Below are 288,358 nucleotides of genomic sequence, written 5' to 3'. Positions count from 1 at the left end.
TAACTAGAATTTCACTAGATACATCTATTGGTGAGACGAAAGAAGCTTTTTATTGGGCAGAAACTCATTCATTTGAATGTGAGTTCTGAATCCTGGATTATAATCACATTGACGAGAAACGCTAGAAAATATTCCTTTTGTTTTATTATTTTAGCTTATAATTTTACCAGTTAATTTATTTATAAAATTTTAAGTGTGTCCAAATACTTGTTCACAAATCTGGATTATCTCTAATTATGGGAGTTATTTTTTATGTTATTTTTTTATATCTTTGAGATGCCAAAAAATAATGTGAAAAATAACTCCTATAATTGGAGATAATCCAGAATTGTGAACAAGTATTTGGACGCACTCAAAATGTTGTAAGATAAAATAATTTATGGTATACATTTTATAAAATTTCCGTAAATGAGTCTTGCTTTCTAACAAATATTTGTATGGTTAAAATATCACGAAAGGTGTTTTAATTATCGTTTTCATAATTGTATCGTTATCAATGTTTTTGAACCTTCGATTAATTCCTCTGACAATAAGTGGGCGTGCCTTGTAAAAAAGGTGTAATCCAAAGAAACGAATCGACCTTTAACGTATTCCTATGGAATGTCTAAAAATAACAAGGTAAATTAACTTAACACTCAATAAAACTAACACTTACACTTAGCGAGTTACATATCCCTCACTCCTTTCAACAACGTCATATATCAAAAATCGTCAATTTTCAGTTGTGCATGTTTTCGGAATGCCCAGAAAATGTACTATATCCCAGCAAAAGAACATATTTTTTACTAAATATTTACCCGCTACAGGGCAGAAAGTATTGTTTTTGCATTTTGAAGAAAGGGTATTGTTTAATTTTCTTTTTTAAATAAACTAAATATTTTTCAAATGGAGAAAAAACATTCAAGTTTTATCTAAAAAGATATGTTGCGCAGTAAAAAGTTCAATATGTGGCTTGACATATATTTTTAAAACATTTCAATTTTAAAACTTTAATAACGATCTCCTGAAAAATCAAGTTTTTTTTTAAATATATGACGTTGTCGAAAGGAGTGAGCGTTATGTGGAGGTCCTTACTAAAAAGTTGTATTTCCATAATATGATTTCAAGTAATCAGGAATTCTAGCTTGTAAAATTGTTACGTTTTGGTGCGATTTAATTATTTAATTTTTGTTCAACACAGGATTGGTCACGTTTTGACGCAACTAATTAAGACTTCGATAGAATACAGTAAACAGAACAGATTTGCATTTAAAAGATTTTTTGTCCAATATTGGAAATGTAACTTTTTGGCGAGGACCTCCACATATGTCATAAAAAAAGTCTTGCAATTTTTTAAAGACTTTCTTTATAACATATGTAACTGGCTAATAGAAGAAGATCATGAAGATGTTTGAATAGTACCCAGAATTGAATTACGTGTTGTATCTATGCTTTGCCCATTATAAAAGCACCCTTGAGGTAATATTTTACGAAAATAGGACTGTATAAATTATCCTAAATTATAATTTTACCAACTAATTATCACTTCGCTTCCCCGCATGGTAGGCAGAGCGAATAGAACGCCCCACCAACCTGTCTTTTGCAAACAATCTTTGCCTCACCACAGAGATGCATCTCCTCATATCGCTCATTTTGTGCAACAGTGGAATAATTACACTTTCAGAAATATTACAGGAGATGCCATTCAGACGTTCGCAACACAGATGACGCCATTTTACTAAATTCTACAACGACACTAGCGCCATCTTACCACAAAATCAATTCTGTCGATGTTTCTCCATATGTAGTCTTTCCGCACATGTTGACATATTTAACTTGTTTAAAAAAGTGTAATTACGTCATTGTTGCACCAAATGAGCGATATATACCCTCGATTACTACGACTCCTGACCTATTCACTTTTAAGTATTTTAAATACTTGATCATATATTTTTGATGAAATGTTTATCTATTTATATATAATAGTGATAAAGAATAAAATTTTAAAGAAAGAAGCTAGAATATTTAAGAAAACGTATAAAAAAACACAAATTTGAAGAAAGCAATTGAATCCAATCATAAGTACGAATATATATGTACACATACATAAGTTACGATTACTTTTTATCCATTTTATTGTTATATATGTATATCCAAAAATTAGTGATGTTCTTACATGGTTAAAAAAGGGACCATTATCCAAGTCCTTAAGATTTTTTTAAATCACAAAAATACCAGCGTCTTAAATTTTACCACCATCATAAGAATATGCTTATTAATATCGAATTATTCCGAAATCTCTTCCGAATTATTGACAACTTAACAAAAAAGGTTTCACTACTTTGAGGCACCTAAAAGTTTCAGTTTCCTATTGCATTTAAACTTTTTGCTCCGGGGTCCTAAATTGATGGTGTATTTTTTTAATTATACAATAATCGTTCTTGTTACAGATGGAAACAATGAGATAAACTTAATGACGCACGCAAACCCCGAATCCTAAGTGGTTTAATAATATTCAAGTGCTTAAAAATAATTGTATAATAACAATTCCCATAATAAATCAATTGTAAATACTGTTAATAAGTGTTCGGAATGAGTATGAACTACGTGTAAACGTAATGGGGATGTTTTAAAAAACACAATTTACGATTATTGGATTTGTGGAAGGCGGGTGTGTAGAATAATAGTAAATCTTTGTTTTAGAAGTGAGAATATGTAATATGTACTTTATTTGATGTTTCATAATCTGGGAGAAAGGAGAAAATTACAAGATTGATAAATCCATTGTGATACTTTTTCATTTAAAATGTGCTATTCAGGGATTCAAGCATTTGTGCGAATTTAAAAAAAATATTGTTACAATTTCACTCATTAACTAGACATTATTACTTATGAAATATATTCTATTTTCAATATTGTTGAAGTGAGGGATGGGAATTTCTAGAGTCCTAAGGAACACTGTGGCGAAAAATCAAAAGTCATTTATTTTATTGCAATATAACTATTCTATCTGAAGATTATATAACATCGTTAATTAATAAGTATAAATAAATATTCAGTATAAGTCCCTCTTCATGCACAAGAGCTTTGTTTTTTTTTGAGAGGCATAGGGTAACTAAAAATATATTTATAGATTTGGCGTTTAATTTGTAAAGTCAAATGTTAGAATCAAACACTGATTTTTTTAAAGTCTAATGAATTGTATTTTATTGTTAAAAACACTGACAGTTGCTTCGCCTTGTTATGGCATTTTCAAAATTATGTGAAGATTAAGTGAACTGATGGTCCAATTGATGATCAATTGTTTCATATGTACCTATAACATATGAAACAATTACAATTAAATACAATTTAGTAGACTCTTAAAAATCAGTGTTTGATTTTAAAATTTAATATATAAATTAAAATGGAGTTCTACAAACTAAACGCCAAATCCATAAATATCTTATTCTAGTTACCCTATGCTTCTCCAAAAAAAAAACTAAGCTCTTGTGCGTGAAGAGAGACTTATACTGAATATTTATTTATTCTTATTAATTAAGGTTATTATACAATCTTCAGTTGGAAAAGTTCTATTGCAATAAAATAAATGGCTTGATTTTTGGCCACAGTGCTCCTTAGGACTCTAGAAACATCCCCATAAATATTCCCACCCCTCATTTGTACGATCAGGTTTTTTCAAAATATCAATAAAAAAAACTCATTAATTTTTAATTGAATCCTTAGGCGTATAGACCATTTTATCATCATTCGCCATATCAGTTCGCCATTTTGCGCACTTCCGGTCTGCAGTAATAAAGAAATAAATAATGCTCAGTCTTCCTTGGCATTGGTCGGTTGCAGTTTTAAATAGAAAATTAGTTCTCCGTACTAATAATAATAATAATAAAGTTGTCGGGAGCGGCCGCCTGATGACAATTAAGATACCGCAGTAAAGGATCATTTAACATACCAAATTATAATCTTTTATTTACAGTAATTATCATTTACAAATTACCCCGTATTCGTATGCTGCTACATAGGGTGACACTACCAATTATTGACATTTAAAGATGCAAACTGATTTTACATTTAAACAAAATCTATAGCTTTCTATATTTAATACTAAAGAGAGTATTTTTGAGCGTTCGCGAACGTTTAATTTTTTTTTTTTAACAATTTTCATTTTAAGACACAAATAATTGATTGTGGAGCCATATTTGAAATATGGCTCCAAAATCAATTATTTGCGTCATTTCATCCATATGTAAAAACTTCCAATGAACATAAAAAAGCTTTTATATAAAAACGTATGACTCTATTAAGGCTTAATATATAATACGATAGTTTACAACTTTATTTTCTTTAAACCCAGGTAATGTTTGTGGTACTTGATTTTTTTTTTATTTAACACCGTTTTTATATTAAAAAATAAATTTGCGACAATTTTTTTTCGAAATATATATGTATATGGTTTTAAAAAGTAAATAGTTATTAAAAGGTAAGGAGTCAAAAAAGATAAATAAGTATGGATTTAAAAAAATCTAAGTTTGCGACTTCGCCTAAACGGTATTTTTTTTTTAATAAACAGTATTGGATGAAAATATTGAATCACCATTATTACATGTCCGTTTTCAAACTGAAATAGCTCCCCAATTTTTTATTTAATTTTAATGAATTTTGTAGTAAAAAATGTTTAATTTTTCAATTTCCAATATTGTGGCATTACAAAAATCAAAAAAAAATTATCTGTAGACATTTTCTTTAAATACTACCTCAAGGGCGATTGGACGGACAGTAATCGGTCATGTAACCCTATGTACAAAAGTAGTTATTGTATATTGTTCACGAAACGTAGCGGATGTCCGTATGACAAACCTAGGACGATCAGTTAGTAACCTTGATAAGTTATGTTAGGTTAAGTTCGAGTTAATAAAGTTAGGTTATTTGTTTTGAATCTATATAAATGAAAAAGTATGTGTTCGCTTGATCTACATCCTTAATCTCCTAAAGTAGGTTACTCATGGTAAAAACATGTTTTTTTATAGCATTAGTAACGCCATCTATTGAACGTAACAGCAACGCACTTAATAAAATTGCTCATGTGGAAAGCGTGCTTCTTGCAACTGCTGTCACTTATCATTTTATTATCATTTTCAATGTCTTCGATTGCGTTGTTTCCCAATTTTTAAATGTATTTTTATTGCTTCACAGGCATTGCGAAATGAAACATAAGAAATGTGCGCTTTTTCTTTATTTTCTATTTAACTTGATTGAACCACAGAAACGCGTGACTGGATACATCTACTATAGAATAAAATTATTTAAAGGTGTTTTGATTTGTCCATATATGTTTGGATAAGGGAAAAGACCAAGGTAACAGAGGTGGCTCAAAAAATCGCGAAACTACAGTGGAACTGGGCACGTCATGTGGCACGTATGTCTGAATCCTCGTCTATCCAGATGGACAAAAAAGGTGCTTCACTGCAGGGCTAGAATAGGACGCAGAAGAGTTAGTAGACCCCAGACAAGATGGTCCAATGACATTTAAAAAATGGTGGGCCTGCACTGGAAGAGAGTCGCGTCCAACAGAGAACTGTAGAAGTCCAAGAGGGAGCCCTTTTTTCAATGATGGACATGAAGAAGAATATGGAAGTCTAGGTATTTACAGGGCTGTTTCTGAAAGTAGATACTTCGTACTATTGAAATTCAAACGGCAGGAGAATATTGACGAATTTAGCGTTGACTGGAAGAGTCGCGTCCAACAGAGAACTGTGGAAGTCCAAGAGGGAGGCCTTTGTTCAATACTGGACACAAGAATAAGCCTGACTTAAGTAAGTTTTGAGATTTTGACGCAAACCCATAAGGTGGACATGTTATATATGCAAGTACCAGCCGTATTCAAGGACCCAGGTCTACTCGATGCGATCGAACTTGCGCACGAGAAGAATAAATCATCTGGAAACCAAACCCCTCCTCGTTAATGCGGGAATGGTAATGGATTACGACGATAAATATTAAGTATTAATTTGGTATCAGGCGATCAGCAGCCGGACGGAGGTGTCTGGCGGACACATTACAAGGGACCTGGCTACGGGCGGGGAGCTCGGCACATGCGACATCGCCATTCGTTCGCCGATCGAACCGTTTGAACTCGGACATATCACGTCGGGTCGGAATCGGATCTAGCTGACTAACTGAACTAATCAACTACTAATCCCTTTCCCTGCTTATACCGGGGCACTTCTAGAAAACTTAGTGGTGGTTTTAAAAACTTGTATTTATTTATATTGGCAGTGACAGGGATATTTTGTATAGTGCCTTTAAACGTAATTCACAGTAAATCGGGATATAATTTTGTTTCACATTTTCTATAAATTTCGCAATTTAGTTCATTAAAAAATTCTCTGCAAGAGAAGGTCCGTCAGGAAGTCTAGATGCTTCTGTATCAGATCTGGGAATGCGATGGGACATTTTTCAACATATAAACCAGATATACTTTGTTATATTAATGGGGGATATAAGAAGTTTTAACATTTGAAGATACATTAACTATGTTTTTTTTCTTTTGAATTCAGAGCGCCAGTACCAATCGAACAGACACCGATTAAAATATTCGTTGCATATTATAAGCAAACGTTCGACTGACGAACGACGATCGCTGGGTGAATTGTCATATACTAGGGCCGACCAAAGCAGATCATACAATCAACAATGCTTTGGGCGGAGACCGAATATACTATAAAGTATTAACTTTATAACTATAAAATACTAACTACGCTCTATAAAGAGTTGCGGCTGGAGGCTGGCTTGCCTACAATTATTTCCGATCGTTTTTCAATTGAATTCGTTCGGATTCTAATGGGTTGTATGCATTAACTTGAACCTGTAGTATGAACATGGCTTTAAAACATTATACTCTTATTTGGCCCTTTATTGTAAACGGATTCGAATTTGTACCAGATGCGTGAAATATGTCTGTTAATTAATATTAATAAAACACGCACATACACGTATCATGTGTTAATAAATATAGATAATATTTATATGACTCTTCTATGACTCCGAATGCTGGATGATATATAACACCTTCTCTAGGCAACTAGAAACTGCTGAAATGCGAAGGCTTAGATGTTCAGCTGGAGTGTCCCTTAGAGATAAAATAAAGAGTTCATGCATTAGTGGATGTCTGGATTCTGGATGTGACTGATATCAATAGTAAGGTAGAGGAAAGGCAATAGAGATGCACATAGGACGTAGAAAACCTGAACATATTGTAAATCAGGCGATTACCATGGATCTTCTTCGAAAGACATCTAGAGGAAGACAAAAAAATCACGGATGCTACAGAAATATAACATGATTCAAAGGCATGACCTAATTGACGTTGTATATTATGATAGAAGGAGCTACATCCTGAGGACGAGGAGAGCTGACCTTACCAGTCTACAAAGATGATAAGTTGGGATGGAGCAAGAGAAGAAGAGATAATACATATACTTATGCATACCAGACGCATTCCGTCTATATGTGTTCTTGATCCTCCGCATCTCCTGAAAATGTAGTGTGCATAACTTGTACTTATTTCTGTTATCAGTCCTACGAAGTTGACACATTATTTTTGGAATTATATCTAAATATATATCAGGATTTTTTAAACTCAAGTAAGCCACACCACCAACCCCTTACCATAAACGTATTCACATACAGAAATCTTTTACATCATATTAGACTCAGAATATTTTACTCTTCGAGATAGAATAAGGAATACCAGGATAACAGTATATATGCGAGATCGAAGATGTTGTCAGGTGGGAAGACAACGAAGAAGACAATGGTATGCGCATGTGAAGAGAATGGAACCATCTAGACTCCCCCACATTGCACTGCACGGTAGACGATTCCCGAGCAGATTACCAAAGAGATGGATTGACAACTGTGAATCGGCATCGCAGGAAACTTATCCCTCTTAAAAACAGGCCACAAGGCCTACACCAAGAAGAAGAAAGAGAAAATACTCATATTGCTTAAAAAAAAAAAAACAAAGAAACGACAATTTAAGTTAAATATTTCTCAAAACTGATGAAAATCAGCCATCTTGGTTTTTCTCTGACGCACTCTGTTTTACCGGCGGGACACTTTTAACCTCAAAAATTAAAGGAAACATAAAAAAAACTAACTAACCATCACGCAGCTTCCCCGCAGAGGTAGGCAGAGAGAATAGAGCGCCACACCACTCTGTCCTTGCAAACATTCTTCGCCTCTTCCACGTTCATGCATCTCCTCATACATACCCGCCGATTGTTACGACTCCTAACCTGACCACTTTCAAGTATTTGGCATACCTGATCGTGCCATGTTTTCCTCGGTCTTCCTCTGCTTCTTTTCCCGCTAACATTCGCCTCATAAATTTGTTTTACCGTTCTTTCCTCACTCATTCGTTCTACATGTCCAAACCATCTCAACACACCTTTCTTAATTCTATCGATAATGCTTATCTCAGCTTTGCATTCCTTCCTTATTTCACTATTCGTACATCTATCATACATCGTTTTGTCGCACATTCTTCTGAGAGATCGCATTTCGAAAGGAAACATTATTAACGTATATATAAAATGTATTGATTATCAAACATTTTTTTTATATATTACATTATATTTTTTAGTGATTTATGGTATGTAATTACTGCCGAATGAAGCGTGTGATTTTATTTTGATATTATAAAGTAGTTGTCGCTCATTTGTAAAGATTTCTCATACACATGTTTTAATCTCACCAAGCGTAATCATTAGGAAACCGTTAATAGTTTCGATAAATAATATATCAGAGATGTGTAGGTACCTACACATACGTTTACAGCAAAGCTTATGAATAATTCATTCGTATATTTTTATCTATTAGTATTAATATATCAGTCAAGATTAATTTCGACGCGAGTAAGATATCAATAGAAAAATATCGTAAACCAAAGAAGCCAATATATTCCTGTCTCCATTTTAATTATTTCTGAATGTTTGTTATAAATAAGATTCTGCGTAAAACAAGCAGCATAGGCTTACCACTTCCAGCGTAGTAGGTACTCAAAGCTTTAAGATGAATTATAGCTTAACTTTAAACTGCATACATTTACATGTATTTAAGACATGCATACGAGATCCAAGGCATCGAACGGGTTGGCTTTCTCGAAGAACTTTAACCCGTTCAGTTAAAAATTGTGCAATTATGTAGGTACGTATTTTTTTTTAATTCTCCTTCAATGGTGTTAAAAGGCATAGAGCATACAAGATGCCAAAATATTAATAATTGTTCAGAATATGCCAATCACTTAATAGAAAATAATCACTCATTTGATAAAAATAAAGGTTTATATATATTACCCACATGCAATAGAGGACTTAAATTAATAATATAATAAAACCCTTATCCGCACCTCAATGGTGCAAAGGGCACTGTGTCATATTAACGCAGTGTTATCTTGATCGTTTACACATGAAGGAAAGGTGATCAGCCCTCCGCTTCAGGTACCAGTCCATGGTAATATTGAATAAATATTACAGTGAAAAAAATCACCTTTATTTATTTTACCCCCTTTGGGAATCGAACCCGGGACCTCCAGAACGGTAGCCGAGCGTGCTGACCATTACACTACGGAGGCGGACAAAATTAGACTTAAATTAGATTACGAAAAAATATTAGAAATTAAAAAGGCAATTAATAATAATCTACAACTAATAAATACACAAGTAAACGATTTTGCTAAAAGTCCGTTATTAAATATGTTTCCAATCACTCATCATCCCTGATCCCTTTTGACTGTGACTGCCAATCAACACAAAAAAATAAAGCCGCTTGAGATCTACCTAAGCTTCTTTCCCTAACCGTCAAAATATTTTGAATACTGTTGAGTAGATAATATTTATCAGTCTTGATAAAGAAGCGGTTAGCTTCGAAACGGGTAGACATTACAATTGAGTTATAATAAAATATTTATTGGCGAAAGAAGGATGAAAGCAGACTGAATACATTTAAAATGCGATCCCTTAGACGAATGTGCGGCAAAACGATGTAAGATAGATGTTCGAATGGTGAAATAAGGAAAGAATGGTTAAACAAATTTATGAGGCAAATGTAGTTGGAAAAAGAAGCAGAGGAAGACCGAGAAAAACTTGGCACAATCAAGTATGACGAAATAATCGGCGGGTATGTATGAGAAAATGCATGAATGTGGAAGAGGCGAAGAACGTTTGCAAAGACAGGGTGGTATGGCGTTCTATTCTCTGTTCCTACCCCTGCGGGTAAGCGGCGTGATGGTTAGTAAGTTAGTATATATTGCAGTTTTATTCCTTACACGCGTATGCATTAAAATTCTTATGGAAAGGAAACCGTCTGAATATAAATATAATTTATTCATGTCCAAAGGGGTTAATATATTTATCAATCGTTATCAGTGATCGTAAATCAAAGCTCGATACGAAGGTGTAAATAATGACACAAATGTTTCATACTCCTTAATAATATGGTCAGACGATCTTGTTTCAGATTCAGATACCCACTTGTATGAAATAAGCGTTTCCTGTACGATGGAGATATTGTAACTCCATTACTATCCAAATTATACCCACCTCCAATATGTTTTTATTAGCGTTATGACTAGTGCATTTCAGGGGTGTAAATATTTCATTTGTTTAAATTGCTCTGTTGAGATGTTTGACTCTCTCCAAATGAACTCTACTCAGTTAGGCCTATGAATGAATGCCAAAATGATCAATGTTCCAAATGAACTGAACTCGGTTAGGCCTAAGAGTGAATGCCAAAAAGACCAATGTTTGACTTTCTCCAAATGAACTCCACTCGGTTAGGCCTAAGAGTAAATGCCAAAATGACCGATGTTTGACTCTCTCCAAATGAACTCCACTCGGTTAGGCCTATGAATGAATTCTAATAAGACCAATGTTTGACTCTCTCCAAATGAACTCTTCTCAGTTAGGCCTAAGAGTAAATGCCAAAATGACCGATGTTTGACTCTCTCCAAATGAACTCCACTCGGTTAGGCCTATGAATGAATTCTAATAAGACCAATGTTTGACTCTCTCCAAATGAACTCCACTCAGTTATACCTATGAATGAATGCCAAAATGACCGATGTTTGACTCTCTCCAAATGAACTCCACTCGGTTAGCCCTAAGAGTAAATGCCAAAATGATCGATGTTTGACTCTCTCCAAATGAACTCCACTCGGTTAGGCCTATGAATGAATTCTAATAAGACCAATGTTTGACTCTCTCCAAATTAACTCCACTCAGTTATACCTATGAATGAATGCCAAAATGACCGATGTTTGACTCTCTCCAAATGAACTCCACTCGGTTAGGCCTATGAATGAATTCTAATAAGACCAATGTTTGACTCTCTTCAAATGAACTCTTCTCAGTTAGACCTAAGAGTAAATGCCAAAATGACCGATGTTTGACTCTCTCCAAATGAACTCTTCTCGGTTAGGCCTATGAGTGAATGCCAAAATGACCGATGTTTGACTCTCGTCAAATGAACTCTTCTCGGTTAGGCCTAAGAGTGAATGCCAAAAAGACCAAAGTTTGACTCTCTCCAAATGAACTCCATTTGGTTAGGCCTATGAATGAATGCCAAAAACAAACATGTTCCAAATGAACTGCACTCGGTAAGGCCTCAGAGCGATGCCAAAGAGACCAATATTTAACTCTATTCTAATGAACTCCACTTGGTTAGTCATAAAGGTGAATGGAAAAAGACCACAGTTTTACTTTCTCCAAATGAATGCCAAAAATACCAAAATTTGAGTCTCCTCGATGCATTCCGCATCATTTTAAAATGATGCGAAATGCATCGAAACACGTGTCACATTAGATTTTAAGAAATAGTGGTATTTACTAAGTAAAACTTTATTTATTGTTTCGGCATTAACTTTGAAAGTAAAACTTTGATTAAAAAAAAAAGTTTCTTGAGGTATGTAAATGATATCCATAAAAAGGATTCGTGGACCTTCAAAGTCATCACTATGAACCGACGACAGAAGGCATTAGAAATGTGGCTGCATGTAGAATGCTTCCCATTCCGTGTAGGTACTGATATGGTCAGCAACGAAAATGTACTCCAAAGTGCAAGAGCAGGGAGACAGTTGCTGACTGATATCCGTATAAGATCCGGAAAGAGTCCAATCTATGGCATGTTTTAAGAGGAGAGAAGTACGAGGTATTGCACCTAATCTTAAAAAGGCAAAATAAAGGGTCGACGAGGTGTGGGCAGAAGACAGATATCTTGGCTCTGGAATATACAAGATTGGATGGGGATCAGGACCGTTGAGGCGCTGTTTCAAGCTGCCTAGGACATAGACGATTACTCTCAAGTGACGTCAGAGGGACCTGATATGACACTAATAGAAGAAGAAAGAATCTGCAGACGGTTTCTTACTTCTTGTATTGGTGTTGCTAGAATATAGCTATGTTAATACTTTTAAGCAAGTACGCATCACAAAAAGTCGATGTTCAGTTTTCGATCCCATTCCAGGTTATTTTCAATTGACCTAGACATTAAAATGTATTTTCCAAAGCTTCCCTTTTTTCTGGCTCCATAAAAGCATTAATTTATTAAAATTTTAAACATTATAAACCGATTAATAATTTTCCCATACTTTTTTTTAAAGCAGGGCAAAACATTGTATTGTATTTTTAGAATAAGTGCCTTTAAATTATAGTTCATTGTTTAGGAATTTAGGATGATATAAATGTTTTCTTTTTCGTAATGGGAACGTCAGCACGTAAAAATCAAAAATGTCATAAATTAGACAACGTTTCACTCCTTATAAATTAAGCCGGTTGTACCTCCCGATTCGTGTTTAGGTAAGTCCGATTAGCGCTTAATAATGTTGTTAAAAATAACCTCTAAATGTGATCAAATTAAGAAATTAACGTCGATTACAAAACGTGATGTCGGAAGTCATTTTTCATCCCTGAAAGTGCCCGAGCAATTGTTTTTACTTTCTAATAATCTACTGGTGAAAAATCGCCTACACGAAAGTACGTTAATATTGAAGATATTCATAAATCCTGTTTTATTTATCTTTTTTTCAAACATCTCTTCAGAATTCCTAGCCAAGGTGAATGGTATAAACCTATGATTTTTTTTTAAACACACACATCTCAAAAACTGTGCATAGAATACAATGATCTACAATTTGTCTCTGTTGAGTACAATTTGATCTATTAATTGTGTCTGTTGAGATTCGATTGTCTGATTTTGATTTCGGGAAATAAACTCAAAAATTCTTTAAATTCAAATTAAATATCTCAAAATACTGCTAGCGTGCTTGCAGTCCGGGGTTCGATTCCCAGGGGAGGGGAAATAAATTAGTGTTTTCTCACTACGGTATGTATTTAATTTAACCCTGGGCTGTTACCTGAAGCGTACCTTACCTTTACATATGATAATAATTTTAAAAAAAAATCAACTTATCACGGCATCACATCGATGCAGTGTCTTATTCATAAAATTTACTGTCCAAAATATACCCACATTTGGGTGTGATTTCCTAAGATGTAATATCTTTCAACCAACCGAAAACGGGCTTGTGACACTGGTCAAAGTTTGAATCTTATACAGTTGTTTGAAATTAGATAACTGATAGTGCTTGTAAAATAATATTGTAAACGCAAAAATAAACAGCATAAATTACAATTATTTACAGTTTGAATGAACAAATAATTGTAACACAATTTACTAATTGAAGCCATAAATATTTGACCTAGTGACGAAAGTACCATTTAATTTTTTTACATAGGTCCTCAACCCTGCATCCTACCCACATCTCGTTAAAATCATCAAATTCTCCACTAAATCGATGTCGCTTTACACCCATATGTCCGTAAGAATATATAGTATCAGAGTATTTTTGCCGAGAATTTTCACTCATGAATTACACGAAATTATAGTACCTACCCTAAAACATACAGAGTAAATCCACTCTCAAGTAGGTATGAGCTATAAAACTTATAAAGAGCCTTAGTAGGGCCATGATAAGTGGTGTTGCATAAGCCGTAACTACATCTTAGAATCACTTGGACGTTAGGTAAAAAAATATTAGAAAGTCAAGTGGTAACAACTCAAATATTTTTTTACTTATATGTAAAACTCGTGCGCTGTAAATCAATGTTTTACTCCATAAAAAGTCATCCATCATTTAGAGAAGGCGTTCGTTATATACCTATTATGCATTATATATCATGCCAGTCCCATTAAGTAATTAGCACCGTACTGAAAGTAGGTACTTTTGATACCGAGCCCGTATGCGTAGGTACTTAGCACTTGGGTCAAATTATACCTGGTGTCCTCATTGTAGGACCAAAATTCGTTCCGATCTGCGCATGACGTCACCGTTGTTGAACCGTCTACGAGTATATTGCCGTAAATAATGAAAAGGGTACCTACGTGTCTAAAATCTAAGCAAACTGGAAAAAGTCAAAAGAGCTTATTGTTACAGTTGTTCATCTTCTTCATCAAACCCTTATGCGCACCCCAATGGTGCATATGGCACTGCATCATATATACGCAGCGTTATCTTGATCATTAACACACGAAGGAGAGGTGATCAGCTCTCCGCTTCAGGTACCAGTCTAGGGTAATATCGAATAAATATTAGAGTAAAAAAATCATATATCTATTTGACCCTCCCCCCTCCCGGGAATCTAGCCCGGGACCACCAGTACGGTAGCCGTACGTGCTGACCACTACGGATGTGGAAATAAAATATATGTGGAAAAAACTATTAAGCTATTATTTTGTTACATGTATATTAAATGCAGTTCTATCAAGAAATTTCAGTGCTAAATTTTAATAAAAAAAATTAAGTTACTTGAATTGTTGTTTTATTTAAAAAAGAAATTTAATAAACTAATGAAATTATATAATTATATCACTGCCATCTAAAATCAAAAAGACCGATGACCTTGTCTTAAATGCAATTTATGATTTAGGAGGCACTGTTTTTTTTCCTTCTCAACCGACGGGAAATTAACATTTGAACCCAGTTTTGCACTCAAGTCTGCCAAACTGCAACGGTGCCTGTCGTGGAAGATTAATAATTCCAGCCAATAATTTACGGATTCAGTATAAATAAGGTACATTTATAGATAATTGCTCCTATAATAGGTACATACTTATTTGTTTTGTATCCATTTATAAATTAAAAATATAAAAGACACAAAAATTATTTTTCAATGTATGACATGATGCTATAAACAAAAAAAAACAAAAAAGAAGAAAAAGTCCCTTTCCAAGCACAAAACCTGTCTCTTTTTGAAAGAGACACAAATTAACCGATATTGACACAAATTAACCAATATTTACACAAATTTATTGATATTGACACAAATTAACCGATATTGACACATTATGGTATACCATCTTTAGACCAATTTATTAATTAATATTGACAAAAATTAAATAATATTTGGACAATTTTATTAATATTGACACAAATTAACCAATATTAACTATAATTTATTAATATTAACAGAAATTAACCAATATTTAGACAAATTTATTAATATTGGTACAAATTAACCGATATTGACACAAATTGCATTACCCGTATTAACATAAATTGGCCAATCGTTAACAAATAAGCTCGCGGTATGTTGCATAAGTGTGACTGGTTTGATTGTGCATAAAGCCAGCCATATGATTATCCCCTCGCATGCATGTTGGCTGTAGATATTAATAATGCAAGATATCAGAGCTGTTATTATGCCTTTACAAGAGTGTTACCCTAACAGCTACAAATAGCAGCTGGGCTTGTTAATCTCCAACATACATCTCAATCATATTCCCATGGACCTCGGCCAGGGAAGACGAATCGTTTTTCATTTTGAATTTAACCATTTTATCATATTATTTTTTGAGATCTCAACATGGATGAAGAAGTATATGGAAGTCTGTGCATTCACGGGGCTTAAGTGATCACTTTACACACGTGTCACATTCACCAATTCTACCCATGATTGACAACAACACCACTCAAATTCTTGGAAGTTCTATATATATAGTCCAATTTCGAAACATTGTGCTTGAATCGCTAGAAATTCACTAGAGACATCTATTCGTGAGATGAAATAAGCTTTTTATTGAGCAGAAACTCTTTGATTTGAATGTGAGGTCCGAATCCTGGATTATAATCACAAACATGAGAAGCGCTAGAAAATATCCTTTCCATATTGTTATTTTAGCTTATAATTTGACCAGTTAATTTATTAACAACATTTTGAGGTCTCCAAATACTTGTTTACAAATCTAGATTATCTCCAATTGTAGGAGTGATTTTTCACAGTAAAATAACCCCCATAATCGGAGATAATCCAGATTTGATAAGTATTTAAACATTTTAAATGAAAGCATGAATATTATTCCTTCAATATTTGAGAAAGCTGGCCTTATACTCTCTCTCCTGAAAATATATGTCAACTAAATCCGTATGAATCTTACCTATGTTCAATTGGAAACGCCAAAATCAGTCATTCTTCCAAATCGATTCATTAACAACCCACGTGTGAAATTTCATCTTCTTTCTCATAAAAAACAATAGTTGTTTTATCTCAAGTTGAGACACCTAAGTTAGCCAAATAACAAGTCCTAAGCTCTAGGATGCTCTGACTTCCATCTTCTTTCACATAAACACGATAGATGTTTCATCTTTAGTGTTTATTCAAGTACCTATAATATTGTTAAAAAAATATTTTGAAATATTATTTTAAACTAATGATGATGATTTTCTTTCTCTGGGACCACGTCTGATGATCGTCGGTGGATGAAAACTTTATAGTCAATAAAACCAAAACCTTATGGATAAACAAACGCTACTCTGTCTGGCAGCGTGGATGATTCTCCTCACAGTGATCCAGAGATTGGCAATGTGTTAGGACCAGCTTGTTGTGTTCCAGAGGCAAGCAAAGTGAATTAAAGGAAACAAGTTCGTCCAAGGAAGGCCGAGGTGACGTTGTCCATGATACAAGGACCTACAACCTGAGACGAGGAGAGCTGACTCCAACAGTCTACAAAGACGATAAGTCGGGATGGGGCTAGGAAGAAGAGTTCATCATGATGATACATGGAATTGAAATATACCAGGTGCAAGAACGACTACGACATCAATTTAGAATCTTGAAGATGAAAGACTTGAAGAAAGATACATGTAGAGAATGTGACAAAAACTCTTAATTTTGAAATATGATCCAAAAACTAAAGGCTCTAAATCTACCATATATTCGTAAAGAAATAGAAGCATAACAGGGGTAGCCCACGTCATCGTAGAAGCCCCATCTTCTGAAGACGTAACAGACAACCAGTCTACACAAAAAAAAAAACTTAATTGAAACTAAAAACTTTTCACTTAAAAAATTGTAGTCAGTCCCTTATGACGAGAAATCTGGTTTTTACAAGATCAGGTAGATACATAGTAATATTTTTAATTAATGTTTATCGATTTAACCCTTAAATTCGTTTCAGAAATCGTTGTTTTACTGCCATAAATCACTGTAAACCTATACTCTACAATACAATTATCTAAATAAATTTCTCCAACTTAACCCTTTTACGTATAAATTGTACTCCATGCGTAAGATAACTAATAAGAATTAAACCCTGAAGAAGGCAACAGGTTGTTGCCGAAACTAGTTGGTTAATAAAAATGTGAGTGGATCAAAACACAAAGTATTTTATTTCTCGAAATACATAATATATCAATATGATCCACAAAGTTAATGCTTTCAATTTTCAAAACATAAAAAAAATTGTTCATTTAGGGTTGTTTTTTTTACTAAAAGTTTTCTATTCAAAAAATTTTTTTTTAATATTGAAAGCATTAACTTTGTGAGTGGATCAAAAAACAAAGTCTTTTTATTTCTCAAAATTCTTTATTTCTTAACGTCCAATATACGATAAATTGCAACTTAATTTTCTTTAATCCCAGGTTAAATTAAACGTAATTTTTGCTTAAAATACCGTTTTTGTATTTAAAAAAAGTTTTTCTTCGAAAGAAATGTATGGTTTTGAAAGGAAAAGAGTTATTGAAAGGTAAGGAGTTGTAATTTTTTTTAAAAATAAATTTACATTTAAAATGAAATCAGATTACAATATAGATTATAAAAAAGAATTGTGCGCGGAGACACGTCTGAACTCTTGTTCGGCTGATCGCTTAATGAATTGGATGTTTGTGTTTGAGATCTCACCCTAAAAGAAGTCTTTTACGAAAATTTTACTGTATTATTTTTTGACATCTCATCAAAGATGAAGAAGAATATGGAAGTCTGGGCATTTACGGGGCTGACGACCGTCATAGGCTGGTTTAAGTGATCACTTTACACACGTGTAACATTCACCAATTCTACCCATTATTGACAACCACACTACTCAAATTCTTGGAAGTTCTATATATATATGAACCAATTTAGAAACTTTGTTCTTGACTCACTAGAACTTCACTAGAGACATCTATTGGTGAGATCTAATATTACACGTGTGTAAAGTGATCACTTAAACCAGCCTATGACGGTCGTCAGCCCCGTAAATGCCCAGACTTCCATATTCTTCTTCATCTTTGATGAGATGTCAAAAATAATATGAAAATAACTCCTGTAAATGGAGATAATCCAGATTTTGTAAACAAGTATTTGGACACACTCAAAATGTAAAATTTTACTGTATAAATTATCCAAAATTATTATTGTCTTTGATACCAGATATTTAATTTTAATTTTCGATCATCATTCATTGTATTGTGGACTTTTTCGTCATTCTGCGAGGTTATAGAGCGATGTGTATACAACGGGTTAAAGCAAAACTATAATACAACATAAGACCATTACATTATTCATATAATATACTGCATATGTATTTCCCGGGCGGTCACGACCTCCAGATGAGTAATGATAAATTAACAAATTAGATTTCAGAGGTGTGATAGTGTTTTTAATTAACACACTCGATTATGCTCGTAATATTATCGGAATGTATTAGGGAGGCAATACATACTAATAAGTATTCCTTATTAGTGCGGAGCCGAGGTGGAAGCGCTTAGGTAACTCGGCTGGAAACAGGTTAGGAGAAGTATTCTTTCTGCCTACATATCGAATAGTTACTCTGTTTCTCCAATAATTTACACAGCACGGGATTTCGTATTAATTACTATTTTAATCAATTAATCGACTAGGTCATATTCTATAATATTTATTTATTTTAAGTCATACAAATGATTAAAAATTACAATTAGATTCTACAACATTTTTAGTATGTCCAAATACACAATATCTGGATTATCTCCAATTACAGGAGTTACTTTCATATTATTTTTTGACATCTCATCAAAGATGAAGAAGAATATGGAAGTCTGAATGCAATCTATAATCTAATGTAGTCTGAAGTAATGGGTAGAATTGGTGAACGTTACGCGTTTGTAAAGTGATCACTTAAACCAGCCTATGACGGTCGTCAGCCCCGTAAATGTCCAGACTTCCATATTCTAATTCATCTTTGATGAGATGTCAAAAAATGATATAAATAGATTTTAGTTTAGTACTGATATTTCTTGGTGGAACTGCATTTTATAGAATAAAATAATAAGTATGTATTTTTTTAAAGTTAATTATATTTAACCAGCGACCGGATTTTGTCGTAACCGACATCATCAGACTGGTGTGAGGCTAGACAAAATTCTTTGTTATATACACAACAAGGGAGGAGTTGAAAATCATGATTTTACCATATATAATTTTTCTGCCAAAATGAATGAGTTTAAGTATTGTATTATTATAATTTCTATAATTTATTCTATAAAAAATACAATTATCAATAATGTATCCTTACTGGGTTTTTTTTGTGCCGAGGGCACATTTTACAAAACTAAATTATAAAATTATACGGAAAGTTAATTGTTTATAAATCATGTTATATGAATTTTACATCTTTATTGCAAAAATAATTAAAGTTTTTTTTGACCAAAAAGTATGTAAGTGTGAGGTTTTGTTTGATATTCTTCTACGTTTTGGATCTTCTGGTTCTATATACATTTCCATAAAGTATAATAATTGTGATCTGCTGGGAGGTGCTTTTTGCTTTATGTGATTGTAATTCTTAAATGCATTTGCAAAGATTTTTTGGTTTATAGTTTTCTGACTGTCATGTGTTGTAATTGGTTGAAAATTTCATTTGTGGGAGTCCCAGTAAAAGTCCAATACTTAAGTGTTGGATAAGAGAAATATGCGAGATGCAAGACGTCGTTAGATGGGGAAGACAACGATGAAGACAATGGTATGCGCATGTGAGGAGAATGGATCCATCCAGACTCCCCCACATTGCAATGCACGGCCAACCCCAAAGCAGACCACCAAATAAATGGATTGACAGCTAGGAATCAACAAGCAGAAAAAGAAGAAAATACTCATTTTGCTTTGAAAAAAAACAAAGAAATAACAATTTACGCTAAATCTTTCTCAAAACTGATGTTACTCCGCCATCTTGGTTTTTCTCTGTTGCATTCTGTTTTATCATCGGAAGACTTTTAACCTCAAAATTAAAAAAAAAACATTTCTTTACGTATGCATACATATATAATATATTTTGAATATCTATCTACAAATGTTTTTTTTATATGTTACATTATGAAAAACATTATGATTGGTAAAATAAAGTAGTTGTCGCTCATTTGTTAATATTTCCTATACACATCGCTCACTCCTTTCAAGAACGTCATAAATCAAAAAACTTGATTTTTCAGGAGAACGTTTTAAAAGTTTAAAAATATAATACAATATATTAAAAATAAATATCAAGCCACTTATTGAACTTTTTACTGTGCAATAGATCTTTTTAGGTAAAACCTAACTGTTTTTTCTCCATTTGAAAAATATTCAGTTTATTTTTAAAAAATTACTTAAACAATACATTTTCTTCAAAATGCAAAACAACACTCTCTGCCCTGTAGCGGGTAAATATTAAGTTAAAAACATGCCTCTTTTGCTGAGATATAGTACATTTTCTGGGCATTCCGTAAACATGCACAACTGAAAATTTACGATTTTTGATTTATGACGTTCTTGAAAGGAGTGAGCGACATGTCTTAATCTCACCGAAGAAATGGATTTATAGCTAGGAATCAACATCGCAGGAGGCTAATCCCTCTTAAAAAAAACAGGTCTCAAGGCCTACACCAAGCAGAAGAAAAAGAAGAAGAAGAGCACTAACTAAAAATGTCTTGGATTATCCATTATTGAAACGTCAAAGAATATCAATGACGTCACACCCGAAAACACAAAACCACATTTACAAATCAATAAATTCAAACACAATCTAAAAGTACCACGTCATCATCAAATCTAACAATAACTCATTGTAAAAATCATTTAATTCCGTCATATTCATTTCATCAAAACGCCCCAGCAGAATTAAACATCCTAAATCAAAATCGAGACCCATTATAATTTGGTATCTATGATACAATACACTATGGAGCATTTTCCTGTGTCGGTTATGATTAGTTTAGTACGTCTTTTGGCATAACAATGATACCGAAATACAGACATCATCAGATTGTAATATGTACCTGTGTGTGACGTGAGGCCAGGGCCCGTCAAAGGAGGCCGTTGGGGGCCTCTGGGGGCCCCGCTGCGGGCCGGAGCCCGAGGGAGGGGTAGCGCCACGGGGGGCGCTTTATTAAGTCGCTATTCTACTACAAAAGAGCTTATTGTGAGACCAAGGGTGGTTCATATTCAAACTAATTACGTTTTTTATTAATATTTTTTTAAAATTAATATTTCTTCGTGTTTGAATTTCTTCTCCTACCCTTTATCCACATCCAATGGTGCATAGGGCACTGCATTGTATTGAGGCAGTGTCATCTTGATCGTTACCCACATTCGAAAACTTGAGATTCGTCAATAAAATTGACAAATAAACAAATTGAACTATTTTTTATGAAAAATCCATTTTTTTAATCGATTGTTATTGCCCGTACAGTGTCCACCAATTTTGAAATGGACCATTTTTACAAAAAAAAAGTCTACAATGTTAGCAAGTCCTTCTAACTCTTATCCGCACCCAATGGTGCATAGGGCACTGCATCGCATTGCCACATTTGAATTATTCATAACGAATATGACCTTAATCATGACAAAAAAACATTTTAAAGAATAATAAAATATGTATTTTTGTTACAAATTCGCGGTGAGTTCCTTCGATGATTTTATGCAAAATTCAAAATCGTGCATAGTAATTTGTCCTATGGCATGATGAAGTATTTCACGATGATAGATAATATTCATAAGCCGCATACAGTAGTTCATCGACACTTAATACTCGTAAACGTGACGTTCTCTGAAATGAGATGGTGAATTTGTATCCACTTTTTGATCGAAACTGATCGTATTGACATTAATAAACTTGTAATTAGTATTTGGCTTGTCCGCATCCGTAGTGTAATGGTCAGCACGCTCGGCCACCGGTCTGGAGGTCCCGGGCTCGATTCCCGGGGGGGGGTCAAATAAACATAAGTGTTTTTTTCACTGAAATATTTATTCAATAATACCCTGGACTGGTACCTGAAGCGGAGGGCTGATCACCTTCCCTTCATGTGTAAAAGATCAAGATAACTCTATTATATGACGCAGTGCCATATGCACCATTGAGGTACGGATAAGGGTTTTATTCTTATTATTATTATTATTATTGATATTTTAGTTTTATATTTAAATAATATTATTCTAAATAGTTCAAAAATAACTTTTAATTTCAGTTGAGTCTTTTGTATTGTGAAGCCAAGACTTCTTCCTTATGTCCACTCTTCTTCCACCCATATTCCATAATAATACCATATCTTGTACAAATTGTATCATGGGCATGTGGAGCGAATGAATAACAATATAAGGACTAAGAAAATATATGTGGCTAATGTGGGAGGGAGAACAGAACGAGGAAGGCCGAAAAAAACTTGGCACAATCAGATCAATCAGAACTTAAAATCTGGTGGTGTCAAAAGTCTACGTCATCGGGGATGTATGACTAGATGTATGGATGTAAAGTAGGCGAGGAGTGTATGTCAGGACAGAAGAGTGTGGCATTCCATCCTCTCTGCCTACCCCTCCGGAGAAACGACGTGATGGTAGTAGTAGAAGTAGTTGTATCAAAATGTAAAAAAATATGAATAACTTCTTATTTTAACCGGTATAGACAAATTGTATGAGAATGTTAAACTAATGAAATACTCCTTATTTTAACCGTCATGTTTAAAGTTTTTTTTTAAGAATGTGCCTCCTGGCAGTGGACTACTAGCTGTCCTAGTGGGTCATCTAGAAAGGTCTAAAATATTGGGTTTTATTCAAAGATGGTCAATTTTGAACAGCCTCTTGTGTATATGATATCGCAACAATGAAAAGAATTCCGAGCTAACAATTTGATAGGTGTTAGGAGCGGTGTGATTTACATTTACACACGTACCTATTACTTGTACGTGTTTATATGTCTATTCAAATTAACTCTTGATGTCTGTATTTTCCTGAACAAACAGGTGTTCTGCCCGACTCACCCATACACTCGCACAGACACACACATTGTGTAAGGGTACACGCACACTCCGTTACGTATTGCAATGACTTAACTAAGAGGACGTGATTGATGTTGACCACTGACTACTTATCTATTCGATTGTACATACTTTTTTCTGCAACATTGGGTACTATATTTTTGACATCTCAACATATATGAAGAAGAATATGGAAGTCTGGGTATTTATGTATTAATTGTTCAATCAAACACAGATTTTATGAGTCTACCAAGTTGTATTTAATTATTAAAAAACATAACAAAAAAAAATATACTGTGGCAATTGTTTTGACTAGTAATGGCATTTTCAAACGAATGCATAACAAGGCGAAACAATTGTCACAATATTAATTTTAATGTGTTTTTTAACAATAAAATACAACTTGGTAGACTCTAAAAATCTATGTTTGATTTAACAATTAATACATAAATTAAAATGGAGTTCTCCAAATTAAACGTTAAATTTAGAAATCCAAAAAAACCTAAATTCTAATAATAATTTATTAAATAATATATTGTTTCAAAATTCTTCACCTTTGCTTTCCATTTTTCCTTTGTTTTCAAACTCCGCCCCTTGACTAACCCCCTCCTCCTAACTTTCCCCTCTCCTTATTTATAGAACAATTTTATATTTTATATTTTATTTACTATACAGACCTGAATTATGGAAGTTTAACTTCTGAAGCATGTAGTCTTTAATAAAACTCAAGTGGTAAAAAACAACTGTTTTCTTTAATCATTGAAACGTCAAATCAATAAATAATCTGAGTATTTAGACTTGAAATCATTTACAGGGCTTATTACCTGTCGTAGGGTGGTTAAGTGATCATTTTACACACGTTTAACATTTACCATTCTACCCATAATTGACACCACACAACTCAAATTTTTGAAATTCCTACATTTATCATAAATCTTGTAACGCTTTATATTTGACTAAACTAAAACCACCTACGATTGGTTTGAGAAAGCTTTTATTTCTATTGGATACTTTTTTATTGGGTGCTTCTTGCCGATAGTAGAGGCGACCTGCAGAAGCTGGTGTCAAAGTTATATAATGTGTGCAATAAAAGTGATTTGGTGATGAATGTTGAGAAACCTAACTCCTGGTCTTTGAAAGAGATAACAGGTAGATGATTTCATATATTTCTGAAGTATGTTTTCTAGAGATGAATGATTGATAATGCCAAAAACAGGAGAGTGAATGCTGAAGACAGAGGAAAATGTGCACGAAATCATTTATAACCAATAAAAACTTTCCGCGAAAACTAAACTAGTGATACATAATGGAGTCCTGCTTTCAACCCTACTACTACTACTACTACTACTACCATCACGCCGTTTCCCCGCAGGGGTAGGCAGAGAGGATGGAACGCCACACTCTTCTGTCCTGACATACACTCCTAGCCTCCTTCACATCCATACATCTAGTCATACATGCCCTCCGATTACGCAGACTTTTGACACCGTCAGATTTTAGGTTCTGATTGATCTGATCGTGCCAAGTCTTTTTCGGTCGTCCACGTTCTGTTTTCCCTCTCACATTCGCCACATATATTTTCTTAGTCATTCTCTCGCCATCCATTCGCTCCACATGTCCATACCACCGCAAAGAGCTCTTTCTAATCTTTTCAATTATTCCTCGTTCAGCCTTACATTCCTTTCTTATATCATCGTTTTTAATTCTGTCATACAATGATTTTCCACACATTCGTCTGAGGGAGCGCATTTCAACAGCATTCACTTTGCTTTCATCCTTCCTTTGCCAGTTCCATGTTTCGCTTCCATACATTATTCAACCCTACTAATAAAAAAATTCAAATACTTGAAAGTGGTCGGGTTGGGAGTCGGAATGATTGGCGGGTATGCATGAGGAGACATTTGTCCGCCTCCGTAGTGTAATGGTCAGCACGCTCGGCTACCACTCTGGAGGTCCCTTGTTCGATTCCCAGGGGGGTCAAATAAAAATAAGTGATTTTTTTACTGTAATATTTATTCCATATTACCCTGGACTAGTACCTGAAGCGGAGGGCTGATCACCTTTGCTTCGTGTGTTAATGATCAAGATAACACTGCGTTTGTATGATGCAGCGCCTTATGCACAATTGAGGTGAGGATAAGGGTTTGAATGAAAATGAAAAATGAAATGCATGAGGAGATGCATGAATGTGAAAGAGGCTACTAAAGAGGTTGTTGTCTCTCTGCCTACCCCTGCGGTGAAGTGGCATAATGATTAGTTAGTTAGTTAAAAATATAAGTAAATATTATGAATATAACCAAGAAGTTAAAAAACATAAACGATAGCAGTGAAAATTGATGACTGGTCATGTCCTCCGCTTCAAAGTCAATGCTATTTAGGAAACTAAAAAGCCGTCAATGAGCTAACTACCAATTTAAATTCTATCAGTACCGGGTTTATCGTTTAAGATCTGAAATTGAAAATACCTATTTAGAGAGCTGTCAGCTGCTTTTGCAATGCATTTCGGCTAAGGGAGGCAATATCTGTAACGACCTATTCAAATTAATAAGCTATGAAAAAATATTGCTACATAGAGAGAGCGGAAACTAATTCCACGTGTTATATATCCAGTGCGTGTAATTATTGCTTATATCTTTGAGATCGGGTATATTTTTATAATTACTCCCAGTCCCAGATCAACGCTGAGGCTTGAGCAATTTTCAGGGTATCACAGACCAAAAATAAGGTTATATCGTAAAAAAAATACTTATTTGAATCAGGAACTTGGTGATTTAATTTAAATTTAACTTAAAAATGACATCGCTTTATATTTAAATTGATAAATCAATCGATGAGTTGATAACTCAAAAGATTGCATAGGCGATAAAACTTTTATAAATAGTGATAATTTTCTAGTATTTGTTTTAATATTCAAATCGTTATGTCAATTAACAAAATGAATGCCAAATCGGTAAATTATTTTTTTAAATATTTAAATATCAACATATGGGTAGGTACAACAAGAATTTGAAGGATGTATAAATGTCAAAAGCAAGACAGAGAAAGATGCATGCATGGTCATCAAGAGCACAAACAACAAGAATGAGCAGGATGCATTTACATCAAGAGCTTATACAACAAGAATGAGAAGGATGCACAAACATCGAGATCATATACAACAAGAATAAGAACGATGCATTAACATCAAGAACGTATACAACAAGAATGAGAACGATGCGTAAACATCAAGATCAAAAACAATAAGAATGAGAAGGATGCATAAACATCAAGATCAACAACAATAAGAATGAGAAGGATGCATAAACATCAAGATCAACAACAATAATGATAAGGATGCATAAACATCATGATCAACAACAATAAGAATGAGAACGATGCGTAAACATCGAGATCAAAAACAATAAGAATGAGAAGGATGCATAAACATCAAGATCAACAACAATAAGAATGAGAAGGATGCATAAACATCAAGATCAACAACAAGAATGATAAGGATGCATAAACATCATGATCAACAACAATAAGAATGAGAAGGATGCATAAACATCAAGATCAACAACAATAAGAATGAGAAGGATGCATAAACATCAAGATCAACAACAATAAGCATGAGAAGGATGCATAACATCAAGATCAACAACAAGAATGAGAAGGATGCATAAACATCAAGATCAACAACAACAAGAATGGTAAGGATGCATACATATAAGAGCGTATACAACAAGAATGCCAAATCAATAAATAATAAAACACTGTAAAAATAATACTTTAATAGGACCCATTTCATTTATGTTTTTTGTGCTACTGATTTTGTTGTGGAGAAATTTCTCAATTAAAATAAATTGCTATTCAAACATTATGAATCTCGATACAGTAAAACCTCGATATAACGGACTTATTAGGGTGAGGGGATGTCCGGTACAGCCTAAAGTAAGTTATATCAAAACAGGTTTTAAATTATTCAAATGACTTTTTTATGTAAATATGAACAATGTATTTAGATATAAATGAATAATACAAAACACAAACAAAATTCTATTTTCATTAATCGATTCGGCATTAACTTTGTGGTAAAATGTATCCATTTTTAAATAAATGTTTTACTTAGTAAATACCACTATTTCTTAAAATCTACTGTGACACGTGTTTCGATGCATTCCGCATCATTTTTAAACACCGTATGACCGTATTCTATTTGTTTTCTCGTCGTGCAATGATGTTGCTGTTTGATATCGACGCACTTGCTTTCGGTAATCCTGCTTTGAAAAAGGAATCATGTTTTTTTTTGTTGAACTTTTGGATTTTTCTGTTTTTTTTTATTTAACTAACTCACTAAAATACGAAAATGCGTAAAATATAATTAAATTTCGTCATCTGACGAATAGTCAATAAATGTTTTTAGAATCTAACCTCCAATAACTTCATTTTTGGCAGTGTTATTGTTGCTCCGGCTTGCAGCAGTCTACAAACAGGACTGCATTATGTCTTAAATTCTAGTGCTATGACGTATAGGGTGATTATTGTGATCGCTAAAAATTGTTTACATGCGACAATACTTGAATTTAAGCATGTATAATGTTAATCGGATGATTTTATTATTTAATTATTTTAATTTTTATATATTTATTTATTGAACGGCTTAAGCCTTTAACATAATACATATATACAGTATCTAATATAAAAATGCAATAATGAATACACTAATAGTAACAAAAAGTCTTGAAAATAAAATAAAATAACAAATAGTAAGCACTGGTAAATACAAGTCTCCTTCACACACTATCAGCGAGCAGCGAGAGAGAGTGAAACACAACGTTTAAATATATCCATTATAACATGCAGAAGAAATGCCTAGAAAGTACAGACTTCAAGGTGGATAACAATATATTAAATAAATCTATACTATAAAAAGCATTGGCTAACATGTGAAGCCGCGGAATCGGAGAGAACATAGCATAGTTTGCATTATGTACTAATACTATTAAAAGCATTGTTAACTTCGTGGTATGGTAATATAACAGTCTCCTTATCATTAATCGTTTGTTTCATACCACTTTAATAAACACTAATTTGTGACAAACGGTTTCGGAATAATTATTTCATGAGGTTATGTATCGTCAGGTCATTAAAATAAAATTATTACGGTCTGAAATTTGTACAAAAATAAATTTTCGAAAGAGAGAAAGAAGACAACGAATCCCAATGGGAATATTTTTAAAAGTGGACGCAAAAGTTAAATTTAGTTGGTTATTTACTATGGGTAAGTCTTAATGAATTATTTTACTTATCTCTTATTTATTTTTTACATTCGAACGGATTTTTGGCAGTTATATCCGAAGTTCATTAAATAGGGGTCCGTTATATCGAGGTTTTACTGTTTTTAAAGGAAAATAACTACTTAATGATTGAGAGAACTCACTCAGAACAAGATGTTTAATTGCCTCTGTAAAATTTCCTAATATGCAGTAAGGATAATTCTTTAATGAGGCTACGTTATGTAATTATATGCGGACTCGAAATGAAAAATATTAATTATAAAATGATTTTGAAAAAGGTAAGTGGTCGAGACCGACTTTGACCGAGGCTTGTAAAGTGAACAGTAATGAAAGTGGTGATGGGTCCAAATGAGATGTCGGACTGGTGATAATTTAATATTCATTGTTCGCTTAGTTTACGACTTCTGTGGTTTGAAATTCCTGAATGTTAAAAACGCAATACAAGCTTTTGAAACGAGGCCTTCGATGAGTAAATTCTAATCCTACGAACTAAATTTTATGTTTCTCATTTGTTTGTTAAATATACCCAAGCCTTCTTACTCGTATTCATCTTTTAACATATATTATTTATTGGAAATACTTTACCCATAAATTACCGCATACCAATCTCTAGGATTGAAACTAGTCAACATTTTGAGTGTGTCCAAATACTTGTTCACAAAATCTGGATTATCTCCAATTACAGGAGTTATTTTCATATTATTTTTTGATATCTCATCAAAGATGAAGAAGAACATGGAAGTCTGGGCATTTACGGGGCTGACGACCGTCATAGGCTGGTTTAAGTGATCACTTTACACACGTGTAACATTCACCAATTCTACCCATTATAGACAACCACACTACTCAAATTCTTGGAAGTTCTATGTATATATATGAACCAATTTAGAAACCTTGTTCTTGAATCACTAGAACTTCACTAGAGACATCTATTGGTGAGATGTAAAGAAGCTTTACTTTCTTCATCTTTGATGAGATGTCAAAAAATAATATGAAAATAACTCCTGTATTGGAGATAATCCAGATTTTGAAGCTAGTCGTTAGATCCATGAGAATCAATATATCGACTATTGTATACATTGCTAAAAACTCGGCAGTCGATATACTGACGATGAGGCCAGTGTATTTCGACAATAGAGCTGGAATGTAGTGTCGAATCGCGGGCGTTTCTTATGTTCCGATCTAACAATAATATTCACAAATAACAAACTAAACATTTTTTTGTGAAAACCCTTTGTTTCCGCCCTAAAAATAAAGGAATGGGTAAATGATCAAGAGTTAATTCTATGAAAATTGTCAAATAGCTTATATTCTTAATTTTCTCTCCCTTTTTTGTGTGTATATTAGGTTAAAGTGGATAAAAACAATAAAAAATGTATGTAAAAAGAACTCCACCGACAAGACACACAAGGTGGCTTGGTGGGGGTCTCTGCAAAAAAAATATATTTAAAATTGTTCTTTAAATAAATGTATACTATGAAAGCAAAAAAAACATCGTCGACCAAATCTGAAATGGACCATTTTTGCAAAAAGAAAACTTAAATTTCAGTATAAAATACAAACTTATAATAAGAAACGATCTCGGTACTAAAACAGTTAAAGGAGTCGTTTATAGGTTAAACATAAAATAGTGTATTAATTTAAAAAAATTATGGATTAATTTTAAATCAAACACAGATTTTTTGAGTCTAATAAGTTGTATTTTATTAACAAAAAACACATAAAAAATTATATTGTGACAATTGTTTCGCCTAGTTAGGGCATTGTTTGTCACAATATAATTTTTCACAACATAATTTGTCACAATTTGTCACAATAATTTGTCACAATATAATTGTCACAATATAATTTTTTATGTGTTTTTTGTTAATAAAATACAACTTAGTAGACTCAAAAAATCTGTGTTTGATTTAAAATTAATACATAAATTAAAATGGAGTTCTACAAATTAAACGCAAAGTCAATAAATAAAATAGTGGGTGATTAGTAATTACTAACTATTAAAATAATATATCAACGCTACAAACAAATTCTCTAACCAAAAACACAATACGGATCGTAATTATTATTGAAATATTATTGACAGCCGCGATAAATTCAATGCAGTCCAATTAAGTCATAACACTTCTATGGACATCAAAAAAATACACCATTTTCCGTTTTGTTTCGCCTTAATACCTCGCCTGAATAAATTTGAAATAATTATTTATTATTACGAAACATAAGTATGGACCAGACCCGCCTTTCTCTTTTAAGCCACCATTTATCACTCAAATTATTAAGATAAATCTATCATAATTTATGCCAGCATTATCATAATGTCAAAATTCGCAATGCCGAGACAGTATTACACGAAATCTCTCTATTAGGAGTAGACAATGGAGGGAACGGAGAAAATTATTTACGAGAGAAAAATCTAAATCACATTTCGTGATTATAATAAGTTGTATAATAAATATTTTTGTTTATTGCCAGTCTGAGGATCGAGAGAAATCGCCTGTCTCAAATATATTATTTATCGATATTGATTTTGTTTATATTTGAGAATATCTCACGCCCTAATAACATAACTGGCTTTATATAACACAACTGACTTTGTATAACATACTCGTAACTCAAATTTTTCGACAGAAAAATATTACATATTCACAACATTTTGGGGGTGTCCAACTCCTTGTTCACGAATCGGGGTTACTCCAAATTTTTCTTTAAATTTTGTTTTTCAAAAAAACGAACTTAATATTTTTTAGTTATAAAGTTTCATAAAAATACATGCTTATTCGAATGCAATGTTGTTACAACATTTCGAAGAAATCGGTCAATAACTGAGATTTAAGATTTTGAACAAACAAAGAATTGCATTTTTGACATCTCAACGTAGATGAAGAAAAATATCAAAGAAAAGTCTAAGTATACACGGGTCTTGCGACCTGCCATTGGCTGGTTTAAGGAATCGCTTTACACGCGTGTAACATTCGCTATTCTACCTATGATTGAAAACCACTCTACTCATATTTTCAGGCGACTGCCAGTATGTTTAATAATTCTAAAAAGATCTGGCGTACATTTGAAAATAAAAGGGTGTCTGCTAATAGACTTATTAATTATATGATAAAAATATATAGTAGTTCCAAAAAAAATATTAGTGTGGTTGTCAATCATGGGTAAAATGGTGAATGTAACACGTGTATAAAGTGATTGCCTATGACAGGTCGTAAGCAATGTAGATACCAAGACTTCCATATTCTTCTTCTTCAATGTTGTGTTATGACACCACTTCGATAACATCGCCTTTATATAATCAACGATCAAGTCATCTATAAGAAGCAAACAGCTTCTTCCTCAGGACTAATAAATACTAATTACAGTTTAGTATTATTGTATTACAAATAATACAAATCAGTGTTAAAGCAGAAATTGTTCCACATCATACTTAAATTATAAAAAGACAAAATATATTTTAATAAATTTATTTTGCAAGTTGACTTTTTTTTTTAAATTACCTAACGTCCAAGTGACTCTGAAATCTAGCTACGGCTTATGCAATACCGTTTATCATGTCCCTACTCAGGCTTCAACTTTATATAAGTTTCATAGCCTATGCCTACTTGTGAGTGGATTTACTCTTTATGTTTAAAGTTACTATAATTTTATGTAATTCATGAGTGAAAATTCTAGGCAAAAACACTCGCTATTTCGCTGGAGGTATGTGCAAGTTGACTTTTCAACGATCATGTCATTTATAAGATGCAAACAGCTTCTTCTTTAAATACTAAATACAGTATTTTGTGTATTAGAAGCATTGTTTACTTTGTGGTATGGTAAAATAATACTCTCCTTATCATTCATCATTCACTTTGTAAAAAAAAATATAGTGGTATTACACAAACTGAACGATGAATGATAAGGAGTGTTACTAAATACCACTTTTAGTATTATTGTTTAACTAATAATAATCCATTGTTGAAAAATAAACTGTTCAACATCATAATTAAGTCGTTAAAAGACTTTATCTTCAAATTAATTCATTTTGCAAGTTATAAAACATAACTTTTTATATATCCTTTTAATAAAGTTACCTAGTTCTTCTTCTGCGTCACAAATAAAGACATCAAATCTGATTTCCTTTGAGATGCGTCGGCATAGTAAAAATTACACAAGAATGGGGCGTAAATCGAATTCATTGCAATGGGCTGTCTACTCGCGATAGCTATGGGGACATTACTCATACTCTTACTGTGTGATGCCATGGGAAAACTGGACTAGAACCCTATCTTTCTCCACCGATGCACGACGAGTCAATTCGCTACGACTCAAGTAAGACATGTATCAAATATAAGTCAGTAACATATATTATATACTCTGACCTCATATAGAAACTAGCGAAGGAGATCAGAAGTCGTATCACCATTGCCAATAATGACATGTTCAAATCTAGTCTAAATCTGGAAAGACTAGGGTGTGAGTTAAAACACTAAGATAAAGCTTGTCAGGAGTTTGGTCCACTCCATTTTCTCTCTATGCTGCTGAAACAGTTCAGTGCAGTTCTTAAGGCAAGTTACTTGTGTCAATGAGGATACCCTGGAACTACTGGTTATGATTGGTAGCCTGAAGAGGAAGAGAGGGTGAAGAAGAACTCCCATACGATGGACCGATCAAGTTAGGGCAGCAGCAGGCACCTCGGTGGTTGAAGCTCTACGTGCAGCGCAGTCAAGGAATGGAGAAAAGTTACTGCTTCGACAAAGGTCACAACCCTCAGTAATGAGAAAGATGGAATATTAGGTGAACTAGGAATTATGTACGTCATTATTTTGAGCCAGTTAGATTTGAACACTTCAAACTATGGAAGAATTAAGCCAAAAACCCAGATCTTCTTGGTCTATAGTGCAATTTAATTTAAACCGCATTGGGAAAGTTCATAAAATGAGTATTTGGGTATCCGTCGTAAAAGAAGCGCGCGTGGACATATGCAATACTTACTATTAACACGACAAAGGTTTTTTTGACAATTTGTGACTGAGGAAAAAAAATTATGATAATGTAAGACGAAAAAAAAACTTTCGCAAAACCAAACCAAAAATTAACAGTAAAATCTAACCAGCGTTTGTGAATCATCTTCGCCTTTACGACATTCATGAATCCCGATCAACATACTCGCCGATTGTTCAGACTCCTGACCTGATCACTTTTGAGCATTGGAAATACTTTATTATGCCAAGTTTTCTTCGGTCTTCTTCTGCTTCTATTTCTTTCCAAGCACATTCGCCTCATAATGTATATATTAGTTAGTCAGCTCGGAAGTCGGAATAATCGGCAGGTTCGTATGAGGAGGCGAATGGATGCGGAAGAGGCGAAGATTGTTTGCAAAGACGAATGGTGTGGCGTTCTATTCTGTCTACCTATTCTTGCGCTGAAGCGGCATGATGGTCATATATATATATATATATATATATATATATATATATATATATATATATATATATATATATATATATATATATATATATATGTATATATATATATATATATATATATATATATATATATATATATATATATATATATATATATATATATATATATATATATATTGGACATTTATACAATTCTTTTTTTTTAAACCAACCTCAATTCGGTTAAGCCCGTAATAACAATTAAAATGTTGAAACATTAAAACTACCCAAATGTTTAGCCGGATTAAAAATATTATAATTAGTTGCTTAGTTAAGTTTTGAATTAAATTAGAAGGTCAAGAATGTATCACAATTAATATACTGTTATTCCACTTAGGTTAAATTTCTCACTCAACAAACGTTTGAAAAGAGATCTCTTTTACTATAAATTATGAGATAATATACGTCTTCATAAATTATGCTATTTGTGATCTGATCACCGCCGGTAAATATTTACACCTCACTATCATCCTTGTGAATGAATACAAAACTATACATCTCGCATTTTTGTATACAATATTAAGTTATTTATGTTATTTTCAACCTTTTTTATGTATACCATCAAAAATACAAAGCATTTCGGATTCCTTTGACAACCCTTAAAGGTTTATTCGTTAAATACAGGGATGAAAAACTACTCCACATTTCATATTATTTTTTAACGTCTCATCAGAGACGAAGAAGAATATGGAAGTCTGGGCATTTACGGGGATGACGACCGTCATAGGTTGGTTTAAGTGATCACTTTACACACGTGTAACATTCACCAATTCTACCCATTATTGACAACCACACTACTCAAATTCTTGGAAGTTCTATATCTATAAACCAATTTAGAAACCTTGTTCGCAAATCACTAGAACTTCACAAGAGACATCTATTGGTGAGATGTAAAAAAAAAGCTTGTTTACATCTCACCAATAGATGTCTCTAGTGAAGTTCTGGTGATTCAAGAACAAGGTTTCTAAATTGGTTCATATATACAGAACTTCCAAGAATTTGAGTGGTGTGGTTGTCAATAATGGGTAGAATTGGTGAATGTTACACGTGTGTAAAGTGATCACTTAAACCAGCCTATGACGGTCGTCAGCCCCGTAAATGCCCAGACTTCCATATTCTTCTTCATCTTTGATGAGATGTCAAAAAATTATATGAAAATAACTCCTGTAATTGGAGATTATCCAGATTTTGTGAACAAGTATTTGGACACACTCAAAATGTTGTACATTTACCTATGCTATCTTACATGTGAACTAAACATTATTATTAATTTAACGTGTTGAGGCTCAAGGCTTTTATATTTCTTTTATGTTTGTAACAATAACGTCAATGTATTTTTTCCTTAAAAAACTTTTTTAAAACACGGTACAAAATTAAGTCTGTTATGGTTATTGCCCTATTAGTTTGTGTTCCAAAAAGTATTTGCGTTTTTGCTTATCTTGAAAATGTTAAATCTTCATAATACTAATATTATGACCCACGCTAATGAAATTTGCAGTGATGCAAACATTTGGCATGCTTACATTTAGTCGCAGCTAACTCCAAACAAAATGACAATGTTTTTTATTTAAGTTTTACTTGGTAAATACCACCATTTCTTAAAATCTCTTGTGACACGTATTTCGATGCATTCCGCATCATTTGTGTTTGTATATGATGCGAAATGCATCGAAACACGTGTCAATACATTTTAAGAAATAGTAATATTTACCAAGTAATACTTAAATTTAAAATGGATAGATTTTACCACGAATTGACTGCCTAATCAATTAATGGAAAAATAACAATATTTAACACATGGAATTATATACTTAAAAAAAATGTTCGAATAACATTATAAAACTAACTAACCAACACGCCGCTTCCCCGCAGGAGTAGGTAGAGAAAACAGAATGCCACATTAATCTGTATTTGTAAACAATCTTCGTCTCTTCCACCTCTTCCGCATTCATGGATCTCCTCATACATTAAATATACAATTTTTGTATATTTCATAAGGACCTTTGTTAATATGAACACTAATATTACAGATTGTATTTTTATCATATTTTAGTATTTTTGTATATTTCAAAATTATTCTTATAAAGCTTATAAAACAAAAGTAAAACGAAAAACATTCTTTTTTGGAATAATTTTTTTTAATGTATGTTTTAAATTCTAGAAAATTTTTTAAAATTGTAAATACGAGTATATCAATTTTTAATAAATAATATGTTAAGAATAAAATGAAATATGCTTTTGACATTATTTAAAAAAAAAAAGTATTCCTATCTTTTTAAATTAATATTATCAAACAATCCTAAAATATCTTATATTTTACACCGTGCAATAAGCGCTTAAGAAATTCCTAAATATTAAATATTTATTTGGTAATTCTCTGTGTGTAGAAACCTTTTTACAACTTCATAAAAATGATATTTTTGCGCTTGATTTTAACCTGTATTTTTTTAAACAACTTTGACATTGCTGCTTTTGATTCTACAGATCTATAAACACATTCTTTAATAGTATGTAAATCTCTTAATCCACTATGTATGTTTAAAACTAATATTTAAAAAATAAAGTATGCCTTATCTCGAATTTCGTGCGTTTCGTTGTACGTTAGATTTAAAATAATATCATTCCCGGGGCCATAAACGTAAATTAACCGAGATTATTCAATAGTTTATGTTAAAATATGTTCCCATTAAGGCTCATAATTCTGATGTGTGAATCGAATCAGTTCGGCCCGTGGACTGAAGGAAAAAATTAACATATGAAATGATACGTTATTATTTTTCCTACAGGTCCGTTAATCAATTTGATACAAATGATCCTAACAAGATATAAATTCGCTTGTCAAGAATTATTAATTCTTCTATTCGAATATTCTTACTGCCGACCAGTGGCGGCGGGTTTTAACTAAATACTCAATGATAATAATTTGATCTTTCTCGAAAGACTCTAGAGGAGGTCCAAAAAATTCATGGATGCTACAAAAAGATAACGTGATTCGAAGGCATGACCTAGGTGACGTTGTATATTTATTTATTTTTGAACGGCTAATGCCTTTAAATTAATACATATATACAGTATCTAATACAAAAATACTCTAATGAATACACTAATAGAGAAACAAAGAGTCTTTAACATAAAATTATAATAAAATAACAAATAGTAAGCACTGGTTAATACACGTCTCCTTCACACAATATCAGCGAGCAGCGAAAGAGTGAAACACAACGCTTAAATTTATCCATTATAACATGGAGAAGAAATGCTGAGAAAGTACAGACTCAAGATGGATAACAATATATTAAATAAATCTATACTTTCAAAGCATTGGCTTACACGTGAAACCACGGAATCGGAGAGAACATGGCATAGTTTGCATTATGTAAAAATACTGCGAATATAGATTTTTGCCTAGTACCTCTTCGACGCACGCTAAGTTTTATTTGATTTAGGAGATCAGGGCTGTCCAAAATATTATAGAAGGACCTACAACCTGAGGACGAGGATAGCTAACAACAGCCTACAAAGACGATAAGTTTGGATGAAGCCAAGAGAAGAAGACATTAAAATAATAAAGCTATCAGTACGAATTGTTGTCAAGTTTTATTTATTCCTACGCTGCGCTCCCCTAGTTTATATTTTTAAACTTTCATTTAAATGGAATAGTTGTCATATAGTGTTAATAAATTTAAAATGTTGACATTGTCATTGTTGAGTGACAGTTAGCGGAACGAAAAAACAGTCCGGTACCCAATTGATTCAAATATAACTAATTCCTATTGGCTAGTCCGGCTCTGGATAATGGTTACTGTTTTATCTGCAAACACGATAAAACAGTTAGTGCTCTTACCGACTGCATTCACATAACTTTAATCTTCCTTAAGTCACAATAAACTGAGCTAAGTCGCAAACCATCTTTATTTTTACGTCGACAATAGATGGCGTCAGCTAACTCACTAACAATTTCATAAATTAGTCATTACTATTCATTATTATATTCATTATTGTAAATTAAATAATTAATTAATTAATTCATAAATACTTATGTCATTATTATTCATTATTAGATTCATAAATTAGATGTCTCTAAACATAATGGCCCCTAAAAAAATATCCAGAAAGTGCTGTGATGCCTTCATCGCCAATGAATAAACCCTTCAATGCAGGAGTTGACGTTTCAAATGCAATTTCTGCCATGTAGCTGGAAGTGAAGAAAATGGCTGAAAATTTAACGGAATTCAAACAAAGCCTCTCTGATGATCTTCAAAGACCAACACGTTTGTTGGATTCTTTCAACGGCAGGTTAAACGTATGAAAACAAAACAATCTATACGAATACTCTAGACCATGGGTCGGCAACCTGCGGCCCGTCTTGGTGCGGCCCGCGAGATTCTCGCCGCAACGCACATGACGGACGATATTATACACAATCGAGTGAAAGGAAGCGAGAAAGGGAGCGAAGGGAATCTCATTGATTTTATTAAATACAATAAATGTCGTTAAAATATACACTTAGCGTTTTATTTTTAAAACTAAAATATTTTTACATAAATATTGTATGTATACCTACTGCAAGTGCGGCCCGCACTGATCCCCATGAAAAATATTTGGCCCTTTTACAACAAAAGGTTGCCGACCCATGCTCTAGACTAACAGAAAACACCATTGCCGAGATGAATCATAGATCAATAAGAGAAAACAATGTAATTATCTTCAACGTGCCAGAAGTACCCGCTTCAACCCATATTATAATGAATAAAATAGGACAGATAAAGAACTGATTATTATAAACGCTTTAGAAAAATCGATAAAATTAAATGGTCTAAAAGTCTTTCGGATTGATACTAATCGTAACAAAGTTATTTTTAGGGACACCTGGCAAGCAGAATGTTTCTCGTGTGTGTGATTATAATCCAGGATTCGGACCTCACATACAAATAAAAGAGTTTTTGCTCAATAAAAACCTTCTTTTCATCTCACCAATAGATGTCTCTAGTGAAGTTCTAGTGATTCAAGAACAATGTTTTAAAATTGGTTCATGTATATAGAACTTCCAAGAATTTGAGTAGTGTGGTTGTCAATAATGGGTAGAATTGGTGAATGATACACGTGTATAAAGTGATCACTTAAACCAGCCTATGACGGTCGTCAGCCCCGTAAATGCCCAGACTTCCATATTCTTCTTCATCTTTGATGAGATATTTAACTAAGATGAGATAACTCCTGTAATTAGAGATAATCCAGATTTTGTGATCAAGTTTTTGGTCACACTCAAAATGTTGTGAAGCAAAAAAAAAACTTAAAGATAGAAGACTACTAATAATTAAATAAGGAAATATACTTATGTGAAAACGACCTAACGCGTACTCAACAGAAATATTTATTCGAACTTAGGAAAAAGTTGGAAAAAAGGATAAAAAGCGGTGAGGGTGAGTATTGAGGGACTCTAATGAGAATAGACCGTAAGAGACGTATTAGTTTCTGTTTTGAAGGTAGCTTGGCATTAGCATACCATCCAAGAAGCCGATCTCATACAGCCTCTTCAATGGTTGACTGTATCAAAGGCCCAGGCGAATCATTGTATCAACAGTCTACATAGTCCAGAGCTTTCAATCATCTGAATAATATTCAAATAAATAATTAAATTCCTTAAACATAATCTCTCCTCCCTTGGAGAAATCTCCGATAATGAAGACATCAAGACGCGTGAAGAGACGCATTATAACGGCTATCCGTAGTAAAATAGTAAGCTAGGTAGGTCGCCAGCACCCGCGCCCGAAGCCATCCTCGCTCACTAAACAAAACACCGCAAAGTGATTTGTACCCGAGACCATCTTACATATTCAAATCGTCGGCCATATTTTAAACTTTTAATACTGGCCGGGCTTAACAAGTCCGTATCTACATTTATTTTTATTGAATTAATAATATAAATTATCATGTAATCCCCGAGCCGAGTAAACGTCAGATTGTCCAATGAATAAATATATATATCCTTCGTACGCTTTTCAGACGTTTTTATACCCATGGAATAAGGTCAAGCATTTTTTATTTATTTAAGTTTTACTTACTTTTACTTTGTCCGCCTCCGTAGTGTAATGGTCAGCATGCTCGCCTACCGTTCTGGAGGTCCCGGGTTCGATTCCCAGGGGGGTTTAATAAATATAAGTGATTTTTTCACTCTAATATTTATTCAATATTACACTGGACTGGTACCTGAAGTGGAGGGCTGATCACCTTTCCTTCATGTGTAATCGATCAAGATAACACTGCGTTTATATGAAGCAGTGCCCTATGCACCATTGGGGTGCGGTAAGGGATTATTATTTTTATTTACTTAGAAGTGCCACTATTTCTTAAAATCTATTGTAATACGGTGTTGCAGAATGCATCAAAACACGATAGATTTTAAGAAATAGTGGTATTTACTGAGTAAAACTTAAATTAAAAAAGGATACATTTTGCCACAATGTGACTTGAATTGCCGAATCAATTATTGAAATCTAGTATTTTTACTTCAAATATATAAATCAACCACTGATTTGAGACTACTAAAATGTTTATTTTAAACTTCGATGGGTAAACCCCACTAACGTCAATTTTCTGAATTTCATTTGATATCTTAACATAGATGAAAATAATATGGATGTCTGGGTATTTACAGGGCCTACGACCTGCCATAGGCTGTTTATCGATCACACGTGTAACATTCACCATTTTACCCATGACAACCACACATCTCAAATATATGTAAATTATACATGTATGATCAATCCCATGACGTTACATGATTGAGTTCACAGTAGCAATCTATGATTGGATTAAGAAAGCCTTTTTTAGCAGAGAACCTTTTTATTTATATGCGAGATATAAACCTGGATTTTTTCACACGTCTTCTTCATCTATGTTGAGATGTTAAAAATGTAAAATAACTCCTCAGTGGAGAAACGCAGATTTGTGAACAACTATTTGGACGCTCTCGAAATTTTATTCATATTTTTATTCTATGAAGATTTATTTATAATTCATTTTATTTTTATGTACCTAGGTATATTGTATATTTTTTTATTAAGGATAATCTAAAGAAGATAGAAGGGCTTTATAACAAGAGACTAAGAATCAAGAAAGATAAAATGATGAAATTGAAAAAAATGGAATGATGCAGAATTTAAAAAAAAATTAATAAAAAAATTGTATTTTTATTATTTACAAAAATATTTCAATTTCATACTATTTATGTGAGCCTAAGAGTCACAATATTAAATATAGGTATCAAATTGTGGTAGAGTGGTTTCGAACCGAGAAACTCTGACTCAAGAGTCCGCGACACTAACCACGAGACCATAACCCGAGACAATTATTACAGGTCCATCTTCTTTCACACAACGATAAATATTTCATATCAATCCGCCTCAATTTGGTCCGCCTCTGTAGTGTAATGGTCAGCACGCTCGGCTACCGTTCTGGAGGTCCCGGGTTCGATTCCCAGGGGGGTCAAATAAATATAAGTGATTTTTTCACTGTAATATTTATTCAATATTACCCTGGACTGGTACCTGAAGCGGAGGGCTGATCACCTTTCCTTCGTGTGTAAACGATCAAGATAACACTGTGTTCATATAAAGCAGTGCCCTATGCACCATTGGGGTGCGGATAAGGGTTTTATTAATTATTTTATTATGTTTATTAATTGATTCGGCAGTCACTTTGTAGTAAAATCTTAATTTTTTATTTAAGTTTTACTTTGTAAGTACCACAATTTCTTAAAAAGTGTCTCAGGACCACAACCCGACACAAAATAAGTGGAACTTTACCTTAAATATTCTTTAAAAACCTACAACTCTACACTATGGACTATGATCCTTTTTCTTCAAATAATCACAGATTCAAAGAATCATTTTTAATTTCGAAGAACTATGTTGTGATGAATTAACCGGTTCCTGTTTCGAGCTACACAATGGAAATAATGGAACAGATAGTACTGGAGATGCTTTGTTAGGTCGGATTGGTGTATTATAGCAGTGTACCAATATTGATTGCGGCGCATACATCAAACAATCAATTAAAATCTTCTTTCATTTCTGACATCTTCATAATATTCCTCGAGGCTTTCCGTTCCTGATTGTGATTATTACAGACGATGAATACTGACGAGGCGGTAATCTTCTTAGACTGAATGATGTACAAGGAATTACTTTTTCAACATTTTGAATGACTGAATGAAATAACACTTTATGAAAATATTATTTTTATACACCTCATCAAAGTTGAAAAAGAATATGGATGCCTGGGCATTTACGGGGCTGACGACCGTCATAGGCTGGCATGGCTTAAGTGATCACTTAACACACGGGTAACATTCACCAATTCTACCCATTATTGACAACCAAACTCTTTAAAATTCTATATATATGGTCCAATTTCGAAACATTGTTCTTGAATCACTAGAACTTCACTAGAGATATCTATTGGTGAGATGAAAATAAGCTTTTTATTGAGTAGGAACTCTTATTAGTATGTGAGGTCCGAATCTTGGATTATAATCACATACTTTATCAATACGTACAACGAATTACTTCCTCAACATTTAAGTCTGTCCAAATACTTATTTACAAATTTGGATTATCTCCAATTAAGAGTTATTTTTTATGTTATTGTTTGACATCTCAACATAAATGAAGAGGAATATAGAAGACTGGGCATATACGGGGCTTACAACTGTCATTGGCTGGTTTAAGTGATCACTTTACACGCGTAACATTTACCAATTCTACCCATGATTAAATCTACTCCAATTCTTGGAACATCTATATTTATTGTTAAAATTTGAAACACATCGCTTGAATTGACTACAATTTCACTAGAGACATCTACGATAAAAGTTTGTAAATCCACTGAAATATTCTTCTTCCATATTCCATATTTTATTCATCTCGTTGAGATGTCAAAAAATATGGAGGAGGAGGAAGTAGTAGAGCAACAATCTTTTAGCACAATAAGAGAAATGCTGAAAGTATGAGAAACGGCTGCATTGTGCATTAAGAAGCATCACCCTAATAAGGAGGTGGCTCTCTGTGCTACAAATTAATTCAATGATGATGCTGTGACACATTTTTGCCAAATTTCGAAACGTCGAGAAATATCTTTAAACAGTTTTGTAGTAAATAATAATTGATTATTTGTCATAAATTCATATTTTACTTTGAAATCTTAATGTTTTCCAACGTGTTACACTCTTTAACAATTTTTGAGTAAGTTTATTTGAATAAACGTTTAAAAAAGAAAGAACAAAATGAGTATTCTTTCGGCATGGAACGCATTATCGTTTTTCACATTGATTTGATTTCTATGAGAAAAAAATGTTTCGCTTAACGAGTAAGATGCTTTAACAAATTTTGCTCGTTTTAAGAGGTTTCACTATATTTTTAAAAATGGGTAACATAACTATAAACAAACAAAAAAAGAGAAAAAACGACCCTCTCTAACTATAAGAGCTCTGTCTCTTTTTTGGAAAGGCTCAGCGCAACTAAAATAATAAGATTTTATTAAGTAGAAATGAATGTATAACAAAAAATTAATTATATAAAATAAATAATTTTAAAATTGAATAAAAGAAGAAGTGGATGGGCTGAGATCAATTTAAAATCAAATAAATTGAATAAAAATAAAGAATTATGTCTTTTCAGTCTCAGAAGTTAATTGTCTGTAGAATATTATTAGGGATACGGTAACACCTGTGCCGCTACAGAGCGCCCGTTCTCATACACTTCATTTATACTTAACACCATACACAGACAGGTCTAAGAATTGAATATAACAACTCGTTATTTATGGGCCATTCTGCCCGGCTGTGGGCTCCGATTAATCCAATACCAACAGACGATGCCCCGACCGACCATACCATACGCAGATGCCCGTACATACGTAAATATCATATCTCCATGGCTATTACAACAATTTAATTCGGTACTAATATGGGGAAGACATTATACTATGTACAGTGTAGGTACTTTAAATTTACAACATTTTGCGTGTGTCCAAATACTTGTTCACAAATCGCTCACTCCTTTCAAGAACGTCATAAATCAAAAAACTTGATTTTTCAGGAGAACAATTTTAAAGTTTAAAAATATAATACAGTGTATTAAAAATAAATATCAAGCCACTTATTGAACTTTTTACTGTGCAACAGATCTTTTTAGGTAAAACTTGAAGGTTATTTCTCCATTTGAAAAATTATTAGTATATTTAAAAAAAATTATTGAACAATACCTTTTCTTCAAAATGCAAAAACAACATTTTCTGCCCTGTAGCGGGTAAATATTAAGTTAAAAATATGCCTCTCATGCTGGGATATAGTACATTTTCTGGGCATTCCGAAAACATGCACAACTGAAAATTGACGATATTTGATTTATGACGTTCTTGAAAGGAGTGAGCGAAATGTTGATTATCTCCAGTAATTGGACTATAAGCTATTGGATTATAAGCTAAAATAATAAAAATAAAACTGTAGTATAAACCTTAAATGGAAATTATAATCACATACATTTCTCATGTATGTGATTGCAATCCAGGATTCAGACCTCACATACAAATGAAAGAGTTTCTTCTCAATAAAAACCTTCTTTCATCTCACCGGAAGATGTCTCTAATGAAATTCTAGTCCATTCAAGCTAAATGTTTCAAATTTGAATAATATAAATAGAAGTTCCAAGAATTTGAGTACTGTGGTCTGTTGTCTATCATGGGTAGAATTTGTGAATGTTACACGTCTGCAAAGTGATCACTTAACCGGCCTATAACAGATCATAAGTCCTGTAAATACCCAGACTTCCTCCATATTCTTCTTCATCTATGTTGAGATGTCCAAATGAAATTAAGTTTCCATACCAGACTTTAGTTTTACCGTTCTTTCCTCACTCATTCGTTCCACATGTCCAAACCATCTCAACACACATTTTTTTAGTAAGTAGGTACCTACTCCCTTAACAATAAACAGGTCTTGCTTTATATTGAGTTCAGAGTATGATGTAATCCATCAAAAATCATTACCCATTTATTTATTAGCAAATAAAATAATAAAAAAGCCGAGAGCATTACATTTTTTTAAATGTTTTCTGCAATTAAAAAACGCGATAATACCCTATTGCAATAGTAAGAAAAACACATTCATCATATTTATGTACGCTCTTTCGTTCATTTTGTTGATTTCCCGCCTTTTGTTTAGTTCTCAAGTCAGACAATGATCTCCATCGCTCTAACGATGTGCTCGCTGCTCAGTTCCCAGCTTATTAACACTTTTCGTCACATCGGAAAGGAATTAATTTGGAAATTGTTATTTTGTTGGACTGACCGCTCGTTACCGAAACAGGCGGTGTCCGCGGCCGCCATTATGTCTGTAGATGGTGTGAACTTTGAGGCTCGAATTGTAGAACAAGGCTCTTACCAAACATCGACATACTTATTATTAATTGAGATTATTATAACATTTTGAGTGTGTCCAAATACTTGTTCGTAAATCTGAATTATCTCCAATTAAAGGAGTTATTTTTCATATTGTTTATCATCTCACCAATAGATGTCTCTAGTGAAGTTCTAATGATTCAAGAACAATGTTTCAAAATTGGTTCATATATATAGAACTTCAAAGAATTTGAGTAGTGTGGTTGTCAATAATGGGTAGAATTGGTGAATGTTACACGTGTGTATAGTGATCACTTATACCAGTAGCGGGTAAATATTGAGTTAAAAATATGCCGCTTTTGCTGGGATATAGTACATTTTATGGGCATTCCGAAAACATGCACAGCGGAAAATTGACGATTTTTGAAATATGACGTTGTTGAAAGGAGTGAGCGATATCTAGTCACTGGCCGTATACATGATTCATATGTTTTCCTTTTTAGACAAGTCGGAATCTCTCTATTTTCTAGTGTGTCTAAGTTAGCCAAAGCTGCACAATTCTTATTATCCTTGGCAATTCAGCTGTTTGGTTTTCTTTGACCATTTTTATCTTATATCCAAGATATACGTATTCATCTACTATTTCAAGGTTTTTTGAGTAATGATCTTGTTTTGTTGACTTATAATTTTCGTTTTTGTAATCTTCATATTCAGGCCGATTTTTCTATGGAGAAGTTAAATAGACGGAAAAGAATCGCTTGGAAATTTGTAAGCCTGTTTCCAATTCAATCATCGATCGTTGTGTAATTCTCGCTATTGGAATGAAATTATCGGGCGCGAGAAGTTTCCTTTTTTCACAGCAGGGGGCGACACATTCCCTCCATAAATCATGCGCATTATCACCGCCATCGCCGGCCAATAGGAACAGCCTTCCTCCTCCGAATCCTCGTTCCCTTCTGGTGGTATCTGCCTGATGGTATCTCGTTTAATGTTATCATCTTTATTTAATAATTCGAGTCATAATTCTGATATATGGGAATAGTTCCTAGCGCCCGGAGCGCGGCCACAATAAACCTAAGCCGATTTGTTTGGAATCACAAAACTACTAAAACTTTATAATTGATTCGATTTTTTTATACGGGGATACGTTTTTCATTTAGGCTTTAAGAGGAGAGTCCTTCAATGTCCAACATCACATTTGGCTAAAAACATACCAACTAACCGTCACGTTGGTTCCCTGCAGGGGAAAGGAGATATAATAGAACGCCATACCAATCTGTCGTTGCAAACAATCTTTACTTTAATTATTCCTGACCACTTTCAAATATTTTTAATAATTGATCATGCCAATTTTTGCTAGGGCCTCTCTGCCTCATAAATTTGTTTTACTACTAATTCTTTACTCATTCGTTCCACATATACCTAGCAACGTCATCTTTAGTGCAGTTTTGATTAATTTTAAAAAATGCAGTAAGGATGCACTAAAATGCACTAATGCACTAAACTTATTTAAACTTGTAGTTAAATGTGTTAAAAAATATATTTTTTGGAGAGGAATGGCGTTTCTAGTATGTACACGATATGTTGATAATGGAAATGTCTTGCAAATTAATTAAATTGTAATATGTTTTGAAACCACATCAGTAATTACCAATATTTCTAAAAATCCATTATGACACGTGTTTTATTATATTCTACAAAATTATTACCTCATAATTATGAGGTGATAATTATGTAGAATATATACAATATATCACACACATATATACAATATATGTATATATGTATATATATATATATATATATATATATACATATATATATATATATATTTATATATATATATATATATATATATATATATATATATATATATATATATTGTATATATATATATATATATATACATATATTGTATATATATATATATATATATATATATATATATATATATATATATATATATATATATATATATATATATATTTATACATATATTGTATATATGTGTGTGTGTGTGTGTGCGTTCAGAAAATTCAGGTCTCGTCAATTACTTAGCAGTACCTACTTTCACAAGTACTCGTTACGATTTAAGTTCTGTCAGGGAAACGATGAATATTTTATGAATGTATGAAATATTTCTGCATATTACAGACTACGGTCATATAAATTAATTTGAAAATACAACTTGGAAATTATTTACGCCGCTAAAGTCCGTTCCTATTAATTACGAATTTCCTACGGTCGACCGAACTGTTTTAAATATTTTAATGTAACCATTTTGGGAACGTAATACGAAAGCTCCTGTTTTTTTACGCACGATAAATAAAATCAACTTTTATCACAATTTCACATTTCTTTGTTATATAAGGGTGTACTGTCCAACGTACAAATTCAGAAAGCGACCGGCTGCGCGAGAAGCCAGACGTGTTCTCTACGGACAATTTTTTTTTTGAATACATATTTGAATTACATCATTTTAAGTGTGTCCAAATACTTGTTCATAAATCTGGATTATCTCCACTCAGGAGTTATTTTCAACAATTTTGAAATCTCAACCTAGATGAAGAAGAATATGGATATCTGGGAATTTAAAAGACTTACTTACGACTGTCATAGGCTTGATTAAGTGATCGCTGAAATGGGCGCACTCAAAATATTGTGTTAAAAATAAGTGGTCAAATTAAAAGGTGTATAAAAAAATTCAAAACCATATTTTCAGACGTTTTCAATTATGTTAAAGTAATCCGGGGTTCGGATCTAGCACAAATTCAAATAAAAGGTTCTCTGCTACATGAAATATTTCTCAATGAAAATGATATTTTCTGGCGATTCTCATGTAAGTATGTGATTAAAATCCAAAATTCGGATATACATACTAATATAAGAATTTCTGCTTAATAAAAAAGCTTCTTTTCATCTCACGAATAGACAAACTTGTATTTATTTAGATTGGCAATGAAAGGTATATTGAAAGCTTTTAAATGTAAATTCACAGTAAAATCGGGATACAATTTTATGTTGTTTCACATTTTCAATTAATTTCGTAACTTAGTTTTTAAAAAAATTGCTTAGCAAGAGCTGAAGCCTAGATCGGCTGTCCAAACTCAAAACACAGTAAGGGACATTTTTTTTGTAGAAGTTTTTTTGCATTTTTGGACTAAGTAGATTCTACTTAGTCCAAAAATGCAACAAAAAAAGGTACTACAAAAAAATGTCCTTTACTGTGTTTTAAGTTTGGACAGCCGAGATGCTTCTGTATCAGATCTGGGAATGTGGTGGGACAGCTTTCAATATCTCATCAATAGATGTCTCTAGCAAAATATTGTAAATAACATGTTTTTTTATTGTATTTTTGAGTTAGATATTTCCCTAAATAATAAAACTGCTAGTGGAATTACCTTCCTAGCACCGAAGTCATATTACATCCTAATACATAAGTTAGTATCCCGCATGGAAAAGGTGCATATTAAAAAATGAAAAATGGCCCGTTTCGGTACAACTATATTATTGTGAAGTCCCGACCGAACCGCTTCGAACTCCGCATAAAAATTCACCTTAAATCTTCCTTATAACAAGAGGGATATGTGTCTAATTCCCTTGCCAGAGTTTCGGGACTTGGGACGTTACGATTTTGAGGGAAACGCAGTCAATTTTGAAATAAGAACGCGCGTTACAAATCCTCTTGACAGATAACAACGTTATTATTATCACATTTTGGCGGGAATATAACAACTCTATAGGCCGCTCAGAGCGGGAGGCTAACTCAAAAGACATTAACCGCTAACAGGGGTGTATTAGAAGCACATTCAAATATTTTACGCCAGTTTTATCAATATTGGTCTGTTGGAAGATATTGCTCTTTAGCAATAAGCCCGCCAATGTACTTATTTATTTTCTGTACATGAAGTATAATAAACTTTTTAAAAATCTAACCCTTACCCGCACCCCAATGGTGCATAGGGCACTGCATCATATAAACGCAGTGTTATCTTGATTGTAAACACTTGAAGGAACCCCCCTGGGAATCGAACCCGGGACCTCCAGAACGGTAGCCGAGCGTGCTGACCATTACACTAGAGGTGGGCAAATATAATTTAAATAAATAAAGTTTCACATGTTAGAGAAAGACCGAGGAAAACGTGGTATGATCAGATATATAAAGTACTTATAAGGGGTCGGGTCAAGAGTCGGAATAATTGGAGAGTATGTATGATTAGCGTGCTAAGCTACGGTGCTGGAGGTCCCGGGCTCGATTCCCAGGGGGTAGGTGAAAACAAATATTAATGATTTTACAATCTAATATTTATTCAATATTACCCTGGACTGGTCTGGAGTACCTATAACCTTAGTATTACCTTGCCTTCATGTAAATAACGATCAATATAACACTGCGTCAATACGATGCAGTGCTCTATGCAGCATTGGGTGCGGATAAGGGTTAAAAGATGTATGAGGAGATGCAAGAATGTGGACTTACTAACCTGACTAAGAGAGAATAAAACGCAACATCTCTTTTCATTCAAACATTCTTCGCCTCTTCCACATTCGTGCATCTCCTTAAACATATGTACCGATTAATCTGACTGAGCACCATTAAGTTTTTAACATGCCAAGTTTTCAAATGTCCTATTGAATAATAATATACATTTTTTACGAAGAAATCAATTTAATGAAATAATCACACTTCACTAGCCTTTTTTCTTTACAGATAATCCTTACCTCTTCCACATTCATCCATCTCCTTATACATATCCGCCGATTGTTCGGACTCCTGACCACACAATTGTTCATTCCTTACCCTTCATTCGTTATTTCCAAGCAATCTAAAACATCATAAAATGAAACAAGAACTTTATTTTTAACCTCTTTTTATTGGTACTTTTCTCCAAACGGTTTTGACAAAAACCTTGTACTTATGTACTTATTCCTGAAGATGACAAGGTTCTTGTCGAAACCGGTTGGAGAAAAGTACCAATAAAAAAGTGGTTAAATCAAAGTTCTGGATTTATTTTATAAAGTTTATAAAATGTGCCACAAAGTATCTGCGAAAAACATTCAAAAGGAAATCTTAATACAATGAAAATATTTTTATTGGTATTGTTATTATGTTTCAGTCAGTATGTTGAAAATAGTAATTTTTTTAGAATTATAAACCTCGTGCAAATATTAACTATAGTATTTCCACAAAAATATAATCGCAAAATGAAAAATAAGACAAAATGAATTTACTGCATCATTCATTCATTCAGCTAGCATTGTTTTATTATCTTATATCTAAAGTAGGTCGTTTTAATGTTATTTTTACACTTTTTCAATCGTGTGGTGTAGGAAACAAAGACTCCAACACCTGATTTATAGTCCAAATGCATCCCTGGACTCGTATGTATACACATATTCACCCACACACTATTGTTAACGCATGTGTATGAAAAACGACCAAAGAAATAATAAGGCAGTATTTTTTATATCTGGGAAAGGACTTGTCGGGATCAACAAAAGTTATCTCTGAAGTAGAAACCATTTTTCAAAGGACACCATAAATATTCATATTTTAAAAATATCCTCTTGTATGAATCTGTACCTTTTTATTTATGGCATTTATTTTATCAGCACTTTTAGGCATCGGTTCGTCGGGTGATACAAAAGGGTGAAAAAACAATAAATGGTTTTTGTAAAAACTGTTCACGGATCTCATTTAATTGTTTGTGATTGATTTTCCACTAAGAGTTATGGGTTAAGTTATTATTAAATCTTGATTATGTTGGCAACAACTCTTTTGGATAGGGGTTTTGAAAATATCAATTAAACAACAATCAACAAAATTAATATAAACAAAAAACTAATTGTTTTTAACGGAAATCTGTTTGATTTTTATAAAATGCCAGGAAAAATAAATAATGTTCAAAATTATAGATACACAAATGTTAATTGACTTATGTTATTTATAGACATCTCAACATAAATGAAGAAGAATAAGTCTGGGCATTTACGTGGCTTCCGACCGTTACAGACTGGTTTAAGTGATCACCCTTCAGATGTAACTTTCACCAATTCTAACCAGGATTGACAACCACACTACTCAAATACTTGGAACGTCTATATATGTTTATGTATGTATATGTTCATTGTTTAAATTCGAAACATAGTGCTTGAATTCACTAGGACTTCACTAGAGACATCTATGGTGAAATGAAAAAAGCTTTTTATCAGAAACTCTTTCCTTTGTATGTGAGGTCCGAATCCTGTACTACATTTACTATAATAATCACATACATGAGAAATGCTAGAAAATATCCTTTTATTTTTTTTTTATTTAAGCTTATAATTCTTCTTCATCTATGTTGAGATGTCAAAACATAATATAAAAAAATAACTTCTAATTGGAGATAATCCAGGTTTGTGAACAAGTATTTGGACACACTCAAAATGTTGTTAGTTAAATTATGTGAAATTTACACACATTTAAAAATATGGCTTTCAAAAAATATAATACCGTGACAAACATTGTTATTTTAAAATTATTGGTAAATCCCAGGGATCGTCAAACCACGACTCGCGAGCCTTTTCATAAGCATATGATGTTCTTTTTAGGGTGTACGTATTAATAACGTCTTTCATTGTTGTTGAAAAAAAGTTAGCCTTTGAAATACTAGATCATACCAAATTTTCCATGGTCTTCTTTTGCTTATATTACTAACCACATTCGCTTCATAATTTTGTTTTACTGTTCTTTCTTTGCTCATTCGATCCACGTGCCCAAACCATATCTACACACCTGTTTAATTTTATCCATAACGCTTATCTCGGCCTTGCATTCTTTCCTTAAATCACCATTTGATCATTTATTATATATCGTTTTGCCACACGTTCGTCTGAGAGATCGCATTTCAGCTGCATTCAGTCTACTCTTATCCTTCTTATTTCCAACTAAATGTTTTACTTTCATATATTAGGGTTGAAAATAGGACTCCATAACACAAACTACGTAGTTCATAAATTATTTAATGGGTTTGTGAATAGGAATAAAAATCATGGGAAGTATTTTAGTTTTAAATCATCAAGGTACTCTTTTATTTTTTAATACAACACTCACCCTCCTTCATAATACTTGTAAAATAATGTTTTTTTTCACATCATTTAAAACAAGTTTTTTAATATTCGGATTATTTATTAGTCTTTCCATCTTATACAAAGTTGATGATATTGATTGTGGAAACTAGAATGAATATTATTATAATTTTAGCACCTGCATGGAACAAATTGACAAAACTACAGGTGCATGATTTAAAAAAAAATAATGTACTTCAGTTAAGTGTATCCATTATACATTTTGACATCTCGACATAGATGAAGAAGAATATGGAAGTCTTAATATATACAGGGCTTATGACCTGTTAAAGTAGAAAAACGACGACTTAAATAACGTTGTTGAAAGGAGTAAGCGATATTAAAAGTAGAATTCAATACAATAACCGTATTTTGAATTGGCTAACCATGAAATAGATAACAATTACACATATACCAACAATAACATAGAAATCCAATAAATATTTTTTTTAAATCTAATAATAATTTACACTAACGAATACACTAATTAAGACACAAAAAGTCTTAAAAATAAAATAAAATAACCTATAGTAAGCATAAAAATACACGTCCCTTCACACACTATCAGCGAGCAGCGAGCAGCGAGAGAGAGTAAAACACAACGTTAAAATGTACCTATCCATTATAACATGGAGAAGAAATGCTGAGAAAGCCAGCCAGCCTCTTCATCTCGCTGAATCTGTCACAATGCATATGTCTTAGATAAATGCTACAGAAATAATATTTCTAACGAAATGAGAATTATACCTACCCAATTACAGTGTGGCAACCATTCTCTTAAAAATGATTCATTTCTTTTTGTGTCTAAATTATTTTTTTCTGGGAACTGCATTTCACACGAATATCCAGGGGAGTATCCCACCCAACATAATTCTTTTTAAAAAATATGAGGATGTAATTAACACAAGATGCTTACTAGCAACCGCATCCGGCGCTTTGTTTTAAAATTCAAAATTGAATTTAACCGTCCATTTATTTCAAAATAACGCATTCTCATTAGTAATAAATGACACCTCCAATAATGGATGATTTCAAATTCGAGATTTTATTATGCTTTGAAAGTTTGAGAACGTGTGAAAATATTTTCGACTTTTTAGGCATTTCTTTACGAATGTCTACGATCTTTTGTAAAGCGAACCCAGGATGAGGTCTCTGTTTGATATTCGCGAAATTTCTAACAATGGATATTTTCAGAGGTCATAGTCATTAATATTTTCGGTGTTGCAAAATCAGAAAGGTTTACAAAAGTTGCAAAGAAAATAAATAAAATCGAGGAATCTTAAATTTAAATTTTGAAATTTTATAAAGTAAATAACGTTATCAATCTTCTCTTTCTTCTTCTAAGTCTTGTTCGCACCCAGTGGTGCATAGAGCACTGCATACCTAGTACTGACGCAGTGTTATCTTGTTCGTTTCATACATAAAGGCAAAGTGATCACTGCTGCGCTTCAGGGACCAGTCCAGGGTCATGAAATAAATATTAATGCGTAAAACCACTAATAATTATTTTCCCCTCACCCTGAGAATCGAACTAGGGACTTCCAGCACGGTAACTAAACATACTAACCATTATACCAAGGAGGCGAACAACGTTACACAACAATATATAAACATTTTTTACATATATTAAAGGAGTACCGAAAGTTTTAATAGTGTGATTATCAATAGGTGGTGTTAATAGGTAGAATGGTGAATGTTGCACGTATGTAAAGCGATCGCGTAACAGCCTATGACAAATCACAACCCCTGTAAATACCCAGACTTCCATATTCTTCTTCATTAATATTGATGTGTAAAAAAAGTAGTTTTTTTTAATGTTACATAAAATATAAAATTTATCTCCCAAATCATAAATCGAATTACGTCACGTTATTTGAGTATGTTTAATGTAACACTCACGAGCAGTTAAAAAAAAACAATCAACTCGTTTCGAGACAATGGGGTTTGCAGAAATACGTGACGAATCGTGAATAAGGTAGGCACCACTTTACGTTTTAGAGTAACTGTAATAATGAAATATGCAAATTGCCGGCGATATTTTCTTACTTACTCAATTTTCGAAAAAGAAAATGAACGCAATAAATCAATTTTGCAATACCTGAATTGTTTAAGTTCAGTTTTGGCGTCGTCAACTGCTAAAGTGGCAGTTTTAATTTGAGAGAAATGTTGGATGAAATAAGGAAAGAATGCAAGGCTGAGATAAGCATTATCGTTAAAATTAAGAAAGATGTGTTGAGAGGGTTGGGACATGTGGAACGTATGAGTGAGGAAAGAACGGTTAAACAAATTTATGAGGCAAATGTAGACGGAAAAAAGCAGAGGAAGACAGAGGAAAATTGGCACAATCAAGTAGTGTTAGGAGTCGAAATAATCGACGGGTATCTATAAGGAGATGCATGAACGTGTAAGAGGCGAAGACTGTTTGCAAAGACAGGGTGGTATAGCGTTCTATTCTCTTTGCCTACCCCTGCGGGAAAGGGGTGTAACAGTTAGTTGGTTAGTTACAGAGAAGTTGGATTCAGAATAATAAATAATAAAAACAATTAGAATTGTTTCATTTTACGCGGCTTGTAATTTGATCGCTTATTTATATTCATAAAATTTTGAGTATGACCAAACACACAAATCTATAAATCCAAATAATAAGTGAATAATACCCGAGATTCAAAAATAATTTTAAAATCCCCAAATGCAAAACAAAATAGTACCAACAAAATTACATATACTTAGCAAAAAAAAACAACAGCCTTCTTTTAGAAATTAAAAATATTTTAAAAAAAAACAAACACTCTAAATAGATACATACAAAAAAAAACTTCTTTACAATTTTCATAGAATTTACTGTTGATCATATCCATTCAAATTCTTTTATTTTGACTTTGTTCCATATTTTATTTTGACCTCTTACCTCCGTCGGTAACAATACAATAAATATTTAAATTATTTAAAAATACATTTATAAAAAAATGTCTGAAGCAACGTGTTGTTTCGATTTGTATCAATATACAGTGGAACCTCTCATAACGAGTAATTCGCATAACGAGCAAAAAAATGTGAAAAAGTTACTCCCTTAACGAGTGACATTTCGCATAACGAGTTGCAGAGAAAGGCCAAGGCCCTTTTTCAAGACATTCACTCGTGAGCCAGGACTTCCGTGCAAGTCAAAACAAAAAATGTTTCGCTTAACAAGTAAGATTATGGAACGAATTATGCTCGTTATGAGAGGTTCCACTTTATATTATTTTTATTCACCTTTTACAATGACATTAGAAAAAATGTATAATGCAAAGAGTTTAGAAAAGAAACAAATTTTCTTTATTTATAGAGCCCATTATGGTATCGCGAAGCCGTTCAACATAAATGGCTCGTAAACGTTCGGTTATAATGGCGGAACACTGAAACAATACCGCCGTATTTCAGGCGCGGCCCGAATCGTCTCGAGGGGTGAGAATAAATAATTCCGGAGAACAATAAAAACAAAAACATTGAAATAAGTTGTTAAAATATTGTAGTTTATGTCAATTCCTTTAAGCGGGTCGTAAAGTACGCCTCCCCGCCAACAATGGCCAATAAGCGCATGGAGCAACATGCGCGCCGCGGCGTGCTGGCGAGCGAATATCAGACAGGGTTGGCAAAATAGGGTCTTAATAGGGATTTTATTAAAAAATGCGAAGAAATTACGATAACTGATGTAATAATAATATAGATCAAGGGTGGCCAACTTGCGGCCCGCCAGGTGTCCACTTGCGGCCCGCAGAGCTAATCACACATTTTTCCTTTAGTGTACAGAAAACCACAAAAAAAACATTCCATCGTGCGTAGTTCATATCATATACATGGGAGTATTTTAGTATCCTGACAATTTCAAAACCTATAATGGCGTCAAGTAGTAAAAACGTTGGACCAAAGAAGAGAAGAGTAACAGAAGAACTGAGAAATATTTTTTCGTGGAATTTAAAACAAAGCCAAGATGCCAGAAATGCATGATTCTCTTTCTTTCTTGAAAAAGTATAACATTAAACGGCATTACGAGGCTAAACACCTTGTTTGCTTTGAATAATATAATAATGTTTGTTTTACGGCCCAGTAGGAAATCTTATTTCTAAAATCTGGCCCGGCTACTGAAAATATTGGCCACCTATGATAAAGATAGTATACTATTTATATGTTTGTGTATAAATATGACTACGAATTTTATTATTGTTGACATTTGGGCGTTCTGCTAAAGGAAGCCAGTCCACAATTTATAAAGGTAAATGAAAGTTTACAAATAAATGTTATTTAATATTCAAGTGCCAAAAGACAAAAAGCTACATACTTTGACCACATATTTGAGGAAAATATGCCCTTCTACAACTTTTAGTAGAGGCAAAGATTAAGGGCTTGGGGTGTAAAAGAACATATGGCTCAAAAATCTTCGACTATGGTTTTGAATACCGGAGGCAGTTACCCTTATCAGGCTGGTCCAGGATCGTGTGGAGTTTGAGGAGATAGTCGCCAATCTCCGATAGGAGTGGCATGAGAAGAAGAAGGATTATTCAAATATTTAAAAGTATCTATTTAAATAATGCTTATGATAAAAAAATATATATAAATCTGTTAATATTGAAGTAAAAATATATTTATTGATGTAAAAATATATTAAAATGTATGCTTTTGCAGTTACGTTTGGAAAATAATGTCTGCGTGATGTTGAACGTCTTCATCAATACACTTTTGCACTCCGCCTTTGAAGTTCTCCCGCACTCTTTCCAATGTTTGCTGGTGAATTAGTTGAATCTCACTCAAAATTACATCTTAAAGTTCCTCTAATGTGCGAGGTTTGTCTACATAAACACAAAATTTTAACTTACCCTAGAGGAAGAAATATTCTTGGGAGTGAGAAGAAGAGAAAAGAAGAGTGTGGGAGAACTTCAAAGGCAGAGTTGAAATTAGTCATCGAAGAAGACGGTCAACATCTCAGACATTATTTTCCAAATAAAACTTCAATGGCATACATTTTGCTACATTTTATGTGAATAAATTATTTTTCAATTTAACATTAATCGAGTTTATTTATTTTTTTCAAAAGTACCCTATTCCTCGTGGTCACCTTATATGAAAGAGAATTGAATTTTTCCTTATTTGTTCTAATAAAATAATAATTTCTTTATTTGCTTCGTATTATGGTCTACAATAGTATTCAAATTAAATGTAAATAATCCATATTAATATCTATATCTTTTTTGTTGTTGTAGCGGCCCTGTCGATGAAATCTTCACGAAAAGAATACCGCCAACCTGTACAAACTAATTCATGTCGGAATTTTTCTACTATTCTGACTTTATATTTAAAACGTAGAATAACTTATTTAAAAATAATATTGTTAAAAATACATTTAGGAAAAAAAAACGTAAGAGTACTTTTTTTTTAAAATACTATAAACCACTTTTAAATTTATTTTTAAAATGAAAAGTTATTTTAACTCGCTGTACGGAAGATTTATTTTATAATTTTTATTTTTAGTTATTATTTATATTATATTCAGGCCATAACACAAAAACTCTCTCCAGTACAGGGATTGCCAAACTTTGGCCCGTTACCTATGTCAATCCAGTCCTTAAACTACATACACTATATAATTTTTATGTTTTCTACTAAATAAATAGAAATAACTAATAAATAAATAGAATTGCTTAAAAGCTCCCAACCGCATTATCGAATCTGATATAGAAGCATCTGGGCTTCCTGACAGACCTCTCTTGCAAAGCGATTTTATTTTATGAACTAAGTTGCGAAAATTATTTTAAAAATTTTAACAAAATTGTGGTTCGATTTTACTGTGAATTAACATTTAATAGCTTCCAATGTCCCTGTGAACGCTAATCTAAATAAATACAAATTTATAAAACCACTAGCAAGTTTCTAGAAGTGCCCCAGTGTAGGCAGTGAAAGGGATAAGTAGTTAGTTAGTTCAGTTAGTCAGCTAAATCCGCCACTTATGGGATTAAGGCAAGAGCAGATACTTTCAGAACAAAATCCCGACTTCGAACCACGGCACCGAGATGAAGACTCTCCGATCCATAACCGGAAACACATTGCAAGACCGAGTAAGAAATACCGACATCCGGAGCATGTGTAAGACGGAGGATATCGTGAGGTGGGGACGACAACGAATGCGGTACTGGAAGGAACGTATAAACAGAATGTCAGAAGACATACTTCCACGTATCGCCCTTCAAGGTAACCCTGAAGGACGCAGACCCCCAAGCAGACCTCCGAAAAGATGAAAAGACAGCTGGGAGTTAACATCCCAAGAGCGACATGCGAAGGCACTAACAGATCCCTAGGATATACAAAAAGAAGAAGAAGAAGAAGAGCTAGATCCGAATCCAACCTGACGTTGGCCGGTACACAGACGCCTTCACAACTCCGACCACCACAGCATGCAGATAGACAAATTATATGCTACAACAAAGTCAAAAGTCGAGTTGAGGTCTTTTTGAGGCTTTTTGAAACCCTAACATTGTGATTTTCCACTTACTTCCATTAACCATCAAACGCTTCCCCTCAAGAGTTCACAGAAAGAATAGAACGCCATACCATTTGTCTTTAAATAATCTTCGCCTCTTCCATACTCATGCATCTCCTCATACCCATTAATTATTCCGACCTCTGACCTGAAACTTTCAAGAATTTAAAATACTTGATCATGCCAAGTTTTTCTCTATCTTCCTCTACTTCTATTTCCTACTACGTTTGCCTCTTAAATTTGTTTTATTTTTATTTCTTCAATTATTTGATTCACTTGCCCAAGCTATCTCTAGCTTTCATCAGTTTATGGATAATGCTTATCTCAGCTTTGGATTCCTTCCCTATATCACCATTCGAACATCTATCGTACAACTTTTTGTCACACATTTATTTGAAAGATCGCATTTTGACTGCATTCAGTCTACTTTCATCCTTATTTTTCCAACTCCAAACATTAGGTTTGGAATCAGGACTACATTGTGTACTGCCAGTTTAGCTTTCGCAAATAGATTTGCTAGTTTTAGAATTGAATCAAGAAAGAAAATTCAATGAAATTGAAAAAAACGGAATCAATCCCTCTTGAAAACAAGCTACAAGGCCTACACCAAGCAGACGAAGAAGAAGAAAAAATGAAAAGATGCGAATATATTTATTTACTATTTTCTGGATAACTTTACGAATATGGTATTGCGTGTAACGTATCTACCCTTTAAATGGAGAGTTAAATGTTTATAATATGACACATGACCCTCTGGGCCAACTGAGAATAACCCCACGTGCCAAAATATATTAGTACACATAGAATCAAATCAAGATAGTTCTGTGATTTCTTGTAAGCAAATTGGTTTAATGCCGTTTACCGACAATTGATTAGCTATAATTTATTATATATCAGTATTCGCAAATCAATCGTTGTAATAATAAGTAAAATATAATTATATTCAACAAACCCTATTATTATTTAAATCTTTCGCGCCAGACTATCTACTAGGCAAACAATATCCTATCTCCATCCTCTTCCAACCAACGGGTTTCCACGGGGGAATCGTGAGACGGAGGTTGATTGATTCGTGGGTGTAAGGTGGCCGCGAAACAATGGACCAAATTTAATAATTATCATTTCTCATCTGCATATCGATACGGTATTTAAATTAGCTCGCTGTACCTACATATATAATGAAAAAAGATATTGATTACTTACTAATGAAAACACGAATAATATTTTTAATGCATATCGCTCACTCCTTTCAAGAACGTCACAAATCAAAAATCGTAAATTTTCAGTTGTGCATGTTTTCAGAATGCCCAGAAAATGTACTATATCCCACCAAAAGAGGCATATTTTTAGCTTAATTTTTACCCGTTACAGGGCAGAAAGTGTTGTTTTTGCATTTTGAAGAAAAGGTATTGTTTAATTATTTTTTTAAATATACTAAATATTTTTCAAATGGAGAAAAAGCCTTCAGGTTTTACCTAAAAAGATCTATTGCACAGTAAAAAGATTAATAAGTGGCTTGATATTTATTTTTAATACATTGTATTATATTTTTAAACTTTAAAAACGTTCTACTAAAAATCAAGTTTTTATTTTATTAATGACGTTCTTGAATTTTTTATATATGATATTCTTGAATTTTTTATTTATGAGCGATATGTAACGTACATCATATTCATTTACACATATCTCATTGCTTAATACTCAAAAAAATATTTTAAATTTAAATTTTTTTTAAACAAACATTTTTTTCTAAATTTAAGTTCCTTATTCAAATCTCATCTACACCCGATGGCGCATAGGGTACTGCATTATAAAAACGCAGTGTTATTTTGATTGTTGACACATGAACGTAAGGTGATCGGCCCCCCCCTTTTCAGGCACCGGTCCAGGGTAATATTGAATAATTATTACAGTGAAAAAATCACTTATAGTTATTTAATCCCCCCCCCCCTTGAGAATCGAACCCGAGATCTCCGGTACGGAAGTCGAGCGTGCTGACCATTACACTGCGGAGATGGACAATTTAAGTTTTACTTGGTAAATACTACTATTAAAAACAAATCTATTGTCACTCGTGTTTCGATCCATTCCGCATAATTATCAAACACCGAATGTAAAGCTAGGTCTAAATTTTAGATTTGTGCCCTTGGGGTGTTTAAAGATCGAAACTTGTGTCACAATACATTTTAAGAAATAATTGTATGTATTAAACTCAAGTTAAAAATGGATAGATATTACCACAAGGTGAATGCCACATGAAGTGATGAAATTTTTATTTTTATCTTTTTCATGTATCAGGTTTCACACTCTCAAACCACAAGACGATTACTAGTTATAAGTATTGATATCTTAACATAGATGAAGAAGAATAAATAAATATGGGTATTTACAGGGCTTACAACCTATCATAGGCTGGTTTAACTGATCACTTTATACACATGTAAAATTTACCATTTTACCCATGGTTAATAACCACACTACATCAATTTCAGAACTAGTTTTTATCTTTTAATTGACACTTTTTTAGACATGCAAGTTCTCGTGACCATCTATTGTTAATAGATTTATATTATCCACTGACACTTCGTGATGGAATTGCATTTTTAATTTATTATTTGATTAAAACCAATATTTTTAGCTTTTCCACTTTTTTATTTGACCAGCGACCGGGTTTCGTCGTTACCGACATCATCAGACTGGATGTCTGATGATGTCGGTAACGGGGGTAACATAATAGATATGACCAGTCTGATGATGTCGGTAACGACGAAACCCGGTCGCTGGTCAAATAAAAAAGTGGAAAAGCTAAAAATATTGGTTTTAATCAAATAATAAAAAATAAAAAAAAATCATCTATTGTTAAGTTGGGTAAGGTTTCATTTTTTGAGCAGATACTTTCATAAAATATGTGTAAGATTCTTCACGAATTATTTTACATACAAGGAGACGCTTTGAAAACATTATAATATTTTGTCACTTTGTGGTAATCTATCCATTTTGATTTTAGTTTTACTTGGTAAATACTCCTTTTTGAATTAATGGTTATTACCAACTAAAACTTCAATAAAAATAAAAAAATAATATGGAAGTCTCGGTATTACCGATTAATTTTTTTTTTAATTATGTAAAATTCTGATTTTTTTTAAACTGCAAATTTAATATTCCTACATAATTCAATATAATATTTAAAAGTAAATAACATTTTTTTTAACTTAAATTTAGAATAATAATAATAAAACCCTTATTCGCACCCCAATGGTGCATAGGGCACTGTGTCATATTAACGCAGTATTATCTTGATCGTTTACACATAAAGGAAAGGTGATCAGCCCTCCGCTTCAGGTACCAGTCCATGGTAATATTGAATAAATATTACAGTGAAAAAATCACTTATATTTATTTTACCCCCCTTGGGAATCGAACCCGGGACCTCCAGAACGGTAGCCGAGCGTGCTGACCACTACACTACGGAGGCGGACAAGAAATTTAGAATACTTATGTAAATATTTCATTTCCTCGATCCTCAAAATAGGTACACAGTGCACCCATAAATTAGAAATATTTAAATGAAACAAAAAAACTTACTTGACTCAATTATAATAAAACTTATATGATTCCCGATTCTTTATCATAATAGATATGTCCAATTTAATTACAAACAATAATTTTAATGTTGATTATCAAACATGAACAAATTTTGGCACATACTGTTGAAAGTTCATAAACTAAAATACCCCCTTAAGTCAAAATCGACTTCCCCAAACATAAAAAAACGACAGTTGAAATTATTTACTCGCCTGAGATAAATAATTAAAATGAATAAAATTTTAATTAAAAAAACACTTAAATAATGTTGTATTTAATTAAGCCATCCATTACTTGCACACCTTTTGAACGTGTTGGAAGTGTATCTAATTTCATATTCCGCTTGAAGATCGCGATATAGCTGTATCACTCTCGCACCCGTGTATTTCATTGTAAAACAACACAGCCCGTCTCACTCTGCCGATGGTTTTATATCATGCAACGTATAATTAGTAGGGGATGATGAAAAAATGGACACTTCTTTTTTATTTTATGTATTAATTTTAAATCAAACACAGATTTTTTGAGTCTACTAAGTTGTATTTTATTAACAAAAACACATAAAAAATTATATTGAGACAATTGTTTCGCCTTGTTAGGGCATTATCATTTCTTTTTTAGTTAAAAATAAAAGCAAATATTTTGTTGTTTCGCCTTGTTAGGGCATTATTACTTCTTTTTTAGTTAAAAACAAATGCAAATATTTTTAATAAATGCATAAAGATATAGATTCTTTTGAACATATTATGTATATAGTGTCGGGTTGTGGTCCCGTGGTTAGTGTCGCGGACTCTTAGAGTTCTCTGTTCGAGCCCACTCTACCACTATTTGATACCTATTTCTAATAATGAGCCGCTTAGGCTCACAGAAATGGGATGAAATTGAAATATTTGTGTAAATAATAAAAACACAAATATTTCTCTTTAATTAAAAAATTAATAAATAATAATAATAACTATAGTCAAATCAAATTCCGCTTTCCCTAGGGGTAGGCAGAGAGAATAGAACGCATCACCGATCTGTCTTTGCACTCAATCATCGCCGTTTCCACATTTATACAACTTCTCATACATACCCGCAGATTGTTCTGACTCCTAACCTGACCACTTTCAACTATTTGAAATACTTGATCATGCCAAGTTTTCTCCAGGCTTCCTCTGATTTTTTTACCTACTCATATAATTGTTTAACCATCCTTTCTTCACTCATTCGATTCCAAACCATATCAACACACTTTTCTTAATTTTTTCGATAATGTTTAAATAATTATAGCTGTAATTATGATATATGCAGCAGTGCTTCGATCATTGCCTAGGTTTTTTATTACCATCAAACGAGATTGCACTCCAGAATAAGCACGTTTAGACTGTAGAATGGCCCAGTGTAATAATGTCGGTAACAACGAAAACCGGTCAAATAAAATAAAAGTGAAATAAACCACATACTTGTTGTTTTACATTAAAATATGTTCCATGTTACAGTTCCGCCAAGATATGTCATGTTCAATGTTCAAACCTTTATCCGCACCTCAAGAAGATTTATTTAACCCTTATCCGCACCTGATGGTGCATAGGGCACTGTATCATATAAACGCAGTGTTATCTTGATCGTTAACCCATGAAGGAAAGGTGATCAATCCTCCGCTGTGAATCTGAGTGAAAAAACCACTTAGATTTATTTGACCCCCTTCTATGAATCAAACCCGGGACCTCCGGAACGGTAGACGAGCGTCCTGACCATTATACCAAGGAGGCACTAAGAAATGTCATACAAAACTTAAATCTAATTATTACGTTAATAAATATAAAAATAAATAAAAGTATCCACTTTCCCATTTTACCTCATTTCCCCTATTCAATCTCTCTCTCCCTCACTCCAAAGTGTTAATAAAGACATCAACGTCACAAATGCCCGGCCGCAAGCGAATTATAACACTGCAGGCACTTTACAAAAAAGCAAAATGTTCACACTTGCAAATATCTTCAAATATATATTAATGTGCACTCCCTTTTACTAGATTCCTACACCCCAAGATATATATTAGGTATATACGTTTAAATATACCTTTTGAACAAAGTGGAAAATACTACGAAATATTCTTTAAGCCATCGTAAAACTGGAGACCAAATTGCAATATAATTTGGGAGATGGCTGAATTCGGATAGTAAGAATTTAGATGTAATTAAATATGACTCATCGTGTGAGTAAAAACTTCGAATACCGATTCTAAAGTATGAAATGTTTTTGATTTTCTTTTAAATATCTGCTCTTGACATCTTATTTGATAATACGTATTTTTAACGATTTAATATACCTTTATATTTACAATTTATTATACATTCATTTTTGTTCATGTAACGTAAAGACCGCAATTTTAGTTTTTTTTATTATTTAATATACATAGTTATATTTTTTACACATTTCTAATCATTTCTACTTAATACAATCTAAAAAAATAGTTGCGGTGAGCCTCTCCAAAAAAGAGACAGAATTCTTGTGGTTGCAGAGGGTTTTTTGTTTATTTTTTATTTTTGTTGATAGTTTCACGGTAAACATTTTGAATAAATATAACTGAAAAACATAATTTTTTATATTGCTTAGTTTTCTATCGTATAGTATGTATATGTTCATATTATTTTTTGACATCTCATCAAAGATGAAGAAGAATATGGAAGTCTGGGCATTTACGGGGCTGACGACCGTCATAGGCTGGTTTAAGTGATCACTTTACACACGTGTAACATTCACCAATTCTACCCATTATTGACAACCACACTACTCAAATTCTTGGAAGTTCTATATATATGAACCAATTTAGAAACCTTGTTCTTGAATCATTAGAACTTCACTAGAGACATCTATTGGTGAGATGTAAAGAAGCTTTTTATTGAGCAGAAACTCTTATATTAGTATGTAAAAATAATTAGAATAATTATAACACGTGCCATTTAAATACTTTTCATCTATATTTAGAAAAACAAGATTTATCGTATTTATTTTTTGCACTTGTGTAATGAGTCATACATCATGCAAATGTTACATTTTTAATGTCACAACAAAAACACTAAGTGCTGGAACAGGGCTATTTTCGTATGATTTATTAAAAGTTTGAGAAAAATAGTGTTGCAACTTATAAATTAGAATGTATTTTTTTGTATTTTTATAGTAGGTACCTAGTACTTATTTATAACATTCAGATGTAAGTTTTATCTGATTAGATGTGAGTAGATATCGGGAAAGAAAAATAAAAGGCTTGCAGCGAGGTTTTTAGCAGTTTAAATCAGATAAATCTCTTCAATATTCGCTACGTACATACATATCGCTCACTCCTTTCAAGAACGTCATAAATCAAAAATCGTCAATTTTCAGTTGTGCATGTTTTCGGAATGCCCAGAAAATGTACTTTATCCCAGCAAAAGAGACATATTTTTAACATAATATTCACCCGCCATAGGGCAGAAAGTGTTGTTTTTGTATTTTGAAGAAAAGGTATTGTTTAATTTTTTTTTAATAACTAAATATTTTTCAAATGGAGAAAAAACCCTCAGGTTTTACCTAAAAAGATCTGTTGCACAGTATAAAATTCATTAAGTGGTTTGATATTTATTTTTAATACATTGTATTATATTTATAATCTTTAAAAACGTTCTCCTGAAAAATCAAGTATTTTGATTTATGACGTTCTCGAAAGGAGTGAGCGATATGTACCTAGGTGTCTAAATATGGTGTCAAAATTATTTGTAAGTCTAGCAAAGGCCTGTAGATTTAATTTATTTTACATGTTATTTTTTGACTTCTCCGCATAGATGTAGAAGAATATGGAAGTCTGGGCATTTACGGGGCTGACGACCGTCATAGGCTGATTTAAGTGATTAAATTCAAGAAATAAATATATTGAATTAGTTAAGGTGTTTGTGAATATATCCGAGTTTGATTAAAACAAATACGATTATAGTTTAAACACATAAATTTGTGAAAAGTTAAAGAAAAAAACAAAACATGATAAAAAGGTTGAGCGTATTAAAAAGAAAAATGCATTATTGTTGTAAAATGATTAGATTAGGTTAGGTTAGGTAAGGGGAGTTTAAATAAATATATTGTACTAAGAGATCTTTCACCATAATATTTATTGGTTTTAATAGTACCCTGGATTAGGCAGACATAATAGAACACCACACCAATCGATCTTTGCTAACAATCTTCGCCTCTTCCACATTCACGCATTTTCTTATACATACTCTCATTCATTCGTTACACATGTCTAAACTATGTCAACAAACCTTTCATAATTCATAATTTTATCTCAGCCTTGCATTCCTTCCATATTTCTCCATTCAAACATTTGTCATTCCTCATATTGTCTGAGAGATTGCATTTCATCTTCATTCAGTAGACTTTCATCCTTCTTATGTCCAAAACTCGATGCTTCGCTTCCATATATTAGGGTTGAAACCAGGACTCCATTATGTATTGCTAGTTTAGCTTTCGCTGATGGGTTTTTATGAACTATAACTGATTTCTGTGCATCGTACATTTTCAGCATTCATTCTCTCTTCTGTATCAGTATCAACCCCTAGAAAACATACTTCCAAAATTTACCCAACCATCGTGTAATTAAAATTCAATAAACCACTGCCTCAATACGATACGGCAGGTATCCTATGCACCATTAGGTTGAGAAAAAGGTTAAAAAACGAAAGAAGAAAAAAAGTATTAATTTTTATTGTTGTCTTAAAACGAAAATATATTTTCATATTTTAATATCTCATAAAACTGGTCATACAACTCATAACCAACGAGGCAAATATATTGTTTTATTATGCAGATATAATATTATTTAGATGCAACATAAAAAAATATATATATATGCTAAGTTTTTTATTTTTTTATTATTACCTCTACGGAGGCGAATCGATTTTGTATGGAATATTGATATTTTTATTTCAACTAATAACACATTTTATGACTTCCCTACCTACCATAACAAGAAAATAACACGTATGCAAACATTAAAATATTAATTTTCATATAAAATGGGCGTGAATACCAACCGTTAACTAGCCCAATCTACGTGCGAATTACAAGACGACAGTTGAATAAGTTAAAATTATAATGTCACAAAGAGTGACCATAGAAATTGTGTTAAAAACATTATTAAAAAAGAAGATCTGGGTCATTTATTTGACATTATGATCTCAATGTCATTAATAAAAAAAATGAAACATTTTTTTCGGCATCTTAGAATTGCTGAAAATATGTAGTTGGATTAAATTTAAGCAGAACAATAAAAGAAGTACTTCTATGGTAACAATATTTTCTAATTTTAGTATATTCTGAGACCAAAAACAAGCTGAAAATAGTTAGATTTAATTTAAGCAGCACAATAAAAGGGAATAATTAAAATAACATTATTTCCTTACTTAACTATATTCTGAGACAATAACGAGCTGAAGTATTAGATTTGATTTAAACAGAATAATAAAAAGAAGGACTTATAGTTACACTATATCGTCATTTTAGTAAAGTCTAAGAGAAAAAATGAGCTGAACAGTTAGATTTAATTTAATAAGCACAATAAGGAGAAAAAGACTGATAAAGTTATATTAATCCTTTATTGTATAGTCTAAGATAAAAAAAATGAGCTGAACCGTTAGATGGTTGAGATTTAAGTAACATTAAAAAAAATCATACAGAAACATTATTTTTTTATTTTAGTATAGTCTGAGACAAAAACGAGCTGAATAGTTTCGCGGTCCAATTGTCCAGCTCCAAACTGGCTTACAAACTCGATTCGTACATACATGTATGTAAAGAAGATTATAATTCATTGACTGTTTACTACATGTTTGTTCTAGATTTCAATTTAATTAATCACTATACACGAGTGTGTAGTCAACTTTGAGACAAGTCATATAAGTATATTATTACACTATTTGATGATACTGCATTCCATCTATAATAGTATTCTGCTGGAATTCAGCCATCTAAGTAGGTATGAAAAATCAATGAGTCGGCCAGGCTACAAAAATTTGTATTTCGTCCGCATAAAAAAAAATCACCGCCAAGTGTTATAGTTATAGATCTATCGGACCTCTCCGCTGTAATGGCCGGCTATAAATCATAAAATAATACGTCCAAGAATATTTTAAAACGGTCGCCGATAAAAATACCTGGAATTCAATTTAATGATATCAGTCATTGTAGTTTGACCGCCGCACAGTGGTCTGAATTCACAAAAAATAACAATAAATTATATTCCCGTTGGAACACTTATTTTAATTTTTTTGTTGTTAGTTTTGTTGATTAATAATTATTTTCAAAAAGATTTGTATGAAATAATGACTAAAGAAAAATGTTTTACAAATAATATAATTTTTACGAAGGATAGTTCAATTCAATTATCTTGTTTTAAGAAACATAAAATCTCCTCAGCGCGTTTATCTACCGTGCTGGAGGTCTCGGGTTCGATTTCCAGAGGAGTCAAAACAAGTCAAAGTGATTTTTATTTAAAATTTCCCTAGACTGGTACCGGAAGCGCTATGATCATTTCTTTCCTTCATGAATTAATACAATAATGCCTATATACGATGCAGTGTCCTTTGCACCATGTGATGGGAATAACAATTAGAGAATGTGAAAAACACAATAATATGACGGTAATAATGTGATAAAATTAACGGTTAAAAATATAAAATAAATATGAATAAATACATACTCGTATACAATATTTACAAAATAAAAGATGTTTAAGAAAATACTATATTCTTTTAACATTAAAGCCAATTTAAAGTATTTTGTTTTCTGGTTATCAACGTCTGATTTCTGTCTTATTATACGCTGAATTTCATAATAACAACCATTGTAAATATGACTTAGTATGTTGAAATGCAATACCGAGCTAACTGAAGTTAAAACAAAGTCGAATTGTCGAAAAGAGTTCAGTTTTTTTTAAGCAGTTAATTCTCGTTATTTTTAATTTTTGCCCACTGTGCGCCGATCCGAAGCGATTAGTCCTACAGGCTTTAAATGTGGGCGTTTTTATCATTTTTACGTTTTTCTAGAATGTGCAATGCGGTTCCTAACTAATAAAGATACCAGCGATAGAAAAACTAAAGTCGATAAAAACGTAAACGATAATCGCTTTCGGTGAACATGAATTAAAAATTAAGAAAGCTACATCAGGAAGTGAAGTAATTGAAATTAAAAAATAAATTAGGCTAACACGCTTAGCCATCGGCAACTTTCAATAAGTGCAAAATTTAAGAATTTTTTTTTTCTGTGACTGTGACTCGTGTTTCACTTCTACCCACTTTCAATGAAACCCTATTATGTGAAAGGTTATTTACCAATATTAATATTATTTGAGGAATGCATGAATGGGGAAGAGGCGAATAATGTTCGCAAAGGCAGAGAGGTATGGCGTTATATTCTCTCTGCCTACCCCTGCAGCGAAGCGGCGTGATGGATAGTTCGTTAGTTAGTCAGTTAATATTATTTAATATTTTATACATTGGATTATTCACCCTACAGATGAGATGCCAATTTATAGGTGTTTCTACTTGATATGAAACATCTATTGCCCGGTCGTAAGCCCTGGGATGCTCAGACTTCCATCTTCTTTCATACAAAGAGGAACGGCAGATGTTTCAAATCAAGTTGGGACACCTATAAATAGACTCTTTCCAGTTTAGACCAAAATTAAGTAGACATCGTATGAACAATTTTAGCCTAGCGAATACATGCATTTTGCTACAAACAACCCTTATAGTAAGCATCTGAAATGCTTTTAAAAAGTAAAAAGTTTTATATTGAGAATGCGTTATTGTGTAATTAATTTATATTTACATTCAAACGTTAAAAAAATTACAATTGAATAAATTCTTTAAATGATTCGACAGTCAGTTTGTGGTCATATGCATATATTATTTTTTAATTTTAGTTTTACTTGGTAAATACCATTATTTCTTAAAATCTATTTTGACACGTGTTTCGATGGATTCCGCATCATTTTCAAACACCAAAAATGATGCGGAATGCCACGAAGAGATATTTTGAAATACCAAGTAAAACTTAAATTAAAAATGGATAAGGAAGAGGCCTATATCCAGCAGTGGAGGACAGAAGGCTGAAGAAGAAGAAAATGTTGGATCTATACAAAGATTTCAGTGTTTAAAAAAATATCTTAAGTAAATTAATTATTTAAAAAATAAATTTAAATGATGAAGATCAAACGTTAAAACCGATATTACACCGTAGTAAAAACGTCATCAAGAAAGACTTATTGACATTGTGTGTAATATTTTATTCATACTTATTTATATATGTAAATTAATGGCCTAAAAAATGTTCTTCGAATTCCGAACGTCCTCTAGAATCACTTACAAACGAGTTAGTTACTAACGCATTTTAAATTGTACGTATGACTGTGAAAATAAGCCCGAAATAATTTCCCCCTCAGTTGCGGCGAATGGGCGGGCCCTCTCACGTTACGATAATACACCCGATAAATTACGACCTCTAAATACGATATTAAAATAAAAATATATCCCTACCTAAAGGCGGGACCTTCGTAATTTGTAATTTAAATTTTCTAATTATTTTTTAATTAGCAAACCGCCAGGGGCTGCCAAAAAAAACGTCAGTGCATCTAACTGATTTTGAATGGCTCTTATTTAGATTATTTTATTTATTATTATATGTGTAACAACTTGATATGAAACTTATTGTGACAGGTGTTTCGATGCATTTATCATCATTTTCAAACACCGTATAAAAATTAAAAATAATTAAATAATCAATTAAAATAAGAAACGGCTCCTACCCGTCTTCAACCTTCAACGTCCCAACTCTAAAATTTAGAATTACCTTCACATACGGTGTTTGAAAATGATGCGTAATGCATCGAAATACGTGCCACAATACAATTTTAAGAAATTGTGGTACTTATAAAGTAAAACTTAAATAAAAAAGGGATAGATTTTACTACAAAGTGACTGCCGAATCAATTAATGAAAATTTATATGAAATATTTAACGTTGTGTGAAAGAAGATGGACCTATAATAATTGTCTCGGGTTATGGTCTCTTGGTTAGTGTCGCGGACTCTCGAGTCAGAGTTTGTAGGTTCGAACCCACTCTACCACAATTTCATGCCGATTTTTAATAAGGAACCGCTCAGGCTCATAAAAATAGTTTGAAATTGAAGTATTTATGTAAATAATAAAAATACATACAATTCTCTTATTAAACAAAAATATTAATATATTATCCGTAGGGTGAATAATCCAACTTCTGATCTAATAAATGATGAAAAATAAAGCAGACAATAACATGAATAATAATAATAATAATGATAAAACATGGAAAACCGTTAAACTTTCTTATTATGCCGAGAAAATGATTGAAGAGAAAACCTAAGAACGTTATTTCAGGCGAATAATATTGTGGTAAGACACATATTGCAGATTTAAAGCCATTTTAGGAAACCGACTGCCAATAGCATCAGTTATCCCACGGTAATATGTATATGTATACCTAGTAACTAATATGAAGTGAGTCTAGCTGCGAGTATATGCCTAACATTTGGTCGGTAGCCAAGGATTGCATCTGCTTCATCTAGAATACACAAAGTTTTACCAACTTAATAATATGTTACATAGAAATCCTTCGCCATCTATCGGCAGAAGTAAAATCATACAGAAAAAAAAATTGGCATTAAAATTATTTTAGACTAAAAAAAATTAAAATAAAATAAAATTCATCCCTTTCAATTGTACGTATTTCACACTTGACTCTCAAACCTCAGTACGTTTACTAGTAATAAGAATTAATATCTCAACATAGAATATGGATGTCGTAGGTATTTACAGGACTTATGACCTTGTTATAGGCTGATTGAGTGATCACTTTACACACGTGTAACATTCATTATTCTACCCATGACTTAAAAGCACACTACACAAATTTTTGGAACTCGCACATATTTCATTAATCTCATGTCGCTTCATGTTGGAGTTCACGTCTTATGTTCTGAATAAAATAAATGGTAAAATTATAAGCTTCATAAAAATTTTAAATCATGTTTTCAGGTATCTTTGTAAAAAAACGGTTTGGGTCTCTGCTAAATAAAAAAAATAAAAATTCAAACCAACCATAGATGCTCCCGTGAACTCAAACATAAAAAGACATGAGATTTATGATATACGTATGAGTTCTAAAAATTTGAGTGTTAAGTTGGTTAAGTCATCACTTTATACACATCGCTCACTCCTTTCAAGAACGTCATAAATAAAAAAAACTTGATTTTTCAGGAGAACGTTTTTAAAGTTTAAAAATATAACACAATATTTTTAAAATCAATATCAAGCCTCTTATTGAACTTTTTATTGTGCAACAGATCTTTTTAGGTAAAACCTGAAGGTTTTTTCTCCATTTGAAAAATATTTAGTATATTTAAAAAAATAATTTAAACAATACCTTTTCTTCAAAATGCAAAAACAATACTTTCTGCCCTGTAGCGGGTAAACATTAAGTTAAAAATATGCCTCTTTTGCTGGGATATAGAACATTTTCTGGGCATTCTGAAAACATGCACAACTGAAAATTGACGATTTTTGATTTATGACGTTCTTGAAAGGAGTGAGCGACATGTAACATTTACTTGTGAACATGGATTTGAGACACCCACAAATATTGTGTGCGAAAAAATAAAAAAAATTATACTGTTGAAACTTCACTATTATTTTAAATGTCCAAATTTATGTTCACTGTTTCTGGATTTTAGTCCATTTAGAGGAATATTAAGGGAATACCTTTATGTACAATTTCCGATATTCAAGTGCGTCACTCATCTTCAAAAACTAAAAAGAAGAAGAAGAGAAACGAATGAATCAACGCAAGCCTAGAAGGCTTATTTATCGTATTAAAAATTGATTTTAATATCATCAAGTTTCAATGAAAATTCTAATAATTTTGGAAATCTCTGATTTCCAGAATGTTTATTCTGCGCCTACGGGAGCTTTATGTATGTACCTCAGGTCTAAATTCGAGAGGAAGACAAGGACGGACGTATGTTCTCCATTACGGGAGTGCATCTGTGGAAGCAGGACAGGAAACCGGGATGAATGAGAGGAGGAACGATAAACGCGGGGAAAAAAGAGACGGAGAAGGCGGTAGAAGGGGAAACCAAAGGGAGATTGAGGAAATTGGGAGGAAATTGGTAGGGGATGAGAGGGTGATCTTCCCCAATATCTGTCCGTAGTCGGTAGGAGGGAGTTGGGGCCAATTAGCAGCTAACTGCATCAGGTTTGTGATGCAAACTGACTTTGAATGTCACAAAGATAGTCAAGCCCAAAACAATGTTAGTTTTCTTCAAATATCATACACCTTTCATGTAAATTATACTATTATATAATGTACTAAATACTCATACAGTTTTAATGTAAATTATATAATTATGTACTAAAGGGTGGACAGTAAATGTCCATTCCTGAATATTACAAGGTTTTTGTTGAATTCATTTGAATAAAAGTACCAAAAATAAATGTGGTTAAAAACAATGTTTCAGTTTTATTTTATAAATGTGCCACGTAAAATAAAACAAAATTAGATTTATAAAATGAAAGTATTTTATAAATGTAAAAAAAACTTTCAAGATAATGATTGACTATTGTAGTCTCCATAAATATATCAGATTTTAAAATACAGTAAGACCGCGATATAACGGACAAATTGGGGGAAGAATTTTCGGTTAAAGCTGAAAGTCCGTTATATGAAAATAGGTGAAAAAAAAAAGGTTTGAAAATATGAACACTGTATTTTGTTTGATATAAATAAACAATACAAGATACAAACAAAATTTTATTTATTGTCTTCGGACACTCGTCGTAAAGTGACGTTGCTATTTGATATCGACGCGCTTGCTTTCGGTAATCCTGCTTAGAAAAAGGAATCATGTTTTGTTTGCACTTTTGAAGTTTTGAGACATAATTTGTGATCATCATGGCCGCCAAAAATTGTTTACATGCGGCAAAAGTTGAATTTAAGCAAGTATTATTTTAAAATAATATCAACAGGATGTTTTTATTTACATTAGGCCGTATTTTCTGTCCGTTATATCTGAAGTTCGCGAAACACACGTCCGTTTTACTATATTTAAACAAATAAACGTGTTTTTTTTCTTCGTGTTTGAATAGGCAATAAAAGTGTCTAGCGCGTATTTTAAAGGCAAAAATATTTTGTCCGTAGATCGTAAACACTATCATATTTCAAAATATGATAGTACCTCGTAAAATATTCAAAATCATATTTTTCTCAAAATGTTTTGTTTAGATAATTGGCAATAAACTATCGATATTTTACTGCATTAACTGTTTGTTGTTGGGGAGAAACGGAGAATGGTAGTCATCTATATATAGAGTAAAAAAAATCATGGCATTTTTATTTAAAAAATAGTGAAATTATTGGATTTAAGGGTCTTTAAGCATGAAATTATTACATGAAACTATTATTACACAAAATGACACAACACGTAAATCAATTAACGGGGGAATGGCAAACACCTAAGAAGAAAAGGAAGAAAAAGTGTCATAACATTATATATATATATATATATATATATATATATATATATATATATATATATATATATATATATATATATATATATATATATATATATATATATATATATATATATATATATATATATATATATATATATATATATATATATATATATATATATATATATATATATATATATATATATATATATATATATATATATATATATATATATATATAAATAAGTATTCACAATCACTCACAAAAATACTTGATGTATTAAAAAATTAAAACATTAAATAATGTGTACATTAATACAAATTATAATAAAACTCTGGTTCTTCACTGTTGGAGCATATTTTCAGTCATAAATCTAATAGAAGTAACAAGAAATCTTCTAGGTATGAAATAATGATTTCATGTTCATTTAACTCGAAAGTGCCAAAACCCACGTATTTACCCTATAATTGTATTCATTATTGATTTAACTTCATTACTTTGCACACGTTGCATGAAACACACCGGATATATTGAAGAAAAATATAAGTACTGATTTTACAAGAACCATGTTTTGAAAGATAAACGGATATGACAATAGTATTAAATGCGCGATTGAAATTAAGGAAAAAAATTAAAATTCAACATGCACTACTTCTAGGGTAATTTGAATAATCACCGTTCGTTAAATCAATTAAGTAAATTATAACTTCAAATATATTATATGTCATTTGCTTTTTAAGAAAACCTTGAAAATTAAATATTTTATCAAAATTCAATTGTTCATAAGGGTTGGTACTTGCATTACTTCTCGGGTACTTTGAGACACGAGTAAAAAATCTTTTTTCAATTCGGTGAAAAACAAGCCAAAAAGTTAAAATTTATGTTATATACAGTATGGTATATAAGTGTAATAATCATATAACTATTATTTTTAGTAAAATATTCAATAATTTCTAGTAGCAAATACCATAAAACACCAGTTGGTCATAATAGCCAAATAAACGTCCGGCCGACTCGTGGAAATGTGTGAAAATATCCATTACCAGCATAAAGCATTTTCCTCTCCCCTTCAGGGAGTGCTGGTGGGCGGCACCTAGCGGCCAAATAATGTAAATTGATGCTCCTTTGATCGCCCTTAACCCCCCGCCCTGCCTGACCGCCGCCCTCCGCCCTACGCCCTACCCCCCGCCATAGCTGGCAACCCTGTATTCTAGGTAGGCGCTCTGTACAGTCTGTACCCATATACTATAAGTCTAGAGCTGGAAATAGCGAATAAAAACTGATCAAAATTTATCGTGAATAATATTTAATTAATATACTCGCAGTAAACTCCCGATTTTCTGGGGTCGGGTTGACCAGGAAGTGGATTTCCGGGATACAATCATTGAAAAAATAATTTGCGAAAACAAATAAATTTCACAACAGTCGATAATAATAAACTAGAATTTTTTTCTTCATATTTTTCACAGTAAATATTATAGTACGAGTATATCAGCAGTTTAAAAAATCTCCATGAATAAGTGATATAAACGAATAACGGTTTCAATAACGAAATTTATATTGAAAACAACTTAATATCTTATTATAAAGTAAATTTTAAAATGATCACAAATTTCACAAATTTGCGAAATTCTCAGTGCACACAAAAATCAGCAGTTTAAAAAATCTCCATAGAAAAGTAATATAAACGAATCGCAAATACGATGCTGAAATTTATATTAAAAGCAATTTAATACCGCATAACATTTAATTTTTTAATAAATTTACACATATTTCAGAAAATTTGCGAAATTCTCAATGCACATAAAAAATTAACAGTTTAAAAAACCTCTATGGAAAAGTTATACAAACGAATCGCAAATACGAAGCTGAAACAATATTGAAAGCAATTTAATATCGTATTATATGTATATTTTTTTCAAATAAATGCACACATATTTCACAAATTTACAAAATTCTCAATGCACATAAAAAATAAGCAGTTTAAAAAATCTCCATGTATAAATGATATAAACGAATACTGTAACGGTTACGACATCGAAATTTATATTGAAAGCAATTTAATATCGCATTATGAAGTAAATATAAATAAATGCTTACAAATTTCAGAAAATTGCGAAATTCTCATACACACAAAAAAAGCTAATTAAAAAATCTCCATGGCTAAGTGATATAAATGAATGGCGGTTTCGATAATGAAATTTGTATTGAAAGCAAATTAATATAGTATTATAAAGTAAATTTAATAAATGTTCACAAATTTCACGAATTTGCGAAATTCCTAATGCACACAAAAAATATCAACCGTTTGAAAAACCTTCATGGATAAGTGATATAAACGAAATTTATATTGAAAGCAATTTAATATGGTTTTATAGAAAATTTAAATAAACTATCACTAATTTCACAAATTTGCGAAATTCTCAATGCACACAATAACAGCAATTTCAAACATCTTCATGAATAAATGATATAAACGAATAACGGTTTCGGTAGCGAAATTTATATTGAAAGCAATGAAATATATTATAAAGTATATTTAAAGAAATGCCTACAAATTTCCCAAAATTGCGAAATTCTCAATGCACACAAAGAGCAATTTAAAAAATATTCATGGATAAATGATATAAACGAATAACGGTTTCGGTGGCGAAATTTATATTGAAAGCAATTAAATATATTATAAAGTATATTTAAAGAAATGCCCATATATTTCCCAAAATTGCGAAATTCTCTATGTGCACCCAAAAAAATCAGCAGTTTAAAAAATCTACATGGAAAAGTTATGCAAGCGAATACAAAATTTATATTAGGAGCAATTTAATATCGTGTTATAAAGTTAATTTTTAAAATGTTTTTACATTTCCCAAAATTGCGAAATTCTCGATGCACCAAAAAAATATCAATTTAAAAAATCTTGATGGATAAATTATATAAACGAATAACGAATAACGGTTTCGATAACGAAATTTATAATGAAAGCAATTTAATATCGTATTATGAAGAAAATTTAAAAAATGCTTATACATTTCGTAAAATTGCGAAATTCTTAATGCACCAAAAAAATTAGCAATTTAAAAAATCTTCATGTATAACTGATAACGGTTAATGAATAACGGTTTCGATACCAAAATTTATATTGAAAGCAATTTAATATCATATTGTACAGTAAATTTTTAAAACTGCTCACATATTTCACAAATTTGCGAAATTCTTAAATCACAAAAAAACAGCGGTTTAAAAAATCTTCGTGGATAATAAACGAATAGCGGTTTCGATAACAAAATTTATATTGAAAGCAATTTAATAACGTATTATAAAGAAAATTTAAAAAATCTTATAAATTTCCTAAAATTGCGAAATTCTCAATGCACAAAATATCTGATTATTTATCAAATTTGGTCATGGTCAACATTTTGCTTTTATTTTTTGTAATAATTATATTACTTAGTAGAATGGATATGTGGAAATTGGTAATATTCCCGAAGGATCGGCTGAAAATATACATCAGTAATATCTATCACACATATCTATCATTTAAATCGTTTTATTACATGAATTTTGACTTACCCTAGACATCTAGTGGAAGGTCAAGCGATCTTAGCACTCACTATCACTCACAAAACCACTCACAAAATAATCACTCACAAAATACTAGATTTGATAGAAAAAATAAAAATACTGGTAAAACTCTATTAATTCTTCACTGTTGGAGACAAAATAAAAAAATATATATAAATACATATTAAATTATTAAAAAATTGTAAGAAGTCTAGATACTAAAAAAATATTTTATGATCACTGAACTCGAAAATACTAAAACTCAACAAATATTCACCCGATAACTGCATTAATTGCCGATTTAACTTCGTTACTTTGCACGCGTCGGTTGAAAACTGAACGAGATAATTTTTAGAAAAGTTTGAGAAGGACTGATTTCACCAGAGCCAGATCGAGTAATGAAATAAATTACAGAGGATTGCGAGATTTAAAGATACATTTTGAAAGATAAACGGATGGCAACAGTGGTATACGCATGATAACATATTGTGAAATTCAGGAAAAAAAATACGATTCATCTTTCATTACTTCTCGGGTTAATTAATGTACCTTATGTTAAATCAATTGAGTAAATTTAAACTTAAAAATAATCATTAAAATTTTAAAGAGAACTTCATATAAAAATAGAATATTTTATCGAAATTTAAGTGTTCCCACTGTTTGAACCAATCAAAAAAGGATCACAATCACCCAGACCAATTGAATTATTTATTTATTTTGCCTTTTAAAAAAATTAGATTTTTAGAGAAAAAATGGACCAATTTTCTGAAACGCAACATATTTACAACTACTACTACCATTATGCCATTTTCCTGCAGGGGGTAGGCAGAGAGGATTAAATGCCACATTCTTCTGTCCTGACATACGCTTCTAGCTTTCTTCACGTGCATACATACATCTAGTCATACGTGCCCTCCAATTACGATTACTCTTGACAGCACCAGATTTTGGACTCTGATCTGGATTTGATAAATCTGGTCGTGCCGAGACTTTTTCGGCCGTCCTCGTTCTGTTCTCTCGTTCATATTTGTGTGCGTGTGTGTGTGTATAAATATAAATAATAGTGTTTTTATTATTCACAAAAATACTTCACAAAAATACTACTTTTAAACTATTTCTGTGATAGGCTCACATTAAAAATAGGTATCAAATAAATACAATCTATACAGTAGTGTAATGCACGCTCGGCTACCATTGTGCAGGTCCCGGGTTCGATTCGCAGGGGGGGGGTCAAATAAATACAAGTCATTTTTTTACTCTAATATTGGAGGGCTGATTACCTTTCCTTCATGTGTTAACGTTCAGGATAATATCTACTGCGTTTATATGATGCAGTGCCCTATGCACCATTGGAGTGCGGGTAAGGGATACGAAGAAGATATATATATATATATATATATATATATATATATATATATATATATATATATATATAAATATATATATACATATATATATATATATATATATATATATATATATATATATATATATATATATATATATATATATATATATATATATATATATATATATATATATATATATATATATATATATATATATATATATATATATATATATATGTATATATATATATATATATATATATATACATATATATATATATATTTATATATATATATATATATATATATATATATATATATATATAAATATATATATATATATATATATATATATATATATATATATATATATATATATATATATATATATATATATATATATATATATATATATATATATTTATATATATATATATATATATATATATATATATATATATATATATATATATATATATATATATATATATATATATATATATATATATATATATATACATATATATATTTACCGCAAATACACTACTCGCGTAGGTACTGGTTACAGCGAAGTGAAAAAGTCGAGAGAAATACGTTTAAACGTGTATTGCAAATTATCTCCTTGCTGGCAACACCACTTCCCTCCCTCCCCCCCTGCGGGTAGGTCCCCCCTCCCCTCCCCCCGCCCCCACCGCCGGAGCCACCGGTCCTGTGGAAGGAATTTACTAAATGCAAACGTGGCTCGTGAGATGTTTTACAAACTTTGTTAAACACTCTATTATTAAATGAGCTCAATTTTAAATGGAAGTCCTTACAAACTTGCGCTCAGAGCCGCACTCGGAAAATATATATTATTTTAAATGTATAATAAAATTATAACTATGTAGTTTTTCCACATATGTTTTATTTGATCAGTTGCTGGTGTTCGTGGTTACGGACATCATCAGACTGGTGAGAGGTTAGACAAAATTATTAAAGATTTTTTTTAAAATTACCTAACGTCCAAGTGACTCTGAAATCTAGCTACGCCTTATGCAACACCGATTATCATGACCCTACTCAGGCTTCAACTTTTTAAGTTTCATAGCCTATGCCTACTTGAGAGTGGATTTACTCTTTATGTTTAAAGTTACTATAATTTCATGTAAGTAATTTATGAGTGAAAATTCTAGGCAAAAAAAAAGTAATTAAATTTATAGTAACAAAAATATTAACTGCATTAAATCTGACTTACTTACTGAAGTTTTGTACTGACTTTCTTGTGGAACTGCATTTTAAAAAATACATTTTTTTTAAAATAGTTTTTCCACGTTTATTTTATTTGGCCAGTGACCGTGTTTCGTCGTTACCGACATCATCAGACTGGTGAGGGGCTAGACAAAATTCTATGTTATGTATATACACAACAAGGCATGGGTTAAAACCATGATTTATATATCTTTGAAGAAAAAATGAATTTATGTTGAATGAATTTAAGTACCTAGTGTTTAACAACAATAATAAAAATTACATATTACTTACGGTAAGGGTTTAAAGTATGATTTTATATAATTTAAATAATAAATGGGTTTTTGTATGTAAATTTAAATAATATATGGGCGCGTCCGGAACCGTTGGTTGATAACTCCTTCTGCACATTTGTATGGGGAAGCTCTATGTTCTCTGAAATATAAATTTTCTAAAGGGCATAGTAGTATTTTTCAATATATTTTAAAAAAATAATTAAATCGTTTTATTTCATCTGAGGTAAAAATATTCATAACACATGGTTAATTACAAATCTGAAACATAAATATGAAAGGTACCATATGTGGCAAAACTGGAAACACACATTTGTGTAGTCTTAAAAGGTTTTTTTTATTCTCTACCGGCACAACTGACCTTGGGATCGGGTCAGTTGTAACATTTCCCTAGATCTGCTTCTAAGTAAATATTTTTAAGGTGAAAATTTTTCTTTTATTTATTTCATTCTGATTAGACACTGGATTGGTCACCCAGGTGATACTATCTGTCAAAATTACAACTAACATATGAAAGGACTCCTGCAACAGTGCATATGTACATCAGTCAGTTAGGGTCAGCTTTAACATTTCCCTAGATTTGCTTACAAGTAAATATTAACACAATAATCATGAACATTTTTCTATTATTTATTTCATTCTGATTAGACACTGGATTGTTCACCCAGATGACACTATCTGTCAAAATTACAACTAACATACGAAAAGATTCCTACAACATTGCATATATAAATCTTTCAAAATTGTGTGTAATATGGATGTTCAATGATGAACTGAATTGTGAACGTTACACAAGTGTATAAAGTGTTTTTTTTTAAGCCAGCCAAATGCCAAGCCATAAGGCATGGAATGCTCTGACTTCTATCTTGTATCGAATAAAAAAAACTATAAATACTTCATCTCGATTGCGAGACATGTAATATTTACAATAATTGTGCAAACAATTTATTTTTCTATCATTTAACATTAGTATCTCGCTTATACTCCTTAAAGCTTGGGGTCGAAAATAGGCCAAATACATTTTGTTACAATTACCCCGGGTCTACCCTACGCATGATCTGGAAAAATCTTATTATGCCCATAATCAGTTGATAAATTATTAAGTGATTCAGTGAATATATGAATTTGTGAAATCAAAGGTAGTGAACGAGATTCATTCAAAATTGGGATCCGGTCACTCATTCAATGTACTGTAGAACGGAGCTACTTGAACTTTTATGTGTTACTTAAGCCCAGTACAAAAAAAAATCTGTATTTGGTCTACAATTATGAACGTCAGGTGACAATAATTATCACCTGTCAGGGAAACAATGAATCATGTCGATTCGTTCATTATTGTAGACCAAATACAGATCTATTTTTTTTTGTACTGGGCTCAAGTAACACATCAAAGTTCAAGTAGCCCCGTTCTACGGTACCTATATCAACGGATCATTACGTCCTATCGTTCAAAAGTAATCTCTTTTGTCTAAATGTAACCATTTAAATTAAAAATAAAAATGAGTACCCTACTTATATTTTTAATTTGTTTTCAAAAAATATTTGTACGAATTTTTTTTTTAAAAAAAGCACAACGGAAAAATTAAAAATACATATTTATCTAAATCTAAGATCTCCACCTCTATTATTCAAGTTTTGAACTACTAAATTAGAACGTTCTCAATATAAAACATAATAGCTTCACTACTTGTCCATAGATGGTACTAAACAGGTTCAGCATAGTACGTTTTATTATAGCTTGATTTCACAAGATGGCGCAATTCAGGGCAATTCTAGGTAATGTAATTTTCAATGGAACAACGGTTTTCAAAAGGAGATGGTCGTTCACGCATTCTTTATCGCAGTTTTTATACTCGTCCGGTATCGCTAGAAAAGTACGTAGGGGGAAACACGCTCACCTGAGTTTGTTCAAGCAGGTGTAACTGTTATTTGTGTTCTACATACAGCGAGTGAACTATCAAAGTTTATCAATAATAATATATCGTCGTGACAACAAAACATTAGAAAAGTTACAAAACAAACTGTGCCGCTGCGTTTTAGCGTCTTTTTTCCATTCTGATGGACGTGTTTTTGTGCTAATATTCAGTGAGGTTTTTATGTGTTTTGATGACAGACAGTGCTATGGAGATTGACATGATACACTTTTGAGGAATTTTGATGTGATCGTGAATAAATAAAACATCCAAAATGACGACAAATAGGTTTCACAAGTAAGTTTAAAAGTTTTCATAAATTAGCTGTCAAAAACTTGCTCCTTCCTCCCAACAATCTTTTGTTTATAATTTTTTTGAGTAAAAAAATACCACGATTTGCAATTTTTCAGTTTTAGAATACTTATTATTTTTACCTTTTTATGTGTTAATCAGGATTTTTATTTCTTATCGATTCGTTATCACCGATTCGAATTAATAAGGCTCAATGCTGATAAAGTTGCTTGAATGATATTTAGACAGCTACAATCCAACTTCAATTTAATTGTTATAATATTAAATTTATGTTAATATTATTAACACATTTTAATTAAACCTTAGTTGTTGTGACCATTCTGATTTAAAAAATCCAATTAGATTTTTGTATCAGAAAGAATTGACCTACATTTTTTTCTTTTATTTTACCGACTAATTTTAATCATCACAGGCATCTAAATAATTTATCTATTTTTTTAATAAAGTCATGACTAAATTCGTAAATTTACTACCGTAATTTGGAATTACTTTGCACTAAAGGTAGTCTAATTTGAACCAGGTGCTTTTTATTTTTTCCAAGTAATAACGGAATCTTATTTGACACAATAACACCGTTTATGTTTTTTATTACATCATCTATGTTACATATTGAATGATCAACCGATTTTTTTTCATTAGTTATTACCTTGTATATTTGGACATTGGTGTAGGTATCTCATTACTGATTGAGGTACTTTGGTAATCCCCAGAAACAGTATACGACTTCAGTATACTGTTTCTGGGGATCTAATTTCATCTTTTGGAAGAAATAATCTACATTCCGTACCAACTTTAAAACTTATGGTTAACTTTAAAACTTTTTAAAGTTAACCATCTTTCGTAAAATGATATTTTTATTGTTTATTATTATCATTATTACATTACTTATATTAGGAGGTAAACATACAGGCCCCCTAGTAGGCTCTATATAGGTCTTCTAGGTGGTAAGACACACCTTAGAACTGTGGTCCTCAACCCTCGGGCCGTGGATCAAATGGTACCGGGTAGTCCAAGGCCCTGCTTTGTGCATTATTACCTGTATTTGCTTTTAAACGAGCTCGAACGCTACTTCCCAACCACAAAACACCCACGAACTGGTAAGGAATAGATCCGCGGCCCATTTATCAATAAACCAGAAGAATCTAGCATGTCTGTTCAAAAAGAAGATCATTTGCTGGAGATTTTAAATGACGGTGGCCTTAAAACTACGTTTAAGACAACAATTCTATTGGTATTCTGGATTAGAGTCATGGCGGATTGCGCTGAGATTGCCATCACAGCACTTTTTTTAAATTTAAAAACAAATATTTTCGTTTTCATTTTTTACCAAAATACTTCAATTTCATACTATTTCTGTGAGCCTAAGCAGCTCATTATTAAAAATAGGTATCAAATTGTGGTAGAGTAGGTTCGAACCCAGTAACTCTGATTCGAGAGTCCGCGACACTAACCACGGGACCACAACCCGATACTTAAATCTCTATTGCAATTTTTGACATCGGGTGTCATTGTCTAATATTACCCTCAAACGAAATTGTCTCGTTGCAAAGAAACAATATCTTTTTTTTTTTAATTATTAATTTAGCGTTCTAGTAAATTCAAATTTTAAATAATTTTATGTTAATTTTTGGTAATATGTATGTAACCGTATTTTTTAAAATCATGTTTAAATAGTATAAAATCAAAATTGTTTCTACATTATTTTTGGCATCTCAAAATAGATGAAGAAGAATATGGAAGTCTCGGCAATTACAGGGCTTACGACCGTCATAGGCGGTTTAATTGAACACTTAACACACGTGTCACATGCACCAATTCTACCCATAATTGAAATCCACACTACTCAAATTATTGAAACTTCTAGATATATTGATCAAACTCGAAATGTAAATGCCCAGACTTCCATATTCTTCTTCATATATGTTGAGATGTCTAAAATAATGTATAAAAAATAACTCCTAATCGGATATAGTCCAGATTTGTAAACAAGTGTTTGGACACACTTAAAATGTTGTAAATTTAAATTATTTTATGAAAATAATCTTAAATATTATATATATTAAATAATATATAAACAAATAAACGTCCGTGGCGATAAAAAGGTTGGGGACAACTGCCCTAAAAGTCAGAATTAAGCATAATATTATATATCCCCCGTTTCTACAAGACATTCTATCAATTTACTTCTCCTGTCGACTAGAAACTCTGGCAGACGGACGCTAAACCAAAAAAGTTTGGGAACCTGCCACTCAAACGGAGAAACAACAAAAATTGTGCTCTTTTATTTGCATAGTTAAACCATAGAAATTAATTAGTTCACAAAAGTCAGGGTAACAGAGCAGTTATCACAATGTTACAGACCTGAAATGTTAAATTATTGTAATTTAATTGAAATAAAAAGTGATTGTAAAGAAATAATTAACTTTCGTTATGCGAAGTCGTTAATTTCAAAAACCCCCAGAATGAGAATTTCACATTTCTTTCTAGTTTGGTTCCTATTTGGATAGACATTCTTGTATTAATGCAGTACCTATCTAAAATGTTAATTTTAAAAGAACAAATCTCAAAATATTTTTGGAGTTCATTTTTCCTAGGCAAAAACGCTTGCAAAAATATTTTTGATTTTTTTTTATTGTTTACATCCCCGATTCGATTGATTCAAAATTCTTGCAAAATGCATCAGCCAATGAGCGATGGCCATTGGCTTCAGCCAATGGCAATCACGCGGCACACGGATTTCACCAATACGCAAACGTTACCGCTAACATTTAAAAAAATATATACACACGATTAAATTTTTAAAATGTATCAAGAGATATTTATAATGGATATCAAATAAAAAATTGTAAAAATAAATTAAACCAGAAAACATCCACGCAGAGAAGATATATAGCAAGTAATCGAAATAAAAATCAGGGTGTTAATATAAAAAATAACTTGGTGTTAGTTTTTTAGTATATATAATAATATAATTATCTGTTTTTTTTAATATATTCTAATAAATCTCGGAGCATTGTAATAAATAGGTAGCGAAGTACACCAATTCGACAAATCGCTCACTCCTTTCAACAACGTCATATATAAAAAAAATCGTCAATTCTCAGTTGTTCAAGTTTTCGGATTGCCCAGAAAATATACTATATCCCAGCAAAAGGCATATTTTTAACTTAATATTTCCCCGCTACGGGCAGAAAGTGTTGTTTTTTTTATTTTGAAGAAAAGGTATTGTTTAATTTTTTTTTAACATACTAAATATTTTTTAAATGGAGAAAAAATATTCAGGTTTTACCTAAAAAGATCTGTTACACAGTAAAAAGTTCAATAAGTGGCTTGATATTTATTTTTAATATGTTTTATTATATGGTTAAACTTTAAAAACGATATCCTGAAAAATCAAGTTTTTTGATAAGTATATGACGTTGTATAAAGGAGTGAGCGAAATATCACCTTTTTCAATTTTTCTCAAAACAGCCTACAACCATTTTGGGGGATTTTGGAATGGATAGCTTCAAACATTTGTAGTTTATTGAATTAATTTGCACTTGAGAGTAGCAAACTTTTGCTGTACGTATTTCAACTTTTCTGCCCAATTACTTCTTCAAATGTGAGAGTCGAGATAATCACGATTATTAGCGAGCGTAGTAAATTTATTTTTAGAAGAATTTTGGGTAAATTGAATTGGAAATCAATGTTCACATGTACCGATTAATGATTAGCATTGTCATACACGATTTATGCATTTTCAGTCGAACGAGCTATGTATGATTCATACTTTTACGCCACTCGCTTCTCAGTATAGTAAAAACATGATAGGGTATTATCACTCGGGAGGAAAATCTAATTTAACATACTCAACCTATAAATGATTGTATTAAACTCGTTTTGTGTTTATAACAGCCGATATAATCAATATTCTCACTCATCATTTTCTTGTGGAAAATTCGCCTTCGTAAATACGTTGTTTTCGTAAGTTGGTAAGGAATGACGTCACAGAAACGATGGATTAATTTTAATATTGGTAACATTGCTAAATTATTGGCGGCTCTATTTGTTGATGTCTGGCATCACGCCGCTTCCCCGCAGGGGTAGGCAGAGAAAATAGAACGCCACACCAATCTGTCTGTGCAAACGATCTTCGCCTCTTCCACGTCCATACATCTATCTCCTCATAAACATTTGAAATGCTTGATCATGTATTTTTCTTCTTCTTCAATATTTCCTCTTGTAATTACTGACCTGTTTGTATGGCGTGTCAGCAATGGGTAAAAGTAATTAGGTACCGTAAGTGTGTGCGTGAGCGAGTTAGTTAGTAAAGTAGGTAGGTACTTAATGATGTCATCAAGCATGACACCCCTAGTTCCTATTCACTAGTTAGGCTAAATATGTAGTTACACTTTACACTCGGTAGGCTTGTGTGTTTACACTGTGCGATATGTAACACTTCTGTTATAATAGGCTGTAATCACAATTTTTTTCGAAAAAAATCATAAATTTCTTCAGTAATTCTTTCTCTATCTAAGCGGCCAGACTATGGAATGAATTACCTCTCCTTGTAAAAAATGCACCTTCTCTTTTAACTTTTAAGAAACGTCCGAGACATCACTATCTATCATCTTTAAAAAAATATAAAAAAAAAACTATTATATCTTTTATTATATAACATTAAACCACGAGTGTAAGTCCCTTTCCAAGCACAAGAGCACAGACGCTTTTATGGAGAGGCACAGCGAATCGAAATATAAAAGTTCTCCATATATATAAATGATTCAAATGTTATTATGTTATAAATAAAAATGTAAATATATTAAATGAATAAAAAAAATTATTAAAAAATCATTTATCAATCAATCATGAATGAACAATTAATTACCACATATTCTATAAATGAAACTGTAAATGTATGAAAAATAAGAAGGATCAGGTAAGGAGTTGAGGGGAAGAAGTAGAGGAAACCAAGTAATAATGATATTATGGACAGTTCCAAGGATAGACAGATGATCAACATTAGATGATTACTCGAATATCTAACGAAAACGTAATTATGTTATGCGGAAATTCACATTGAAAATTGACAAATAGTAATAAATTTTGTATTAGAAATTTATCAGCTATTTTTTTCTTTTTTTATTGGCAAAGCACCCAGATAGCTATTTTTTCAAAATAAAGTTTGAACCTTTTCGCGTAAAATTTCTTTGGTTTTACGTTTATTTAACTGACGCATTCAGGCATCCAATAGTTTGCGGACCATGTCTCCACATTATTTATTGCACATAACGCTCACTCCTTTCAAGAACGTCATAAATCAAAAATCGTCAATTTTTAGCTGTGCATGTTTTCAGAATGCCCAGAAAATGTACTATATCCCAGCAAAAGAGGCATATTTTTAACTTAATATTTACCCGCTACAGGGCAGAAAATGTTGTTTTTGCATTTTGAAGAAAATGTATTGTTTGATATTTTTTTAAATATATTAAATATTTTTTAAATAGAGAAAAAACCTTCAGGTTTTACCTAAAAAGATCTGTTGCACAGTAAAATGTTCAATAAGAGGATGGTATATTTATTTTTAATACATTGTGTTATATTTTAAAACATTAAAAACGTTCTCCTGAAAAATCAAGTTTTTTGATTTATGACGTTCTTGAAAGGAGTGAGCGATAATTAATAGTTTTTATTCGTTGTAAATTTGGCATTCTTTTTTATTCGTAAATCTGTTCTTCTGCATTGCTCACGAATTCTCTTTTTTTCGGTAACAGTGCCACAATTTAGGTCGCGGAGAATTTTAAATGACTCTTTCAGCTCAATGACCAGTGCGTACGCCAAGTACCCGCTGCAAAGTATGCTTCACGCGAGAAAGTTAGAAGAGATTTACCTGCTATATTTACGTACATTTAGACGACTTATACCTAGGAAAGGTAGGTACCTACCAGATAAATTAGAAATCATCAGTCTAATTTATAAGTAGGTAGGTACCCACTTTAAAGTATTTCAAGAACATTGAAAAAAGAACGAAATTGGAAATTGAATTTTTAATACATTTTGAACGGTCAGGTGCGGTATCGAAATAGGGATTTTTATTCAAATTCTGATATACAATTTAGAAATAAGAAACATTTTATTTTATTATTATTATTAAACCTATAATATATATACTCTTAAGTAAAGGTAGGTACCAGATAAATTGAAATCATCAGTCTAATTTGTAAGTAGGTACCTACATTAAAATGTTTCAAGAACATTGAAAAAAGAACGAAATTTGAATTTGACGTTTTGATAAATTTTGAACGGTCAGGTGCGGTATGGAAATAGGGATTTGGTATTAAAATTCTTAAGAACAATTTAAGAAATAAGAAATATTTTATATTGTTTATTATTGTTATTAAGGTAGGTACCGGATAAATTAGAAACCATCTGTCTAAATCGTAAGTAGGTACCTGCTTTAAAAAATTTCAAGAACATTAAAAAAAGAACGAAATTTGAATTTGATCTGATCAATTTTGAACAGTCAGGTACGGTATGGAAATAGGGATTTTTTATTCAAATTCTGATTTGAACAATTTAAAAATAATAAACAGTTACTATAACTTTTATTAATAAACCTACAATATTTTTGTATTGAGAGGATTTATACCTAGGTAATGGTCAGAAATCCTCAATCTAAATTTTATTTTAATTTGACTCATTTGTATTAGATACCCTTTTTACTGTTGCAAAAAGCAAATAAAGTATATTATTTACGCAAATTTTTGGCACCAAACTGAACTATATAATTATTTTAAAAATATTTTTAAATCTAGGAAAATACATTGAATTTTGTAGTATTTTTTATTGCAATTTTTTCAGTCCTTCCAATGTTTTTTCGATTTTTTATTATTATTATTACAAGAATATATATCGAATCCTCTAGACTAGTTATTCTGATAAAATATCTTAACGCATTGTTCACACTCTATTATCGCGTCGTATGGTGTAATTATTATGATTAAATGAAGAATTGGATACCTTATTCAAAATGACTATATTTATCTAGATTGTACCATCAAGTTTCACGTTAGGGCATGCTGTATTGTATCACGAATGATTGTTTTATATTTTGTAAAAGCATTCCTTAGTGTAAACCAGGGACACTTCAAATGGTGTTTGTTTGAAAAGTATGTAATTGTTACTCCCATTCAGGTAGTCCTTACTTAACGCCACTTCATACTACAGAAACTTTTAATATGCTTAAGAGAAATATTGTTGATGTCTATTTGACTAGTTGATAAAGAAAATTTCTATTATTTGATAAAAAAAAAATGTAATATAAGTTTATTATATGGTTATACTTTTATGTACATGACAGTTTATTTTTGTTTTTTGATACGGAGTTATAGAAATAGTTAGTTATAAGAAAATATAAAAATATTTATTTTATACATATTCTAAAAAACGAAAAAAATATCCAAAATAAATTCATTAAAAAAATTGGGCGTGAGCAGACAAGTGACCTCTCCGTTGGTCTCCGGTGGAATGAATGCGATTTAACGAATACTGGCCCTACTATATCTAAAGGAATTTTCATTGAAAATAGAAATAAACTTATAATTTGTCATTATACGTTGATATGAAAATTAATTTTAAATTTTGGTAAAAAAGATTATATACTAATTTTGTAATGGAGGTGGTTTAGATATAAAAATAGATCGTCTCATTCAGCCATGTCATCTTTATTATATGACTCATGATATAAAAACAACTAAAAAATAATAAGGAAACAAGTATTGTAAAATGTGCCCTCAGTGCGGGATAACCCAGCAAGGATGCATTATTGAATGTTCTAAATTGTAATGAAATAAAAATGACAAAATTTTCCAGAGCTGCGAAAGACGGGTTGCTGGATGTTCTCCGGGAAGCCAACAAGAAGGAGTGTAATGGGCGGGATGAGGCCGGAATGACTCCTACCCTGTGGGCTTCATTCGAAGGTCACCTCGACTCTTTGCGGCTACTCTGCGGAAGAGGGTAAGAGTGTCATTTCACTAATTTATCCAACATTTTCCAGATGCGCTTCTATTAGCTATGTTTATGTATGACTTAGAACAGGGGTGTAGTCTAATGTTAGAGGTGATTGTAGTTTATATTAGCACTTTTAATCTAATTTTATTTCTGATATCTTGTATTCTTGCCAGTGCCCTTTATTATAACACAAAATAATATGTATACCCACACACGAGCCATGCCTTTGTGGGATCTTTTTTTGTATTAATATAATATATATTTTTTTGTTCTTGTAATTATAATACATTGTGGAATGCAAAAGAATTTAAAATAATGAACAAAAAAATCATCTATTTATTGTAACTGCAGACAGTTGGTAGAGTTCCATATTGAATTGTTGGGTAATATACCCAAAATAAAACAAGGTTTGTTGGATTGAATTCTACATTTATATATGTATATGTTAATACGTGACGCGTTTCGTCTTCGTAGGACATTATCAAACATGTGTTTGTATTAATATTATACATTTTTACAAACACATGTTTGATAAAATTTGTTTGTTGGAAAGGACATTATCAAACATGTGTTTGATAATGTCCTAAGAAGACGAAACGCGTCACGTATTAACATATACATAAATAAATGTAGAATTCAATCCAACAAACCTTGTTTTATTTTGGATATATTACCCAACAAAAAAATCATCATTGATGTATTATTGAATATTATAATAATAATAATAAATTTGGATAATGTATATGGCGCCATTTTCGTAAAAAAGGGCGCCAAGGGCGCTTCACTGTGAATGAATTTGGGAAAAGAAGATGGTGGAAATGATTTAGCAAACAAATGTGTTTTTAGTTTTTTTCTAAAGATCATCTCACTCTCACTATTTCTAACTACTGGTGGGATAGGGTACACGCTATCGGTCCCGCAACAGCAAAGGCACGCACGGTATTATTGGATTCTGTACTAAGAAAAAGCATATAAGCATTATAGATAAAATTAAGAAAGGTGTGCTGAGATGGTTTGGGCATGTGGATCGAATGAGTGAAGAAAGAACAGTAAAACAAATTCACGAGGCGAATGCGGTTACGAGTAGAAGCAAAGGAAGACCGAGGAATAAGCATGGTCAAGTATTTCAAATACTTCAAAGTGGTTAGGTCAGGAGTCGGAATAATCGGCGAGTGTGTACGTATGAGGAGATGCAGGAATGTGGAAGAGGCGAAGATTTTTTGCAAAGACAGATTTGTGTGGCTTTCTATTCTCTCTATCTACCCCTGCGGTGAAGCAGCGTGATGGTTAGTTAGCTAGTTTAGTGTGTACCAACAACTAAACCTTTATTCACTTTTTATTGGCCACAACCAAGTTACACACAACTTTCCTACTACTCATTTTGCTAGCTAACTTCAGATATTTTACAATATTGGAACATGCAGAGACATCTCTTGGAATAATCATGACATACTTAGACATAGTAAATATAAGATTAAAGGATAAATAGTTATATGATATTAATTAACATATCTTTTAATATGAACTAACTGAAACAGTTGATAATAAATAAAACTTGTATATTATTAGACAGGTGTTTCAATGTATGTCGGATATGATCCATTTTTGTAATCTTTACAACTTGTGACAAACACTTGTGGAATGTTACGAAGGGGATATAATAAATAATACAACACAATTGACGAAGTAATGGGAATCCTTATCGTAATGCTTTATTATCTATATCTGCAGATAATACTAATCTTGTAGCATATGATAAAGAATTATTTAAATACACATTGTTTTTCCATTTCATACTAATGTACCAACATGTGTTATATGTATTTAAATTATTCATATAACCTTTTTTTATTTAATACATTGTTTGTGAGAAATGCTTAAAAGCGTCATTTACATACTGTTGGTAGAGAGCGGGAGACGCTTATAAGCGTTCTGTATGCTTAATTTTGGTAGAGCGCGAGAGACGCCAAAAAATATTGTACAGATGGGAATTGGGTGTTGCATTTGTGTGTTACATTTGATTAGTATACTGAGGGTCGGGCGGCAGACTGTCTGAGTATACTTATTTATTTTTTTACAAAAATTTTAATAATAATAGTTCATACCCAATCACCGGTAATGGTTATATACAAGTATTATTAATATTTTTGTAAAAAAATTAATAAGTAAAAATGACTAACCTCAAAGTCAATGCTTTAAATATTAATAATATTAAGAATATGTCTGAGTATAATTAGGGTCGGGGTTGATGAAAAAACTGCCCGACAATAATGTGTGAACACCACCCCATGCTCTTATAGATACTGGATTTTTCACCGTACTATACGAATATAGATGTCCAATAATGGGCAGAATGGTGAACGTTACACAAGTGTATGAAGTGATCCCTTAAGCTAGCCAAGTGACAGACTTTTGGGTTGCTCAGAATTCCATCTTCCTTCATGTAAAAAAAACATATATGTTTTATCTTAAGTAAAATCAGTTTACGTCCAAATTATTGATTAATTTGGTATTTTTCACAGTATTATCACAATATTAAAATTATTTTTATTATTAGTCCTAAAAACTAGTTTTATTTTATTTAGTGTTTTGGTATTCAGATCTTCAAGAAGCAGCTTAAAAATATATTTAATATTTGAGTCTCATATATCGCTCACTCCTTTCAAAGTCATAAATAAAAAAACTTGATTTTTCAGGAGATCATTTTTAAAGTTTAAAAATATAATGAAATGTATTGAAAAAAAATATCAAGCCACTTATTTAACTTTTTACTTTGCAACAGATCTTTTTAGGTAAAACCTGAATGTTTTTCTCCATTTCAAAAATATTAAGTATATTTAAAAAGATAGTAGCGGGTAAATATTAAGTTAAAAATATATCGCTTTTGCTGGTATATAGTACATTTTCTGGGCATTCCGAAAACATGAACAACTGAAAATTGACGTTCTTGAAAGGAGTGAGCGATATGACAGTCGCAGTAAGGTAAGCTAGGTACTACTTACTAGGGTAGGCAGTAGAGGTAGATAGTAAGGTAAGCTAAGTACTACTTAGTGAGGTAGGGTAGGTACTGGTTGAGTTTTTATGTCAAGCGTGTATGTAGGCACTGCTTTTCGGCCTATGAATCCATGCCTCTGGGCAGATCGATGAAATACCCAATAATATACGGGTACCTACTAAGCAAATTTATTGGATTGTAAAATAGATATTTTTAATCTCCAAAATATTTGACTTAATCCGTTATCTAGCTTAACCCAGATTACTATTAGCTACGCATGTTACAAAACAACAATGAAAAATATTTCTGTCTGTTCTTTTTATATTAAAACATTTTTTTTATTAAATTAAAATTTTCAATAGCTGACACTGTCTTAATTAAAAACATTGCATTGTCATACATATGTAGGTATATAATATTATATATTCCCAAACTTCAAAAGGTTTTCATGATTTTAAAATGTGATATTGGTAATAAAATATATATTCATTTTGTATAAGTATATGTTTTTTAAATTACCTAATGTCAAAGTGACTAACGAAATCCAGTTATGGCTTATGCAATACCGCTCATCATGTTCCTACTCAGGTTCCAACATCATAAGTTTTTTTTGCCTTTTACTACTTGTGAGTGGATTTACTCTTTATGTTGATTGAGTAAAAATTCTAGGTAAAAACACTCGCTTATCTTGTATGTTGATCCATACAGATCAACCGCATTCCGGCCATACATGCTGTGGATGCATGTATGGGAACATCCCTTGAAATGTTTGTGTCCACGACGTATCCTTATTTCTATAATACGCCCAGTTGTTCATATATCGCTCACTCCTTTCAAGAACGTCATAAATCGAAAAACTTGATTTTTCAGGAGAACATTATTAAAGTTTAAAAATGTAATATAATGTATTAAAAATAAATATCAAGCCACTTATTGAACTTTTTACTGTGCAACAGATCTTTTTAGGTAAAACCTGAAGGTTGTTTTTCCATTTGAAAAAAAATTACTTTATTTAAAAAAATAATTAAACAACACCTTTTCTTCAAAATGAAAAAACAACACTTTCTGCCCTGTAGCGGATAAATATTAAGTTAAAAATATGCCGTTTTTGCTGGGATATAGTACATTTTTTGGGCATTCCGAAAACATGCACAACTGAAAATTGTCGATTTTCGATTTATGACATTCTTGAAAGGAGTGAGCGATATGTGACCTACATACTTATTGTTGAGATGTTATTGAGTGATTAAGCTTTAGTATACTGATCAATCAGATGGATACTGGCATTAGAATCAAAATCCGAGCCTTTTACAACAGTTTAAGTGTTATAGTTATATATTGTAGGCCTGGACAAAGTAAAACGACTCTAATAGCACTGTTAATAATATCCAAAATAGCTAATCAACAAAATGTTTATGGTCGCTTGGTTCATTCGTTTAATATATTAAGACAGTCGTATCGTAAAAAAATGCTACCTTTAATTATTTAATGTGCATTTTGATTTGTGCTATTTACGGTTGTTTTTTTAAATATCAGCATTCCTTCATAAAACAGTCACTTTGGTGACTGTTTTATGAAGAAATGCTGATTTACTTTGAAACCAATAATATATGTACCTATTTATCTGGAAAATTGATTTATTTCTATACCATCCCAATATACACTGATAGAATGGTATATATTGAAAGCACTGATATTAATCCTTCTATCACATTTCTACTTAGTGGGGAACCCGACAAAGGTGATCACTTTGGCAACACGGCCCTTCACTTGGCGGCGGCTCGAGGCCACAAGGAGTGTGTCACCTTCCTGGTGAACTTCGGGGCCAATCTGTACGCGGTGGACATCGACAACCACACGGCGCAGGAGCTGGCGGCCATCAACGGGAGGGACGACATCCTCAGGTACCTGGACTCGGCAGCCGCCAAGCTAGAAAATACAGACAAGTAAGTACAGAGTTTGCCATTCAACAGTTTGTCAAAACAATTTTAGTCTCCTTTTGAATTCTCAGTTGTCCGCCTCCGTAGTGTAATAGTCAGCATGCTCGGCTACCGTTCTGGAGGTCCCGGGTTCGATTCCCAGGGGGGCTTAATAAATATAAGTGATTTTTTCACTCTAATATTTATTTAATATTACACTGGACTGGTACCTGAAGTGGAGGGCTGATCACCTTTCCTTCATGTGTAATCGATCGAGATAACACTGCGTTTATATGAAGCAGTGCCCTATGCACCATTGGGGTGCGGTAAGGGTTTTATTATTATTATTTGAATTCTCAATCTTGTGGATTGGTTTCAATTCAATTTAATTAAATTTATTCAATAAAAATTCAAATAAATACATTACAAACTAACATTTAAAGCATATACATTAAAAACATAAATTAAAAAGTAAGCAAGAAGACTCTTGTTAAAGATATAGAAGAATCCCGCTTCAGAATACCCACTCAGACACATGTAACAAATCAATATCTAGTGTGATATTGTTCAGCATATCGGTAGCTCTTTCTACAGGCACAACTATCGGCAGGTCGGTCCTGTATATAGGAATGTGAAACAATCTGTGCCGACGCTGTCTTAGCTAACTATCGGGAACATACAGACAAATGCTTTAAATAATTTCAGGGTTATTGATCATACCACGTAACAATTGATAAAAATGCGTAATGAAATACACATTCCTTCTAGTCTCTAAAACATTGTAGCCAAGCATACCCTGGAGAAACTCGGTCGGATAGAGCCAAGGATAATACCCATGCTCTCTCATGTAGAGATACCTCAGAAACTTTTGGGCTTTACTACTGTGTACTTCGCACCGAGGAGTTATTAAGAGTTCAGTTGTTGGTCAGCAGCAACAAACGACACCTCCTTCACGACTTCGGTCTATTTTGGAAACCCTCTTCAGCTCCTCATACATTGAACAGCCCATGTTCTCATATAAAATTGATCTGATTTTAGATTTAATTAACAACAGATGGCTCTATTTTTGTATTTGCATTAATAAATTTACCCAAAATTTATTTCATTCTGATACTATACTGTAGTATGTTCAGGTGAGCCTAAACAGCTTCAAGTGTTCTAGAAAATTGGAACCAAGTTGTGACCCACGACGTTAGAACTAAAAGTTGAGATTCCACCAAGAGCAATCCGTCTGACATTGCTGCAACCAGTTTAGATATACTGTATCTAACCCACATGAACTAATGGGATTCACAGCTTTTTGAGTGTGTCCACATACTTGTTCACAAAATCTGGATTATCTCCAATTACAGGAGTTATTTTCATATTACTTTTTGACATATCATCAAAGATGAAGAAGAATATGGCAGTCTGGGCATTTACGGGGCTGACAACCGTCATAGGCTGGTTTAAGTGATCACTTTACACACGTGTAACATTCACCAATTCTACCCATTATTGACAACCACACTACTCAAATTCTTGGATGTTCTATATATATGAACCAATTTTAAAAACATTGTTCTTGAATCACTAGAACTACACTAGAGACATCTATTGGTGAGATGAAAAGAATGTTACACGTGTGTAAAGTGATCATTTTAACCAGCCTATGACGGTCGTCAGCCCCGTAAATGCCCAGACTTCCATATTCTTCTTCATCTTTGATGAGATGTCAAAAAATAATAACTAATGGCATAATAATACATTTTAATAACCCTTTAATTTCCAGAAAAAAGGCCAAATCCATGAAAGAAAAGGCGAAAAAAGAAAGTGAGAAGACATTGAAAGAGTACAATAAGCGACAGACAAAGGCGGAAGTTTTAGCCGACAAGGAATTGAGAAAACTGAATAGAGAGTGGGAGAATGATGGACAGTTCTCCGCTCAGATAGATGACAATATTAAACCGATGCCACACAGACCGAGCACAGTCCTCATGGCTCTTAAACACAAGATAAGCCGGTCTACTAGTCAAGGTAAAACACAAAATAAAACAAGTTTTTTTTTATATTTCGTAATCGTACAGGAGAAAGTGACTAACTAACAAAAGGTAAAATGTTCAGGAGGGCCATTTAAGTCACTTTTGCTTGGCAAGAAAAAAAACATCAATGCAGTTAGTCATTATTACCAAGTCAATATATTATACTCACCAGTTTAAAATCCTTTGGGACGTTTTTCAGGGCAATATTAAGGTAGTAAGATATCAAATAGTCAATGATCACGCTTTTGTAAAAAAAATGCACTTGGTGACTTTTTCCTGTATGACTACGATTTCTAGGTAATTAAAGATAACTCTTTGGTATGCTGCATTGTAGGGTTATCTGTAGTGTTCAAACTATTTGTCAGATTTTTTTTGGCAAAGCGCCCAAAATTGAGTGATACATGCATATTTGTTTTCCGCTTCCGTAGTGTAATGGTCAGCACGCTCGGCTACCATTTTGGAGGTCCCGGGTTCGATTCCCAAGGGGGGTAAAATAAATATAAGTGATTTTTTCACTGTAATATTTATTCAATATTACCCTGGACTGGTACCTGAAGCGGAGGGCTGATCACCTTTCCTTCATATGTAAGCGATCAAGATAACACTGCGGTTATATGACGCAGTGCCCTATGCATCATTGGGGTGCGGATAAGGGTTTTATTATTTTATTATTATAATTAAAGATAACCCTTTGGTATGATGCTGCATTGTAGGGTTTTCTGTAGTGTTCAAACTATTTGTTAGTTTTCTTTTGGCAAAGCACCCAAATTGAGTGATACATGCATATTTGTTAGACTTCTTCTCCTAATACCATTTCTTCTATCTTGCGTAATGACTTTATGTATCAAGCGAACTGTTTTTTTTTTTAGTTTTGCTTATGTTTCTAATAAACAATAAAGCTATGAATGGTAAGTTTTGAGGCTATAATAACTAACAACATTTTGAGTGTGTCCTAATAAATTATCTGGTTAAATTGTAAGCTTAAATAATAAAATGAAAAGGATTTTTTCTGACGTTTCTCATGTATGTGATTATAATCCAGAATTCGGACCTCACATACAACTATAAGAGTTTCTGCTCAATAAAAAAGATTCTTTATTTCACCAATAGATGTATCTCATGATAAAATCTATTGATTTTTGTACAATGTTTCAAAATTGGATCGTATATTTAGAACTTTCTAAAAATTTAAGTGGTGTGGTTATCAATCATGGGTAGAATTGGTGAATGTTACACGTGTGTAAAGTGGCCGCTTAAACCAGCCTTTAACAGTCGTTAGCCCTGTAAACGCCCAGACTTCCATATTTTTCTTCTTCTTTGTTGAGATGTTATAAAGTAATTTGCGATTTTCCATTTTTTTAATTAAAATATAACTTTGTTTTAAAATCACTATAAATATTTTATTATACCTTAAAAATTATATGTCTACCGGTTTTGTAGCTAGTATTCATTAGTCTTGAAAAAGAAGCGGTTAGCTTCGAAACCGGTAGACATTATAATTAAGTTATAATAAATTATTTATAGTGTTTTAAAACAAAGTTATATTTCAATTAGCGAATATGTAGTTAGTTTTGAGGCCATACCATTTGTTATAATATTAACCGGATCCACGCGGCTCGCATAACCGTATGTGTTTGGCTCGCATAACCGTATGTGTTTTCATAAAACATGGCCCATACGCCGCTGACATAACCGTATGTGTTTTTACTTTGCTCCAAGTTTCGAATCTCAGTTCAACTTGGAGGGATTTTTTCATGGTGTGGAACTTTGGATAAGTATTATAGAGTACCAAAGGCACAATGAATCCCATAGAACGTTTTTGTTTAGGAAAATAAATCGTTTCTTAACTAAATACATGATAAAAGTAATCATTTTAAAAACGCGAAATACCGCCGCGTACGGGCGTCTCTCAGGAACATAGTTGACGCGGTTAAAAGGTTAAATAATATTATTTATTGATTCGGCATTAACTTTGTGGAATGACATGATTATTTTATTAAAAAGAAGAAGTCTAAAAATTAGAATAAGAGAACATCGCCGTGGACTAACAAGTAATTATTTTCATGGAATTTGCAAATCATATCATGGAAACTAACCACTCATTTGACTCTCATACACTTAAATTATTACACTCTGTTACAAATAAAGGTCAAGTCATGTATAATTTACAAATTTTAGAAAAACATAAAAATTTTAATTCAGATAAAACATTAATTGATAATATACTCTTTCAAAATATGTCACCATTATTATCAATGTTTCTTTTTACAAAAAATCTTGTTCCTTAACCCCCCTCCCTTCCCTATATTTATTAACCTAAATATACTTTTTGTTCGTTAGTTTTAATTTGTACCAGAAGATGAAAACATCTGTCGTTTTCGAAACTAGTCGTATATATAAATAAAACTCATTAAAGTGGTATATTAAAGTGTTTAATTTTAATAAAATATTAAATAATTATTCTCCCAGGCAACTTGACGACTGTCCCTGATAATGCCCCTCCGACGTTCAGCACCCTGGTGGGGACGGTGTCGGGCGGGCCGCGAGGGAAGAGCGCCGTCCAGAAGAGGGCCTTCGCCAGCAAACTCAAGAACGGAACAGTCAGCAGAACTAATGACGATTTCAAGGTGAAAACTTTACACACAAATAAATATTTCTCTAAAATTCTCCGAGTCTCTGGGCACTGCGATGCAAAAAGTGCAATAATACATCACATAATAACCCTGAAATGTTCTGTTAGCGTGTAAATCTAAATATCTAAGAATTATTAACCTTCTCATATAAGGTCTTAAAAATAGCTGTGTGTAAGGTAATAAAAGTGCCGCTAGATTGTTAAAAAAGTACACATCTTACAAATTTGTTTACAGTAAATTAGTTAAAGACTTGCTTCATCGAAATGCTACCATAGCGGCTGTAGAAGGAAAACTCTTTACATTTGCAAACGATAATGCCTAGAATGTTTTAAAGATTTCTATTCACGCGTATAAAATCGGTTCTGATATTATTATCCTTTGTTCTGTAAATTGTCACATTATTCATGTTCATTCAACTTTTTTGTCATATTGGACAGTGAAATACATTTTATTTTACTTATAGTAATTTATTAACATTATCAAAAAAATGTTTCAATCTTATACTATGCTCCCTCAAATATAAATAGGCCTCATATGAGGCCCTTCTAAATTCCTAAAAAAATTAATACCTTACCTTTTTTTAAATAATTTGCGTCTTTTTACCTACATAAATTCCACACCAGAGATTTTGTTGAGAAAAAAAAGCTATTGGTCTGATGTGCGTAGGTTTTGATGATAGACAAAAGCTATAGGCCTGGTAGGTTTTGATGATGGACAAAAGCTATAGGCCTGGTATATGTAGGTTTTGATGAGAGACAAAAGCTATAGGCCTGATATACGTAGGTTTTGATGAGAGACAAAAGCTATAGGCCTGATGTATGTAGGTTTTGATGAGAGACAAAAGCTATAGTTCCGATGTACATAGATTTTGATGAGAGACAAAAGCTATAGGCCTGATGTATGTAGATTTTGATGAGAGACAAAAGCTATAGACCTGATGTACATACATTTTTTTTCTTTATTTTAAATTCTTTTGTATTTCACAATATGATATAAATACAATTAAGTACAATTTTTTTAATATTTACAAAAAAAGATCCCACAAAGGCATGGCCTGTGTGGGTATACATTATATTTTAGGTTATAGTAAAGGGCACTGGCAAGAATACAATAGAAATTATCAGAATTAAAATTAGATTAAAAGTGTTAATATAAACTAAAAATATTTGATTTTAACAGAAAACAAAAAATCAAAAAGATCAATATGAAAATAGTTAGCAAAAATGTACTATGTACATATATGAGTTATACGTTTAAAAGAAAAATGAACTTGGATCTGTTTTTTTAATACATAATTTAAATAAAACTTTGAATTGAAACAAACTTAGGTAATTAATGTCTCACATAGTCTTTGTGGAATGAATTATACAGTTTTGGAGCTATGAAAAATGAGCTATGAAAAATATGTCTTTGCGCGAGTCTAGATTTGCAACTTTTTTTTGAAACAGTATCAGCCTTGATGTACAGCTTTTCAATAATTCCTCCCCAGGTTGGAGAAGTGGAGATGGACGGGCGCCGCTCCATCCGCTCCCTGACGGGGCTGCGCCGGGACTCGGAGGTGATGTACGTGGGCAGCTTCTCGGCCACGGGCCCGCACCAGAGAGGCAAGATCGCCGACGTGTTCTCTGTGGAGGACGAGGAGGCGCAGGACGGCATGGAGGCGCCCAGGAAATCAGTGCTCATGAGGTTGGCCTAATACTAAACATCACAATGATACTTGCTATGACCCATTTTTGTTAAAAAAAAATTGTATTATTTGTATATATTTATTTAAATCACAATTTTTACATATTAAGAACATTTTTTGCAGAGACCCACCAAGCCAACTCGTGTGTCTTGTCGGTGGAGTTCTTTTTCAATAAGTTTTTTTATTGTTTTTAATGATTTTAACCTAATATACACACAAAAAAAGAGAAAAAAAATTAGGAATATAAACATTTTACAATTTTCATAAAATTAACTCTTGATCATTTACCCATTCCTTTATTTTGCCTTTGTTCCATATTTTATTTTGACCTCTAACATCCGTCGGCAACAAATGAAAAATGTTCGGAACGATATATTGCAGTGTTGGACTCCCATATTAATTGTTAATTCTTGGGACTATTAAACCTTCGTTGTGTGTAAATCGTGTATCATGGTTGTGTACTAAAGGATTTCAATATTTTTGTCTAGTTTGTTGTTCAACAATGATACTCATCCACAATATTCCACGTACCGGCAGTAATTTTAAATGTTTATAAATCAAGATTGGATTGTCCCTTTGATTATATTTATGACTAGGCACTATTTTTTTTATTGTTGTCTTTGAATGATATTTTTTAAATAAAATACTTCTTCTTCAAACCCTTATCCGCACCTGATGTTGCATAGAGCACTGCATCATATAAACGCATTTTTATCTTGATCGTTAACACATGAAGGAAAGGTGATCAGCCCTCCGCTTCAGGTACCAGTCCAGGGTATCTGAAGATATTGTATAAATATGAAAATGAAAAAAATCACATATATTGGATTTATGATCACCGGGAGGGAAAGGTTAAAAATAACGATAATAATAAAATTAGAAATTACATGTATTTTTAATTATCTTGTTATATTCAGATCAGCAAGTCAGCCGGACTTCCTGGCAGCTGATGACAGCGGACTGGGACAAGAAGTGATGCTTCAGGAACCAGCCAGTATATTTGACAGACCCGGCTTTGGAAGTGTAGCATTTAGGTAACATTATTTCTGTTTTTTAGGGCTAATTTCATATTTTATAATTAAAACTTTTGATAAGTAACATTTTTAATAAATTTTTGGAATACTGCTTAATTTTACCAGATTATAAATGTTTATAATGTTATAGATGATAATATGAAATTTTTTATGTGTTCCATATAATGAATGACTGCAGTGAATGCTTAGATATCTCAATAGAGATTAAGGATCTCTTTATACGAAGAGAATACGAAGGTCTGGACATTCACACCACAAACAACCTGAGATCGTCTAGCCTAAGTCGTCACATCATTAACCCTGTTCACCTTTCTGCCCATTATTGAACATCCTTCCTTCTAACCCTTATCCGCACACCAATGGTGCTTAGGGCACTGCATCGTATAGAAGCAGTGTATCTTGATCGTTAAATACACAAAGGAAAGGTGATCAGCCTTCCGCTTCAGGTACCAGTCCAGGGTCATATTAAATAAATATTAGACTGAAAAATCACCAATATTTATTTTGACCCTCTTGGGAATCGAACCCGGGACCTCCAGCATGGTAGCTGGTAACCACTACACTATGGAGGCAGACAACATCAATTGAACATCCATATTGCCTAAATTCTCCGAAGTTGCATGTATGTATAGTATTTTGACACCCACTTTGGATCCCATTGGAACTCACAGATGAAACTGCCATCTGTTGAAAAGTTCATGATTTAAACATCTTTCCTCTTCTGACCATAGGGGAAAATTCTTTCAAATTCATTTTAACAGATCTCATACGGAGCTGATCGAACGTAAGTTAATGAGTAATGCGGACGTAATCCATTCGGGTAACATATTAATCGGAACAGCATATAAATTATTATTAACATTTTAAATTTTTCTGGTTAAAAAGGAAGAAATATAATAACCCCCCTGCAATATTATGATGTTTTTATGAATTGGTTTCTCACATGCACTTAATAATTTTTAAATTTAAATTAAAAAATGTTATATTACACTAATAATAAAAAATAAATATCAATATTTTACTACAGAGTGTTAAAAGTGGGACGGTCCCCAGTTATGCTCTTATAATAATGATGTTATGATAACAGATGTCACTATAAACCTTAAATATCGCAATATAACAGGCAATTTTAATTTCCTTTGTTTAAAAAAAAAATAATAATTGTAAAACGAACTCCCTCTCTACACACAAGTATCTACTTTATTAGAGAGGTAGAAATGTTATATTTGAAATGTATTGTATATTTACCAACTATTTTTATTATTTAACTACGTTTTTTGTAAAAAAAAAACAATTAAAAAAAAGACAGTCTCCCACTACAGCGGTAAAATTTTTGTAAAAAAACCGCCATTGGCAAACAGGACTGCAAAATTCGCTTCCCGGATTAGATATGTTTACCTTTGAGGAGATCCCTGAAATATTTCTCAAATTTACATAACATATTTTTGATTTAAACAGTAGTTTTGTTACAATAATTAAAGAAAACACTTCATTTTTTACCACTTGAGTTTTATTATAGACTACATGTTTCAGAAGTTAAACTTCCATCATTCAGGTCTGTATAATAACTGTTATTATACAGACCTGAATGATGGAAGTTTAACTTCTGAAACATGTAGTCTATAATAAAACTCAAGTGGTAAAAAACGAAGTGTTTTCTTTAATTATTGTAACATGTCTTACCACAAAGTTAATGCCGAAACAATAAATAAAATAGTAGTTTTGTTGTTGTTTATTTGAATCAATACAGAGATTGGTTTATTTTAGGCGCTCAATAACGGCCACTCTGAGCTCCATGAACCCGGGGCACGGTGGGCCCCCCGGGCTGCACGGGGAGGAGCTCTCCATCGGGTCCGCGGGCTCCCTGGCCGCCCGACAGCGCTCCGTCAAACCCCGCTGGAACGATGACACCCTCACCGGTAATGTTGTTTCCTTATCAACTTTTGCTTCTAACATGCAAACTAGCCAGGCAATAATTGCTTATTTGTTGTAACTGCAGGCAGTTGGTATAATTCCATATTGAATTGTTGGGTGATATATCCAAAATTAAACACGGTTTGCAGTGTTTGATAATGTCCTAAGAAGACGAAACGCGTCAAGTATTAAAATATACATAAATAAATGTTGAATTCAACCGAATAAACCGTGTTTGATTATGGATATAATACCCAACAATAATTGTTTATACCAGATAACACGGAGCACAGAGCCCCATGGTGCATAGGGCACTGCATCATATAAACGCAGTGTTATCTTGATCGTTGACATATGAAGGAAAGGTGATTAGCCCTCCACTTCAGGTACCAGTCCAGGCTAATATTGAATACATATTGGAGTGAATTTATCACTTATATTTTTCTGACCCCCCCCTGGGAATCGAACCCGGGACCTTCAGTATGGTAACCGAGCGTGCTGACCACTACGTAGGTGGACATACTACCCGCATCAAAATCTCAATATAAATTTTTGGTGCTTACCTGAAATTGCCTTTCTGATATCTGTATTATTTATTTGTTTATTATTACTTTTTACAATACATATTTTTTATTTTTATGAATGTCTCACTCGGCAGTCACGTGACGAGACATTCATTTACATTTTAAAACAGTATTATTTTGAGGTTACAAATATTACAACGTAAGATATAAAATAATTTTATTTTAATGAAATAAGCACAGTTTAGTACAGTAAGAAATTGACAAGTATGCAACAATAATAATATGGTTAGCTGACTTCATTTAGGTGGGGTGACCAACTTTATTATGATTTTTTTTATTTAACCATTATATCGTAGTCGTACAGGAGAAAGTGACCAACTACCAAAACGTAAAATGTTCCGGAGGGCCATTTAAGTCACTTTTGCTTGGCCAGAAAATAAACATCCATGCAGTTAGTAATTTTTATCAAGTCAATATATTATACTTACTTAGTTTAAAATCCATTGGGATGTTTTCAGGGTAATATTAAGCTAGTAAGATATCAAATAGTCAATGATCACGGTTTTGTAAAAAAATGCACTTGGTTACTTTCTCCTGTATGACCACGATATGATCCACTGTCTTTGTCTTTTCTTGAAGTTTTAAACAGCTGATTTAAATGAGTAATACAGCAGAAGTTCTTCGTAGTTGTTTCGTTGTGTGTGTCCATGTTTCAGGATGTCAATATTGAAATCTCCTAGTGTTATTACATTTTCCTTATTTTTTTTTTTACTTGTGTTAATGTTTCACGTAAGAAACAGCGATAAGCCGCTTGTGCACTACATGGAATTTTACTGTCCGGCAGTCCGGTTCTGAAAAATGAAAGCGACTTTAACAGTTTAGCATGATCGAATTTACGCGCAACGTGTTCACGCACCGAGCAAGAGCACCGATCCGAAGAAAGATGGACAAAAGCACAAGCCAATCCAAGCCAATCATCGTTTTAAAACGCTAACTAACGTGCCGGACGGTAAAATTCTGTGTAATTCCGTGTAGTGCACAAACGCCCATAGGCATTTATTTGCTGGAGATTGGTAAATGGCTAGAATACAATATTCCTGATCTATTGTAATTTTTATTGCATTTGACTCACATACTATATCTCTTCGATGTTGCTTTGAAGACTTACCTTAACATATCGCTCACTCCTTTCAAGAACGTCATATATCAAAAAACTTGATTTTTCAGGAGAACGTTTTTAAAGTTTAAAAATATAATACAATGTATTAAAAATAAATATCAAGCCACTTATTGAACTTTTTATCGTTCAACAGTTCTAGGTTAGGTAAAACCTGAAGGTTTTTTCTCCATTTGAAAAATATTTAGTACATTTAAAAAAATTATTAAAAAATACCTTTTAAAACAATTGTTGCGGGTAAATATTAAGTAAAAAATATGCCTCTTTCGCTGGAATATAGTACATTTTCTGGGCATTCCGAAAACATGCACAACTGAAAATTGACAATTTTTGATTTATGACGTTCTTGAAAGGAGTGACCGATATATTACAATGCCTTGATTCATATTCAACATATTGATTCTTTTTTTTTCCAGAAAGTTCATCCGGCTCGTCCGATGAGGGCGAGGAGGAGTCGGGCGCGGCGGCGCTTCAGAGGTTCCTCACGGCCTGGGGCCTCGGGCAGTACGCCTCCAAGCTGCTGGAGGAGCAGATCGACCTGGACTCGCTGATGCTGCTCACGGAGACCGACCTCAAGTCGCTGGGCCTGCCGCTCGGCCCCTACAGGAAGCTGGTCAACGCCGTGCAGGAGAGGAAGAACGCCCTGGCCAACCCGGGACCTCTGGTCGACACAGTACTCTAACTTAAGTCTTATTGTTGCTCAATTATGTTAACACACTTAGGATGGGAAAGGTGTTTCTACCCGTTCGGTCGATTGATGCTTAACACCTTAACGACCACATTTAAGTGTATGAGATATACACCCATAATCGCACGCATCAGCAATTTTGTCCAAAAATTCATCATAATCAACATAGAGGCAAAACCATCTACATTTTTCACAATTTTCAGGAATTTTTTTAACTTCTGGAGTTCCACAAAAGCTCCATTTGTATGATTGATAGATTGTTTCTATGAGTGTCAGTGTCTGACCAGTCCATATCATCAACATCCCCATCAGAATCATCTTCAGAATCACTCAAAACCATTTGCATAACCCGAGGACCTCTTATAGCTTCTCTAATTATTTCAGCACCACTATCGGAATCACTATCGACTTCACTGTCACTTCTCTCAATATCACTAGGATCTTCTGAAAATATATCCAAACAAATCGGTCGGACCATAAAAAATATCACAGACACTCTAGATAAGATTTGAAAAGGGCAGAATCCAGGTAAATCCAGTCGTATAATTTTAGAAATGAGATACAAATGTTCATTAAATCAACTCCTAGCCATGTCACAAACCTTTTTAAGTAGATTGAATTTATTTTCAAATGAACAAATGACTTGATTTACTCAATAGATGTCATTGTGTTCGACTACTTATAAATCCGCGCAAACGCGGGACCGATCCTGCCTAGTACTGCATAGTTAGTTAAAATTTCCGCGCAAACGCGAGACTGGTCATTGGGTATTTTTACCTTCTGCGCCGGCCTCATTTCAAAGTCAGAAAAGAAGAAATTATCCAATGTTTTTATATAAATATTATATACCAACCTTTTTGTTGAAGTCTAAACTATATGTACACAATTATCAAATCCTGTCACCCTTTTTTATTTAAAAAATAACACTACATATTCAGTTTCTTCTTCAATCAATCCATTATTGACTTAAAAATGTTATTATTTAACATTAAATTAATTATTATAGAGGCTAGAAAATTGTATGGTTTATGTGATGGCAAAAGATCACTTTGTATCAAATGTACAATTCTCTTTTTTATTTATTTAAATACTTATTTGTCAATGTATGGGTATAATACATTCAAATTTGTTATTATTATTATAGTACTAATAAGCTCTTGACATACCATTGTATATTATTTATTATCATAATCTTGGAGGAATTAAATAAATGGATATGTCTTGGAAATAAGTATTTTGTCAATGAATGTATGTGAATTTCTATTTATAGCTTACAAAATTACTTAATTAAAATGTTATGTAATTTCAAATATAAAAATATATAACTTATTTGAGTGTTTCACCGTAAATAACGAGCTAATTGTAATATACAAAAATAACTTTGTTTAAAATCACCGCATATCTTAATGCATATCATAATGTCAACCGGTTTTGAAGCAAATGGCGTTAACTTTGTTCCTAAGAGACGCCCGTGCGCGGCTGTATTTTGCCGTTTTTTAAATGATTATTTTTATCATGTATTTAGTTGAGAAACTATTTATTTTCCCAAACAAAAACGTTCAATGGGATTCATTGTGCCTTTTTGGTACTCTATAATACACTTGTGTCACATTATTCTTGAAATATATCGTAATATAAACAAATTAGATCGTAACATAAATAAATCAAAGCACGCATTGTGTGTCACTCTTACCCACTGACGATGCATAGCGTCGAGAGTGAGACAGATATAGGGCATGATTATGCCGCGGACTAATTACCGACCACAAGAAATATCAGGGATCTGTTCTTTTATTTATCCTTGATATTTCAACAGATGTCATAAGGCCAAGGATTGACGTATTATTTTATCCATAGTTCCACACCATGAAAAAATCTTGAAAATCGAACTGAGGTTCGAAACTTGGAGCAATGTAAAAACACAAACGCTTATGTCAGCCGCGTATGGGGCATGTTTTGTTAAAACACATACGGTTATGCGAGCCGCGTGGATCCGGTTAATTTTGAGGAAGAATTAAATATTAATTAGTATTAATTGAATATTAAATATATATATGAATAAGTTTGCTCCAAAACTGGTAGACATTTTGATTGAAGTTATAAAGATAAAAAGTGATTTTTAACCATGCTATTTTGTATGTTATAAGAATCCCATTATTTATTGTGAATACTCCACTGAGTAACATGAATATATTATATTCCGAATAACATTTTTTAAAAATTGAAACCAAAAAAATACATATGTGTACAATTTCAATTTTTGTGTCTTCAGTTTTAAACATTCAATATACAAGTGGATGCTGGGGACTGTGTGCTTGGTTACCACATGATACATCCCTTCAAAACTGTTCTTTGAGAGATTTTGGCTAAACATAAACATATTAACGTCTTTTTGTGTAATTCTTCCAAGGTAAAACAGTATGTCCTCTGCATATGAATTTTTAACTTCATATTTTTTTCTAAATACTTACCAATATCATTTCCTGAGGTTAGTGTTTGTCTCGATCACTTGGTGGCATGCAGGATCCATGCCTTCAGTAACATAATATAATATCATCAAACCTTTTTAGACATTGTAAATGACAATTAGCGAAAGATGATTTTTTCATAAATCTGATCAATACATATATGCATGATTTAAAATGACCTACACTTTGGAGCAAGTTACAATTTTATTCCAATTTACATGTGAATTAATTTTATAGATTTTTTTCTTTTAACCCTTATCCGCACCCAATGGCGCATAGGGCGCTGCATCGTAGCGATGCAATGTTATCTTGATAGTAATTGCATGTAAGCAAGGTCAGCACTGCGCTTGTATCAGATGATATTAAATAAATTGGTGTGAAAATCACCCGTATTTAATCTGACTCCCCTGGGAATCAAACCCGGGACCTCCAGCATAGTAACTAAACGCGCTGACCACTACCCTACGGAGGTGGGCTATTAAAAAAATTAAATTATCTTTTACTAATTGGCTTTTACAACATTTTCCCGGGAAAGAGTTGATATATGATAATGTCCTTTGATTTTTTACAATGCGTTGTTCATCATCAAGGCTGGTGAACATCACTTGGTAATGGATGTTGATGATGCCAAGATGATTCTAAGCACTTGCACAAGTACTAAGAATTATCTGCAACTCATATGATGAACCAGCTATTGAAATGAACTCTTATATGTAAAAGATTTATGATACATTCACACAGCGATATACATATCTATTATGTGTTCTGAATTGATTTCTGGAGTCCATCATGAGAGAAGCGTTCATTTTCTTTCCCGTTATCGCGGTTTCTACTGTCTATTCCTGGGTCAGTGTCCTACTCTATGGTCGCTTTGTCCGTTTCCGCTGATTTGGTATCCGGTCATCCATGGATTTGGGTTGTTCATAAAGCGTCATTTTCCCATCGTGTAACGACGTTCGTCGATTTTGTCCGATCAATTCGAAAAAATCGTATTCATTCCTGGGCAGTATATCGTAGATAGTGTTATAAACTTTGAAAACATATTTAGTTCTTTTAATTTACGTCATTAAAACGTCAAGTTCTTGTGTATAACGGATAATTATCGTGTTTATTTTGATTGCGAGACGCCGCCGCCATTTTGAGTGCGCGGTAATTGTTTACAAACACCGTGAGAAGTGTGTGAATCTTATTATTATTAAGTGTCTCGTCTTCTATAAAAACAAAACTAAAAAAGTGCTCGTATTATAAACTTTCGCTTCAATCCAAACGGCATTGTCGCGCATTTACCGAAAAAACTTTTCATTTCGAATATTTTATAAACAAAACGACGCCATCTTGAAACACGTGTTTGTTGTTTACAAACATCGTGCGAGTCAAGATTTTCAAGGGCGACGGATAGTTAATTAAATTTTTATAGAACTTTATGCTTTGTGCCTAATTTCATATAAATTTTCACATCTGTCCGAAAACACCGATCTTTATAGAAAATGAGTGATACAGAAAATGTTTCGCCATTATCGCCGGTAGCTGGGCCTTCTCAGCGCAGTGAATCTCGGAAAAGATCCCGCGATCCATCCGTTTTATCGTCAGATTCAGAGTCTCCTGAACCGCGTCAGCAAAAGCGCCTTAAAGTGTTAATGGACCCACGGATAGACTATCTAGTTCAGCAGATAGGACTTTTGACTGACGCCGTGTTCCAAAGTCAAACCGGGGCTAAGGTCGCGGCGCCAGGCGACACTTCTCCCGTAGACTCGGGATCGCAAGAAGACGACGACGGTTTTCTACAGCAGCCCCCTGGACTAGAGGAACACGAGGATCCTCAGGATATCCAAGAAGAGCTGCAGCTGGATTTCCAGGAACCCAGCACAGTAGTCAAGGAACCTATCCATCCAACAGCAAATCCCATCAGGATTCGAGCCTTAGAAAAGCTGCAACACTTTGGTAGTGAAAACTGGGCAGGCGTGCGATATGCTGATGTCCAGAAGAAATTTCTGGCAGAGCCATCGTTTGTTGAATTGAAAGTCAACGACGAGCTCAGACGCTGCGATGTCAGCCCCCCTGCCCAAGCTTCGCTGGAAAGGTCTTTCGCCGCTCTATCTCATGCCCTCCTCATACAAAAAGAGGAGTTTCAATCAGGGCTCCAAGAACTGGTCAATTGGGCCGCTGATAAGAACACAATTCTTAATAAAAGAAACGTATTCGATAAAGTAAAAGTTTTGTTTGCTCCTGACTCCGCATACCAGAAGGTTTCCGAAGATATTCTTCAGATGGTATGTGGCAGGCGCACAGAGGCGGTACAATTCCGCAGAAAATCCATCCTCGGGGAAGTCAGAGACGAGCATGTCAGAGAGGGACTTTGCAAAATCCCTCCTTGCTCAGAATATCTCTTTGAAAAGGGGAATCTGACGGCCTTCCTCTCTAGGGTAGGTACCTCTGACAAGCTTACGATAAAACCTGCAACAACCCATCCTTTATCAAGACCCCAGGTTCCTACCAGAAAAAAGCCAGATAACCAGTTTTTTTCGTGAACAGCGAAGGCCCCTCGCTAACAAAAATAACGGTCCTCCCAGAGGAGAAGCTGGCCCCAGCAAATTTTCCACCAAGAAAAAGGGGGGAGGCAAGTCTACTTCTGGTAGTTCAAAAGGAAAGTTTAGAGGAAGGCACACTCGAAATTGACGCCAGAAGGAATCCATTTCGCGGGGGATGCTTAAAGTTATTCCAGGCAGCATGGGCGACACTGGGAGCACCAACATTTATGCTAAAAATGATAAGGGGGACACGAATACCATTTGTGTCAAAACCTCCTTTGATAATGCCACACAAGAATACTTTAAATCACTTCAGCACACCCCCTTCTGCCGAGATGGACTCCCAAATAAAGGAACTCACCGAGAGCGGTGTTCTGGAAGCCGCGGATCTCACTCCCAGCTTCTTATCAAAAATGTTCCTAACACCAAAATCGGACGGCTCCTCACGGGTAATCTTCAACTTGAAGTCCCTAAACCTGTTTTTAAACCCTGCTCCATTCAAACTCATAAGCCACTGCAAGGTTCCAGAATTTTTGCAACCAAACGATTGGTTGACAAAGATAGACCTCTCACAAGCATACTACCATCTCCCGATCGCATCAAAGCATCGGAGATTCTTGCGCTTGGTCTACCGAGGAAACTTGCTTCAGATGACAAGTCTGCCCTTTGGCCTTTCATCTGCTCCCAGAATGTTCGCGACCCTTACAAATTGGGTAGCCGAGTTACTGCGTCAGAAAGGTATGCGGACAATCGTGTATCTCGACGACTTCCTCCTTGCGAGCCAATCCAAGGAAGATCTAGGCCGACAAACGCGGCTAGCAGTAAACACTCTACAATATCTGGGATGGAATGTAAATTTCCAAAAGTCAGTGCTCTCCCCAACACAAAAGTGCGAATACCTGGGGGTCGTATGGGACATGCGCAACAATCGCAAGTCCCTGTCAGAACGGAAGTGTGCGGCATTCCACCAATCACTTCGAGCGATACTGTCTTCTCGCCGATGGTCACGAAAGCAAGCGGAAAGTCTCCTGGGAAGGTTAAACTTTGCCAACTTCGTGGTGAGAAGAGGACGGCTGCACTGCCGACAATTGCAGATAGCGAGCAAACCGCTGAAGCAACTTCCACCCAGAAGGTTAGTTCCAATGACCGAGGAGTGCTTGCAGGAGGTGGAATGGTGGTTAGAGAACTTGAACTCGTCAAGCACCATTCACAAGGAAATGTTCAGTCATTTCCTGACAACAGATGCCTCAGACCTGGCTTGGGGAGCAACTTTAGACGATTTAACCTTATCAGGTCAGTGGACCGTCCAACAGAAAAAGTGGCATTCAAACCGAAAAGAGTTGTTCGCAGTGCTTGCAACCCTTCAACACTCAGCTCACAACCTCTCCGGTTCAGAAGTCTTAGTGCAATCGGACAACAAATCAGTGGTTGCGTATATCTCCAAGGAAGGGGGCACCAGATCCTTAACACTTTTAAATCTGACCCAAGACCTCCTGATCCTTGCAGACAAGTGGGATATCTCGTTGACAGCTCAGTTTCTTCCCGGAAAATACAACGGAGACGCGGATCACCTATCTCGGGGAAAAACACCTCCGGAGTGGCACCTTTTACCGGCAGCAACCCAACCGATTTTCAATCTCTTCGGGCAACCCGATATAGACCTATTTGCTTCCGTAACGGCACACGTGACTTCGACATACGTGTCAAGAGATTGCACGGACTCGTGCGCAATCTTTCAAAACGCTTTCAGTCAATGTTGGGACTTCAATCTGGCCTGGATATTTCCTCCGCCAAATTTAATACCAAGAATCCTAGCACACCTGAACAAGGCGACCGGAACTTACCTTCTCGCAGTCCCGAGGTGGCCGAGGGCGTTTTGGCGACCAGACCTAATACGCCGATCATTAGCACCACCACTCAAAATAGCAAACCTGGAATCGGTACTAATCGACACATCCACCGGCAAACCTCCGCCCAAAATCCAAGAACTGGAAATAGAAGTTTGGAAAATTGGGGGTGGGACGGCGTTTTGAGTAGATGGAATCCTGAGGAAAAGAATTTGCTTCTATCAGGGTGGCGAGCTTCGACGCTAAATACCTACAAGCCAGCTTGGGATAGATGGTGCCGCTGGGCATCAAATAACAATTTCCATCCTAACAAACCGTCTGCAAACCAGGTGGCCAGATACCTGGCGCAGTTGTTTATCGAAGAGAAATTGTCATACAATACTATACTAGTACATAAGTCAGCGATAGCAACATTCTGTAACCCAACAGCTGAGGAAAGTCTCAGCTCTAATTTTTTGGTAAAACATACCCTTAAAGCAATAGCCATGGCAAAGCCTACTCTTCCAAAATCTCCAATCTGGAATCCACAGATTGTTAAAGATTGGCTCTGTAAAAATAGCCCTAAACTAAACTCCTTATACGAGATATCGTGTAGAGTGGCAACACTATTGCTGCTCTCGTCAGGACGAAGAGTACACGACCTGACGTTACTAAACATCTCGGATGGAAACCTGCAGGATGAAGGCACTTCTATTATATTACATCCGTCTTTTGGATCAAAGACTGACACCCGGTTACACCAGCAATCCAGCTGGAAACTTTTAGAATCACCGGAGCTTAATATAAACCCAGTCTTTTGGACAAGAAAACTAGTAGAATTGTCCAAGGATCGAAGGTCGGAAGTGGATAACCTTAATAACCTATTTATAAGTACGAGGGGCCCCGTAAAAGCGGCTACAAGAACCATAATAGGAGGATGGGTAAAGAGCACGCTGAAAATGGCAGGAGTGGAAGCTACCCCCGGCAGTACACGCTCAGCGGTCGCATCCCTCAATTGGTTAGAAAACTACCCAATTGATAATATCTTAGAGAGAGGAAATTGGAAAAGTGAAAATACCTTCAGGAAATATTACCAAAGAGAGTTGCTTAATCACACCGTCTCAAAAGACTCCTCTCTAGCAAGCCTGTTTCAACCAGTTAACATCAAATAAAGGCGTCACCCGGTCACCAGGAGATAACAGACAGATCTCTCATGATGGACTCCAGAAATCAATTCAGAACACATAATATCGGAGTTTTACCTACCATTAAAACTCTTATTATGTTTCTATTGATTTCTGGAGTCCAGGTAAGACCTACCTGGTGCATCATGAGCTTTATGAACAACCCAAATCCATGGATGACCGGATACCAAATCAGCGGAAACGGACAAAGCGACCATAGAGTAGGACACTGACCCAGGAATAGACAGTAGAAACCGCGATAACGGGAAAGAAAATGAACGCTTCTCTCATGATGGACTCCAGAAATCAATAGAAACATAATAAGAGTTTTAATGGTAGGTAAAACTCCGATATTATGTGTTTGTTTTTGCAGAACATATTCCGTTATAACCAAATAAATGTCACTCTTAATAACTTAGTTATTTATTAAAAATAACTACGGCAGAAACATTTGTTAGCAATGTGTCGTTGAACCTACACTACTGTACTTTATATCTTACAAAGGTGCTATCTCTTGCCATAAATAAAAGTCCTAAAATATTTTTTAATATTTTGTAAATCATTTGCATAATGCACATGGGGAACAAAATATACCAAAACTAGATAAATTTTGTCACAAATAAAATAATCTAATTTTAAGTATATGAAAATAATGAAACTATTTATTGATGCTAATATCGAAATCCAGATACAAAATATATTAAGTACAAGAATGTCATTTCGACCCGCACTAATTTAATAAATATTTATGTGGATGAATAAATATTTGAATATAATAAAAATAATGTTTTTATTCATTTGCCTCATTATTGTCTTCCTATAATTTGTTTTTCACCCTTATCTTCTTCTTTTAACCCTAATCTGCACCCAAAGGTGCATAGGGCATTGCATAGTATTGATGCAGTATTATCTTGATTGTCATTTACATTAAGGCAAGGTGATCACTTCTGCACTTCAGGGACCAGTCCAGGGTAATAGTAAATAAATATTTGAGTGTAAAGTCACTCATATTTATTTTCACCCCTTCCCCTGGGAATCGAACCCAGGACCTCCAGCACGGTAGCTAAACACGCTGACCATTATACCACGGAGGCGGAATATCCTCCTCATCTATTCCTTTAAAACTGCCATTTTCAATATATTTACTTGAATGTTTTTCTTTTATCTGTAAGTATTTTTGTCCGCCTCCGTAGTGTAATGGTCAGCACGCTCAGCTACCGTTCTGGAGGTCCCGCGTTCGATTCCCAGGGGGAGGATCAAATAAATATAAGTGATTTTTTCACTCTAATATTTATTCAATATTACCCTGGACTGGTACCTGAAGCGGAGGGCTGATCACCTTTCCTTCATATGTTAACGATCAAGATAACACTGCGTTCATATGAGTCCAGTGCCCTATGTACCGTTGGGGTGCGGATAAGGGTTTGATGAAGAAAGAAGTTTTTTTTTTAAATCTTTATTTTAAATAATAAAATAAATATATTTAAATTTAGGCTAATACCATGTTTTTTAAGAGGTGGCCCTGGAGAGAAGAATCGCAATATTCACATTTTCAGTCTAAGAGACTTGTATTTTTTAAATGAATATTAAAAATAACACTTTTTTATTAAATATCTTTATTTAGTCTTAGCACTTAATTGATTTATATAAAATTAAATTTATTTCTTATTTTAACATAAAATTAATTGAACTAATGAATATGCTCAAGATCTTATAGCGGGGATATAATACAGATTTAAAAAAAAAGAAAGTTCAAACTCTACTGAAATATCATTAATATATTTTATCTAATAATTAATCAACTAACTGATATAACCATAAAAACCTGAGCATAATAAATCTCTACAATTGTTAATATTACATGTATTTGACTTGTTGGATATATTTTGAGTTGCTTAAAAAAAAAACAGTAAAAAAAACATTTTTTTCCAGAAAAAATTGAGCACCAAAGAATAATATTTTGAAAAAAGCTGTCAAACGTATTAAGGTGTCAGTCGCATGAATAAATTGTAGTCATGGGTGTTTTCAAAGAACCGAAATATGTTTTGTATATATATTTAATATTTTACTGAGACTCCCAAGAATCTAATTTAATTATGATGCATAATTTTTTTTGACATTTGTATACTCGTAAAAAAAATATGTATTTTTACAGGGAATCAAACTTTAGATCATGAAGAATCCAAAGTTGTAGTAATTATTATAATTAAAAAACTTCATACTATATATATATTTCTAAAATCTGAAACAAAAATATAAACAGTAAAGTGAGACCTGTGCCACTGTTCTGTACATGATGTGTTTTACCTTTAAACGGAGGAAATATTGAAAATAAAATATGTATACTTTTTCTTCTTAGAGAAAGTAAACCCTTGCGACATATTTAATAATTATTGCAGTTGTAAATGCTTGTTTATAATGAAACGTTTCAATTCATATGTATTGTAGAAGTTATTAAATGTTTAAATGAATATGGTAACACTGTCCTGAATAAGATAAAATTACAAAATCCTCACTAAATGAAGAAATTATAATGGAAAACGACTACATATTCCGAGATTTTTATTCAACTGTATCAAAATATAAAACTAAATCCTAAACTAAACGTAACTAACTAAAATCTATATAAATTATTTTATAAACAAGTCACACACGCATCCTCATTCAACCGACATTCACAAGTTGTAGAAATCCCAACAATTATATAAACCTTATTTATTGCCAATAAAAAAATTATTTCGACACACCTAAATTAACCTTCCTTAAAAATCCACACCCTTTTCTGTCGTCAATTTGTTAAATTATTATCTATAAATACATGTTTTAGAGAGGCACTTCATCGTTAACCAGTTTTCCTGATATGCATATAAATGTGTTCCATCTCATTTGTTCTAATTGTGGATAGCTCGAGACAAAACCTACAAATATTCCTCAATGCGTTTCTTATCACAGATTTGACATTTCTGAAGTAAAAATACCAAACTATACATATAAGAAAGGCCGACGAATCGTTTTCTCCGTAGATACCGAATATTGAACACTTTTTAAGAACAAAAATAAAATATTCGCAAAAGAAATAAAGAATTTTATAAGAATATCAATACCGTTATTAATCTCATCCGTAAATAGCTGATCGCAGTCTTTGTCAGAGAAAAATATTAAAAATAAAACAATATACCATTATTTTAGATATTTTTGTCTAATAAAATTTTGATTTAAATCTATATTCTATGGCGCAACTTTACTAAATATCCAAATTCTAAACAAAAAACATTTTCTCCAAACATCAAAAGTAAACCCATCACATCACTGCCATCTCCAATTCCACGAAACTACAAAGAGAATAAGAAAAATCAATTTTGAAATATTACGTAAAACGGATCCATTCTACTCTTTGCACGTCGCTAATAAGTTGCGAGTCCGCACTGCAAGCATTCACACAGTCATAATACTTCCAATATGATCAGTACAGGAAGGCTAGATACAAATTATTGTACGCCACGAGCGGAGGAAGGTCTACGAGATATCCTCCCGGAGGCGCATGGACGGCTGCCAACTCCGCGGGATGGTATATCCTCATTGCGTCTTCAGGCCTCCTCACGACACGACCGTCACTCGGTCTTCTGTCGTAGATTCTCTCGGGAGGCCTCAAGGTGCAATTCGGATTCTCCGACGAATGCCTGCGATTATAGCGACTTCTTTCATAATGACTACTTATCGGGACTTCGTAGCACCCGTCTCCGGTTGGTAAATTAAGAGTCCCGGAAGAATATGTCCGACTTGTGGATAAATTCTTAGTCTGTTTCTTGTACAACTTTTCAGAAATAGACGGCACACTGCGAGATTTGGTCAAGTATTGCGGGCGCTCACCAGTAGTTGGTATTTCTTCGATCATGGAGAGGTTGCTCATCGCGTTGGCAGAGTACTTGGAGGACCTGTATAGAGAGTGGGCGGTGGAAGTTGACGGGGCGTCCCGCGCCGGTTTGCGGAAAGTAATTCTTTGCGAGTCATCGGTGGAGTAGTCTGATTTGTTGCGCTTTCCGTTGCACCGGTGGTAGCTGGCGAGGGAGTTGGAGAGCGACGAGCAGGAGGACTCGGAGCGTGCGGTTCGTGATGGCTGGTGAGGTGGTGGGAGTTGCGCCGATCCTCAGTAGTTGTATGGCCCGTACTGGGAACTGTGGTAGTAGGGCCCGGGAGGGTAGTGCTGCGGCGGGTAACCGGCGTACGCATACTGCTGCTTTTGCGGGTAGACTAATCAAGCAAAAAAATATATTACTCAAAGGCATGTATAAAATTCATCAATTCACAGTGAACTCTCAATATAAAACACAATGCAATGGAACGAATCTGATTATCACAATTTTCATTCATAATTATCGTATATAAATATTATCTTGTCCATATAGGTAATGAAATCGTCCGTAAATTATAAGTTTCTTGAAATGGATAATACACCACATACAAACTTTTTTTTTTGTATTTTGTGATATTTCACAATTTGTGACATATCTCTTAGAAAATAAAAATAAAACAAAACTGAAACAAGGCGTCAAATTTTGCCTCATTGTTTTAAAATTTAAACAACAATTTTGCTTGCAAAATTCCAAATATTTATCCTGTAAAATAGTCTATTTTATAGTAAGGTCATTATTCTTAGGATATGTGGTGTGTACTTTTTTATTTGATTAAGTCCAGAAAATCATTAACTGGCCCATAATCTTCTAATAAATATAATATATATAAATGTGTAATAAAATTATGCCAATACAATCTAACTACAACTTGAAAATTTTGCTTCCTTGTGATCATTTAACAAGTGCACAATATGTCTACTACATCCATACATCAGGCAATACCCATGCGAATGCAATAATTGTCTGAAATAAAAGTGGTGCTGTAATTTTTACATAGGAATGCAAAAACTACTGAAAAAAATGTGCATACCTTTAAATTCTAGTATGTGATATGATAGGATCTTTATATTTTTTTATTATTTCAAAATACAGTATATATAAAAAAAATATGATGATTGCGTTGTATTTTTTTACGATACTAAATGAAGTGAGCATATGGGCATATATTAACTAAATCTAAAAAAAACATCACATGCGCAAAATGGATCTATGGCACATAGATATATTATGTATGTATTCTTCTTTTGGGAAGGAATAATGACATGTTACCGATCCGTAATTCAACTGTAATGTCATTTGACTTTTTATCAATACATTGCTGTGTCGTTATTTTATATTTCCTTAATTTTAAAATGAAAAATACACATTTTTATATTTATATTATTTGTAAAAATATCATTAGTATTATAAAAAATGTTTTCAACATTCCATATCATCAAAACATCAACCCATATTTGTAAAAAGACCCTATAATACTATACACAGTTAGTGATTTACTACACATGAAATAAATATTTATTATTACTTTTCATATTATTTTTTTTTAATCATTAAAAAATATGTACATTGATTTCAACCTAGATTAACTGTTAAAAAAAGATAAAATAATAGTAATCCATCCACTACATATATACCTAATATGTAATTATTATTTTTACACTTCAGTTTCGGGAATAATAATAAAATAATATTTACAGGCTAATTCGTAAATCTCCTAAATTGACCAACAAAATGACAAATATATTTTCAATTAAAATTATTAATATAGTAAATCTTGTAAACTGAGTCTACTTTTAATTTCAAAATATTGTATTTTCAAGTTTTCAACCCGATTTACTAATATTTTAATAATTACGTTCATTCAATATCCATTATTTTCTTTAAAACCTTATTTGTAAGTGAACACTTCAAATATGATTATCCCTTATTTTCGACAAATATAACATGTAATGTGTCAAAATAATATGAATAAAATAATGAATATTAATTGATTGCTAGATTTATATTATCCACTGACACTTCGTGATGGAATTGCATTTTTAATTTATTATTAGATTGGCCAGTCTGATGATGTCGGTAACGACGAAACCCGGTCGCTGGTCAAATAAAAAAGTGGAAAAGCTAAAAATATTGGTTTTAATCTAATAATAAATTAATTGATTGCAGTTTAAATAGGTATAACGAAGCCCCAATTGAAGGCATTGGAAATAATTTTCAAATAATCAGATATCTGCTTGTTTATTGTTATTTTTTATTGATATAAAAATTACTTTAAAAAAATATTTATTTGAAATTATTTTAAGCAACAGACCAAAGCGTATTTCCTTCAAATGACATTAATAACTCATTTTGACCAAAATGAAAATATATATGCAGCAACAAATAATTAACCTTTCTGGGAGTATGGACGTAAATGTACGCCGGTGCAAATTTTGCTTAAAGGAGTATCGACGTTAATGAACATCGAAGTCCCGTCTGTCAGGTAGTATGATGTAACTTGTGTAGCAATAATATCTGTAGATATTATTTGTGTGTAATTTTGTCATAATTGAAAAAAATTTCGAAGATATGTTTTTAAAAAAAAAAATATTTCAACGTAATTTCCATCTTCATAATACATCGATTAAATGAAAAAAAAAATTATGTAAAAAGAACCCACTCCCCAGTGAAAATCGGACATCAATTTTCGTACTCCCGGAAAAGTTAAAAGTAGTCTATGGTAGGAAAAACGTACATTCTTATGAAAAGTAGCATAAAAATTATTTATTTGGAAATTACTTTAGTTATTTCTTATACCTTCAACTTAGTAATTGAGACAGCGCTTTTTTAAAAATATACTGTAGAGATAGATTGGTCAGTTTAGGAGGGCAGCATTACTCATATGGGCAGACATACCGGGCATGAGGTATTGCATGGTCAGGGCTTCCTCCTTCTCGCGCTCTCCCCTCAGGCAGATGGCGGCGGAGGAGAACAAGATGGCGGACACGAGGCTCAGGCCGACACCGCACCACGCCACTACGTACGACCAGTCGTACCAAATGCGGCAGTTATTGCGAAGCACCTGTTACGTCCATTTCACCATGCGCATGTTTCCAATTTGTCCGCAGAGCGTTTGCCCATTTTGGGTGTTAGTTTATTGTATTTCGGATGATTGTTATCGTTTTTTGGTGAAGTTGATTATTTTCCGTCATGATTATATTACAAGCAAAATGTACAATGCGCATTTTATTCCATCGTTCATAAACGTGAAGGGTAATGCAGAACAGATAGAATACATGAAAAGAAAGAGAAAAAGCAATTGTTAGTATATTTATTATTATCTTTATCGACTGGTTAATTAGAAAAATACTTCATATTCCTCGGATAATGAAATATTGCATTATAATGTGAGAAGAAATACATTCCTATATCTTTCTATTGTGTGGACAGATCTGAAGAAGAGTCAAATATAATTATTTAGATATAAAATAATATAAATTGCATAAGTGAATATTGCTCGAAAGGATAAAAATGTATGACTTCACACCCAGCAGTTGGCCTTTTTATTTATTTGTTTATTTCAAATTCAGTTTCAAAAATTAAACACATTTCAGTAAAAAATTATTTTTTTATCCCTCATCCAGACTTAATCATCTATTTATTTTAATAATGTGTTAATATAACAAATTAAAAGCAAATAATTAAAAAAGCCAAATACATGTTAAATTTATTATTTATATTAGAAAAATGCTCAAAAGGATTGATGCACGTCATTTTTATAGCGTTTTTACTGTCATTCTTTCGTGATGGAATTCCATTGTAACAATATTAACTTGTACGTACTATTGCAGAAATTAATATTAAAATACTCAGTACCCATCCAGAATATTGATTGGACCAATAATGACTGGTTTCACACATTTACAGAAATCTCCAGTCTGGAGATTACTTGGGAGGAATTATATTCCTATGGATCCAACACATTGATTGCTGAGAACACAACGAGATATTGCCTTTAACGAGATATTGGTAATACATTTTATAAACAAAATTGAAGATGATAAAATTCATAAGTACGTATGCTAGATATATAAGTAGATTAACCTTAAGTAGTTTCTCTTTTATTTCTTTACATATTTCAATAAGGATAGTGTATGATATTTTGAGTGCTTATATTTATTATTTGCTTAAATATAAAAAGTAATAATACTTAATTGGTGAAAGAACTCCTTATCGATTAATGAAATATGGAATTAGTATTTTAATTCCAATTTGTATAATACAAGATAAAATTAAAATTATTAATATCCATCTTATTTTAACATAAGTGGATTTTAACAGGGTCATGTTGTCGAGCTAAATGATGCAGTAAAAACGTTTGAGCATTTTCCTATAAAACAGCATAGTAAAATACACTGAAACACGTGAAATACGTCATTAAACGGCGTCATAATATATTACAGCAATGTCTCCACCAACCCACGACGATATTCCAAAGCAGGCCACTATGCATTAAACAAAACCGCCAAAGTCCTTTTTAGAAGAGGTGGATCTAGGTATTGTCGGACCTGGCATGATGTACTGGACGTTGCTGGCCTGCTCCTTGCGCTTCTCCTTGCTCAAGCAAGTCGAGGCGCAGAAAAACATCACAGAACTGATGAAGAACACCGCGACACTCATCCATGCCAGGATATACGACCAGTCGTACCAGATCGATGAATTATCTTGCAGAACCTATATTATTAACATTTTCATCGCCATTTTAACCTTAATTTGTTGATGTGGGTTTGGTTAGTGGATTTCTTAATACTAATTTTGAGTAGCCTAGTGTATTTCGGTATTATTAGTGGGTATTCATTACCTAATTTTAATACTCTAAATGTCAAAATGAACAACATTACATAAACATCGTAAATATATTTCTGAAACAATTTTATAATGTGCTCATTTAGATTTGAAAATGGTAAAAAATCATTTAATTCATATGCTTTAATTAATATCGAGCAAATAGGTAATGTATATATATATTTTTATTACAATGTAAGTAATCGTTAATAAAATACCGTGAAATACACACGTCAAATTAAAAATAATTTTAAAAATTGCTAAAATGACCTTATAATGTATGGTTTTTTTTTTTAAAATAGACAAAATAAAAGTCTAGATACTAGTTATTAACTGTAATGAAAAATAAATATCATCTGGAAAGGGGAAAGGCGTAAGCGGCACATACATATTTTTTTTTCTTCAAATTTATATATTTTTTTGTTCATTTCTTACATTTATAAATAATGGATAAAAACTGGAATAAAAATTCTATTTTTCTTCACTTCCTTTCTAAAATCTCTTGTGACCATAATTATGTCTTTGACACTAAAAACTTTATAAAACTGGTTTATTTGAAGTTCTCAAAAGGCCGCTTACAACCTTTTCGCTTTCCACCACCAATATCAACACATATAGAAATAGTAATAAGTGTATTAAAATATAGTAGCAATCAAAACAATTCCCAATGATTAAATAAGTTTTACAAAATTATCTCTTGTAATAAACATCAACTGTCAAATTTACAGTAAAATTATACCTACTTTTGAGATCGGTAAAATTAATTTGAAAATATTTTTTTTAATTGTTTTAAAACAGTACTTTTTAACCACAAATATGTTAACATTAATGACACCATCTGATGTTGTCATTTAAAATGTAAATAATTATTTCATTCTCATTATGTTGAATAATAAGACCGAGAAGAGTGAGAATCAAATACACAGAGTTTCTAGCTATAAAAACTGTGTCATTTGTTGTATTTATTACAAAAACAATAAAGAATAGTAGATATAAGATTCATTTAGATTAAGGTATTTGGAACAGTTGGTTTTGTAAAACTCAAATGCAATGAATGGTGGGAGGAGGGGTTAATCACAAGCAGTGTACTTACGCTATTCCACTGTTGGTAGTACTCTTCACCAACAATCTTGTCCTTTTCGTAATATTCAACTCCGTGCCAAAGAGCCATGGCGCCAGCAGCCAATAAACCTTCAAATAATACAAATTACGCATGTATGTCAAATAATACAAATTACTCATGTATTTAAAATAATACAAATTACTCATGTATTTAAGATAATACAAATTACTCATGTATTTAAAATAATACAAATTACTCATGTATTTAAAATAGTACAAATTACTCATGTATTTAAGATAATACAAATTACTCATGTATTTAAAATAATACAAATTACTCATGTATTTAAAATAGTACAAATTACTCATGTATTTAAGATAATACAAATTACTCATGTATCTAAAATAATACAAATTACTCATGTATTTAAAATAGTACAAATTACTCATGTATTTAAGATAATACAAATTACTCATTTATTTAAAATAATACAAATTACTCATGTATTTAAAACAGTACAAATTACTCATGTATTTAAGATAATACAAATTACTCATGTATTTAAAATAATACAAATTACTCATGTATTTAAAATAATACAAATTACGCATGTATTTCGAATAATACAATTTAGACTAATCTATTTTACATCTATTGATCTTTTATAGTTCATTGAAAATTTAGAATTTTAATTCTATAGTGAAGTTGTTAGCGCTTTTGAAGTGTTGGGTTTGATCCCAAAGAGAGTTGTTGTCGCACATTGTTTTCGGTTGGTTTTTTCGTCAACCCTGATCCTAATTAGGGTCATATACTAATAATCACAAGTAACTACAAACCCAATAACAATCTGTACAATGTCGTCTCTTACGCTCTACTTTGGTAGCAATCAAATATAACGCTTATGAGGTAAATAAATAATAAAAAAACATCTTTTACATACTGTTGGTCTACCAACAGTATGTAAAATACACTTTTAAGCGTTTCCCGCAGCAATGTGTTAAAATAAACAATAATAAAAACAAGAGATTTTTAACTCTAATTTTTATATATTACCTTGATATGCAGGATCGATCACCTTGCCTTCATACAATTATCAATCTAGTTAAAATTGCACCAGTCTGATGTAGTGCCCTATGCACCATTAGGTGTGAATAAGGGTTAAACGAAATAAGTAAAAATACTTTTGCATAGCCAAAAAACTTTAAAAAAGAGTAATTAAAATTGTAATACATAAATTTATTAAGTATATGCATATGAAACCAACGTTTGCATTGGCAAATCTTGGAATCTAGAGTGGCACTAGCTTTTGTATGTGTATGTACTTGAAGTAAGCAACGCATTGCTTAATGCTCTTATATATCAGCTGTCTAACACATCGCTCACTCCTTTTAAGAACGTCATAAATAAAAAAACTTGATTTTTCAGGAGAACGCTTTTAAAGTTTTAAAACATAATAATACAATGTATTAAAAATAAATATCAAGCCACTTATTGAACTTTTTACTGTGCAACAGATCTTTTTAGGTAAAACCTGAAGGTTTTTTTTTCCATTTGAAAAACATTTAGTATATTTAAAAAAATTATTAAACAATACATTTTCTTCAAAATGCAAAAACAACATTTTCTACCCTGTAGCGGATAAATATTAAGTTAAAAATATGCCTCTTTTGCTGGGATATATAGTACATTTTCTGAGCATTCCGAAAACATGCACAACTGAAAATCGACAATTTTTTATTTATGACGTTCTTGAAAGGAGTGAGCGACATGATAAGTCATTTGTTTGCAGCTTCAATAAGTATTTTTTTATTTAGCAAGTTTATAGTTGAAAATTTCATGTTTTGCACAAGTTTGATAGAAAAAATTGCTGCTAAAGCACATAGAATGCTTGAAGAGGCTTATCCCGAACGTACGTTTGGTATTTTGAGAATATTCTGAGAAAGAACCTGCAGAGAATGGTTTAAATGCTTGTACTTACAAGTGACTAGCATCAAAATGGCGGTAGCCGTGACATTTCCCGGACTTCTCTTCCAGCATCCAACGACTCCAGTCCAGAAGGCCACAAATACGGAGAAGAAGCCCACAATGAACAGAGCGACGGTGGACCTGGCCATATGCAATCTGAAATATGAAATACACACAGTGATGCAACAATAATAATAATAATAATAATCTTGTATGATTTATATAGCGCCATTTTATACTAATACTAATACCACTACCATGTGAGTATTACAGTGCATAAAGTGATCCCTTGAACCAGCCAACGACAGGTCGCAAGCCCTGTAAATGATCAGACTTCCATATTCCCATCCGAATAATGCTTTTTTAGCCTTTTCATATATGTTGAAATATCAATAAAAAATATCTATGTAAAGGAATTTGTCTGCCTCCATATTGCAGTGATCAGCACATTTGACTACCACGATAGAGGTCCCGAGTTTGATTCCCAGGGGGGTCGAAATAAATATTTTTTCAATAAAATATTTTTAAAATATTATTTACATTGTATCAATTTGATGCAGTGCCCTATGCACCATTGGGTACGAATAAGGGTCAGTAGTAGTGGTAGTTTACGGCAGCATCTATGGTTGGTTTGAGAAAGCTTTTTATTTAGCAGACTATATTTTTTTAATCAAAATAAAAGAGAATCTAAATTTTAGATGTATGCAAGTCCTCACCGGATTATTTTACATATTGGGAGATGCCTGAAAACATGATTTAATATTTTTATGCGGCTTATAATACAACCAGTTATTTTATTTACTCTAATATTTATTCAATATTACCCTGGACTGAGCGGAGGGCTGATCGCCTTTCCTTCATGTTTTAAAGATCAAGATAACACTGCGTTTATATGATGCAGTGCCCTATGCACCATTAAGGTGCGGATAAGGGTTTGAAGAAGAAAAAGAAGAAGTTTGTGTCGGGTTGTGGTCCCGTGGTAAGTGTCGCGGACTCTTAAGTCAGAGTTTCACGGTTCGAACCCACTCTACCACAATTCGATACCTATTTCTAATAATGAGCCACTTAGACTCACAGAAATAGTATGAATTGGAAATATTTGTGTGAATAATAAAATAAAATAAACCATCAAACATAATGTTTTTGACCCAATTGAGCGAGTCATGTTTTCCTAAACCTTTTTCTGCCCCTTTTTCCAAATAAAAAGAGTCTCTGCTATTTAGCAGAGACTCTTTATTAGAGATTTATTTAAAAGCTTTCCTCATTCCAACGTAGATGGCTGTTGTGAACTCACACGCACTGTGTCACGAGATTGATCAATATATCTAAGTATTCCAAAAAAAATCAATCTTAACTTACTTTAAAAAAAAACTTATACTTATATAAATATTAAAACTAAATATTCCTTACCTCGCCATGGCATCTTCAGACAGTCCCTTGGTGACATTGTTCTCATCCGGTATGAAGTAGTCTACGTTGTTGCAGTGCGTCTCGACCGGAGAGAGGTACGTTTCCACTGCAAAGAGGAAAACGACAATTATTATCATTAAACGCAACCATCAGACATGCGATCAACAATCTACCATAATAACATTGACCTTCATAAACACTTCATTTCTTGAATTATTTTCTGTACGTCATATCTACATGCTATGCATTAAAAAATATATGCAAACAAAGGATTTCGGCGATCAAATACACGAGGCACATTCTTAGTACAGTAAAACCTCGATATAACGGAGATATAATTAGTCAATTGGGGGGAGGGGTGTGGATTAAGTCCCAGTTTTCTATAAATCGCAACTTAATTTTCTTTAAACCCATGTAACATTTGACGTTGTCAATTTTTTTCTTAAACACCATTTTTGTATTAAAAGAAATAAGTTTTTCTTCGAAATAAATATGTGGTTTTGAAAAGAAAAGAGTTATTGAAAGATAATGAGTTAAAAATAAAATTATAAAAATATTTTTTCAATATACATATATTCTTAAAAACAAAAACGACAAAATAGATTTATATTCTAAAATGGCGACGCTTATTAACAGAACTTTTTTTTTTAATTTTACATTTCGCTCACTCCTTTCAAGAACGTCATAAATCAAAAATCGTCAATTTTCAGTTGTGCATGTTTTCGGAATGCCCAGAAAATTTACTTTATCCCAGCAAAAGCGGCATATTTTAAACTTAATATTTATCCGCTACAGGGTAGAAAGTGTTGTTTTTGCATTTTGAAGAAAAGGTATTGTTTGATTATTTGTTTAAATATACTGAATATTTTTCAAATGGAGAAAAAACCTTCAGGTTTTACCTAAAAAGATCTGATGCACAGTTAAAAGTTCAATAAGTGGCTTGATATTTATTTTTAATACATTGTATTATATTTTTAAACATTAAAAACGTTCTCCTGAAAAATCAAGTTTTTTTTTATTTATGACGTTCTTGAAAGGAGTGAGCGATTTGACCATACTTTTTGTCTTTTCTTCGTCAGTTACATCTAGGTTTTACTGTATGTCAGGTTTTACTGTATGGTCAGCACGCTCAGCTACCGTTCTGGAGGTCCCGGGTTCGATTCCCAGGGGGGTCAAATAAATATAAGTGATTTTTTCACTGTAATATTTATTCAATATTACCCTGGACTGGTAGCTGAAGCGGAGGGCTGATCACCTTTCCTTCGTGTGTAAACGATCAAGATAACACTGTGTGATATCTTGATCGTCATATGAAGCAGTGCCCTATGCACCATTGGGGTGCAGATAAGGGTTTTATTATTTATTATTATTTACTGTATGTAAAATAATTCGAATAATATATATAATTTTTCATATGCTTTAATAAAGGTTTCTGGCAACTTATTAATTTTAATCGTCGATGTTAATCGAAATTTGAATAATAAATAAAAAAATGTGGTTGTATTACTCCAAGCAGTTTTATTTACATGATAGTTTAGTGATTATCCCGACGAAGAGACGGGCACGTCTCGAAACCAGTAGACTAAAATCTCGCTGAGCGGTTAAATACTAATATCACTAACATTTTGTGAAAATATTTTAACCTGTTTAGAAAAACCATTAATTAGGCGCAATTACTAAAAATATTTACATATTCAAAGCGCCGAGAATTTACACAAAACCAATTAAAGAAACGGATCAAAAGTACGTTGTTAATAATTTCAATATGCAATTTGGTAAATTGTATTCTCAAGACTTTGTTTCATAAACTCGTTTCGAATTGGTTGGAATTCCACACTAGTTGGCGAACACCAAATCTAGCCGTTACTTAACGTTCAGTATTACTAAATACCAAAGCGCTCGCATTCCGGACTCTACTACAGGTTGGCATTTAAAATGTAAATACCTGTATGTACATACAACTTCTTACTATAAGGTTTTGACAATGGGCGAATATTAATTTAACGTTATTTCAATTAATGCTGCGATTAAGTTGGAATAATCAATGGCCCGCAACATAATTTTCTATAACCCAGGTAACATTTAACGTAATATTTTTTGGTTAGTTGATTCGGCAGTCACTATTCAAAATCTTTATTCAAAATCCCTAAAATGTGTGCCAAGTCCTACCAAAATTAATTTTTAAATCAATCTGCGACATGTACAGTAGAACGGGGCTACTTGAACTTTAATGTGTTACTTGAGCCCAGTACAAAAAAAAAACTGTATTTGGTCTACATTAATGAACATATAAGTGTCACCTGTCAGGGAAACAATGAATCATGTCGATACGTTCATTGTTGTAGACTAAATACAGTTTTATTTTTTTTTGTACTGGGCTCAAGTAACACATCTAAGTTCAAGTAGCCCCGTTCTACGGTACCTACAATGTAATGCTTGATGAAATAGACATCAATAATGTTCCTTTTACAATGTCGAAGAGAAATATTGTTGATATCTATTTGACTATTTGATAAAGAAATGTAAGTTATAATTTTATATAGTTATACATGACTTTTTTTATTACTTTTAAGTGAAAACCTGTAATCGGATTTTTTTTGTAATCGGATTCCGCGTCATTTTCGCGGTGTTTATACAGAAACACGTGTCATAATAGATTAAAAAATTGTGGTACTAACCAAGGAAAATTAAATTTAAAATGTAATATTTTTGTTTAAAACACTGTTTTGTATTGAAAAAATAAGTTTTCTTCATTACTACATATTAGCTCACTCACTTCCAAAATACAAAAAATGATTACAAAATATGGTTAAATATGGTTTTATTTATTATACAAACGTTTAATTTAGATTCCCGTTCAGATTTTTTCGACATTAGGTTGAATCGTACGGGCGGCCCGGCATTCGTTAAGTCGCAACTTAATTTTCTTAAAATCAATTTTACGTAGTTGATTTTTCGCATAAACAAATAAGTTTGTCTTCGAAATAATTATATAGTTTTGAAAAGAAAAGAGTTCTTGAAAGGTAAAGAGATAAAATTTTTAAAAAAAATTCTATATGCCTATAATTCTAAAAAACATAAAAATATCCAATATACATTCTTTAAAAAAATCGTGCTTGAACAGACGTATGACCTCTCCGGTGGTCTCTGGAGGAATGAATTCTGTGCTTGCGAAAATCCCCTTAACACCTAAAGCCCGATGCCCTCAAACAAAACGCGCCCAGCGGTGGTGGGTCTGATCTGACCCAGTACAGAAATCGCCTTTTAGGCGTTTTTTGTCGGGTTTTTATATTTTATATATTAATCAAAATAGGCTACATAGCAATAGGATAATGTGTCATAAGTTTTGTATGAGAATTTTCAAGTTTTTGATAGTTTTGAATTTAAATTATCCAAGCGCTTCATTTTACATGCGAACTCGACCGAGCGCAGCTGCTAACTACCACCGCGTAGCATGTCGCATCCGCGTGAGGCATGATCGGCATGAAGCAGTGCTTGTAAACATGTTTATTTTTACTGAATTCAAATAATTTGTGATTTTAATTTTTTAACTATATTTTAAGTCAACATCATAAAAGATAGAATTTTTAACTTTTATTTGTTATCTTCAAATATAAAACGTGGCGGTTAGCTCTAAAAACCACAAAATGATTCTGGGATTTTGACTTGAGTTCATAATGCAAGATAAATTTTTGTCCATAATGCAATTAAAATTTATTTTAAATACAGTGAAAATGGTAAATTTTTCATTGAAAAATATAAACAGAATTGCCCAAAATGGTGTAAATATTCATTTAATGTTCGCCATTTCTTACATAGATTTGCGGGTCTTAGAAATTATGAATATAATTTTGTACGGTACTAAATAAAACTAATTTTTGGGTATAAATTATTTTTATATACAAGTTCGTTAGACATAATAGGTAACAAATTTAATTTTAATATTGACAAGTAAATTATTATCCAAAAATCAGAAGACAATCGCTACTTTTCTTGTTAAAATCGATGTCTTCATCACTTACTGACATTTCTTACAAAACCAAGTTTTCTGTTTCACTTTCAAATTCTGTATCTAAGGTTTTTGAATTCTAAATCACTGTCATCTACACTACTTTCTCACTTTTCTTTCAATTTTAGAACTGTCCAAAAGTCGTCCAATCTCGTTATGAAATATTTATTTTTTTCCTGCCATTCATTGTGGTAAAGTGTCGAAAAGATTTTTTTTTAAAAAAACTAGAAATTGTTCAAACATAAAACAGTTTATTGTGAAGTTTTGAAGTTAGTAACTTTGTGTATGTCGGTGTTGTATATTTACATAAATCTATTATATACTATATATTACCACTATTTGTGGTATTTTCTAAGTAAAACTTAAATTAAAAATGGTTAGATTTTACCAAAAAGTAACTGCCGAATCAATTTATGAAAATATTAACAACTTATGTAATAATTACACTTTTTTAAACGTGATCCTTAGTATTTTTCATACAAGTAAACAAATAAATCAGTTTAAAACGAATGTAAAAAAAACAATATACAGAATCAATCGCCAAAGATTGACAATGTTTGCTTTTGTTTTGGGGAGTTCGAGGGCACGGCAGACGGCACACTAATACATTGATAGCGAACAACTGACCTTACTCAATATGATTTTTGATCTTTTATTTGTTCTTTTTTTTTAAATAACTCATTCGAATCTGGTCCGATAATTTTCGTTTATATCTCAATTTGTAGGTAATTGTTTGAAGAACGATTACACTGAAGGAAAACGATGTAAAAAAATACCTATTAAGTAATTAATAATTTTCCGCGATGGTGGGTCTGATCAGACCCACCATCGCAGAGGAGGTGTTAATAACGATGCATGTACGAAATTTTATTATTATACGAAAATCCGCTGACCCGAAATGAGTATTGCAGTTTATTTATAGCAAATTGAGACATCGCCATTTTGTACAAATATATTGATATACTTATCAATGTATACTACTGTATACATAATTTCTACGTTTATATAGGTTGAGTAAGCCTAATAGATAATCATTTGCTAGTATGGCATAATCTAAATTCTTGCTAGATATCAACTTCACATACGTAAGTCAGCACATGTGAATAAGGCTGCATCTTGCAGAACAGATCTGGACTAGTGATAAAATAAAGTAATTATAAAATTAGAACTGCAATAAATATATTTAATTTTGGAAAACAAAAAAATTAAACGTTCTGAAATCGTATATCGTCTATTATTATAGTGTAACAATTCAATGACTAAATGAAAATGCTCGAAAAACAGTCCTAAAATTTTACTGTAGCCTTTTTTACGATTTTGACTGGTTATTTTGACTTAAACAGCTGGGAATCGACATCGCAAGAGGCTAATTCCTCTTAAAAGCAGGCCACAATGCCTACGCCAAGAAGAAATATAATATGCAATACTTATTTCAGAAAATAGGCTTAGCGATACGAATCTCAGTCCGCAAAGATAATACGTTTCCGAGTTAAAATTCAACGTTGTTCAATGTACAATTTTCATTCATGAATAACATGAAATTATATAGTACTTTAAAAATAAAGAGTGAATCCACTCACGAGTAGGAACAGGCTGTAAAACTTATAAAGTTGAAGCCTAAGAGCAGTGTTGCATAAGCCGAAGCTAGCTATAAAGTTGAAGCCTAAGAGCAGTGTTGCATAAAAGCCGAAGCTAGATTTCAGAATCACTTGGACGTTAGGATTACCTAACGATTATGATTATTATTTTGATTATTCCTTTGAATTATCAAATAAAAATTGTTCTGGGCCATCCTGGCCCCTCGTCCGGCCCTGGATTGCTATAAATTCCCCTGAACTCGGAATAACCACGTATTGGTGTCGCCCGCCGTTTGTATTCTAAACAATCCCACTTTATTTCGCGGCCAGCGCATTGTTTTGACTATAGAATTCATGATGCCGACTTAGTCACAGCAAGCACGTTAATACAATGCGAGGCGTCTTGTTTACGAAAATTAAGTGTCTTAATCGAGACACTTTTGGACCTACCTAAATTCAGTGAAAAAAAATTAGTTGCAAACGCAATTTTTGCAAACAAGCAAATTAAAATATGTATAAGAAAAACAGAAGATCTATAAACGAATAATGAAATATGTATGAGTAATGAAATTTTAAAACAATTTTTTTCAAATTATGTGTATGTGTGACGTCATGCATTGTTTTTCAAGTACCGATTTATTGTAGTACAATGATCGAAAATAATCTAAAATAACTATGAAATGCTGACTATCAAAGGTGAAAAATAATTAATGGAATTTTTTTTCAATATTAAAAAAAAAAGAGAATAATCAGCGTAAATTGCTATTGAGTAATTCCACTCACGAGGAGTCATAGGCTATGAAACTCAAAAAGGTGAAGCCTGAGTAGGGTCATGATAAGCGGTGTTGCATAAGCCGTAGCTAGATTTCAGAGTCACTTGGACGTTAGGTAATTTAAAAAAAGGGTTGGGTAAGGATAAGGGCTTAGTAGGCACTGGTCTTGTTTCTATAAAGGCTTATAATCCAGGGTAGGCACTGCTTTTCTGCCTATATGGGATGCACGCCTCTGGTGGTTGCGAGTGATTTTATGATAAAACTTGATAAGGTACCTGTTTCAATCACATTCACTTTCTTTATGATCCGAGATTTTTATAGTAGGAAATAATTATAAAGAGGAAGATCAGCGTAATATAATAAAACTATGTGTTAACATCGTAGGACATCCGGTGTTGAGTAATTTCCATATTCTTCTAATACGGGTGTTCTGCTGTCGCTTTCATCGTCACAGACTTCCTGGAGAAAATTGTGAAATACCGCAGCGAGCATTGCTTCTGGGTTTCCTTAACGACTAAATGCGACTGTACTTGCATTACTCTTGCGGTAAGCAAAAGTTAACAGACTTGAGCGAAAAGTCACACAGTTTAAGCGGAAAGAAACTCCAGGAATAATCAATAAATCAAAAAATATACGATAGAAGTAAATTTTACTGCATATAACTAGAACTAACTAACCATCACGCCGTTTCCCCGCAGGGGTAGGCAGAGAGAACCGAACGCCACACCACTCTCTTTGCAAACATTCTTAGCTTCTTCTACATTCATGCATCTCCTCATACATACGCGACGATTATTACGACTACTGACCCGGCCGCTTTCAAGTATTTGACATACCTGATTGTGCCAAGATTTCCTCGGTCTTCCTCTGCTTCTTTCTCCAACTACATTCGTCTCATAAATTTGTTTAACAGTTCTTTCCTCACTCATACGTTCCACATGTCCAAACCATCTCAACACGCCTTTCTTACTTTTATCGATAATGCTTATCTCAGCCCTGCATTCTTTCCTTATTTCGAATTTCATCATTCGAACATATAAATGTTAGCAAACATTGTTTTGCCACATATTCGTCTGAGGGATCGCATTTCGACTGCATATCGATCTGAAATATTCTCTAGTGGCCATCTCGTTCTTTGGGTTCCATCAAATGAAAAACGTGAAAAAAACTTTAGATTAAACGTTAAAAAACTTTTATTGTATTTATGTATAATGTACGGAAATAAATTCATTTGAAGAAAATACATTGTAGTAATAATAATAAAATATATAAGAGATAAAGGGATAAAGGAGATAAAGAGAGAGAGACGAGAAAAAATAATAAAAGTAATTAACGGAAATGAAGTAAAATATTAAAGAAAGTATTCGATCTAAATTAATTAAACCATATTTAAATGTTGGCAACAAAAAATATTACCTTAAATGTAACTATGAAATGTGGATCATAGACATAAATATACATAATAGACGTTGTATACTGTTACACATTTGTAAAAATTAAACAGTCCATTAAAAAAATGTCTCATGATAGTTTTGTATTGATATATTTGTGTAAAAACAGCAATACCAGTACCATCATTGATTGTGTCAGAATACAAATGAACCTATATACTATATAAGCGACCCCAAGGGACCGGGACATTTTTATCTTATAAAGAGGTCCCTCTTATATTCATGTATTCTTTTCCAGAAGCATAAAATGACGGGACCTTCAGCTAGCTCAATTTTAAAGAGATTTCATTTATATCCAAGTCTCTTATATCCAGGTTCGACTGTATAAGCCAAAAACACATGTTTGTGCATGGATGAAATGGCCTCCTTCATGCCTTGAATCAGAATACGGATTTTTCATTTTATCACACAATTCTGCTTGACTGCGTCGCTAACTCCTTGGGGTTTTTACGGCTTGTCCTGCGGGCAGCTAGCCTCACAGAAATCGCTCACTCCTTTCAAGAACGTCATAAATAAAAAAACTTGATTTTTCAGGAGAACGTTTTTAATGTTTAAAAATATAATATAATGTATTAAAAATAAATACCAAGCCACTTATTGAACTTTTTACTGTGCAACAGATCTTTTTAGACAAAACATGAATATTTTTTCTCCATTTAAAAAATATTTAATATATTAAAAAAATAATTAAACAATACCTTTTCTTCAAAATGCAAAAACAACACTTTCTGCCCTGTAGAGGGTAAATATTAAGTTAAAAATATACCTCTTTTTCTGGGATATAGTACATTTTATGGGCATTCCAAAAACATGCACAACTGAAAATTGACGATTTTTGATTTACGAAGTTCTTGAAAGGAGTGAGCGAAATGGTGGCAGCCCTTAGACTCTCATAAATTAACATTCGTTTCTTTTTTCGATTTTATTTAGTATTTTCAACACATAAAACTGATTCAAATATATTGATATTACGATTACGTTCAGTTCATACGAGCCTTGTAACCCCGGTGATTGCGTTTCTTGCGTACACACTCGTAAGTACATAGAAAATACGACACACGATGCATGTCCAATCGAACGTTAAATTACCTCATGAAAGCGAGGTGATGTTACCTATAACAGCGTGACAGTATTGAGTATTGGTTTGTCATTGGCAATCATACGCTTCGATGGCATTCTATGGATGCTCCGTTGCTCAATCACGCAGAATAGGAAATCATTACATGTACATATATGCGATTAAATAAAAATTCTTCATACGCAGCGATGTACGATTTCAGTTTGACAAATATTGTGAAATTGCTAATGGTTGACTATTATTCACGGCAACGAGAATGTCGTAAAAGAGAAATTATACATGTATGTATGATATGTTCGTCGATTCAGCATAACATCTCGAGATTGCTCGTATTGCCTTTGTGGCGATGATAAATATACGTTAATATGATATAATTTAAACAAATTGACATTACTGAAACGCGACGTAAATCAAATAGATATATAAAACATAAATATGTATGACCGCCCGTCTTCACGTATTTGATGTATGTAATTTGCCAATGTAAGTTTTGAATGACAATATTCTTAAAGGTGTCTCAACTTGATATGAAACATGCATCGTTATTCCCTTTTACATGTTTCATATCGAGTTGATACACATTTAAATTGACACCTCATTTGTAGGGTGAATAATCCAGTTTCCGATATTAAAATAATGTTAATATTGTATTTTACAATATTTTTATTTATTCTATCAGACACTGGATTATCCCCCTACGGATGATATATCAATACTTACGACCTGGCATTCGGCCGGCTTAAGTGATGTTTTTATACACTTGCTTTACGTTCACCATTCTGCCCAATTATTGAACATTTCCCTTTTGCATTATTTTTTTAAAGATGCATGCACTATTGTTGGGTTTCTATCGTATGTTAGTTGTAATTTTCATAGATTTTAAATTTTGGCTGACGGTGGTGCTCTTAGTTGAACATTTGAGAAGTATATAGCTTTCTCCAATTGATCATAAGTGAGATTCATTCATACATATAAAAACGATACAGACTTCGTCTAAAGTTACGACATCGAAAATATATAAAAATATGTATAGTTAAAAGTAATAAACTTTATAAATAATCTACTTATTATTTTAAGAAAAATTATTTTAAGAAAGCAAAAAAAATACGAGAAAATTTTTGTACAAACCTCTGCATACTATTGATAAATCAATAATTAATTTAAGAAATATATTTTCATTATCCTTAAGATGGACCAATCTTCTAAGAAACTAAAAAACTATACGGACATACGAATAGTTCAATAATACATGTGTGGATGTATATTATACATTATATTATGTATAGTATTATTTATTGCAATACAGACTCACCTGGTTATCAAATTATCAATCTGAATCGAGATTTCTTTATTCAATAACTGGTTTTGCTTAAATACTTACCGAAGTAGAAAAAATATGATAGCAATCATACATTAAAACATTTTTTATTGTGTATACTTCCTTTTGCAGTATTTATTGTCTGCTCCAATTATATAGGTAAATGTGTATCATTGGAGAAATCATTTATCTCTGAACTTTCTTTCGCTGATTTCCTAGTTATTAAATCTCTAAAAATATTTTTTATTTTTATGCCAATTATGTACCTCATTTTTTTCAATCTAACCTTGATCATTATTTTTTATTGGACTTTTAATTATACACTCTGTTTTCAATTTTGATTAAGGCACTTATATTTCTGTTTATTTACACGGGGCCTACACATGGTAAAATTGGACAGGATCTGTGATTTACCCATAAAAATGGCATATTTCAAATTTGTAATGACGATGGAATTATTATTATAACTGCAATAAATCACATTTTACAACATGGAGCAGAAAATACTGATGAAAACATTCTAACATTCTGAAAAATGTTTGTTAATTTCAATTTCGTGATAAATTTTCAAAAAGAAAATTTGAAGTGATTGAATGCATAAAGACTCGATAAATTTAATTCGGTATTGGTCGAAAAATACGCTTTTGTTAAAAAAAAATCGCAGAAATTTTGAGTTTCAGCAATTTATCTCAGCGACCGATTATCCTTATTTGCTGTTCAAAGCCGAGAGTATTTTCTATCCAGTACACTATTTTTTTTATTTTCAATGAATAAAAAACTACACAGTGAGCGTTTATTTCAAATTATGAAAAGAAAACGTATTGATATATAATAAGATTTGAAATTTTCCAATCACCTAATAGAAAATAATCACCAATAAAAAAAACTATAGATTTGAATGTATCACACACTCGCTGCAGCAGGGGAATTAAATTAGATTAATTGGAAATATTGTAAACCAAAAAAGCTATTTATTTACAGTTAAATTATTTAGCCATTAGTCCATTATTAAAAATGGTTCCAATCAATATTGCCAACTTAAAAAAGCCAAAAAAATGAGATTCCTCCCAAACTCTGCTGACCGTATTTTTTTTCGTTAAGTAGATAAAGTTAATTATTAATTAGTCTTGAGGAAGAAATGTGGTTTGAAACCGGTTATAATAAGATATATAAAGCAATTTTGCAACATTTAGATTTTTTTATTGAAAAAAACATTCATTTCCGCAATTCTTAAACATTCGCTAAAACGGTACAACATTTCTGCAAAAACCAACAGAAACTTAGTTAAACATTTTATACATGTAGATGATCAAAGAGTATATGTCTTTTATTACATCTCACACAGATCGACCAATGGAATAAATTCCACTAATCTTTCTGCAAGTTTCTTGTTTTCCACACGAAGTAACCGGTTCTATTACGAGCCATCTTGATCTCGCACACTCACAAAGAAAATAGCTTATGTAGATACACATTTAAATTAAACAAAACGCTTCAAACATCTTTAAACCTCCGGGGTATAGAAATATCACGAGAGTAGTTTGGTGCTGAGAAGAAAAAAAACTGACTGCTTGTTAACCGTACGGAGATTATATGCATACTTACATATAATACATTCGATATTGGTCAACGATTACTCTCGGATTACATTAATTTAACAGATATCCAACATGTAAAAATTCGGCCGCAACAAATCGAAATATGCTAATTTGGTATTTGGTTAAACGAAGATAATAGTAGAGCAGACATGTAGTATAACATCGTCGGCAATGGTAAATTGACGCAACCGTCTAAATTTAAATGCAGTTTTCTTTCTTCTAAAATACACTATATTTTTATCCGCATGATCCACCCGTCTAGATCATGTGTTTCTAGATTCAATCTAGAAACGCATGATCTAGACATGAGTGATAAATATGGTGTATATTCCATATTTTGAAGTACTTAGGTTAAGAAATCTTCAAAGCTTTAATCATTCATTTGAAGAAGACATTTACGAGTCCCATAGCAGAAGATAACAATTGGTTGTTTGCCAAAATTATGAGCTCTTGAAAATTCACATGGGTTACCACATTTTTTTCAACACTGAGATGTTGCGATTTCGTTAATTTTCTTAATTAATATTGATTTCCCGTTCAAATGTGCGAATTATCATAATAATAGTTTATCAGCAGTTACCGTAACCATTTTAAATACAAAATTACTTACAATATTAATATTATTTATTATATCGGACACTGGATTATGATGAAATGTCAATTTTAAAGGTGTCTCAACTTCATATGAAATACGTATCGTTCTTCCCTTTTTTATAAGAATAGGGCTTACGACCTGGGATGCTCAGACTTCCATCTTCTTTTATAAAAAAGGGAGGAACGACATATCGCCCACTCCTTTCAAGAATATTATGTCATGAATCAAAAAACTTGATTTTTCAGGAGAACGTTTTTAAAGTTTAAAAATATAATACAATGTGTTAAAAATAAATATCAAGCCACTTATTAAACTTTTTCATATGCAACAGACCTTTTTAGGTAAAACCTGAAGATTTTTTGTACATTCAAAAAATATTTAGTATATTTAAAAAAAATTATTAAATAATACCTTTTCTTCAAAATGCAAAAACAACACTTTTTGACCTGTATCGGGTAAATATTAAGTTTAAAATATGCCGCTTTTGCTGGGATAAAGTAAATTTTCTGGGCATTCCGAAAACATGCACAACTGAAAATTGTTTTATGACGTTCTTGAAAGGAGTGAGCGATATGTTTCATATCAAATTGAGACACCTTTAAACAAACAAAATTATAAACCCGAGTTATAATATTATATCTTGAGCTGGGATCTTTTTTAATTTAATCAGTATTTCAGAAAATTTGAAAGTTGTTAAGTGTAGTATTTATTACAGTAGTATTTATAATGACATTCTCGCAATCATAGTGTGGAAGTTCTAGCAGTGATTTCATGTCACCAGCGAATATTTTCATGTGCGGTACTTTTTTATCGTAATAAATCAATCCTAATATGTTTATGTACTTAGGAGCATCGAAAAAATTACTACAAGAGAATAGGCATTATAAATGATGAAACGAGTACATTTAATTGGTACTGAAATAATTTTATTGAAATAAATGTTCACAATATGATTAATGTGATCCAGAATCCAGACGCCAAGTTATAACTTATGTTAAAATGGATGCTACAGACAAGTCCTGGGATTTACAGAAGTTTACGTTTTAATTACGCAGGTAGAAAACTTTACTTCTATTCGGTAGAAAAGCAAATATTCGTTTAAAAAATTAGTGATTAAGTTCCTTATATACGGATCGACAGCCGGTTTAAAAATGGCTAGGTCGTTAAAAATAAAAGTCTAGAAGTAATGTTTAAGTTATCTGTAAACAATGTCGTTAACGCGCAATCTTTTACTGTAATTCCAGCCTTCATATATTTACAACATTTTGAGTGTGTCCAAATACTTGTTCACAAAATCTGGATTATCTCCAATTACAGGAGTTATTTTCATATTATTTTTGACATCTCATCAAAGATGAAGAAGAATATGGAAGTCTGGGCATTTACGGGGCTGACGTCATAGGCTGGTTTAAGTGATCACTTTACACACGTGTAACATTCACCAATTCTACCCATTATTGACAACCACATCACTCAAATTCTTGGAAGTTCTATATATATATATATGTATATGAACCAATTTAGAAACCTTGTTCTTGAATCACTAGAACTTCACTAGAGACATCTATTGGTGAGATGTAAAGTGATCACTTAAACCAGCCTGTGACGGTCGTCAGCCCCGTAAATGCCCAGACTTCCATATTCTTCTTCATCTTTGATGAGATGTCAAAAATAATATTCATATATTTATTTTAAATCGCTAAAAAAATGTTTTTCACATTGTATTTTTTTCATTGTGTATGTAATAAAAGGCTTTGAAATACGAGTAAATAATACAATGTCTAGATTTTTATGTAGGATTTCATTTATAATGTACTCATATTGCACGGTGCCATCACAAGTCAAAATTTGGCTAGATACATGGTTAATGATTTTGTGCCTAACACAAAAGACAATGGAATTTGTAACTCTGCTTTGAGACAAATAATGCTGAGGCAATAAAACAATGTTCCTACAATACTTTTCTCCAAATGCATAAAAACGGCGTAACGACCGTTTCCCAGGAAAACATCGTAAACGCCAGATGGATAACGATTCGTTTTAGTAAAGCTTCTCAAAATAAATATACTTATGATCGGAAAACAATCGCATACTTTGGAGCAACCCAAGGCTCTAAGGGCACTCCCAAGATTCGATCAGTCAAAATCGAAGATATAAGAAGAAAATATATGAAAATTATGAACAATCAATATATTTTATTGAAATTTACAGAATATTGACGTGTTGAATTGATGTTCCGCTTTTGGGATATATTTTTTTTAATTCATCTATATGGCATCATACACATATAGTATTTACATTTTTTAAATTACAATTATGCCCCCTCACTGGGTTTTACCGTATCTAGGGCGCATTTTACAATACTTGTACGTTACTTGTACTTTTTACGTTATTTATTAGTGATTTTTCCATCGTGAGTCATGTAATCATAAATGACATGGCCGATAATACGATCTATTTCAAATAAAACACTCCCATTATACAATTAGTAATAGCTCTTTTATATATATATATTTTTATTGTTTAATGACTTTAAGGATAATGAAAGCTGGTTATAAAGTTTTATAGAGTAATATCCAAAGTTCCTTTGACAAACATATTGATGTGTTTCTTTTGTTTTTGGTCTTGTGGTTCTATGTATGTTTTCAGATAGTATGTAGTAATATGCTGGGAGGCGCTTTCTTGCGATTTGTGTGAGTAATTCTTAAATACATATATGTAATGATTGTTTTAGCATACAAGTGTATGAACTCAAACCGCCATGACGGAAAAACATTGACAATCTTTCAATGACTGATCATTTTGAATTCTGCATCAATGCAATGCAGTTTTCTGTTGATCATTAGATGCGAATAATACGAAGAAGAAAAAGATAACGAAAGGCGTCAATTGGAATTGCAACACTGATTTTTTATATAGAAATCATAGCGATAGAAATTCGTTAATGACGCGACGATCTAATACCCGAGGAAAGTAACTCACACCGTAATGGTGATAGAGTAATGGCTTCTTTCCTCGGTCTAGTAGACAAGTTTTCTCCGGTACTTAGAGTGGGTACGCCGGCTAGACGCGAGAAGAAGGAATTAAGATGATGAGGCAAGAGAGAGAATGAAAAATTAAGAATGAGGAATGAATGGACCCCGGATGTGGAATGCGAGTCCAGTGTAAGTGTCTGAACCGGTCCTCAAGTGTTACACGAAGAGTGTTACAAGTTGTTACAAGCCTTGCCCCACAAAGCGGGACGAGCGCGGCAGATGCCATTTTGAGTGACCAAAGGCCTCGAAATCATTTTATTAATCTGGTTTTTGTCCGACGAGATAAATAATAAAATATCAGCAAATTATGCCAAAAAATCTATATATTTGGGACTAAAAACATGATTAAATAATATTATAGCAATTATAGGATGGTTATAAGAAAATCGATGGTGAAAATCGAAAAAATGATGGTACAAGTGGTTATAGGAAAGTGGACTGACTACACACACCATGGATTGAAATACGTCAAAATTTATAAATTTTCATAATATAACAACATTAAATATTATTTTAAAAATACAACAAAAATCAAGTTTACTATTGATAATATCTTGACGTAAATAAAAAAAAAATTGAGATGGTTATATGGAAGTATGGGTATTCACATGGCTTACGATCTGTTAGGTTCAAGTGATTCTCTACACTGTATAACAATCATCATTGTATCCATTATTGAGAGCCAAATTAATCGAATTTCGAAACGCTAAATACATGCTTCAACAGAAAACACAATTCATATTTTCTAGAGAAAAAAAAACATTTCAAAGTGATATCTATAATTAAATTAAATAAAAACACCTTTCAGTTTCATGCATTCCGAAATATTTCACAAAACTATAAGGAATATGACTGACATTTACAGGCGTTTATAAAGTAAAAACAATCAAATAAAATTATAATAACGAATGGTTTAAAATGCACACACCTCCATTAATCATTTTCAATGCTTAAAACATAAAACTCACAAATCTGTAACGATCACAATACGGTTTAAATTTTTAGTGATTTATGTGGAATTTGCGAATTGGGTCAGAGTTTTAAGCAGGCCTCAAAAAAATGAGATATTAAAAATGAATATATAAGACCGAGTTGGGGAAAAGATTGAGAATAGTTCATTGAGGTGGATTGGACAAGTATGGATGACAAAATAATGATAATGAGTTTTCTTGTCAAAATCGAATAGACGAACAGAACAAGGAAGGAAAGAAAGACCAGGCACAACCGAATCAATCGGAACTTCTGAAAATCTGGTCGTGCCAAAACTCTACGTTTCCGGAGAACATGAGTGTAGGGAAAGCTAGGGGTGTATGTCGGGACAGACGGGTGCGACTTTCCATCCTCTCTGCCTACATCTACAGGCTACGTAATAATATTATATTAATGGCTAATTTATAGAGCATAAAATTTATAAAAATCACCTCAAGGACCCTTTACAATTTACAATTTACGTAAATATATATGGTGGTAGTATTAGTACGAGAAATCGGATAAAAGTAATGATGCAGTTCTATTAGTTAGTTATCAGTGATACCATTTAGAAACTTTTCTGCTAAATTTAGCAAAAACTGGCTTTCGGTCAGTCAAATTCCGTGCGGCCAAACAAAGCTGGATCCCTAAGCCTTTGTATGACTAAACATTATAGTGCATTATTCTATCATAATGACTTGACTCAAGACCGCATTGTCTATTGATGGACCAGAATGTAAGGGAGAGCAGGTAACCAAAATTAGGACCAGGGTATAAAAACAATCATTATTTACGATCTTGTTAACGTCGAAAAAATAAAAGAATGCAAGCCTTGTGCAAAAAACAAGCAAATTTGGAGGCTTACATTTTCTTTCACCGCGCTTGACGGAATGGTTTGATAGACAACATAATAACTGTGTTTATTACCTGAACTTAAATAGCATTATACATTTTTTTTGTTAAAATGTGTCTGTAAAGTTTATCTAGCTATATATTAGAGATTTCAAGGAATATTACAAATACAGCTATACCAGACCACGCACTGCCCTGACTCAGTCTGGCTAAATGGAAAATAAATAAAATAGAAAGCATACATTTCTAATGTGTTTAATTCTACAATACTTGTGTTCAATTGGCTTGGCCATGTATTCCGCATGGCTCCCAAGAGCCTTAATCAAGCTTGCCTCTTTTACAAGGCATCAGGTTCGCGCCGCCCAGGATAACCACTGCTGACAATTCGTCGGCAGTTCTCGTCAGAGGTTCGGGACGAGCACCTGACTTGGGAGGATGCAAGTGAGCTGGCAGCCAACAGAAGAGTCTAGAGACAATTTGTGGACTCTATATGCTCCACATAGAGAGCGAATATCGTTTATTTGTGCCGGAGCCGAACTTAAAAGATCAAAGAGCCGCATGTGGCTCCGGAGCCACACTGCCGACCCACGGTCTAAGGTCATATTAAATTTTACCCTTCTGTGAATCGAACCCGGGACGTCTAGAATGGTAGCCTAACGTGCTAACAGTGTAGTGACACTATGGCGGCGGACAAAACATCTCAATGTTAGGAAGAAAAAATTCTCCATATTTCCTGTTGTGTGGTCATGTAATATGAACATTTACTTGAAACAAGGCATTATTTTCTGAGCAGTTTAGTTATAATTAAATGTAACTTTGGTTTAAAATGAATATAAATATTATATTATAACTCAATTATAATGTCTACCGGTTTCGAAGCTAACCGCTTCTCTTTATCAAGACTGATTAATACTAAAACACTATCTACTAAACAATATTCAAAATATTTTGACGGTTAGGGAAAGAAGCTTGGGTAGATCTCAAGTGGCTTTATTTTTTTGTGTTGATTGGCAGTCACAGTCAAAAGGGATCAGGGATGATGAGTGATAGGAAACATATTTAATAACGGACATTTAGCAAAATAATTACTTGTGTATTTATTAGATGTAAATTATTATTAATTGCCTTTTTAATTTATAATATTTCTAAGTAATCTAATTTATCTAATTGCTAATCTATTGCATGTGTGTAATGTGTTTATACGTTTATTTTTATCAAATGAGTTTAGTTATATTAAATATTTAATTTTCTCGGAAAGACTGTGCACTCAATCACAATAAGGCATCCGTGCCAACACTTTCTTGGTGAGCATCTATTACCTACTTCAAAGTGAGAATCGTTCCGTTACTTCCTAATGGGAGGCCAACTGCACTAGAATGATGTTATGTGTGTGTTATATCAATGAGTATTAACATTTCACGTACGTGTATGCAATATATGCATTTACACACAACCAGTTACACAGTTTCTCCAAATCCAGATTCTCTATACTCGAGAGACAAAGAGATATCTAAGGATGAACATGAAATCGATCTGAAAAATATTTCCGTTAAAATTAACGGCCAAAGGTCAATTTCTAAGTATGTAATTTAATCATACTAGAAGACACTTTAAAATATAAAAAAATGAGAATCCGGGGTTATATTAAATAAATATAAAACTAACTGACAAACTAACCATTACGCCACTTCCCTGCAGGGGTAGGAAGAAAGAACAGAGAGAAGAGAGATCACACCAATCTGTCTTTGCAAACAATCTTCACTTCTTTCACATTCATGCATCTCCTCATACATACACGTCGATAATTCCGACTCCTGACCTGACTACGCCTAAGTATTTGAAATACTTGATCATGCCAAATTTTCCACGGTTTTCTTCTGTTTTTATTACCAACTACATTCCCCTCAATTTCCTGGAAATATATATTAGAGAAAAAATTACTAATATTTGTTTTTACCCCCTTCCTTGGGAATCGGACCAGGGTCTTCTAGCTCGGTAGCTAAATTCACTAACCATTACTCTACGAAGGCGGACATAATCAATAACGATGAATATTATATAAATCATTGGATAATATTCCTTGTAATTGATTGATAGAATATAATATCAGCATTGGATGATTTTAGGATTATAGGCAGCAATAATTTGAGTTGGTCGAATACCAGATGCAAAGTGGATTCTCGAGTTCTCTTCGTCTATATTACGTGTGGAAGATAAGCGCATCCCACCTTTGCTTATGTTATTTCATGTTACATAACCTCAATTTCCAATCACGAGTACGCAATAGAAACATCCACAATGAGTTGGCATTTCGCGGCTATTTGGAATCGGAATCTTCCACGTTGGACCGAGTCGTTATGGCGGTAACGGAGGTCGTTTCCGCATACAGATCTCGCCTCTGCGGAATGTGGCGCCGATGGCGAAATCGGAACATCTCCTATTGCCAGATTCATCCGCACGCTACTCGCTACACGCAGAACTGCCCGTCCTCCCTTTTCAGCTTTCAAATACAACAGCCGGAGGCGCGTTGCAGGAGCCTGGGTGAGGACCTATCCAACATCGGATACGTGATACTTCATAAGGAACTGCTACAAAAGGTGGTATCATACATGATAAAAATAGTAGGACATTAATACCATACACCAAGCTAGGACACAAAATGCTGAACTCTCTTCTAGTGGAACGGAAGGTCTGCTGACGACAGTCAACAGTCCGGCTTCTCCTGAGAAGTTTAAGGTGTTTTTCTTCCAGCAATGAGCAAAGGCTGAGAAGTTCCTAATTGGGCCACGCTAGTAATCTAGAGATAATTCTCTCCTGCTCCCAGCACAGATTAAAATAAATTTAAAAAATTAAGTAAGAAGAAACAAAAATCCACTTGATACATGAACTTGAGAATGATCTATAAACCTTGTACATTATAAGCAAGGTAAGTAATAAATGTAATTCCCATCGAAAAAAAAACTGCCCGTCCAGGCGATTAAACCAGATGCGATGAGGAACGAAGCGCCCTTAAGGTAGTATTTTACAAAAATGGCGCTATATGAATTGTCCAAATTTATTATTATTACTATTATAACACATTGCTTTCGATAACCTGTTGCGCACATCGGTCGATCCGTAATCTCTACTAGGGATATACACGGGACACTTGTAGTAAATTAGGTGGCGGTTTTAGAAACTTGTATTTATTTAGATTAGCAGTGACAGGGATATTGAACGAAAATGAATGTTTGGATAAGGGAAAAGACCAAGGTAACACCGATATGGCTCAAAGAATCGCGGAACTAAAGTGGAACTGGACAGGTTATGTGGCACGTATGTCTGAGGATAGATGGATGAAAAAGGCGCTTGACTGGAGGCCTTGAACAGTACGCAGAAGCGTGGGTAGGCCCCAGGCAAGATGGTCCGATGATATTTAAAAGTCGCGGGCCTGCACTGGAAGAGAGTCGCGTCCAACAGAGAACTGTGGAAGTCCAAGAGGGAGGCCTTTGTTCAATACTGGACACAAGAAGAAGGCTGAAGTAGTTAGTGATTTGTAGTTTCCAACACCCCTCACATGTACTTGCTACTCAGTACTATGCGCGTAGAGGTATGCGGAAGGGAACTAGGTGAATAATTTTGTCACCTTTGATTTTTAAAGTATTTTCTAATTAATATTAAGATACAATAAGCAATGATATATTTTAATTTTTGATATCTTGAATTGATTGTACAAGGAAATTTATCAAACATATTTTACTTTGAATTGAATATACATACTTTTTTACATGTTTTTACACGGTATCACGAGCAACGTATCTACCGTGTACATATATGGGAAATTCAATGGACATTTATGGTAATTTAAAAAAAATATGAATACTGTATATCATACATCTGACATCAGTTATAAAATTTAATTTCAATAGAGTCGTCGGATCGTGATTCTCGAAGAATCCAAAAATGTTAATTTCTCAACAATGACAGGAAGGAACCTCTTTATGAGAATTATTTGCATTTGAAACATACAGAAGTTAATAATAGTTATCTGATAAGTCATCACTTGATAATGCTACAACAGCGGACGCGCGGGAGGCAAGGTCGTTGCGTCAATCACGGCGAAGTTCCGGGTTCACTTCCCGAACAGGGTAGAATACATGTTCCGCGTATATGGAATCACTCAACATAATAGCAATGAAAACATTTTTTTTTAAATTTAATTGTTTTGTATTCAAAGTACACTTTTACAGCATAGATTTGGCACAAGATAAAAGGAGTGAGATTTACGTAATATCAAATTAAAAATATCTAATAAAATAAACATAAATTAATAGTATTTTAACTTGACTGAAAATTGACTCAGCTACGCAAATTTCAGCTTTTGGTGCAAAAAGTACTCTATTGACTCAGTACTCTATTGACTCATAAACATTTCGCTACAGAAATAAAATGAAGTACATACATGGGTCAAATAAATTACTAGGCGAATGCGGTTGGTAATGGCAGAAGAAGACCCAGGAATGGCAGAAGAAGACCCAGGAATGGCAGAAGAAGACCCAGGAAAACATGTTTCTTCTTATTGTTATTTTTTTATACTTATGTACAAGCACAAACAAATTTATAAGGCGAATGTAATTGGAAAAAGGAGCAGAGGAAGACCGAGAAAAACTTGGCACGATCAAGTATGCCAAATACTTGAAAGTGGTCAGGTTAGGAGTCGAAACAATCGGCGGGTATGTATGAGGAGATGCATGAACGTGGAAGAGGAGAAGAATGTTTGCAAGGACAGAGATTTGTGGCGTTCTATTCTCTCTGCCTACCGTTACGAAGAAACGGCTTGATGGTTCGTTAGCTTTAGTTAGTAATATACTTTTCTTTGTTCTATAGTACAAGTGTGGATTTCAGTGGATAACAGTGAAATGTATGAAGTTATTTTTTTAATTGGACGAGGTGTTTTCAAACTCCGCCCCTTGACTAACCCCTTCCCCTTACTTTCCCCTCTCCTTATTTGTAGAACAATTTTATATTTTATATTTTAGTTATTATACAGACCTGAATGATGGAAGTTTAACTTCTGAAACATGTAGTCTATAATAAAACTCAAGTGGTAAAAAACAAGTGTTTTCTTTAATCATTGTAACATGTCTTACCACAAAGTTAATGCCGAAACAATAAATAAAATATTATGTATGCAATGTCCTTGTGTAACTTTTGCTAGGGAACCAGAGATACAAAAGCATTCAAAATATATTTAAAAGAATAATATTCTTCATATAAATCATACATTTTTCTGAAGCTAATTGCTGAAGCTTCACGCTAGTATTTTCAACCAAGTACCTACTTGCCTATTACCTATTATCTACTTTGAATAATTGGTTTTGATGTAGCGAAGAAATCTTTTGCTATTAATAAAACACATAGCCACTTGATGACCTCGAGTCTCTGTACGAACAAGATTCTTCTGGCCGGAATCGTTAAACAGTTGTTTCATATAGTGGTTGATGTATTATATTACATAGGTAGTAGCGATCGATCTTTAATAATAGTCAGTATTATGCCGACTTGGCGTTGTGGTTAAATGAACCTAATACACAAATTCTTTAAAAGATTGAAGATAAAGAAGCGGTCCATCCGTGACCAGTTTAGAGATTCAATGGGATCAAAGTAAACATGATTCAATCGTTATGTGGTTCAGATATTATATATTGTAAATTGTAACATTGAAAAAATACAATTATTTACTGTTCCATATAAATATGTATTACTGAAACCTACATTAGTAGTTTATTAAATACTGTTTTTGTATGTTATGATTCCAACCAAATACAACGATCTTATGAACCCATACTAAACTAAGAGAGACGTTTTAAAAACAAATAGTACAATATGTACTTTTAAAAATAAATCTATTACACAGAAGGTTAAATATAAGAAAATAATACATTTTCAATGCCTTTATCAAACATATAATATTAAAAATAATTATTAGTTTTAAATTTGAACACTAATTACTATGTAGTTAATACATAATTTTATTTTATTGTAGCTGTACCCGACTATGCGATTTTGTGACTCAGCCTGGTTTAACGAAAAATAAAGAAAATAGAAAGCATACATTTGTAAGATGTTTCAATTCACTATTCTTGTGAAGCAATAAAAAAACATAGAAAAAGTTGCGTACTAAGAAACATCATCTGTTAGAAGGCACACTGTCTCCCAATAGTAATATTTAGTATTGCGAGTATTTCTATTAATTTCAACAAATGGCGCTGCCATTGCAGTAAAAAATAATTCCCAAAAAATCATACATTTTCACTTAAATGTAAATAAAAACGCCCGCGTAATGGAATGCAACTTTCGTGTCAAAATTTCAAAGCAATCGGTAAACAACTTTAGAAGATTAATGATTTTGAACACACGAACCATTACGCTTTTATTTATGTAGATAAAAAAGACTTCCCATTCTAAATAAAAACTTGACATTTGGTTTACGAGCGACTTTTCCAAGTGAATGTAGCACCCATTACAATAAACGCAAGAGATGTCCTCCACCGACTTCTACCATACTGTAACTAGCCGTATTAATCGAAGGTTGCCTCACAAGCATTGTGAAGTTATGTACATTTTACCAATTTGTGATTTCTATTTTCCTTCTTTTATGTGACCAGACTGAGCCACAGCAACGCGTGGCTTAATACAGCTAGTTTATAAAAATAACAAGGATTTATTTTTTAATAAATATGAAATTGTATTTTAACTTTAAATGACTCATTTCAGTTATTTCTAACTAACTAACCATCACGCCGCTTCCCCGCAGGGGTAGGCAGAGAGAATAGAGCGCCACACCACTCTGTCCTTGCAAACATTCTTCGCCTCTTCCACGTTGATGCATCTCCTCATACATACCCGCCGATTGTTACGATTCCTAACCTGACCACTTTCAAGTATTTGGCATACCTGATCGTGCCATGTTTTTCTCGGTCTTCCTCTGCTTCTTTTCCCACTAACATTCGCCTCATAAATTTGTTTTACCGTTCTTTCCTCACTCATTCGTTCTACATGTCCAAACCATCTCAACACACCTTTCTTAATTTTATCGATAATGCTTATCTCAGCTTTGCATTCCTTCCTTATTTCACTATTCGCACATCTATCATACATCGTTTTGTTGCACATTCTTCTGAGAGATCGCATTTCGACTGCATTCAGTCTACTTTCATCCTTCGTTTGCCAACTCCATGTTTCACTTCCATACATTAGAGTTGGAACCAGGACTCCGTTCAGTTATTTCTGCTGGTTAAAATGTAAAAATACAATTAAAAAAAATAACCCTACTAATTATAATGTTACCTGCGATAACGCGGTACCTATCTCGACGTTATAAGGGGGTTTACTTTATTTCTGACGATTCTCTTAATTCAATTTTACAAGTACAAAATGTTTGTTGATCTTTACACGAGAATAACGAGAATGGAAACTAATTGAATTAGGTAGCTCAGTTACTAGTTGTTTACATAATAAATATGGCACATTGTTTGAGTGTTGAAAATTGTGGAACCTCCTTCCTTGGGCAAACTGAAAAGTACTCGTAATATGTAGGTAAACTAAACTCACTGTTAAACCGAAGTCACGATGCATGAATGGGTATAATTTTTACACCAATAGTATGGACAAAAGCACACACAAAATTGCGTATGTAAATTTACGATAATGAAAAAATTAAACATAGTTTTACATAAGTAGTAAACATTATCCTCCATCCGCCTCTGGGGGTCCCGGGTTCGATCCCCAGGGGGGTGAAAATAAGTATTAGTGATTTTACACTATAATTTCTTTCACTTTCTTATTTGCTTATTATTTTTAATTTCATTGTTTAAAAAAAAATGTTGTAAAACATATATGGCTGACCAAGTATTGCACCCACCACTTAGTCAAGCTGGAATAAAGAGTTATTATTATTATTATATTTATTTAATACTACCCTAGACTGGTACCTGAAGCGGAGGGCTGAACATCTTTCCTTCATGTGTTAACGATCAAGATAACACCGCGTTTATATGATGCAGTGCCCTATGCACCATTGGGTGTGGATAAGGGTTTAGAAGTAAACATTATTAAGAAAGAATTGCATGATACGATATTTTCATGGAACTTAGCGTTCATGGTGTCGCATGTCGAATAAACTATGCTAATTTTCAGCATTTTTAGGTGTGTCTAAATCCCTTTCACAAATCTGGGTTTCGCCACTTAAGAGCTATTTTTACATCTTTACACTTCGACAAAGGTGATTTTTAAGTGGAATTTTTAGCAATATAAATATTTTGATTTATATCGAATACTGGATTATTATTAACCCGACAGATGAGAGACAATTTTAAAGATGTCTTAACTTGATATGAAACATGTATCATTATTCCCATTTTTATGAAAGAAGATGGAAGTCCAAGCATGCCAGAGCTTACGACCTGGCATTTGACTGGCTTAGGATTTAGACCTGTGATAGAAATAGGATTATCAATGTTGTTGTCTTTTTTGTTTCTATCTCTATCTCCTCTTATATCCTTCATTTATTGTTATTACAATGTATTTTGTTTGTTCAGTGAAAAATCGCCTCTAAACGAGTGGAGGCTTGATATTAATAAATAATATAAAATAAAAACACAAAAGAAGTATATTTCTGATTTCAAAATTCTTCAGTAGTAAGTTAAATATTAAAAACTTAATGCATCATTTTCAGACGTGAGGAATATCTAATTTAACATACTTAACCTATAAAGGATTGTATTAGACTCGTTTTGTGTTTATAACAGCCGATATAATCAAAATTTTCATTCATCATTTTGTTTTGCAAAATTCACTTTCGTAAAAAAAACGTTGTTTTCGTAAGTTGGCAACGAATGACGTCACAAAAACGAATCGACACTACTACTATTACAGCTCTATAAAGCTCTACACACAAAGGGATACACCCCATAAACCACCAGATGACGTAAAATTTGATGACGTACCTATAGCAGTGTCCGTTTTCCATTTTATTCTAATATCTAAAGTTTAAACCTTCATATCACCCTTATTTATCTACAGATTTCAATAAGAATCGTACCGATAGTTTGTGATTTTTCATATTGATTTATTGGCCAATAATAACACATCATGAGAAAAATCCATTATCGTTGCATATTGACGTACTAAGGCCGAATTGCAGTTAAAATTGTATACATACTCGTACATATAATGAACCGGAGAATTTAGTTGAGTGTATCTCATAGTAAGAACCGATGACTATGCAAGCAAGTTTACCGTTGTATGACCGAACCCGTGTATTACACACACAGCCATAGAAACCACCTGCGAGAGTGTAAGTGTACGGTATGTATGCGATGTGTGAATGCGTGTGTTGGTGTAGTGAAAATCATTACATTAATAATCGGGTTTTCGAACCTATAATAACGACCGAGGAATGTAGAATGAGATCATGAAGGTAAGACAAATGGATGTCCACTTACGTTTTACCGATATATGGGTACCTGACAACACACGCCGAGTTAATTAAAAGAGAGAAAAAAAAAACAAAAAATGGTTTGATTTTTTGTGATAGTGGTTTCATGTTGTAATGTCTTACATTTAAATAGGTACCTAAAACACAGTCAAAACTACAGTAAAAAGACGAAACCATTCAATTCGAAACACAGAAACACATCAAACAAAAACTAACAAATACCTCTTTTGATCAAAATAATTTGGATTATTATGCAATAAAATTGTACAACCTGATTCCATATAAATATTAAACCCTTATCCGCACCCCAATGGTGCATAGGGCACTGCGTCATATAAACGCAGAGTTATCTTGATCGTTTACACATGAAGGAAAGGTGATCGGCCCTCCGCTTCAGGTACCAGTCCAGGGCAATATTGAATAAATATTACAGTGAAAAAAACACTTATATTTATTTGACCCCTCTGGGAATCGAACCCGGGACCTCCAGAACGGTAGCCGAGCGTGCTGACCATTACACTACGGAGGCGGACATGATTCCATAGTCATAAAATTTTTTACTGAATATTAAAGTCCGCCTTCGTGGTGTAATGGTTAGCGTGTTTAGCTACCGTGCTGGAGGTCCCAGGTTCGATTCCCAGGAGGGGTGGGTGAAAATAAATATTAGTGATTTTACACTCTAATATTTCTTTAATATAACCCTGGATTGGTCCCTGAAGCGCATGAGTGAATATCTTGCCTTCATATAAGTAACGACCGAGATAACACTGCGTCAATACGATGCAATGCCCCATGCACCATCATTAATTAGGTAAGTATTTACTGAGATAAAATGGATTGCTTTTCAATAAACATGTTATAATTAGAAATGGAAAAAATATTTAGATGGCAAAAATTTTAAACTTCATCTGAGTATATTTGTGTTTTAAATTAAGAATAATAATAATAAACAAATATACTTAGATGAAGAGTTCTCATTTTAGAACGTGTACCCAAACACGATACCACGTAAAAAAAAAACTCAGCTATACAATTTAATTTTGTTGAAAATTCAATTAAATTTACCCATAAAAACAGATATTCTACTTTTTTAAATAATTGGAATCTGCGGTTACGGTTGGAACAGTAATGAAAATATTAATATTTTACTTGTACTACTTCTCTAAAAATAACATACATATATTTTTAGACATCTCTAAATAAACTTATTGATAAATTCACCGATGTTTTATTAAGGCCAAGAATTTGTTGAATGGCAACTTAATTTTAACTCAGATAACATATGACGTAATTGTTGTTTTTTTAAACACTGTTTTTGTATTGAAAAAAATACATTTTTTTTCGAAATTCATTAGTTTTTAAAAGAAAAGAGTTATTAAAAGGTATTGAGTTAAAAAATATATTAAAAATGTTATTTCAATACATATTCTTAAAAACAAAAAATCCAATGTGTATCCTAAATTTTTTTATCGTGACCAGATGTGAAATATACATATATATATATATATATATATATATATATATATATATATATATATATATATATATATATATATATATATTTATGTATATATATATATATATATATATATATATATATATATATATATATATATATATATATATATATATATGTATTATATATATATATATATATATATATATATATATATATATATATATATATATATATATATATATATAATATATATATATATATATATATATATATATACATATATATATATATATATATATATATATATTTATATATATATATATATATATAAATATATATATATATATTTATATATATATATATATATATATATATATATTTATATATATATATATATATATATATATATATATATATATATATATATATATATATATATATATATATATATATATATATATATATATATATATATATATATTACACCAAATTACCAGTTATATTCCTGGTGGATTTATCCGTTATATTTTCTGACTACGGCTAATTAATTTTACAGGTGATAAAATTGTGTTATTTAGATAAGAATTTTCGGAATTTTTGCAGGTAATTCAATTCTTGGAAGCGATCTTAGTCTAAGAATCATAAATGGCATTTTTAAGATCTTGGAAGTCCGGCCAAGATACACAGTGGAGTGGTACAGCCGCAGCCGCCCACTTTCACATTCCCACGTTTTGAACAAACCGAAGTAGCGTCGACGAACGTGTTCCTTATGAGATTTTAGCATAGTATATATTCAATTTCATAAGTGAATATGTACCAATATATAGGCCGAGAATTGAAAGCTCATTTGTACGAATAAAGTAAGTATACTAAGTCAGGATTCCTCGTCTAAAACTTCGTATCAATCTAATTTAAATCATACCGAATTCAATTACCGTTCAAGTGACTCTGAAATCTAGCTACGGCTTATGCAACACTGCTTATTATGGTCTTGCGTAGGCTTTAACATTATAAGTTTTATAGCCTATACTACGGATCTACTCTTTACGTTTAAAGTTACTATAATTTCATGTAATTCATGAGTGAAAATTCTAAGCAAAAACACTAACATCATATTACAACTATTCTGCCCGTATGGCGTCACAGGTAGAGGTAAGAGTCCACTTCTGTAGTGTAGTGGTCAACACATTTGACTACCACGCTGAAGGTCTCAGGTTCGATTCCCAGGGTGGGGGGTCTAAATAAATGTATGCTGTTTTTTGCTGTAATATTATTTAATACTACCCTTGACTGATGCCTGAAGCGCAGGGCTAATCGCCTTTTCTTCATGTATTTGACGATCAATTTAACGTCATATCATAGTCATAACTGTACATTTGTAGCTTCTAATTTAAATATTGCCGAAACATTATATTTACAACTGTTCTGTCTGTATGGCGTCACAGGGCGTCAAATTTATAAATAGCGGAGTAGAGGTAAGAGTCCAACACCGTAGTGTAGTGGGCAACACGTTTGGCTACCGCGCTGAAGATCCCGGGTTCGATTCCCAGGGGGGTCATAATAAACGTAATACTTATTCGATGATATTTTGACTGACCTGAAGCTCGGGGCTAATCACCTTTTCTTCGTATATTTAACGATCAATATAACTTTTCTTCTATACGTTGCAGTGCCCTATGTACCATTGGGTGAGGATAAGGGTCAGAAACAGAAAAGAGGTAGGAAAATAAAAACTACCTTCTCTTTAAAAAACTTCGGTAGGTAAATTACAATACAACTAATTTTAACTTGGACACGTCAACATTGAAGAATTTGGTAATGCTATAAACCACACAACATCTATCACATACCTTACATTATTTATCGGAGATACATATTTACGCCGAGGAACTTTAGAATGGAGATATTTCTGAAATCATACTGAACCATCACCTGAACAAACTACCAATAAATAGTAAAAACTGACATTCTTAACTCATAATATTTACATTTCGGTAATACATGTGTAGTATGGCTATAGCGCTTACTAAGGTGCAGAAAATAAGATGTAAACATTAAAAACTAACTACATAAGTACCTAACCACACGCCACTTCCCCACAGGGGTAGGCAGAGAGAATGTAAATGTATGAAATTCTATGTACACTATTTTCGAAAGAAAATGTAAATAACGTAAATGATTTGATTTATCTGTTGTGTCAATCAAATAATAAAGGTTTATTCAAATGATATTATTGAAGAGCTGTCAAAGTGTACGTGGGAACATTATTGGGAAACATCGCCTGAAAAGAGTCCATGCCAGTTGCTAAACGCTTTAATTGAATATCAGATAAAATTGGTAACGAACGCGTGACATTACAAAGTTCCTTTCAAATTATGTATGTCAATCGGTTTTACGACAACGAGAATTGTTTTGATGAAAACGTGTCATCTCATCTCACTCTCGATCTCGATCTATCCCATATTATCCGTCTCATAGCAAATCGTGTGAATGCCAAGATCATTATGATATATAAAAAATAAATAATAAATAATTAATTTAAAAGCACAAAATTCTAAATTATTATCTAAGGGCGGGCTGTCATCAATATATTATGTTATTGGATCAGTAGTTGATCCGAAGCCCAGGACTGATATCCTAGCCTTTATATAGTTGGCAGTGCATCGTAATGATGCTGTTCTATGCACCATTTGCGGCAAATAGGGTTCAATAATATATTTGTAGCACTTATTTACAATTTGAGTTATCATTTGAATGTTTTGTGCAAAATTTGAATCTTAACCAAATAGGAAATATCCTCCATACCATAGCACTAGTTATAGGCTAAAAATGTATTTTGTTTTGAATATTGAAAGCATTAACTTTGTGGATCATCTTGATATATTATTTCGAGAAATAAAAATACTTTGTGTTCTGATCCACTCACATTTTTATTTAACCAACTAGTTTCGGCAACAACCTGTTGCCCTCTTCAGGGTTACATTTATTACTAATTACTAGTAATAAATGTAACCCTGAAGAGGGCAACAGGTTGTTGCCGAAACTAGTTGGTTAAATAAAAATGTGAGTGGATCAGAACACAAAGTATTTTTATTTCTCGAAATAATATAAAAATGTATTTATTTAAACTTTATGTACAGAAAATAAATAAGTACATTGGCGCGTTTATTGCTAAAAAGCAATTTCTTCCGACCAACCAAAAACAGACTAGTGATATTCTATAGCTGTTTGCAATCAGAGGTTATATAGTAACTGGAACATTAAAAAAAACATAAATTACAAAAGATGATAATAAGGAGGACAAAGGAAAAAGGGAGTTTAAGGAAGGAGGCAGAGGAAAAAAAGAGGAGGATTGATGGACAGTTAAGTTTCTAATGTCTCAGATAAAAATCATAGTGGATACATCGATTAACTGATTGAAAGTGGCATCAATGCTTCCTCAGGCCATTCACGACTGATGAACGATGAGAAGATGCGACAAAGTGAGGGTAATTATCGAACAAATGGCATCTCTGAATACCACATAACATAAACCTGAAAACCTACATACCAAAATGGCACACAGCCAAGACAGCATCGTGGTAATGGTAAGCAAAGAGGTCATAAAACAGGGTTAAAGAGATTTCAAAGTCAACATCCAAAAATTTACGTATTATATTTGCATTCGGTGATGCCGCTGAGTATCTCGCATTTTTGGTTTTGCCTTCGCGGAATTAACAAGAATGCATACTAAGCAGGCAGTTATGAATAATTTATCTATTACATGTACTTGTTTAGTGACTACGAAACAAAGAAATAAAAGTGAATCTTACTTTTTATAAACTTTATAAAATAAATAAACTTTTTTTAAACCACTTTTTTATTGGTACTCTTTTTCTCCAACCGGTTTCGACAAGAACCTTGTCATTATCAGGGTTAAACATGCCCTGAAGATGCGAAAAACATTTCAAAAATCTTACTTTTGAAAAAATTGCAAAAGTATTCAATGCGTAAATGCAGAAAAAATATTATTTCTTTAATTATAAAAATGTAGAATTATTATTGAAAAAACAATATATACATACTTATTATTATTTAGTTATTTTAAAGATAAAATTCGTAAGTATTATCAAGGAAATAAAGTACATATAAATTTGAATTCTTCTTGGATTTTTTAGCACTCTTCCAATACGTTTGATTATAAATATATGCACATTTGGCTACGATCCAAAGCAATTGTTAAAAACGTAAACATAATTTTGTTACAAATTCCATGAAAACACCTAAAATAATCGAATCATAATCGTTTTGTAAAAATATTTACCAATGCATGATTCTTCAACAGTGTAAAGAATTTTGTTACAATTATGTATGAAATACAATAAAGATAATATCACCGTTAAAAATAGTGCCATGACACTAAACTTTGCCATGAGTGCATAAATAATAATGAGTTCTGAATTAACATTATAAATAATATACTTCTCATACTGCGCCCGGATCCGTTTGGTTTCTTGTTGACTCACGGTGATCGAGATATGAATTCATAATATAATTATTATTTCTATCGTACCTTTAAAATAAACTGATACTACTCATGCTTTTGAATAAAATATAAATAGGTTTGAAAAAACATTCAGGGCGGATTTATTAGTAGGTATATCATTTTTGTATCGAATTCATTATCATCATTTCTAGAGTTGCGACAGTGCATAGCTTTTCAATCAATTTGATATTATTTGATGAAAACTTAAATGAAACAGTACATTTTTTGGTGGATTGGTTCCAATTTACCAAAGTAACTTGAAATAAAAAAAAATGACATTCAGGATTTTTACGGAGTGTGTGGAAGTTTTTGGTGAGAGTATTTTAATATTTTTAATGTTTTTTAATTAAATAAACCCTGATGATGACAAGGTTCTTGTTGAAACCGGTATTAATAAAAAAGTGGTGAAAACAAAGTTAGTTTATTTTATAAAGTTGAAATAAAAAAGGTTAATTAATTTTTTAAACATTTTCAACCACAAAATGTGATTAAATTGTGGAATAGTAGGAATTTGTAAATGATCAATTGTACGGTACAGTTTAGCCATTTATCGAAGTATTTATAGATTTGGCGTTTAATTTGTAGAACTCCATTTTAATTTACATATTAAATGTTCATCTAAATTGTATTTTATTGTTAACCCGATGGTTGCCAGAGACGAGATATCTCGGCAAATGGCGGAGTGCCCGTATGGCCAGAGACGAGATATCTCGTCAGTACTTTTGATGACGTATTACTCCGCAGTTTTAACTCATATTGACAATCTGTCAAAAACGGAACATACATTGCCATCAGTTGAAGTTGTCACAAAATATTTTATAAAGTTTTTAAATACTTTTAAGTGATTTATCGGTATCACTTTCAGCTGACAGTTGACAGATGTCATTAGGGCTACCACTCAAACCACTTGAAATATTGATTATTTTAATCGATTGTTTTGAACGCCAGGGGTTTTTATTTTGCTCATTTTTTTTGTGTTTTTCTTATTATTTTAAAATATTCCATTGATAAATAATAGTTGTGTGTTAATATTAAATTTAATAAAAACTTGCGTGTGCGACTTAGTGTGACAACCCTGAAAATTTGAAACTGGTTTAACTTCAAGAATAAAACTCTAACAATCGATGCGGGATATAATATTTGGTAAGTAAATTATAATTCAATAAAAACAACAAAAAAAAAATCTTTAGACAACTTTTTTTTTTCAAAAAAATACTTGGCCTGTTGAGCACTGCCGCGTAATTTATTTGCGGCTATGAAAAGGTTAAAAAAATACTTAAAAATTAATTTTGTGATAAATGTTTCGCATTCGTTTTAAAATTTAATGCAATAACAAGGCGAAACAACTGCCACAAAATTTATTTTAAAGTATTTTTAAACAATAAAATATAAATTAGTACACTCAAAAAATCAGTATTTGATTTTGACATTTAACAACATTTGAATACATCAATACAAGTAATAATGTATTCAAGATAATTTTGTTGATCAAACAGCTAATTCATCTAGAGTTTAAAAAAAAACTTTTAAATTAATATTATTTACAATAGTTCTCAGGTAGGCACATATTTAAAATGTACTTGGAAAATAATTGCCGCATAAAGAATGACGTTCACATGGTCAATATTCATTGCGATTTAATATCCCAAATCCAAAATACACAACTATTGTGATTGAAATTTTCGCAATAATTTTCAAATACACAGATCCAATTACACAGAAATAATGGAGAACAATTATTTTCAGTACTAAGTGTCCTACAAACGCTTGTGTAATTCAATTCGTTATGAATGAGAAAATATTAAGCATTGTATTACGAATATACCTACCAGTGTATTGATTCATCTACCATTCGAATTAAAAATAGTTTTTTTCTAGAGTTATGGATATATAATTGTATTACTTCTCAGGGTGTATTTTAAAAACATTTAAAATTAATGATTTACGATTTTAAAAATTTTGAGCAGGAGGGTCTCTTATGAAGCTTTGCAGTATGGATTTATTTACTTCTAATTTAAAAAACCTTAATTCCAAAGATTGTTTTTTTTCCAGATTCGCGACATTGGCACTGGATTGACGACATATACTCGTATCTGTATTATTTATTTTCATTATCTTGTGATAATAAAATAGGCCTTACAGCAATCGGTACATTAGTTACTTTTGTATACGAGAATATATTAACATACCTACGCATATAAAAAAATGTATAAGGAAATTCAACTTTAAAATACAATGACATCTTCAGCAAGGTCGTTAAGTTATGAGGTATACGTACATTTGTACCTTTTGTATATAATTACATAATAATTTACCATGAATCCCTGGCGTACGTCGACATGGCAAAATTCGGACATATAGTATTTAGACATCCCGAGCCTTGACACATCAAAATTCTGGCACAAAAAATCACAAAAATAAGAAATCTCAACATTTAAAATTGAGGACCTTTCTGGTGTTATATCTGGATAAAACACTCTATTTCAAATTCTAGAAGAGGCCGTTTTTTTTTAAATATTTTAAATATTTAAAAAGCATTAACTTTATGGATCATTGTAATATATTATTTGGGGAAATAAAATAAATTTAAGTCCCTTTTTTAATATTTTTCCTATAAAATCAAACCAAACTAAAGAGAATAACCCCCTTCCCCGCCCCTATCCCACCTTAAAACACAATTACCCCCCACCCCTATCATTATCGAAACCCAATAATTTGTTCACTGTTTCTTTTATATGTCTGTTTAGTTATAAAACTGACGAGGGCAACAGGTTGTTGCCGAAACTAGCTGGTTTTTAATAAAAAAGTGAGTGGATCAAAAAACAAAGTCTTTTTATTTCTTCTATTTCTCTAAGTTATTTTTAAGCTTACACATGCTTGTACGAGTAAGTATGCAACCACGAGTGCCCAAGCCATGGCCATTATTTTTCTTTTCCTACCTGGCATTACACTTACAAATACTAAATTGACATCTCAACACATATGAAGAAGAATATGGAAGTCTGGGCATCTACAGGGATTACGACCATCATAGGCTTGGTTAAGTGACACTTTACCCACGTGTAACATTCACTAATTCTACCCATGATTAGCAACCATACTAGAATTTTTGTTGGAACTTCTAGATATATACTTTTACTCATTGAGAAATACCTACGTAAAAATATCATAAAAAAATTAAACATATAGTTAAAATATGAGTCACATACATAATCCTGCATAAGCTAACTAAGGTAAAAACTCATGTACCGGTTTTTCGTTAGCGATCTATTGACACGCTACCTCTGCAAAACCGTCTCCGAATCTCGAACCAATGACTTTTAAAACGTGTATGTTTGATCATCTAACAGGAATGACAAGTTAATTATTATCACCGCCAATAGGCAACATGTATGCAACACATTGATGTAACGTCTGCAAATAAATATGTGATCAATAGTTCGACCTCTGTGAGACCCACACTGACTCACGACGGCGGTACAAGAATGTTAAGTGATCTTAACAAGGTCACGACCAGGTAGGAGAAACTAAGTAATTAGTTAGTATTTTCATTAACGAAAAATGACATTTTCAACGTATACTCCGTACATATATTAAGGATTCGTTAAGGCGGGATAATTGAAAGTCCGCAACTTAATTTTCTTTAAACCCATGTAATATTTAACATAATTGAATTTTTTGCTTAAAACACAATTTTTGTATTGTAAAAATATTTTTTTCTTCGAAATAAACACATAGATTAGAAAAGAAAGTAGTTATTGAAAGATGTGGCCCGTTGCGTACTGAATTGTATATTTGAGAGTACAACCTAAAAAGCGTCACACGTTCTAATATTTTATTTTTATTTTATTGTATTCATTATTTAAATTCAATCGTATCTGGTAGTATAATATTTTGTACATTTAAAAGACTCCTGACCTGACCACTTTCGAGTATTTGACATACTTAATCATGCCAAGTTTTCCTCTGTCTTCCTCTTGCTCTTATTTTAAATTACATTCGCCTCATATATTAGTTTTACCATTATACGTATTCATACAATTTACATGCCCAAACCATCTCAACACACCTTCAATTTGCTGGATAATCTAAGCCTTTTCTTTCTTTATATCACTATTGGAACATGTATTATACATCGTACAATGCTAACACAGTTATAAGTTTTGTACTGACTTTTTTTGGTGTTCCTCTGCCCCTATTTCAAACTAAATTCCCCTTATTTTATTTAGTAGAGTAAATTCATTAGTAAAAACAGTAACCAAAGACAAAACATTATTTAATTGCTTCTACTAATTCGGGTATTAAAATTTTGGCTTTAATAGGTATTTTATGCATTGGTACACATAGCAAGTTCCACAAAACAATGAATTGATTACGTTATGATTTCTAAACTGCGAGCATCAGGTTTGGGCTGATGTTTTATGATTGTGTCATTATTAATTGGTTTTTCTCAGAAAACATGATCACTTTGTCATCATTTCGATGCTATGTAGTCATAGTGTATAATATTTCCAAACTCAAGTTCTAGAAGAGTCATTGGGTGAAATTAAAAAAAAGATTTACTGAATACTTTAAAAGCAATGTGGGTGGAATAATGACAGATAAAAATGCAAAGAATTTCTTTATGAAGTCATTAGTTTTCTCATCATATATAGATTAGGAATATGAAATCTAAATTGCAAAGAAAAATCTCTTGATTAAAAAAAAAACACAATGTCAAAATCATAAACCTCGAGGTTTATAACACTTCAGAGAGAGGAAAAAAACAGCAATCTAGCATAAATCTGACTATTTTGAAAAATATATATAATTAGTACAATACTATCGCATGTTTGCAATTTTTCAATGTTCATTTTTATTCGAAATTATTATTGCTTATTTGATAACGGCTCCTTTAATTGGAGCAATACTACTGGCATCAATAAAACAGGATTTGTATGGTAAGCGTACCAATTAACTTGTTAAAAATTATAATAATCAATTAACGAATTAACTAAGAGAGTCAGTCGGCAGAAAGAATAGAACGCTACACCACTTTATCTTTTTAAACATTATTCACCTCTTCCAGATTAATGCATCCCTCATATATACCCGCCGATTATTCCCGATGTGTCAAGTTCAAGCAATAATTGTACTTTTTAAATGTTTTTTTTTTAATATCGAATTAATCTTTTTATATTTGGCAGTCACCCAGTGAAAGGATTTTCCACCAGTGTCAAGACTTATTTGTGTTTACAAACTTAATAATAATAAAAAATATGATAACAATTCATAAAATTTTCATGGTTTAAATGCCGACCGAAATTTTGACCGCAATTGTAGAATTAGATTCAGAAAGAAGGGCGGATATTGGGTGGGAAGTGGGATTCTTGCCTATGTTAAGGTATTTAGAAAATTCTCATTCTCTGTTGTAGTATTTGTTTTTAGTTACAGTACGAATATGTATATTATGTGCATATATTGAAAAAATTAACGTTATAATCGTTATGGAATCAACCCTTAAACTTACATCTCGCTAACAACTCGCTCGCTCCTTTCAACAACGTCATATATCAAGAATCATCAATTTTTAGTTATGCATGTTTTCGGATTGCCCAGAAAATGTACTATATCCCAGCGGCATGTTTTAACTTAATATTTACCCGCTACAGGGCAGAAAGTGATGTTTTTGCATTTTGAAGAAAAGGTATTGTTTAATTATTTTTTAAATATACTAAAAAAAAATTTAATGGAGAAAAAATATTCATGTTTTACATTAAAAGATCTACAATAGATTCAATAAGTGGCTAGATAGTTATTTTTAATACATTTTATTGTATCTTTAAACATAAAAAACGTTCTCCTGAAAAATCAAGTTTTTTTATATATGACGTTGTTGAAAAGAGTGAGTGAACTAGGCAATAAGTAATAGAATATATCTCTTGAAATAAATTTAACCTACTTTCAAATCATCCAATAATGGAAAAATAAACGACAAAAGTGACCACGATAATGATGTATTAAATTATTAACTTCAATTTATGATTTTCCCACAGCTGAATGCAGAATAAAGGCAACTAGCAGTCGAAGAAACCGAAAAAGAGAACAATTGAATGTGGAGGCGAAAACGCTTAAGAATTCCCCGACAATAGAATCTAATTTGTCAAATTACTGTTTGTATTATAGAGCCTTGAATATTGGTTAATGGTTCTATTTGCGTAAGTTCATGTTTGCATTCAATACAATATGTAGGTTTGTGCGTTACTTGCTATTTGATAGTCAAATTAGACTATGAAATAGAATACGTAGGAAGTATTTTAACAACCAATGAGACTGAGAAGTGCAAGTTGAAGCGATGGTTTACGTAAATTTGTAAAAAATCAGCAAACTACTTTTCAAAGTGTGCTCATATTTGGATTATTTCAATATTATTTTATTGACTAACCATTTTACGATGGTTGGAATCCAAAAAAGATATGGTTAATCGAGAAAATTTTCAGATAAAACGTTCGGTCCTCAGCAACCTGTTCATCATGGATGTCAAAAGTTTCACAATACAGCAACATGTGAACAAAATAACAACATGATTGGTTGAAAAGGCAATCCAACAACAGTTAAAAATGAATAATAGTTACGAAAAGTACCTAACCGCTTTTTCTCATGGCCACTGTTCATAATTTGAACCACCGTAATCATTATTTTTCATCACTCCTGTTTGTTTGGTAAGATGAACTATACTGGTCATAAAATTATATAAAAAGATACATTAAAATCTGTGACAAGTTTCGAAAGCCACAGATGCTTTCAATATAAACTGGTATAATAAAAGATATAATATATGTTTGAATATAAGTTTATATTCAAACCCGTAAAAAAGCATTTTGCTGTATTAAAATATCGAAGCTCAATACGATTGTGTACCTTGACTTAGAAAATGAAAGAAATTTGCTCCATTACTCTATTTCCCACATAATTCTTTTCTTTTTATTATTTATTGCCAATTGTTTGTCGCATTTCTTGTCAGCTACTACGGAATGAATAACACTATAGAATTATAAATAAATGATTAACTGTGGCTACATCAAAAAAGCACATAAGTATCAACAAATAATCACTCGAAAACTAGCAACAATTATTTTAAATACGAAACTTATGGGCATGATAAGCAGAACAGTGCATTAAGAAAATCATTTGAAAATTCTACCGTTGGTGAATAAAATTTAACGATTTTATTCAATATTCAATACCTCTCGGAAAACGCTGTGTGTATTGTTGTATGTAGTGTTTAAACAATATTTTAGGATTAATAAAAATCTAATTGTGATTTTTATTTCTACTGAATTAGTTAGTGCATTTAACAGGTGCTTCATCTTTAGAGGGCATTGTCAAACTGTTCATATTATAAAAAAAAAAAAACAAATTATGTAATTCTACAAAGAAAATAGCATTTCAATTAATAATATAATCGGAATATTAAACGTTCAATATTCACGACCCACGCTTTTACCATTGGTAATGCAAATATTTTATTACAAGACAATTATACTAATATGTAAATAGATTTGGAATAGTTTTTGAATAATTTTGTATAGAGATTTAGTACAATCATATGTATTAGCTGTAGAAGGGAAAGATATTTCCCATTTCAGTACATTACTCAAGTAAAGTATTTATTGATTTGACAATAAATTTATGGAATAACATGAATAACAAATAATTTTTTTTAATTATTTTTTTTCAAAATATGTATATAACTGTCCACAGATTGTACATCCCAGTCCAAAACCCTAATAATGAGTAGTGTCACTGAAAGATAAATGAATAAAATACATAACTTTGCGGAAAAGCATGATGATTTAAGTATAAAAATAAAACACTTGTTAAGAATACGTTTTTAAGTTTATTCATGTTGACATGAGTAGTTTCGAGAACTACAGATCTTCTCATTAACTAGTGTGAAAATTAGTCAAAATTAATGTTGTTCGTTCACATAGCATTTTGGCCTATTGATAAAAAAAAACGGTAATTATCAAAACTAGTTGTGTTTACATTAATAAACTGAAAAAATGTGTTTTTTTGTAATATTTTAATTAGTTAAATATACAATATTAAAAGCTTTTTAAAGGTTTTTTGTACAAAAAAGATAATATCTCTTTTATGTAACTTACTCGTAGAAATAGTTTTGAATGTTGTAACGTAGTTAAATGGCGTGACATTTCATACTTACTCGTAACTAGACGTATTAATTACGTGTTTACCGTTCATTTGAGAATTCCTGCATTGGTTATTAATTCATTGTACGACATATGGCCGTAATGCATTGAAGTATGCGTACAAGAACAATTTTAGTAAAGTAGAAAAAGGCAGCAAGTTGCTGGTAAGATTTTTTAGTAAACCATGATTTTTATCAATAGTATCACTGACTTTCCAAGTAATAATCGCTACATATTTTTTAGTAATGCGACGCTTACAAAGCCAGCCAAGGGATTGGATTAGCATACCCAGTGTAATAATTAGTCTTAGGTATTTTGTTTAGAAATCTGTGCCGAATACCGAGACGTTTGATCTCTCTTTTCATTTTCATTCTCCATAAGTGGATGGAAAACTGTCACAGTTCTAGATTCCTAATAGTTATGGCCAACCTAAAATTAGTTGGCGGATGCCGATGGAAAATAATTGAAACGAAATATCGAGGTTGTACCGGAGAAAGTAATCATATTATATTAATAGTGATTGTTCTAACCAGGTCTAGATTTATTTTCTTCCGAGAGAATGGAACGCAATTACGATAATTAGACGAGATAGGAACAGTTTGTACAGTAAGTTTGAAAGGAAATACAACGTGTATTTGAAATAATATTTTTTGTGATTTGCGTTACACGTGGCTGAAAAAACATTAAAAAAACAGCTTACCAAATGCTGTTGATAAAGAATTCAGCTGAATGGTTCAGAGATATATGACATAGAATGATTTCTTTATGCAAAATAATCGATGTAACCAAATAAACATAATTGTTCGATTAAATAGTGTCATTCGATAAATTATTTTAATAAAAATATGTAAAATAACAAATTATTTTGATATAGCATGATTAAAGTAACGAACAAACACCGAAAGGGTATATATCTATAAGCACATAAAGGAAATATTGGTAGGTACTTCGATTTTAATAGACAAAACGTTACATAATTAATTTTATCAAATGAATTCTTCTTCTTCTAACCCTTATCCGCACCCAATGGTGCATAGGGCACTGCATCATATTAACCCAGTGTTATCTTGATCGTTACTTACATAAAGGCAAGATGATCACTCCTGCGCTTCAGGGACCAGTCCAAGATAATATTAAATAAATATTAGAGTGAATTACTAAAATTTATTTTCACCCCCCCTGGGAATCGAACTCGGGACCTCCAGCACGGTAGCTTAACACGCTAACCATTACTTACACCACGGAGGCGGACAAATGAATTAATGAATTCAAACTATGGTGTAGGGAAAAAATGTTTTGGGACAGCCCCTAATTTAGACCCCCGGTTACATTGGACCACCACATTAACACTCAATGTAAAATTATGTGAGGCAAAATTTCTGAAATATGAAGTAAACGTATCTAACCTAACGATAGAAATTTAGCTCTTTTAGCGTCCGCAAATTCGTCGCAGAAACGAAATCTAAACGCTTTACGATCATTGATCATTGACCTGACATCGCAGAAAAACATCTAACATAATCATCCACCAGGAAAAGAAACCAAGTTTTATAAATTTCACAATAAAATACGAGCGAAACGAAACTATAATTTAATTATATCATAACATCTCAAAAATATAAAATTAAATTAAAAACAGATGTTTCCTAGGATTGCATCATTCATGTATTTTTTAGATCATGTTCTTTTACTTTCTTTATCGAAATTGGTTTTGGAGTTTTTTTTTCAATTTATTACATTCATTTTGAAATTTATAATAAGTTGAAAGAGTTGAAACGAGACGATGCATAACATTAGAAAAAATGCATATCTCAATTCTCGTCTAAAAAAGCAAGATGAACCCGATAATTTGCCTTTTGAAAGCAACAGTATGGAAAATTCAATCGAACGATCGTCTTACACCGTTTTTTACATTGCAAAATTGACGTTTCGTAAAATATAACTTCATTTACTTTCTAATTTAAAGTCTCGAAAAACTGAAATGAAAAACTCGGTTAGTTTGAGCTTAATAAATCTTAATATAACTGAGTTTTTAGATATCGTTACTGTAATCAATAAAGCGTCATTTATCACAAAAGGAATTTATCGGCTAAAAATACAATTCATTGTATCCCCCTACATATATAACGAACATTAAAAAAGATATTTAAAAAAATAATGAATAGCGTTTTTACAATCTTCTGATCAGTAATCCTAGATGGAGCTAAATACTTTACGGATTACGCCGACGAGAGAATGTTTATGCATTTATTTTTATCGTAGACATTTCTTATATTCATTGCTGCAAACCATTTTTTGTGTAAATTCAAGAAATAAATAAACAAGTCAAAAAGTAAATATTATTAAAATTCAATAATCTTACCAGTTGGGGGTCTCTCCTTCGGGTAGCAGATCCTAAAGAGTCCCCTCGTTCTCGTGTAGTAGTAGTATTTCGAATTGAGGTGTTGAAGCAATGTCTGGGAACTCGCGTCATTTGTTTTTGCCGCAAAATTCTGCAATAAAATAAAACAAATATGTTAAATAAAACATAAGCATAAAGATAATTATCAACTTAATTAAAAAAAAATTACTTTGTAATTTGAGACATGAAAAGCAAACTTAACAGGTTTGTAGAGACTATTTTTGGACCAGTCAATTGACCGTTAAAATGCAGAAGAGCGCGATCGCGCTTTTAGAAAATTCTATCGAAAATGTATGGCACTAAAACGGTTCAATTGCAAAAGATTTTTGCTATTTCAGCGAAATGATAACCCTGCAATCTTTAAATTATCAGCAAAATTAAACATTGTTTACAGAAAAAACAATGATCATCTAATATAAACAATGAATCTGTCATAAATGATGTGAAATACTACGTTAAGAACATAGAAAACAATCGAGGAATGTGACAGTTTAATTCACCATTACCCTATATTTCAAACGGACACACGAGTAACAATTAATCGTACAAAGTGTCTTTGTTTATTTGTATGAAAATGGTGTAACAATTTCAAGGGTTTTGACACTATCAACAATTTTTTACTTTCATCTTCATCAATAATAATAACCATTGCGATTCCACGGACTTGCGATACAAATCGAATTCCCACCGAGTAACAAAAAAAGCGATACAATCTATGGAACACAATCAAATGGCTTTTTATAAGCAGACCATTCAACGATGGCAATTTTGCTCTCAGCGATAAAACAACAAAGGGAGAAATTACGCAATAAAAACAGACCCAGTCTCGGTCAGGACGTAAACAAACTGAAAACAAATCCACATTCTCTACACATATTCCTACATTATATTAATGATAGTGCTTCGCAATCATTCTACAAATAAAGAAATATATTGTTTTTGAAATGGATATTATGCAAGTTTTGCGGAGGTAATCACTAATCAGTGTTAATTAAACATTGAATCAATAGTAATCAAATTTTATAATAGAAATACTTAAACTAAAGACCACTATAAGAGAGTTTTTTTAGGTTATTAATTTATGAGTGGGTTTCCTGAAAAGTATCGGACCCTCCCACATACGAAATGTGTGTTTCAAAACTTAAATTCAAACGAACATTTAAGTAGATAGAATATCATCTGATGATAATCTATGTATTATATTTGAATCGAAAATTTTCCCATTTTCAAGGATATCCAAACTTTGTCCACATTGTTTTGAAACACAATGGCGCGTACCTAATTTTAATTACCTCGCAGATCATAACTCAATTAGAATTCATAAAATGATATTGTTACGAAAGAGTTTAACTTAATGACACTGATAGTTTACAATAGAATCTAATCTCTGGGTGCCAATTTTTTTTAAAAGGTGGGTAGTATTGTATTTCAATTTATATGAAATTTATTCTGAAAATTTGTTTTTTCACGATATAAAAAAAAAACTATTTACGGCCAAACCTTTAAGCATACACTCGTTATTTCCTTTTTTAAACGTTTTGTTATATTTGTTGTAACACACAAAAAACCACACATTGATACGACAAAATGAAGAAAAAAAAGTAAACTATTCATATTTAATGTTTTCCTGTAAATTGGATTTTCATAACTTAACTCGCATTGCATTATCACCGACGATATTTATGAACAAAGATAGATCCAGAGGCGTGCACAGAGTTTTATTTTTTTATTATTAGAGTAGGCAGTTGGAAAAAAAGCAAATTAGTTTATTTGAAAAATATATTTTTAAAAACTTTCTACAGACCGTCGACATCCATAACTAAGGATAACTAAGAAAATACATAGTTCGTATTATAATTATGATTAAACGCACATTCTCTCTAATATTACAGTTTTCCACGTTTTTCCAGTGAAGTAGGATAGACACTTCTGTGCGAATAAAGAACGCACGTCACTGCATAAAACATATACCTATTTAAGCGTGTAGTCACAGTAATTGAACAAGAATATAGCTTGATGTCCTATTGTCTTGATAATATTATAATCATTTAATTAAATAATTGAATGGATTATGAATTCCAGATTTAATACTGTCTTAGCTGAATAAATCAAAATAACAATAGGTTATTTTGTAACTGTATTGCACCATAATTATGGTAAAGCAGTTTACAGTAAACACGTGTGTGACCATAATTTCTCCAGTTTTGAAATTATGACGTAATCCATAACTGGAGAAATTATATTAAATTAAATTACATTGCATGGTAATACATGAACTTGTCAGGGTAACGTAGGAATGAAAGGACGGCCTAAAATATTCGATGACAAAACCCACATTTCCTTAGGTAAAAATATTTTTAATCCGGGTGGAAGCATTATGAAGAGGTAAGTAGGAAATATACAATTTATAGGGTTTCATTTACAAGTCATTCGGACCTCGCTGCCACCGTTCAACGTTTTTTGTCCTTCCATCTCGATTTCTCACGAGTTTCCTAATACTACGGATGGAAGACCTTCAACCATATCTAACCAAACCGCAAACCTGTTCAACCGTGAAACTCAATACGATGTTTAGATTATTCAGAGGTGAGTCTTCAAATAAGCGACAAGTCTAGAAATAGTGAACATATATTTTAAACCCATAGGGTCTTGGCTGTAAAGTTGACTGTGACAACCATAGTAACATAGTTTCAACCAGATGCACACTATACAACGAACATTCTCTTATTTTATTATATCTTCTTAATTGAAAATAAGTCAATGAGTTAGAAACAGTCGAAAGCTGAAGTACATTTTGCTATCGCGGGTTAGGTACGCGAATTTAGTGGGTTTCGTCCGAACTTACTCAAAAATCTCCCATGATAACGCCTTTTATCGGGTACCCCAATGGCATGCTAGGTGGCTAATAATAGGACCATTATTTGTATAGAAAAAAATACGACATTTTATTTGATCACTTTTTTCAATGTGAGCGTTAAATTAATTCGATTGTTGAAAAATCTCACACGTAAGAAGTTAGTAATATAGCAACGATTTTTTAATAAAACGAGATATTTTGGTTTATTCAAAAGTCTAAAACAAAAACACGATAAACGGGAACTTTCCTCTATACTCTGTACGCAGAGCATTTGAATAAATTCCAAATAAATATGTGTATTTTATACATAAAGGTGTAATGAAATTTTATTCATTCCTTTCATCATAGTGAACTGTACATACAACGCATACTCTTAGAAAATTATGAGAGTACTATTGAATTCGTTTGTTTTTTGATTTGCCCCAAATATTTTTTCTTACTATTCATACAAAACGAACACCTGTTTCATACAACATAATTAGATAATCTTGATATTCGTGTCAACTTCATATTTCGTGGTATTGTTTTATGAGGTACGCAGAAAAGGCATTATCATACTAATACTAGTGGATAAAGAGCTCAAAAGGTACGTCTGTATTGGGAACAAGCTCTTGCACGTCAACGTGTCCAACGAATAATGTCGGATCTACAAGAATGACAAAAATGTGTTTTTTTCTCATTAAGAATTGGTTTTTTCGCATGTTATCATCATAAATATGTTACTTTGAAGCGTAAGACAGGTCATTTTGTCTTCATTTCACTAACGATAAAATGACCTACATTATTTGGACGAAATACCCTATGCGCTAAAGTGGAAATAATAAGATTAAGCTTTCTAAGGAATATTTCTAACTTATTACACTTTATCAAACTTATTTGGAGAAATCATGGGTGGGCGCCACTGTCGCATTCTATCACAAAATTGATTTTGACCATCCCAAAACTTACAAAATTATATGAAATTCTTACAGTTTCGAGAAAAATCGTTATACAGGTAAGTTTGTCAGACAGACTTCGATGGGCCACATATTCTGACTAAAATCAATGACAAATTGTACCTTCATCAAACCGAATTCGACTCTTAAGGAGTTCTAACTCCATAACTTATTTTGAAAGAAAAAAATAGGAAAAATGACGACAAAATAAGTAAACTTTCGCAGTTTAATTTGCATCTCATAAAGGTTATGTTTTATGGTGTATACCGTCAACTTCACAGTTTAAATTTAGTGAAAAAAAATGTCATGAAATAATGGCAAAAATCTCACATTGAAAAAATCATGGGTAGATACTAACTTATTTGTAACCAAAAATATTCATCATTAACACTTATTTTGAACACCTTTTTTATAACGGCACACAACAAAAAAAAATAACATTTTTAAAAAAATTATTCAATATTGTTACAAAAAATATTACAATTTAATTCATTTTCTAGTCATTTCTACTTTTAACATATCGTAGTCGTACAAGAGAAAGTGACCAACTACCAAAACGTAAAATGTTCATTGGGGCCATTTAAGTCACTTTTGCTTGGCAAGAAAATAAACATCAATGCAGTTAGTAATTTTTAACAAGCCAATATATTATACTTCCAAGTTTAAAATCCTTTAGGATTTTTTCAGGGCAATATTAAGCTAGTAAGATATCAAATAGTCAACGATCACGTTTTTGTAAAACAATGCATTTGGTCACTTTCTCTTGTATGACTACGATATGTATCTTAAAACTGGTTACGCTGTCCCTCTCCAAAGAAGAGACTATGCTCTTGTTCTTGGAGAGGGACTTACACTCATTGCTTATTGTTTATAAGTATAAATGAGTAAAATTCATAAGTATGAATGATATAAGCGTTTTTTCTCTGAAATTATATTGATGTTATTTTTTTAAATCGTTTGGTGTAAAAAATACATAAATTTTCAAATCTCGTGAAAACGGTAATTTTGTAGATACAGCAATCTTCGTAGGGCCTGCGAGTAAGGAATGCGAGTCCCCCCGTCTCGCCCTTCCCTCCGTCCTTCCCCGCCCACGGTTAGTGCCGCAACTGCAGGCCCGCCTATACAAATAATGGGTCCGCTTACCTTTAGAGCGCCCGAGATAAATCCGCCTCGAATGCCTTTCAATGTCCCAAGCGACCAGATTCGATATCAAATGCCTCGGCTAAGTGAGGAAATATTTATCTATTTACATTAACCCTTTGGCAAATGTATTCGGGCGAATGATACTTCCTTTGGTGTGTGCAATGTTGACTCGGGTAAGGTCAGATCTTACAGTACTATAATAAATCATTTAATATAATGTAAATTAACCAAATAAGTAGTAAAATAATTTAAGTTTTTTACTGATATTTCTTGGTGGAACTGAATTTTATATTACATTGTATTAATTTCTTCTTCTGCGTTCTCAACCCTTTGAATTGGTGTGCAGCAACAAATGACACCTCCTTTGCCATTCCGGTCTATTATCCGAAACCCTCTTCAGCTCTTGAAAAAGTTGAATTATAGAACTATATAACGTATACAACTGTGTTACATTTCCATTTTAATGAATTGAAGTAATCAGGAATTCTAGCTTGTAAAATTGTAACGTTTTGGTGCGATTTAATGATTTCATATTGGTTTAATACAAGATTGGTCACGTTTTGTCGCAACTTCAATTAAGATTTCGATAAAATACAGTAAACAGAACAGATTTGCATTTAAATGATTTTTGTGCAATATTGGAAATGCAACTTTTTGGTGAGGACCTACACACGTATAATCGAGTAAACTATGGCAATATAAAAAAAATCAGGGACAGTCTGATGATGTCCGATCTGATAAAATCCGGTAACTGGTCATACATATAAAATAAATGTAGAAAAAAACTACAATACACAGTTGTATACGTTATATAGTTCTATAATTCAACTTTTTCAAGAGCTGAAGAGGGTTTCGGATAATAGACCGGAATGGCAAAGGAGGTGTCATTTGTTGCTGCACACCAATTCAAAGGGTTGAGAACGCAGAAGAAGAAATTAATACAATGTAATATAAAATTCAGTTCCACCAAGAAATATCAGTAAAAAACTTAAATTATTTTACTACTTATTTGGTTAATTTACATTATATTAAATGATTTATGAGCGATATAAAGTTTTTTTCTTTAAAAAGTGATGTCGAGGTGTAAATCAAAACATTTTCTTTTAAATAAGTATATAAGCCAACTCTCGTACATAAATCTATTTTATATAACATTTGACGTAAGCGAAGAAGCTCAGGACGAAGGATATTTCTACCATTTGGGAAAGGAAATGGAGGAAAAGGAGAATTGTAACAATGACTAGGACACTAGGCGTTGCACACCCTTAGTCATTAATATTATCGGCCGGATTATTTAAAAAACTTTTTTTCTCATATTTAAAGCGTAATTTTATATTTTCATAAAATAAAAGGACTGCATTGAAAGGTTCTATTGTAAAATGTGTATGTAATTAGAAAGGTGACGAAGAGAATGCTGGTTGTTTTGATGTACGCTACTCGTTCAAGGATTAAATTTACATTGGCAAATATTAAGCCACTTACTATCCTACTTTAAAATAACTTAAGGCATTCCGGTACAAAACAAAATTGCACTACCTATATATATATACTCAAAGCATCTCAAAGCATAAATACTTAACATAATAAAATACATAAAACACTTCGTAGGCGCCTAGTATAGTTTTTTTACAAGCTATAAAAAAACAATTCATAAAGTTTTCAGCTCTATTTAGTTTACGAAAATGTCACTTCGCACTAACATATATTTTTAAATTGTTACATAAAATGTACAATCCAAAAATCAAGTTGATATGAATATTAAATCGTGTGCAGTATGGTGAATGTTACAGTGTACGAATTGATAATTTAACCCACCCAAGGACAACTCGTAAACCGAAAAAATAAATTCATTAATTGATTCGGCAGTCACTTTGTGTTAAAATCTATTGATTTTTAATTTAAGTTTTGCTTAGTAAATACGACTATTTTTTAAAAAATAAACTGTAGATTTTAAGAAATACTGGTATTAACTGAGTAAAACTTAAATTAAAAAAGAAATAATGATGATATAGTGCACTCAATTTAATGCATTTTTATTTTATTTCAGTTTCCTTTTATTACATATATTATATTTGGAAGTACATTATATGGGGTTCGACTAACAAAATGAATTCCTCGATCAAAACGCGATTATTTAAAAATAAGTTTGTTCCTATATCCCATTAAAATATAGACAACATATTGTAAAAGAGGTCCATAAGCTTAAAATAGAAAACAATTCTGCCTAAGTATGTGCATCAGCGTATACTTTTATAGATGCATAGATGAATATCATACTATACTGTTATTTTATTTTAAAACATCTCAGTTAATTACTGCATACATAAAATGTACATTACATTACATATGCTTATGTTACGACGGTAAATACAAATTTGGTCAACAGCTGGGATTCAATTTCACGAAGTAATTCCAGTTACGAAACTGTTTATGATTACGCTCAATTAATTCGGAGAAAAAAATAAATTGCATAGAAAGTATTAAGGTGAATGATATACTCGTACGAATATATCGTACGAATGATAATTAAACGTGATAAAGTTATGCACGCTGATTAATGTAGGCATTGAACGCAATTGGTAATTATGCAATCCGTTTGATGTCTTTTTCCGGGCCTGCATAACGCATCTGTGAAAATCCATCGTAAACAATTCACAATATGTAAGTTGTTCATACAACTAATAATATTAACATACGTACATAATTGTGCATCGATGCCATTTTTCCTAGTAACTTACATTTACAAAAATATAAGCCCACTATTTCATACGAAAGGAATCTAACAATGAATATATATACTTATATCTTCCGAAAATTAATGCAATATGGATGTTCAATAATGGGCAGAATGGTGAACGTTACACAAGAATATACAGTGATCACTAAGGCTAGACCATCACTTAATGGAGACGAACATTATATTTTAAACGTAAAATCAGAGTCGTGTATCTTATTATTCACGAGAAAACCAATAAATGTGAAAAAGCATACTTCAATAAATGGATTTGGTGTATGCAGTTTGAGACTTGGTATTTTTAAGCAAATAATGATATAAAGCTAAAGAAAAAGTATTTACTTATACCTCGTTGACACTTGTGTGACTTGTAAAGGTTATTATTGTTATAAACACCAAGCAGTTCAGGATATAAAAATGCACGTTTGAAAGTCAATCTACCGTGTAAACAAAATGTAATATTATTCATGAGTAGTGTGCGTGCATAACGAATTAGAATAGCTGTATAATTATATCTAATCCACTAATTATGCAGTATTATTGTTGCCCGCGGATTCACGTGTTAATACCCATATATTCAGGAAGGTACATATATTGATTGTGCAATATATTTATGTATTAAAAATACACTTGTATTATTTGGCAAAAGCAACTGGTATACGATTGACTAAAGGAAATAAAATAAAATGTTCATTGGCAGAAGTAAAATAAGGCGCACATGGTCGGTAAAAGGGTGACCAATTGTTTGATTCTTATGGTGGCTAGAGCGCTACTCCATATTAAGGACACACTTCCGAATTTGGTAACTTTCCGCTACAGGAAAACCCCTATTAGATTCGAAAGCAATAATTTAAATACATATTTTAGTCTTAAATAATTAAATGTATTATTAAATAGTGTCGCAGTGTCTCATTGACATTCCGATGAATGCAATAAATTGTATTTCGCATGTTTTGCAAGTATTATTATTTGATTATTCAAATTATATTGATACTACTTGTATCAAATTTGCAGTGTAGGGAAAATGATGGCATTTTCTATATTTTTAATCGATTGGCGATACTGTGTAAGCAAAATTTCGAATCTTACCTCCCATTGAGACCTTGTATTGAGCTTTTTTTCTGTATACTGTAGAATAAAGGTATCCTAAATGATATTTTGATTGATTTTAGTTGAAAATATCAATTTTCCTTATCGATTCAGCAGTCACTCCATGGTAATATCTATCCATTTTTAATTTCTATTTTATTTGGAAAGTACCATTTTTTCTTAAAATCTATTGCGACACATGTTAAGATGCATTCCGCATCACATACGGTTTTTTGAAAAGGGTGCGGAATGCATTTAAACACGTGTCACAATAGATTTTAAGAAATAATGGTATTTACCTAAAAAACTTATTAAAATGAAAACATCAAGTTTGAGATAATAACTAGGGTACTTCGCTTCATAGATCACGTAGCGCATTACTAGCAGCTCCTATTCGAATCTCTGACAACCAAAAAATATCATTCAGTAATATATTTTACATCGTTCTTTTTTGTCACAAAATTTATTATGTATGGTGTCATTTCAAGGTTGTTGAAACGTGAGGGTTGATAGTTATGTGTGTGTAATATGAGTCCCACGAACAGTCATGTTGCGTTTCCTGAATTTGAACGCATCCAAAACAGGACTTGTGAGTGGGTAAATGCGTCCTTAAACAATAATAAACATCAAGAATAAAGGAGCGTTCCCTGAAAGGAACAATGACCTGAGCGTATTTGAATTAATTCATGAAACAAAATTACTCGTGATAAAATTAAATAGTACTCAAATATTTTGCATAACGAATATCAAACGCAGTCAAATTGTGGATAATGTGATTGTCTTTTCCAAAATACTTCAGATTCCATTTTTTACCCTTTCCACACCCAACGGTGCATAAAGCACTGCTTCAGATAGATTCAATGTTAACTTGATCGCTCATTAAATGAAGGCAAGATGCAAGGCAAGTCCTGAGCTTCATATACCAGGGAAATATTAAATTAACATTACAGTAAAAATCTCTTAGAATTTAATAGATTTACGCTGCTTCCCCGCATGGGTATGCAGAAAGAATAGAACGACGATTCTTCTCTGGCTTTTTGCAAACAATTTTCGCCTCTTTCACATTCATGGATCTCTTCATACATGACCACTTTAAAGTATTTCAAATAAGTATGCCCAATTTTCCTCGGTATTATTTTGATAGTTGATGTTTATTTTATAGTCTAACGATACAATATTGAAAAACGCAATACACATTCAAATGTATATACATTAGTTTAATACGAGAGCTCTACGTGAAACGTGAAAGTTCTTTAAAACAGAAAGAAGAAGTTTTCTAACAATTTTAAAAATATAAACGGCTCAGAAATAACAATTACTACATATCTTTTCGTATTTAAAATTGAAAACAGGTACATTTTTTATAAATAAATTTTAGCGATACAAAAACAAATGTCAAATCGTTATAATTTCGAAATCCCTGTCGAGACGTGTAAGATTTTTTTGTCCTACCTGAAGGTCTTTGTGGTGACCGCGTCTACCTGCGACGGGCATAATGGGCCACACCACGCACATTGTATAGAAAGAAACCTCTTCCATATAACTATCATAGTAGTTATGGCCGTATTATAGCTTTTTACAGAGCCGGTGTGAGCATATTGGAGACCCCAAGCACAATTGAAATTGGAGGCCCTCTTTTCAATGAATAAAAATGTGAATTTCACTTGGTAAATACCAATATTCTTGGTAAAAATCTATTGTGAAACGTATTTCGATGCATTCCGCATCCTTTTTAAACACCGTATGCTAAAATGACGCGGAATGCATCCAAACATGTGTTACAATAAATTTTAAGAAATACTTGTATTTACCAAGTCAAATTAAAATTTAAAATGGATAAATACTACCACAAAGTGACTGTCGAATCTATAAATGAAATTTTAAAAAATCTTTAAAGATATTTTTATGACTAAACATATGTATATCATATATACGGTCCGACGAAATTACAATAAATGCTGATTACAGTTTTTTATGTTGCTGTTAACCAAAGTGTACAAATTTAAAATAAAATTAAGTAGGATGTGTTGTTGATGACGTCATTCCGATCAGAATATGTATGAAACGAGTAGCCAAAGACCGAACTATGTGACGAATTGCTTATCCTTGGGGAGTTATTATCAAAAAACTCTCGAAATTACAGGTTTGCAATCATTGAATTTTACCCGGGCCCCGACTAGGGTCTTCAGAATAGAACATCAAAATATCAAACGTAATACATTTCATTCAAAAAATCATTTTATAAACTGGAAAACGTATATGTGACAGTGCTAATATTTTGTTGGTGTTGAATTCTGAATGGAATTTCAAGGTCCGATTTCGAAGCCCCAAGCGCCGCCCGCTTATTGCGCCTGTGTGATATTCCGCCCCTGCTTATATGCACCTTACACACTTACACCATAATCTCCCGTCCAAACCCCTCGTCTCTTGCACACTGCACTTCTCCCAAGATGGAAAACATCTCGAATAAACAAGCAACTGAGAGTTCGAAGAAATTCGTCACGAAAGATAACGAAAGAAACGGTGTTAAGTGGTACATATGAGAATTATTTAAGAGTACCTTATGTTTAAGGAGACATTGGTTAATCTGTGGCAAGCGATTATACAAAGTTGGATTTTCACTAACACAGTTTACAAAATTTTCAGAAAACAATGATAATTCCAGATTTATGTAAGTAGAAATATTAATAGATTAACATTTTAACAAATGGGACATTTATGTTTAGTTTTGTATAGATTTCAATAAATAATAAATCCCGATTAATCCAATATAATATACCATATCATCATATCATTTAAATAAAATTACATGGATATATGGGTGCAAATAACGGTTAGAAGATTAATAATAATGATTAAAAACTAGAGAATTATTATTTCTTTTCACATAATTTGCGTTTTTTTAATTGTTGCTGTAAAGAAGTTTAAAATATACTGTAAAAAACCGCAAGTACATATTTTATTTAAAAAAATGTATTCTTCTTTAGGCGTTTTATTTATGTATTATATATTTGTACTATTAAAAAAATGTTGAAATCAAGCATACGAGTATATTTAATTTTAAAAAATACAAAAAAACTACATAAAAAACAGTTTACATCGATAAAAATGTATGTTTCTATCAATTATGTGTTATAGTTTATTTACCAATTATATTTGATACCTGATATCATTTAAACGACGGGTAAAATGTCTAAAATAAAATACAAATTGTGATGCTAAAATATGTGAAAATACCTTTTTAAAATTTTCGTACACATTTCTTTCCATGTGTACTTATTAAAGGTGACTAATAAAGTTTTTCACAGGAGTTTTTACATGCAAGGTCACAGGACATCCTATACTTAACGGGTCCGAGGTAAACGGAAGGTCAAGTTTAGCTCAAGCAAAGTACGAGGATCTCAAGAACGCTCAAACATTTATGAAAACAGTAAATTAAACAGAAAAAAGCTGGTAACAAAAATTTTCAATATTGTGTATACAGTATCTCCTCACCGACTTAGACCCACTTACTTTTTTACACATTTTCTCGAATAAAATAAAGGAAATAAATAGTAAACCAAAAATAAAACATTTATTGATTGTCTTATGTCTTAAGGACTTTATTCAGACTCATTTAACATTTGCAGGATTTTTTTACAACTAATACTTAGTGTTTCTGCCTTTTGATAATATGACTACCTCTATTCTTTCTGGCATATTGAAAACGCATCGCTCAACCATTTTTTTCTCATCACTCGTCCATGTTTTTTCAATATATTTAAGACATTGAAGATTGGGATTTGAGGATAATTATACAACAATTGTTTTAACATACTCCACACATTCTCAATAGGGTTTAGGTCGGGAAAATTACTATCGGGGAGTAAAGAAATATATTACTTGTAGACAGAGAAATGAACAGTTTAATGACACGAATTGTTAATAAGTGTAAAAATAAAAAAGCGTATCCAGCGATAAGATTAGTTTGTAATGCAATGTGCTTGCATAACAAACTAATAAAATTTGATTTAGTATGATACATTATTATTGTACAAAATGCATCGTACTGTAACACTGCTACATATTAACAATAAGAAGATGCTGTTTTGAAAAAAATAATTATATGAATAACTCACCTCTTCGCAAGAGAATTAAAAAAAACATAGAAACATTATACCATGGATACTAATTATTGTTTCGGCGTTAGCCATGCGAAGTAGGAAATAATAATGAGATTAATACAGCTGTCTAGAGAAAAATCTAAATGATATAATGATGTAGGCGTTAGTAATTGTATAAAATGCATTTGACACCTACACATAAATTAACACGCCTCAGTCCGAAAATAATTGTAGTGCATTAAAATATTGATATCCATTCAATCAATTTCACGTTTTAAAAAATAGGAAACTTTTACAATCAAGAAGAATAAATTAATACGATACAATTATTTAAAGTGTAATTTTATATCGTTCTATCGAAGTCGGAAGCACGAACGCGTAAAATTTTGCAATTTCACTTTATGTATGTTTTTGGACCATAAAATAGTTCAATCAATCACATTCTATGGCAAAATAGCGCTTTTTACTAGGAAATATTTAAAGAATCAATTAATTTTTCACACGATGCTCTAAAAAAAGAATAACGGTTAAATTTTATTATTATTTCTGAATCAAAGGCTAAACATTAGTGTCAATCATTTGGCGTTATCGAGAAAAAACTTACTTTTAATATAACTAGAAAATAATTAATAATTCTTGAAAAGGGTACTAACGTATCTCTCCGTAGAGCAGTGATTAGAATGTTGACAACTATCTATGAGGATCCCAAGTTTAATTTCTACAATAGATGACATTAATATTTATAATAAGTATTTTTTGCTTGAATTTTCTGAATAACAATTGAATTGATGACGTTGATTTTATGTAACTTATAATGAAGATAATTTACAATTTATGTTTTTATACACATATGTATATTTTTTGGTTATTTTAATTTTATTTCATGAGAATGCAATTTAAACAAAATATGTCTGACTAAGTATTCTACCGTTAAGTCGGAATAAAAATAATAGTTATTATTATTATTATTAAGGATATATATATATATATATATATATATATATATATATATATATATATATATATATATATATATATATATATATATATATATATATATATATATATATATATATATATATATATATATATATATATATATATATATATATATATATATATTTATTATATATATATATTATATATAAATATATATATATATATATATATATATATATATATATATATATATATATATATATATATATATATATATATATATATATATATATATATATATATATATATATATATATATATATATATATATATATATATATATATATATATATATATATATTATATATAATATATATATATATATATATATATATATATATATATATATATATATATATATATATATATATATATATATATATATATATATATATAATTATATATATATATATTCTTATATAAAGATACATATATAAACTACGGTAGTATTAGTTTTCTTAAAGAACAAGTACCTACACAGTACACATGTTTGCGAGAGTAAAGTAAGCAACTTAATGTGCCCTTTTCATTGCATATGTATTCTCCTTTTCCTACATATGGTAGGTACTATTGCTCCAGATTGACGAATGAAAGTAAAAAAAGTTTTAGTTTATTTTAATAAAAAATGATGACTTAGAGTAGCAAGCATAAGTAACCATAATATTTTGGTTGAGTAAGCTTGTTTTGAGTTGCTTGTTTGAAAGTTAATGCGCTACCCGAGACGTCTAAACTAAATATTTGTAAACAAGACTGTTTATTATCAGTATGTAAATGATTACATGCATTAAACTAGATCGCAGAAAAATATTAACATGTTTATGCATATGCTATCAAAAATAATTATAAAGGTAAATAAACAAATGCATATGATTGCATTATATTAAAATGACGAAAACTATTATGAACAAAACGCAGTAAGGCATAACGTGTAAATAAAGTTTGTCTTCAAACATATTATACGGAAATCTCATTTTTTTCAATGAAATGCAAAGAAACAAGAAAACATAAATGTTTAAAACTTTAAGTGCTAGTATTTCAAAACAAAATTGTGTAAAATTGACGCAAATATCAAATATCAAACAGCTGAAACAATTCAATCATATAATATTTTACACTTGAGAATCGAACCTAAGATCCTCAGACTTCCATCTTCTTTCGTATAACAATGATAGATGTTTCGTCTCGACCTATAGTATATAATATATTAATACATTATCCGTAGGGTAATTAATTCGATTTCTGACAAAACAAATAAGAATAATAATCAAACTCATAGTAAACCGTTATTAAAATAAATGAAAATTTCCAGTATCAAGTTTTTTCTTCGATGCAATGTACATACTCGTATCAAAAATTTAAAATTTTGCCATTTCTTCACATTTAAAGTATTTTTTATACTATTTTTGTAATTTATATAATTACTGTGTTTTTACTTAGCAGGGCAGAATAAGTACTAGTGTCTTTTTATAATTTCGTGGTTATAAACACACGAGTGAAGGCAAAATACCATGCTGCGTTTTGATTCGTGAACGACGAAACTGAGTATTATGACAGCAGAAAAGAAGGTATGTAGGTAGGTAGTGAAATCACATCCGTGAAATATTTTACACGCTTCGGTCATCTTCAAGACTACTTCTGACTAGCAAGTTGTAAGCGATGTTTCTAATTACAAAACTCCACCTAAAGAAAAATATAAAATTCATAAAATACTGTGTATATTTTTTCATAAAAGATGATTCGAAATTAACTATAATTTAGACGTAAAAATCTCGATCAAGTTAGTATGTAGTATTCCTGTAATATCTACTTCAAAAATCTTTAAAATGTGATGCAAGGTATTATGCTCGTACATAAAAAAGAGTTTAAACAACAAATATTATTATTTACATATTTTTGCTGATACTTTGTGGCACATTTTATAAATTTTCAATAATCAGATTGTACTTTGATTGCCGACGAATTAATTGAAGTGGAATATGCTTCAATAACTTCAGATTTCAATGAATATATAATATTAGTTTTAATTGTTTATAAAATTGATAAAACACAAACTTTGTATTTCACCACATTTTTAGGTACTATTTTTCTTGAAGAAGACAATGTATGTATTTGTTAAAACCGGTTGGAATAATAGTATCAAAAATAAATGTGGTGAAAAATGTTTGTGTTTTATTCATTTTATAAAGAAAAAAGAGTATAACATATGATCATTAAAAACTGAATTTATTAAAGCATATTCTGCTTCAATAAATTAGCCGAGCATCAAAGTTTAATCCTCTTTCACAAAAAAGTGTTTACCGCAATTTTTTTTAATAATATGGGTAGAATTAGTTAATACTATTATTAGTTAGTGATTTTTCAGTACTGGCAACCTTGAGTCCGTACAAAATTAGATGCACTTACGTAATATCCGTACATCGGAGAATAAAAACAAAGCCCGATGAACAATGAGAGGAAACGCGGATGATCAATTCCGAGATGATGTCGGCACGGTCGGCCGATCGCTGTGAACATTGAAGAGCGGCCAATCGATGATTTGGCGAAGTCTTTCGCTAAACGATTCAATGACAATCATTTCTAGCGAGTCCGGAAACCGAGCGATGGCCTCTCGAATGGAAAGTGGTGAAAAATCTCCATTTCGAGTAAAAAAATAAGAAAAATTAAGAGATAAATCACATAAATTACCGAATCACCTATGCCAGTTTGGTGATGGTAAAAATATGATTAATTTTCTAACGATTTTGTAGAAATGTATATTAAAAATAACTTTTAAGTTTTATACTGACTATTTCGTTCTTGGTGGAACTCCATTTTATATAAAATGACACGTCTTAAATTATAAATAAAACACTTGTTTTTTATCAGTTTAGTATTATATTGTTACTAGTTTATATTCAAACCCGTAGATGGAAGCATCTGTATCTTCTGAAACTAGTCGTAATAATATAATACATACTCAATTCCTAAAAAAAATTATTTTATTTAAAATTTAATCATGTCTTACCACAAAATGAATGCCACAAAAATAAATAACAAAATAACATGTCGTTACCGACATCGTCAACCAATTCAGTCATTGGTAAAATAAATTAATAATGGAAAAAACTATACTTATGGTATAGTTGTTTTATTACTTCAAAAAAACGTATAAGATGACAACCATTCACTTAAGTACAGCTTAGTTTAATATTGATAAATAATTTCAAAAACTCATAAAAAATGTATGTCGAAATGAAGAAATACAGCTTCTTTTTCACATCAAATCAATCACGTCAATATAATCTCGACCTAGAGCTTCGTGTAACCTAACCTTTCCATGTATGGTAGCCTTTGTTTGATGTTCATAGCATGACACGACATACATGTACATATTCTGTACAATACACGTTTATTAACATCATATTCTAAATAAGGTATACTGAACCATTCAACTAATCCATCAAATCAATCAGGGCTTGCTTACTTAATTACATTTGTGAAGGGCATACGATGACTTGAATGCAACCTTAAGGCAGGCAGTGTGTGTTACAAGCCATCTTCACTTGCCTTGCACAATACAGGTTTTCTGCTTCTTACAAGTGTATCGCGTTATTGCGAGAAATCCAGATTTAATTGCAGCAACTTCATCTGAGAAATTACACCGAGAAGATGAACGACTGGGCTGCATTGGAGATGGTTAAATGATGCAACCTTAATCACTCTAAAACAAAGCTTGATACGTACGTTGATTAGATTTTTCTTAAACATCGTTGTACAATAGTAATACATGGTAATTATCTTTAAACTATTATTTTACGCAAGATCAAAAACATCATTAGCATTAATTTATTACGTATTTTAAATTCAGTAATATATAATCGGTTCACAATATTTTAAGTGTGTTCTTTTGAAATTTTTCTTCACCAATTTTGGAATTTGCTCAACTTAGGACTTATTCATATCACTACACACTTTACTGATATCTTAAAAACTTAAGAGTTTTTATGAAGAAGAATATAGAAGTCTAGGCATTTAAAAGGGCTCAAGAACTGTCAAATGGCTGGTTAAAGTGATAATTTTATACAGGCGTAACATTTACCATTCTACTCATGACTGACAACCGAATTACTTAAATTTTGAAAGAAATCCTAAATTTCCAAGACTTTCAAAATTTGACTAGTGTAGTTGTCAATTATGGGTAGAATGCTGAATATTTATAAAGACCATGATTACCATGACCAACCTACGATTAGTCGTACGCCCTGTCAACGCTCAAACTTTAATATTCTTCTTCATTCGTGCTGAGATAAATAAAAAAATCATTATACGTTATAAGCAATCACTTCCTTATGCGAACAATTATTCAAAAATTAGTATTCGAGTTACAAATGATTATCGATATTTACAAAAAAATGCCTTGAACTGCATTAATGTATTGAGCGCTTACGTGTTCGTAATCAAAAGAAAATCAGAGAACTGCTTTGTTGAGAAATTTAAAAATTCTAAATAGATATGTTTTTAATGGCGATCAATTACATTTTTTATCTGAAATGCAAACACGAAATACTCATGTCGTGTTATTAAGTTTGTAGATAAATATAAGCTCTAAAAATTAACATGGCATTTAAAAACTTGATTGATAGCGCTTTCTCGTTCAAATGCAGCGTTTTAAATAGTTGAATTTTATTAAATATATGCGACCCATCATGACATATCTCTCACTCTTTTCAAGAACGTCATAAATCAAAAATCGTCAATTTTCAGTTGTGCATTGTTTCGGAATGCCCAGAAAATGTAGTATATCCCAGCAAAAGCGGCATATTTTTAACTTAATATTTACCCGCTACATGGCAGAAAGTGTTGTTTATGCATTTTGAAGAAAATGTGTTGTTTAATTATTTTTTTAAATATACTAGATATTTTTCAAATGGAGAAAAAATCTTCAGGTTTTAACTAAAAAGATCTGTTGCACAGTAAAAAGTTCAATAAGTGGCTTGATATTTATTTTTAATACATTGTTTTATATTTTTAAACTTTAAAAACGTTCTCCTGAAAAATCAAGTTTTTTGATTTATGACGTTCTTGAAAGGAGTGAGCGATATGGGATCGAATGCAGAACGGACACCGCAGTAGCAAAAAAACGCGCTAAGAGTTTCAGAAATGAAGATTCTAAGGATCGTTTCTGGCAAGAGTCTACGAGACAGAATAAGGAACACCAGGATAAGAGAAATATGAGAGATCCAAGACGTCGTAAGGTGGGGAAGACAACGAAGAAGATAATGGTATGCGCGTGTGAGGAGAACGGAACCATCCAGAGTTCCCGACATTGCACTGCACGGCTAATCCCAAAGCAGACGACTCCCGACAGATCACCAAAGAGATGGATCGACAGCTGGGAATCAACATTGTAGGAGGCTGATCCGTCTTAAAAACTGGCCACAAGGGCTACACCATGTAGAAGAAGGAGAGGTTTTTTATGAACTTATTGTTACAAGTCCGAGAGGTTTTCACAAGGTTGGAGAACTTGCAGTTTCTCGCTCTCTACGATTATTGGTCCAGTTGTTAATACTGATAAAAATAATCGATCCACGGTAGATAGAGCCAAAAATATACCAAGTGGAAACAATGCGGATTTCACTTGTTTGTGAAATTTGATAAATCGCCTGAAGCATCAACGGGCGGTCAGGCAGAAAGACCACGTGGATCACTCGAATATTCCGGGCAACAAATCAGATAACTCTAGGAAACACAGAAAGTAAATTCTGGACAGTAAACTAACTGCCTTATTACGACTAAAATGACTATTTTTTTCTGTCATAATGCAGAAAAGTTTATTTATAATATACGAGTACATAGTGAATATAACGTGTAGCAAGGTAATCTATCTAATTTCGAAAAAACTTCACTCAATTATTTTAAGCGAGAAGATATTGCGTACTTTTTATTTTGATAACAAAACAGAAGTAGATATCGGTAAATAATACAACATAAGCATATGAAATATTTAACGATAAAAATGTTAATTGTAAAATACTGAAAAAAAAAGTATTCTTTATCACAAAGTTTTACATACGTAAATCCAGCTGTTTTTTGCATACCGCAACACGCCAAATCATATTAATATATTATGAAATATTAAGTATATTATATAAGTATATAAATTATTAAGTATATCATGAAAACATGTATATTTTTATATATATTTTGATTAGTTAGACCTTTCAAATGCAAAACTTTCGAATGCTCCTCTTAAGTTAAAGTCTATATAATGTGTGTACATGTGTGCATGTTTGTATATGTATGTATGTATGTACATACATGTATCTGATCCACATTTCATAGTTAAATTTAAGGTAGCACATTTTGACATTTTAATATGGTTGATTAATGTAGACAAAATATTTTATTAATATTCAACCCAATTTCAAGTTTTTTTTTCTTTCTGTCTCTCCTCTAGTATCCTTGTTTTCACTATTATTATACAATGTACTTTATTTTTTCTGTATGTATTTGCAAACAAGTTTTTATATATTTTTTAAAAAGTTGATATATTATAATCTTTAAATACAATTACTAGTAAAATAGTGTATGGGCTTTTCAAAGACCTTTCTCCGCTGTTTAACGAGTAAGCCGTTTTGAGCAGTCATCTTAAAACTGAATTTTATGTAACTTGCTACGATTATAAGATTGCTTGATTCTAACGAATTTCTCCCACACAGTTACTTTCGATTCCTCTCTTACTATGATAAAAATCATTAAATGAGAATTTTTGTTTTAAAATAATGAGATTCTATCAGATTTTCAGTAATTAGACTAATATAATAAAAAATATTGTTATCCATTGTACATACATTTTATTTCATTTCACCAAATGTGTAATAAAACCTATGTTTATAAAAATAAGTATTCACCAGAAAAGTGAAAAGAGAGATAATATGTGCTTTCTAAAAAATATTGGCACCAAACGCTGCAAAGGGCACTGCACCCCATTGACGCAGTGTTAAATTGATCATTAGTTACATGAAGGCACGATTATCAGTCATGTTCTTCGTGTACCGGTCCAGGGTGTTATTAAATTATGAACTTTGTGACCCTCCTGGGAATCGAATCCGGGACCTGCGGCATGGTAGCTAAACGCGCTGACTAATTTTTTTTTTTCTGTACAGTAATAAAAATTTAAAATTAATTCTATAAATAGGATCGCTGCCAAGCGTCAAAATTTGTTCAAAGTCAAAATTAACGGTAATAACCCTAGACAAAAAAAAATACTCCCATCAGTTATGCAAACGCAGATAGGGCAGTTATTCAGAAAAGCGACGATGCGTAAGTCAGTACAGTGCACATAGCAATTATGTGAAAATCGAAATGATCCGTATTCGAAAAACGTTTATATGAAATCGGTCATACGAAAGGCAATCACTTTCTACATTCGATTACCAGTTGAGTATTTAAATGCCGCGAGTTTTCTAAATTCCACATTTCGTACGATGACGGTTACTGTAATGAATGACATATTATTACGGCAGCAGTTGGCATTCACATGTATGTATGGTATATAGGTACGTATTACCGGTTCAATTTAACCATATTTTAAGCCAAACCCCAGGGAAAATGATTAGTTTTGATTTTTGGCATAAGTGTTTCTATGAATTTCCTCTAAAGTTTCCACCCATCTAATATCCACTTCCCCCTCTCACTTAATGTGCCCCTGCCCTAGCTTTTTTTTCACAAAAAAGATAAAAGAAAATGAAAATTGTCCATATCAAAAATGATCATCATTAAGTGGTTGTATTTTAGAAAAACGTCTGTCTAATAAAAATTAAATAAATTTTGTAGATAATTCATATTAACATTAACACACGATTCAAGTGCAGTTGTGGGACAATACATACTGCGATACAAGAAAAGAAATAGAGGATGAATAGTATGAAGAAAATGAGGAACTGTAATAATGATCAGGTCACTTGGGGTTGCATGTCCGTACTCGTATAATCTTGCAATTTGAACACAGTAATGTATACGAGTACGTTAATAAAGCTTCTTGCACCAAAACGCAAATAGTGACATTAAAAAATGTACGTGTCTAATAATGAAGACGACAAGAATTTTGAATATTAAAACAGCCTTCGCCTTTTCGGGGGCATTTAAAAACAAATTTTATTAAATAAATTTAGTCGAAATTGAAAACATCGTAAAAGTATAAAAATCGCTAATAAAATTATGCTAGACGTAAGCTATCAAGCATTTAAAAATGTTTTAGCGAATAAGACTAATTATGTATTACGTTTACCTGTAATTTTGTAACTTATTTAAATAATAATAAAAATAAATAATAACAAAAAAATACAAAAATAAAACAGAGGTAAACCAAGCGAGAACGGCATGCTGACCACTGATTTACTCAGATAGAAAAATAATAATACAGATTAAAAATCCAATCATCTCAAGAACCCAAAGAGCCAGTGAAATCATGAGCCAGTCAAACGATTCTGACTGCGGCCATTGTATTAGGTTTCACTTAAGATAAATAGCTAGTTCAGTAGAAAATGAAGTTATTACTGGTAAGTACCAAATACCAAGAAACAGCACTCTTTTCGTGTTTAACGAGTCCACCTGACCAACAAGATAAACATGATTACTCGACCAAACTACGTACTGTCATGCGACAACTATGGGTAAGTACTTGCTACCCAAGTTTCTAAACTCGTGACATAGTAACGTGTGACTTGAGGCCCTTAAAGATATTTGTAAAGGTGCATGGAAAAGTAGGCAGACGAAAGTGGAGGTGTCTTCGTTGTTTTTAGGCAACTGCTGCAAGATCTAAATTCGACCGAGATAACCTGCCTGAAAATCTAACAAAAAATCACATACTGTCGTTAAATCTGCAGATCTTCTGTTAACATTGGTCAATTTCATCCTAGAGGTATTTGAAAGGTTATTTTTATTTCAATTATCATGAGATTAATTGTTTTATTTGTCTTTTAAATAAATTCAAAGATTTATTCGTTTGGCATCAACGTAGGGGAATAAAATGATGATTTGAATATTTAAACAAACACTTGTATAATCCATTTTCAAGTTTATAAATGTATGGTAACACGATTAGTTCTCGAAACAAGTTGAGTTTATGGTACATTCATAACTTCAAAAGTGGTCTTATACATACAAATGTTTTATTATTACATCTTACCAATCAAAGATAATTTTTTCAATCATTAAACAAAAGAAGGGCTTTTTCTATTCGCGGTTTAGTTGTACAGATAAAAAAATTAAAACCCTTTTGAATAGAATGAAATAGGGCCAATGCCATTGATTAAAATAGAGTATTATGCCTAAATTTCTTAGATCATCACGTCCATTCGGATGCTGATGGCTTTTTACAGGTTAACTATTCATGGGTTAACTACGGATTAATACATACATAAATGTCAGCTAGCATAGACTAGGGAAGAACCTGCAACAATTAAGTCTATTGAGTAGTTAGACCAAGACCGGTGTTATTCTTTTCCGATTCGTTGATGGAATAAACATAGGTAGGTACAACGTATGAAATTAAAAAGCACGCAAAGAATGTTGTTCAGCTATTATTTTAAGTGCTATGAGTTACCATTCTTTGCAATTACGACTGGATTCAAGGGTTATCAAGAAATATTTGAATTAATCGAGTAGCGTGGATGTACGTAATTTGCGACTGGGAGATAAATATGAGTGTACGCCTACAGATACAGATACGAGTACATTCGCCATTACATTGTATAAACTGGTTCCCTGCGACACGCCCTTGTCTTTCGATGGTATTTAACAAGAATCTACTTTATCCAACCCAACGCTCTTACCATTAAGACGTTACCACTAGTTAGTAAAGAGCCATGAATTAAAATGGATAAAAAGTACAATATATCCAATTACACTAAGCGGATAGCATTATTTGAATAGGCAGAAATATTATACTATTTACCTACGTAGACAGGCGCCGTGGCGTAGTTGGGTAGACGCTCGACTTCGAAACTGGCGTCGCGGGTTCGATTCCCGCCAAGTGCAAAGTAAATTCAATAATTATCAATCTATATTGTGACATCCTATACGATACGATAAGATAATGATGTCAAGTGGAATGAAACACGTGCCTAAACATTTTGATACTTAGTGGTATTTATCGAGCGAATTTAAATTGGATAGGTAATTATTATATAATAAAAATATTGGTCAATTTCTAGTGTCATTTTCGTTAAATTTTATCACAAGGGTGCTTAGATATGTATATATGATATATATTATATACCAAAGTGACTACCAAATCAATTAATACAAATACATACAATATATCGCTCACTCATTTCAACAACGTCATTTATCAAAAATCGTCAATTTTCAGTTGTGCATGTTTTCGGCATGCCCAGAAAATGTACCATATCCCAGCAAAAGCGGCATATTTTTAGCGATATGTAATATTTAGGGCTGACACATATAGGTGAGAGAAATCTGTGTTTTCAAAACATAAAAAAAAAATCCTTTGAAAACATCTGGTACCTACTGATTATTTACAAAAAATAATATGGAATTCTGAAAGCAATATTGCAGTTTTTTTGTGTACATTTTAACATATCACATAATTATTTCGGTTCTTTAAACTTGAATGACAGGTACAATGTAAACAACAGTATTTTTCAATTAGTTCGCGTTACAAAAAAAGTCCATACTAATCGAGTCGAACAAAGCAAATAGTATAAGGCACTGGAATGCTAGTAATTTTCAACAGTTCCAAGGACAGTTCTACAATTCACCTGTCAAACTATGTAATAGAGATTTATCTTGTGAGAAATATCGGTATATCAGCATCCTTGGTTTATAACGAAGTGGAAATTTGGTTCCGACAGCGAATAAATAATTGTAAATTAAAAATAATTATCAATATACAGGTAATAAAATTAATTGAAAAAGTAACATAGATGAAGATACTTAAATTTTTTGTTGTTGTTGATATTTTCATAGTTGGACTTAAACCATAAATATAAGATATACATATATAAAAAAAAACACACGAAGATTTGCAATTTAGATTAATTAAATTAAATTAATAAAATTGCATTACATTTTTTCGAAATCTCAACATAGACGAAGAAGAATATGGAAGTCTGGGTATTTACAGAGCTTATGACTTGTCATAGGCCGGATAAGTCTATGACACTTATCACTTTACACACGTGCAACATTCATCATTCCAACCACACTACACCAATTTTTGGAACACCTAAATACAATATAGTAGATGTGAATTCACAAAAACCATCTATGTTGGATTGTGAAAGCTTTTGTATTTATTATTCTTCATCTTTGTTTAAATGTAAAAAAAATGTAAAAATAACTCCTAAGTGGAGAAAACTCTGATTTGTGAACAAGTATTTGGACACCCTCAAAATGTTGAAAAAATTTCATTAAACTGCGTCGAAACGATGGAGTGCCCTATGCACTTTTGGGTCCAGATAAGGGTTTATCATAATATAAAGTATTATCTAAGGTAAATCTATAAATGGAAAAATGAGATGATTCTACAATTTATGTTACAATTTGTACATTTTTTAAAAAATTTATAATACTGGCATAATATTTAATGATCTGAAAACAATCCAGCGAATGTAAATTATGTATCAAAATGTATACATATCATTTTAAATATCCGTATACCTAAAATAATATTGGATCGATACTAACTAGTACGTTAAGTTTTGAAAGTTGCCAAATTTGAGGTCATTGCATTATAATTATACAGTACATTATAATTCATAGCACCTTCCGCCTTGAGCTTGCGGAACAGAATACTTACTACAAATTAAAATAAAATGAATCCAATAAATTATTTAAAATACATGGAGCATACTCTCTGCATCGAAAGTCCAACTTCTGTGTGGTATTACACAACGATCACCCATTTTCGAACCCTGGCATTTGATCATCGGTAGTGCTACTCATTTCCATTATTTTGCTAACAAACAAAAGAGTCTGTAAAGGGAACAGTAAAATATCAAGTATGTAGTTGAAAAATCGTGGTTCACGATATATCGTTCTGATCACGTTAAAACGCATGAAATGTATGTAGGATTACAGTTATTTTCGACTAACGAAAAATATGTATTGTCTAATTATATTGTTTTTAAAGTACACTACATTGATGTGTACTTCGGCTCTTGAGACAAAGCTTATGTTGAGCCTATACGGACATTTCGACATACTAGAAATATGTAATTCACATACATTCATATGTTACGTATAATTGAAAACGAATAGCCATAATCATTAAATGTCATTAATTGATTCGGCTGTCACTGTGTGGAAATATCTATCCGTTTACTAGTTGTAAATATCACCATTATATAGTGGTATTTAACGAGTAAAATTTAAATTAAAAATAATCATTAAACCTGGACTCGAAGTAAGTCTGAATCCATTTTGTTCCTACCAATGAGAATCAACCAACAATGGACAGTGCTCTTAAATAATGAGCTTTTGGAATTTAGGTTAAATGCATACATTTTTAATTTATGTTTTACTTACCATAATAAGGTGTTTGAAAATGATGCGGAATGAATCGAAACACGTGTCACAGTAGATTTTAAGAAATAGTGGTATTTACTAGGTAAAACATTATTTAAAAATGGATAGATTTTACCACAAAGTGACTGCCGAATCAATAAATGAAAATAAATGCATAAAGTTGAATATTCATGTTTCTAAGGGAAGTAAAGATTTTCTATGATTGGGCCAACACATGTAGTTAATTTTCATAGCTCTTCGCGTCTGTATATTTTTTGTTTTGTAATATTTTCCTTTCCTTTCATTAGTGAATCAGTAAATATATAACTGTCTTCTTTTTACTCTTATCCCCACTAAACGGTGTATAGGGCACTGCAATACAGGGACGCAGTGTTACATTAATTATTAATTATTAAAAGGTAAGATGATCAGTCAGACAAACAAAATAAAGGTGGCGGATTTAGCAGCAGTAATATTCAGTGTAAAATGCTGTGCTAACTATTGTTAATAACTGCGTAAATAACTTATTATTTTATTGTTGTATTTTGTAAAAGTATGTCCAATTCACCGCGAGATGTAGTATAACGATAATAAATATTTCATACCCTTATGTGCGTAATTTTTTTTGTAGTTTTTATTATGAAAAAGAGTTAAATACTTCAATTTGTATAAATGCAGAATGGAAATAAAAATATGAATCAACAAGGTGCATAGCAGTTAAATATATTATGTGTATATATTTATGCTAGACTTTCATCATATTTAATATCAAGCAATACTCATATATAATACCTTACTTTAAATTACAAAAATGAAGGTTGTTTAAAATTATCATACAAAATTTTACATGATATATAACGGAATAAAATAACCCCTGGCCATATACTTTCAGCAGTAATAAAAGAAGAAAGGTCGTCTGTAATAAAAGTAATTATAATTTTAATATTATATGACAGAAGTATTCGCAGTAAAGGCGCGTTGATGGTGAGCGCAAGGTGGAATGGAAAGTCGATGACCTGAAAATTACATGCTTGACGGAAATCGCAATCAACGTCGAATAACTATGAACAGTTAAAAGTATAAGAACTTGGCCTAACGCGCTTTACTGATTATAATGAACTGGGAGGTAATCAATAATGTTAATTATACGTTCGTTTAACAGCGCCTTTAATCGATTCTCACAACAAGAAGAAAAACGCAAGACAATTAAAAATGTTTTTTCAAGTATATATTTTTTTGCTTTGCGTGTCCAGCTTATCGTAAAATGAAGTGTTTTTAGTTAAATTTAGTTAAATGTATATTATAAACAATAAAAAGCTCTACTCGACCACGCGTTGCTTTGGCTCTATCTGGTAAAGTGAAAAATAAAGAAAAAAGAGATCAGAATGAAAAATACAATATCAGCATTTTAAGATAGAAATTAAATTAAATTAATTATGGCGTCATCAGCTAAATTTATCATTTAGCCGATGACGCCATAACATTTGCGCTTTTATTATTTTTTGCAAAATAACAAACAACGCATTGCTATGGCTTAGTCTGGTTAAACGAAATAAAAAGAAAAGAAAAAGGACACATTTCTAACATTATATACAAGTTTAGTACTAATATTTCTTGGTTGAACTGAATTTTATTTAATAAAACAACAATTTTATAGTTTTTTTCTACTTGCATTTTATTTGACCAGTGACCGGATTTCGTCGTTAACGACATCATTAGACTGAATCATTCTGATGATGTTGGTACCGTTGATCACTGGTCAAATAACATAAAAGTGGAATTTTTTATACATGATGGTTGTCGTTTTATCATATAAAATGCAGTTCCACCAAGAAAGGCTAGTAAAACCATAGATATCAGTAATTTGTTCCTCATTGTGTTCAAAGTTCAGGGAACAAGCCTGGGTTAGTATTGTCGCGCGGAATAACGATGATAACGAGAAGAATCGATTCGCCAACAATGAAGAAAGTCGCCGAGGAATTCTCACGTACCTCAAATCGACTTTCGTGAATTTGTAAAAGCTCGAGTCAATATTCCGACAAACGGTTCTACGAGCAGATCACGTGGCTTGAATAACTTAACCCAGGCAATGAACCTGTCTCCGTTGCGTCGAGTGACAAAACGGTGACAAAGAGACCGAACGAGACGGCTAACTTGTCGCTTTGCTCGTTTAGTTAAGAACGCCTGAAGATTCTTAAGAAGAATAATGGAAATTAAATCGTGAAGAACTAAGTTATTAACCATCTCGCCGCTTCCCCGTAGGAGTAGACAGAGAGAAAAGAACGCCATACCACTCCGTCTTTGCAAAAATTCTTCGCCTCTTCCACATTCACGCATCTTCTCATACATACAGACTCCTAACCTGACCGATTTCAGGTATTTGACATAACTGATCATGGCTAATTTTTGTCGGTCTTCCTCTGCTACTTTTTACAACTATAATACATTCGGTTTATTTCTTTTACCGTTCTTTCCTCACTAACTCGTTCTACATGGCCAAACCATCTCAACACACCTATTATTGCTATTTATTTTAATGAAAATTCCTACCTACTATAATCCTAAATTGTAACTCATATTTTAAATGTGTGTATGTTTAAAAAAGTATTGGGAAATTAGACAATTAATTAATTTTTTTCTAAAAAATACAAATTTTCTATCAAAATTCAAAAATTTTAATGTTTGCTAAAAAAATATTTTTAATGCTTCTACTTTTTAACGCTAGTTATGGTTCAATTTTTACCTTAATAAAATAAAATGGGAGGCAAAAAATAAAATCTTAGTATTTTGTGATGTTTTATAATGTTTTTTTTTACAAAATGTATATAAAAGTTTATAAAACCTTGAAATAAAATAATATTATTTTTATATATTATGATAATGTAGTTCCTCATTTTTTACATCATGTGTGCTAAGCTTAGATGTAATCTTAATTAAGGTAAATGAAGAATCATTACTATTTCTCATTACATAAAAACCACGTTGAGCGGTTTTTCCCAATTAAAAAAATATAATTTTGGCCAAATACAAACTACAAATTATACTATATTATAAAAAATGTAATAAAATAACGTTTATCTTCTATTATGGTAACCTATTTCACCTTGTAAAAAGCTAAAAATTGTGAATATTTTTTATCCATCTTGGTGACAAAAAAAAAAACAAATTTCTCGCTATGTTACCATAATGATATGTTGTGTAAAAATTAAATCTCCGTCTACTTTTGTCTTTTTAAATGTGCGAAAAAAATTACAATTTATTACTGATATGTGTGACGTTACATGCGTCTCATTTGCACTACCGGGATAGGTTTACTTGCAAAATTTCGCTAAGTTTATTTTTTGTCTTCATACATTCTGGCATCTTGTCTCACATTTCTGACCCTTTATTTTATTCGAAGCCTAAATGATTTTTTCTCGTTTAGTTTGATGGACCATTAAAAATATATAAACAATAATTTACATAATATTACGTAGCATAATTACAAGTTAATGAAAATAATAATAAAAATGAAAATGGTATTTTCTGGCGTTTCTCATGTGTGTGATTATAATCCAGGATTCGGACCTCACATACTAATATAAGAGTTTCTGCTTAATAAAAAAGCTTCTTTACATCTCACCAATAGATGTCTCTAGTGAAGTTCTAGTGATTCAAGAACAAGGTTTCTAAATTGATTCATATATATAGAACTTCCAAGAATTTGAGTAGTGTGGTTGTCAATAATGGGTAGAATTGGTGAATGTTACACGTGTGTAAAGTGGCCACTTAAACCAGCCGATGACGGTCGTCAGCCCCGTAAATGCCCAGACTTCCATATTCTTCTTCATCTTTGATGAGATGTCAAAAAAAAAATAAAAAAAAATAAAAAATAAAAAAAAAATAAAAAAAAATAATATCAAATTAACGATGTTAATTTATTTTCCACGTAGGTACGTCTTTGTATTAAAAGCATAATTACACATTTCAACTCATTAATTTGGCAAATTGGGTAAAATTCGCATTTGTCATTTTTCAAACTTACAGCATAATATTAGGCATATACCTGTAATAAACATAATTATTAATATAAATTATATGTGGTGTAACCATCGTATTTCAACGCAACAAAATTACTTTGTAGATTTTTTGTGGATCATTTTCAACATCTCGCGGTATGATAAATATACCTGAGTGTGTTGGGAATTAGATGTAATTATCGTAAAAATGAGCGAAGAAATAAAAGAAACACATTTTTTATGATCATGGGAGACGTGAAAAATTCGAAGTTATAAAACGTTTTTATATTTATTTAGAAAAGCGAGTTATGTGAGATTATGGTTTCGTTCGCTGGCATTAGAGTAGCGATAAATTTCGTAATTTATTAGAAAATTATTTGGTAGTAATCGGGGAAAGTCGAGTAAAGGTGAGAACCAATTCAAGAGAATGCCATGGCCAAATAATGCTATTTGATTTAACGTTTCTACTCTCTTAGTGAAATTTCTAATGATATTGGATATTGGCTGAGGAACCTATACGGTAAAGATAAGTAAATATGTTGACAAATTAAAATATAAAATGAGATAAATACGTTAAAATTCCTATTTTCAGTATAACTCAGTAGTTGACAAATAATGATTTCGAGTGTTTTTTTTTAAATTTAACAGAACAGTAACATAAATTCATTAACATTTACGAGTAATACAAAACAGGTATAAGTATGTACCATTACAATTACAAAATTTCACATTTCGCTCACTCCTTTCAAGAACGTCATAAATCAAAAATCGTCCATTTTCAGTTGTGCATGTTTTCGGAATGCCCAGAAAATGTACTATATCCCAGCGAAAGCGGCATATTTTAAACTTAATATTTATCCGCTACTGGGCAGAAAGTGTTGTTTTTGCATTTTGAAGAAAAGGTATTGTTTAATTATTTTTTTAAATATACTAAATATTTTTCAAATGGAGAAAAACTTTCAGGTTTTACCTAAAAAGATCTGTTATACAGTAAAAAGTTCAATAAGTGGCTTGATATTTATTTTTAATACATTGTATTATATTTTTAAACTTTAAAAACGTTCTCCTGAAAAATCAAGTTTTTTTTATTTATGACGTTCTTGAAAGGAGTGAGCGATTTGTTATTTACTGAAAATACTTGAAACAGGGACGGGAGGGAGGAAAGCGGAAAAAGGAATTCACATAAAATAGTCAAATTATTGACTATTCTATGTGAATAATCGTTGTTAAATTAAGATATGGTAAATTTGGTTAGTTTGAAAGTGAAGCCAATATAATAATATCGCACAACTATTGCGATATTGCAAGAGTGTTGAAAAATTCCTTGAATTTCCTTTAAAGATGTATTTTTTTAAATCCCCGTTTCTTTTGCTACGATGTCCTTTGTCAGTCCATGACACAAAATACCGTAACAAGAGACATAAGGTCTAATTACATTGCTAGTGCGACATCTCAAACATCTGGAACAAACAGATCGTAGGATCTAAAAGAAAGAAGAAGACGATGAAGACTTGAAGAAGAAGAATATCAAATTACCTGACTTTACCCTGTATCATTTGCAAGACAACCTACAAAAATGTAGATATAGATGAAGTAGCCTCTAGCAAGTTGCGTTCTATGCCGTCAAGGCAACCACAAAGGCATTCTTTTACATTCAGAAAATACATGGGCATAAATAAGAAAATAAATATTCATGATCAACGATCGTGAGGACGGAATACAATGCAAATCGTATTTATGACGTGGGTAGGTACTTACTGTATGTACGCTCGAGGACAATAGTGCCTACCCACCTTAAAATGTTACTCGGGTATCGAACCCGCGACCTAAACTTGCGATGCGGAAGATATGGAAGATCATAGAGACAAAATACGGGACAGGCACTCTTCACTTAACGACAAGACTTCAAATTTGTGTCAGTATCTACCGTTTTAAGAGGAATTGCAATAGTTTATAAATTGCGTATGTCACATCTGCTTTTCTATTGGTCGGTTTAAGATGTCAGAAAACACATGACTATTATTTTTTATCAATATGTATTTCATTATTATTTTGGTAAAAGTAAGATTATTAATGGTCAGCACGCTCGGCTATCGGACTGGGGGTCCCGGGTTTGATGCCCAGGGGGAATCAAATAAATATAAGTAAACTTACATTTACTTAATATTACTACTTTCCTTCACGTGTTAACGATCAAGATAACACTGTGTTTGATGCAGTGCCCTATGCACCATTGGGGTCCGGATAATGATTTGAAGAAGAAGAAACACCGCTACCGGAGGTACATCTTTTTCAAAATGTAAAAATAACTAGGCATACAGATGAATATTTGCACAGTACGGCTGGCTGCATCGATTTGCGACGCTTTTACCTGGTAGCAGATATGCTACTCGTTCAAGAACGGAGAACCATTACTGCCTTTCGAAATTCGTGTGAAACTACAAGTTATTCTCTTCGTAATCCATGGGAACTGGGCCTAAGGTGTCAAAAGCCGTAGTAACAATCAAATATACCAGATCGAAATTTCTTTCTTGATTGCAAATCGAATTATTTTTCATCTGTCACGCCAATGCGATGTACATATGGAACATATTGTACATATGTAGATCAAACGCAGGGACCATTAAAGCGGGATAGTCGATAGTCCGCCACTTAATTTTCTTTAAACCCAGGTAACATTTAACTTAATTGATTTTTTGCATAAAACGCCGTTTTTGTACAATATTGAAAAAATAAGTTCTTCTTCGAAATACTCGTAAAATTTGATTTTAAAAAGAAAAGAGTTATTGAAAGGCTAGGAGTTTAAAAAAATATTATTTTTCAATTTATATTCTAAAAAAACGAATTCCAATATATATTCTAAAAATTCATTAGACGCGGACAATCTTTCTGCCCTGTAGCGAGTAAATATTAAGCTAAAAATATGCCGCTTTTGCTGGAATATAGTACATTTTCTAGACATTCAGAAAACATGCATAACTGAAAATTGACGATTTTTTTATATATGTCGTTGTTGAAACGAGTGAGCGATATGTTGGGATATAACTGTGAATAAAACAAACCCGGATTGGAGAAAAAAATTAGAAACACTCAAAATATTGTCAATAAATAATAAAAAATAATCTTTTTTTAATGTATAAATAAATGATATTAAAATTTCATTAATAAAGTGTTCTATTAGAAAAAATATATTTATTAAAATAATGTGCTAAACCATGAATGTCATTTCATTCTGACTTTGTCGTATTCACATTCAAGTTTAAAATTTCAACGACAAGATATTTTAATGACGTTGTTTATAAGCTTGTAGAAATAAAATAACGCATTTAGAAAAATAATTACATGCATATATTTCTTTAATATTTCCGAATGAATATTTCTACAGCGATCACGATAACGATGATGGTGATTTTCGTAAAATGAAAGTAAACATAATATTATCCGGATATTATTTCATCACGATGATTCGTCACTTCACTTGGGAAAATTTCTAACCGACTGCATTACTGTCTGAAGGAATTCAAAAATCGTGACGTTTTGCACATCTTTCAAATATTTTTATGACTATTCTAAAAATAGTGTGTGTATAAATTTATGTATGTATTTTAATATTAGCGAATATTCTTACGGATAATCATTTTTTAAATAAATAAAAATGTAATTTTTCTTAAGATATTTAACGATTTTATTTTTTTAACAACGTTGTATTCGAATACACGTGTGTTTTTTATGCGATAGGTGTTTTTACCTGTGACTGGTAAGAAAAAACGTTTTTTCAAAGTAGTTCTTTTTACCGCGATGGCAGCGCCATCTGTTGAACGTAACATCAACACATGCGTCAGTTAACATTTCTCATGGCAGACGGCGTGTTTCTTAATTGCTGTTAAAATATTGTACTCCCAAAAGCATTGCGAACTTGAACTTATTAAAAATGTGTCAATTTTCCTATCTTTCTTTCCCATTGAACAATAGTCACGGCAACATGTGGCCAGTAAAACGTGGCGTGAATGGTGAATGTTACCCGTGTGTTAAGTGATCACTTAGCCAGCCTATGACAGGTCATAAGCCCTGTAAATACCCAGACTACCATATTCTTCCTCATCTATGATGAGATATCAAAATGTAAAAATAATATATATCAAATGAGAAACTTGCTTTTTACCACTTGAGTTATATTTATTTTTAACAATACTCCGAAACTAGTCATTGTGGTAAGAAATATATATATATAACTCAAGCGGTAAAAAACAAGTACTTACTTATTCTCATTTACAATATGATCAAGTTTTACCACAAAGTGAATGCCGAAACAACAAGTAAATAAAACTTCAACTTCAAACCCCTTATCCGCACCCCAATGGTGCATAGGGCACTGCATCATATATACGCAGTGTTATCTTGATCATTAACTCATGAAGGAAAGGTGATCAGCCTTCCGCTTCAGGTACCAGTCCAGGGTAATATTGAATAAATGTTAGTGTGAAAAATCACATATATTTATTTGACCCCCCCCCCTCTGAATCGAACCCGGGACCTCCAGAACGGTAGCCGAGCGTACTGACCATTACACTACGGAAGCGGACATAAATAAATAAAAATAATAAAATTTATTATTCATACAATGTGTAAGGAAAAGTTGTGCGTTTATGAAAAACTTGTGATAATGTAAAATTTTAATTAAAAAATTTGCGATATTTAGTTGATAATATTATTGTACTGCTTGAATATCCACAATGACGGGACCTTAACAAGCTGCTCTCCGGCATTACCATTACACAGTGAGGCGTCCTGTCCAACTTCTTGGCCATGCTCCAGCCCAAGAAGACCGAGAAGAAAGCGCAACAATACGGCGGCTCCACTTTCCTGCCTTCAGACTCGGCCGATGTTTTTCATTGACATATCGCTCACTCCTTTCAAGAACGTCATAAATCAAAAAACTTGATTTTTCAGGAGAACGTTTTTAAAGTTCAAACATAAAATACAATGTATTCAAAATAAATATCAAGCCACTTATTTAACTTTTTACTGTGCAACAGATCTTTATAGGTAAAAACCTGAATATTTTTTCTCCATTTGAAAAATATTTAGCATATTTAAAAAAATAATTAAACAATACCTTTTCTTCAAAATGCAAAAATAACACTTTCTGCCCTGTAGCGGGTAAATATTAAGTTAAAAATATGCCGCTTTTGCTGGGATATAGTACATTTTCTGGGCATTACGAAAACATGCACAACTCAAAATTGACGTTTTTTGATTTATGACGTTCTTGAAAGGAGTGAGCGATATATTTTTTAATTTTCTCTCATTATCATTTTCATATCATAATCCATACCTGTATAAGCGCCCTTGAGGCAGTTTTTTTTACGAAAATAGCGCTATATAAATCATCCAAGATTATTATTATTATTATTATTATTAATAAATTTGTTTACCGTTCTTTCCTCACTCATTCGTTCTACATGTCCAAACCATCTCAACACACCTTTCTTAATTTTATCGATAATGCTTATCTCAGCTTTGCATTCCTTCCTTATTTCACTATTCGTACATCTATCATACATCGTTTTGTCGCACATTCTTCTGAGAGATCGCATTTCGACTGCATTCAGTCTACTTTCATCTTTCTTTTGCCAACTCCATGTTTCACTTCCATACATTAAATTTATGAGGCGAATGTTAGCGGGAAAAGAAGCAGAGGAAGACCGAGAAAAACATGGCACGATCAGGTATGCCAAATACTTGAAAGTGGTCAGGTTAGGAGTCGTAACAATCGGCAGGTATGTATGAGGAGATGCATGAACGTGGAAGAGGCGAAGAATGTTTGCAAGGACAGAGTGGTGTGGCGCTCTATTCTCTCTGCCTACCCCTGCGGGGAAGCGGCGTGATGGTTAGTTAGTTAGTTAGTTTTTATTATTAATATTATGTAAGTGAAGTAAATTAGGAAATTGCGGAGCGTATAGCGCATTACGGACGATATAATGGTAGAAATACTAAGATGATACCATCAACAATCGGCTATAAAGTTTACTAAACTCCACACAGACTCGAGCACAGGAATGCATTCAATACACAAATAAATACAAAGCATTATGTAACAAGGCAACAATGTGTCAAGAATAAGGAATATCTACAGGAAATCTTCATACTTGAATGCGATTTTAAGTCGGATAACCGACCGCACCTCTACTCTTCAACAAACTTTCTAGAAACGGTAAAGATCTTAGAATTGATCTTCAGGCAGTATTTGTTGAGGCCTTACTCGCAAAAACAGAATTCAATCACCGGCCGACCACCTGAGATGGATATTTTAGTTTTTTTAGAAATATGGAAAATATATTATTATATATTTTTTAATTCCTCACATATTTCAATAACTCTTCTTTTCAAAAGTATTGAATTATATCCAAGAAAAACTTATTTTTTCAATGCAAAAACGGTATTTTAAGAATTACGTAAAATGTTGCCTGGATGTACAGAAAATTAAGTTGCGAATTAACGAATACTGGGCCTTAAGGATGAACTCGCAAATAAAAAATTCCAACGTTACCAGATGCGAGTGGAGCCAGACGTGTGTCCCGCACACATTAAAAAAAATATATACATATTGGAATTTTTTTTAAGAATATGCATACATTGAAAAAAAACCTTTTTTAACTCTTTACCTTTCAATAGCTCTTCCTTTTAAAAAACCACATACATATGTATTTCGAAGGTAAACTTATTTTTCAATACAAAAACGGTGTTTTAAGCAACAACATACAACAATTACGTTAAAAATACAAGAAAAAAGATGTTTAAGTATATTCTTAATTTTAAAAATGCATATCCATTTCAAAACAGGGTCGATTCTTCTACAATTCGATGCAGAATAAAAAAAGCCCACACATTCGCCGTTCGCCAAATCTTTTTTGAAAAAGTACGAAGTGTTGTGTAGAAATAGTAAAACTAGTAAATTTTGAAAGGGAACATTATATTTTATTTCTTGATAAAATAGGTAGGTACCTACTTAATTGTTGAAATGTTGCCAGATTGATTACTTATTATTTCAATCGATAATCTGAAATCAAGCTGAATACGTGCAATGCGGAAAGCCGCAAAATGTATCGATACGTGAACATTGCAAAAAAAAACATGCAATTTTGATTATGGAATGCAGTCACCAGCCGAGGTCAGTTGCTGTTGGTGTGGTCGCGGTAGAGTGCAGCATTTCCATACACAGATCGGTGTCACTAAATCAGTACCAACAGTCAAAAGAGAGACACTTAAAAGAAAGCTACCAATTATTATCAAACCTGTATCCAATGTCTTAACGCAACGTCCGACAAACTTACAAAGTGCCCGCCGCATACATTTTCTACACTTCCGAGTCCTAGATCGCGAGCGCGACCAAAAAATTCAAATTAAAAATCCAGTTTTATGGTACGAAGTAAAAGTATGCAACCATTTACGTACAGTTCATTCAGGGTGTAAGATTCTCTTTGCGTCGGCGCATGGCAGTCACATTTTAGTAGCATGCATGAATACGATTTGGGGACCATCAAAAGGCGACCCCGATTTCTTCACAATGTATGAAGCGGACAGGTGAGGCTGGCAAGGAGACCGGAAATGACGCGGTGCGGACAGTAACCCAAATAGCGGCAAGTTCCGAATTCTAAATTCAAAATACGGACAAGTACCTGCGTAGGTACTTCTTAAAAACGAAAAAGAATGCGCAACAGTGCGTAAAGAGGAAAATTCGGTAAACAAAAAATATATAAAACGATTTAAAAGTAACAAAAAAATGTTATTGTCACAGTAAAGTTATATTTGATTGAGAAAATAATCACTTCAAAAGATTAACCTTATTATAATATTTTACATAAATTATTTTTTGATTATTTTTTAATAATTCTCGTGATTTTTATTTGCATTATTTGATATCGTGCATTTTTATAACTACATAATTTACAAGTTCATCTTTCACAAAAAGTGTCTAGGAAGATTATCTGTAAAAACATTAGGTGTGTACTTTATGTACACGATTTAACCTCATAAAAAGTACCTACTACAATTATGAAAAAGTGAGATGACTATAATATGTTAAAATAATATTCTTGATATTCTATCCTCTTTGCATACCCCCGAAGGCACGAAAATTGAGAAAGGAGACATATTTTATAATAGCCTGCGAGATTATAGAGATTGATGATCACCAACGACCAGCACCAATCAGGTTTATGAATACAGAATAAAATGATACAGTGAAAAAATCAAATGAATGATGTCACATTTTCATGCCATTCAGACACTACTTCATAAATCAACAATTTTGCAAATATCGTAATTTTAAAATCAAGGAAGGAATAAAAAAATCTTTTGTCACAGTACGTTGTACGTAAATACACACCTGTAACTTAAATCGGAAATTATGTTTTGCGATATTTAATCATAATTATCAGGTATTCTTTTGTAAACGGTAACCGCGGATTCTTGAAAGAGCCAAGTTTTTCTTTAAAAAGATTGAAAAACATTCAAACAAACCATATTGATTTTTTAAAGTAGTGCTATTTTGAAAGTAGTAGAACTTGGGATTTGTTTCGAAATTTTTACTGCAGTTAAATTGAAACGTTACAATATAAATGGAGGACAAATTAATAAATAAATTACCTGAATACTTGTTCTCCTCACTTCGATGTATAACCAGTTGTCGGTTGAAAAGGCTATTGCCATTAAAGCAACCGCAACGATGGCAGTTATTGTGGCTAAAGACAAAGTTACAGCGGAACAAGGCATCTTGAAACTTTGAACAATGTATTAAATATAAATAACACAGAATTTTTATACAGTGGTCCCTCACAATCACAGCACGGGAATTATAAAAATACCAGTGTGACAGCACTTTTAAAACATTTTAGCACACACGACAAAACAACCTGCACGACGATCCGGCAAAACCAAACTCACCTCTCGATGCGGCCCGCGACTCGTATGAACCGCGTTTCACAAGAAAAGTAAACTTTCCAATTTAGCGGCAACTTTCAGTGTTGCAATATAGAAATAAAACATAGGGGGAAATTAATATAATTGAACAACGGAACGTGCACTACGTGTACCTACCCTTTAGTTAAAAAGTTTTGTCAAACCATGTAGTTCTTCAAGTTAGAGTTATAAATTATCATTAGAATACTTTAGAACGCGAGTGATATAATTATTAAGACTATACGATTGTACGATTGACCCAGCCATTGTTTATTACTATGATAAAAAAAGTAGTTTATCTTTTAAATAAACGTCAAGCTTTATAAATGGTTTAGGTTATAAAAGAAAACGTTACATTTCAGATTTAAAAGTATCGTTCATATTATCTTTATTCCGAAATTTAAGTGTGTGTTTATTTTTAAATATATTCTTTTAAACATGAAAAAAAATGATCAACATATTTTCTCAGATTATAATAACAATAAAAACGTAATTCATTATTTTACCTACTTTGCATTACACATTATCCACATAAATGGTGATACCTAGAAAGGGTAATAAACTACCTACCCCACTTTTATTTGGGCAAATACTGAAATTAATCAGGAAAATATATTTTGTGAACAATTTTTGACGTTTGATACAAATGTCACTCTATGTTTGAAAATGGCCGAATTTGCTAGTAATAGTGACGATGTTTTGATGAATATTTTGTTAGAAAATAAAACAATAGTAGGATTTTTGTTCTCAGTATTTGGTTTTCTGTCTAGAAGGTAAGCGCATTGCTGTGTTTATGTTTTTTAGATAGCTGAATAGGCGTTTATATCGAAATCTTGATCTTTTAAAATTAAGAGTAGTTTTTTTTACACATAATTTCTTGTTTTTCAGAACCGATTTTTACCATATACGAGATGAATCTGTTCCCGATAGTGTAGGGTTTCCTCCTGGTGTAGCTGAAGAGTTAGTAGTCAGAGTTCTTCGAAAATGTAATACTTTAAATAGGGATAACAATTATGAGGTTAACGAGCCAGAAATTTGCCATGATCTTATTAATGAAAATGAATGCGTTCCTCCCCCTGTTGCTGTAGAAGTTGAAATCGAGGCTTCTGAATACGAGAATTCCGATGAAACTCAAGAAAATGAAGATAACCAAGCTAACAACGAGAGAATACAGAATAACGCATTGAACCTGCAAATCCATAATTCTACACAAGTTGCGTCAACATCTAACCAAGATTTTGATATTACCGATGCTCGCTTCGAATCATTGACCGTCTCAGATCCTGCTAATGAAATAGAAAATAAACACAATGAAAGATTGAATGAGCAACCCTCAACAGATAATATTGCAAAGGAACCATGTAATAACACACATTTTCAGGCAAATTTTGAAACTTACAATGGTGCTCAAAGAGATCTTTACAGTTGGTCGCAGACAATTGGAGAATTGGGTAATGTTTTCATGTTATTTATGGAAATAGTAAATGTTTAATATATTTTCTTATGTGCACCCGATCATGTTATCCACCTCCGTAGTATTGTGGTTAGCACATGTGGGTGCCATACTGGAGACCCGGGGTTCAATTCCCAGAGAGAATAAAAAAGAAAAAAAAAATCACTTTAGCATTTATTTAATATTACTCTAGACTGGTACCTGAAGCGCAGGACTGATTTTCTTGCGTTCACATAAAACAATTTAATAAACGTTGCGTCAATTTGATGCAGTGCCCTATGCACCATTGGGTGCGGATAAGTGTATGTAGAAGTAGTAGTGGCCCCTGGTCTTCATAGAGAGAAGATTGATAAGAGATTATTGAAGTGATTGACATTTGAAATCTTTGATTGATGGAAAATTATGTGAATTTTGATTGAAGGCAATCTTTATCTCTGGTGTTTTCCATGTTTTGTCTACGGCGGCAATATAGCTGTGAAACTATGTCTGTTTTAATGAAAATCAAAACTTTCTTCAAATCTTACAATTAATATATTGAATATTGTGATCGTCTTGTAAAATATAGAGAACACAAACCCTACTCATGATTTATTTTTATAAAATGATACCTGGTGCCGTTTACAGCAGATGTGTCACTCCGGAACATGGTTTTATTCTATTACTAATTGGATAATATTTAAAATTTTGAGCTATGGAATTACAAGATATGGTGCATCAAACTAATGTTCCAAGATCATATCGCTCACTCCTTTCAAGAACGTCATAAATCAAAAAAGTTGATTTTTCAGGAGAACGTTTTTAAAGTTTAAAAATATAACACAATGTATTAAAAATAAATATCAAGCCACTTATTTAACTTTTTATTGTGCAACAGATCTTTTTGGGTAAAACCTGAAGGTTTTTTCTCCATTTGCAAAATATTTAATTTATTTAAAAAAATAATTAAACACTTCCTTTTCTTCAAAATGCAAAACAACACTTTCTGCCCTGTAGCGGGTAAATATTAAGTTAAAAATATGCCGCTTTTGCTGGGATATAGTACATTTTCGGGGCATTCCTTAAACGTGCACAACTGAAAATTGACGATTTTTGATTTATGACGTTCTTGAAAGGAGTGAGCGATATGTAAAGTGAAACTGTCTATAATAATAATAACAATCATTAGTTGTGGTGATGGAACCCAACGATCGATCCTCATTGTATTGGAATTTTTAATTTTTTACATTTATGTTACTGCTAATATCGCCTTTATTCTTTTCAGATGTAACGATCAAGCTACCACCAGAAATAAAGTCATCCAAGCAGTTAAATTTAGAAACAACATCAGATGCGATCATTTTAAAGTTTAGGAATATGCAGAATGAATGGAATATTTCAATAAATGATAAATTCACAAATAAAACAAAACCGGCAGAGACTATATGGACCATGAGCGAAGGGAAACTTAGAATACATCTTGGTTAGTGTTTGGAGCATTAATATATACCTAATTTAATTGTTTATTTATTTGGTATAAATAAATAAATTTATTTATTTTTATATTTAAATCATGTAGAATGCCATGATGATTTAAATATAAAAATAAAACACTTCGGCTGGTGGAATCATTGGCCCATGTTTTTTTCAAGACGAAGCCAGCCAAAATTTTATAGTCAGTGGAAAGCGCAGGGTGTTTTTTTACAGGTATACAAATTCAAATTTCCCGTAGTAAATCGATGGTGGCACCCGAAGTGTAGCATGTTGCGAAATCTTGTTGAAACCACAGCTCTGTCACATCAATGCCATTCAACTGAGGTACGAAGAAGTCAATAACCATGGTTCTGTAGCGCTCTCTATTGACTGTAACATTCTTGCTGGCTTTAGCTTTAAAAAAATATGGGCCAATGATTCCACCTGCTCATAAAACACACCGAACAGTGACTTTTAATGGATGTAAGGGTGTCTCTACAAAGGCTTCTGGGTTTTCTCCACTCTAAATTTGACAATGCTGCTTATTACATCTTATTACAGCTGCCTCATCGGTGAACAAAATTTTGCGTGGAAAAAGGATCAACTGAATATTGTTTTCGGCCCATTCACCAAACCTACGACGCGCATAATGGTTGAATAACCATTATGCTATTCATTTTGAAATGGCAAAACGTACTGACCACAAATTAACTGTCAAATTTATGTATTTCTGTCAAATCAAAGATCAAAATCTACTGTATTTCTATAGACTATCAATTTTCTGACTCATTCTTTGTGTGGCTGATTTTTATTTTGTGCAAATAATCTACCGTGGCCTAAATATTAAAAAAATATGTAAATAATTTACAGAAAAGCAAAAAGAAATTTGGTGGAATTCTCTTCTACAAAGCGAAGAAAAAATTGATACGTCGAAAATAGATTGTTCCCGACCATTGGATGAGCTTCCGGAAGATCACATTGCTAAGGTGAGAGAACTGCAGTGGAATCAGATGCAGAAGCTGGCCGGGAAACCCACTTCGGATGAACTCAAGAAACAAGATATTCTCAAGAAGGCTTGGAACATGCCGGGTTCACCTTTTGCAAATACTCCATACGATCCCAATGTTTTTAACTAGCAATTTACAACATTTTGGCAAAAATGAAATGCATTTCAAACACATATATCTTATCTTTGCATGAATACAAATACGGCATTTGACATACTCTACATATAACAGAAATATTTTTAATTCTCATATTCACAAAAAAAGCATTCTTTTACATTGGAGAAATTTGCTTATCAAAACAGCATCATAGTGAGTTGGTGATATCCATCATAAAGAGTATTCATGTTTTTGGAATGTGTTGTTAAAACTAGTGTTAAAAAGGTTTTACAGATCTACGAATACGATTTTTATAAATTTACAAAACAACACCAGTACCGATTTTTTATATCGATCTTATATTTTTTAATGTTAAAAAAAATCAGCAAAAATAACCTATTATTTATAAATATTTTTAATATGTAAATACTTGATTTTTGAAAAAGTAATGTTTGGCCAATATATATGTGTTTATAAAGAAATATACAAATAAACATACTTGCCACATAAATATTTATTATGTATCCGTAGATAACAGGCATAGGTTCCTTGCATACATTTGTATTAGGCTGAGAATTTATTGTTTTGAAAAAGCTATTTAACTCTGATTTGGAGTCAAATTCTCATAAAATACTACTAAGGTGTTTGGAATTTTGGAATTTGGAATGTATTTATTGGAGCATTTTTTTGAAACAGGACTTTGCAATGACTTTTACTAATTTTTTAATTAAAGTTTTACTTAGTAAACACCACTATTTCTTAAAATCTACTGTGACACGTGTTTCCATGCATTCCGCATCATTTTCAAACACCATATATAAAACTAATTCAAAATTTAAAGTTGGGTCCTTGGGACGGTGAAGGTTGAAAAGGGGGTAGGAGCTGTTACATACAGTGTTTGAAAATGATGCGGAATGCATCGAAACACGTGTCACAGTAAATTTTAAGAAATAGTGGTATTTACTAAGTAAAACTTTATTTTAAAATGGATAGATTTTACCACAAAGTGACTGCCGAATCAATTAATGGATTTTATTGAATCTGAAAATAATAATTTTTTGATAAAATACATATGAAAAAAAACTTTAAATAAATGGGTTAGTAAAAAAAATCTTATTTTTAATTATTAAAATTTTAAGAATATAATATATAATAATATAATAATAATAAAACCCTTATCCGCACCCCAATGGTGCATAGGGCACTGCGTCATATAAACGCAGTGTTGTCTTGATCGTTTACACATGAAGGAAAGGTGATCAGCCCTCCGCTATAATATATGCATACCCGTAAATCATATTTCATCACAACAGATTTAAAAAAAATAAGATAAGATATGTAGGGAAAGATATCATTATTTCTGTCACACTTCCTGTTATGTTAAAAAAAAAACTAAGAATACAGTGGAACCTCTCACAACGAGCTAAAACATAATTAAAAAGTTGTTCCTTTAACGAGCGATGATTCGCATAATGAGTTACAGAGAAAGGGCAAGTCCCTTTTTATTAAAGAGCTTTTGGAAAGAACATAGTCAAGAGCTGACCACCGGAGAGCTTGTGGAGTTGCATCATGTTTCACAGCAAGAAATTATGGAGGTGAGTTTGTTAATTGAGGAGGAGGAAATAGCCGAGCAACAATCTTCTACAACATTTTTAGTGTGTTCAAATACTTGTTCACAAAATCTGGATTATCTCCAATTGCAGTAGTTATTTTCATCTTCATCTTTGACATCTCATCAAAGAGGTAGATGAAAAGATGACGTGTGTATTCAAATACTTGTTCACAAAATCTGGATTATCTCCAATTACAGTAGTTATTTTCATCTTCATCTTTGACATCTCATCAAAGAGGTAGATGAAAAGATGACGTGTGTAAAGTGATCACTTAAATCGGCCTATGACGGTCGTCAGCCCAGTAAATGCCCAGACTTCCATATTCATCTTCATTTTTGATGAGATGTCGCAAAATAATATCTAAAAAAATAATACACAATCTTCTAGCTCAAAAAAAGAAATGCTGAAAGCATGAGAAACTGTTGCATCATACATTAAGAAGCATCACCCTTACAAGGAGGTGGCTATTCGTGCTACAAATGTATTCAATGATAATGGTGTGACACATATTGCTCACTCCTTTCAACGTCATATATAAAAAAAATCGTCAAATTTCAGTTGGGCATGTTTTCGGAATGTCCAGAAAATGTACTTTATCACAGAAAAAGTGGCATATTTTTAACATAATATTTACCCGCTACAGGGCAGAAAGTGTTGTTTTTGCATTTTGAAGAAAATGTATTGTTGAATAATTTTTTTAATGCACTAAATATTTTTTAGATGGAGAAAAAACATACAGGTTTTACCTAAAAAGATCTGTTGCACAGTAAAAAGTTCAATAAGTGGCTTGATATTTATTTTTAATACATTTCATTATAATTTTGAACTTTAAAAACGATCTCCTGAAAAATCAAATATTATGATATTGTTGAATCATAATATTTGATTTTTCAGGAGATCCTATGGATAAAAATGGTATGATATATGACGTTGTTGAAAGGAGTGAGCGATATTGCCAAATTTTGAAGTGTTGGCAAAAACAAATGTGTTTAGACAGTTTTCTAGCTAAAAAGAATTAATTATTTGTCACAAATTCATATTTTTATTTAGGTTTTTTTTCAATCTTTAGATTGAAAATTTATTGTTGCACTCCTTAATAATTAACCAGTAATTTAATTTGAATAAACATTAATACAAAAAAAATTGAGTATTCTTTCGGCATGGAACGCATTATCGTATTTTACATTGATTTCTATGGGAAAAAATGTTTCGCTTAATGAGTAAGATGCTGGAACGAATTAAACTATAAGAGGTTCCACTGTATTTTCTTACGAGAAACTCGCTAGTAACCTTCGATTTGTCATCTCAAATTAGACAAGAAGCATTGATCCAGAGCCGGTGACGAAACTTGAAATAAAAGAAAGTCCAATAACAATATTATGTACTTTATTTAATTTGTGCATATTTCTTATAATAATAACAACATGAAGTACCTGATAATTTAATGAGTAAAATGTTTATTATTCTTTTTAAGATACACGTTACAGTTTATTGTAAGTCTTCACTAATCCACCATTACAATAGTTTAATTGAATTTTTGCAAAAAGCTTTTTATAATACTGGTCAAAGCTATAATATGGACTGGTGTGTAAAGATGTGATATTGTTAATTAAATGCTTACAATTTTTATGTATAAAATATTATTGTATTTTTGGGAGAAAAAATAAAAATCAATAAACACTTTTTAAATGTCGAGGATACATTTTTTTAAACAAGTTTTTTAAAATAAATTATTGACTACACAAATAAAATGAATTGCCAAAATAGTATTGTAAGCCTTTGTACGCGTACATCACATTCCTTTTTATTGAGATTTTTTTACTGTATATTGAGATTATTTACTTTTCACGTTTATGAATAATACGTATCGCTAATTTTGTTAAATGAAACAATATACTAATTACAAATGGGACATATAGTTTATCAAATTAAGTTTTGATTAAATATAGTTCATGAAAAATATACTCTGAAGTGTAGACACGTTACATCTAGAATGGAGAAACGCGGAAACCACAAAATGGATAAAAATTAAAAAGAAAATAATTATTGGCACATACCACTCCGATGAGTGAAATTTTTAAGTATTAATTCGCACCATACATTATTGTAGAACAGTTTGCAAAATTACTACAAGTCTACATCGTCCAGCAATGATCGAGTCAAATGGAAATATTCTTTGTAAAACACTAAATAAAAAGACTCATACAAATCATTGAAAATACACAATACACTAATTCAAGGAGAGATCAAGGAAACGTTATTGACATGCTATCTACTATATATTACGTACTAACATGAATTTGAATTGTTTCAATGGAGGGATAATATGACTAATTATCACTTAGATTTACATATCAACCATTACACGTGGTAAAGAGCAATACCGGTGACAGTGTACAGACTAAATGTATATTCCTGTATCAACTAACTGTTCTAACACTACTAGTCGTATTAGGTGTCAATTTATCCATGGTAAAAATATTATGACAAATTTAGTGTAAAAATGCTTTTGTAATAATTATACATTTCAGATTATAATATAGTAATTTAATTAACAGAGTATTTGCCACTAACATTAGTAAAAGTAGACTGACTTTCTTTTCGCAAAAATAAGTAAATATTTTTTAAATAAAAATAATCTCTAGCAAATTTTTCCCGAAACATAATTACGATAACTCGGAAAATTGAATGATGTCGAATACAAATTGAAACTTACTATGATGAAGAAAAATCACACAAAAAAGGACATAAATTGCCGTACTATGAAAAAAAATATACCATTTTTAATTTAAGTCTGACTTAGTAAATACCATAATTTTCAAACACCGTTTGAAACATGTGTCACAATAGATTTTAAGAAATAGTGGTATGTACTATGTAAGACTTAAATTAAAAATGGATAGATTTCACCAAAAGGGACTGCCGAATCAATTAATTAAAAAAATATACCGATAACAAACTCGAGATAAAATAAATAACATTTTTTTATTTTATTTTTTATTTTTTATAAACGCTCGTCCAGAATAATAAATAAAACGAGCAATAAAATAAATATAACAAAAATAAATAAAATTTAAACTAGGGAAATTTTCACATACAATGAAAATGTATCACTTTATAACACGTAGACCCGTTACACGGACAGCTCCCGACCGAGGGTAGATAATACAAGGCAACATCTCAAGGCCCGATCCCTGGACGCCGGATCACTCCGGGGCGGGACGCATTAGGAGCAAGACTGGGGCGCCCCGAGGCGCGCCCGCGACTATAAGCCCTCGTCCGTCTGCACGCCGGCTAGCCGCAGGGCCTTGCGGTAGGCCTCCAGCGACGAGTCTAGCGTGAGGCAGAAGCCGCGGCTCACGGGCAGCAGCGGGTAGTCGGGCGCGCACAGCGCCCCCTCTCCGCGCGTCCAGCGCTGCAGCCGGGCGCACAGCTGCGCCGCGTGCGCGCGCTCGAAGGCCAGCACCTCCGCGCGGAACACGGCCGGCGGGTTGCTCACCAGCTTGCTCAGCGACTGCACCAGCTTCAGCAGCACCATCTCGTTGTACATGCGGGAGTTCTCGTTGCCTTGCTGGGATCCTGTCGCAAAACATAACCCGGTCATCCAAAATAATATCAATCCTAAATACAAACTTCTGGTGCATAGGGCACTGTATCATATAAATGCAGTGTTATCTTGATCGTTAAAACATGAAGGAAAGGTGATCAGCCCTATACTGATTCATTAACACATTGTTTGTGGGAAGCGCTTATGGCCCAGTATTTGATAAGTCTCAACTTAATTTTCTCTTAATCCAGGTAACATTTAACTTAATTGTTTTTTTTTTCAAAGGAAAAGATTTATTTAAATATTTCAATAAGAAAAGTAACATTTGTACTGTTTTTTTTTCCATTGGCATGAGCTATTTTTCCACACTTTACATTACCTTTTTGTTTATCATATCCAGCCTCATTGAAGTAAGGTTCAGCACACAGGATCAGACCCTGAAGGGACACTATGACTTGCAGCAGGGAGCTCTCCTTGCCCCACACCTCCACTCCACGTCCCGACCATGTTCCCAGCAGAGACACACACACCTAGCGGATACAAAAAAAACATTAATTTAAATACAAACAGGGAGATGCATTATCCACCTCTGTAGATAGAAGCTTGTTTATTCAGAATACAGATGGAAATTCAAAATAACATTTCAAATTGGGAAATCACTATTTTGGTGCATTCCATCACAATTAAAATATGTAGATAAGAAATATGAAAATGTAAATACAGTAAAAGCCCAGTTAATCGAACTCGGACATATACAGGGTGTCCCATAATCCAACGTATTCCTTTTAAGGGGTGTTAGGCCAGTTTATGAAATTAGGCCAGTTCAAAAAATGAAAATATGACCTCAGTAAAAGTGCCTTAGTTTTCCAGATATTTCCACTTTTATGAATTTCCCGAACATTTATGCCTATATTTTTTGAGTGCCGCTTTTTAAATTTTTCATATTTTAGGATTCTAATTTATGATTCACAATATTGAATAGCTATTCTGTTGATCACAGTCCATAATATTACCCATACTAGCTTGCCTTGGAAGAAAAAAAATATGAATGCCCGGTCAACGATTTTAAAATATATCTTTAGGTAACTTTGACTGACAACAACAAAAAATATGACGCTAACTTATTGAGGTCTATTTTCATTTTTTGGTGAGTCATAAGCTGGCCCAACACCCCGTAAAAGGAATACGTTGGATTATGGGACACCCTGTATAATATACATAGCATAATAGAAATAAAAAAAAAACACTTTTTTATACATAGATATGAACATAAGCACGTATATTGTTTTAAAAAAATATAAATATATGAAAAGTTTGTAATTTATTTCCCCTACACACCCATTTTAGTACATACCACAAACTATTTCAGGATTTTAATGGGTTGACTGAAAGATTTTTTATCCAAAAAGCCTATTCCCTTTTATTTTTCACTCCGTATAAAATGTCATACAAATAAATTTAAATTTGGAAATACATGTTTGAAAACCCACAACTTTGTTCAAAATCAAATTCTAAATTCAATTTATCATAAATAAATGTATCCCATTGAGTTTTCAAAATGCATAAATCCGGCTACCTTATCTTTATTCAACACGACTCCTGTGTTCCAACACGTGACTGCAATATATGTGTGGATACAGGAGGCATGCTTGACGCACAAAATGTGTTAACCGGGATTTTACTGTACATATATTGGTTTGGTTTCCCTCAGATGAATGTGTGGAAAATCATTCTATGACAGAATTAAAAACGAAGATATAAGAAAGGAATGTAAGGCTGAACGAGGAATAATTGAAAAGATTACCAAGAGTTCTTTACGGTGGTATGGACATGCGGAGCGAATGGATAACGAGAGAATGACTAAGAAAATATATGTGGCGAATGTGAGAGGGAAAACAGAACGAGGACGACCGAAAAAGACTTGGCACAATCAGATCAGGACCTAAAATCTGGCGGTCTCAAAAGTCCGCGTAATCGGAGGGCATGTATGACTAGATGTATGGATGTGAAGGAGGCGAGGAGTGTATGTCAGGACAGAAGAGTGTGGCGTTCCATCCTCTCTGCCTACCCCTGCGGAAAATGGCGTGATGGTAATAGTATACTGGTTTTACAGTGTCTAGTGTTTGAGTCTCACCTTCCCGTCCTCGTAGAGATTGGGGTTGAGGCGGTCGGAGCAGTAGGAGATGTAGTGGCACATGGGCGGCGCGCGCGGGAACTCCCCGCCCAGCTGCACGTCAAACAGGAACAGCCCGTCCTCGTACGGGGTCTTGGCGGGCCCCGCAATCATGATGGACAGCAGGTCCATGCGATCTTCGTACCCACGCACCCACACCTGAAGAGAATCAAAGCGTCGGGAATTCAGAAAATCTGTGGAAATCGTCCCGGACTCAAGCACCAATGGAAAATAAAGTTTTTACTATCGGACACTGCATTATTCACCCTACAGAACACATCAACATCATAGGTGCCTCAAATCCAGATGAAAAATCTATGGTTTTATTTTTATATGAAAGAAGATGGAAGTCTGAGCATCGCAGAGTGGCCACTTTATTTACACACTTGTGTACATTTACCATTCTGCCCATTATTGAACATTTTAAAACTTGTATACCATATGGTATATGCAATTCAGGTAAATTTCATTCACATGCTAATTCTTAGTTCATAGATTTGGAAGTACGGCTGATGATGCCATCATATATAAGTATATATACATAGTATATGCTAAAAATACATGTTAAACAATTCGGAATGGATCTCACCTTTATTCAAATGGAGTAAGCTATAAATAAATATAATACTTACAATACAATTATTATCGATGATTAAACAAAGTACAGGCAAATAATTGCTTTCAGTGTTCGTTTCACTACTAGTTTGTACATATTCTTAATCTCTTCACGAGGGTTTACATGTTTTGTATTTGAATAATTTTCCAATTAACGCACTTAGGACGAGAAAGATATTTCTACCCGTCCGAAATGTGTTAATTTCGATTCATAGTTACCCCCTGGGGCAGACTGGAGCGCAGTAATTTGAGTTCCCTCTGCACAGCCTGCTGGAAGAGGCGCGGCTCACTGGGCTGCAGAATGGACAGGCGGAAATGGTGCACCCCGGGAGCGCTCTCCAGCACGCAGAATCCCTCCCCCAATTCTTTGTCGCAGCTGGGGATGGAACAGCTCGCCACCGTGCCTTCTGTCTCGGTGCAAACGACCTCCTCTGGAACTAAATACAGATGTTCTTTAACATTCGCACATTTTTTAATAGACAATTAACCGCTTCATATTTTTGAACGAGTCACGCTCGCGCGCTAAACGCATTCAAATTTTTAATATTTTATTTCTTTTTCAACGATGAATTGGTACAAAATATTGTAGACATAATTGTAAATTAAATACGCTTAAATTGTTATATTTTATTTGAAAAGTGGATAAACTTTGAATAAAACATTTAAAAAAACCTGATGTTTTAACACTTTTTATAAAAAAAAACCCTAGCATTAAGTGGTTAAGTGATGCCATCTTGTTTTTGAAATAATTTAAAATGTTTGTATTCCACAAATTGATTACTTTTCTAGAAAGGTGATCCATTAGCTGTATCACAATATATTTTTTAAAGGAATAACCCTCAAAGCTTCTATTTTAGAGGCTTGTCTGCAGGTAGGATGGTGAGGATAGGGAAGGTAAATGTGAAAAATACATCACAAACACCCAGACCTATTGAAAATAAATATATCTTAAATTCATTTTTCAATTGGCGGGAATCGATCTTGCGATGCCAGTTTCGCAGTCGAACGTCTACCCAACTATGCCACAGCGCCCGTCATATATCTGTATCATCCATATTATTATTCACAACCTTTTCAAGCAATATAACCCTTGCAAACACTGTATCCTATTTTAATTCCTCAATCCAGATTATCTCATCTCCGGACTGAAATTTATTAACAACATAAATAAATATTGCGTCTATTAGTTGGGAAAAAAATACCCATTTCGATTGCTTGATAACATTAACTCTCCGAAAGAATGTATTGTCTTAAAATATCTTAGTCTATTAGTCTTTAGAAATAGATGATTATAGTAAAAGGACCTTTTGGTTCGACGACTTCTTCTTTAGGAACCGGGTTGTCCTTTGGTTGCTCCACTGTTTCGGTTGGAACTTCAGCTTCCGCACATTTCACACATTCCACACATTCCACAACCTCTTTATCTTTTACTTTATCTTCCGACATGGTGACCACAAGGGCGTCGTACTGTCTAAAAATTAGAAAGAATCCAATACAACACATATATTCAGATGCTTAAAATGTTGATTTACACATAAAACACATAGACAATGAAAAGCGGAAAGGGTTGAAATGACACATAATATAAAATAAGTTATTAATACTGTTTTAATAAAATTGTTTAATTAACACATTGTTCTCAGGCGGTTTTTTCATCAACCCAGACTCTAATTAGTATTCTATTGTATTCTAATCACAAGTAACCAACCCAATTCCGATCTGTACAATGTTTTTTGGAGTCTTGCGCTCTGCCAAAAGTAAGCATAAAAAACGCTTATAAGCATCTCTCGCTCTACCAAAAGTGCGTAAAGGAAGCTTTTAAGCGTTTACCGCAAACAATGTGTTAAAATATATTTTTTTTATAAATTACTGTGTAAAATACAAAAATATAATATATAAATATAAAAAAGCACATTAAGCCTTTTTATTTTCCAAATCTATAAGCCTTTTTATCTATCTATGTATTTTGTTGCTTGCATATTACAGGTAAACCTCGTTTTACGACGGGGTTCCATTCCAAGAGACACAGGCGTAAAATGAGCATAAATATGTATAATGAACGATATGTGTCAAAATTCTAAGAACAATTTAACATGTTAATTTAATACACAGCCTGTTTATATTTAAATAAAATTATAAATGTATTTAACAAATAAAGATGAAATACATTTATAAAATAAATAATCTCTTGATATAATTGATGAATTAAAAAAAAAAATAGTAGTTCATCAGCACGAAATTAAATTATCACACTTTTTTTTAAAAAGTCTCCAATTTCATTTGCTTTGATTATTGTTTCCTTTCTTGCAGAATCATAGCATAATGGCAAACAGCAGCTGTGACGCTTCTTTTAACGTTTGCGCTTCAATTGAAATCCCCGTCTTTCTTACAGAACTTATCTGTTAAACTTTTTATAAAAGAAAAGATACATAGGAGTAAGATCAACCGTTTTAAGGTTTTTCTCTTCATGTTCTTTCTCATCCTCCTCTTCTTCTTCTTCGGGATTTTCTTATTAAGGGTGATCTAATTCCTCCATCAACTCTTCTATATATTGAGTAGGGAAACCCACGACCGGCATCAACTGGCGAAATTGTGAATCGGCATAAGTAGAACCCGCGCAAAATGAGGTTTATCTGTATTTTACACTACTCCCATTTTTAAATCATTAAATTAATATGAATCCTATCCTCAAAATAGAAATATGGAATTGTTAAAAGAGTGGCAGTTAAAATACTACTAAATGGAAGGTTCTACACTAATTCTTTAAAATATGAAATCAAAATTGCGATCATAATCTATTTTTCTACCTACAGTAAGAATTCTGCAAGATTTTCTTTATTGACAAATTTGGTTTTGTCTTCCAGTGTGTTAAGTATAACTAGCAAGAAAATGTATTTGAAAACAAATAATAGAAATATATTTACGAGTAATTAAATTAAAATGTTACGTCATTGATATTTTGAAAATTTTCAAACAAAATTAAAATTATCATAAAACAACATTTTTGTTGTTGCTTTTTTTAAATATCCCATATTTAAATGACATTATATCACCCATTTAAACATTTTGTATTGCATTGAAAAAAGGCATTATGACGCAATTTTTACTAGTAATGTCTAGAACAAGATATAATTTTTTTAATTATTCAAAGAAAAAAATTACGCTTGGCAAAAAATAAAATAAAAATGAGATAAATAAAATTGAGTGTAGATATTGGGTATGCCAATGAAATAAGATTTACAATAAAATGCATCACGGAAAATAGAGAATAAATATACATACAAAGTTTGTTCACAATTCTCAAATAACAAAAATAGTTAAGGATTCATTAGTGTCTCTGAAATATAATGTATGATTTTAACTTTTTTTTTAAAAATCATATGGTTCAGGAAGTAATTATAATTTTCAGTTAAATAACTGCTTTTTATATATGAGAAATGTATAAGAACACAATACTGTCATGCTAAACGCAAGATACCTGCAATAATATTTGAAGAAACATTTGAATAATATTTGAATTTTAAAATTTTACGAAGGTAAATAATACACATGTTGAAGTTATGTCACATCCCTGAATATGTCAAGTTGTAGTAAAAAAAATATGAAGAATCATTGCCAATGAAAATGTGAAAAAAGCTTATTATGTAATAAGCATTTTAAAAAATCTCTAAATTACTATTTTAATATTATTTAAAATGTTTTTAAAAAACGAGAAGTCGAATATGATATGACAGAAGTATGTTATATGTAATAGAGCCCAGAAACCTTGATAGACATAAATATGGGAGTTATTTTGAAAATCTATATACACACATACTTACCGAGGAATGACATGTATTAGGTACATAGACAAAAGAGTAGCTAATAGCGTTTGGTTACTGCGGGTATCCCCTTGCGCTTAGCATGGCAGAATGGACAAATGCAACTAATCAAATGTGGTTAAAATAAAAACAAAAATGAAGGCTCACTCAGAAAAGCGGTATGGCAATGATGCCTCAGTAGAGGTCTGAGTCATTCGGAATAAAATTTTATTTATGAAATCCGCTAACACTAAACGGCGCCTCCTGAAAGAGAAAACAGAAGCCAGTCTACATGCAATGTTCAGATTCAATTGTTTCAGTGATATAAAACACATGCAGAAATAAATCCAACTGCGGCAATTACGCGGGTGTAACTCTTTAGTGCACAACTACTGGAATGTTACGTAATGTAATGATGCGATGAGAGCAAGTCACGTAATCGCTTCTCCCGTTCAATTTCAGATTGTTCAAATGTCGTGCATCTTATAAAGAAATACAAAAATACTCTGTATTCTCGTATTACCATTACTTTTATTAAGTTTGTCATTTTTATATCACCTAGACTTATAGATTAGTTTCTAAGCTTGATATTTTGAGTCAGATCCCGAGTAAAGTGTCGCGGATTTTAAGTCAGAAGCATTAGGTACCACCCCACTCTGATTTTAATCGACCTATTTTCAAACACAAGCCACTTAGGCTTATCTGAAATAAGTATTGAAATGATTTACATATTTGTGTATATTATAACAACACAAATAATTATTTAAACCTTTAAAAAAAAATGTACATATGTATTAGATCTCAAAGTGATGATACAGTAGAAAATGAAAATATGTATGGTACAATGAGGTATTTATAATAATTTAGTAAGTAAGAAATGTACTTCTCAAAAGTACATATTTTGTTAGTTTGTAGGACATGCCCTATACATGGCTATACTTGACATTAAATATTTAAAATATCAATATCAATAAGTAAAATATGAACTCCATAGTTATAGGGCCAAGATCATAGTAGAAGCGAGAGCAGCAGCAAACTCTTTTCTATGGATATGTCTACGTACAGAGAGTGATTTTGTGTATTTCTTAAAGTCTAAGGAATTCAAATTGCAATAATTCACATACTCCATGTAAACACATCTATAGAAACACCGGGGTTTGAAAATGCGAGTTCGCTTTCACTCTCGACATGAACATATAAACAGAAATAATTTTTGCTGTGTTTGGCCATAGAATACAACTTAGGGATTCCTGACAACGTTTTGTTAACCATTCTATGCCCCTGTTATTTGAAAGAATGCAAGTACGGATTGTCAAACAATATCATAAACATATTTTAAGATGAAATGGTGAGGTAACAAGCAATAAAGTGCACTATATTGTGACTTTCCTTAGTATTATATTACACAGAGTTAAAAACCTCTACCGACATTAAGGAAAAATATAGATGAATTAACTTAACACTACAATTTGACAAACAGGGACAACTATGAAATGGACAAAAGAGATCCAAAATATTGGAGTCAAGCTGTAAACATGAAGCCATTTAGATTATCATCGAGGACTCACCTGCTGATTTCTGTGCAAGCCTTCATCATTTGCACGTTGATTAGAGAGCACAGCTTTTGGCAGACATTTCTAGTGGATTGTGTTTCGGGAGACGAAGAGCTCACGGGGTTAGAGGCCGTTTTGAGTGTACTCTCCGTGTTGATGGAATCCTCGGATATAAAGTCATTAGCGTGAAAGCAATTCTCGCATTCGCCATTCGAGGACACCGTGTTATTCACAGAGTGCGAAATCGAGAGCGACTGACTGTCCACTCCGGAATCTTCGCTGACGGCTACTTTTTCCACCGCACCGAGGGGGCTCTTTTCTCCTTGTTGGGCGGTCAGATCCCCGACACTTCCCACGGGGGTCAGATACTTGCAGATCGACCCCTCACTAGAGGACGAATGCAGGCGAGTATCGGTAGCCGGTTCTTTGAGATTGCAATCCCCTTTTGCGGAATAGGATTTACAAAGATTCCTGACACAGTCTATGTCCAACCTGGTATTGGCGGGAGATTTGCAAACTATATCGCTCAGATCGTGGCAAATGGCATCTGACGAATCGTTCTTCGGATCTGAGGTAGAGTTATTGACAACTTGAACGGAAAAAAACACTTTGATAAATTGGTCACTGACCAATGCCAAGTTTTCCACTTCTAATTGTTGTTGCACGGGAGACAACGCATCAGCTGTTGTCTTGGGAGTGCTTACATTGTTCTGATCATTTTCTAATTCAACCTTCTGGTTACCAGGATTATCCACATTTTCACTAGAAATATCTGCAAGCAAAGTAATAATTGTATTTTATAATAATTTTTAAAACCAATTATCATGTAAAATTACACATAATTTAACTATTGATCGTTGAAGAGCACAGAAAATAAAAACAATTAATTTCTTAAATGCTTTTCGCAGATACTTTGTGACATTTTATAAACTTTATAAAATAAAACAACTTTGTTTTTAACCACTTTTTATTGGTACTTTTTTTTTCTCCAACCGGTTTCGACAAGAACCTTGTCATCATCAGAGTTACGGTATTTCATGTTATATTATGGTATTGAATTATGCACAATAATGTGCAACAAATACATGATAAAAATCATTCAAATGATAATTTTGAATGTTATATTAACATTTTTTTTAAAATGAGAAGTTAAGAAAGTTATGGAAAGAAGTTTTGGCATTACCTGCAATAGTAGAAGGAGGAGTGGAAATCATTTGAGCATCAGATTCATCATGCGAGAATAACCTAAGTACTTGGTTATGCACCCTCCTAGATCCTCCGCTCGTTCCTACCTCCCTGCTCCCCCCGCGCTCCCGTACCCGCTCCAACAACCCCTTCAATGTCAAATAATAACCAATCAAATATTAACTTAGATCTTATGAAACTTGTCTGGATTAAATAATTCAGTGTCGGAATGCAAATTTTGTATTAGCGAAAAAAAGTGTGGGAAAACGAGTGTTCAAGTCATCAATAAACATGCTTTGAAAGGTCATATTGCCATACAAAATCTTTGCAGATATGCGAGCTTTAGTAAAGAGAATGAGGATTACTAAAATCTATATACCTGGAAATGATCTTCGTGGAAGAAGGATGTTCCTAAAAGTCTGTCTAAGAAACGACAGTCTTTATAGAGATTCAATAACTTTCTCATAATCTGTAAAAAAATTAAAAAAAACACAAAATTAAACTAAATACATATTGTGATTATCACTAAACTCGGCTAACAATTTACAAATAAAAGCTAGCTAGTGTAAATGAAATAGGGCGCTTGTCCACTACCCGGAATTCTGTGTAATTTTACTGTCCGGCATGTCAGTTAGTGTTTTAAAACGACAATTGGCTTGGATTGGCTTGTGCTTTTGTCTATCTTTCTTCGGATCGGAGCTCTTGATTGGTGCGTGAGCACGTTGTGCGTAAATTCGATCACGCTAAACTGTCATAGTCACTTTCATTTTTCAAAACCGAACCGCCGGACGGCCAAATTCTGGGTAGTGGACAATTGCCCATAGAGTACGAATTAGGAGCTTTTACTCTAATGCAAATATACTTGTTAAAGAAAAAACAAAGATGGTTGCTCTTGCATAATTTATCTCAGTAAAAAAGACCGGGAAATAATTGAAGTCACCTCTTGATTTTGTAGACCGGGATTCTTGGAAAACATCTCTTCAAGTTTGGCCATGGCTGCCCGACCCCTCTCTATGTGTGCGGCTGCTCTGGGCTCCAGGCAACGCGGCACTTTGGGGAACTCTCCAGCACCTACTAAGTATGTATGAATCAACTTACTTTATTTTGTTTTATGATGTCAGTCTACGTATCGATTGAACAGGCAAAGCATATTTCAAGATATTTTGAATATTGAAAGCATTAACTTTGTGGATCATATTGATACATTATTTGGAAAATATTTAAAATGTGAGTGGATCAAAAAAAAAATTTTTTTTTTTCAAAATAATACATATTTTAAGAATTTCAATAAATTTCAAATGACTCTTTCAAACTTGCATACGTTTTACTATCTCTAACTCTGGATAATGAGACCGTGGACAACGGGGAAAAAGTATGAAAAGAATACAGGTCTTATTTCTTTAACTGATTGATATTGAATTCTCAGACTAGTTGTCGGTATTGCGGGTACCTATGTTGTTGTCGACCAGAATGTATCCCTCAGTGTTCCCCTCTCCCCCAACGACGTCTCTGTCCCGGAGTCCTGCAGATCCGCCCGAGTACTGGGTCTCCCAGGAGTCTTCGGATCCTGTGCCGTCTTCGGCCCAGAGGTCTCCTTCATCAGAGTCGTACTCGCCAACCTAGAACGTGCACAAACAGGGTTATTCTGTTGTTTTATGTATTAAATGTTAAATCAAACACTGATTTTTTGAGACTACTAAGTTGTATTTTATTTTTGAAAAAACACATAATTTTATTTAGTTTTTTCAACAATAAAATACAACTTGGTAGACTAGAAAAATCAGTGTTTGATGTAACATTTAATGCATAAATTAAAATAGATTTCTACAAATTAAACGCCAAATTTATAAATAAATTATTTTGTTGTATTTATTAATAAAAAAATGTATGGCTGCTCGGCTGTCCAAACTCAAAACACAGTAAGGGACATTTTTTTTATAGTATTTTTTTTGTTGCATTTTTGGACTAAGTAGATTCTACTACTGTGTTAGTAGTAGAATCTACTTAGTAGAATCTACTTAGTATAATCTACTTAGTATAATCTACTTAGTAGAATCTACTTAGATAAGTAGATTCTACTGTAAATGTCCCTTACTGTGTTTTAAGTTTGGACAGCCGTGTTATCAATTAGAATATCTCAATTTTTTCCCAAATTCGAACCCAATAGGTCACTGCATCAAATTGATGCAATGTTAACCTGTCTGGGAGTGTAGTCGTACATGGTAGTCCAAACAAAACTGTCTTTAAAAGAGTATGGGTGTACATGAATGGCCGCGGTTATAACTAAAGCCCGGTGACATTTATTTCTAAAATGGCACTTATACTGCCATCTGTGATTGAATTTCAACACTAAAACTACACTTCAGGTTTTTTTCTGTTTTACCCACAACATTTTACTGAATATGTACAAAGTTTGTGTGACGTGATCGTAATGACGCTGTCAAACAAATCATGAAATAAAACATGGATAATTTTTATATAACTAACTAAAAAAAAAGATTTTGATATAAATCATGTAAAATTAACATATTTTTAAAGAAAATATGTTGCTTCCAGAATCAATTTTTTTTAAAGAAAAGAGAAATATTTGTTTTTATTATTCACATAAATATTTCAATTTAATACTATTTCTGTGAGCCTAAGTGGCTCATTATTAGAAATAGGTATCAAATTGTTGTAGAGTGGGCTCGAACCGAAAAACTCTGACTTAAGAGTCCGCGACACCAACCACGGGACCACAACCCGACTTATGATACGAAATTATAAAAAATAAAAAACTCACTCCCCAGATACAGTTTTGTCCGCAGAAATTCACTTCCGGACAGGTAAAGTTGATGGATTATTATATGGAGGTAAGGTTATAAATCTCTCACTTAAGATACCAGTCCGGGTAATTTTAAATAAATATTAGAGTGAAAAAACACTCCATATTTAATTTGACCCCTCTTGGGAATCAAACCAGGGATGTCCAGCATGGTAGCCAAATGCGATAACCACTACATTATGGAGGCGGTAAAAGGTGGAGACTGACCGGAGCATTTCGTCGTAACAAAACGTCGTAACATCGCTCGCGGCGAGCATCTGAAACTATGGATGGAGCGCTCGGCTCGGTGTACTGACTGCCAGAATGCTCGCATCGTAACGTGTTACGTTACGACGAAATGCTCCGGTCAGTCTCCACCTTAAGTCAAACACATGTGCAAAATACCTTATAAAGATCTTGTGGCCAGCACATGCTGGTGTGTCCATCTACCCACCACACATTCACACGACCTGAGGGGAAGTTGTCGATGACCTGTGTGAACACAAAAGCATTAATAATGAGAAAACTAAGATTTAAAAAAAATTAAAATCAGATACAAAAGTATTTGATACATGTATCTAAATACATAAGTAAACTAGTTTTATGCGAAATGTAATACTAGTTTTGAAACTGTATATAATCAATATAAAAAATATAAATGTTAATTTACTCCAAATCTTAAATCTCTACTAACCACATTTGTCTCATAAATTTGTTTTCATCTTCTTTCTTCACTCATTTCATTCATATGCCCCAACCATGTAAACACTCCTTTCTAAATTTTATCCATAATGCTTATCTCAGCCTTGCTTTCATTCCTTATATGTATCACCATTCGAACATCTATCATACTCTTTGCCGCACATTCGTCTAAATGAATGCATTTCGGCTGAAAGAATGCACTTCGACTGCATTCAGTCTATTTTCATTATTCTCTTCTCAACTCCATGTTTTACTTCCGTACATTAGGGTTGGAACCAGGACTCCATACTGCCAGTTTAGGTTTCGCTGATAAGGTTTTATTCGTTACCGTTCACTCTGTTTCCAATATTTATATTCTTAAAATTAGAATATGTCGCTCACTCCTTTCAAGAAAGTCATAAATCAAAAATCGTACATTTTCAGAGGTGCGTGTTTTCGGAATGCCCAGAAAATGTACTATATCCCAGCAAAAGAGGCATATTTTCAACTTAATATTTACCCGCTACAGGACAGAAAGTGTTGTTTTTGCATTTTTAAGAAAATGTATTGTTTAATTATTTTTTTTAAATATACTAAATATTTTTCAAATGGAGAAAAAACCTTCAGGTTTTACCTAAAAAGATCTGTTGCACAGTAAAAACTTCAACAAGTGGCTTGATATTTATTTTTAATACATTGCATTATATTTTTAAACTTAGCAAATGTTCTGAAAAATCTAGTTTTTTGATTTATGACGTTCTTGAAAGGAGTGAGCGATGTGGTCTCTGTCAGGCTGCAGATTAGTTTAAATTCACTCTATGGTATTTGTTGAGAACAGTAAAATAGGATATTGATCTGACCTGTCCGGCGGTGCAAGCGGACTCGGCTCCCGAGAAGTTGGCCACTCGGATGACCACAGTCCCCGGGCGGTACTGGAAGTCGGGGTGGTCCTTCAGGTCGTAGACGCTCACCTCGCTCTCCGATATCAGCTGGGGACTATCGAAAAGACTGCATATTATTGGAACACTGATTCTAAAAACTATTAACCCAATTCCAATTTTGGTTATCAAATTGTTATATCTTTGACATTTTGAAATCAAATTGCGATTGAAGTTTGTGGTAAATTGAAAAAAATATATATTCCACTGTTGTAAAACATGGATACTTTTGAAATTACTATTTTTATCTCATTAATTAATTCGGCGGTCACTTTGCGGTAATATCTATCCATTTTTAATTTAAATTTGGTAAATACCGCCATTTCTTAAAACCTATTACCATATATATTTTGATCCATTCTGCATCATTTTCATTTTCTGCATGATTTTCAAATATCAAACAGTGTTTGAAAATGACGTGGAATGCATTGAAACATGTGCTAGGATAGATTTTTAAAAATGGTGGTATTTACGAAGTGAAATTTAAATTAAAAAGAGTAATTTTTATTATTATTTGTAAGTTACATGAGTGATGACGTAAAATGTGTTTTACTCTAATATATATAATAATAAAATTTGTCCTCATTTTTATTACAAAATGACAAATAGATTTTCTTAGGAAAACATGAAAAAAAAAACTGACTGAAGAGAATCCAATCCCTTCATATGAGTCCGATCCCTTAAAGATTTAGTTTCATTACAATAAATAATAATTCATTCTTCTTTTTCAAACCCTCATCCGCACCCCAATGGTGTATAGGGCACTGCATCATACAAACGCAGTGATATCTTGATCGTTAACACATGAAGGAACAGTGATCAGCCCTCCGTTTCGGTTATCAGTCCAGGGTAATATGTAATAAATATTAGAGTGAAAAAATCACTTTTATTTATTTGAACACCCCCTGGGAATCGAACCAGAACGGTAGCCGACATTGTTAAGTTGGGACACCTATAATATTGATATATCATGCATCGGCAGGATGAATAAATAATAATGGATTGCCAAAATATCTTGTTAGCAAATATGGGCTACTCACACTGGCTCCTGACAGCTGGTGTAAGTGCGGAACCACTTGACCACGGCGGTGCGGCCGTGGTGGTCCACCTTCTGCACCACCCCGTAGTCCCGCAGCGAGGGCGAGCCGCTTCCGCTGACCACGAAGTCCCCCGGGAAGCACTCCTGCCCGTCCAGGTGGTGGATGGGGTACAGGTCGATGGACGGGATGCCCAGCTCTATTGTGCCATCCTGCAATAAGATATTTATTTTTTATTAGTAAATTATTAGTATTTGCCCACCTCTATAATGTAGTGGTTGGCACAGTAAGCTACCATGCAGGAGATCTCGGGTCTGATTTCCAAGAGGGTCAAAATAAATATTAGTGATTTTTCAGTCTTCATATTCATTTAACATGACCCTGGACTGGTAGCTGAAGCGCAGGGCTGATCACCTTTCCTTTGCGTATTTCCTGATCAAGATAACACTCCTTCTATACGATACAGTGCCCTATGCACCATTGGGTATGGATAAAGATTATAAGAAGAGGAAATAAATATATCCTGCTTCCAGCACAAATGTATGAAAGTGAAGCATGGAGTTGACGAATGAAGAATAAAAGTAGACTGAATGAAGTCAAAATACGATCTCTCAGTGCAACAAAACCGTGTGTGATAGATGTTCGAATGGTGATATGAGGAAAGAATGCAAGACTGAGATAAGCATTATCGATGAAATTAAGAAAGGTGTGTTCAGATGGTTGGGCACGTTGAACAAATGAGTGAAGAAAGAACAATAAAACAAATTTATGGGGTGAATATAGTTGGAAATAGGAGCAGAGTAAGACTGAGGAAAACTAAGATTGATTAAGTATTTCAAATGCTTGGAAATGGTCAGGTCAGGAGTCAGAGGAGTCAGAGAAGATGAATGATGAAGAAAGCATGAATATGGAATAGGACTATCGAAAATTATTTGCATATACAGATTGGTGTTGAGTTCTCTGTGCCTACTCCTCCGGAAGCAACAAGAAGTTTAGTTAGTTTTTAAATAAATATTTAAAAAATCACAAGATAATCCAATCTTTTCTTTAAAATTCCATTTACAATTTTACGTCTAAAAGAATATTTTCTCTTCCCTTAAAAATGTTGAATTGAGCTTTACTGGATCTTATTTTGATGGTGCAAAAATCAAGACTTGTGATTTGCATTCCGTGGTCCATGTGATGTATATACTGTTAAACATCAGAGCAATTCGTTACCTGCCAGACGACGTTAGCCTTGCTGGTGGTGGCCAAGGTTTCCACGACGACACGGTCGCCCGTCTTGGGCTTGGGGTGCGCGGGCTCGCGCTGGGCGCTCCGCTTGAGGCGCTTGCCCTTCAGGAACTTGGTGACCAGCTGCGGCAGTAGGCGCCCGCGCCACGAGTTGTTGGGGCTGGAGGAGCAGTGCGAGGACCACGTGGCGCAACTGGACAAACAACACATAGGATTTCAAATCTGCGGCATTATATTTGGGGTGATTCTTGAGATGATTGAGGTGATGAGAATCATAAGTGAGAGCAAGGAGGAATGGTGAAAAAAGTGAAACGGAGAGAGGGAACAATTTGGCCAAGAACCTTATGTTTTGACTAGCGTTTGCTAAGCTAATGAGGAAGCCACCAGCTCATATACCAACCAGGGTTAACCCGTACATATTAATCAATAAGAAATAGATTACTACATTACCGTATCATCTATTTAATATTTTAAATTAATTAAAAAACAAACATCCTTAATACATTGTTTGCGGGAAATGCTTAAAAACATATTTTACATACTGTTGGTGGACAGCGGGAGACGCTTACAAGAGTTCTGTTTGTTTACTTTTAGTAGAGAGCAAAAGACACGAAAAACATTGTACAGATCTAAATTGGGTTTGCGGTTACTTGTGATTAGTATATGTACTGAGTTTCAGGCAGCAGACTGAGTATAATCAGGGTCGGGGTTGATGAAAAAAACCTTAAACCGTGTATTGACATAAAAACAAATATATATATATACATAGGTAAAACATATATTTATATATATATATATATATATATATATATATATATATATATATATATATATATATATATATATATATATATATATATATATATATATATATATATATATATATATATATATATATATATATATATATATATATATGAAATACATAATTTTTTACACCTTTTTGGCCAAATGTTGGTACAGAATGCATACGTAATTTGTACACTATTTAACCCTAAAAAATGAATATCATTTGATGTGACTGAAAATCTACATTTATATTTAAGAAACGCCATCAGGTGAAAATATACCTTTTTGTAAGATGACTTGACTAGGAATCTAACCTCAAATAGGTGGATGGAAGTTAAACATGCAAACAACTACTCTACGGAGGCAGGCAACCAAGATATCAAATTTTATCAAAATAATGAATTAATGTTGAATACAAGTGATTTTCAAAATTCATTTTCTACTGAGATTTAAAAATTTTGATCCAAGAAGACCTATTTTACAACATTATTACTAAGGATATGAAACATAAAAAATGATGACAGTTAAAAATAAACTAATAACCTGTCCGAGTTAGTTCCTTCATCGGAGCTAGTGTTGTCCCAATTGTCCGAGTCGTCAAGATCTGACCTAGCTGTGGACATCTTGTGGTCGCTGTTGACTACATTCAGGTTGTCATTGGAACTGTTATTCGACATGGATCTACAGACACACCACACACAAGCAAGTCAGGGGGTGATAAACAATTTAAACCACTACACTAGGGGCAGATTTTTCAGAAAAACATTTAAAAAAATGTTTGGAAAAGATAAACATACTATGGTACGTATAATTGATAGGGTAAAGGGCCTGGTTATTGTCATATAAAGCAGATTAGTTTCATCTATGCCGAGTTATAACTAAACCATCGATCATACCAATGTAATGTATTTTGTTGGAATAAATGCATGTTCATTGTATTTCTAATTGTCAAAGGTTTTTTTTTTTTAGATAAAAAAAAGCATTTGAAAAATTATTTAGGCCAGTCATTGTCACCCTAGTAATTTTAGAGTACAACAATTGCTATATGAGAGTATATAAATCTTTTTTTAACCAGACTTATAGTAAAATAGAGTTGGGGAGTGGTGCTAAAAATAGTATCAAATGTATATTTATTGAAGATAAATATTTATGTTTTAATTAAATATATGTACAAATATTTCAATGCTATGATATTTTCGTAGGCATAAGTGGCCAGTTATAAAAAGTAGTCACCAAGTTGTGGTAAAGCGGGTTCGAATCTAAAAGCTCTGATTTAGATCTCTCCCATGACGGTATTTTTTATACACAATTTACAATTTACATAATAAAAGGGTATAGTTAAAATTAAGTAAAAAATCAAGAGAAAAATAACATTAAAAAACAGAAAATCAATCCCAAAAACAGTATGTATGTGTTAAGTCAACTAGTAGAAACAATTAGACAAAATCATTGTTGTTAATAAAGGTATTACTTTGATAGCTTAAATACAGAATACTCGAAATTTCAAAGTGTCTAAAATCAGATAATATTCACATATGAAATCAGCGGGGTCAATAACTGGGAGGTGTCAACAATGCCCCTGTTTACCCTACATAGCCTATATAAACAATACGTACATAGGTTTTTTTTTTCAGCAGAGATACGTATTTGCATACATTGCTGGTCTATTGCAACACACCATCTTTCAACAACAATCTTGTAACCATAATATGCAAACTACAAAATAACTCCACTTCAATAAACAGCTGGCAAAACGGAAAATTCAACTGGCGTATTTACTAGAATCTCACCAAATAAATTGACATTTCAGTTGATCTGAGTTCTGCTTTAAAACGAGATGTTTTTAAAAACATTTTTTTTGTAACAAAGCTCCCAATATCAACATTTCAAAGCAGGATTGTAAAAGATCCATTGTTATATTTTTTGATCGTAGAATAACGATGCATCATGTAACTTTATTAAGTTCACAAGGGAGCAGGTTTTATTTTTTTTCTTTCTAGAATGACCTTATAATAAAACTACCATTATACAGCTACATTTTCTATAGTGTATTATTTATATTAAATACAAATAAAAAATAAATACTACCCATTAGATGTTACATATAGGGTTTTCGTGAATTTTACAATTATTTTTATTTGATGGAAAAATGTGAATTTCACATTAGTTGCACATCTGTCACTGACATTAAGATGACGCACATTATCATTCTTGTAATAGGCCAGCAATATACATATTAAGTATTTAAAAAGTAAACAATGAAAATCATGAATGTCTAAAAATTAAACATACAACAGATGTTCTACAAAATGTCACACAATATTTGGTTTAAAAAAAAAAACATAGTTAACTAGTTTATATTAAATATTAATGAAATGTATTCCAAACCACTTTTATCTACAATATTAAAAATTTGATAGTACCGGGTTTTGATGGTAATTTTAAAATTCTTATTGCAAAAATCAGTAGGGTAGACAATATACTAATAACTATAGTTTGAACATAATTTGGTTGCAATTTATCCCAAAACTGACTAGATATTAAATGTTGTTTCTAAAAAAAGTATTTTACTTACAATTTTGATTTTTTCAGTTTCTTTTCGGGAGTTCCCGAGTTTTCGGGAGTGGAAGATCTGTCGGGACTGCAACTCTTCCTTCCGTTGATTGTGAAATCCGGGATATCCAACCTCGAACTGACGTCGCAGAGCTGAGGCGATATCGAGGGTTTACTATTCGCGTCCGTATCTTCGGGCAGCTTATCGCCAGTCTTTTCTACATTATTCTTTTCACCACCAGGCTTCTCGGCATCTTCGCAGGCGTTAGTCGTACCTGTCTCACCATCAACTATAACTATATCCACATCCATATTCGACTGACTGTTCTTCTCGTCCTTTTTAGTGTCGGCAGAAGGGTCTTTACTGGCGGTGTGTGTCTTTTCTGCCGCCGCGTGCGGTTGAGCATTGTGAACGAAGACAGTTTTGGCGTCCCTATTGTGTATGGACAGCCGTTTTTTATATTTACATGATATGCGGAAGGTGAGCTTGTTGGCCGCGTTGGAGTCCTGGTTTTGATTGTTGGCGGCGGCATCTTTTGTGTCTTTGGTATCTCTGGATCTTGCAGGCCTAGTTTGGCGACGCAGAGCTCTGTACAGCTTACCTTAAAAAAGTTCATCATAAATACATAAACTTCCCAATTTCAGCTGAGCGTATTTCATTTTTCGAAAGATGGAAATATTAAGCATAAAGATATAGAAAGGAGAGTGAATGCTGGGAACAGAGTGAATGGTGCACTTAAATCAGTTAAAGCAAATATAAAAAAATTCAGAAAAGCTAAACTGGCAGTACATAATGGAGTCCTGGTTCCAACCATAATGTATGTAAGCAAAGCATGGAGTTGGCAAATGAAGGATAAAAGCAGATAGAATGCAGTCGAAATGCGGCCCCTCAGACAATGTGCAACATATTTGTATTGCTTAAATTATGTATATTCTAAAAAAAGTCACATTCCAACCTACACCACTTGTGTGCGGAGACATCGCTCACTACTTTGAAGAACGTCATAAATCAAAAAATTGATTTTTCAGGAGAACGTTTTTAAAGTTTAAAAATATAACACAATGTATTAAAAATAAATATCAAGCCACTTCTTGAACTTTTTACTGTGCAACAGATCATTTTAGGTAAATCCTGAAGGTTTTTTCTCCATTTGAAAAATATTTAGTATATTTAAAAAATATTTAAACAATACCTTTCCTTCAAAATGTAAAACAACACTTTCTGCCCTGTAGCGGGTAAATATTAAGTTAAAAATATGCCGCTTTTGCCGGGATATAGTACATTTTCTGGCCATTCCGAAAACATGCACAACTGAAAATTTACAATTTTTGATTTATGAAAGTCCTTGAAAGGAGTGAGCGACATGTTTGCGAGTATACCAATTTATTTAAAAATATATATATTTTTTTTTAAAATGCAAGTTACTCTGAGTCTTCTTCCAGTGGCCCTTGGTGCAGAAGAGGTCGGTGTTGGCGACGGTGAGGAAGTTGCGCGCGCCGAGCTGCAGCGTGCAGGGCTCGAAGAGGTTGAGCAGCTTCAGGCGGGCCAGGTCCTCGCCCTCCACCAGGAAGCGCGGCTGCTGCGGCGGCCCGCAGCCCAGCGCGCGGCACTGCCACTGCACGCCCACGCTCTCCGTCTCCACGCTCTCCACCGTGAACTGCCAACACACCACATTGTTCACTTAGAAAGAATAATACAAATATAATTTTTTTGTTTGTTTAACCTTTCCGGGAAGTAAATGAATGTCAGTGCGAATTTTTCTTAAAAGGAGTATCGACATTAATGAACGTCGAAGTTCGTATGTCAGTTGGTATGATGTAACTTGTATAGCGATGACATCTGTGGACATTTTTATGTAATTTTGTCATAAAATAAAACGTTTTATTGAAAACATAATTTTTTATTATTTTATTTTATTATTATTACATAATCTCTATCTTCATAATGCATAGAATGCATAGAGAGAGAGAGAGTATACAAATAGGGAATTTTCATTTATTTCAAAACTAATAATTTTAATTTAAAAATTGTAGTAGGGTGTTAAAATAGCAGTGCCAGCTCACTAATTCAAATGCTCCTTAATTTGGAACGCGCTTTAATATGAGGATGCCAGTTTCAAAAATTATACTTTCTTATGTGAAAGCTTATGAAAGCCGTGAAACATAGCCATCAACTGGGCTGAAAAAGTCATTCAGAACACTTAGGAATTGATGGTTTTGAGATGAATGCATGATTTAGGCCTTAAACACTAAAGGGCTAAATCACACATTTAAATACGGATGGTTCGTTGGTTCAAAAGAAAAAAAAACTGATTTTTTTAAGTTAAAATAAAATGGAAAATTTTTAAATTATTAATTTAGTATCTAAATAAAAATGTAAAATAAAATGCATTATTGAAAATCGAATTTTCCTTTTTTTCTTTCATTTTTCTCATAAAACTGAGTAATTCGAATTATTCCCTGATCCGACCTACTGGCGATTAGCGAGCTGGCACTCTAGTATAATTGTGTATAAGTAAGTACCTTCTGTTCCCTCATCTTGTGCTTCCTGGCGGTCTTCATCTCCTTGGTGGTGTGCAGCCAGGTGGCCTCGTCCAGCATGCCCAGGGGGCCCGTGACCACCTGCCCGGGGTAGAAGTCCGGCGTGTTGAGGTAGCTGCCCACGGTGGACGTGCGCCCGCCGCGCCGCCGCCGCTGCACGTAGTCCTCCAACAGGCAGTTGTTCACGTCCGGGAACTCTATGCGGGACCCGTCGCTCGACACCAGGCGCATCTTGCTGTTCACAATCTGGAAGAGACAATTTGTCCAGTAGACCAAATTTTTATATGCATAAATGTTAAAAGAGACGAAGAAAGAATATGATTCTCCTCCTTCTGTGGTCTCAATCTTGTGGATTGGTTTGCAGCAACAAATGATACCTCCTTCGCCATTCCGGTCTATTTTGCAAAATTATCTTTAGTTCCTTATATGTCTAACAGCCCATGTCCTCGTATAAGTAGCAAAGATATTCGCGTCTTGGGCATCCTCTGGCGTTTATTCCCTCTATTATCAGGTGCAGGAAGCCCTCCTGTCTCAACATGTGACTGATCCACTTGGCGTGTCTCTTCGAGATAGTCCCGAGTAGGTGCTTTCTTTCTTCGAATATTCGTAGTACTTAGACGTTCGAGATGTGGTTTCTCTAGGATATTACGAGCATTCTTCTATAGGTCCACATCTTGAACGCATTCAGCCTATTCTTATCTCTTTCAGATAAGCACCATGTCTCGCAGTCATACAGCAACACACTTCATATATATGTTTTGACAAGAAGTTTGCGTAGTTTCAGATCTAAGTTATTTAATTCAAACATTATTGATTTTCTGATAAACATAAGTCTTGCCTGGTTTGCGACTGTCAATCTTGTCATTCTATCCTCTCTGCCTACCACTCTTAAAGTTCTTAATATGATCCAGATCTGATTTAAAAACTCTGTTTCAGTTCGAACTCACACATTAATAACTAGTTTAAAAAAAATCTTATATTGATGTTTAACCTTTGGAGTACTGACAATCAATATACCGACTCTGATTTACTTTGCTAAAAGCGCGGCTTGTAGATTTACCGACGATTTTGCCAGATTGTTTTGGCGGTCAAGCTGGAAGGTTATGTCGCACCGTGCGGGGTTTATCATGTTCCAATTCATCAACAAAATTCACAAATACACAAATTTGACTAATTTATAGTGAAAATCAGATTTTTTTATTTGTATAAACCTATTGTTTTCGCCCTTATAATGTCGGATTCGCCCAATAGTGGTGTTTAAAGTGATTGTTCACCAATCGGAGGATGCGCAAAGATAGAGAAAACTCTGAGGATAAGCAAATTTCACATGACCTTGAATGAAAATTTTTAATTTTTTTCTCAATTTGCATTTATTTTAAGGATGTTTATTACAAAAATTCATTGTTTTATTTGAGTAGTTTGATATGTTTTCTTTAAATCGACTAATATTTAAGATAAATATTGTTGATTTTGTACACCTAATAAAAAGGAGCATTTTTGCAAAAAAGTCTTCGGTAATTTTAGCATATATATAAGAATAAATTTCAGAGCTTAAATGGTTTAAAAAATCATGCAAAGTTATAACTAACAATCCCTATCACTGTCGGCGTGGCATATAAGATAATACTAAATGCAAAGTACAATTCGCTACAATGTTCTAATACCCAGGATGACAGCTACGAGAGAGTAGTAACTTTACTCAGTTTCCTGTCTACAACAGCAGAATGAGGCAGAATGTTTTAATATGTTAAAGAAATTAAAAAAGAAGAACAGCCAATAAAATTTTATATCGATAACAGCAATGCTCTTATCTTTTTTGTAATAGAACTAGTAATGGGATGAATTCAATGAAAATAATAGATTTATTCCATTGTTTGATTCTTCAGAATAATATGTGAATGTTAAAACTTATTCCGATGATTCGGTTATCCGTACATAAGTAATTAAAATTAATGTTAAAAGTAAAAATTAGTAGTACATATTTAAAAAATAATGGTCCTTCAAAATAATTACTAAAAAATACAAATAAAATGTTGCATAATTTTGTTGTTATTGCCTGCAGCCTGTTGACTGAGTATAAACACTTTCGGATAATAATGGCGTATTGTATAAAGTAAGGGAAATCAAACCCGGATAAATCTATCAATTGTGTAAATAATTCAAATGTATACAACACATCATGGGTACGGTTTAGCCATATATTTAAATATTTCCAATGAATATGTCATTGTACATCAATTTGAATATATATATCGCCTGAGTAATGCTAGATTTTTGTTGTTTTGAACAAAGTGACTAAGGATAACTATGAAATTTTCCATTTAAAAAAAAACTGTGCGGTTTCCGGTTCAAAACCACACATCACGGAAAAATAAATGGGAAAATGAATAGCATTTTCAACAAGCGATGATTTTGCACAACAAATCTTACTTTTTAGTCCTAATTAGTTATTGGTAATTAGCAGGGTGTGAAATCGCAATAGAAAAAAAATATTTTTAACCGCGAGGGTAAAAGTCAAGGCAATTAAGATAGGCATATATTTTTTAAGTTGTAAATCTATTTCATTGGCTTGGAGCTGTTTCTTATGGATTGATAATTTCATTGCGGTCAACCATCAATGTGTGCATTGGATGGTCTAGCCCTATCGCGAAAAAGTTAACAAATTTTAGTTTAGAATATCATTACATAGATTAGTTGTTAACATATTGTTAAATATTTGTTTTTTTTTTTAATTTTTCTTTATAATCTAATGTGACATTTCTATAAGTGAATAATAAGCTAATACATTACTATAAACATTCAGTTGAAATATTGACTCAAAGCATTATTGTTTTCAATAAATATAGAATAAAATTGTTAAGTAGTAGAGAACAAATAATATTGGCTTATCAGAAGGTAATACATATTAATAAATAATGTAAACAAAGATAATAAGGTGACAATAATAATATATAAAGCTTGCATAAAATGAAGACAAACACAGTAATATTGGAATCTTCCGCTGAACTGTGAAAATGTCAAAGCTGTTATCAATTTGAAGGCGACAAGGCACACAAAAAATGCCATTAAACATTTAAAATCACGTTTAAGTACTTATTTGTAATGGTTCTTTCGGTTTAGAGAAATAATGGCGCTTACTTTGGATGTCCCCACCCAGGAGTCCAGACACACAGCGAGGTCTGTGGTGAATTCTTCGAGAGGCTGTAGCCTCTCACTGGACACAGCTGGCAAGACCAGATTAGTACCAACAATTTGCACAGCAGCAGAAACTATGATATCCCTGCAGTAACCTCTTTGTGTATCTTTCCCTTTGATCATCCTCCGCACGACATCTCCAGGCATCAACGATCTGTCCGCTAGGCCAACCTTCAAAAAACAAGAAAAGATCAGAACAAAAACATAGCAAAAAAAACCTACCCCAGACGAGTTTATTCTGCGTCAATTTATTACAAGGTTTCGCCAAGTTGCGGAAGAATTCCATTAACAAATATACAATTCCGAATAGGTATTGAGTTTGATACTCACAGCTGGAGAAATCACCCTTTCTATTCCTGAGGGGTGCCAAACTACGCGAATTTCGCCCTTTTTTACCGGAGATTCGTCCTCGGTATCTTCTTCGCTGGAATTCGCTTCGAAATTTTCCATAACAAGGCCGAATACGACTTGTCCCCTTTTATTTATTTTGAACACTTCATCTTCGTAAAAATATTGAAATTCTGTCATCGAACCGGGATTTTGACCCGCCATGTTGACGGGAATTATTAAAATAAATTCACTTGTTTTCTGCCTCCTTCTATGTTCTATGTGACAGCTGACTGGTGCGGCGCATGCGCGCAAAACAACCACAGAGACATCTACATATATAATACGGAATCAGGAAAATCTAGTTTGAAAAAATCTGATTCTTTACTCTTTTAAACAAAATGACAGCAATATATTTTCTTATTTATTTTCTAAAATATTTTTAAAACCACCAGGAATCAATATTTTAGTTGTAATGTCTCGAATCATAAATATTGGATTTGTTTTGACTAGTAATTTAAATTCCATTCACGAGAAAAACCGACGTAGCTTGTATTCGGTTCGTACGCATGCGAGGAAAAAGGATAGAATATGTTTAGGTTTTAGGTGAATGCAATCAATATTTCTTATCAGAAATAAAAGTCCTGTGGTACGATTACGCGAATGTATTTAAACCTAGTGTTCGAGTTAAATAAGCGATGTGAGCTATTGGTAAATGCATTATAGATCAAAAGAAAGTTATTTCATTGATAAAAAAAAATAAAAATGCCCATCAGCAATATATTTCGCCGCGCTTCGCATTACATCCTCGGCGCTGAAACAGAAGGTAAACATTTCGATGATTATGCGGACAATGAAATATTGTTTTGTAAAAATAATGTGTGCGTCCACCCACCTACATTTGTGCGACAAGAATATGACATAATTCACTATCCGGGCTACCTCACGATAAATACAAAAATATTTACCGATCAACACAATAACGTTAGACGGCCGACGTTATTTTTAAATTGGATACCTAACTGCACCCTGAGAAGATGTCCATCGACGGTGGAAAAATGTCATCCCGACGACTTTAACGGGCATGTGATAAACATAGACGAAAAATATATCGACAACAAATTCTCGTTTTCGGAAAGTTTGAAAAATCACTCTAACATTGATCACAACGTTAACAAGAAAAACCTCATTAACGATACCGGTTTGAACGCATTTTCTGACACTTCAGAATCCGCAAGCTTGAGTTCAAATTCTGACAAATTTAGCGTTAATTCCGCAGAGCTGAAATCCAACTGTCATAACTTGCCAACGAATAGAGACGACGATTATTCTTTGGATTCTAATCGCCAACAAGAAACCAAGGAAATTAACGATCTCGACTCGGAAATAAGGCCGCTGCTTCCAGAGGAAATGAAATCAAATTCGAATACACTTGAAAAATTTATTAGATCCCAGTCCATGACGTCAGTGAATATAACAATAGCTAATCCGACTATAGAGAATATGGAATTGACTCCCGAGGGACAGATGTCGGACAGGTTTTGCAGATCTCTGTCACTGAGTTCTTGTGATGAGAACAATCCCAACTGGATGTCGACACCGGAGTTCTTGGCCCTCAAGCATAATCTCACGTTTCCCGAGAGCGTCACAGCCTCTCCAGTTGTCCACAGAAAATCGCCGCCTAAATGCAGGAGGTGAGTATTTTAAAAGGAAAACAAGATTGTTGAACAGTAGAGTCCTGAAATCTCAGCCTAATGTAGACCGAAGGGAAGGCGAGTTTGTAAAAATGACGGGTCATCGGTAATGTCGTTAAAAAAATAATAAATACAACTGTTTCCTAAAAAATTACAGTAGTATACGTGTATGTATAGATTGCTTGACAATTCACCAGATAATAAATTGACCAAATACCCTTACACAAAGAAAAAATACGTTTCTTAGATTTTTTACTTTCTTTATTTTTCACAGATCTTTGTAACACATTTTTTAAACTTTATTAAATAAAACTACTTTGTTTTCAACCAGTAAAAAGTGGTTAAAGAGTATTTTTATTTTGAAAAAAAATACGTTCTTCATTCACTACATTTGCCTTTACTACGTGAAAATGAAAATTAACGAATACAAATTGTACAGTAATTTACCTGATAAGACAGACCTCAAAAATACTTTATGAAGGCATAAAGCTGTATACGATGAACTTTAACTGGACGACTTTCTAAAAATTACCCTGCCTGGGTGTGGCTGAATTTCCAGGACTCTATTGTATTATTTTATGTAGTAGTTCGCGCATTCGGAGGTTCCGTGTTCGATTCCCAGGAAGCCAAAATATATCAAATTGATTTTCACTCTAATGGAATCTGGAGCGCATGACTGCTCACCTTGCCGTTGCGTAATTAACGATCAAGATAACACTGTGATATGATGCTATGCTCTATGCACCATATGGATTAAAAGAAGATGAAACAATTTTGCCTTTTTACCAAGTCTCTTGCGTGGTAAAGATTGTTGTACCTATTATTTTACCAATATGCTGCAGGGTGCATAGGGCACTATATTGCATCTAAGATGTGTTATTTTATAATCATGAAGATGAGATGGTTAGTCCTGTACTTAAGATACCAGTCCAGGTTGATATTAATAAATATTATGGTGAAAATATTTTTTCAACCCCCCTGGGAATCGAACCCGAGATCTTCAGCACTGTAGCACTGCATTACGGAGGGGGACCATAAGCGATATAGGCAGCATGTTTTACTAAGTAAATACCACTATTTCTTAAAATCTACTGTGACACGTGTTTCCGTGCATTCCGCATCATTTTCAAACACCGTATGTAAAACATTAATTAAAAATTGATGGATTTTTACCACAAAGTGACTGCCGAGTCAATTAATGAAATATTTATATAAATAGAAATTAAATATAAGAGTTATTTATGAATGGATAATGGGAAGTGAGTAGATCTTAAATACATCGCAGCATCGGGCATGTCGTATTTGATTGCATAAACAGTTTTCTTTCATTAAAATTTTATAAATAAATATTTTTAAAAAAGAATTGAAAATACTGGAAAACTCAGTGAGGCACATTATTATAATTTTTACAATGATTAAAGAAAACACTTCGTTTTTCACCACTTGAGTTTTATTATAGACTACATGTTACAGAAGTTAAACTTAAGTAACTATAATAGTTATTATACAGACCTGAATGATGGAAGTTTAACTTCTGAAACATGTAGTCTATAATAAAACTCAAGTGGTAAAAAACGAAGTGTTTTCTTTAATAATTGTAACATGTCTTACCACAAAGTTAATGCCGAAACAATAAATAAAATATTATAATTTTTAATTATGTATATGATGCATTGATTAAATGAGCTACGCAAAAATCTGTATGGCATTTGACAAAAAAAGGCCACCTTGTTTTTTTTTGTTTTCACGTTTTGAGATATTGATTTTCATTGCTTCAAATATCGTTTTAGCACATTTTTCGTTGTTAGAGCAAAAAATGGAATCTTTAATTTATAATAATGCAGTTGGCCGTCATAAAATATTTCACGTTCAAAGGAAAGATATTTCACTTTAAATTAAATAAAGGAAAATAATTTCACCTTATAAAAAAGAGTAACCTGCGAACCCTCTTTGTATAAAATCAATGGAAAACTGCATCCTCCATTGCCTATAATTAAATCCTCTGATCTCTTGACGTTAAACGATGGGTACATTTTTTACACAAGTGTATAAAGTGATTATTTAAGCCAACCAAATGCCTGGTTGGAATGCTCAGATTTTCACCTTCTTTCATATAAAAATGGTTCGTCTCATTTCTATCACCTATAATATTTATATAATATACAAATATCGCTCACTCCTTTTAACAACGTCATTTATCAATAATCGTCAATTATCAGTTGAGCATGTTTTCGGAATGCTCAGAAAATGTACTATACCCAGCAAAAGCGGCATATTTTTAGCTTAATATTTACCCGCTGCAAGGCAGAAAGTGTTGTTTTAGTATTTTGAAGTAAAGGTTTTGTTTAATTTTTTTTTTATGTCCTAAATATTTTTCAAATGGAGAAAAAACCTTCAGGTTTTACCTAAAAAGACTGTTGCACAGTAAAAAGTTCAATAAGTGGATTAGTATTTATTTTTTAATACATTTGATTATATTCTTAAACTTTAAAAACGACTTCCTGAAAAATCAAGTTTTTTGATTGACATTGTTGAAAGGAGTGAGCGATATGTATATTGATGAAATGAAATTTGAGAAATATTAAATAAATAAATAATCTAAACACTTCACTACAAAGTGGATAGGCAGATATCTACGTAATAGTCGCAATTGTTACATTATATAGGTACTACTTATCAAATTAATCAAAGCTCTTTATTATAGCAAAAATCCAATATAAATATCCATATTTTCATTAATTGATTCGGCAGTCACTTTGTGGTAAAATCTATCCATTTTTAATTAATGTTTTACTTAGTAAATACCACTATTTCTTAAAATCTACTGTGACACGTGTTTCGATGCATTCCGCATCATTTTCAAACACCGTATACGGTGTTTGAAAATGATGCGGAATGCATGGAAACACGTGTCACAGTAGATTTTAAGAAATAGTGGAACTTACTAAGTAAAACATCAATTGAAAATGGATAAATATCCATACCTATCCAATAAATTAATAATCCTATGAGTTGAGCTTTGACGTGTTGTTAAGCAAATTTTCACTTATATTAAAAATCATACTTTAAAACAACTAAGTAACCATGAGGCCGGTTCCCGTAGGGGTAGGCAGAGAGAATAAAATACCGCACCAATTTGTCTTTGAAAACATATTTCGCCTCTTCCACATTTAAACATCTCCTCATACATACCCGCCTCTACGATTAACCCGACTCCCGATCCGACCACGCCCAAGTGTTTGAAATATTTGATCATGCCTAGTTTTCCTTGGTCTTCATATGCTTCTATACCACACACACTACATTCATCTCATAAATTCGTTTTACTGTTCTTTCTTCACTCAGTCGATTCACATACCTAAACCATCTCAACAGATCTTTCTCAATTTTATATAATACTTGTTTCCTTATATCGCCATTCAAACATCTATCATACTTCGTTTTGCCACACATTTATCTGAGAGAAAGTATTTCGACTGCATTCAGTCTACTTTCATCCTTCTTTTGCCAGCTCCATGCTTCACTTCCATACATTAGGGTTGGAAACAGGGCTCCATTGTACACTGCTAGTTTAGCTTTTTATTTGCTTTATCTGATTGTAGTGCACCATTCACTCTTTTCCCGGAATTCACTATACTATCATAAACAAATAAAATGTCAAAAATAAAATAAAATGTCAAATGTAAATAAAATGTCAATATATTTTAGAACATTTTGAGTATGTCCAAATACTTGTTCACAAAATCTGGATTATCTCCAATTACATGAATTATTTTCATATTATTTTTTGAAATCTCATCGAAGATAAAGAAGAATATTTTTTAAATATTTTATATATTTTTTTTAAACCAGCTTATGACGGTCGTCAGCCCCGTAAATGCCCAGACTTCCATATTCTTCTTCATCTTTGATGAGATTTAAAAAAATAATATCAATATATTTTAATAATAGGCATAAAACGTATTGATATGAGTAAAAAAAATATACGTGAATTTAATATGATTTTTTTTATACTCTACAACAACATAAGGTTCAATATACGATAAATCACAACAAATTTTGTTTAAATCTAGGTTACATTTGACGTAAATGAATTTTTTGCTTTAAATCTCGTTTTTGTATTGAAAAAAAAAGTTTTTCTTCAAAATTAATATAATACTTATATGGTTTTGGAAAGAAGATTTATTGAACGGTAAGGAGAAAAAAATATAAAAAATATTTTTTCAATATATGGTGGTATACCATATTCTAAAAAACTTATAATTCTATTTTATAAGTATGTATATATTTTTAAAATCGCACGCGAATGCACGACCGACCTCTGGTGCGGTCGTTCGCGTTTTGAATTTGAAGTCTGCGAGTTCCCCTTTAAAGGTAAATCTTTTTGTCTAAATATAAAGACACAATTTAATGAAAATAATGTATTGAAAACTCGTCGAAAAGGCCAAAGGTGAAAATATTGGAGATACCTCGTCTACCTCTAAAATACCGGCATTTTTGTTTTGGATTTGGTGACAGACTATTAGCTATAAAGTAGTGGCTCGTTATCTTCGAGATAGGTCATAGGTCATTCTATTTCATTTAGATGCTACTCATCACAAGGTCTCGGGGTCAAGGACAAACTTATCGATCCCCAATTCAAGCTGTCTTTCAACTTGTCTCATAATATTTCTATGAACGTTTATGAATTTTCAAGACGAATTTTCGTTTTATTTCAATACCTCCCGACTCAATGATACTTAAGAGTAGCGGTCATAACCGTTATTTTGCTATTTATAAACGTGTTAGTATTTTAACAAATTTAAACAATTCAGAAATCGATAAAACGCTGAAGACTTTTCAAATTGTTCTTACATCAAAAAGTCTCAATTTTTATGTAATTGTATCAAACACGAACCAACATCATTTCTCCAAAAACTGAAAAGGAAACCTGAATTTTCGTTTCATCCAATTTGAGTATTTTATATTGTTTCTTTTTTACATACAAACTATTTAAATGTAACTTTTTTTTCATTTTCGTGTAAATTAATTCAATAAATAAGTTTTATTTTAAATAAACATTGATTGTCTTGTTTTCAAAACGGGGGGAAGGGGTAATATCGACTTAAACAATAATATTTTGGGGTAGTGGTTAAAAAAGTTCCCTGATCGCTGCTTTAGATTTTCATATTTTATGGTTTCGTAAAAAAAAAAAAAACACTAAAATGAAGGAAATAAAGAACACTTATTTCATTTTTATTTTATTTCCTTTTTTGTTTTTTTTTTTAAAGTTATCTATATTACATTCAGTATACAAACTAATATTTATTCTAAATTTAACATCATATGTATTTACATCTTCTTACAATAAACATATCATTTCTTTTTAAAATCATTCAAACTCTATTCATTCTACATACATTAAGACATCTCATCATACATTTTTAAACCCTAATATAATAAAAAATGCAATTTTACGATTCAGTTTGTCTGTTATATTAGTCTTATTCTTTCCTTATATCTAGTTACATGCCTTTGCTAATTTTTATTTAAATCCATCTTATTCATAAAATATTTGGGAATTCATTTGTAATTTTTTTTAAAAATAAAAACAAGTATATTATTTATCAGTCTCTTTTTTTTAGGCTTCATATTTAGTTCTTGTCGCCTTTTTTCTATGTATGCCAAAAATCAAAACTATATTTCTTAGAGATTGATGTCTTATTCGACTAGAATACAAGTCCAATTCGATTCATGCTCCATCTAGACCAGTGGTCGGCAAATTTACTAACCAAAGAGCTAAATACGAGTATCACATTACAACAAAGCCAAATTTGTTTGCAATTCTAGTATACTTTTATAATAATTTTAGACCTTTATTCAATTACGAGTGCATCCAACAAAACATGATTTCATACTCAATACTGATTTATTTAATGATAAAAAAATCTTTTGAAAGTAAGGTATCCATAAGAACAGTACGTATTGCGAATAATGTCCTTGCATCTCCGTTGAAAGTTGGATAGCGTCCGGTTTATGTGTAGTTATTTTTAGTTTTCAGGTTCTCGTCAATAAGACGATTTCTCAGATTATTTTACATAAGGTTCATGCTTGAAAAATATTGTTCTCATGAATATTATGTAGAGTCGAAGAGTCTTCCCCGGATATTTGAGCCGGTGGCGCACTTAAAATGTCAAAGAGCCACATGGCTCCGGAACCGCACTTTGCAGACCTTTGCCCTAGAGAGATCCACTTCGGTCTGCTCGGATAGATCCTGACAGTTTCTGAAAATCAAAATAAATAAAAAAAAATATTAAGTAATAAAAAATCTCCGCTACCCCTTGCTTGGATATTTTGAAAGTCAACGACATTAAAGAAATTCGCATGAGGCTGTTAAAGAGGCAAAGACCGCCACTGAGTAGACTTTAAAAAAAATACAATTTGATATATTTATTTCGTACATATTGTACCTTTTATAACGACTTATTCAGAATCTTTATCTATCTGGAACATTGAAGCCAAAATAATTACAATACCTTGACATTATTATACACCTACTCGTACGTACGGAAATACAATGATGTTTGAATTCATGTGTTTAAAAAGAAAAAGAAAAGTATGTATATATATATATATTTATATATATATATATATATATATATATATATATATATATATATATATATATATACATATATGTATATATATATATATATATATATATATATATATATATATATATATATATATATATATATATATATATAAATCGTAAATAAAAGTATGATAGTTTGTCCATGGGAAATTGATACACAAAAATTAACGCGTTTTATTTACTCTTCCTTCATCGAATCGCTGAAAACATTATTTTTTCACGATTAAAATATTTTTATATTATTTATATTAAGATATAAATGTTTTTTCTGGAATCATTTTTAAAAAATCCTATAATTTTATACATGGAAGTGGCAAACTTAGATGAGCATACTTACAGTCGTTGATAATCAAATTATACAAAATTAAGGCCGATTCGATTAATATATTCTTCGATGAAGGTACTTAAAATTTATTAGATACGTGTTTTGTTTTAAATTCCGAATTCGTAATCAATTATTCGCTCATTTATGCAGAACTCACATACCTACTAAAATAGTTTTGTGTCCGTTCTCTGTACATAACAACAGATACAAGTATTTATATATATTATAGATGTCTCAAATTGAGACGAAGCATCTATCTATTTTATACGAAATAGGATGGAAGTCCGAGCATCCTAGAGCACTTTATACACTTGTGTAACGTTCACCATTCTGTCCATTATTGAACATCCATATTACATAATAGGGTGTCAATATAATGAAGTGTCTGATAAATAACAATACATTGTTAAATGTTTTGTAAATACATTTTTAAATGCAGCTGCAGCTCGAGGTTTATTAATTTATTTCAATAAATTTTATGTGATTATGTATTTACACATATAAAAGATTAATAACATTAAAGATAATTTACTTATACTTCTTTATTTATTAAAAAACAGCAAACACTTTAAACTTCTATAAATCAACGAAATTATTTAACACTTTCCGTACTACACAATATGATTATCTTTCTAGGGTTAAAATACTAGCTTTATCCGGTCATATGTTGCTGTGGCTCAGCATAATTAAATGAAAAAGAAATAAAATAGACAACACACATTCGTAATACATATAATTTCACGATGCTTGTGAAGCAATAAAAAAAATATTGAACATCCATAATGCATTAATTTTTTAATGTTTTTGGATTTCTTTCGTATGTTAGTTGCAATTTTGATAGATTTGTAATTTTGGCTGACGGTGGTGATCTCAATTGAGAATTTGTGAAATATATAGCTTTCTTCAATTGAACATAGGCGAGGTTAACTCAAATATAATCTTAGAATTAGAATAAATATATATCTTCTAACCCTTATCCACACCCAATGGTGCATATGGCACTGCATCGTACTGACGCAGTGTTATCTAGATCATTACTTACTTAAAGACGAGGTGATCACTTCTGCACTCAGGGACCAAGGTCCAGGGTTGCATTAAATAAATATTAAAGTGTAAAAGAACTAATATTTATATTCATCCCCCCCTGGGAATCGAACCCGGGACATCCAGCACGGTAGCTATACACGCTAACCAAAACACCACGGAAGCGGATATAAAAAATAATATGGGATAAATAGTAATAGTAAATGTTAGACATTACAAATATATATATATATATATATATATATATATATATATATATATATATATATATATATATATATATATATATATATATATATATGTATATATATGTATATAAATATATATATATATATATATATATATATATATATATATATATATATATATATATATATATATATATATATATATATATATATATATATGTAAATATATATATATATATATATATATATATATACATATATATATATATATATATATATATATATATATATATATATATACATATATATACACATATATATATATATATATATATATATATATATATATATATATATATATATATATTTATATATTAGAGAAAGCCCATGCCTATCAACAAACTAATAATGTATAAATTTCTAATATTATAAAGTGCAATTACACATACCCCATGCAAATCTCTTTATAATGCATCGCAAATTAATGCCATTGCATTTGCATAATATTGTGGACTTTTCTGTATGTACATATATAGGTATTATATCATACAAAGGCGCATTGGCAGTACCTATTTAAACGTCTATCCAAAGCAGTATAGTGTGCGTATTCACGACTGCCTTTAAAATTTTACCCAGTAACGTTAAGTCTATAAGAAAATTCACTAGGCCGGTAAATTCAATGTGACGAAAACCGATGGCAAACGCAGTTTACATTCGTGGTGTTAAACGAGATTTCCCATGATGATTTGATTTCTTACTTCCCTGTGATATTTCATTAAATGTATCTGCTGTATTTTTGATTGGTCGATTCAAGATTTATATCACGTAACACGTGACAAGACTTTTATTTTATGAGTTTATACTAACTGTAAAAATATAAGGCCCAGTATTCGTTAAGTCGCAACTTAATTTTCTCTAAATCCAGGTAACATTTTACGTGATCAATTTTTTGCTTAAACCATCGTTTTTGCATTGAAAAAATAAGTTTTTCTTCGAAATAATTATATGGTTTTGAAAAGAAAAGAGTTCTTGAAAGATAAGGAGTTAAAAAAAAATACATATCAATATTTTTTTTTCTGTATAATATGTATAAGTATATATTTTTTTTTAAATCCAGTATATATTCTTTAAAAAATCGGGCTTAAACAGACTTGTGACCTCTCCGGTGGTGTCCAGTGGAATGAATTCTGTACTTATTGATTTAATAAAAGTGCCATTATTAATATGCCTTAATTATTAATTTAATAAAAGTGCGATTATAGATTTCGTTTTTCGTTATTTTATTGACAACTTGATGACAGATATTAGTTGGCTATAGAATGACAAATGTGGTTGTGTTTGAAAGAATGTCGTTATATAAAAAATCCGTCTTTTAACGTGATTCAAGGATACGATCATATATTTTTGTTTTATGTACGTAGTTTTATCTATTATTTTTAAAGTCTTGTCTAGATATTTATAATTTCCATCTTATACTCTGCGGCGTATCTTGCAGATATTAATTCAGATTCCAGTTGGATCCCTCGCATTCTCAAATTCTTTCACGACTCCTATTAAAAATACCACGATACCACCTTTTGTTCCCTAACCATTGACGTTGAATGTCAAATTACTGTCTCCGAATATTGAATTATTCTTTTATGTATAAAAAAAACTTTTATAGAAGAGAAGTGTGTTACATCACCATATTGCGAATGTGAACAAGATATAGGGGATGCAAATCATACGTTATTTCAGTGTCCGCTCACAACAGAGAAGAAGAACTTTCTAACCCCACCCAAGTACCTATACACCCTTATTTCTGAACCTAATAGGGTATTATCACTCGGGAGGAATATCTAATTTAACATACTCAACCTATAAAGGATTGTGTCAGCCTCGTTTTGTGTTTATAACAGCCGATATAATCAATATTTTCATTCATCACTTTCTTTTGCGAAATTCGCCTTCGTAAAAACGTTGTTTTCGTAAGTTGGTAACGAATAAAGTCACAGAAACGAATCCACACTACTACTATTACAGCTCCATAAAGCAGATACATTAAGGGATACGCCCCATAACACACCCGATGACGTAAAATTTAATGACGTATAGCGGTGTCCGTTTTTCGTTTTATTAAAATATATGAAGTTTAAACCACCTTACTTCTCTACAGATTTCAATAAGAATGTTACCGATGGTCTTGTGATTTTTTATATTAATTTATTAGCCAATAATAACACCATTCTAGAATTGCGATCACAATTTCTGAAATGATAAAACTAAACGCATTTAAACTATAATTTTTTTGACAATTGTTATTACTATTACTTTGCTTGTAAATAAAAATAAGACTCGACACTGACAGAAACGTCCTCTCACTGGGTGACTGCCAAATAAATAAATATAACAACTTTTGCATTTTTCTGCTATTGACATATTATAAATGATGTGTGACTTTTGAAATACACAGTATTAATCACGATCACGATTCGATTATTTATTATTAAGTTATTATCGTACTTTATTTATTGATTTGGCGTTTAATTTGTAGTACTCCATTTTAATTTATGTATTAATTTTAAATCGAACACAGATTTTTTGAGTCTACTAAGTTGTATTTTATTAACAAAAAACACATAAAAAATTATATTGTGACAATTGTTTCGCCTTGTTAGGGCATTATCAAACGAATGTCTATTCATTCGTTTGATAATGCCCTAACAAGGCGAAACAATTGTCACAATATAATTTTTATGTGTTTTTTGTTAATAAAATACAACTTAGTAGACTCAAAAAATCTGTGTTTGATTTAAAATTAATACATAAATATATTATCGTAGGTACTTATACTATGGTTGCAAAAAGCATTAAGCCATCCCACTCTTAATGTTTTTTTGTCAATATATGTACCAAAAGAAGCAGTTTTTTTATGTTGAAAGACAAAATAAATAATAATTCCCACAACGCCATTAAAACTGAAAGATGGTCAGTATGTATATCGCTGTTCTACATAGCATTTATTATTAGAAGGGTGTTTCTATACCCGAAGCATATGCAATATCTTTTGGAATAGTTTGTTGTTAATTGACCATGCGTACGCAATACGGGATAATGTTTTTCAGGAGGTATCTACTCTACGCGCGCATTACGTACGTTCAATGAGGTAGGGTGGTTAAAAATCAAAGTGAGTGAAAATATTAGGTCCGCCTCCGTAGTGTAATGGTCAGCACGCCCGACTACCATTCTGGAGGTCCCGGGTTCGATTCCCAGGGGAAGGTCAAATAAATATAAGTGATTTTTTCACTCTAATATTTATTCAATATCACCCTGGACTGGTACCTGAAGCGGAGGCCTGATCACCTTTCCTTCGTGTGTAAACGATCAAGATAACACTGCGTTTATATAACGCAGTGCCCTATGCACCATTGGGGTGCGGATAAGGGTTTTATTTTATTATTTATTGATTATATATATTGAACACTTGTACAATACCACTTATTGAGTTTTATTTCATTACTCACGACTAGTTTCGAAAACTACAGTTGTTTTCATGGGGTAAAAAAAATTAATGCCGAATCAATAAATAATGTAAATATAAGGGTCATTTAGAAATACGCCCTTTTACGATGAAAGTAAGATTTTGCCCATCCCTTCTGTAATCGCAAAAGGTACCTTAAATTGAAAAGTTTAAGAAACCTAATAATTTCGCAGACGGAATCGCACGAGAAGACACTCGTTTTCAACAACGTGACTAAATAAATCTAAAAATATCACCAAAACTTTATGCACGAAAAGTTTAATCAAAAAATTATGTGACAATAAAAAACTTGAAACGTAACATTCAGTTTTAAATTAAACAAATTACTGAATATGCAACGTGATTTGAAATGTCACGTGGCTTTAATAAATGAAGATGGTTACGTATTCACAGATACACGTGCATTTACAGGGCATATCGCTCACTCCTTTCAAGAACGTCATAAATAAAAAAAACATGATTTTTCAGGAGAACGTTTTTAATGTTTAAAAATATAATACAATGTATTAAAAATAAATATTAAGCCACTTTTTGAGCTTTTTACGGCGCAACAGATCTTTTTAGCTAAAATCTAAAGGTTTTTTCTCCATTTGAAAAATATTCATTATATTTAAAAAAATAATTAAACAATACATTTTCTTCAAAATGCAAAAACAACAGTTTCTGCCCTGTAACGGGTAAATATTATGTTAAAAATATGCCGCTTTTGCTGGGATATAGTACATTTTCTGGGCATTCCGAAAACATGCATAACTGAAAATTTACGATTTTTGATTTATGACGTTCTTGAAAGGAGTGAGCGATATAACCTGTCATTGCCTGGCAGTACGAAATACGTAACAATTTTTTGTTATTCTAGAAAAAATAAACGAATAAAATGATGCTTACAAATATTTCAATGTAATTTAAGATCATTCTTCTCCTAACCCTTATCCGCACCCAATGGTGCATAGGGTACTGCTTCTATATGATACTCAATGCTGAGCATCATATAGAAGCAGTGTTATCGTGATCGTTAAATACACGAAGGAAAAGTGATCAGCCTTGCGCTTCAGGTACCACTTCAGGATCATATCAAACAAATATTTCATTATTTTTTGACATCTCAAAATAGATAAAGAAGAATATGGAACTCTAGGCATTTACAACGCTTATGACCGTCATAGGCTGGTTTCAGTGATCACTTTACACAGTGTATCATTCACCAATTTTACCCATGATTGACAACCACACTTTTCAAATTCTTGAAACTTCTAGATATATTGATGAAACTCGAAACACAGTGTGCGAGACTTCACTAAAGACATCTAAGGTGGGACGAGGTCAGCTTTTATTAAGCAGAAACTCTTTAATTTGTAAAAAATAACTCCTAATTGGAGATAAATATTTGGAAAGATTCAAAATGTAAATAAATATTAGACTAAAAACTCATTAATATTTATTTTAACCCTCTTGGGAATCGAACCCGGGACCTCCAGCATGATAGCCTAGCGCGCTAACCCTTACACTATGGAGGCGGACTATTATTCTATCTACATACTTAAATATCGTTTTATATACTTAAATGTCCGCCTCCGTGGTGTAATGGTTACCGTGTTTAGCTACCGTGCTGGAGGTCCCGGGTTCGATTCCCAGGGGGGGTGAAAATAATAATTAGTGGATTTTACACGCTATTTATTTAACCTGTCCAGGAGTGAGTTTTTTTTTACATATTTTATTTTTACTTTATTTTCATTTTTATATGAAGCCGATGCTATAAGCGACATATTTTATTGAATAAAAAAAAAAAATTGCACCGGTAAAGATGATTTATCGAAACATAGATAATTTTGACATAAATCATATTTTAAACGTGTTTTGATACAAATCATGTCATAAGTAATGTTTTGCATTGGTCGTATATATACGACCATACTCCTGGACAGGTTAATACTAACCTGAACTAGTCCCTGAAGCGCAATAACGATAAAGATAACACTGCATCAATACGATACAGTTCCCTGTGCACTATTGGGTGCGGATAAGGGTTAGAGACGAATAAGAAATATCGTTTTAGGATCTTCTTAAAACGATATTTAAGTATATTTATGTTTTTCGCAGATACTTTATGGCACATTTTATGAACTTTATAAAATTAAATAACTTTGTTTTAACCTTTTTTATTTTAAGTACACTTTAACCTACCGGTTTTATTTATTTATTTACGTATAGTATTTAAGTAAGAACTTCTTCCTCATTTTCAGAGTCTTGCTCAATGCTGAGCATCATGATCATCTGGGTTATCTAAAACTTATTGCATGAGTCGCCTTCAATTCTCACAGTCCTGGACCAAATTGACTCTTTCATTTAATCTCCTCATTTAGTCCTCTTGCCCGTTTAAGCACTGAAATAATATGGTTTCCAGGTTCTCAGTGGACCTGAGCCAGATGCGGTCGTTGCGACTATTCTTCAGCGACGAGAGTTGCACGTGCGGCCAACTGGTGGTCGCCTCGCGGGAATCTCAATACAAGATTCTTCACTTCCACCACGGGGGGCTAGACCGCTTGGCACAGGTCCTGCATCAGTGGCATTCTCTGCTGCACAATATCCGACTGACTCCAGGTATGTTGCATTTATTTATTTATTTAATGAACGGCTGAAGCCTTTAAGATAATACATATATACAGTATCTAATATAAAAATAAAAAATACACTATTGAAAACACTAATAGAGAAACAAAAAGTCTTTTAACAAATAGTCTTATAACATAAAATCATAATTAAAATAACAAGTAGTAAGCACTGGTAAATACACGTCTCCTTCAAACACTATCGGCGAACAGCAAGAGAGAGTGAAACAACGTTTAAATTTATCCATTATAACATAGAGAAGAAATGCTGAGAAAGTACAGATTTCAAGGAGGATAACAATATATTAAATAAATCTATACTTTCAAAAGCATTGGCTAACATGTGAAGCCGCAGAATCGGAGAAAACATGGCATAGTTTGCAAATAGGAGCAGGGGAAAACCAACAAAAACATGGCATGATCAGGTATGCCAAATACTTGAAAGTGGTCAGGTTAAGAGTCGTAATAATCGGTGGGTATGTATGAGGAGATGCATGAACGTGGAAGAGGCGATGAATGTTTGCAAAGACAGAGTGGTGTGGCTTTCTATTCTCTCTGCCTACCGGAAGCGGCGTGATGGTTAGTTAGTTAGTTAGTTTAGCAACAGTATCAACCCGCTTGACGGCAAATGATTGCAAAAGTAAAAATCTTGAAATGAAGGCTTCTTTTTTACTATCTGAAATTGTAATGTACTTATACTGTATAAAGTTCAAACTGAAAACATAATTTATTGTTGTCTGACTTAATGAATGAGTCGAGAAAACAAAGAAATATATATATTGAGAAGATCTTAATAATAATAATAATAAAACCCTTATCCGCACCCCAATGGTGCATAGGGCACTGTGTCATATTAACGCAGTGTTATCTTGATCGTTTACACATGAAGGAAAAGTGATCAGCCCTCTGCTTCAGGTACCAGTCCAAATATTACAGTGAAAAAATCACTTATATTTATTTTACCCCCCTTGGGAATCGAACCCGGGACCTCCAGAACGGTAGCCGAGCGTGCTGACCATTACACTACGGAGGCCAAACAATCTTACCATACAAAAATTCCCACTGAGTACAACAATATGATTCAATTGAAACCTGAATAAATTTTCAACTAATAATTAGTTCTATCGTTGTTAACCTTCAATAAAAAAAATTACAGCTATAATAAATATCCGCCTCCGTAGTGGAATGGTTAGTGTGTTTAGCTACCGTGCTGGAGGACCCGGGCTCGTTTTCCAGGGGGTGTCAAATAAATATAAGTGACTTTTTACTCAATATTTATTCAATATTACCCTGGACTGGTAACTGAAGCGGAAAACTGATCACCTTTCCTTCATGTGTTAATGATCAAGATTGACACTGCGTTTATATAATGCAGTGCCCTATGCACCATTGGGTGCGGATAAGGGTTAAAAAAAATCTCCATTCTTGGATACTTGTTTTTTTTTCATATATTTTATACAATTTTAGGATCTGAGGAACCTAACATGCCATACCGACACTTCATGGTATGCAGACCAGAAGTTCAGAAGTCAGAGCTTCATCCTGAAGAAGGAAATGTTGTGAAAATAACCACAGAGATGTTCTTCAGTACACTCCTCAACTCCGACGGCCAGCTGGAAGACGACTTAACTCTCAGGAAAGGTGTATTTTTTGGCGGATTAGAAAAAGATTTACGCTCATTCGTGTGGCCGTTCTTGCTACATTGCTACCCAAATAATTCCACCTACAAAGAAAGGGAAGCCTTCACGGAAATAAGAAGGAAAGAGTATCAAGAATATAACAGGAAACGGACCGATGGAATGAGCCCCGAAGATCAAGCGACTTTTTGGAAAAATGTACAATGCGTGGTGGAAAAAGATGTTGTACGAACGGACAGAGGAAACCCATACTATTCTGGAGACGATAATCCGAATATTGAAATCATGAAGAACATTCTGCTTAATTATGCTATTTACAATTCAAGACTCGGGTCAGTAAACATCAGTCATGCATTAATCATGTGAATTCAATTTGTATTTGATTGAATACATTATAATACATTAAATGATACTGTTGATTTTTTAGGTATACACAAGGAATGAGTGATTTATTAGCTCCTGTTCTGTGTGAAATAAATGATGAATCTGACACATTTTGGTGCTTTGTGGGACTTATGCAAAGAACCATATTTGTATGTACTCCAACAGATAATGACATGGATATAAACTTGGTAAAATCATATCTATAAAATGTATCGATTATAGAAACATTAAGATATAATAATATACAGTTAGAATTCAAATATTGTTTTGTATTTCAGAGTTATCTTCGAGAGCTGATTAGAGTAATGGTTCCTCATTTCTATAACCATTTAAGTAAACATAATGATGCACTGGAATTACTTTTCTGCCATCGATGGATTCTGTTGTAAGCATTCAACTTATTTATTTTTTTACTTACCAAAAACGGATTTACCTCAAGGGACTCATTTTCATTAGTGTATAAAATATGACAATGATGGGTGTGTAATTAACAGTAAAATCATTTCCTCTGAGCTCATTCACTTACGTCATCTATATCCCACCAAATATACTTCATTACATTCTAAAGCACATGACTGAATACCTCGCGTTCTCCTAATTAAATGTTAAGGTGGAGACTGACCGGAACATTTTGCCGTACCGTAACACGTTACGATGCGAGCATTCATGCAGTCAGCACACCGAGCCGAGTGCTCCATCCATAGTTTCGGATGCTCGGTGATGCTCCCCGCGAGCGATGTTACGACGAAATGCTCCGGTCAGTCTCCACCTTTAAGCTAACACTGTATCTATATATTTTGGTGCCCTATACAGCAGTTGTATGCAGATAGGGTTCAAGAAGAAAGAATTATCATAAAATAAAGAGGGTTATCTATTGAAAGTATAGAGTAATAGAAACTGCGATGATAATTTATGGTTGAGCTTTGAGCCATTTATATCAAAACTTCTATTTTAATTACTAATGTGAGGAAGAATAAAAATTGTATCGGATTTCTAATTATGTCTGATGATTTTAAAACAACACTTTGTATTACTTTATCAGAACAGAGTTAATGCGTTGCAGAAACCTAATGAAATATTTTATAAACTGTTATTATTAAAATGAAATGTTTTTATAATTTTTTTGTGTAATTAAAATCCATTAAAATTAATGCAATGAATCCAAAAATAAAAATAAATTCGTCTAGTTTAAAAATAGTAAATTGGTAATTAAATTATATTGACCTCTTTCAGTATCTATTGTCCGAGTGAATGATGGACTCTGAAATTCAGTTAGAATTATTAATGACATACAGTATACGCAACCTTTATCTGTGTCGCCTACTTTCGAAATCCGCCAGATCCAATTTTATAAGATTTTGAAATAAATACTTTATCGGAATGCCAATTGTGGGTTTTATTGATTAAAATATTTATATGCTTGAAACCCTGCTAAAAAATTCTTTGAAAAAGCGTTGTATTTAGAAATTCCGCTATATTTATGAAACTTGCCTTCAGACCCATATCGGCCAATCAGAGAACGGGGATAAGTCAAAAATTAAGATGACGTCATTATCGGTTTGTCTCGTGTTTTTTTTATACTGAAAACAAAAAATTAAAAAATTGGAAAATTTCTTACTCCATAATATTTTATCTGAAGATAGACAAATATTTGACATATCGCTCACTCCTTTCAAGAACGTCATAAATCAAAAAACTTGATTTTTCAGGAGAACGTTTTTAAAGTTTAAAAATATAATACAATGTATTAAAAATAAATATCAAGCCACTTGATGAACTTTTTACTGTGCATCAGATCTTTTTAGGTAAAACCTGAATGTTTTTTCTGCATTTGAAAAATATTCAGTGTGTTTAAAAAAATAATTAAACAATACCTTTTGTTCAAAATGCAAAAACAACACTTTCTGCCCTGTAGCGGGTAAATATTAAGTTAAAAATATGCCTCTTTTGCTGGGATATAGTTCATTTTCTGGGCATTCCGAAAACATGCACAACTTAAAATTGACGATTTTTGATTTATGACGTTCTTGAAAGGAGTGAGCGATATACATAAATGTTACCCAGAGAATTTTGCATTTTTTGTAAAATCGACTTACATGGATCTGGCGAATTTTGAAAGTAGGCAACACATCTCTTCTCTTCCTATTTCAATATCTAAATACAGTTTTGACACAAAATAAAAAGTCCACTTCTCATTATTGTAAAATTAAATTGTTTCATTAAAGGTGTTTCAAGAGAGAGTTCACTGAAGCTGTTGCACTCCGCATGTGGGAAGCTTGCTGGGCAAACTATCTGACCGACTACTTCCACCTCTTCTTGTGCCTCTCCATAATAGCAGTCTATGCTGATGATGTCATCGCCCAAGACTTGAGGACTGATGAGATGCTACTGTATTTCAGCTCATTGGGTATGTCTTTGTTCTAATGCAAACCATATTCCCTTATATCTTAAAATATCTCATCTATCTGATATAACTTATATACTTTAATGACTGTTATAATATTTTCAGCTATGTACATGGATGGTCAGCTGATCCTCAGGAAGGCCAGAGGTCTCTTACACCAGTTCAGGCAGCTGGTGAGGATACCGTGCTCCCTGGCCAACCTATGCCAGCGCTGTGGACCAGGAATATGGGACTCCATACACCATCCCAGCATCGAGTGCACAGGACATGAAGATGGAGTGGACTGTGAATATGCTATACAGTAATGTAACCCAGCATTACCTTTCTTGCCCGACCTAACCCTACCTGACCTAACCTAAGCATTGGGGAGGGGGGTATAAAATGACCAGAGCAAACTGAGATGCTGCTTCAGTTTATAAGATTCTCGCAAATGTTTCTGCTGTTCATTCACAATTCCATTTCATCTGCTGTATTAACAGGAAAAAGTAACACAATTTTAGGTAGACAATCCCTAACATATAATTTCCATAGGTATTTATTTTACCATAAACATGTTACTTACTATGCTATATTTACAAATAAGATAATGAAGAACCGAAAAATTAGATAATCTTGAATTGAATTTCATCTACGTATTACAGGCGCCGTGGCGTAGTCGGGTAGATGTTCACCTGCGAAACAGGCATCGCAGGTTCAATTCCCGCCAATTGAAAAAAGAAATATTTATTTTCCATTAATTTGGGCATTTGTGGTAAATTTTTCATATCAACCTTCCCTAATCTTACTATCCTACAAAAACAAGCCTCTAAGATAGAGACTTTGCGGAAAATTTCTTATTCATAATTCTTAATACATACTACAAATTTGAATAATCATAAAATTATTGGATTTTAATAGAAATATGTTAATTAAAATAAATTGGCAGCAATCCTATTTCATGTTCTTTTTTATTTTATTTAATAAACTTATCATTTGTAACTAAAGAGATTATGGTAAAAAAAAATATGTATGAAAATGCTACCCTACTATCCTGCTTTACTGGTGTTCAGTAAAATAGTACAAACACTTAATCATACATTACATACACATCTACTCCCTGTGTGAAAATAAATATAAATGTGTAAATAAGTATAGTGAAAATGAAGCATTTAATAAGTATAAATCGCTGTTGATCTTCTGATTCTTCTGTTCTTCTATGAATTAATCTATTATGTAGTCAGTCACAGCACTGAGGGACTGAAGGTGCTTATTGTAGTCCCTTTTACTGAGCTAGTACCTGCATACAAAATTATTAGGCTTATTTAGAAAATTTATAAAACGTATAATCATAAATAAGAGTATACTTTTAGAAGACATACAAAAAAAATATTGCTTAAATCTGCTTGAGGTCAAGGTTAGGATATGAAAAGACTAAATGTGAATATTAAATGAAAATGTTGATTACTGGACAGTTGTGGATGGATATCAAATACTAACTATAGCAAAAATTATTTATATATCCATATGCCTATTTGTCTTCTATTTTTTTTAAATTATCTTATTGCTTTAAACACCAAAGATCTAATTAATATGTATAATTGTTTTTTATTGAAATGTTATTGCTGTTTTGCACATTTTTTAACATATTCCTAAGTGAATTCTTTATTTATTTTTGCACATAAATCAAATTTGACAAACAAAGTTAAAATTTGTGCAATCTAATAGATTACAGTGTTTTAATGTGATGTATATTTTACAGAATACATTTAAAATAGTATTTTAAAAGTTAAGATGACCTTATTTAATGCTGTTTCACTCTGGCTCTGGAACTTATTGAAATATGTATATCACCCATATTAAACAAGGATTACTGTGTTAAGGAAATGTATATGTATTAGTACTTATGTGTGACGTAAAAAGATTGTGAAAATCTTGACTTCTGCTATATTACTACATAATATATAAAACTTAAATAATTAATCAATTTTAACAAAAAAAACCTAACAACGAGAATGAAAAACAACAATCGGTGTTATGAAAATCAATTGACAAGTTGCATATTTGAAAGATATTACATGTTTGCTTCTGTTTTTATGAAAAATTGTTGTTAACTGAAACTGCTCCTAGGTAGCCACATTTATACAAAACTTAGATCCTTAAAAATAATAAAGCTCATCCTATTAGATTTGTTCTTACATCTTTTCTTCACCATTGAAGGATTTAATTTCTAATTTGTCAAATTGATAATGCAGGAAGTTGACAGCGAATTTGTAAAATCATTTAAAAAATTGACATGTTTATTCCTTTTGTTACGCTAAGTCCCTTTATTACAGTATCTACTCAATGAATTAGGGCCACGCAGAATTTCGCGCAATTTCTCAATTCAAACAGGAATAACTCAGAGAAAACCTTGAATAAAACAACATTGAATTTTATTTACACATGAACACTTTATTACGCTTAAATTATGCATATATTTTCATATAAATATAGTTAGTATTTAGTATTTCCACCTTTGGCAGAAATAACTGCCTCAATTCTTTTTGGCATACTTAAAATGCACTGTTTTATGATGTTTTTATTTCTTCGTCTTCTGAACAAATTTTTTGAATATTTTTTTTTAGACAGTCTACTGTCGGATTTGGAAATGAGTATACCTTATTTTTTAACATGCTCCATACGTTTTCTATAGGATTAAGGTCCGGAGAATTTCCAGGCCAGGGGAGCAAAGGCAGATTTTTGTTAGACAAAAATTTTATTATTGATTTAGCCCGGTGGCAAGGTGCCCCATCCTGCATGAAGGTGTATGGACCTTCTGTTGGGTCGAGTGTATGGTAGAAGGGCAATAAAATTCGTTCGAGGACCTGCTTATAGGAATTTTAGTTCATTGTTGTTTCCACGAAAAACAACGACCCAGGTAAATTGTTAATAATACATGACCATATCATTGTTGCAGGGGGGTGTTTGATAACTTTTACCACACAGGCCTCATTGTAACGTTCCATTGGTGTTCTCCTGACGAATCAACGGCTCTCTGTCACGGCTTCTAACCGGCACTCATCACTAAAGATGACCTGAAAAATAATGAAAATTTAAGTTTAATTCAAATATATAAGTTTATTTACTAAAATGATATGTTGAAAATTCAATTTAAATAAATACCTTTTTCCAATCATCTACCGAGTAATTTCGATGTAGCCTGGCCCATTTTAATCGATCCGCTTTCATTCGTGGTGTCAATTTTGGTACTTTTACAGGGCGCCTGCATTTCAGATTTACTTCGTAAAGACGTCGCCTCAGTGTTGATACCGATATATTTATACCCTCTTCTTCCAATTTTATTTTTAATGTTTTTGCTGATGCACTACGGTTTTCTAAGGCACTTTGAACGATTTTTCGATCAGTCCTCGGTGTTGTTTTTCTAATCCTACGACAGTTCTTTCACCGATTGCTGGTGACGGGTGACTGATTTTTTATTGATTTTGAAATTCTGTCCACTGTTTGACGAGAAACGTTTTCTTTTTTTGAAATTTCTCTATTGGATAGTATTTCTAATTTCAATAGCACTATAACACTAGACTTTTTTTCCTCAGAAATGTCTTTACTTTTTCCCATTTTGTCTTTTTTTAAAAAAACACTTGTGTTTACAAAAAAAAGTTATACTTTATGAACTAAAATTAAAAATTAAGTTTTTTTCACAAGACACGATAACTATATAACCTCTCTGAACAAAACAACAACCAGAACTCAAGAAACTTCACTAATAAATGAGATAGGACTATTTTTTGAACTTTCAACTATCTGTCTACCTGTGCTAATTAGGGACCTTTCTCAGAAAAAGGGTTTAAATTTTTTAAAGGCTTAAATAATCCAGGTATATTTTACATATTATTGAAGGTAATATACATGATATTAGATGTCAATAGAAAACTTAAAGTATTTATGTAAAATAAATATAATAATCCAAAAGATTTCAGAGTATTCAAAAAAATAATGGGTGGCCCTAATTCATTGAGTAGATACTGTATCTAATATATTTGCCTTTTTATAAAGTATTTTTTTAGCATTTTTGTAATTATAATTGTATTTTTTGCAAATAACTTTATTTACAATGAAACTATTTCCGATGGCAGCCTAAAATAATGAAGCACATAAAAACACAGTATTAACAGAATAAAAGATAATCTGATTTTAATTTGTACATATTTACTTAAAAAATTGTAGCCATATTTAACTAATTTATATTAGCGCTTACTTTTTGATTATACATTTTGAATGTTTAATTTAAAACATTTATGTTGTTATTTATTTATTGAACTATTATCAAAATCAAAAAATTAATTATTATAGTGTAAATTAAGATTGATACAACCGATTGTTGATGCATTGTATTCTTATGTCTTTATCACTAAGAGTTGTAAATTGAAAAATTGAAATTGAATTGAATTGAATTGAATTGTATGATATTGTATTAAACTGTTTGACAAGCTCGCTATTTGTAGATACAATTGGACTTGTATTATTATCTTGTATAGGTTCACTTTTCTAGTAGCGCCAATGGCTAACGCCCGATACTTTAAAAACTATACTTTAAAAAACTTTAAGTGATTACAAAAAAATATCTAAAGAAATACGACAATACCAATACTCATCGACTGCTGTAAGTGACTATATTGCTCCTGCAGCACTTAGCCATACTGCTCTACTTGACTATTTGTGAAACTAATTATACGGTCTAATTATGTGAGTTTGATGGAACTATATATCGCTTGTCATTATTGTCACTACTAGAGAAGTGGACGATATCACTATTTTTAAAATTATTGATAAGGGAACAATGATTCATTACATATTTTCATATCTATACATTGCAAAAGTGTGCTTATATGGGACTTTTAGCATAGACTCCCTACTTAATTTAAGTTTTAGTATACACTTAAGATTTTGTCATGCTTCTTAAACTGTGCCTAATTAATTTACAATACTTTTTTCATAGCACTTTTGGCAACTATTATTAAGGATCGAGAATCTAGTAAATACATTTCTTGCTTTATTTAAAGTGAAATCTATAAAAATATAGATATTATTATAGTAACTGTTTTGATACGGTTGCTAAAACATATTTTACTATGATGTTTCTAGGTAAGATATTTTATGTAAAATTAATATATAATATAAATTCTTATGAATAGCAACGTTTATAGCATAAATTTATCCAAACATATGTTTAAATAATTATTAATAAAAAAACAACAAATATCAAATGTCATCAAAATGAGAATAAACGCCATTTGGTCTCAAATATATAGAAACCGTTTCAATAAAGAAGTATCACTGATCCATTCATTGGCTTACTGATTCACAGGTCCATCAATTTACTAATTTATTGCTTCACCCAATCAATCCCAGAAATTCCGAAGGAATTGAAAAAAATTACAAGTTTTTTCTTAATATTCGTCAATATGATTTGAAACAAAGATACTACCCTTCCACCAACAGCAAAAATTTTTGAGCAATAGGCTGAAAAATGGGAGAAAAGAAAGTAAGGTTTCATAACAGCCAATCTGTTCCAGGTGACTTTTGTCAGCTGTCGTCGATAAGATTCGCTATACATCCTTTGACTGATAAATTGTCTTTCTTTGAATTTATCCGGTCTTAGTGAATGGATCACTTAAGTAATACAAATCCATTGAGGCAGATCTTCTGAATGATCTTACCTACCTCTAATGGATAAGTACGGTTCTTTGTCACGCTTCTTGGGATACATGGAATTGCCAATAGGTTTTCACATGAGACATATAACAATCACTTTCCATATGGATTGGAGATTGATTCCTATGCTTTTCTGCATAATAGGTTATTTGGACATTCACCCTATGGTACCAATGGCCTTAAAGTGTGTTAACTTTTTTAGTGTATATGTGTCATAGTGTGACATTCCATTTTTCTTATGTTTTCCGATAACATACTTCATGAAGATAATAAACCGACTATAATTATTTTTCTTCATATTGAGAGAAGGTATCTCTAAAAAATTGTGCATCAATAAATAACACCAAAATTTGTGTTGGTTAATTTAATTAATATATTTCATTATACTGAAATTCAGCAGTAGAGTAAATTATTTAAAAAAATTGAACAAAATAGTATTTTTCATAAATTTAGTTAAAAGTTCACTGATAGCCCGTAATTTTTTTTTTACACTTGTGTAGTCTTTTTTTATAACGCATACTTGAAATTAATTAGATCAAGCTGTGCACAATTTCTGTAGCTTGAAACTAAAATATTCTCCCAAAAAATGAAATGTTGTTGTCACCACAAACTAAAGTTTATTATTTTGTTTTTACGTACATAGATTTATAAGCCAATGTATTTATTTTGTTTTATTGCAGTCTTTTACCACATTTTAATTCCTTGCTTATTTATACACCTTTAATCGATGACTGTCAAGTGTTGTAATTTGTTTGACATAATGTATGTATATATCAAAATGTAATATAAGGTAATAAAATCTGTTGAAAAATATTTGATTTATTTATTAGTTGACTTAATACATATTTTTTCTTACCCCCCAACCACATCCAATAGTGCATAGGGATTGATGTTAATTCTACGTTTGCAAGGTGATCAGTCTCCCGCTGCAGGTAACCACTCCAGGGTAATATAATAAATATGACAAATAAATTACTATCACGCTGTTTCCCCACAGGGATAGACAGAGAAAATAAAACGCCACACCAATCTGTCTTTGGAAACAATGTTTGTCTCTTCCACATTTATGAATCTCCTTGTACATACCAGCCAATTATTCCAAATTTTAGCCTGACCACTTTCAAGTATATGAAATACTTGATCATGCCAAGTTTTCCTAGGTCTTCCTTTGCTTCTATTACCAGCCACATTTGCCTCATAAATTTAAATAAACAATAGAGTAAAAAAAAACAAATATTTTTTTTGACCTCCCCTAGGAATCGAATCCGGGACAGGTTAACAAGTTATGTTAATTGTGAACCATACTAATTAAATTAAAACGTTTAGAGAAATTCGCTAATACCTTTCAAACAAATAAACACTAATTACATAATATGTTTCCGTGAGGAAAATATTCGGCGTTTGGTATTTTTGTATGGGATTTATGCATTAAAAAATTCGAAAGGGAAACTCGTCAGCCGAAAACACTGGCAGAAAATGCGCATTCGCTAGTTAGCTAAGATAATTTTATTCCAAATTTAGAGAACTGAATGATATTCATATAGGTTTGATGAAAATCATTGTGTGTTTATTTGAATTTGAGAATGGCTGACTACTAAGTAATGTATGAATAATAGCTAAATACCCAGTACAAAAGATTTTATACTCACAGTACTTACCTACTTAGTATTCACAACTAAAGTAGGTACCAGTAGTTGTCTTTGGTACCAACAATTGTCTATAAATCATACCAATCTTTTTCGCGGTTTGCTATGGTAACTTTTCACCTGGCTCCTGGGACGGCCTTAAACTGTTTTTTCTTTTCTTGAAATTTATTCCAGTTTTTCATTAATGCGTAAGTTCTAAAATTCAACTCGAATCTTCATAATGGCTGTGTTAGCTGCAGCACAATTGCTTGACGAACTGATGGGCAGAAATAGGAACACAAATCCAAATGAAAAAACGCAGAAATTGAATTGGGAAGATCCTCAAGTAAGTAAAACGCAGATTCACTTCGTGAAGTTTTGCACCTTCGAATCATTAATTGTAATTTTTGTTTTCAGTATTGTAAATATTATATGGTCAAATTTTGCCCTCACGATTTATTCGTTAATACAAGAGCTGACCTGGGAAGTTGTCCCCGTATCCATGACGATGAAGTCAAAGATCTTTTTGAAAAAGCGGAAGCGGGCTACAAAAAAACGTTTTATCAAGATGAATTTTTAAGATTCTGTCAGAACATGATAAGCGAAGTCGAGCGTAAGTACCATTTAATACCTTGATTCGATTTGTACTAAATTAGAGCACTTTAGGCATTAGGCCTGATGCTCCACCCTATATTTTGTCTTTGTTTGGGTGTCAGTTACTACAGTCCAACTTGGTTACTGAGGAAGATGGGACCAACTGAATTTGCTTGTTATAAGCATAACTCGTTATATCCTAGAATAGGTATTTTTATAAACATCCACTGCATGAAGACAAAGTATTTGGAATGGAACGTTGCTTAAACGCAATAAGAATTTATTCCCACTCCCCTTACTCATATCATATTTTTCTGTCAATTCACTTTTATTACAAAATTTGGAAAATCCTACGCTTCTTTCTGTACATAAACATTGTAACAAAGTTCATCAACATTTTTATGATAATATTCTATTTTTTTTTGCGTTGGTGATGTTCTTTTCAAATGCAGGTAAAAAAATCTTATTTTTCCACAATGTTGACTTCGGATGATACAAGTATTATGATAAAAATAACTTTTTACACACATCAACATTTTTCTCGTCACATTCTGTTTCACGCATAATTTCAACCTTTTCTAGACTAAAATAAAAACTATGTAGCTTTTCCACATGAATTTTATTTGACCATCAACCGGGTTTCGTCGTAACCGACATTATCGGCGCCCTAAGGGCGTTTATCCACTACACGGAAAAACACGGAATTTTACCGTCCGGCACGTCAATTAGCGTTATAAAACAATGATTGGCTTGGATTGGCTTGTGCTTTTGTCCATCTTTCTTCGGATCAGAGCTCTTGATCGGTGCGTGAACACGTTGCGCGTAAATTCCATCACGCTAAACTGTCGTTGTCGCTTTCATTTTTCAAAACCGGACTGCCGGACAGTAAAATTCCGGGTAGTGCGCAAACGCCCTAACAGTTTAAAGATTTTTTTTAATGTTAGTTTCGCTCGCTATGCCAGAGAAATAGTTCTTCTGAGAAGTGGATAAATGTATGGAGTAAATCATATACTAAAAGTACAACTAATGTTTCCTCATTTCGATCGAGATCTCACTATTTTCGTGATCGTAATAACCGAGTTCAACTGTATTAACGTCGGCAGAGATCGGTTAGCAATAAGGTTGCGATTGTAGGTACTAAATGCTTGTAAAATGCTTTAACTCATGCAAAATAATACAAGTAAAAAGGCATTAACATTGAATTCACACAGGGAATATCAAGTAATATATATGGATGATGAGTGCGGCACTCCAGTATATTTAAAAATAGATTTCCATCTGCTGCCAAAATATGGCATCTTGGAAAATACATTAATTCATATTTACTTTTCTCGGTTTTTAATGTTCGATACATATTATTTAAAGTGCCACAAGCACTCGTATGAGGCATGGTACGGAGGATGATATTGGTGCCAAGTCAAACATGTTTAATGTAAAAATATTAAATTGTAAATCTTGTATTCTTCCCGAATTTATTTTTATCTCTATCTGGCTGCAAAGAATAAGTAATAAATATTGGCTTGGAGACAAGATGGTAGCGACTTCCTCCTAAGTTTATTGAACCAGAAAAATATATATACCTTCCAAAATACAAAATAGCTTTAAAAAATTCATTTTTAATTTTCGTTTTTCTTTAATTTATATTTTTAACTTTGAAGATTTAGAAATATTTATTTTTGATTGAATTTGACATTAGATTGTTATCTATAACATCTCCATGATTTCATACTCTGCACATTAAATATTTTATATCTTTTGGTTATGGCGGCGATATGCATTATGTTTAAAGAAAATCGACATACAAATATCTCAGCAGAAGTTTTTTTGAAAAGCAAAAATGGAAATCCAGGCTTTTAAATGACTTTTGACTTTTATTTGCTTGGTTTAAGTTAGGTCTATGATAGGTCGTTAGCCCTGTAAATACCCAGACTTCCATTTTCTTCTTCATCTATGTTGAGATATCAAAATTACATGTCTATTTTTTCCTATTGTATTTTGTTTCTGCTTGTTTTATTCAAACTATTACTAAGTCCGCTTCCATAGTGTAGTAATAGTCTGCGTGCTCGGCTACCACTCTGGAGGTCCTGGGTTCGATTCCCAGGGGGGGGTCAAATAAATAAAGTAAAGTGATGTTTTTCACTCAAATATTTATTCAATATTACCCTTCATGTGTTAACGATAAAGATAACACTGCGTCTCTACGATGCAGTGCCCTATGCACCATCGGGTGCAGATAAGGGTATGAATGAATGAAGTAATGAAATAACTGAAGTAAATGCGGTGCAGATAGCACACAACATCATCGATGTGGGTGGATTTCTAGCATGTTTTACGTTTTGATAAAGTCAATCAGTTAGGTCAATGATTGTGCACGTCTCCAGGCAAGATCCAGAAGGGCAAGCAGCGGCTGGAGCTGATGAACACCAAGCTGGAGATGCCGGCGCTGACGGCCGCGCAGACAGAGAGGAACCAGCAGCAGGTGCAGGCCATCACGGAGCGCGTGGCCGCGCTGGAGGCCGAGGCGGAGCAGGCCGGCATCAACGGGGACGTGGACAAGGCGCAGGGCTTCATGAAGCTCTGCGACCAGCTCAAGGAGGAGCGGGAGCTGCTGCAGAAGCAGTACGAGAATAGGTAACGAGGCAGTCGCTTCCGTTCTTAAAATCGGTTAACCCTTTGACTGATGAGTTTAACCACCCTGCTCTCGGTTATTTTCCGAGAAACAGGCAAAAAATCACCTTTCTTTTCTACAGAATTATGATTGGTTGTTGTATTCATATTGAACAACAAACTAGACAAAAATATCAAAATCTTCTAGTACACAACCATGATACACAATTTACACACAACGGAGATTTGATAGTCCCAAAAATTAACAATAAATATGGGAGTTTAAGACTGCAATATATCATTTGGAACATTTTCAATTTGTTGCCGACGGATGTTAGAGGTCAAAATAAAATAAAGAACAAAGGCAAAATCAAGGATTGGGTAAATTATCAAGAGTTAATTTTATGAAAATTGTAAAACAGTTTACATTCTTAATTTTTTCTATCTACATTGTGTGGATATTAGGTTAAAATGGTTAAAAACAATTAAAAATGAATGTAAAAAGAACTCCACCGACATGACACACGGGTGGCTTGGTGGGTCTGCAATTTAAAAAAAAAAAGTTTAAAATTGTTCTTTAAATAAATGTATGCAACTTATGTTAAAAAAAAAAATACCTCACAAAAGTTTGCCATAATAGGTGTATTTAGGATGGTTTTTCCATTATTGAGTCCATCTCGTCCGCATGTGTATCCGGTACGCATCGAATATTTTTTGCTCAGTTATTTTTTTCTCATGCTCATATGTAATACGGGTTAGCGCGTAATGGTGCAGAAAAAATGCGCATATGTATCATGTACGCTCGTATGTGTAGGGCGGTTAAATAAAGACATTTTTTTGCCCGTATGTAGTACGAGCAGAGTCAAATTTGTTCTCTATAACTTTTAGTTACGTATCGTCCTCTTTTTTATTTTGTTTTTGATAAATTTTTTAAGTTTATCGCAGTGCGTAGACTTATCGAAGTTAAGAAAAGGTGTTTTTACTGCGTTTTACCCTTAGTTGAGTCTGTAACTAATTCTGCAAAAAAGTGTTTCTAAAATGTCTAAAACTTAGTCTATATTAAAATATTGATTGAACAGTAAAGTATTTTCTCTCTCTAACCCTTATACGCACCCAATGGTGCATAGGGCACTGCATCATATTGACGCAATGTTATCTTGATCGTTAATTATATGAAGGCAAGGTCATCACTCCTGCGCTTCAGGGACCAGTCCAGAGTAATATTAAATAAATATTAGAGAGTAAATTCGCTAATATTTATTCTCACCCCCCCCTGGGAATCGAACCTGGGACCTCCAGCATGGTAGCTAAACACCCTGACCATTACACCACGGAGGCTTAGTTAAAGTATTTTACACAAAGCATTTTATGTGAATGTAAATATTGAGTGTAAAGTTTCAAAGGTCGCGCTATCAAGTGTCACCGGGCGCTTAGTAGAGTACAATAATTTATTGAAATTAATTTTCTAGTCATTGGTCAGCGACAGTGGAATTGGCACAAGCGCAAGAGAAGCAAATGGAAGTATGTGCCGTGTGTGGTGCCTTCCTCATTGTCGGTGATGCCCAACAAAGGATAGATGATCACCTCATGGGAAAGCAGCACGTAGGGTAAGCTACCATTTATCATTTTTCTGATCTTAATTTTCATAAATGCTTTTTGGATTTAATCGCTTTATTATTCTGACCTCCCATCTACAACCAATGGTGAATAGGATGCTGTTTTTAACTCTTTCCACTCTGACCATTTTTTCTCTTAACTGATCAGCTACTCTGATCACAAAAATACAACGTTTTTCTACCATTAAAATGAATATTTCGGTTCCCTAATTTTGGGACATTCTGTCTGGCAATTCGTATGACCATGTCAATTGAGATTAACTGTATTTATCTGAAATATTTTTTGGAAAAATATACTTGGGTGATCAGTGATTTAAGTTATACCTGCGCCGGGCCAGACATTGTGGTCCACGGAGCTGCCTACTAGAATCATACGGGCCAGAATGTCTGGCCTACAGAGTGGTAAGAGTTAATGAATGCATTGCTGACTTGATTGTTAATATCACAAAGGCAAAGTCAGGTAGTAAATCAGGGTAACGTCATATTTAAATAACTATAAGAGTGATAAAATCACACATATTTATTTATACCCTACTTCATGTATGCACTAACCGCTAAGCGATAGAGATGTATAAAATTCATTACCTTAAACAATTTTTCGATCCTTTGCAAATATCTTTTCTCGATCATTTTTATTTTATTATTTTCATCTGAACCCTATCAGAACTCAACTGTCCATAGAGCACCAGATTGACACTATATTAACTCGATTATTATATTGGTATACGTGATCTGTTCCATGTTTCACTTACTGTAATTTTTTCTTCTTCTTTATTTTAAATTCTCTTGCATTTCACAATATATTATAATTACATATACAAAAAAATTTTAAAATATTAATACGAAAACGAGCATGGCCTTTGTGTGGGTATACATTTTTTTAAAACCCTTATCCGCATCCAAATGGTGCATAGGGCACTGCGTCATATAAACGCAGTGTTATCTTGATCGTTTACGCATGAAGGAAAGGTGATCAGCCCTCCGCTTCAGGTACCAGTCCAGGGTAGTATGGAATAAATATAACAGTGAAAAAATCACTCATATTTATTTTACCCCCCTTGGGAATCGAACCCGGGACCTACAGAACGGTAGCCGAGCGTGCTGACCATTACACTACGGAGGCGGACGACTGCCATAATACATTTTTTAGGTTATAATAAAAGGGCACTGGCAAGAATACAATAGATATCAGAAATAAAATTAGATTAAAAGTGCTAATATATACATATATATATTATAATATATAAAATAATTGTTCATGATGTGTCTAATTCCCAATACAGGTACTCCCGTTTGAAGGACGCGTTTGACGACATAACCAAAGAACGGGAAAAGCAGCGTGAGGAGAAAGAACGCAAGCGGAAAGAGGAGCACGACCGGGAGAAGGAGCGAGACAGGGAGAGGACGAAAGAGAGAAGCGGAGGACTCGGGAGTGGGAACGGCGACAAGGACAGGCGTCCGCCAAAGAGCGAGAGGGACAGAGAAAGGAGCAGCCGTGGGCACAGGTACGAATGCCGAATGCCTATGCCCTGTTTTTTATAGCCAGGCGGATGATGTAAACCAGTGATCGCCACACGGTAGCTAGTGAGCTACCGTAGCTAGTGAGCTACCGGTAGCTCGCTGAGGCTTTTTCGGTGGCTTGCCTAGGATATTAAATTTGCCTGGTAAATTTTATTATAGAACTTCGAAAATAAAGAAAAAAATGTGGTTAATATCAACAAAATGCTCAAAAGGTTGCCTTCAAGGTTAATCTGATGTTCTAATTCATTTAAACTAATATAAAAATATTATGTATGGTACGATAAGGTCTGATAAATAAAATAAAAATAAAATAAAACCCTTATCTGCACCCCAATGGTGCATAGGGCACTGTGTCATATAAACGCAGTGTTATCTTGATCGTTAACACATGAAGGAAAGGTGATCAGCCCTCCGCTTCAGGTATCACTCCAGGGTAAAAAGAAAAGCCGGAATTTGTATAGGTAGCTCATCAAGTTCAATTTCTTAAAGTAGCTCACATCTTATAGAGTTTGGAGACCACTGATCTAAACAATGCACTTTTATTAAAATATTTTGATGATAATTAATTTCTTACCGGATATATTCAATATATTTATTTTTCCTCATTCATTGTATTTTCTTCTTATATTGATTTCTATTGAATCATTGTGCCTACTTATATTTTTATGTTTTTCCAGTCAAAATATGGATGACCAAGTTTTACCTAACTGCTTAGTCAAACCGGATAAAGGATTATTATTATCAATATTATTATAATGTGTATGTATTTATATAGATCCTCCAGAGATGACAAGCGTTCAAGTCGACACAATGACAATGATAAGGATAGAAGACCAAGAGGTGATCGAGAGAAAGGTAAGAATGTCACATTTGAAATTTAAAATTGTATTTAATTTTGAGCGCAATTAAAATCTAAAAAATAACAAATAAATAAAACACTTGTATAAAGACCACTTTTTAAAATTTATTAATGTAAACATGCCTATCAAGAACTACAGATGTTCTTATCAAAAGGTTAAAAATAAGAAGTTATAATTAATGTAATAAAAATCGCCACTCGCATTTTTCAAGCAAACATACAGTGAAACCTCAATCTATCATTTTTAAAGGGACCTATTGAAAGAATCTATAAATGCGGGTAAAGGTCAATACACAAGGAGATACGATCGAGTAAAGATACCGTACTCCTAATTTTGCATAACTACTCGTAGTTTAAAATTCTAAGAAGAGTACGAGTTTGAAGTTTATTGCATTGTACATAATTTATGATTGACTTTTGTTTTTTTACTGTTTTATTTAAGTTAGTCAACAGTAGATTTTCGGCTTTACAAATAATATTTTTTTCAGTATTAGTTATTGAATAGCGCGTAGTAGAAATATCTTTCAAAGAGTGTGCATGCTTCTGAAAATGAAGGTACAGGCAGCGGCTCCTCTTCATCAATATCGACCTCTTCTGCTGTATCCGTCAACCTTTGGTCACACAAGCTTTCGATAGTTTCTATCCCACACCTTGGAATATTGTCGTCGAATGTAACAAAATTGAGAAGAATGTAAAAATATGAACAGACGAAATGCATCAAATATGCAGCGTAATTCAAACGATGAATGCGGTAAAATGGTGATCGAGAAACGATCAATCCGATCTATTTTTGTACGAAATGAATTCGGGGTAGAAGAAATAAACCACACATCCGAGAAAACGATTATTTGGATAGAGGAAATATTACGTATTTTTATACGTAATATTACGTTAATTTATGATTCTACTGAATTAATACGTATTTTTAGAGTTGTTTTATTATCTTCACATAAACGGAAGTTTAGAGAATAACTCCAAGGCTCAACTTAAATAAGCAGAGAGTGTATGAATATGAATGTGTTATATTTGTCAGTGGAGCATCAACAAATCCTCTATATGTGATATTTTGAGAAATACCATCTGTTGAGTAAGTTTTTCTTGATATTTAACAGATTTGAAAATGGAGTGCGTAAATAAATCCACTCAAGACGTATCGATACTTGCGTGATATTTATTTCATGGACTATAAATTTTTTCTGTCTGAAAAATTGTATTTCGATTTGACGATCAGAGTCGATTTGCGTAATGTAATTTAAACGTATGTACGTACTACGTTTTAGGATATTTAAAAAAAATTCCGACCCTTCATTTATAAAGGATAGAGGTTTCACTGTACATCTAACAGTCACAATTGATAATTAATTAATTAATTAATTATTACTTAGGTTTGGGAAGCCGAGACCGTGACCGGGACAGCAGGCGGCGCCGCAGCCGGTCCCGCGGCCGCTAACTCTGGGGACTCTCCTCTGAGGTATCACACAATATTACGGCCCGCTCAGGTAAGCTTCTACACGGCCCGACCCCTACCTACTCGCAGACATGCTCTCCCGGGATACGCAATCACTCGGTACCCTCAGTTATTGCCTTATCCTCACATTCCGCATATCGGCGCTGGAAAGCCACTAGCGACCGTCAACACAGCTTGTGAGAGAAGGGTATTTTCACCCGGGTTTTTTAAAATCATTTCACTGACTGACTTTTTTTTTATTTGACTGTAAATTTTGTAAATAATCAAAATCAAATAAATATCATTGTTTCATTATTTCTACGCTGAATGCAGTTCATAACTTTTTACTTTTATTTTGTTATTATTGTTTTAAAATTCATCATAAAACTTTCTTTTGTATTTTTTATTAATAAAAACTTACACTGATTACGTTCCTTTTTGCTTTCCACTGTCGATACTATTTAACTGATTCAACCTTTGCAGTTCATTGTTTTTTTGGTATAAAACAGTAAACTATTTTATTAGTACATATAAAGCATTCATGAACATCATGTTAATTTTTTTATTTCACGTGGTAAAATAACTCAACGAGAAAGTAATATAAATCAAAAGGACAAAGCAATATGTATACATTACTAATATTTTACCATAAAAAAATATTTTTGTTAAAAAGGATTTTATATATTTAATTAAATTTGATTTATTTAAAACTTCTTGTACAATAAGGTCTGTCTATTTTGGACTTATTGCTACGAAATATCTTCTGACCAACCAAAATGTTACATTAGAAAAAAATATATACAAAAAATTACCACATAAATCACACATAATAAATATCACAATTAAAAAAGTAAAGAATTAATTATCATTATTTATATATATTTCAATGAGACAATGAACTCCAAATGTATATGGGAAGATTTTGTTTATTTAAATATTCTTTTTTGAGTTATTCATGACTATTTCTGACATAGTAAATGGTATGCATGATGTTTTTACTACACCGATAACGTATAAAGTTTTAAATGAACATTGTTTTCCTTAAGTTTTAATAATGATGTAGTTTCATAAAATGTAAAAAGAAAATAACTTGATGCGATTGTATTTTTAACATGTTTTTCCTTCTTAGGATTTATGAGTGCAGGTTAGTGAAATATTGCATAAAAAGATGTATTGTAACTTTGAAAAATTAACTACATAACATGGATTTTCGTCGGTGGTACCGAGTCTTCATATTCTTCTTCATATTTCTTACACATTTGACGTTCTTATGTAATTTCTGAACGCATTATGTAATACTAAAGAGGTCTAAAACTAGGTTGTACGTATTATACGCCTAGTTCAAATTACTCGAATATTGATTTTTTAATATTTTATTTCAGAGTTCGTTTGATGAAATTAACAATAAAAACATTTGAATATAACAAAAGAATTGAGAAAATGGTAAATCTCCTTAAATTCTTTTTCATTTTTGCATATAACAAATAAAATCATAAAATGTGTACCTGTTGGATTTGTTGCAATACTAAATATAATAATAATAAACACGTAAACCTTTGAGAGAGAAGGAAATTTACTTTCTCGGAATAGCAGTTTGAAAGGCGTCGCTACAGCAAATTTCCATTACTAACCCTGCTCTGATGATGGAAGTTAGTAATGTGCACTTGTACAGTTGTAAAATATGGTTGGGGATTTGACATGTTTTCCAGTTTGTCTGAAGCTTATGTTCCATGTTTGACTAGCGCGTCGGTATGAGCTGGATGGCAATGTAAGGCTTGCCACAGATAGGACACGTTCTCTCGATCTCTCGATCCTCGCCTCCTAGTATCTTCCCGCCACGAGGTATTTATCATTGTATGAGAGAATTTAGATTAAAGATTTGGTCAATGTTGCTGCTGTTGAATCATTTTTAATTCTGTTAATTCATCACCATTCCAGATGTCTACGGATCTCCGGTACTCTTACACGGTTAGGAGTAAATATAAGTTTTTTAAGAAATTGCCGCAATTATTACTCCTAGTAATAGTTCCGCAGCATCAATAGACATCCTACTGCTTTAACAGAAAGTAATTGACAATTGAATAACTTGTTTAACTGAACATGCTTTTGATGGTCTCGAAGGTATAACTTAGCGTCCGTATTATGCGTGCTCATACCCGTCTGTTCCTGTCGTACACGTACGGTTTGCCGAGACAAACCATCACTACACTTGGTCCGTTACTCCCGCAGCGCTACATCCCGTCTCTCTTATGACACAATCTCGAGGTATTTATTTGTTCAACCATTCAACACTGGAGACCGAATGTAGACATGTACAGAATCTGCCTTCTGTGTCGCAGAAATGTGAGCTTTTCTTTTGTCGTGCCACCAAACGAGTTTAATTGCATTCCTAAAAGACTCGACAACTCGATTAATGATTACCTATAGATCTGCACACTGAGCTACACAGTCCGCCCGCAAGCGGACGATTAGATGCGACCGCTAACGGGAAATTGCATTCGCTGGGTGTTTATTCGGTTTGGACAATGTGTATCATGCTGTTTCATGGGCCTTTGCAGTTGACAAATCCCAGGTGAGCCATGCTTCATTAGTGGTCACACGGATAGCCGCTCCATTGTGCCGCCCGCAGTGCCCGCGGCGCCCCCTCCAGCAGAATAAGAGGTATACCCACCATCCCCTGTCTGGTCCGCTTCGAGTAGCCGCTGCCGCCCTCCTCACCCAGCTTCACCCCGTGTACCTTGTCATTCTGTCAACTGAGCGATTTGAGGTGACATCTTTTCAAAAATGATATTGTTAATGTGTAGTTTTAAGTTCTCTGCTAATTTTTTTGTCAAATTGTTACATTGCCAAGTTCACACGATTACCCTATATCATTTGCCCATGTTTATTATTTACCTGTCGATGAGAGAGTTCTTTCTTGCCAACTAAACGTTTCCTAACATTATTTTTTTTCCTTTTTTCTCGCAAGATCATTGATTAACAAAAAAAAATTATATTGCGAAAGAAAATGTAATAAAGTTAACAAGATAAAACTGACACCAGATTTTTGGAGTTTTCTAACCATTGAAATTACCAAAATATTTGTTTTTACTAGATATTTATTAAAAATTAAATTGTGAATTTAATATTACAGTTAATTGTACAACTTTTTTGTCACACTGTAATTTGTTTAAACAAAAAGCTTCAGCTGCATTCTTCGACGGGTCAAAAGGACTATCGTATATTGTGGAATATTATAGTTCCATCTTCATTTCGTGTGATATTTGAAATGTAGCATTTTGCAATTACCATTAGCAATTTCCAAGTGGAGAGTCAAGAACGAAGTCTTTTTTCCCTTTTTGTCTAGTAAACATTCAACTTTAGTTCTTGGTGCTCCACTTTAAATATTGTAGAGTGTTTTAATTTGTTGGATGTAACTGACACGTGTCATCTACAAATGCCTGTGTTTAAAGAAGCAATATTGGATGGATAAATTGTGTTTTGCAAACTCCATTTTAAAGGTATTTATATTAATTTTTTATCTCCTGATTAATGTAAGCAAAATGGCCTTAATAAATCATCGAGAACAATATGAGCAATTCCGCATCAAAGTGATTGCTTTTTTATTTTATTTCTTGTATCAAAATGATTTGTTTGTTTTAAGCATGTTTGTCTTCACCTATAGAACTTGTAAGAGCTGTTGTTTCCACACGATAACTCAAAATATCCTTTATATTTGAATTTCTTCTTTGTAAAATAAAGCGTATTGTCTCCCGACAAAAAGAAAATGTTCTGTAGTAAATATTGTAACATTTAAAATAAATAAGCCCAATTATTACTCTATGTTTGCTTTATTGTATTACCAACCAATCTAACACTTTAAAACTTAACATTGTCCATTAACGGACATTGTCTATAGTATGACATACATTTTCTGAAATAATCCAAAGAAGAATAACATCCAATCTAAGTACACAACAAAATATACAAGGAGAATGAAACGTGAATCGTTTAATAGCAGCGAAAGGAAGAAGTGGAGGAAACGAGGGATAGAGGGATAGATAAGAGAGGGGAGGAGTATATACTATCGAGTACATAAATAGTGAATTACAGAGGGAAGGCACAGGTGGGAATATTTTATAAGATAAACATCTCAAATTTACAAACTAGTTATTGACATTTTTACGGTAAATTATACAAGTCTTATTATCTTAGCCACTACTTTTTACATTGATTTTGAGAATTCTTTGATTCAATATCAACGATCATTTCCGAGAGGACGCCAATTTATACATTTATTTTCTAAATGTGTAACAATTAATATGGATTCTAAATGTTGGTACACACGGGGTGTATTTATTTATCTGTAGGTGGTCAAGTTTTCGCCCTTTGATTCTTCCCCCGATTTACTCTGAGAATAGCACTTTGCATTTTACACACTAATTTATATTACATTTACCTCGATAATTCTATATACGTAATGTATTAATCTGTTAACAGTCTACAGACTTTAATAAAAATCTGTTTCCAAGATAACTCTCTTGGGATAACTCCCTAAATTACATTTGTACATTTATACAATTGGTTACTTAACTCTTTCTTTACCATGGCACTGGAGAGAATAAAAAGCATTTTTATCTTAGATTTCACCACTAATAGTATGAATATCACAGTTATAATAAAAGAGATTGATTGTAGACATTCAAAAATATATTCAAACTAATTAATCAGATAATGTGCACTACGTAAGTATCGAGTAACTTGAGGTCACTGCTACTGCCCACCAAACGAATGTAGAGAAATACTTTACACTGACCTTAGTAAAAAAAATCCATGTATTGTTTATCTACATTCATCACTTTTGTAATCACACTTCAAAA

At 32.5% G+C, this 288,358-nt stretch overlaps 6 protein-coding genes across 15 annotated transcripts; 4 read left to right on the top strand and 2 right to left on the bottom strand.

Moving 5' to 3' along the window:
- Positions 1-83,693: 83,693 nt before the first annotated feature.
- On the top strand, positions 83,694-111,918 carry Sans (SAM_USH1G_HARP domain-containing protein Sans). 2 transcript variants are annotated; one of them, XM_088260210.1, is made up of 9 exons: positions 83,694-84,092; positions 91,962-92,105; positions 96,819-97,040; positions 98,785-99,029; positions 101,504-101,661; positions 103,157-103,353; positions 104,272-104,388; positions 106,156-106,307; positions 108,420-111,918. In XM_088260210.1, exons 1-9 carry the CDS (start codon positions 84,070-84,072, stop codon positions 108,683-108,685), a joined length of 1,524 nt encoding a protein of 507 aa, XP_088116336.1. In that variant the 5' UTR covers positions 83,694-84,069; the 3' UTR covers positions 108,686-111,918. The 2 variants fall into 2 exon arrangements, with proteins under 2 accessions (XP_088116336.1, XP_088116337.1); XM_088260211.1 differs by lacking the exon at positions 83,694-84,092 and adding an exon at positions 90,654-90,742.
- Positions 111,919-118,354: 6,436 nt separating this feature from the next.
- Positions 118,355-212,536, bottom strand: LOC148309351 (uncharacterized). Of its 2 annotated transcripts, none has more exons than XM_088260214.1 (7): positions 212,201-212,536; positions 173,145-173,274; positions 129,874-129,979; positions 128,477-128,619; positions 126,529-126,626; positions 125,159-125,324; positions 118,355-120,948 (listed from the first exon to the last, which is right to left on the bottom strand). In XM_088260214.1, the coding sequence occupies exons 1-7, from the start codon at positions 212,324-212,326 to the stop codon at positions 120,845-120,847; spliced, it is 873 nt and encodes a 290-aa protein (XP_088116340.1). In that variant the 5' UTR covers positions 212,327-212,536; the 3' UTR covers positions 118,355-120,844. The 2 variants fall into 2 exon arrangements, with proteins under 2 accessions (XP_088116340.1, XP_088116339.1); XM_088260213.1 differs by lacking the exon at positions 125,159-125,324 and adding an exon at positions 123,507-123,672 and having other exon boundaries at positions 212,201-212,534.
- A 627-nt stretch (positions 212,537-213,163) lies between these two features.
- Positions 213,164-217,628, top strand: LOC148309350 (nudC domain-containing protein 3). The gene is made up of 4 exons (XM_088260238.1): positions 213,164-213,285; positions 213,401-213,963; positions 215,227-215,424; positions 216,285-217,628. The coding sequence occupies exons 1-4, from the start codon at positions 213,179-213,181 to the stop codon at positions 216,548-216,550; spliced, it is 1,134 nt and encodes a 377-aa protein (XP_088116364.1). The 5' UTR covers positions 213,164-213,178; the 3' UTR covers positions 216,551-217,628.
- Positions 217,629-221,110: 3,482 nt separating this feature from the next.
- Positions 221,111-247,694, bottom strand: LOC148309349 ((E3-independent) E2 ubiquitin-conjugating enzyme). 8 transcript variants are annotated; one of them, XM_088260228.1, is made up of 21 exons: positions 247,104-247,694; positions 246,717-246,944; positions 243,561-243,824; positions 242,464-242,695; positions 241,060-241,639; positions 239,028-239,165; positions 237,681-237,888; positions 236,466-236,674; positions 235,348-235,495; positions 234,212-234,298; positions 232,454-232,622; positions 231,944-232,077; positions 231,383-231,472; positions 231,002-231,152; positions 229,834-230,590; positions 228,434-228,529; positions 225,770-225,936; positions 224,685-224,902; positions 223,812-224,009; positions 222,057-222,207; positions 221,111-221,709 (listed from the first exon to the last, which is right to left on the bottom strand). In XM_088260228.1, exons 1-21 carry the CDS (start codon positions 247,323-247,325, stop codon positions 221,396-221,398), a joined length of 4,761 nt encoding a protein of 1,586 aa, XP_088116354.1. In that variant the 5' UTR covers positions 247,326-247,694; the 3' UTR covers positions 221,111-221,395. The 8 variants fall into 8 exon arrangements, with proteins under 8 accessions (XP_088116354.1, XP_088116355.1, XP_088116356.1 ...); XM_088260229.1 differs by having other exon boundaries at positions 231,944-232,074; XM_088260230.1 differs by having other exon boundaries at positions 235,348-235,483.
- A 171-nt stretch (positions 247,695-247,865) lies between these two features.
- TBC1D16 (TBC1 domain family member 16) lies at positions 247,866-268,259 on the top strand. Its single transcript, XM_088260237.1, has 7 exons — positions 247,866-248,794; positions 262,910-263,106; positions 264,582-265,083; positions 265,179-265,323; positions 265,414-265,520; positions 267,361-267,542; positions 267,645-268,259. Exons 1-7 carry the CDS (start codon positions 247,866-247,868, stop codon positions 267,842-267,844), a joined length of 2,262 nt encoding a protein of 753 aa, XP_088116363.1. The 3' UTR covers positions 267,845-268,259.
- A 6,697-nt stretch (positions 268,260-274,956) lies between these two features.
- Positions 274,957-287,321, top strand: LOC148309347 (luc7-like protein 3). Its single transcript, XM_088260205.1, has 8 exons — positions 274,957-275,201; positions 275,273-275,468; positions 277,831-278,080; positions 279,526-279,663; positions 280,956-281,177; positions 281,969-282,048; positions 283,438-283,551; positions 286,058-287,321. Exons 1-7 carry the CDS (start codon positions 275,097-275,099, stop codon positions 283,500-283,502), a joined length of 1,056 nt encoding a protein of 351 aa, XP_088116331.1. The 5' UTR covers positions 274,957-275,096; the 3' UTR covers positions 283,503-283,551; positions 286,058-287,321.
- The last annotated feature ends 1,037 nt before the right edge of the window (positions 287,322-288,358 follow it).

Source organism: Brachycentrus maculatus, unplaced genomic scaffold (genome assembly GCF_059751285.1).
Source record: "Brachycentrus maculatus isolate JH-2025_06_01 unplaced genomic scaffold, ASM5975128v1 h1tg000129l, whole genome shotgun sequence".
Lineage (NCBI taxonomy): Eukaryota > Metazoa > Arthropoda > Insecta > Trichoptera > Brachycentridae > Brachycentrus > Brachycentrus maculatus.
Note: the sequence above shows the minus strand (reverse complement) of the source record. Positions and strands in the feature narration are given on the sequence as shown.

Excerpts from the sequence above, each read along its gene's own strand:
- Sans (XM_088260210.1), top strand. The coding sequence starts at position 84,070 with ATGACGACAAATAGGTTTCACAA. Across the intron at positions 101,662-103,156 it reads GAACTAATGACGATTTCAAG|GTTGGAGAAGTGGAGATGGA; the intron begins GTGAAAACTTTA and ends ATTCCTCCCCAG. Across the intron at positions 104,389-106,155 it reads TTTGGAAGTGTAGCATTTAG|GCGCTCAATAACGGCCACTC; the intron begins GTAACATTATTT and ends GGTTTATTTTAG.
- LOC148309347 (XM_088260205.1), top strand. The coding sequence starts at position 275,097 with ATGGCTGTGTTAGCTGCAGCACAATTGCTTGACGAACTGATGGGCAGA. Across the intron at positions 278,081-279,525 it reads CAGAAGCAGTACGAGAATAG|TCATTGGTCAGCGACAGTGG; the intron begins GTAACGAGGCAG and ends TTAATTTTCTAG. Across the intron at positions 281,178-281,968 it reads AGGAGCAGCCGTGGGCACAG|ATCCTCCAGAGATGACAAGC; the intron begins GTACGAATGCCG and ends GTATTTATATAG.
- TBC1D16 (XM_088260237.1), top strand. The coding sequence starts at position 247,866 with ATGCCCATCAGCAATATATTTCGCCGCGCTTCGCATTACATCCTCGGC. Across the intron at positions 248,795-262,909 it reads TCGCCGCCTAAATGCAGGAG|GTTCTCAGTGGACCTGAGCC; the intron begins GTGAGTATTTTA and ends TATGGTTTCCAG. Across the intron at positions 263,107-264,581 it reads CAATATCCGACTGACTCCAG|GATCTGAGGAACCTAACATG; the intron begins GTATGTTGCATT and ends ATACAATTTTAG.
- LOC148309350 (XM_088260238.1), top strand. The coding sequence starts at position 213,179 with ATGGCCGAATTTGCTAGTAATAGTGACGATGTTTTGATGAATATTTTG. Across the intron at positions 213,964-215,226 it reads GCAGACAATTGGAGAATTGG|ATGTAACGATCAAGCTACCA; the intron begins GTAATGTTTTCA and ends TATTCTTTTCAG. Across the intron at positions 215,425-216,284 it reads GAAACTTAGAATACATCTTG|AAAAGCAAAAAGAAATTTGG; the intron begins GTTAGTGTTTGG and ends AATAATTTACAG.
- LOC148309349 (XM_088260228.1), bottom strand. The coding sequence starts at position 247,325 with ATGGCGGGTCAAAATCCCGGTTCGATGACAGAATTTCAATATTTTTAC. Across the intron at positions 236,675-237,680 it reads AGGCTAACGTCGTCTGGCAG|GATGGCACAATAGAGCTGGG; the intron begins GTAACGAATTGC and ends ATCTTATTGCAG. Across the intron at positions 222,208-223,811 it reads ATCTCTACGAGGACGGGAAG|GTGTGTGTGTCTCTGCTGGG; the intron begins GTGAGACTCAAA and ends TGTATCCGCTAG.
- LOC148309351 (XM_088260214.1), bottom strand. The coding sequence starts at position 212,326 with ATGCCTTGTTCCGCTGTAACTTTGTCTTTAGCCACAATAACTGCCATC. Across the intron at positions 128,620-129,873 it reads TCTGAAGATGCCATGGCGAG|ATTGCATATGGCCAGGTCCA; the intron begins GTAAGGAATATT and ends TTCATATTTCAG. Across the intron at positions 120,949-125,158 it reads CGTCCAGTACATCATGCCAG|TCTACCCGCAAAAGCAGCAG; the intron begins GTCCGACAATAC and ends TTGCTTGATTAG.